General features: G+C 37.8%; 3 protein-coding genes across 3 annotated transcripts in view; all 3 read right to left on the bottom strand.

The window, feature by feature from the left end:
• The window catches only part of ATF1 (activating transcription factor 1), a 42,386-nt gene extending 41,226 nt beyond the window's left edge, over positions 1–1,160 (bottom strand). Inside the window, exon 1 of the mRNA XM_027844474.1 lies at positions 1,076–1,160. The gene's annotated coding sequence lies outside the window, so the exon portion shown is untranslated. The remainder of the gene's footprint in view (positions 1–1,075) is intronic.
• Positions 1,161–5,384: 4,224 nt separating this feature from the next.
• On the bottom strand, positions 5,385–6,326 carry LOC114029711 (myeloid-associated differentiation marker-like; the record flags this gene model as incomplete). The annotated part of the gene is made up of 1 exon (XM_027844319.1): positions 5,385–6,326. A coding segment is annotated over one exon (942 nt), but the record flags the coding sequence as incomplete, so codon positions are not given.
• Positions 6,327–31,676: 25,350 nt separating this feature from the next.
• On the bottom strand, positions 31,677–226,960 carry DIP2B (disco interacting protein 2 homolog B). The gene is made up of 38 exons (XM_027844301.1): positions 226,861–226,960; positions 140,813–140,884; positions 121,305–121,430; positions 114,114–114,239; positions 101,137–101,349; positions 99,738–99,893; positions 98,637–98,756; positions 95,844–96,041; positions 94,137–94,228; positions 92,777–92,887; positions 91,810–91,933; positions 87,946–88,055; positions 86,740–86,842; positions 85,905–85,969; positions 85,303–85,396; positions 84,627–84,746; positions 80,834–80,948; positions 79,437–79,576; positions 77,846–77,982; positions 77,310–77,390; positions 76,164–76,291; positions 73,780–73,894; positions 70,292–70,493; positions 66,486–66,595; positions 66,282–66,362; positions 65,744–65,867; positions 64,262–64,383; positions 62,720–62,831; positions 60,461–60,570; positions 56,764–56,894; positions 56,028–56,196; positions 54,921–55,091; positions 53,931–53,992; positions 51,248–51,305; positions 44,341–44,415; positions 43,677–43,854; positions 40,877–41,000; positions 31,677–32,033 (listed from the first exon to the last, which is right to left on the bottom strand). Exons 1-38 carry the CDS (start codon positions 226,958–226,960, stop codon positions 31,781–31,783), a joined length of 4,728 nt encoding a protein of 1,575 aa, XP_027700102.1. The 3' UTR covers positions 31,677–31,780.
• Positions 226,961–240,433: the final 13,473 nt, after the last annotated feature.

The raw sequence follows: 240,433 nt of genomic DNA, 5'->3' as shown, positions 1-240,433 counted from the left end.
CATCACCACCATCACCACCATCACCACCATCACCACCATCACCACCACCACCACCACCACCATCATCATCATCTTTAATTTTGCATAATGGTAAACTGGCACTGTGGAGTTCAGGCAACCAGGCACCATGGGTTCCATCACTCATGGAGTTGCATTCGAATCCTGCCTCCAGGGCTCTGTGATTCCTGGGCAAGTCAATTTCTCTCGCTTTCCTCATCTGTAAAACGGGGCATTATAATGGCCACACAGATAAAGACGGCTATAATAATGGGTTGCACTGAGTTATCAAATGTGATAATATAGATGAAGTACTTTGCAAACTTTAAAGTGCTATATAAAGTGCAAACTATTAAGTGCTATATAACTTTACATCTCTATATTATTATACTACAGAATACTATGTAATAGTAACATATATACACTGTTATGTGTATTGTGTATGTATGTGTGTGTATGTGTATATATACACACACAACAAATAAATAAAATACTAGCTATCATCGCTATCAGATTGGTAACTAGTACGGGCCGTTAGGTGGCGCAGTGGGGCTGGGGGGTGGGGGGAGACCAGAGTTCAAATGCAGCCTCAGACTTAAAATTCATCCTCCATCCTAACTTTGTAAGTCTGGGCAAGTCCCTTACCCACCCCGGTTTGTCTCAGTTTCCTCAGGTGTAAAAAGGATATAACAATAGACCCTACCCCCTACCCCCCCACCCCCCCCTCCCCGGGTTGCAGCGAGAATCAATGCAATATTTGTAAAGGGCTTTCCAAAAGCCTTCAAGAGCTACATCCTAGCGCTTCCGGACCGTCCAGGAGCGCGGGGTCCAGCCGCAGGGGTCAGCTGTCGCCCCAGGGCCGGAAGGAGGGCACGGCGTGGGGTTGGGGAGAGGCCGGCCCATCCCGCCCCCGCGAGGAGGGGTCACTCATGGTCCCGGGCCACCACCCCGGACGCGGCCCCGCGTCTCCCTCCGCCGGGGCTCCGCCCGCTGTGGCGCCCACGTCCCCCAGCCCGCCGGGGCGCGCGCAGGCGGGTCCCCCGGCCCGACCCGGCCCTCCCCCGCCTGGGTCACTCACCTGAGGCCACTCCCGACGTCGCCGCTCGGGTTCCCTGGGCGGGAACTTCCCCTCCTCCGAGAATCAAGTTCCGAGCCCGGGTCTCTCTAGCGCCCGCCTTCCGTCCGTCCCTCCCCTCGGCGGCCCGGGCCGGTCCGCTCGTGCCCCTCCCCGCCGGCGACCTCCTTCCGGGCGGAGGCGGGGTGGAATCGGAGCTGGGGGCCGCCGCTGGGCTAAGCCCCGGCCGTCAGCGTCTCCACCGCGGTTCGGGTCGACGACGGCGGCGGCATAGTCCACTCGGGGCCCGAAGCTTGGGGAGCCAGGAGGAGGGGGAGGGGACAAGATATTTCTTCCCCCGTGCGGCCGCCGTCCGACGTCAACGCGCCACCCGCGTGACCTGGCGACGTCGGGCGTCGGACTGTGGGAGCGCGCTTGAAACGGGAGGAGAAATTCAGAGGAAGGCAGAGCGGCGAGGCGGTGGGGGGCTTACTTCTCTTCGCGGTTTCGCAGTTCTTGGCCGTGGCCTTGGGGCTCCGTGCTTGACCCCCAACTCCCCACCCCCACACCCAGCATAACCTAAGTACCTACCCGTCCTTCCTGCGCTGCATCCTCCTCAGACTGAGCTGAGCTCGCCAGGCGGTAGTGCTTCCTGTCTGTAACCCACCCCCTCCCCACCCCCACCCGGCATAATTCAATCACTGATCTCTTTTTTTTTTAAAGTCCGCCTGTGATTTCATTAGCATTGGGAACTCCCGCTATGAAGGTGGATACACACTTCATTCTGCACTTTTAAAGTAAAGATTTCATCCAGGAACTATGTGAACACAATTACAAAACACTTTTCACACAAAGTTAGATCAAAATAATTGAAAGAACGTCAGTTGCTCATGGGTAGGCTGAGCTAATATAATAAAAATGACAATTCTACCTAAGCTAATTTGCTAATTTACTTATTCAATGCCATACCAATCAAACTACCAAAAAATTATTTTATAGAGCTAAAAATAATACTAACAAGATTCATTGGAAGAACAAAAGGTCCAGAATATCAAGGGAACTAATGAAACGAAATGCTAGTGAAGGTGGCCTAGCTCTTCCAGATCTTAAATTGTATTAGAAAGCAGCAATCATCAAAACTGCTTGGTACTAAGAAATAGAGTGGTGGATCAGTGGAACAGGTTAAGTATGAAAGACACTGTAGCCAATGACTATAGTAATCTATTATTTGATAAACCCAAAGACCCCAGCTTCTGGGTTAAGAACTCACTGTTTGACAAAAACTGCTGGGAAAACTGGGAAAGAGTATGGCAGAAACGAGGCATTGATCAAAATCTTACACCATATACCAAAATAAAGTCAAAATGGGTACACGATTTAGATATAAAGGTTGATACTATAAGTAAACCGAGAGAGCAAGGAATAATTTACCTGTCAGATTTATGGAGAAGAGAAGAATTCATGACTAAACAAGAGATAGAAAACATGAAATGCAAAATGGATAATTTTGATTACATTAAATTGAAAAGTGTTTGCACAAACAAGGCCAATGCAACCAAGATTGGGAAAGAATTTTTACAACCAGTATCTCTGATAAAGGTCTCATTTCTAAAATATATAGAGAACTGAATCAAATTTATAAGAATACAAGTCATTTCCCTTGACTAGTCAGTTTTCAGATGAAGAAATTAAAGCCATCTATAGTCATATGAAAAAATGCTCTCAGTCACCATTGATTAGAGACATGCAGATCAAAACAACTCTGAGGTACCACATCACACCTATCAGGTTGGCCAACATGACAAAACTGGAAAATGATAAGTGTTGGAGAAGATGTGGGAAAATTGGAACACTAATGCATTGTTGGTGGAGTTGTGAAATGATCCAACCATTTTGGAGAGCAATTTGGAACCATGTCCAAAGGGCTATCAAAATGTGCATATCCTTTGACCCAGCAATAGCATTTCTAGGGCTGTATCCCAAAGAAATCATGCAAATGGGAAAAGGACTCACATGTACAAAAATATTTATAGCAACTCTTTCTGTGGTGGCCAAGAATTGAAAATTGAGGGGATGCCCATAAAATGGGGGATGGCTGAACAAGTTGTGGTATATGAATGTAATGGAATATTATTGTGCTACAAGAAATGATGAGCAGGTGGACTTCAGAAAAACCTGGAAAGACTTGTATGGTCTGATGCTGAGTGAAGTGAGCAGAACCAGGAGAACGTTGCACACAGTAACAGCCACCTTGTGTGATGACTAACTTTGATAGACTTAGCTCTTCTCAGCAATGCAAGGATCTAAGACATCTCCCAAAGTATCAATATAATAAAATAATTCATTTAAATAAAAAAAATAAAGTAAGGGTTTCTTAGGGACACTGAGAGGTTAAGCTCAGGATGTGAGCCCAACCAGGCCTTCCTGATTCAGAGATCTATTACTTCATTTCAGTACAGCAGGGCTTCTGAAACTTTTTCCATTCCAGACCCTTTTTCACCAGATAAATTTTTACACAATCCTTAGTATACAGACACATAAAATAGGTATAAAAATCAAACATTTACTGATAATAAATCATAAAGATATATATTTTAAAACAATTATTTGGTATACATGTAATTTTACCATTTATTAAAGATGAAAGCAAATTTTCATACTAATGAGATGGGTGTGCTTGTTTATTTTTCCATAAAGAATAAAATTTTGGAGGAATAGATACTGCAGGACATAGAACATCTTCAATGTTTTACCGTGCTGAGAACTCCAACTTAGCATAAATACATAGTACAAAAAGGCAGAAGTATGTTTAGGGTCATTTCAGAAATTGTTGAAAATTCTGCCCTAATCCCAAGTCAAAATTCATTTAATGATTTTTTTTTTTTTTAAGGAAACTCAAGTTTTAAACTTGTGTGGCTTGATAACTCCATAAATTCTTGTTGAACTTTTAATGGCAGATGATTGATGTTTTTTTTTAATTTTAATTGAGTATGGTTTATGAACCCAACTTAGTTTTTTAGAATCAAAATTTGGTGGGAAGTACTTCTGAAACTGCCTTCAGGCACTTCACATGATCAGTTATAACTCTTACAATTAAATCTTTGGGAAGGTTATTTTCAATTATAAAATCATTTACAGCTGTAAGTGTTTCTTAACCATTTTCCATATTCTTCCATATGTTAACTTTTTTAGTAAAATTTTCAATTTTATCTTATAAATATGTTACAATTTTTTTCTTGAAGTAATATGTTTAAGTCATTGAGTTTTTCAAAAATACTCAACAACAGTTTTGAAAGCCATAAGTCTTTATGAAAAAAGTTTACAAAACAGGATTTCTTTCTTTTTTTTTTTTGACACTTCATATGTGGTCTTTATATTGAGGTAAAACAAAATGCTGACACTAACTGCAGATGGAGGGGGGAAGGGGGAGCATAGTAATACAGCATCATCCAGTACAGCCCAACATAATTTCCCCAGAGAAAGCAACATAGGGTGCTCAGAATCAGCAGCAAACACACACACACACACACACAAACACACACACACACACACACACACACACAGCAACAGAGAGGAGGAGGTTGGGAAGAAAACATTTGCTCTCTTCCCTCTGGTCCTCCAAATCCCTCCCACCCGCCTGTTAGTCTTAAGGAAAGCCACCACTACTGGTATTTCTGGCTCAGGCAGCCTTTGCCTTCACTCTCAGTCTTGACTGACATTCTGATACCAGAAAGGTCCAAGGCAGATGGGGTGGTGCTCACTCTCCTCCATTCCCTTTCCCCAGGTTGCCAGGAAGAGTTGTCGAAGGTGTTGTGATAATGGAGACCAAGGCAGAGCAGGGCTTGAGGACTTTGTCCTCCGACTTAGAACCTTAGACACCTCTTGAGATACATTTTTCACTTGGAAGAGGAGGTGCATTTGGCACAGAGAGGCTGCCCCCACTGCCTCCAGTCAGGCAGGAAGAGGATGAAGAAGGAGGCCACCTTCCCCAGTTCTCCCAACATTCACACAGACTAAGGCACACAGGATTGGGTGGGGAGGGGAGCAAACCAACATGCTTTGGCAGTGGAAACCCATGGCCCTGGGTGGGGGTTGATGTGTGGCCAAGTAACCCTGGAATAGCTGCTGGGAATTGGGCCAGGGGTAAGAAGCTCAGCACCTTAGAGGGGAGTTGGGACAGGCAGAAGGGCAGGAGAAAGGAGAAGAGAGAAAGAGGAGGCCAAGAGCTGGTGGAAAAGAAGGAAATATAGACAGTGAGAAAAGCAGGCAAAGGGACTCAAGAAAGGAAAAAGGAGGAGACTGGGAATGGAGAGGCTGGTAGGCTGGTGCCCACTCACACCCTGATGAAGACCAGCCGGGCCAAGTGCACCAGGTCAGCCACATAGGCCAGGAAGTTGACTGCTGTGAGGATGGCCACGGTCAGCCATTGATCCCAGTCACACAAAGTCGAAGCATGGCGACTGGGGCAGCCCAAATCATCCCGCCTCCGCGGCCAGCCACCCTTCCTCTCATCAAACTGATAGAGGGGCCAAAGCACCAGGGCTGAGGAGTAGAGAGCCACCGCCAACATGGCCAGGCCTGTGAGGAAACTAGGGAACAAGATGGGCAACTGGCCTGTGCAGTCACCCAGGCTCAGGAGGATGGCCATGGCAGACAGGATGAAACAGATACAGTAGACCGCCAGACACCATTCCAGGGCAGAGTGATGCTGGTAGATGGGTGGGTCACTGGCAAAGTCAAAGATGATACAGGCTACAAAAGTCTCAAAGACCTTAAGGAGGACAGGGACAGTGGCCATATAGCCTGTGACCTCCCCGGGCCGGGCTCTGGTCCAGTCCACCTCAGTGGCATAGGTGAGGCAGGCCACATAGGAGAAGAAGGTGGCTGCGATGGCATGGTCTCGTCTTTGGTCCTGGGGCATGAACTGGACATAGGTGGTAGAGTAGATGATGGAGGCTGAGAGGCAGAGAAGGGTGGCATAACAGGCGTAGGCGATTGGGAAATTTTGCCAGGAGAGTGGGAATAGGGGTTGGAAGCCACCCACCTCCACCATCAGAATGACCAGTGTCATGGCAAAGCAAAAACACCAGGCAAATATGGCCCAGTGGCCCATAGCCCCATCCCAGGCACCCACATGGACCACTAAAGAGAAGGCCACGCAGGTGGATACCAGTTGCAGAAGGCGCAGGAGGCCCAGCTTGGATGTTAGTGCCCGAGGAGAGCCCACTATGGTGGGTGAGCCTAGGCCAGAAGAGGTGGTGGTAGTGGTCACAGTGGTTCACTGGCATGACTGAAACCTCTGGTCACACTCCTTTCTGGGAAGGGGGGTCGAACAGGTCTTTGTCCTGCTACTCTGAGAAGCTCGCAGTCTGCAGGCTCCCGCCTGAGTAGTTGTGGTGAGTGTTGATGAACCTGCGTCTGGGACTGTGGTGGGGAGGAAGGCACAAAATAGGATTTCTGCTAAAAAATATAACAACTTCACCTTTCAGTTTCAATAATCTGTTTAAACTTCTCCCTCTTGAGAGTCACCATACCTCTGCATGTAGTAATAAGCCTGGTATTAAGCTGCTGGAATTTGTCATTACTAATTTCAGAAATTCTTTTGGAAACAGTGTCATTTGAAAAAAGAATTTTACAAATTTCATCCCCATACTTTTTCCCTATGAACTATTTCTGACATTTTAATAGCAGTAGGTAACGTAAGATCTTCTATTTCATAGGATTTTTTAGCTATTGGAAGTAAATAAGTTAAATAAGATGCAAGTAAATAATTTTTTGACAGTAACAAATTTGTCAAAACATTGTTTTTCTTTATTTGAAGATTTCAAAAGTCGTTAAAAATATCCCTTTGGTTTGTTGCAGTACGCTACATGCTTGGTATTAAGACGTTGTTTTAGTTTGGCTGGTTTCATGCTCTCTGCAGCCAAAACTTAATTACAAATTAAGCAAAGAGATTTTTCCATACCATCATCATTATTAGAAGTAAATCCATATTGCAAAAATGATTCAGCATATTTTCTTGTCAATTTAGGTATACTACAACCTGGTAGCAAAGACTCTGCCATGTTGTCATTAGTACTTTTACCTCTTCTGTCTAAATTTAGTCTCTTATCCATAACCAAAATATATTTTAGCCCTAAAATATAAATAAATATTGGTAACAATTTCTCAAATAAATACTAGCTTTAGTGCATGAAATTACATTTGTGCTTAATTTAAAAAACTGATGTTCACACTTACATACACATACAGTGGTGATGGTGGAGAAATATTATTAAAGGGCCTCTGTCTTTACTTGCTGCAATTAAATATTTATGTTTCTGTAAAAGAAGGAGATAACAGCAATTTTTAAAATCAAACATTCTAACACATTACAATCCAAAGATAAACTAATTTGACACATGGTGGGGGAATGATGGTAGGAAAATATTAAAAGTCTTTATTTTCTGTGATTAAACTATTATGTTTCTGTAACAGTAGATAACTTTGTATGTACAGTAAAAACACTACTATTGATAACATACAGTAGCCTCAAATCTGAGCTGAGATATTTCTGGCAGTGCTCATTGGAGTTGTATGGTATGACTCCATGTGCAGTGCAAAGTATGCATGCTGTGTGTTCAGAACCAAGGCTGCCAAGAAGTTGTGCAATGCAATACCGCAAGCACTTCCAGAAACATTATGTGTTTGATTTTGAATTAATTGTTGGTTGTTGAACATTCAGAAACCTTTTACTGTTACCAAATTTTTTGCAACCCCTACATTCAGTTACATGACTCCATATGGGGTTTCGACCTATAGTTTAAGAAGCATTGCACTACAGCATATCTACCATTTTGGCTAACCGTTGTATCTCTCTTTTTGGATGAATTAATTAAATAGCATTTATTAAGCACATACAATAGACTAGGCACTGTACTCTCTACACTGTAAGTCCTAAATAAACCTTGGTTCATTTTTTTGGGGGGTGGGGGTTGAGAAGGGGAAAACAATTTGACTTAGTAAAGTTGAGTTCCTATTTTTAGCTCTGGCTGGTTTTGGCTGCTGTCTTTCCCTCCCACAACATCAACACCTAAGTCTAGCCAAAAGATAAAGAAGAAAGTAGTTAAAGATCTGAATAGAATTTTAGAAAAGTTAGATTAGCTAGACCAGTGATTTTTGAATGGAAATATAAAGGAATCACTTTTATTTTTTTTTTAGTTTTTCATGGCACCTTTACAAAAACTGATGTACAAAGGCACAAAAACTTATAAACACATGTAGAAAAACAAATACCCTTTCCTTACCACAAATTAATAAGTTATAATCAGTAAGCATTATTTTAAAGAAAAGATTCATACTTAAGTGGAGATTAAATAATCTTAAAAAATGTGTGGGTCAAAAACTAAACTGTAGAACAATTGGTAACCTTGCCAAAGAAAATTGAAAAATAAGACAACATGCCAAAACTTGTGGAATGCAGCCAAACTGATATCTGTAAACCTGTTTACAAACAAAAGAAAGCAACATGAGATCAATGAAGTAGGCATGCTCCTAAAAAAAAAAATAGAAAAGCAAAAAGCCACAATTTTTTCTAAAGATGGGGGATAAAATTGAAAACAAAACCCACTGAATAAATAAAACTATCTTTTTTGGGGAGAAAAAAACAAAATAGACAAATTATTAGCTACTTCGATTTTTTTTTAAAAAGAAAACCAATATAAAAAAAATCACAATAGGTTAAGAAAATAAAATTATTAGAAACTGTGTTCTCAATTATAGTTCAGCAAAATTGGTAGCTCAAGAGAAATAAATGAATATTACATAAAGATTAAATACCCAGATTAACAGAACAAAAAATTGAATAAATGCATGAATGAATTGAATAAATGAAAAAAGTGGCAAGTGCTTATTAGGTGCCTGGAAAAAGTAAACAACTCAATCTCAGAAGAAGAAATTAAGACATAAGTGACTTATTTTCCAAGGAAAAAATCCCTAGGCCCATGTGGATTAACAAATAATGTTATCAAACATTCAAAGAACAATTTCAATACTACAAAAATTATTAATTAAAATAGAGAAAGAAAATGTCCCTCCACATCCTCTTTATGAAACAGATACAGTCCTGATACCTAAACTTTGGGAAGATAAATCAAAGAAAGAAAATGTGGCCAACATCTAATGAACTGGATGCAAAAATATTGAATGAAATATTAACAAAGAAGCTAAAACATTAGCAATAAGGAGCCTTTGAAGAAATAAAAATAAATTGGAGACTAACAATTCTAAGGAATTGGTGAGTCAAAGAACAATTTGTACAAAGACAATTTCCCAAAGAACATAAGACAACATACAGAAATTTTTGGGACAGTAGCTAAAACAATTCAGAGAAAAATTTCATCAACAAAAGAGAGAAGCAACAAATGAATGAGTTAGGCATGAAACTGAAAAAAACAAAATTTAAAAACCTAATTAAAGAAATTCTAAAAACCAAATAAAAAAATTGAAAGTGAAAAAAAGTTGATAAAAACTAAATGTTAGTTATTTTAAGAATCTAGTAAGATAAACAGCTAATCTAATTTTTTTAAACAAAAAAAAACCTTGTTCATATGAAAATTCACAACAGTTAAAAAGGAAATAAATCACCTGAAACTATCTTGTCTAATTATATACTAATAAAATTGGTAACTTAAAGGGAATATATTAAGACTTACTAAACCAAAATATTTAGATTAACAAAAGAAGAAATATTTGACCCAATATCAGAAAAAAATTGAAAAAAATTCTATCAAATATTCAAAAAAACAATTTCAATGTCACATAACTGTTTGTAATAACAGGCACCCTCCTAATCTTTTTAAAAATATGGACAAGTATACAGACTAGGGAAAAACAAAACTATAGAACAATAACCTAAATGAACATTGATGCAAACATTTTAAATAAAACATTAGTAAATAGATTACAACAGATTATCCGGGTTGAATTTGTATCAATAATATAGGGTTGGTTTAATATAAGAAGACTATAAAAATAACACACCATTTTAATAGCATAAGTAATAAAAACTGGTGGAGTCAAAATGGTGAATTAAAGGCAGACAATCACCTGACCTCTCCCAAACTCTCCTCCAAACAGTTTTAAGATAAGGCCTCAAAATGAATTCTGGAACAGTAAAAGCAACAAACAGATGGGGTGAAACAGTATTCCAGTCTAAGACAACTTAGAAGGTCAACAGAAAAGGTCTGCCTCACTGAGGTAAGAAAGAAGTGCAGTCCATTGCATGCCCCATCTGACAAGCCAGCAACTGGGCCCCAGCCCCTGCACAAGGCAGCCAGCAGCAGGCCATGCCAGCAGCAAGCCTTGGGGTCAACTGAATCTGTAGCAGCAACTTCTAGTAAGGGGGTCAGACAGCTAGTTAGAAGGAGGTTATAGAGGACCCTAAGCTGGCACTGGTTGCAGGATTCTGTTGAAATATCCATATGGGGGATCTGCATCACAGCCTCAGGCCGAGGAGGAACACTGGTACACTAGAGGTCCTGAATACAGGGGAACAGAGACCCTGGTCATAGTTCCAGGGCAGAAAATAGTGCTTATGGTCACTCACAGACCAGAGCACAGCCATGACAGCAGTGACCACAGCTCTCCTTAGATGATACCACTTTGTAAGAATTGAAAACTTATGGACCCCAAGAATTAGATCTGAAAACAGCAGCACAAAAACCCCAAAGATTGGGACAGTGCCCCCTCCACACCCAGAGCAAAGCTGAACTTTAGCTTAAAGTTAAAGGTCAAGAAATAGAGAAGCAGCTAGGTGGAACAGTGGATAGAGTACTGGCTCTGGGGTCAGGAGGACCTGAGTTCAAATCCATCCTCAGACATTTACCAGTTGTGTGACCCTGGGCAAGTCACTCAACCTTGATTGCTTCCAAATACAAAAAAAAAAGTCAAGAAATAGGCTGGAAAAATGAGCAGTTAATAACAACAACAATAAAAGAACCAGACCATAGAAAGTTACTACTGTGACAGTGAAGATCAAAACATGAACTCAGAAGAGGACAACAATAACAATATCAAAACTGCTACATCCAAAGCCTCAAAGAAAAATGTGAATTGGTCTCAGGCCTATGGAAGAACTCAAAAAAGATTTTAAAAATCAACTAAGAGAGGTAGAGGAAAAATTGGGAAGAGAAATGAGAGTGATGCAAGAAAATAATGAAAAAAGAGTAACAGCTTGGTAAAGGAGGCACAAAAAAATACAGAAGAAAACAACACTTAAAAAACAGAATAGACCAAATGGCAAAAGAGGCACAAAAATTCACTGAAGAGAAAAACTCCTTAAAAAGTAGAATTGGGCAAATGGAAACTAATGACTCTATGAGACATCAAGAAACAATCAAAATCAAAAGAATGAAAAAATAGAAGAAAATGTGAATTATCTCATTGGAAAAACAACTAATGTGGAAAGTAGATCGAGGAGGGATAATTTAAGAATTGGTGGACTACTTGAAAGACATAATCAAAAAAGAGCTTAGACATCATATTTCAAAAAATTATTAAGGAAAACTATCCTGTTGTCCTAGAAACAGAGGATAAAATAGAAATTGAAAGAATTCACTTGTCACCTCCTGAAAGAGATCCAAAATTGAAAACTCCCAGGAATATTATAGCCAAATTCCAGAGCTTGGAATATGATATCTTGGAGGGCAAAGGAGCTAGGATTACAACCAAAAATCATCTACCCAAGAGGAAAAATGAATATTCGATTAAATAGAGGATTTTCAAGCATTCCTGATAAAAAGACCAGAACTGAATCAAAAATTTAATTTTAAAATACAAGACTCAAGAGAAGCATAAAAAGGTAAACAGGAAAGAGAAATTATAAGGAATTCAATAAGGCTAAACTGTTTACATTCTTACATGGAAAAATGATATTTGTAACTCCTAAGACTTTATAATTATTACAGCAAATAAAAGGACTATATATAGACAGAGGGCATGGGAGAGAGTTGAATATGGTGGAATGATATTAAAAATTAAAGGGTGAGAAAGAAGAATGCACTGAGAGAAGGGAGAAGGGAGAGATAGAATGGGGTAAATTATCTCATATAAGAGATGTGAAAGAACTTTTAGAAAGGAGGGGAAGTTAAGGGTAGTGGCGGTAGGCAATGCTTAAACCTTACTCATTAGAACTGGCTGAAGGAGGGAATAACATACACACTCAGGTATAGAAATCTACCTTACTCTACAGGGATGTAGGAGGGGAGGGAGATAAGAGAAGGAGGTGGGCTGTTGACAAAAGGGAGGCAGATTCAGGGAGGTGCTGGTCAGAAGCAAAACACTTTTGAGGAGGGACAGGATGAAAGGAGAAAGAAGAATAAATGGGAAAAAAGCAGAATGGAAGAAAATACACAGTAATCATAACTGTGAATCTGAATGGATGAACTCACCCATTAAACAGAAGTGGGTAGCAGAATGGATTGAAAAACCAGAATCCTACAATATATTGATCTCAGACAAAGCAAGAGCAAAAATAGACCTAATTAAAAGAGATAAACGAGGAAACTACATCTTGTTGAAAGGTATTATACACAATGAAATTATATCAATACTAAATATTTATGCACCAAATGGTACAGCATTCAAATTCTTTTTTTTTTTAATCTACAAGTATTTATTCAAAATAACCCTTGCCTTCAAGGACCTGCATTCAATTGGGGGAAGAACTGTTGAACAACATCATCCCTGTGGTTACATTTATCACAGAATCTTGTATAAGTTTTAGAAGAGGTTTCTTTTTTATTGTACTTCACTATAACATTCAAATTCTTAAAGGGAAAGTTAAGTGAGTTACAGGAAGAAATAGACAATAAAACTATACTATCAGGGGACCTCAACTTTCTCCTCTCAGAACTAAATAAATCCAACCAAAATTGTAAACAAGAAAGAAGTTAAGGAGATGAATAGAATTCTAGAAAAGTTGGATATGATAGACCTCTAGAGACAATTGAATGGGAATAGAAAGGAATATACCTTTCTCTCAGCAGTATATGAAACCTACACAAAAATTGACCATGTACGAGGGCATAAAAACCTCACAACCAAATGTAGAAAAGGTGAAATATTAAATGCACCCTTTTCAGATCATAATGCAATAAAAATAACATTCAATTAATGGCTATGGCAACATAGACTGAAAATTAATTGGAAACTAAGTAACCTAATCCTAAAGAATGAGTGGGTCAAAGAACAAATCATGGAAACAATAATTTCGTTAAAGAGAATGACGACAATGAGACAACATACCAAAATTTATGGGATGCAGCCAAAGCAGTACTTAAGGGAAATTTTATATCTCTAAACATTTACACCAATAAAATAAAGAGCAGATCAATGAAACAGGCATACAACTAAAAAAACTAAAAAGAGAATGAATTAAAAATCTCCAATTTAACACTAAATTAGAAATCCTTAAAATCAAAGGAGAGACCAATAAAATTGAAAGTAAGAAAACCATTGAACTAATAAGTAAATTTAGGAGCTAGTTTTATGAATGGAAAAAAAAACCAACCTAAGAGATAAATCATTGGTTAATTGGACTTTAAAAAGACAAAGAAGAAAACCAAATTATCAGCATTACAAATAAAAAGGGTGAATTCACCATCAATGAAGAGGAAATTAAAGCAATAACTGGGAGTTATTTTTCCCAATTATGTGCCAATAAATCTGACAACACAAGTGAAATGGATGAATATGACAAAAATATAAGTTACCCAGATTAACATAAGAGGAAGTAAAATGTTTAAATAACCCTATTTTAGAAAACGAATTTGAAGAAGCCATTGATGAACACCCTAAGAAAATATCCCTATGACAAATGGATTCACAAGTGAATTCTACCAAACATTTGAAGAATAATTAATTGAAATATAATATAAACTATTTGGAAAAATAAGCAAAGGAGTCTTACCAAATTCCTTTTCTGACACAAATATGGTGCTAATACCTAAACCAGAAAGAACAAAAACAGAGAAATAGAACTATAAATCAATTTTCCTAATAAATATTGATGCAAAAATTTTAAATAAAATACTAGCAATAAGATTTCAGCAATATATCACAAAGATCATACACTACAAGCAGGTGGAATTTATACCAGGAATGCAGGGCTGGTTCAATGTCAGGGAAAGTATCAGCATAATTGAGCATATCAATAACAAAACCAACAGAAATCACATGATTATCTCAATAAGTGCAGAAAAAAACTTTTGACAAAATACACCACTCATTCCTGTGAGAAATACTAGTAATCACAGAAAAAATAGGAAGCTTTCCTTAAAATGATAAATGGTATTTATCTAAAACCAACAGCAAATATTATCTGTAATGGGCATAAGCTAGAAGCCTTTCCAATATGATCAGGGGTAAAGCAAGGATGCCCATTATCACCATTATTATTCAATATTATACTAGAAATGCTAGGTATAGCAATAAAGGAAGAAAAAGAAATGGAAGGAATTAGAATAGGCAATGAAGAAACAAAGTATCATTCTTTGCAGATGATATAATGGTATACTTGTAGAATCCCAGAGAATCGACTGAAAAACTAGTTGAAATAATTAACAATTTTGGCAAAATCACAGGATATAAAATAAACCCACATAAATCATCTGCATTTCTATCTATTACCAACAAAGTCCAGCAGTAAGAGATAGAAAGATAAATTCCACTTAAAATAACTGTAGATAATACAAAATACTTGGAAGTGTACCTGCCAAGATAATCTCAGGAACTCAATTTATATAATTACAAAACATTTTTTATACAAATAAAGGCAGATCTAAACAAGTGGAAAATTATTAATTGTTCATGGGAAGGCCAAGCCAATAGAAGAAAAATGACAATTCTACCTAAATTAATATACTCATTCAGTGCCATATCAATCAAACTACCAAAAAATTATTTTATTGAACTAGAAAAGATAATTACAAAATTTATTTTGAAAAACAAAAGGTCAAGAACATCAAGGAAATTAATGAAAAAAAATGTGAAGAAAGGTGCCTAGCCATGTCAGATCTCAAACTATATTTCAAAGTAATAATAATCAAAACAATTTGGTACTGGCTGGTGGATCAATGGAACAGATCAGGTACATAAGACACAAGAAACAACCATATTAATCTTGTGTTTGATAAGCACAAAGATCCAGACTTTTAGGACCAGAACTCATTATTTGACAAAAACTGCTAGGAAAACTGGAAAGCAGTTTGGCAGAAATTAGTTATAGATAAACATCTCACACTATACCAAGATAAGGTCAAAATGGGTATGTGATTTAGACGTAAAGGATGATACCATAAGCAAATTAGGGGTGCACGGGATAGTTCACCTGTCAGATCTATGGAAAAGGCAAGAATTTATTTCCAAACAAAAGACAGAGAACATTACAGGATATAAAATGTACAATTTTTATCCCTTAAATTGAAAAGGTTTTGCACAAACAAAAGCAATGCAGCCAAAATTAGAAGGAACAGGAAATATGTAAAAAAAAATTACTGCAAGTTTCTCTGATAAAGACCTCATTTCTCAAATATATAGAGAACTGAGTCAAATTTATAAGAACACAAGTCATTCCTCAATTGATAAATAGTCAAAGGACAAAAACAGGCAGTTTTCAGATAAAGAAATCAAAGCTATCTATAGTCATATTTAAAAATGCTCTAAATAACTATTAATTAGAGAAATGAAAATTGAAACAACTCTGAGGTATCACTTCACACCTATCAGATTGGCTAATATGACAGAAAAAGGAAAATGACAAATGTTGAAGGGGAGGTGGGAAAATTGGTACACTAATGCATTGCTGATGGAGTTGCGAGCTAATCCAACCATTCTGGAGAGTAATTTGGAACTACATTCAAAGGTTATCAAACCATACATACCATTTGATGTAGCAATATCACAACTAGGTCTGTATCCCAAAGAGATTTTATTAAAAAAATAAAGGAAAAGGACTTATAGGTACAAAAATATTCATAGCAGCTCTTTTTCTGTTGGCAAAGAACTGGAAACTGAGAGGATGTCCATCAATTGGGGAATGGCTGAACAAGTTGTGGTATCTGATTGTGATGGAATAATATTGTGCTATAAGAAATGATGAGCAGTATGCTTTCAGAAAAACCTGAAAAGACTTATTATGAACTTATGCTGAGTGAAGTGAGTAGAACCAGGAGACCACTGTGCACAGTAATTGCAACATTGTGCGATGAAGAATTGTGAATGACTTAGCTATTCTCAGCAATACAATGATCCAAGATAATTTCAAAGGATTCATGATGAAAAAAAAAATGCTATCCACCTCCAAAGGAAGAACTGATGTTATCTAAATACAGACTGAAGTATACTATTTTTTAATTCTTTCCTTCCTTTTTTTTTTGTTTTCTTGCACAAAATGAATAATATGGAAATGTTTTACATAATTGTACATGTATAACCTATACCAGATTGTTTACTGTCTTAGGGAGGGGTAGGGTAGGGAAGGTGGGAAGGATAGAACTTGGAGCTCAAAACTTAAAAAAAAGTAACAAATGTTAAAAATTGTTTTTACATGTAATGGGGGAGAAAAATAAAATATTTTTAAAAAGACAAAATAACTACAGAATGTGTAAAATATTTGGGAGTCTATTAAAATACTCAGCAACTATATGATTCTAATTTTAAAGCACTTTTTGTAGAAATGAAGACCCACATAGAGAAATGTTCATGAGTAGGTCAAGCCAATATAATAAAAAGCACAATGATGCCTAAATTAACTTTTTTAGTGCCATACTAATCAAACTACCAAAGGATTATTTTATAGATCTAGAAAAATAATAATGAAATTCATTTGAAAGAATAAAAGGTCAAGACTCTCAAGGGAAGTAATTTTAAAAGATAGGGAAAGATATGCCAGATCTCAAACTATACTACAAAGCAGTAATCTTTAAGAGGATTTTGCACTAACCCAAAGATCCAAGCTTTGGGGGCAAGAACAAAGATTGTTGGAAAAACTGGAAACCAGTTTGGCAGAAATTCGGCATATACCATCTCACACTGTGTACTAAGATAAAGTCAAAATGGGTACGTGATTTATATACAAAAAAATATCATAAGCAAATTAGGGGAGTATCAAAAAAAATTACCTGTCATATCTATGGATAAGGGAAGAGTTTATGACTAAACAAGAGACAGAGCAGATCATGGGAGGTAAAACAAATTAGTTTAATTGCATGAAATAAAATTGCACAAACAAAACCAATACAGCCAAAATTATAAGTAAAGTAGGAAATTGGGAAAACATTTTTATAGCAAGTTTCTCTGATAAATGCTTCATTTCTTGAATATATAGTGATCTGAGCCAAATTTATAAAAGTAAGAACTATTCTCCAATTGATAAATGGTCAAAGAATATGAACAGGCACTTTTCAGAAGAGGAAATCAAAACTATCAGTAGTCATATAAAAATGCTCTAAATCACTCATAATTAGAGAAATGCAAATTGGCTAACATGACAGAAAAGAAAAATGACGAATGCTGGAGGGGGTGGGAAAAATACGTTCACTAACTCATCATTCAGTAACTGGGAGGTAGCTAGGTAACTCAGTGGATAGAGTACTGGCCCTGGAATCATGAAGACTTGACACTCCCTAGTGTGTAACCATGGACAAATCACTTAACCACTGTTTGCCTTAATCTACTGGAGAAGGAAATGGCAAAGCATTCTGGTATCTTTGCCAAGACAATCCCATATGTGGTCACAAAGAGTCAGACATCACTGAATGACTGAACAAGATTACATTTTTAGTGGAACTGTGAACTGGTCCCACCATTTTGGAGAAAAATTTGGAACTATGCCTAAAAGGATATAAAACTCTGCCCTCCTTTTGAAAAATTTTGTATCAATTTTCATTCAGATTATTGGTCTATAGTTTTAAACTGGTTTATATACCACTACTAGGTCTATATCCTAAAGAGGTCAAAGAAAAAGGAAAAGAACCCATTTGTACAAAAATATTTATGGCAGCTCTTTTTCTGATGGCAAAGACTTGGAAACTGAGGGAATGCCCATCAATTGGGGAATGGTTGAACATACTGTGGTATGTGATTGTGCTGGAATACTATTGTGCTATAAGAAAGGAAATGGGGGATAGTTTCAGAAAAACCTAGGGAGATTTGTATGAACTGATGTAAAATGAAGTGAACAGAATCTGGAGAAGATTGTATACATTGTATATAGTAACAGCAATACTGTAATGATGATCATTAATGATGAAGACTTAACTACTCTGATCAATACAATGATCCAAAATAATTTTTTTGTTTGTTTTTTTGTAACATGGCTAATATGTTTTGCATGACTTCACATGTATAATGATATCATATTGCCTTTTCAATGGATTTGGGAAGGGATACAGAGAGGGAAAAAATAGCAACTCAAAAATTTTTAAATGCATATTAAAATTAACAAAGCATAATATTTTTGAAAAGAGGATTTTGTGTTGGTTAAAGAACAAGTCGATCAGTGAAAGAGATTAGGTACACAATATACAGAAGCAAATGAACACAGTAGCATAGTGTCCAATAAAAAAATGGTAAGGGAGATTCACTATTTTATTGCTGGGAAAACTGGAAATCTGCCTGGCAGTTATTAGATATAGGAGAGGAAGGGAAAGGCGGGGAAGAAGCATTTATTAGGCACCTACTATGTGCAAGGCACTGTGACACCATTCAAATCAAGCATCAAAACAAACTAAACTTAGAACCAAACTTCTGAATCGCTGTATCATAAAATGTCAAACTAGGATGTTAAAAAATGTTAAATGTTCAGTTACATTGCTCTCACTAAAAACATTTTAATAATTTTTAGCAAAAGCAACAAGTTTTCTTATACTGTTTAATAAATTATTTTAAAATCTATTTTTGTATATTTTATAATATGCATGACATATTGCTATTATACATATATAATTTATAAATAAATATACATATATTAATGGTGCATGCTCAACATCTTTAAACTGATATGATAAGCAATCAAAAAAGTTTGAAGACCATTGTTCTAGAGCTTCTTTTAAGCTTACTTACCCTGCCCTGTCAGTGCCACTGTAATTTTCTGCCTGCAATATCTACTTACTAAGAATCCAATGAGACAGTACATTTAGCTGTTATTAGTACCTCGTTCAGCCATTTTCCAGTTTCCTTTGCTATAGAGATTATAGAGAGCATCCAGAAATGAAATCCACAAGCTGATGTTTCCTGTTGGACATTTTCAACTTTGTCATTTACTGACCTGGGCTCTGACAACAAACTTTGGACGTGGGTAGTGGAAGCAGGAAGAGAGTACAAGTTCCACCTTTCCTTTGGCCTCTTGCCTCAGCCCCGAGGGTACTTAGGATTTCATTGGATTTCCAGGAAAGTCTCAATTTTAAAAATGATTGTGAAAATATGATACTAATAACAGTGGAATATCCTTCAAATATGTGACCTGTCATATGGTCACCACCATATTTATTAGTAGCAGTTTTATCACAAATAGCCAACACAAACACACTTAACTATGTGCCAGGCACTGTGCTAAATGCTTTACAATTACTGTTTTACTTGATCCCCACAACAACCCTGGGAGGTAGGTTTGATTATTACCCCCTCATTTTACAGATGAGCAAACTGAGCTAGACAAAGTTTTAAGTAACTTGCCCAGAGTTACACAGCTGGTAAGTGTCTGACGTCAAATCTGAGTTTAGGTCTCCCAGGCTCTAGGTCCCAGAGCTTTCTCCACTGTACCACCTAGTGTGTGTGTGTGGTGTGTGTGTGTGTGTGTGTGTGTGTGTGTGTATGTCTACAAAGTGCCTTACGCAGTATCTTATTTGATCCTAATCATGACATGTGGTAAATACTTATAGTTATTATCCCCATGTCTGTGCCAGTGACTTAGACAACGTCACACAGCTAAGACCAGATATTGGATTCAAACTGCTGTCTTCCTTTACGCAAACCTCAAAGTACTATGGAAATGATCATGCAAGAGGCTAAGAATCTTGGTCTTTACTGAATGAATGAATGTGCTTATTATGTGTAAAGCATTGTGCTAAGAAAAAGAAATAGAAAAGTCAGATAGTCCATGCTCTCAAGAAGCTCACATTCTAAAGGAGAAAATGGGGAGATTTCAGCTGAAAGTCAAGGTCCTGTAGCCCTTAGGGACCATATGACAGGTCACATATTCAAAAGATATTCCACTGTCATTAGTATCATATTATCACAATCATTTTTAAAATTGAGACTTTCCTAGAAATCCATTGAAATCCTAAGTACCCTGGGGGCTGAGGCAAGAGGCCAAAGGAAAGGTTGAACTTGTACCCAAAGCAGACAATAATAAACTCTTTTCTAATATATTTCCACTGATAAAATCATATCAGTTTCTGTTATTGCGCCATTTCACAGTGCCAAGGACTTAGGTAATGAGAATTTTCTTTCTGGGTCTTCAATAGCAGCTGTAGCAGCTGCAGGAGCAAATGCCAGGCTACATCCCCACAGGGGTTTCTTCCCGGGAGGATGGCTGCTGAAACTGGGCACTGCCATTCCCAAGGCTCCTGGGTTCAGAGTCCTGGGCGAATTGTCTCTATCAGCGTCTGAGGGGAGATAGTGATCAAGGCGGTAGTGGTGATTCGACCTATCTGATGCATACTACTCCTGTCCCTTCCTCCCAGTGCCCTACTGGTTTAGCTAGGTTGGTTTGCCTGTCTTGTGAGTGGCAGTTAGTGGGTAGTTGGTAAAGATAGCTGTTCCCTTCTTATGAGCCGCCACCCCCCCATGATGGTTGTAAGGGCTAGGCTGGAAGCAGACCCAATAATCTAGGGGGTGCTACCACTCCCAGGGCTCTTGTATCCATCTGCCTGTCTGTGGTACTTGATCAGTGATTGTCGTTGGTGCTGATGGGAAGGTGGGACCCTTCTTCACAATGGAAACAGCCTGCTGGTTCAGGAAACACTGGATACAATTCTTAAGGCTCTTGGGATTGGTTCCTGGGCTGTTTTTGTTAGGATCTGAGGGGCGATGATAGTCAAGGTAATGGTGGTGGTTCAGCTTTACTGATACATGCTGCCTCCAGTTTCCTCCTCAGCCTCTGCTTTTGATGCTCCCATGAACTGGGTGTGAGAAGGTAAGGAAAAGGTCATCTATGTAGCACTGACTACATGCCAGGCGCTGGCTTAAGCACTTTTTGCAAATATTATCTTGTCTGATCCTCACAACAACCCTGACGTTATTAGTTCCATTTTATAGTTGAGGAAGCTGATGCAAAAAGAGGTTAAGTGACTTGCCCAGGGGTTAACCAGCTAGTAAGGATCTAAGGTGACGTTTGAGCTCAGGTTTTCTGAATCCTGGCCAAGAGCTCTATCTGAGCCACCAGCTGCCTACTTTCTCTGAGGCAATTAGTGTGCATAATAGAATCCCTGTGAGAGGGTGGAGGGATGGGCTGTGCTCTTTTCTCCCACCTCACTGCAGATCCCATAGGAGGCTCAATCCTGAGCCTGAGCTCCTGATTACCTTTTCTGCTTTGTTTTCCTTTCCTGAGTGAGTGAATGCACATCAGCTTCCAGGTGGATATGTCCAGATTCAGAGGTTCAATCTCATGATCCTGTGAGGTCCAAAAGTCCTGGGTCTAGTGAAAGGAGTGATTGGTTGTGGCAGATGTAGGAGGGGTTGACTTCAGAAGTGGCTTCAGAAGTGGCCCAGCTTTTGGCGTGGAGTGGCAGAGCAGAACTCAGTGGAAATGCAGAATGTCTAACAGCAACTTCACAAACTGCTTTACCTTCTGAAATTGAAGTTTCAGCTTCCCAGTAAATTGTAACAGGATGCTATCAGTGTAGCAGGTTGTTAAAATGTAGTAGTTTAGGACTCTCAGCACCTCACCTTTAGTGTACTTCTCCATGTGTCATTTGATTCATTACTATGTATTAAATGTTATCCTCCCACGTTCCACAACTGTCTAGGTATATATATGTATAATTTATATTAATATGATTATTATAATTAGGGTTAGGTTTATTATAATAAAATTTCTCATTATAATTCTCATGAACAGAAATGCAATGTTTATTATAGTTAGCTTGAGCACCCAAACCACTTCATTTAATATTAATGAATTAATTCAACTAGTATTAATTAATGAACAAATGAAACCTGTCCCAATAGTACTTATTTATCTATGATTAAATTAGTATTATAAACAACTAAATATATACAATTTATTAACAAATAAATTTGAAATCTATATATGCATACATACATACATACATGTATATAACTACATTTTGTTTATGACTGATGCCACATCCTGTCACCTCAAACTCTTAATAGAATAAATGACTTCATGCTCTTCAGATGTTATTTTTCTCTAAAAATTATACCACAATTACGATAGTACTGAGTAAGAAGTTTCTCATCCCCTTTTAATTTGTTATCAGCTTCTCTCTAGCTGTGAAAGGAGATTCAGCTTCTCTTCCTAGAATTGTCTTTATTGCGTTTTCTTATAAAATAATACCTAAGACAGCTTTCACAAGAAGGGAGTCCATCCTCACCTTTCGTTCTGTCTTCCCCATAGATTCTTCACAGGTTCTTTTGTATCATAGATAAAACTTTTCTCCCCAGATTTTTTCATAGCTCCTCAAGAATAAAAGATAAAACAGATCCTCTTTTGGACTCCATAGAGAGAAGTTGGCCAAGCCATTTTTTAAACTGACTTTTTAAACTAAGTTTCTCAACATTCCATTCAAGCTCTCTCTTGCTCTTAAGCTTACTTCCTCTCATGAGAAGCAGGTTCCCCTAGGACTGAACCGGGTTCAAATTGCATGCCTCTGTATAGAACAGGGAGTGGGTGCAGCACTCCAGCCACTAAATGGATCCAAAAGGTTAGAAGAGAATATAATAGAATCATAGAATGTCAAAGCTGGAAAGGCTCTTAAGGTATTCTGTAGTTCAATTTACTGATTTGATTGATTCAATCTTCTTCTAATCTTCCCCAACTCCTCTTAATTCCAGTTCCTTCCCTCCTTTTATTTCCTATTTATCCCATGTATGGCTTGCTTTGTATATATTTGTTTGCATGTTGTTTTTTCTATTAGAATGTAAACCCATCGAGGGCACAGCCTGTCTTTTGCCTCTTTTTGTATCCCCAACAATTTGCACAGTGCCTGGCAAATAGTAGGCATTAAATGCATGCTGATTGATTGATTAGGAATCTGAAAACTAGAATGGTTAAGTGATTTAATTAAAGTCACACAACTAGTTAGTAGCAGAAGCAAAATGAGACCTCATTTGCTTCATATTGTTAGGATACAATAAGAGAATTTATGTGAAAGTGTATGGAAAAAGTAAAAACTGCTACACAAATGCAAAAGCAATTTTATCATGTCTCTTAGGGAGTTGAGTATTTCTAAAACATCTCTCTTAAATACAGCAATACTGTTCTCTGTTCTTTAAAAGATTTTGTATTTTTAATTTATTTTAGTGACTATTATGGTGCTACAAAATATGAATAACCACTGTTATTTTCTTATTTTTTTATTATTTTCTTTCTGAAAAGACCCCAAATCTAATCAGCTTTACCTGTTCTAAGTGGACCTTACGGTATGGGCAACTGAAGTTTTTTCTCTGAATGGTCCAATGACCTCTTAGCTGTTAAATCGGATGTCCTTTTCTCATCTCTTGTCCTCCTTAGCTACTTGGCAACTTTTGACATAATCAACTTCTCCTTCCTCCCAAGTAATCCTAAATCTCTTTTGTAGGATTATCAATTACCCCACTTCTTTGTTTTGGTGATTTTTTGGCTTAGTTGTCTCAGACATGTCCAACTCTTCATGACCCCCATTTGGGATTTTCTTGGTAAAGATACTGGAATGGTTTGCCATTTCCTTTTCCAGTTCATTTTACAGATGAGGAAAGGAAAGGTGAGGCAAACAGGGCTCAGGGCCAAATAGCTAGTAAACGTCTGAGGCCAGATTTGATGAGTTTTCCTGATGCCAGGCCTGGCACTCTATCCACTGGGCCAGCTTGATGCCCAAAGTCTTAGTAATACTTTAGGCTTTAAGTTCAGAATTAGAAATACTATCAGTGTAAAAATTTTTGAAAGGTTTTAAACATTTAAAAATGTTTCTCATTAAAATTCACCCTTCCTGTGCTATATTACTCTACATTACTCTAATCAATTTCCAAACTGCAAAAACTTACATCAGTTGCTGCTCAGTGACATGGAAATGCATTGCATTTATACTCCCGAGGTTTTGATGCATACACCAGTTTTGCCTAAACCTCACAAGAGTCTAATGGCGATAGCTCAAGTGACCAGGGCAGCCAACTGGAAGAGGACCTCCTTTATTGATCCAGAGGTCTTAGAACTATCGAATACACAATAATTCAAACATTCTTTAAAATTCAGAAACTAGTGTAAATTTAAATAAACTGATTTTTTTAGTAAATTCGTGTCATTTTTAAACTTCCGAAGTTTTTAAACTTTAAAACTGTATTAAGACTTTTGGGATACCCTGTATATCTACCTGTACCTGGCTTAGCTGTTGACTTTCCTGGACTACTTTTTTACCTCCCCCAGCAGCTTTCTTGTCTGTTTTTGCTGTGTATTGGTATCCCCACAGCCAAGCACTTAAATACATAATAAGTGCTTTATTTAATCTAATCTGCAGCCCCACCCTATCCTCCCACCAGGAACTGGTTTTTTAGCTTTGTATTCTCAGCACAGCCTTTTACCTACTGGTAAAAGTGAGTTCAATAATTTCAGAACTCCCTAAGCATTTTTCCAACAGGTAAAATCTAATTTTTGGTTATGTACAAGTATCAAGGAAATTGATGGCAACTATGTCTAACTAATAATATCTGACTAACTACTCAGACTACGTTTACTAGTGTGACAAGGTTTTAAGATGCTCTCTTGATCACGAATTAACATTTCTAGCTTTCCAACATGCTTTTGAGGGTCTCATTTAGTTCACAATTTCCATTTGTGTCTGTTAATTTAGCACCAATTCACTTCAATAATCATTTAAACACCTACTACGTGCTACTACTATGCTAGGGGATTAAAATCAGAAACAAAACAAAGTAATTTTATTACCTCTGAGATTTGCTGAACTGAATCGACTGAAGGGAAAAAAGCAACAAGTAGAACTTTTAAAAAACTAAAATGCCAAAACAGCTGGTCTCTATGTTGCACTTACCAGTTACACACAGGGATAAACTAGGCAAATTCATTTTAAGTCAACTCAATTTATCAGTAAAGTGGGGTCATTTAAAACTAAACTTCATTTTTGTTAGATTTAACCTTTTTTTCCCCATCAAACCTTTGACTAAGCTATTAATGTTTTTTTTTTTTTTAAAAAAGCCAGAGGTTTTTGCCAGACTCTCAGCATCCTCTGATAGAAACATAAATGAGGGGTAGGTAAGTGGCACAGTGGATAGAGAACCAGCCCTGAAGTCAGGAGGACGTGAGTTCAAATCCGGCTTCAGACCAAACACTTGATGCGTACTAGCTGTGCGACCTTGGGCACGTCACTTAACCCCAACTGCCTCACTTTAAAAAAAAAAAAGGAAGCATAAAGGAAAGTTAACAGAACAAAGATGGGGATTATAAGCAACCTGCCCTGCACAAATTAGCTCCTGAAAAATCTTAAACGGATGGTTTGATGTTTTCAAAACATGGCCAAATTTGCCCTCTCTTTCAAAGGAAAATGCTTATTTTACAGACTGAAAAAGGCGGCTTATAAAAGTTGATTTTTCCAAAGCCAAAATTAGAAATGGCTTATCTTTATTATACTTACAGGTTAGAAATTGTTATTTTTTTGGTGGGTAGGGAGAAGAGGGTAGATTCTATGGTTCTCACCATGATTTTCCTTTTTGAACGCAGGAAATAACAGACAAAATCAGCTGATTTAGGGAAACAGAAATCCTGCATATGCTTTCAGAAAAGTAATTAGAAGGTAAAAATAAAATTAAGTGTGCTGTTAACATAAGTGGGAAAGTGGGTTACCAGTTGTTCCCCTCTCTATGTGGGAAAATAGGTACACTAACAAACTGTTGGTGCAGTTGTGAACTGGTCCAATCATTCTGGAGAACAATTTAGAACTCTGCCAAAAGGGCTATAAAACTGTGCATACCCTATGACCAAGCAATACCAAAGAGATCAAAGAAAAAGGACCTGTATGTACAAAAATATTCATAGCAGCTCTTTTTTGCAGCGGCAAAGAACTGGAAATTGAGGGGATGTCCATCAATACGGCAATGGCTAAGCAAGTTGTGGTATATGATTTTGATGGAATTGTGTTGAAGGGGATGGTTTCAGAAAAAACATGGGAAGACCTATGTGAACTGGCTCAAAGAAAAGTGCACAGAACCAGATCACTGTACGTAGTAACACCAATATTGTAATGATTAACTGTGAAAGACCTAGCTACTCTGATCAATGCTGATCCAAGACAATTCTGAAGAATACATGAAGAAAAATGTTACTGACCTCCAGAGAGAAAACCGATGAATTGGTGCAAATTAAAGCATAATTTTCCTTTTTAAAAAAATATTTTTTTTATTTTCCCCCAGTTACATGTAGACATTTAACACTCATTTTAAACAAACTGAGTTCCAAATTTTCTCTTTCTCCCTCACCTCCCCTTCCCTGAGACAATAAGCAATTTGATATAGATTAAAACATGTTCAATCACTGAAGCATAATTTTCTCACTTTTTTCTTGCTTTTCTTTGGTAACATGGACAATATGAAAATGTTTTGCATGACTTATGTATAATTGATATGTGAAATTGATATCATATTGCTTGCCCTTTCAGAGGTTGGGGGAGGACTGGAGGGTGGGAGAGAATTTGAACTCAAAATTTATAAGTACTTTTAAAATACTTCCTAGTTGTTACCAGTGACCTTGGTCAAATCACTTCAGCAATCTAATCTATAAATTTCCATAGTAAAATGGGGATGATAATAATACTGGTACTATCTCCCTTCCAGGAATGTTGTAAGGACCACAAATAAATTTGTTTGGTTCTTTGTAGATCGTAGCTAAACAAATAAAAGGTACTACCATCATTATACTTTCTCACATTATTTGTTACTTTCAGGAAATGGCTGGGAGGTTTTGTTGCCACTTGAGACTAAATGTACCAGACTCTACCCAGACAACCCTCCCACCCAATGAAGTGATGACGTACACAAACAGGCATCAATATTTATTAACACAAGACAAAGGAAACACATTCAATGAATTAATAGAACACTGTCCAGCCAGATGTTAAATTTAAAAAATGTATATCTAGTCTAATTTCAAATAAATAAAAAAAAACTTTATACATAATTACATAGTATTATAGTTTGAATTTGACACTGGTAAATATTTGACAGAAAGTAAACAAAAACTGCATTTAGGACTAAAAAAATTATTCTCATATCTTTACAATCTCATCCTCTGGACAAATAACATGGCCCATCTACATTAGACTAAATCAGGAAGGTCACAAAAAGGATAAAGGAAAAGACTCGTGTTTTAAGAGTATTGTAGCTTCATGCTCCAATTTCTCTTGCCACCAGTACATTACAGCAGACAACAAAAACAATGCTAAGGCATAGATCATTCTGGAGCTTGAGAGCAAGAAGGTGAGGTTAGCATGACTCCTCCTTGGTTTAGTATGAAAGATTCCTGGATTCCTAAGGAAACTGGTTTATTTGGCCAAGAGATCCAGCACCATGCCTAGGGCAAACACCATAACACAAACGCTAGGGTCTTAGGTTTCTTTGTTTGAGCCAAGCACTGTGCCAAATTTTCCCAAGGGCTATCCTAAAGTGGTAACTAGTAGGAAGGCTACGGTCCCTGATAACCAGAAGCAAAGCAATTTTCTAAGGATCTGAGGGAAGGAAGGACTTGTACTGGGGAGAAAATAGCCCACTGTGTGGCAAGAAGCATTATCAAATAATGCCAATCACGCCATGCTGGTCACTAACTCCAGAGCTTTAGCGCTCATAAGGACATAGACACTATTCCAAAGAAACTGCCTTTATTGCCTTATTTTGCAGTTTTAACAATAAGGGTCTCAATTTGATGAATGGATCTTTTTGGACTGAGATGAAAACTCATTCATTTAGTGAATGAAAATACAAATTTTCTTCTCCATTTCCACATACAATTTTTGCATAGGAACACAGGTAGTGTGTCCTAGAGACCTGCTAAGGCTATGTGCAGTAGGTGACTTTAAAAAAGTAAATATATGTGTGTGTATGTGTGTATATATATATATGTGTGTATATATATATATATACACACATACACATATATGTGCATGTATTTTTGCATCCATCGTATGCACACATACATGTATGTATGCATACACACAAATACCACTAGAGGAAAATGAATTGCCATAATAGCTTTTAGAGTAGGAGTTTTTAACCTGAGGTCCAAGAACTTGAAAAATGTATTTTGATAACTGTATTTCAGTATAATTAGTTTCCTTTGTAGTCCTACGTATTTTTATTTTATGTATGTGAAAACATGATTCTGAGAGAGGGTTCATGGGCTTCATCAGACTTCCAAGGGGGTCTGTACATAAAAAAAGCTTATAAGCAAGTCCCATCACAAAGTCAAGTGACATCATGGGATATTATCCTTACTGCAAGAGTAGGAGTATGTCTTGCTGTTGAAAACTCTCAGTTACACCAACTTTTAGTAGGGATCCAAAGGAAGGTAAGACTTGAGATCCAATCATCTAAGAAATGGTCGAAAGAACTAGGGACACAGACTGAAAAAGAGAAGATTTAGAGAGACACAAAGTGGTCTGTACATAGCAGGTGCTTAAAATTAACATAAACAGGAGTTGAACTGAATCTAACGACAGTTGTCTTCAAGTATCTGAAGGGATGTGTAAGAGATCTAACTTATTCTGCTTGGCTCCTGAAGAACCCTTTTTTAACAAAGGCTTATGATCCCTATGCCCTAAGGGTATAGCCACCCTAAGGGAAGGAAGCCCCAGGAAGCTACAGGGAGGCAGATCAATCTATGGAAGACTTGTTAAAAAATCAGAGCTGTACAAAAATGGAACAGGTTGCCTCATGAGGTAGTGAATTCCTCATCGCTGGAGGTTTCAGGCAGAGGTTGGATAAGCCCTCTATGCAGATGTTGTACAGAGGGTTCATCTAATGGGCATGAGGTTGGGGCAGATGACCTCCCAGGTCCCTTCCAGTTATGTGATTTCCTAATTCTATGACTAGAAGGGATAGTCACAGAATGATGCAGACATTGATCAAAAGCAGTGAAATGGCCACAAAAGCGGGAGCAGGATTGTTAGAGAGAGGCTACAGACCTGAAGAAATACAAAATCTATTCAACCCACAACCTGAATAATCAGCCCTCAAAGTTGCCTGTACTCTTCTGCTCATAAATGGAATATCTTTTGCAAAAGAGTGAGTCTACATGTCTCCTTTTTAACTTTTTCAGGTATGATTTATGCCATTTTATATATTTTTTTTCTTTAGAATTGGGAAGACTACAGAGAATGGTAGTTCTTCTAAAATAGTTGCTATGGCCCTCTGCTTTGTCCAGAATGAATCACTGATATATACATACATACACACATACGTACGTATGTATGTACATATATATATATCTTTTAAACCACACCAAACATTAGCAAGCTATTGTACCTGAAAACTAAACCATTTATCTGTATGCAGAGAGGATTTGTGTTTGCCTTGATGGGTATGCTTTTCCTACACATGCCAGAGCCTCTCGCATCACAAATTTAATTTACTTAAAATATTAAAAAACAGATCTGCAACTGGAAAATGTTTTTGGGCCTGCCCTTGTTGGAGAATGAGAAGAAAAGAAATGAGGACAATGAAAAGGGTAATAATAAAGTGGCTTCAAGTCATAGGACTGTTTACGCAGCACTTGACAGCACTGCCATAGAGAAGGGTCTGTCTCTGCATTATAAACCTTATTTTCAGGGTAAATACAAGTCTTAAAAATTGTTTAAAAACATACTTAGTTTACATGATGTTACACTGGGGTAAATAATATGCATTATTAAAATAGAGTAATTAAGTATTTACACAACAGACTAGATGGATCCAAGAGAACCATTCTAAAGTCTTATTCACTTTGAGGGTTTGGTGGTTCTTTTTTTTAATTTTAAAAAATATTTCTGTAAGAAAAAAATAATAGAATCCAACTATGTTCGAATACATGAAGGATCAGACCAAAAATGGAAACTGAGCCAGAGGCAAATTTGGCTCTTTTAGTCTGCTAGGCCTGGGCACCACAGTTATTCCAAAACAGTGTGTTTTGCATAAAACAGGGTTCCCTTATGAGTATTTTTCTAAGGCTGGCTACGATAGCATTCAAAGGAGTTGGCCAACATTGAACTTTTTATTTCTGTTGCAATGCATTGGCTACTTATCTCACTCCCTTCTCAACTTTCTCCCCCCCAACCACGTATGCATAGTTTCCACCTGATAAAACTCCCCCCCCCCATTAGCTCCCATGGAGTGGAAAATCAGAAGGAACTTTCCAGTTTTAAAAGAGAAACTGTATGGAGAAATTGTAAATAGAAGTTTCACTACAAAGGAGCAATAGGGCTGGGGAAGAAGAAATTCACTGACTAGGAAGTTTTGACACCCAATTAATCAAATTCAAAAGCACAATTTCAAAACTGGGGATAGTAGGGAGTGCTATCTCCCCAGGATAAGCTAATCTTGATTTTTTTCTTGGTTCTTTGAGTAGTTTGTTTTGTAAAGTGAGACTTTCATTGGTCAACTTGCAGAAGAAACAGGATTAATGTTTAAAAATTAAGTTCACTCTAAAGGGAAATGGGCTTTAAATACAAACACAGGCAGCTTGATCTTATAAAACATGCCAGCCAGCAAAGTCACAGTACAGTGTGCAATGGAAACCTGCATACAACTTAACATTTCTTAGTTATCTAACCAATTAAATGTTAAGAATCTTAAAATTACAATCCTAAATGTTTCTACTTTGGTGGCTGTAGTTATACAAGCCATTTTTTTTTTTTGCGCTGAATTATGCATACTATTATTTACAATTTAAAAATATAGGCAAAACCCTTTAAATTTTAGACGTGTGCATGTGTGTGTATGTATGATGACATTATTCTCAGATTTAACTAGTCATCCAATTTGCTCATGACTGTAAGTATTCTGTATAACCTTATGTTAACAAAGCTCCAAAGCACTAGCTACAGTATACTTGCAAAATACAGTATATGATGGAGAACTGTGGAACTCGGACTATTTCCGTTATGTTAATAAATCCCTTTGCAAAATTCTAAAACAGCATTAGATAAAAATACAAGTATGTACAGCAGATGAAAAAATGTAACAACCATTTAGCAAAGGCTTTAGTAACGTGCTGCTTACATTGTCAATGTTAAAGGTCACCCCGAGTAAACTATTAACTTTTCTTTTCTTCATCTGCTACCAAATGAATTTCCCTTTCCTGTTTGTCACATGATTGAAGAATCCCATAGGATGAGATGAAGGAAATAAAGTATCCATCTCAAATAATTTTACAGCCAAGTATTAGTACTTGTTTTTAGCTTTTTTTTTTTTTTTAAAAGATGGCAACAGTGACCCAGCCTCAGGCCTTTGGCTTTCATGGTTCTGAGGAACTGGTCACATGCCCATAATGCACAATTACATGTTATAAGCCACATAGATAGGATCTAACTGATCTGCCAGAAAGCTGTCCCGGAGGTGCATCCGCTGCTTCTCTCCTCTGGAATTGATCGGGATGACACCCGGGTCCACCACAACTACAACTCCAACAATGAGGTAATGTTCTTCCAAGACCACGTTAGTCACCAAAGGGACCAGATCCAGGGCCTCTTGCTCACAGCCACACAGTTCCACAACCACCACAAGCAAGTTGGTCCATGTGAACACAGCACTGAAATTTCAATGATATTGAATTAACATAGGCATTGATAACATGTTAATAAATTTAGGATCTAAAGGAAGCAGTGGCAGGGATAATTTCTAGGACGCATGTTTATACTTATGTTTTTGAGTATGAACCTGTGATATTTTAGTAGTCAAAATATTTCCTAACAAATAACAAAGCTCTCTGTATAAAGACTAAATTTTAGAAGAGCCTGAAAGTAGTTCAATATATCCACTCAGCTCAAGCAACAAGCATTTATTAAGCATCTACTATGTGCTAGGCAATGTGCTAGGTGCTGCGAATACAAAGACAACAATAAAACTGTCCTTGCCTTCAAGGAATTTAAATCCAGCTAGCAGAGAAAACCTGTACATATATAGGTATATATAATACATAGGAAAAATAGACACAAAATAATTTTGAGGAAAAGACGCATCGAGTGAGATCAGGAGAAAACCTTTGTGGAAGGTGGGGCTTTGGCTGAGACATGAAGGATACTAGGGACTCCAAGAGGTGGAAAGAAGGAAGGAGCGCGTTCTAGGCATGGGGGACACCAGTTCTAGAGCACTGAGATGAAGTGCTGTGTTTAAGGTGAGGTAAGAAGGCCAGTCTTTTTGGACTGTGGTGCAGGAGAAAAAGACTAGAAAGGGAAAAAAAAAACTAGAAAGGTAGGCCAGCACCAACATGCGAGACTAAAGAATGGTGTATATTTGACCTATAAAGTAAGAGTGCGCCCCTAGAGTTCACTGAGTAGAGGCGAAACACGGTCAGAATTATGCACGTAGAAAATTACTCAGCAGCTCTTTGGAAGACAGGAGAAAGATGTTAGAATAAAAGACCAATAGAAGGCTATTACAAGTCAAATTAAGAGGTAATGAAACCTTGAACTAGGTGACGGGTCATGAGTGGAGTTCTAGTATAAGGAGAAGATTACACTGTGGTTGTGAACATGGGTGACTGGAAGAATATGGTATCTTTGAGAGAAATAGGGAAATTGGGAAGAGGTTTCTGTTTTGAACATATAAAACACAAGATACCTGTGGAACATTTAGTTTGAAATGTCCAACAGAGGGTTGATGATATGGAAATGAAATTCAGAAATGAGACTATGGGTAGATATATAGATCTGGGACTATCAGCATAGTGATAATTAAATCCATGGGAGCTGATAAGTTCACCAAGAGACAGTATATACATACAGACAGACACACACACACACACACACACACATATACATAATATAAAAGAATAAGAGAGATTAATGTCATAAAACCCCCTTCCCTGGGTGGCCAACAGTGTCAAATGCAATAGAGAAGTCAAGAAAGCTAAGGACTCAAAAATGACCCTCAGATCTAGCAAGAAACCACTGGTAACTTTGGAGGGAACATTTTTAGTTGAGTGATGAAGCTGAAAACCAGGCTGCAAAGGGTTGAGAAGTGAAGATGAAGTGGAGGCAATGAGTGCAGACAGCTTCTAGGAATTTGGCTGAGAAAAAAAGGATGATAGCTTGAAAGGATAGTTAGATGTAGTAAAGATTGGTTTTTGTTTTTTAAAGGATGGGAAAAAAGTATATGTTTGAAGGCAAAGGAAAGGAGTTACTAGATCAGTGGGTCCTGAAGATTAAAAAGAGGGGATACTCTGGAGGGCAGGGATGGGATCAAGAGAACACACAGTGACTTTGGTGAGTAAAGCCACCACCTCTTTATCAGAGTTCCCTAATCCATTTTTATCTCCCACAATATTCTAGCTTAGAATTTGGAACTCTATCCCCCAAACCACTAAACTGTGTATATACCCTGACCAAGTGACAGTACTAGTAGGTCTATATTACAAAGAAGTCAAAGAAAGTGGGAAAGAACCCATGAGTACAACAATATTCACAGCCTCATTTTTTGTTGTATTAAAGAACTAGAAAAACAACAAAGGGGGTGACTATCAACTGGGGACTAGCTGAACATATAATAGAACAGAGGTTGGCAAAGTATGGCCCATGGGTCAAATTTGGCCTGCTGCCTATTTTTTTGTATAGTTCATGAGCTAAGAATGGGTTTTTACATTTTTAGTGGTTGAAAAAAAATCAAAATAATAATACTTGGTGATATGAAAATTCTACAAAATTCAAATTTTAGTGTCCATAAATAAAATTTTATTGGAACACAGCCACACTCATTTGTTTATACATTGTGAATGGCAGTGTTCCTGTTACAATGGCTTAAATTGAGTACTTGCAAAAAGAGACTAAAAGAGCTCTCATAGCTTCACGTTGCTTCTTGGTGCACTACAAATCACAGTGATGCTGTCATAATTTGCTGTATCATACTGTACTGTGCTGATATTTTATTTTGTTTTTATTACCAGTGCATACCCATCATGTCAAAACAAGAAGAGAGAAAAAAGTTTTATGATTTTTTGAATTCAGGCCTGAGATTGACTTTTTGTTTTTGAAAGAAAAAAAAAAATCATCCTCAACCACTACCATTGAATGGCTTTGGAAATTAGCTTTTGCTACAGACTTGATAATGTTTCTTAATGAATTTAACCTAAAATTACAAGGCAAAAGAGCACTTATATGCAAAACTTTATTTCAGTGGTCAATTAGATGACAACTAACAGTTCTTGAAAGGGCAGCTATGTGGCAAAGTGTATAGAGAGCCAGGCCTGGAGTCGGGAAGGCTCATCTTCCTCAATTCAAATGCAGCCTCAGATATTTATTACCTATGTGACTCTGGGTAAGTTACTTAACCCTGCTTGCCTCAGTTTCCTCATCTGTAAAATGAGTTGATGAAGGAAATGGCAAACCATTCCAGTATCTTTGCCAAGAAAATCCCAAATGGGGTCATGAAGAGTCAGATTTGACTGAAAAATGACTGAACACAAACCCTGTTTGAATCATAAGTAACGTCAAGCTACTTTATACACTTAATATGCTGTCAAAAGTTAAAATACGAAGTGAGATCTATATTCTTGCACAAATTTGCAACAAACAGATTTTCAGAACTTAAATTACAGTTCCAGCAGCATTTTTTTGGATCTTGACCCAAGTGTAAAATATCTTTCCATATTTCAAAATCCATTTAACTGTGGAAACTTCCATCTAACCTTTAACTGGAATTATCTGCAATATAATGACATGCTAAAAGGCAAAAATATCAAGAGAAGAATCTGGTATAATTTTATAAATGCCTTCCATATGATGAAAATGCTTAATTAAAATCATATGCTCAAGGACTTTTAGCAGTATTTGGCAGTACCTAGCTGTGTGAAAAGACATTTTCAGAGATGAAATATGTAAAATTTCATTACAGATCTGCATTAACAGTTAAACATTTGAAATTGACTTTAGTGATAGAAAAAAGAGTCAATGAAATGTCTAAGAAATCAGGAGTTTTAGACGACAACATAGGCAAGACAGCTTTGGATTAATGGGCTGTTGAGTATGTATTTTTAGAAAAACAAGCTACAATGAGATCAGCAATTTTATATACAATCCCCTTTTTCTGCTCTTTGAAATGTGTATGTTTGTTGGTGTTCATGAGCTCAGACTAATTAAAAAAACTTTTATTTATTTATTTGTTTTGGTGAGGCACTTGGGGTTAAGTGACTTGCCCAGAGTCACATAGCTAGTAAGTATTATGTGTCTGAAGCTGAATTTGAACTCAGGTCCTCCTGAGTCTAAGGCCGGAGCTCTATCCACTGTACCACCTAGCTGCCCCTAAAACCTTTTTTTTTTTAAAAGAAAAAAAATTCTCTCTTTTTAAGCTTATAGCAGCTATTTTCACTTTGAGTTGGAGGTAAAAGGATTACAAGGTAAGGTTATGAAAGTCTTTGTTACTGGCTAACTGGAATCTCAAAACACCTTTTTCTTCTATTACCTCTAGATAACCTACTAAAGCAGTAGGAATAAACAGAGGCATTGGAGTATCTAGTATACCAACTTGATGACTCTGGGTAACCTTAGTTTCTTTATCTGTAAAACAGTTCCTACCTCACACAGTTATAATCTCAAATGAGATGATGAATGTAATCTGGCCAGTCAACCCTAAAGTGATACATATATACATATATACACGTGTGTGTGTATATATGTGTGTATATATATATATATATGTATATATATAGATATAGATATAGATGCCAGCTCTTATTATTGTTAGAAATAGTGCTAAGGTCAAAGGAACTGGAAATGTAATTCTTGTCTGGTTTCATTCTTATTCTGTTCATTGCTCCAATCTAGCTGAGGAGAGAACAGACGATTTGCTCCAAAAATTAGAGTTGACTAAATAAATAGGATCTAACTGATCTGTGAGGCTATTCTGCTAAGCCTTTTGTATTAACATGTTCACATGCCAACTCTCCTGCTCTCCTTGATATTGGTGAATATTGTCTGAAGAGAGGAGTGAAACAAGGGATCCCAAAAAGACAGGGACCCTTAATTGTACTGTTTCGCTTGGTGTCTAACCTAAACATTGTCATTTGTTGAATGTACCTAATGAAATTTCAGTCATCTACAAATGAAGGCAATCTCCTATATTTGCTGACCATGGGGAATCTGCAACCAAGCCTTTCTTTTAACAATAAACACTGGCACCCTTTTATAATGCTGGTGGTTAAGGTCTGAGGGGGCAGCTAGGTAGTGCTGTGGATGGAGCACAAGCAATAGTCAGGAGGACCTGAGTTCAAATCCAACCTCAGACACTTACTAGTTGTGTGATCCTAGGCAAGTCACTTAACCCTGTTTGCCTCAGTTCCTCATCTGTAAAATGAGCTAGAAAAAGAAATGGCAAACCATTCCAGTATCTTTGTCAAGAAAACCCAAATGGAGTCATTAAGAGTCAGACAACTGAAAAACAACACTTGTTCTCATTCTTTATTTTTCTAGGATGGCAACAGCAGTACAGTCTCAGGCCTTTTATTTTCATAGTCCTGAAGTACTATCTACTTATAGTCCCCTTAACGTATATGCTAGAGGAAAATAAATGGGATCTAAATGATCTGTCAGGCAACTGTCCTGGAGGCATATCTTGCTCAAAGTCCCTATTCCACTCAACACAGCCTTTGCTCCAGATTCTGTCTTCTCTTTAAGCCTACCACCCCACCTTCCACTGTGCCTTCAACCTTTAACTACTAAGGACTTTGCTTCTTGATTTATTAAAAATACTGAAGCCACTTCACTAAGTTCTCTCAAATTCATCTTCATTTCAAAACTCCTTGAAATCACCACCCAACCATCTCCTTTATTGTAGCAATTTCTTATATGGATGTGGCTCTTCTCTGTCAAAGTCAACCCTTTCATCACGTGTCCATCATCTCATGCCATTCCATCCTTCCCAAAAGATTTCCTCCTCAATTATCCTTCTCTAATCGTCAATCTACCACTACCTACTACTCCCTTCCTGCTTTCAAACTTTCTTCCATCCTTAAAAACCTTGATTAGACCTTACCATCCCCTCAACGATAATCCTGTAACTTTCTTCCCTTTCTCTAAGGCCAAACTCTTAGAAGAAGCTGTTTACACTTGCTGCCTCCATCCTCTCTCCTTTCACTCACTTCTGAACACTCTGCAATCTGGTTTCTGGCCAGATCACTAAACTGAAACTGTTTTTCCAAAATTACCAATGATTCTCATCATTCCAAATCTGATGGTCCTTTTTTAGCATCTGACACCACTGACAGCCTTTTCCTCCTAGACAGTCTCTTTCTTTTGTTTTTGTAATATTACCTTCTCCTGTTTCTCCTACCAATTTGAACATTTCCTTCTCAGTCTTCTTAGCTGGATGATCATCCATATCACACCCCAATTAAGTGTACCCCAAGGCTCTGTTCTAGATCTCCTTTCCAATTCCTCTTCCACACTACTGCAGAAATAATTTTCCTGAGATGTAGAACTGTTCATGTCACTCTTATTCTAGTCAGTGATTCCCCATCGCCTATAGGATAAAATATAATTTCTCTGTTTGACTTTTAAAGCCAAATCTTCCCACTCCCAATTAATCTTCCATACATTATTTCTCTTCCCACATACTAGAGTCCAACTATCTTGATCTTCTCTCTCTCTCTCTCTCTCTCTCAGACACACACACACACACACACACACACCTCTCCCTGCATATGGTTATTACCCAGGTCTGGAATAAACTTCCCTTTTCACCTCAACCTTCCAGAATCATATGTAGCTCGAATACGTCTACTTGAAGTCCTTCCTGATCCCTTCAACTGTTGGTGCTTTCCCTTTCTCTATCTTTAATTCAAATACCTTGTAATTAGTAGTACACACACACACACACACACACACACACTCTGAATATAATAATAATGTCCCCTGTCTTTTTCCTAACACAGTGGCTGTTGGTTGTCACATAGTAGGTACATAATAAACGCTTTTTTGATTTACTAACCCAGCCCTATCTATTGATGATTAACATGGGAGTGAATAATATAACCAACAGAAGCATGGACTGTATTTCTAAGAACTACAAAATCCTACATAAGAAAATAAAGGACTTGGGAACACGCAGGTAGTGGTTTTATGTTGTTTTTTTCCTAGTTAATTGTTATGATTTTGAAAGAGAAAGGAAAAGGTGAGAAGTGAAAAATTTGCTGGCTGCATAAATGGACCAGAGAAATGGAATTTGGTTTTCTAAACCAGGTTTTACACTACCAAAGTCTCAGTTCCCTGAGAAAGTGTGCAACTTTCAAGGGCTGGGGAAAATATCGTTGGCAGAAGACTTAATGATCTGATCACAAGGGCTTGAAAATAAAATTTAGAGGTTGTGGGGGAGAAAAATGTCCACAAAAAACTATAAACTCACATACGATAGAGAGCAACAGGAATGATATAGAAAAAGCAACAACTGCGGAAGATGTATCCAGTAATTCTTAGGGGAAAATAATAGGGAAAAAGGTTGTAACCTCAGAAATCTATAAATAAATTCACATATTATGGACAATAAACAGTGATTTTTAAATTTTAACAAAAGAAATAAATAAAAACCCACATGTATCAATGAGACTTATTGAAATGGGACACAATTTTTTACATTATATAGTATTTTACATACAGAATTACAAAGCCCTTTACATACATTCTCATAGGATCCTCAAAATAAGACTGTGAAGTACACAGTCTATTTTTATCCTGGTTTTACATTTACGGAAACTAAGGCCAACGTTAAGTAAGTGGGTCAAGGTCATATTGGTAATCAATGACAGAGCTGAGACTTAACATAGGTCTCCTATTGCTAAGTCCAGAGCTTTATCTACTATAGCACATTGACACATGATTAAAAAATGGAAGTGGGAAGAAGGCCTACCTAATTTAAAAGAAAAGACCTAATGGAAGGGGCAGTGGGCAGCATGGTTAGATCAAGAAAGTAAATATTCATTTGGAAATCCATTACAAAAGCATGGAAATATGAGAGCCAGAATCTGGGTGAAGATATAATTAGAGAGAGAACTGATACTGTGGAACTACTCTATAGACTGCCTGGCCTGACAGAAAATGTGGATGATGTTTTCTTAATGGAGATCACAAAGGCCAGCCACAACCACAATGCTGTATTGTTTTTTCTACAGCTACCTTCTCCATAGCCTTATCAAGCAAGTGCCTTGCTGCCCCCATAAGAGATGAGAGCAAGGGTACTTAACCTTTTAAAAAATGTCTCCCTTGGCATTCTGATGAATCCTATGGACCCCTTCCTCAGAATAATATTTTTGTATCCATAAAATAAAGACACAAAGGCTTACAAAAGAAACCAGTATATTAAAATAACAGTTATCAAAATATATATTTTTTAAAGTTCAAGAATCCCTGATGAAGAACTTCTGCCATAGAGAAACTTCTTTCCTGGATTGCACTCTGACTGGTGACGATCATTCCTGAATCACTCTCACATTTCATTCCTTTCTCTTCCCTACCACCTTCACAGACTAATCAATTCCCTCCACTTCTAGTTCTAAAACCATGAAAAAAATCAATTCTGCTATTGTTCCTGGATGGAGTGGGTCAATCTGATTCCCTGTGACCACATTCAGAAAAGGAATACCCTTTAAATCAGTTAGTATTGATTACTTTGATTTATTTTCATTTCTTTAGGAAAAGCTAGCCCTAACAACTAAGATAGTCTCTTAAGTCTGGCTTACCTATAGATTTAGTGAATAGACAGACTGATAAGAATTTATTATTTAGTAGCAGATAATTTAAAGTAAAAACTATATCTCTGTAGGAATAAAATAATCACAGGATTATAAGACTCTTTATAAAGGCTAAGTTCCTCCTTTTCCCCCTTGAACTACAGGTTAAGTACAAATTGAGTAGTGTTCTACGGTTGGGTTTCCCTTTCTGGCAGCTGGAGGATTCGGTGGAGGGGGATGGTGGTGGATGGAGGGTTGAGGAGTGGGAGAGATTTGATGGCTAACTATGAACCACAAGTTCCTCTTTCCCAGTCTTAGTTCAAACTAGAGGCCCCCTTAAAGCAAGCTTTTGGGTTCCAAAATGCTACAGGGCAGATTCCTAAGGCAATCTCACTTTGACAGACATGTTGATAGATGAAGGATGAATCTGGGTTAAGAAAGCTCAGGAGGAGAAAAATACCTGCCTTGTCCAACTGAACTGAATTTGTACAGCATATATGTATGCTCTGTTTTTTTCCAAATCTGAGCATTTTCTAAAGATAGGTAGGTACTATGAGTTTATTCTTTCTTCTTGTCACCTGGAGAGTTTTATAAGCAGTGAGTACTTAATTACTGAGTGTTAATTAACTGGATTAAAATACTTGTTAAACCTAGGACAGAAACAAAGTAGCAGTGGGGTCTGGGGAGTTCAGAACAATGATTCTCTTGGGAAAATTTACCATTCAGCAATGCTCCTATGTGTCCGTGAGACTGAGGTCTCTATATCAGTTGGGTGGTAACGTAATCCTCTCAGCTCTAGAGTTTCATCCAGGGCTCCTACTACATATAATGCATCATGACGCTCTAAAAGATGAGAAACAGAAGATATGCATTATTAGCTTACCCAAGCTTCTTTAAGACACCTAGACTGAAGGAAAAAGATTACATATAAGGTCCTTGTCTACAATGATCCTTAATTCTAGTCTGAACAACACTGCCAAAAAAATACTACACAGAAAAAGCTATGCCAATATACAACCCATGTATAGGATAAGGAAACTATTTTTCCATTAGGTTTCTTGTAAGAGAAGGTTTCTTTGGGGGGGGGGGGGAAAGAAAGCCAGATCCCAAATAATTAATCAACAGTTCAATGTTGACTTGGAAGGTCCCCAGGAAAGTGTCCAAGGCATCTGTGCTTGGTTCTGTGCTATTTAAAAGGAGGCAGCATGGTATGGTAGAAAGAGTACTGATTTTATAGTCAGAGGACTCTCATATTTGATATTAACTACTGATGTGACCTTGGGTAAGTCACTTTATATCTCTGAGTCTCAGTTTCTACATTGGTAAAATGAAGCACTCTGAGGTCTCGTTCAACTCTAGATCTATTATTCCAACTATGATTTCTACCAAAGATTTGGATAAAGGCCTAAATGGTATGTCTGTAAGATCTGCATGTGAGTAAATGCTAGGAGGAATAGCTAACATACGGGATAAAAGTCAGGATCCAAAAAAGATTTTGATAAGCTAGAACACTGAACTGAATCGAAGCAAAATTCAATAGGAATAAATGTAAAGTCTTAAACTTAGATTCAAGCATCAAACTCTGTTCATACAAAGTGGGATAAATCGTGACTAGCCGAGTTTATCTGAAAAGGATATGAGAATTTTAGTGGACTATATGCTCAGTGCATAAACAGTATGATAATGCAACTCAGAAAGCTGAGATCTTAGGTTAAGCTGAGAAAAAAATCCCAAAATGATGAAGTGATAGTCCTGTTATATTCTTTTTGGACCAGATTATGTCTGGAGAATTCTGTTCAGTAGTTCTGGGTGCTATATTTCAGGAAGGGCATTGTTAAGATGGACAATGTTTAGTAGTGAATGACAACCAGGACGGAGAAGAGCCTGGAGAACACGCCTTTGTAGGACTGGTTGAAGTACAGGAGGATGTCTAGCTTAGAGAAGAGGATACCTGGAAGGAGGGGGTGGGGTGGGGGAGAGAGGCTGTCTTTAAGTCTCAAAAGGACTAACATGTGGAAGAATGATTACATTTACTCGGCTTGGCTCCATATGGTAAAACTGGAAGCAGTGGGTGAAAGAAGTAGGTTCTCTCTTATTGGAGCCCTCCAAGCAGAGGCTGAGTTTTTGGAAATGCTTTAGAGATGATTCTTTTTCAGGACGGCAACAGGAAAGATGGAAATTTGGACCTGATCTCTGAAATTATGTAGTTTTAGTGAAGTGGGCTGGAAGGAGTCAAATAATGGAGTCTCCTGGACAGATGGACAGGTGGTTCTAAAAACAGATGCTACAAGCAAGAGACAGGAATAAAAGAAAAAAGAGTTAGCTCAACAGGAATAGGGGGTGCAAAAGGACCAGGGCAGATGATTAAAAGAGTCAAGCAGGATGGATCATCCTAAGAAATGCTTCTGAGGTTCAGGATCAATTAGAGGCAGTGTGGTTTAGCCCAACGAGTGCAAGATTTGCAGTGTGAGGACTTGGGTTCAAATTTGGCCTCTGCTATTTACTTCCTGTGTGATCTTAACCTTTTTGGCTATCTATTTAGGTTAAATGATCTCTAAGGTCTCTTCGAGCTCTAAATCTAAGATCCCATAGCTCTTTCCTGGTAGGCAATGGAGCTACATGAGGGTTTAGGGAATATAAGTAATGTGGTCAACATTACGGTTCTGAAAGTTGACTTTTTTAAATGGCAACCACAGAAGGGCCAGCATTTAGTCCACAGCAGTCAAAAGGTAAAAGATGACTAGAGTGTAGCCAAGGTAGATGGCAATAAGATGCCAACATCATGCCACACTGTGTAATAAAACTGCCATCTATACTCAGAATTACTGAATTAGAGAGTCAGAAGGGACCTCACTGGCCCTCTGGTCCAACTCATAGCCCGAAGCAATCACCACTTAACTGTCAAGAATGACAAATTCCCTTGCTAGTGTGTGGAATACTGACAAGATAGAACCCAAGAACAATAGGTTTCTTGTGGGCAGGGACTATATGACACTGACATTCCCAGACCCTGTTACAATGCAAATCTAAGTTTGCACACTTAAGCAGATGCTTAAGCCTTTCCTGCTGATTGACTGGCTGGCCACACTACAGAAATGAGTTTCAACTGCAAGGGATTTAAATTCTTAGTAACAATTTCAACCTCATGATGGCCACAGGCATCCCCCAAATCTCAAGGAGCTGGCTTGGAGTTTGGGAATTAAGTCTTTTAGGGACTGGGTACCCTTAGCTGTGTCTGGGCCCTGACACAAGTATCCTTGCCCCCCTCCACAAAAATATTACCATTTTCTCATATGGGACCATGACTGAAGCTATGACCTCTTGCTTTCTGGACACTCTCTTAAGGGGCACGATGCTACTTGTAAATGATTATCACTTTATTTACATATTCAACAACTACTGAAAGAAATCACTGAATTTCCTGAAACAAAACAGCATCCCAGGAGAAGGGGAAGGTAAAAAATTAATTCCACAACTGAAACGTAAGCAAAGAAAAAGAGGAGTTTATCAGAGGCATACCTCCAGTGGCAGCTGTAAGCTCAGTTCGGCGAACAAACCCAAGGTATCCCGTCCTAGCCCAGAGTGTCTGAGCAGCATCCCCAAAACTAAGCCGAGTGTTGAAATGGTCAGCCTGGAGAGTTTCATTATCATAGATAGTGTAGTAGCCACTGGCTGTGTGAGGGCTGTTCACCCAAACCTACAATGCAGAGAGGTACATAAGTCAGTTTTCCACAAAGCATGCGCAATCCTGTTAATCAATTAGATGATTCTAAAACCCCCAGGTCCCATCAACTGACTGTTTTTTATGTTTAGAACTTGCAATCAGTGAGCAGCAAAACCAAGACGCAAACTTAAGCTTATCCACGCCCAGCCTGGCATCTTCCCACTAGGCTACATCACTGGGGCTATGCTCCTTTGGAAAAAGAGCAAGTGGTGGAAATGCTGTTGTTTTCACCACTGTGCATTATTCAATAACACTCAGTGCTGTGGTCCTTAACAAGTCAGTATCCACCAAAGTGCCCTTAGAATAGTTAGCTACCTGTTCATAGGGAAAGGCTTTTACTACCTTACTACGAATTGGAGACTAATTCAGACTATATTTTCAGTGGGGCCTAGGGTATGACTGCAAAAGAATCTGATGTATTGGCTCTCTTTCCAAATCAAAGAATGAATTTATACATACCTCTCCAAGATGAGAATCTCCAACAGGCCCTTTGGTTTCTGGATTAACAATGACCACTTTGACCCCAGGCAGGATCTAAGAAACAGTGTACAAAGATTGGATTCACTGTCAGATTACTCAAGGAACTGGATCAATGAAAGGGCATTCATTCACTACAGAGGACCCTATGGTGTAGATGTCATAGCAGCAGCTGTGTGTACCCTGTAGTGACGCATAAACATCCATCAATGAACCAAGCCAAACTGCCTCAACTAGGAGTAACTATGGGAAACTTTGTGAAAGGGAGAGTTATGCTGTCCTCGGAAAGGGGAAGAAGGGAATGATCCTCCATCAGAGAGGTCTTCAAAAGGGCAGCCAACTGCCTGAGGACTCAAAAGGTTTATTTCCAACATGTCTCCACCTTATCTTGGGAAATGTTTAGAAGGCTAGGAGGAGTAGAGAAGTATATAGTCATCCAAGACTTGGACTGCAGCAGTATAAAGTACTTTTTGGGAGAAAAGTGTAATAACTTGTGGGAATGATACCCTCCTAATTGGTATCCCCATAATAAATTCAATCATCCATTTATTGAATACCTCCTATGTATAAGACACTATACTAGGACCCGTGAAGTATAACAGGTAAATAATAGGTTAGACTTTGGTAGAACAAATACCATTATAATGAAATTCCAGTATAATAACCCCAGATAGTCCATTTGTTTCAAGTAATATAAGATGCCACTAAATTCTACTGCAACAAAATAAAATAGTGTTTTTAAGTTTACTGTAATAACCTCTACCATTCTCAGGTAGTATTTTAGTTAGATGTTTTATTCGGTGGGTGTGTTCATTTTTTATGAAATGAGGCAGCTGGTGGTACAGTGGATAGAGTGCTCATCTTCCTGAGTTCAAACCTGGCCTCAGACACTTACTAGCTGTGTGACCCTGGGCAGGTCACTTAACCCTTTTTTTCCTCTGTAAAATGAGTTGATGAAAGAAATGGCAAACCACTCAAGTATTTTTGCCAAAAAAAACCCTAAATGGGGTCACTCGGAGTTGGACGTGACTGAAAAGACTGCACAACAACAAATTTTCTATGAAAAGTGCAGTCCATTTCTGTACTTCAGAGGGTAATACTATTCACTCACAGAACTGATAAATATCAACCTGCCTGCAGAGATCACTCTCATGTTATTTTTATGACAGGAAACACTTTATCTTAAGTGACCTAAAGGGCTGGAAGTAGAAAGCCAGTAGTCAATATCACATGCTTCAGTGGCTTATATAATTGAAGGGATCCAGTCCCCCTTGCTTTTTAACTTTTTCTCCACTTAACACATTATCTATTCTAATTGTCTGGTTACAACATTCAGGATGGACATTTTCTTTGAGGGCTTCTTTTTTTTCCCTAAGATCCAAATCAGGTGGTACCCTTTCCAAAGACTGTTCCCTGGTGAAAAATTATCCTGTCCATCTTAAATTTCTCATAGTACTTTGTATATCTTTGCATTTATCTCATATTCTTCTGCATTATAGTGCTTTTTACACATCTTTTCCTCCCATTACATTACAAATTTCTTGGGAGCAGGGTCTATCTTTTTATCCCCAGTGCCTAGCATGGAACTTTGTAGAGAGCAGGTATTTAATAAATGACTCTATAAGGAAATGTCTGAATTCTAGATATAATACTCTATTTTCCCTTCCTTCTGCTACACAATGCACTTGATATAGCCTATAACAAAATCCTATTTCCATTCTACAAAGTGGTTCTCTTTCTAAACTTTCCCATTTGTGTTAACATTAACACTAATCTTTAATCAATCAGCAAACATTTATTAAAACACTTATTATGTGACAGCTATGGGCAGCTAAGTGGTGCCACAGAGTGCTAGGCCTAGAGTCAGGAAGACTATCTTCCTGAGCTCAAATCTGCCTCAGACACTAGCTATGTGATCCTGGGCAAGTCACTTAACCCTGTATGTCTCAGTTGCCTCATCTGTAAAATGAGTTGATGAAGCAAAGGGCAAACCACTATCCTTGCCAAGAAAATCCCAAATGGGGTCAGACACGACTGAAATTAATGGACAACAACAACGTGCCAGGGTGTAGGGGTTCAAAGACAACCTGCTCTCAAGGAGTTTACATTCTATTTGCTTACGTGTGTGTGTGTGTGTGTGTGTGTGTGTGTATGTGTATCTATCTGTGTATATGTAAACTCTGACACTTCATTTGTTTGAAGCATAATTTTGTTTCAGTGTTCTGAGAAGGTGGCTACATCTGGTTCAGTGCCCTGAGTGAGTGGCTGACTCATTTGCACATAAGAGACCACAGTATACAGGACAAAATTTGCTTCAGAGTTTTGTCCTCCAAAGGTTCATTCACACAAGAAAAAATGGAGAATTGGAAGGTAAAAACTTGGGAAAATATCCAAATTGTCTAACAGGCCACTGGTGATATGGAACGGAGGCTCAGTCAAGAAATTAGGGTGAAAAACATAGATCTGCAAGTGATCTGTATTGATGTGATAAATCCACAGCAGTTGATGAGGTCACCAAGAAAGAGAGAATGAAAGGGAGAAGAAAAGTGGTTTCAGGGAAGAACTTGGGGGTATAGTTGATGGATGAAGAGAAAGCTCAGAATGGGTGATTAGAAAGGTAGGAGAACCAGGAAGGAGTAATGGCATAAGAATCCCAGAGAAGAGAGAACAGCTAAGAGGAGATGGTGCTAAAAAGTGTGTCAAACACTATAGAGAAATCAAGAAGAATAAAGACTGAAAAAGAGACCATTAGATTTGGCAATGAAAAGATTATTGCTAACTTTGTAGACAGCAGTTTAAATTTAGTTCAGAAGCTAGAACGCAAAGGGTTGAAAAGTAAGTGAACAGACAAAACGGAGCAGACAGCTTTATCTAGGAGTTTAGCTGATAAAGGGCATGATCTAGTAAAGTTTTGATTTTTTTTAAAGGATGGGGAAGACTTGGGTATATTCAAAGGCAACAAGAATTAGTACATAGGGAGTGACTGGAAATTAGAGAGATGGTGGTTATGAATGTGTGGATAATCTCCTGGAGAATACAGGAAAGGATGAAATTGTGGGCACATGAAGAGTGGTTGTCTCTCTTAAGAAGAGTCTACAGTAGAGGAAAGGAGAACGAGGAATAACACTGAGGAGTTTTGAGAGAAAAAAGAAAATAGAAAAAAGGTGAGAAGAGGGAATCATGGTGGATCATTGAAAAAAAAGTCTTGGAATAGCCACTGTATGGAATTAAGTAGGGAACCATTTAGGCTGGAACGAATGGACTGCCTTCCTGCAATAAGTGCCCAGTTTAATCTGGTTTAGTGACTCCTTTAATTCTGTTCAACAGCACATGAATAATAGCAGATAACTAGAATGGTGAACATAATCTAGTGTAAGAGTTTGGCAAGGGATTCAAGAACAAAGGACAGTGTGGAGCTGAACTAGCCAACTAAAGGGTCAAGGCTGAAAAGGGAGGAAATTGTAGTCAAAGCAGGAGTAATAGTCTGAGAAAAGTACTGAGGGGTTGAGGGGAATTAGAAGTCACAAAGCAAAGAATTTAAATTTAAATTTAGCAGGAGTCAGACATATGGGAGAGATGGAATGATAAAAGGTTATTTCAGATAAAGAAGTGTCACAGTTTCATGATTGTGGAGATGAAAGACTTGTGGATAATGTTCAGATCTAGGGTTACATGGCAGAGGTAGAGTGGAGGAGTAGTTCATGAGATCTGAGGAAGCAAATGGTTAGAGTGTTTCAAGGAGCATCGATGTGAATGCATAGGGGCAGTAGAAGGGCAGGCACTGGGGAAGAAGAGGAATAGATAGTGAGCCAGGCACTTAACTCTAGGAGAAAAGAGAGAGAGTGACTATGGATGGGAGAGGTTCAGTGGACAACAGCCATTATGGTCTGTACAGGGTGAAAAAAAATGCCTTCACCTTTCATGTTCAGTCACCAAATTCCGTCTCCCTTTCTTTTTCAGTATCTAGGTGAGACTCAGAAATATCATTCGGTTGTTTTTGGGTCCCTAATCCTCTCCTCTGCCATTTCATCTTTCCCAATGCAGCCAGACCAACCTTTCTAACATATCTCTTTCATCATGCCAGTCCTACTCAACAACTTGTACCTCCTGTTCCTTACTGAATCAATCCAAGCTCCTCAATCTGGCTGTCCAGGTCCTCCAGAATCAATCCCACTACATCTAAACACAAGACACAACTTTTTCTATTCTTAGGCCTGCTGCTTCAGTCAGGTAATTTTTATTGCTCATCATCCATGTCTTTGTTTATATTTTCTTTCCTCTTGCTTGGGATGCCCTGGTCCACCTCATACATCTGCTATATTTTAATTCAGATTAAAAAAATTTTTTTTTAAAGTTCAGGCCTTAGTTTCTTAGCCAACTCATTTTTTACTAAAACATCATTGCCAGATGAATTTGCCAAATTCTCATTGCCTATACAATCAATTACCAATAAGCATTTATTACCAATCAATAAGTTGAATAAAGGATATATTCTTTTTCTTCATATTGATCTTTAATCTAGTTTCAAGCTTGTAACCAACCTTATCTTCTCTGATTCCTCCAAACCAGGAATTCTTAACTCAGGGTTCGTGAATTAAAAAAAAAATTTTTTTTATAATAGTATTTCAATATAATTGGTTCCCTTCGTAATCCTATGTAATTTTATTTTAAGCATTTAGAGACATTATTCTGAGGAGTCCATAGGTTTCACCAGACTTACAAAAATGGATTAGGACACAAAAATGATTAAGAACACCTATTCTACATAAACTTACTGATCTAGCAAAAGTGGGTGATTTGTCATCTTCTGAATATGCCATATGTATTACTGAGTTCATGACTTTGCTTACCTTATTCCCTAATCCGATCCTTAGTCCTCCTTTCCTTCAAGACCAAACTCTTTTAAGAGGCCTCCCCTGATCTGACTGTTCTAGCCCATAGGCTCACTCTCTCTACATTAAATTTACCTAGCGCTTACTGTCTTTAATACTAATTTAGCACTTAAGTATATACTACTTTGGTATATAATTTGTCTTTTATCTTTTCTTACCCAACTTGATTATTATGTTTTTGACAAGAAAAAATTAATGAAACCTATCATATGATCCCTTTGCTTTTTCAATTTCTCTACATCCTTTTACAACTAGAACTGGATATAATTATGCAAGCAAATTAAAGCAGAGGAATATAGAAGAATCCACAAATCATGATGGTCATTCTGCTCCACAGCAGTGCGACATTACTGACGTGTATTAAATCTGTATCATCTATGAACTCAGGTCTACTTCCTTTGAATATCCAATGTTCACCCTGCTTTCTAACTATTGCTTTGTTGCCTTCAGGTACATCCCTCCATACTTACTCCTCCTGAATTTCATTTTGCTTTGGTAGGACTATTTTCTAGTTGGTTAAAAGTCATTTAAAATTAATTCTTATCTTTTAGAACAGGAGGCATGGTGGGATGGCTAGAGAGTAGTTCCCAAAGCCAGGAACACCCGGTGTCAAGTCCTGCCGCTAACAGGTAACGTCTGTATGGCCACAAGCAAGCCATTCAACTGCCTGGTGCTTGGAGTCACCCTTCAACTATAAAACTGCAAAGAAGGCAATGAACTGCATCAATAGAAGGCGTCTTCTCATTTGAGAGAGTTCCCTGTGTCAATGAAATCACACATGCAGTGCCTATCCCGATCTTATCTTTTAGAGCAAAGTTCAGGAAATTTTATTCATTAGGAAGCCAATCACTCTAAGAAGCCCTGCCATCAGCCTTCATGTATATTGCTTTCAAAATTACATTTCTAGTAGCCTTTTTAGACAAGTATGCAAAAAGGTTGTGCTTAGAGTCACAAAGGGCCTTCAAGAGGCAGGTTCCTGACTTGGGGTCTAGATTATTAGCAATCTACCTAATTTATTACCATCTGCCAATTTAATAATTATGTAATCTTTACTTCTCTGCTTGGATCTTCCATGGATATACTGAACTATGTGCTTAGCACAGTGCCTGGCACATAGCAGGCACTTAATAAATGTTTATTGACTACTGAATGAACAGAAGAACAACTGGAGAACTGTGCCAAGGTTCAAGTAAGCACTAAACAAATACTAAGTATTACTACTTGACACACAGATTAATGCTAACCTATCAATAACCCTATTTCGTGAGAGATTCTTACATCATTTATTCATTCCCCTCACTACTCTTTGAAACTATCAGGAAAACATTTCCAAGTCATATGAAGATCAACTAAAAAGAACTGGGAATGGGTTATCCTGGAGAAGAGAAAACCGAGGATGTTATGATAGTTGTTTTTAAGTATCTAAAAGATGCAGAAGATGTGGAATATTCTGCAAAGAGGTCATGTTGGCTGGACACAAGGAAAAGCTTCCAAAATTGGAATGTGCTGCCTCAAGAGGGGCCAGTTTGTCTTATGCTGGAGGGTCTTCAAGTTGAAACCTGGTAAACCCTTGCAAGTTATGTGACAGTGGGGATTCTCTTCAGACATGGTCTGGATTAGATGGTTGTTGAGGTCTATGCCAACTCTCAATTCTGTGACTGGGTGATCATGGGAGAAAAAATCAAAAGCTTACTTGATTCAAGAGTTCTTTCTTGTTTATGCAACCATTTTCTCTTCATTAGCTTTTTTACAAGAGAGTAGGATAAGGTTAGGGAGAAAACAAATCCAAACTGGCTGGTACTGCTTCTTGTTGGCAACTCTAGCAAAAAGCAGCTTGTGGAAGACTTTCAAGCTCCTGGTAAAGGTAAGCCTTGGGGATTGGTTTTTGAATATCAATTAATTACTATCTGGCTGTCATTAGTTCCTAGAAATTCTTCAAGCCACACCATATTGTTTAGGTAAAAGTATCTAAGATAACGAGGTAACTCCCAAATTACCTTTCCAGATTCTGAAAGAAGTAGACTCTGGGGAGCTCCCCGTTCCACAAGACGAACCCTATGAAAAAAACACACTTGTCAGAAAGGTGTTTTCTCTCGCTTTCTGTAGACATACATATACGCGTACACACATATATCTTTTATACGTACCTTGAAAAAATAAATTCAAAACATCTTCAGGTTACAGAACTACTTGCTTGTTTCACCTAATCAGTAAGATACCTGCTGCCACTGGGGGGCAAGACTAGGCTACAGATAATTCTTCCTATTTATTAATTTTCTTCTTGCTTGATAATTATTTACATTTGATTAATTTCAATGTATAAGGTATCATAACACTTTTTTCATTCCTCCTTCTAAATCCCATCAGGAGTCTCTGACTTTTTCTTTTCATTCATTTTTCCCCACATGACTGTAGTTGGTATAACCTCAATTCTTCTAGGTTTTTTCCCCCTTAGCTTTGTATCATTTAATAAAATTTTTACTTGCTTATAATGTGACGTCTTTTAAATACTGACATTTATTCTAGGCTTTGACCTATGGTTTCCTATAAAATAGCATACATGCCACACAAGAAATAAGAAGCTGACCTTCATTATTCAGCAAAGCCTACCAAATGTTAGAGAAATTCTCCAGTTTTTTAGGAAAGATACTGGAAAAAGTCTAGAGTCTCTGAAATCTACGAGTAGCTAACCATTTTGTAGCAATAAGCTAAGGAGATTTCATCAACACGTAGAAAGTTAGTGGGACTTCTGAAAGGGGTCCCAGGGCACTTAGAAGAAAATACAACTAGAGGCAGCTAGGTGGCACAGTAGAGCACCGGCCCTGAAGTCAGGAGGACCCGAGTTCAAATGTGGCCTCAGACCAAACACTTGACACTTACTAGCTGTGTCACCCTGGGCAAGTCACTTAACCCCAATTGCTTAAAAAAAGAAAAAAAGAAAATACAACTAAATTCTCCCTCAAAACCAAAGGAGAATACCCGATTCCTTAGGCTCAGAACAAACCCCTATTCTACATCTGTTTTTTCAACACTAATTCCATGTGCAGCCAGGTGGTGCAGTGCATAGGTTTCTGGGCCTGGAGTCGGGAAGACCTGAGTTCAAATCTAGGCTCAGATACTTACTAGCTCTGTGATCTGGGACAAGTCACTTAATTGTTGTCTGCTTCAGTTTTCTCATCAATAAAATGGGGATAATCATAGTCCCTACCTCCCAGGGTTGTTGCTGTAAGAATCATAATGCTTAGCACATAGTAGGTGCTATATAAATACTTATTCCCTTCCTCTTCCTTTCCCTTATAAGCTCTCCTTCACCCCAGCTATTTAGTTAGGTGTCAAGGCCTCTCATTTGTACCTCACGAACTTCTTGCATCTTGCTATCTTCTCTACTGCCAGAGTAGCCACACTGATTCAGGCTCTTATCTCTTCTGGGACTAACTGGGATAGCCTGCTAATGGGTATCTTCACTGCCAGTCTCCAAGCAATCTTCCAGCTACTGTCAGAGTAAATCTTCCTAACCATAGGGCTAATATGATATCATTCCTCTCCTCAGAAACTTTCAGTGCCTCTTGATCAAGTATCAACTCTGAATCCTAGCATCCAAGGACCTCCACACCCTGGCTCCATACTAGCTAAAGAACTTTATCTCACACAACACATTCTTCAGCTGAGCTGTACTACTCTACATCCTTACTGTCCCCCTCTGTGGTGTCTACAGCCTGCGTTTATGCTGCCCTTCATCCCTCACACTCCTCAGATCCTTTCTTCCTCCTCATCTTTCCCAGAGCACTGAGGACTGACGTCCCTCCTCAGACCATCCCTCAATTTCTCATTACCCTTTGCCTGGACCTTTCTCACAGTACTTACTCATTTTCCCTTCTAGTTATCTATAGATGTGTCCCTCCTCCACCAGCCTCTAAGGAGAGGGTCTGTGTCATCTCCAAGACCAAGCCCAGTGCTCTACACACAGTAAGAACCTAATAAATGTGTGATGAAGTGATTTATCTTAGAATCACAGACAAGTTTGCACTTTTATAGAATCACAGACTTTGAGAGCAGGAAGAGACCTCAGAGGACATCAACGTTCCCATTTTTGAGATGAAGAACCAATCAATGAGGTTCCATGACTTGCCTATGGCCACACAGCTGTTAAGTGGTAGAGCCAGGACTCCAAACCAGGTCTTTGTACTCCCTAGTCTGGTGCTTCCTCCATTTGTTCATATGTCTTCTATATTTGGAATGAAAACTCTCAAACCACAGGAACCATTTCTTGTTTTAGATTAATTCCTGCTTAGTGCCCAGTAGAACCTAATGCACAAAGTGGGAACTGATTCTGGTGCTGCCAGTCATCACCTGTGTGACTCTGGGCTTGGTATTTCACCTCTTGAGGCCTAAGACTCCTCATGTGTAAAATGCAGAGCTCTGGCTACATGGCCTTTAATGTCTCTTCCAGCTTTAAATCTTGTGACTATTACTCAGATTCAGAAATACAGCTCATCAATACTGTATAAAAAATTTTCTGTTACCATACGTAAATCCATCAGGTGCTAATAAAAATTAAGGTATGCAAATTCTTTTTTCCTTCTATAGGGGAAAAAAGTTGGCTCTCTCAATGTGCATTTAACCAGTACCTGCCAACTCTAAAAGGGAGGCCTTTATAGTATAAAACTGAAACTACTTTACCTGTCATGTCTCAAGGATTTCAGATCTACATACACAGTAGTTGGATCAGGTCCTGAGGTTCCCTAAAGAAAAGAAAAAATTCCAATATATTATTTATTCAGAAAAAAGAAATCATTTTCTATTTTTTCTATTTCACCATTTTAAAGTAAAAACAACAACACAGATTTCAATCATGCAGATAAAGAACATAAACCTCACTTTGAAAACTATCTTCCTACTTCTCTGCAACTTGGTAAAGGCTTATAAGTAGAAATCAAGATCCACACTTCAATTTAGTGCTCATTATCTCAATGCTATAAAGCTGTATAAGCAAGTTGGTCTTATTGCAATGAGGTGAGATCTGAATTCTGCCTCTTCTTTTATTTCTATGTGCTACAGCAATTTTCAGGGTTTACTAGGAAGTAAGTTAAGTATCTTCCTGCCTTGGGCTCAGAGTTGCTGGGAGTCAGGAGGTAGGGTGTCTACTATACTAGCCAACATGGCCCCAGGATGATGAAAAAAGGAGACCTATGAAGATGTCAGTGGAAATCATACTGAATCACTAACCATGCTTCAGTGTTACAAATCCAAAGAACATAACCTCACCTTTTGAGGATTCTGGCATAAATGCGTAAGAAGAGCTGGGAAACAGCTATAAAACTAATTCAAAGACTAAGTAAATTAGTATCCTCTTTAATTCTCTGACTCACTCTTTATTCTAGGAAACTGTTTGAAAGCAGCCTCAATTCCAGCTATTTCCCTTCTGTTCCAATCCCAGGTTTAGAAGTAAAGGGACAAAGTTAGTTAGCATACATCTGGAGAAAGGCTGGTGCCCTTTTTAAAAAAATCCTCCTGATGGCACAGAGTTGAGGACATAGAAAAAGGAGATCAGAAGGAAGTAAGGCCCAAGAAGGTCCAAAATATGCTCTTAAACAAGTAAGGAGCACTAACTCCTTTACTAGCTCTAAAACGAAGCAGAACTATAAGTGAAAAAACTTTCTAGAAGGTCACCTGTAAACAGATTGCCACGTTGACTCTTGATCCAAATGTTGTACTGACGGCCCGTGGAGAGAGGCCAATATCTTTGAAAAGCTTGGAGAAGGAATGCTGGAGGCTGACACGAGGCCGCTCCTCAGCAACAACCACACAGGTCCGGACACAGGACAGATTTATGCCTCTTGCCTGTAAAAAGGTTTGATCAATAACACATATGAACACACAGCAAATGAATAATCAGCTATGCCTTTCTTTCTAGCCAGATACAAAGCTAAAAGACTCCAATGTCTCACCACAAACATTCAGAGGAAAGGCAAGAGCTTTGGGAACAGAAAATACCCAAGGAATACTAGTTAGAGGCACTGCCCCTAGCTGATATAATGATTGTATATTTTTCTTCATTTTAAGCTTCAAATCTTCAGTTTCTTGTTTCGTTAAGTATCTTGTTTTCCCTTTCTGTTCCTCTTTCACAAAGGGCAAATGAGTTTCTTTAAAAAAACAAACAAATGTAGAATCTTTGAGTACAGTTTTCTAGTCTTCTATTCCTGTTCTTAAAGACAATACTGTCTTGGTGACAAGGAAGAAAATCATGGTAACATAAATGTCGGAAAGTTGACATTTCATATTTTCCCCCCCTTTTAAAATGCATTTCTGATAATCTTCTGTCACTTCATGATGATTCTTCCATCAATTAGACACATTGTTTGAAAACACAAGAACCAACCTACTGAAATAGTGAAGGTGTTGTCTTGGCTTCTTGCATCTAAGATCTCAAATCTCATTTGAAGTCATGGTTCTCTTTTCTATGTATGGTGTCATTTCTACCCAGTTTTCCACTGATTCTCCCAATGGTCATTACTATTCCTCACAAAGCAGGGAGCTGAGAAATAGCTGCCTCAGGGCTCACTAAGAATCTGCTTAATGGACTTGCCAGAAAAATGGGGACATGCCAGTGCTTTGAGGCCAGTTGATTTTTCAGGGCCATCCATGTAATTAAAATGGGATGAATGACAACTTCTCCTCCCGCCCTTTAAAAACGCAATGTTTCTTTAAATTCTTATAGGACCATCTCCTTAGTCACTTTTTATACCAATTCTAATGTCAGATTGCAAAATCACTTACTTTTAAGACTTCCACTTGATTTCCAAGCCCTTTGGTGCACAGCTCCATTACTGAATAGGAACAGAAAGTGTCCCTTATTTTGTATTGGTTTACAGTAGAAAGCCAAAGGAAAAGGTTGTTTTCTAGCTCCATGGGAGGAATTAAAACAGACTGGTGACCTGAATATACACTGCAACAGAGAGAGGATTGAGAAGAAATGTCTGAGATTATGGCAGAATCCTATGTAAAAGAACTGGGCCCAAGGCTGCAGTCATTCAAGAACCAATATTCCCAGAAGTGTGTACCTGCAAGGAGATGGCATTTATCCGTAACATAGGCAGCTCTCTGACAAGAAAAGGGAGGATCTTTTTCTACCACCCACTATCACTTCATCTGACCACCTTCCCAGGTGCCAGGAACATGTTTGAGGGGGGCCCATTCTGATCTTCTGGTCATGTCCTAATTTATTAGTGTCATCCTCTAACTTGGCACTAATTTTAAGAAGGGGATTATTGGGTAAGAGAGGAAGAGGGTAATTATTTCCCCTTTACAATCTTAATTAGTATGAAAACAATTCAATGGAAAAAGTTGGGATAAAGATCAAATCAATATCTATGATGCATTTAGCAAATTAAATATCAGGAACTTAAAAACATGATTAAAATCACAGTAAATTAAAATGCCTAATTAACGGTATGAAGGTAATAACCCAATCTACCATTTCACTTCTGACAGTTTCTCAGTCTGAACCCCTTACCTGCAGAGGCACCAGAGTGCAAAGCCAAGTCCACAGTAGGGGTCAAGACAGATGGCTATCTGCCGAGAGGAGTACAGCTCACATTGGAGTTTGATGGCCCTACAAAGAGCATTTACAGCAGAGTGGGACATCTGCAAGGTATGAAGCAGAGATAGAGACAGAATGGTGATTCCAAAGGTGAAACAGGTATGGCTGGAATACTGAAGAGGGGTAGCCCAGAGCTGGTTGCATATGACTTTTAGTTTTCCCAAACACCTTAAAGCATAAAAGTAAAAAACTGTGATTCTGCCCACCTCAAAGAATTGTTCTTATTCTCAAGCTATAATACATCTCTTAGTTAAGCTGCCAATACTATGGAGAAATTGAAAAAAAAAATGATCCTCTTGGCATAAATGGAAGTAAATCCTCATTTCAAAAGCTGTTTTTGTTTTGTTTTGGCTAGGCCATGGGGTTAAGTGACTTGCCCAGGGTCACACAGCTAGTAAGTGTTATGTGTCTGAGGCCACATTTGAACTCAGGTCCTCCTGACTCCAGGGCTGGTGCTCTATCCACTGCGCCACCTCGCTGCCCCCCAAAAGCTTCATTGGAATTATGGCCTCTTATTGGTTGATCTCCTCATTATCTGACTAACTTTAATGCTTCAAAAAAACCCCTATGATTGTATTAGTACGGATTCTTTCTTTACTAAAATAGATTACAGCTCCTCTTGCCTTAGCGAGCTGTTTGATAAGTTGTTATGACCAAAACAATTTATAACCTAGTGGTCAAGCTATCCAAACCTAGTAATGATAGCTCTTGAAAGACAGTGACGCTGGGTCTATATTCCAAGCCTCTGTACCTAGGGAGCACTTACCAAAGCTTGTATTATGCTGACAGCCTTTCAGAAACAAAGGTCACCACTATACTTTAATAAAGCCGGAGTAGGACTTCAGTGGAGGTTATCCACAGTATATGAGGGTTAGACTAAAGTGTGACTCTTGAGTTAAGATTTCTCAACGGCTATAATTCTAATAATCTAACACATCACACCATTTAGGGTGATCTGGATTACTGTAGAGAAAATAATAATTATGATAAATGTCACCATTGGGAATAAACTTGCATTAGCCCCAGGCTTCTGAACCGTGGGTCATCCAGTCCTTTTACAATGAAGGGAAGGCCCCAGGGCAATCAATTAATCAATAAACAAGCATTTGTTAAACACCTACTGCATAATATACACACTGCTAAGCTCCAGAAACACAAAGATAATGAGAGTCCCTGCCCTCAGGGAGCTTACCTTCAGTTAGGAGAAACAACAAGAACATGTAACAAGAGAGTAGAATCCTTACAAAGAAAATACAAAGTAATTTTTGAGGGAGCACTAACAGCTGAGCAGGTGAGGAAATATATGATGTAAGAGGCTGTACCTGAACGGAATTTTGAAAAAAGTAAAGGATTTTAATAGGTAGAGATAGAGAGAGAGTGCATTCTAGGTGGGGACAGTCTGTGTAAAGGCTGTTTACAAGAAATAGCAAATAGGCCTTTTCAGCCAGAATATAGGGTTCTTAAAGCAGTAATATGCAATATCCCTGGTAAGCAGGCTAGAGCCAGTCTGTAAAAGGCTTTAAACGCCATATAGAGAAGTGTGCCTTTTCTCCTGGATACAGCACTGCTTTGTAAACAGGTAAGTGACAGCACAAGAACTATACTTTAGAAATATCACACTGGGAGCTGTGTGGAGAAGGGAGACTAACAGGAGACTTCCGCAATAGGCTAGATAGGAGGTGGTGAGGCCTAAACTAGAGGGGCTGTAATGTGAAAAAAGAGAAGGAGAAAGGAGGCAAAGCTGTTTTTAGAGTTGTATATTAACAAGACTTGGCAACTTATTAGATATGTGTGTTCAGTGAGAGTGATGACCTGAAGAAGACTTGAGGTCGTAAGCCTTTCTGACAACCGTGAAGGACGGTGGTGGGGGAGCTGAGAAGTGGAGCGGGTCTGAAGGTAAAATATGATGAACCATTCTAAACATAATAAGTTTGAGATGCATTTAAGATGTACAGTTTCAAATATCCAATAAGCAGTTGGTAACACAAGACTGGAGGCTAGAAGAGAGATTAGGGATGCATATGTGAACTGGGAGTCATGTTTTTATAGTCAACCATCTAACCCCATGGGAGCAGATATTACTGAGAATGTGTGTACAGAGACAAAAGAAGCGGGCCCAAGGTAGAGACCTGGAGTATGTCCTCAGGGCATGGGACATGGATAATGATCCAAAAGGAGACAAAGAAGAAACGGTGAATTAGATAGGAGAACTAAGGGGAAGCAGTGTCACAAGAACCCAGAGAGAAGAGAGTGGTCAATAGTGTCAGATGGTGCAAAATGATCAAGCAGGATAAGGAATGAAAAAGGCCTTTGGATCTGGCAATTAACAGATCACTGAAACCTTGGGCAAGAGACATTTTCACTGAATGATGAGGATGGAAGCCAGATTGCATGGGGTTGAGAGCAGAAATAGAGGCAATGAATGGAGAGCACAGACATCCTTTTCTAGGAGTTTGGCTATGAAAGGGACAGAAGAAAGAAAATTGCTTGAGAGGATGGTTAAGTTCTACTGAAATTTTTTTTCTTTTTTTAAAAAATCTATCAATTTTACTTTATTATTTTATTTTTTTAGGCAATGGGGTTAAGTGACTTGCCCAATGTGGTTAAGTCACACAGCTAGTAAGTGTCAAGTGTGTGAGGTTGGATTTGAACTCAGGTCCTCCTGACTAGAGGGCTGATGCTCTATCCACTGCGCCACCTAGCTGCCCCCTATTGAAATTTTTCTAAGGATAGGTAAGATCTGTGTTTCTTTCTAAGGAGCAGGTAGATAAGGGGAGAGATCAAAGATTAAAGAGAGGGGATAACTGAGAAAATAATCTGACTGCCAGAAAAGAAAATGGGTGATGGGATCAAGGACAAAATAGAGGTGAGACTAAGAAGTCACCTCTTGCTCAGAGACTGAAGTAAAGGAGAGAATGGGGGAATGATGACAAGGGATTTTGAGATACAAAGTTGTGGAAAAGAGGGAGCTCATAAAATGTGATCTAAGTATAATGTCCTTTTGAAGAAGTCTTTTGCTGAAAGTTAAGGGAAGGGGAATCGTATGTGAGGAGTTTAAGGAGGAAATGATTTGGAACTAGTTGTGGGGAATGCAAGAGTTGGGGAAAAATTAAAAAGTGGCATAGTGCTAAGGAACCGATGAGATTAACATAAATTTGTAGTAAACCCAGTTAACATGTTTAACCAACTAGATGGTGTTGGGAACCCTCCTGGGATTGGGAAATAGCCCAAGGGAGCAACAGTGTAAACTGAACAGGTTCACAATAGGGTCAAGATTGGTAATGTTGGGACGTCAGGGCAGGGATTTTATATAAGTGCAATTTCATATACTCTGAGTTAGAGGGCCCGCCCCTCAACAGCCATCTAATCACATAACTGACAAGTGGTCACCCAGTTTCTACTTCAATGAGGGGATGCTACCCCATCCTGAGGCAGCCTGCTCCACTTTGGGACAGATTTACTTAGTAGTAACTTTGCTTACTATCAAGCCTAAATCAGCCTCTCTGTGACTTTCACTCTTCCTCCTAGTTCTGCCCTCTGTGCTCAAACAGAACAATTTTTTGGCGTCGTTGACACCCAGCAAACATCTGAACATGACCCCTCACGCTACCTTCACTCCTGTGAGCATGCCAGTTGTGGAAACACTAAAATCGAGGTATGCCAGCATCTCCGGGGTGGGAGGTTTATACAGCTGAGGTAACCGCTTCCTGGGCAAATCATCTGCAAAGAAATAATCCACAGAGGTCAAGAGTGTTACAACATGAAAATCACTGCCCACTCTTTTCTCTTTACCTTTGTACAGGCTGTCCCCTATGCCTGGAATGTACTCTCTGCTCACCAGAGTGCTTGGTTTTCTTAGGAATGCCTCCCCACCCTGCAAATTACCTTGTATGTATTTTTTTTTTAATGTCTGTATTTGTGTACAAAGTTGCTTCCTCTATAAGAATGAAAACTCCTTGAGAGCAGAGATTGTTGCTTTTCTGTCTTTGTAGCTCTCATGTTTAGCACACTGCATGGAAGACAGTGGGTGCTTAACAAATGTTTCAAAATTGGTTGACTGATTTCAAGTAGTTTCTTAGAAATTGTTTCAGTAAAGTTTAGTTTCTGTGCCTTACTAAGTAAGCTTTGGCTTCTTCACTTAAGTATTCAACCAGGAGGCCATTCTGTCACATGTGGAGGTGCTTTTGGGATGAGACCACCACTAGGTTGAAAAGAAACAATTTTATGTTTATTTGATGGAATTTATTTAAAAAGTGAAATTTGGAATTCTTTGAGTGTGAATCTGGATTCAGAGAGTTGGTCGTTTATAGCTTCAAAAGTACTATCCTTAGCACACTACAACCATTAAAAAATACTTTAGAGGTTCATACAATCAAGTTTCCAATGAACCAGAGTACAGACAGAAAGCCAGACACCTTTTTCCCCCTCTCTCCATTCATGAAATGCAATACCCTGGCCCTCAGAACTCTAGAATGGCTCCTTCTGCTTCCTCGATAAAGACTAAATTTAGACACATGTGCTTCAAAGGCAGTGAAACTAAGCTCCAGTTTTGGGGCACTTTATCCTTGGTCCTAAACTACCTTAACCTAACACTCAATCTCCTGAAGAGTCAAAGACTTTCTTAACCTATAGTCCTCCAAGGCAACTTTCTGGTTCCTGATCTACACCACTGCATAAATCATGCCCATCATATCATTTCCTATAAATCTCTCAGACTAAACTCATCAACCATAGATCAATTTGTAGTACTGATCCCATGGCAATCACTCATATGTCATGGGGAATTCAGTGTCTAAAGTGTGTCAACATAAAGACGTATATATGTATGTGTGCATTTGTACTACACAGTCTTAAAAAAATCTATGTATTTGCTCTGTCTTGCAATTTATTCATCAAAACAATAATGGTGGGAATAATCACAGAGAGGCAGTGTGGTATAGTAGAGAGAGCCAGCCTCAGAATGAGGAAGACCAGAGTCTGAGTGCTGTATATGACATATAAGGGCTGAAGACTCAGGGCAAACCACTCAACCTTCAGGGCCTTCAACACACTCTAAGACTCTAAGTTGCAGAACAATTGCAAATTTGCATCAGCAGAAGTTTCCTCACCAGGGAATGCCCTATACTAATGAAATCAGATGTCTGGACAAAAAAATTATCAATTAATTAATGCCATCTGACATGGTCTACAAACTATAAAATATTGATACATCTCATTTTTTGCTAGCAACTAGTATCCCCCAGAGTAAGAACAAGCTGGTGTTTATTTTCACTGGTGCTACTAGAGCAGTTTTCATTACTGCCACTACACAGATGAGGGAAATTTAATGATTTGCCCAAAGTTGCATGGTCAGTAAGCCACGGAATCAGGACTAGAAAACAGATCTTTCAACTCCTAATCAAGTGATTTTTCTATTATACCAGATCAAAAGGTAGAGGTGAGATCTTCTTAATACTTTATAATCACCTTAAATATCATCCTGCCCAGAGTGAATACAACACTACTGGTCAGTGATAGTGGTGAGTTATAACATGTGTTCACAGAACTTTTTTCATTTTAAATTGTTTTTAGAATTTGATATTCAGGAATCTTTGGATTTGGTTCATAATTTCTTGGGCTTTTTTGCAATGCCATTTAGAGAAATTTAATTTGTCTAATGAATATTTACTTTTGTGTCCATATAAATGAAATATGCTGCAATACAAGTACTACATAAGTAAGTGTGATTTATATATAATCTAGCATAATCTTCTGGGGTTTCTTAGGTAGCACAGGTGAATGAATGAGTAGAATTTACTCCCTCAACCACACTGGAAAAAAGTGCCTAAGAACTGTGCTTGGAGGTTTGAAGTCATGATGACCCTTTCACCTGTGTCAATGATGGTTGGCCATGTTTTCACATCTACAGCTGCTGCTGCCTCTCTAGACTTCAGCAACCTCATCAGGGTCTGAGTTGTGAGAATGCAGGCTGCTTTACTGACCTAGTAAACAGGTGTGAGAAAAGAAGAAAAAAAAATCATAAGCAGTAGTGGTATCAAACATATTACTACCTAGGCAAGTACTCTGGATTGTATCTTTTTTTTTTGTCCTAGAAGCTCACAGGGACCTCAGATATCTGGGCAAAATTTCTCATTTCTCATTCTACAAACAAGAGATAATTGAGGCCCAGAGAAATCACATGACTTGCCTGAGATAACAAAGCTGGAACCTGAATCTAGGTCTTCTGATATCCAGCCAATGAAGCAGGTATGAAAAAATGTTTTCTCTCTCTTACATTTTTTCTTTCTGAAGCATATAAAAGGAGTCTGTTGTCCATTTCTAGACTTGAAACAAAATGTATTTCTGTAGTCTTAGTTTTCTCCCGTACTGACACATAATACTGACAACAATAACATCTTTTTATATAGGACTTTAAGGTTTGCAAAATACTTTCCATATATTTTCCTCATCAGATCCCCATCACAATCCTGTGAGGTGAATACTATAGGAATTAGTGCCTTCTTTTACTAATAAGAAAACCAAAAGTGAGACAGGTTAAGTGCTTGAAGGTGGGATTTGAATCTAGGACTGTCCTGACTTCTAGTCTCGTGCTCTTTTTACCATACTATACTGCCTGATATATTTGAAAAGCAGGATTTTCATTTTCTGATCTCTCAACCCCACTACCCGGACCATGATGAAATTTATGCAGAATTCACCCATTAGGACTTACGAAAATCTATAATGAGCACTCTTTGATCCTATGGACATAAGTCATTCTCAGAAAAAAACATTATATACATTTGAAACTCAAACTTTAACTGCCCTGTGCTCTAAACTACAATGGGATTCAATGCAACTAAATTTATTTATTTTGGATCTTGTGACATTTGGATACTAAATATTCCATAGCAACTTGTCACTGGGGCCCTTTGTTTGATTAAAAAACAATTTTGTTAATACCATGGGAACAGATTGCTCTACAAATATATTGAGGCATCCTTGCTGGGCTTCTTTTAATGCCGTGCCAGATCACATTCCAAAATAACAAAATCAAGAATGAGTCAGGAAAGGGAAGAATGAAGAGGTTATGTGGAAAAGAGTAAGACAGATTTCATGGGGTGCTGAGTAATAAAAATTACATATGCCCTTCAACGGGCACCACAAAAACTCAAAACTCTCTAACTCACTAATCATTAATTGCAATATAGCAATCCTATATCTTTAGGCATTATATAAAAGTTGAGAGACAAGATTAAGGTGAAGAGATCTAGCAAAAATCAAAGTGAGTTTCCATGAAATTTTTAGATGAACTCTAGCCATTTCAAAGTGAAAACCAATTTGGAAAATCCCTGAGAATCATCAATTGTCTGAACCCAGATGGGATGGTGATCAAAACAAAACAACTAGCTTGGTTACACTTAGCGCTTACATCAACAATCATGCGGACAGTGGGTAGGGTGGCAGTAAGGTTCTGAGCATGAGGAGGTCGAACTGTCACAGGAATGCACCCAGCATATAGACAGCCATAGAACGCAGCAATTAACTCAATGCCTGCAAGGCAACAGGAGGGGACATTGTCACAGAATATCATTTAACATGCCAAGTATTAGAACTCTCAACAACAGATAATTTATACACTGTTCATCAAATCATATGCCAAATGGGTAATTCAGATAAAATTTCAGCGGTGATGTTAACAAGGAAGTTCACAAAGAAGAGAAAAGATCAAAGGCAAAAGAGAGAGTCCAAGAAAGTTAGTGAATATACTTTATGGGAAAAAAAAAGCTCAATGATAAAATTTAATGGAAATAATGTAAAGTCCTGTGCTTAGGTTCAACAAAACCACCTACACAAATACGATATTGGGAAATCATGATTTAATAGCAGTTCATATGAAAAAGACCTAAGAGTTTAAGTAGAAATGTTTAGATTAGGGGAGATGATGCCTCACTCTGGGTCAGATAACATTGGGTATTGTGTTCCTGACTGGCAACCACACATTAAGAGGGACAGAGGAAAAGAGAAAGGAGGATAACGAAATATGTGGAAATTAGGCCCTTGGAGCAATGACTGAAGCAATGGCGGATATTTAGTTGATGGAAGGGAAGACGTAAATAAAGCTTGTGCTGTATTTCCAACATTTGAAGGGCTCTCTTGCAGAAGGTCATTAGATTTACTCCGTAAAATTTCAGGCAGAATAAAGGTCAATTACTAGGAAGGACCAAAACTTAGTTGTAAGGAGACAGATTTTTGTTTAATATAAAGAACTTTTTAATAATCATAGGTAATCCAAAATAGAATGGGCTGCTTTCCTAGTGAGGTAATATTCTCTGGAAATAGTCAAATAAAGGCTAGGTAACATCCATAGAGGGGATTCTAAATGGATGGGCACTTGCTAGATGATCTCTAAGGGTCTCCTCTTACTCTAAGACTCCATACAATGAAGAGAGGAATATAAAGGGAGCCAAGTATAAAGGGTTAGGGACAGAAACAGGGCAAGAGATAGGAATAAAGCACAGTGAAAAGAATAATGGAAAAATCTAATTATTTCAACTAGTAATTTTGTCACTGTGCATACCAAAACTGTCATCAAATAATTCTGACTCTCTTTTACTATGAAGAAGAGGTTGTTGGAGTAATAGGGAGAAAAATCATACAAGAATTGAAAACATACAATAATGGAAGCAATTTACAGTTTAATCACACCATGAAAATTCTTTCAAACAAATATCATTTCCCTGACACTTTTGAGTTATGGTGATTTTTAGAGATTAGTGAGTTAGAAATAACAGATGAAATACTCCCTATTCCTGAACTTGTAGACATGCAGTGTTTTCAGTGATTCTGAGGTTAAGTGACAAACAACTAAAGCCTGGGATTAAAGAATGATGACTATTGTCCAAAATCTTACCAGGTGGATAAAGAAGCACTACGTTGTCCCCTGCATTTAGGTGTCCCTTATCATAAAGAATTCCTGCAATTCTCTCTGCTTTCTTGTGAAGCTGAAGGCAGCTGGCTGTACATACAGTGGTTCCCTTTAAACAGAAACACAGTCAATGGAATGGAAGCTGAGCTGAGAAGCAAAATGAAAACAAATTTCAATGCAGAAAAAAACAATACAACCAATTCTTAATTTAGGTGTATATTATGCCTTTGTAGATTATCCATATCAAATTTTGAAGCCCATTTCAAACTCTCTTTATATCTGCATACTTCTATTAATGACCATAAAAATTGTCTGTATTCTAAGAAGAGACAGTAGAATTATGCTGGCGAATAACAGTTTAATCCTCCAGTAATTCTGAAAATCATCCTTATTTGTTATAAGAAAAAAGCAGATTTTGGATGTAGAGTTTAAATAGAGGACACTTTACTGAAAGAACGAGAACTCTATCAAAGGTACTCAGAATAATATAGGACAGTATTCAGTATTATTTCATTCCTGATACCTTGGCATTGAGCAGGAGGAAGAGTACATGGTCAGGAGTGGCTTGAGCTCTCCACTGTAATACCTCTGCCAGAAACTGGTGCTGCAGTCATAAAAAAGAGAAAACAGGGTCATCGACTTGAGTCTCTTAAGCTGCCTCCTGTTCTATAACTGCAAGTTCTACAATAAGTTCTATGTACTTCAAAGCTACATCTGGAACACTCACCTTTCTCACCAAATCATTCTCTTCAATTTGCCCAAGGTCTCTCCCTGCAGCTTGTGCAATTCGTTTTCCAGCAACAAGGTTCCCAACCATCACAGAGGCAGGACCTACAACTGTAAGCAAAGACAAATTTTTCTTGGAAACTAACCTCAAACTGTACTTCTCTGAAAGCACATCCAAACTGAACTACAGCTGGTTCATATCGAGCACCAACTTAATTTGCATCAATCAGAGCACAAAGTTATAAGGATACTAAATCTAGAGATGCAGATATATAGAGAATCTTTTAGGAGAAGTAATAATAACAATGGATATTTAAATATCGCTGTAAAGTTTACAAAGCACTTTACATGTATTATCTCATTTGATCTTCACAACAATCTTGGGGATAGGTAATAACTGGTATTATTATCCTCATTTTACAGGGAAGAAAGATGAGTTTCAGAGAGGCTAGGTAAGTAATTTGCTCGTGATTGTACTGCAAGGGTCAAGAGTTGCTTTGCTTTTCAAACCTAGGTTTCTCTGACTCCAAGGAGGAACTGCCAGCCTCCTAGGACATAAAACTTACTAGATGAAATCTAAGTTGAGCAATCTACAGAGGGGGTATGGTTTCAGTGTACATTCCTTGGGAGGTGACATCAGCAGCAGTAACCACACTACCACGCCTACTGTATTTGTGCCTTATTATTCTCACAGCTCTGCACAACTCCTCCATCCACATGTTCCTGCCAAATAAGAACCTGGCCCTGGCATCTTCTCCATTTCTCCCATATCCTCAGCCAGTTCTGACAACTGAGTCACTATGTCCATTTTCACTACTACACATTCTGAGACCTTGTGCTACACCTTCATCATTGTCTCTCACTGTCCCTGGAATAGTTTACAAACTACTTCATCTCTACTTACCTATTCATTCACTTTGCACTCTGAGATCCTGGTATACAATTTTAGGATTATGTAGTCTGAATGGCACATGAACAGGAAATTAAGAAGGGAATGATACAGATTCAATACAAGACTCAAAGTATTGTTACTTTGAGCATCCAGGAGAATATGGTGACAGCTTCCCCAAACAGAATCCTTCACTTAAAAGGTATTTATGGTCTCAACTTCAAGGTAATGGGATTTGGTGTGTATATTGTGTGTACTTACTTAAGCAGGACAGTGTTTTGTAAGCTTTCGTCATTACTTTTATTTATTTATTTTTTTATAGTTGCTTTTATTGTATGAATTATTCTCCTGGTTCTGTTCACTTTACTCTGCACCAGTTCATATAATACTGCCTATGTTTCTTGAAAACTATCCTCTTCATAATTCCTTATAGCACAATAGTATTCCATTACATTTAAAAACCATAATTTGTTCAGCCATTCCCCAATTGATGGGTCTCCCATTAGTTTTCAATTCTTTGCCAACACAAAGAGAGCAACTACAATACTTTTGTATTTCTGAGTATTCTTTTTTTCTCTCTCTCTCTTTAGGGGCGTAGGCACGGTAGTAGTAATTCTCGGTCAAAAGGTAAGCAGTTTAATAATTTGGCATAGTTCCAAATTTCTTTCCAGAATGACTGGACCAATTCACAACTCCATCAACAATGCATTAATGTGATTATTTTCCCATAGCCTCACCAACACTTGCAATTTTCCTTTTTTGTCAACTTTGTCAATCTAAGGGGTATTTTCTTTAATTTTATTTTAATTGTCTTTTGTTTTCAACATTCCCTTCTATAAGATTTTGAGTTGTATTTTCTCCCCCTTCCTCTGCTCTCCACTTCCCAAGACAGCGTGCAATCCAATATAGGGTGTACATGTATAATCATAATAAACATATTTTTACATTAGTCATGTTGTAAAGAATTAGAACCAAAGGGAAAAACCATGAGAAAGAGGAAACAAACAAAAAAAGAGAAAATAGTTTGTCATAACTTTTAAATGTGAGTAGCATTATATATATATATATGTATATATGTGTGTGTGTATGCATTTTGATCCATGAATCCTTTGATTAGCAGGATGTAGGCTCATTTATCCTAGCTTCCTGAATACAGGGATAGTGTCTTCACCATTTAGTATAAATACCAACCCTAGCACCTAGTAAATGTCATGTATGTCCTAGCTAGGTACAGTGGGTATTCAGTAAATGTTGATGATTAAAAACGTAAGTACATATTTAATTGGGATAAAAATCTTCATTCACAGGATAACTATAGTTCATATTACTAGAGAGAAGAATCTACTTTATATAAACATCTTAACAGACAAATCTGCTACAATTTCCCAGAAAGAATGAAAGGTAGCAGAACTTTCAATAATTTACTGCTGTACTTTGCAATCATTTTTTAACAAAATATTTTACAGTTTTTATCATAATTAAATACCACCATCTGCCTACAAATTCAAAGCAGTTGCCATTGAAAGAAAGTGGGTTATAGTATATTCTTGAAATATTTTGCTTTGAAAAATAGACTTCTGGGCTGTGTGGTGGCAAGAGCATTATGTTTGTGACTCTGAGGATCTGACTCCAGTTGTGAGACCCTGAGCGAGTTACTTCAGCTTTTTTCATCACAGTTTTCTCATCCTCATTCCATTTGAGGAATTCCTCTTCCTCAATATTAAAGTTAATCTAAATCATGTTTTCAAGGTCCTTTTTGCTCTAACGTGTGACTGTTCCTCAGGCACGTACAAATATGGGGATCTTTCATGCTATTAGCAGCAAATAAAAATACTTAATTTCTCAATGAAAATATATTATTAATAAAATTTGAAGCCATGGAGGCAATACAATACAGTATAAATGTGGAATCCCAGGGCCTGAATTTGAATCTGAGCTCTTCCACTTACTTCCCACTTGTGGGAGAAGTCATTGAACTTTTATGAGTCTCAGTTTCCTCATCTGTAAAATGAAGGGATTAGTTTGGACTATAAACTGGGGTCCATGGACAGATTTAAAGAGCCTGTGAACTTTGATGAGACTCATCTCTAACTGAAATTTAGCATTTCCTTCAATTGTGAATTAAAACAAAACAAAACAAACCCACTATTCTGAGAAGGGGTCCATGACCCAAAAAAGGTCCATCAGCTCTGGTCTGGATTTGAGATGACCTTTAAAGTTCCTTCCAGCTCCAGATCTATGATCCCATGAAGGATCTAATCTAAATTCTAATGATCACTATGTTAGATTGCCAGGTTCACGGTACCAGGAATTGCCTTGTTCCTTACTCTAGATTTGCCTTAAAAAGAAACTTAAATTAAGCATGTTTGGATTTCTTGATTTGGCAATTCTGAGTCTATTAGCTTCTTCCTAAAGCTTTATGGTGACTTGAGCTCAACTTGTGTTTAGATACAGGCAATTTTTGTTAGGCATTAATATCCCCCTACTCCCGTAATTGGGCAAAACCAGGTACTTGAATATGGAAAGGAGTAAACAATAATTCCAGGGAGAAAGATTTCCCAGTAGCCAGTCTTTCACCTCAAGACTGCTCTGTTGGGGGTTTGTTTCCCCTTAGTTCTAGATGTAGGATTTTGGTAACTGCACCAACTATAGTGCAACTATAGTGCTGCTCTAAGACCCCACAGGGATGTATGAGGAGTCATATCATTGAGAGGTGAATAGTAGAGACAAAGAGCTATACACCCCAAGAAAGGGGCTTGTGTTGGTGCTTTGTTACCCTTTGTGTTATGGCTTTTGTGTAAGACTTGTCACTCTAAACAAAGTGAAATGAAGAGAATCTAAATTATGGCAACTGAAACAGGCTTGGAACACCTTTTTCCTCTAGGCTGCAATTTAGGACCTTCGAGTCAACACATTACCTGGTTGTTTTTGCCGGGGTTTTGGCAAATTGGTGACACACGTATGTGGACACATAAGAATATTACAAGGATGCAGCGACCCCTCCAGAAAGTGCTGCTTTGTCTGAGATATATGGATTCCTCCAAGTGGAGTTTTTGGCAAAGTATTGGCTGGAACTAGAGCAAGACAGTATACCCCAACTTGATGAATACTGTCAATTGCCTAAACAAACACAAAGAAAAACTGTTAATTAATCAACTTTATTATATTCATGATCAGTTCCTCCTAATATATTTTATCGCCTCTTACAGTCCCGGGCCTCTTCCTTCCTTCCTATTATATTATCAGTCCAACATCAGGAAATTAACATGATAATGGATAGAAACAGCACTCCTTCCCTTAAAGTCTTGTAAATCAATACTTGGGGGATAGGGGGAGGAAGGAAGGAATCCAGGTTGGGTAGATAGCAGCAACTACATACAAATCAAGACACAAGTGCCTCATACACCCAAAGGTCCCTTATTCCTTTTCAATCTGTGGCAAAGATGAGAAGTTAAAAACGATGCAAAAGCAGTCTGAATGAGCACACAGATGGTCGTTAATTTGCTAAATAAGCTCCTATGAGCCTGTGGATGAGTCAAAAACTGGACCAAGCTGTTTTGGTCTTTCATTTGGCAAGCTGAGGCAGACTACTACTCTTCAGCTTGGCTAAATTTAAGCAAAATGTTTTTGCTATAGCAATTGCACATGCTGAGCTTAAGGATGAGATGTGGCCTTAAAGAAGAATGGGTTAGCAAGCAGAAGTGAGAGTCATCTTACAAGGTTATTGTTCTTTTCTCATTCTTAATACTTACTAAGAATTAAAATAATAAGAAATCAAATTAATTAATTATAAATATATCATTATAATGATATATTTACATGTAATTATAAATATAAAATTAATAATTAAATTAAAATGAGAAAACAGAGGAGCGGGCTAACATGCATATTTATTTCTAAGTATTACTCAGAAACAGGCTGTACAGAAGGGAGAGGATTGAAAAATGCCTCTGGTTCATGTACGTCAGGGTCTATAGAATGCCAACAAGCCTATGTTATGAGTGTCTGCGATCTTTCAACTGGAAGTACAGTTTCTGGCATTATGTCACCTTTTAGTGATCTTTCCTTGGAAGATGTCAATTTAGGTGCTTACTATGTGAGTGCTTAACTGATAACTAATGATTATTTCTCTATAGTTGATGCTATAGCTCTGTTTATATGCCATGTTGTCTGTGAAAACTTCCCTGTTTTTCCCAGCTGTTCCTTACATCACCTTGTGTGTGTTTATCTGCCTTTATACAGATGCATGCTCTCTGAGAGGGTGGTTTCATTTTTGTCTTTGAATCTCTTGCACATGGCACAAGGCACACTTTGAATTTGCCCTGCACATAGTAGGCACTTAATTTCTACTGAATTGAATGATTCCCTTTGACTACCAATTTATGAGGTGTTACAGAAGTGTTATTCCTTACTCATTCTACCTCAAGCCATTACTATGATTCAAGAGTTCTGAAATATGAGAACACATGGGATACGGAAGAGCCAAGCCAATTGTGTGCTCTAGGTAAAGTCTCCAAATTAGATTCATTTATATGTTACTAATTCTCTGGGGTACTGTGAACCTTCACTACAACACATGCAACTTGACTTGACACAAAATATAAATAGCTGAATTAGTGCTGTGGAAAAGGGAGTTTTCTGTTATTACAAATGTGCATTTTACAAATCAAACAATAAGCATTTTAAAGGACCTACTATGTGCCAGCCACCACAGTAGGTACTGGGGATAAAAAGACCAAAAGATTAAAAAAAAAAAGGCAACTCTCTCGGGGTTTATACACTATCAAGAAAGACAACATGTACACATATCAGTATGTACAGAAAAAAAACAAAGCAAATGTACGGTAGTTATGCAAGATGCCTTCATAAATCAATAGGGACAGAGAATCATTCAATTCAAAAGCATTTATTCAGGCCCTATTATATTCAAGGTAAAAAATGCTTCTCATCATACTCTTTTATGTCCAGACCCAGTGCCCACTTGCTCTAATGTTTAGCTCTGGCTCTGCTGTCTAGTGCCTATTCTACAGTGTTCCTGGCACTAGGAAAACAATAATCCTCATCCACATGGCTCAGGTCAAAAAATATGATGTAACTGCCATCCCCAAAATTTCATTTTGCTATGTTCATAACGACATTCAACAGTTCAGTTTGATGGGGGTGGGAATTAGGGATGACTGGCATATGGAAGACTTCCTAATAAGTGGAGTTGTCCAAAAATGGAACTGGCTCTCTCAGGAAGGATGGACTGAAAACTGTAGTGTAGGTTTTTGAATGAAGACTAGATGACCACTTGTTCATGATGTTGTAAAAGGGAGACTTAATAAGGTAATGCGTTGGACAAGATGACCTTTGAACTCCCTTCTATCTGAGGTTCTGTAATTGCTTCCTAACTCTGAAATGATTTAGGCAAAAGGGACGTATTTCTGTTTCTTCAAATGAGATTTTTTTTCAAATGTGTTTTTTGTGTTTTTGCTAAATAAAGGTCTATCAAACTCAATCCTCTTTCAAGACTTAGAAGAATGAGGTAAAGAAGAGCCATAGACACGATATATACAGATCAATGAAAACATTACGAGACAAATTATAAGAAAGCCAAAATTTATGGCCAAGCTGCTCTGAAGAGTTGGGGTGGGGGGAACGCAAGGGAATCAATGCAAATTTTCACCAAGTTTTTACTATGCGATGCATCTTTCATTCTACGTCAGATACCCTACAAATATTCTCTTGCTATGTCCAAATCCTACTCATTCTTTAAGGCATAGCTTAAATATTGCCTCCTCTATGAAGTATTCTCTGACAACTCTGATGGCCAATGACCTATCCCTTCTCTAAACATTCTACATTTATAGTGTGTACTCGATAACATGTATAGACTGTCTAGTGCTACTTTCTATTTCATACAACTAGACTAGTTTCCTGCTCCTTAAGAGCTGGAACTATCTTTCCTCAAACCTGCTAAAGCTCTAGCACAATTCTAGGCACCTAGCTGTTGTTCAATAAATAGCCACTGACTGGTTCAAAACTAAACGTCTAAGATAGGTAACCATTTAATGATCATCAATTTTATGGGCAGAAAAACAAGTAAAGACAGATGAAATTGTTTAAACTTATACAAGAAAGAGACAAGAGTGACATGCAAAACATAAGAGTAGAGTTACTAGCTGGAAGCCAAGTGGAAGGGCCTTGGTGATTTACTTTGGACAGATTGAGTGGTACCTACCAGTCCTCTTTTGCCAGAAGTACCCAAATATATGTGGGTGACTGCTGTAAAGAACAAGGTGAGGGCCACAATTTGCAGGTGAGAACAAAGCTAACATCCACATTGTGACTAAGCAATGATTCTTCTCTCTCTAACAATAAAACCTACTGGTTCTAACTCCCCAAGTCTGGGAGGCTAGTTTACCTGTAGTACTCGGCTCATCCACTGGAAGCTATCTTCCTCAGAAGCATCAGGCCGCTGCTCTGCCACCACTACAATGCGCTCATCATAAAACACAGATACAGAGAACACAGCGATCCTGAGAAGGAAAAATCATAAATACAATGACACATTCAACCTCTAGTGAAATGAAATAAGGAAGCAAGCGGCCCTGGGAAGAGCAGTGCACTCAGAGTCACAGGAGCTCGGCCTGAGTTCCAATTATGTCACTTGCTAGCTGGGTGACCTTGAACAAGTGGTGGTGCCTCAGTTTCCTCATATGTGAAATGAGACTAGTACTTGCACTGGCTAATTCACAGAGCTGTTATGGGGCTCATTTGAGCTAAATATATAAAAACTCTGTGACCACAAAGTATACATAATAATAGCACATATGAACATGGGCTATCGCTATTACAGAGAAAGGGGACATCAATGCAACAAAGATTAATATTAAGTGCCACTCATTATACACTAGGATCTGAGGATACAAAAGAAGAAACGAAATAGTCTCTGAGAAAATTATAATAGAACAGATGTCATACAAGAAACAAAAATAATCATAATCAATATACTACTAATAACATGTTCACAGGAGAGGGCCAAAGAGTGCAGTACAAAATACTTGTGAAAGAAAATCACTTATAAATGAGGAGATCAGGGAAGGCTTCAGAGACAGAAAGGCAATGAAGCTGGGCCTTGAAAGACTTCAGAAAGATGAGGAGACTATCTTGTGAACAGGAGACACAGTGTGCAGAAAGTATGGAGGCTGAGCCTAGGCCTGGAATGTAAATTATAGCAAAGCAGTATCTTAGAAAGGTAGGTTGGAGCCAGATTACAGAAAGTCTTAAATCCTAGGGTAAAAAGTTTATTTTATAACAGAGGCTCTTAACCAAGGGGTATGTTTTCAGGGGTCTGTGAACTTGGACAGGAAAAAAATTATATCTTTATTTTCTCTAACCTCTAACTGAAATTTAGTATATTTAAAACTTTTATTCTGAGAAGGGGTCCACATGCTTCACCAGCCTGGCAAATGTGGCCATGACCACAAAAAAGGGATCTATTTGTACAAAAATATTTACAGCAGCTCTTTTTGTGGTGGCTAAGAATTGGAAATTGAAAGGATGCCCACCAATTGTGGAATGGCTAAACAAGCTATTGTATATGATTTTAGATGGAATATTATTGTACTATAAGAAATGACAAGCAGGATGATTTCAGAAAAACCTAGAAAGACTCACATGAACTGATGCAAAGTGAAGTGAGCAGAACCAGGAGAACATTGTATACAGTAATAGCAATACTATACAATGAAGAATATGAATGATTTAGCTATTCGCAGTAATACAGTGAACCTACACAATCCCAAAGGACTCATGATGAAATATGCTATCTGCCTCTAGAGAAAGAACTGATACCATCTGAATACAAACTGAAGCATGCTATTTTTCACTTTCTTTTTTTAAATTGGCATTTTCTTGTACAAAATGACTAACATGGAAATGTTTTACATGATTGTATAAACTATATCAGATTGCTTACCGTCTCAGGGAGGGGAGAATGGAGGGAGTGTGGGAAGGATAGAATTTGGAACTCAAAACTTTGAGAAAAATATTTAAAAAATTAAATTAAAATTAAATTTAAAAAATTTAAAAAATTGTTTTAACATGTAATTGGGGAAAAAATAAAATAATATTTAAAAAAAAAAAACCCTTTCCTGGTCCACCTCAAAACTAGTGCCTTCTCTCTCAGGTACCTCCAATTTATCTTGGTGGCAACAGTGTATAGAGTGCCAGGCCTGAATTCAGGAAGACTCGTCTTCCTGGGTTCAAATCTGGCCTCAGAAATTTAACAGTTGTATGACCTTGGGCAAGTCATTTGCAAACCCTGTTTGCTTCAGTTTCCTCATCTGTAAGATGAGAGGAAATGGAAAATCACTCTAGTATCTTTGCCAAGAATACCCTAAATAGGTTATGAAGAAATGGACACAACTGAAAATGACTGAACAACAACATATCTTGTGTGTATATGGTTAATTACATTCCGTGAACTCCATTAGAACGTGAAGGCAAAAAGTGGAATTTCATTCCCTGAAGGTAGGAACTGTTTTTTTTTTTTTTGCCTTTCTTTCTATCCTGAGCACTTAGCTCTATGCTCAGTACACAGTAAACACATAAATGCATGTTCACTTGACTTCATTTGGGAACAGGGAATTCAAAACTTTTAAACATGTATTTTTCAAAGCTAGTTTTCAGTTCCATGTCACAAAGGTAACTTACTTACTAAGAGAAATCCAGTTCAATCATTCTATCAAGAATTCTTAGCCCTTATCTAATGCTCCAAGCATATTAGAATTTTCTACTACTCACCTGCCCCTATAGACGGTCTTTATTGATTCAACTGCCAATCCAGTTGCAACAATGTCATCAGCATTATGTCTTCGGCCACTAACTATCTGCAACCCATCCATTTTTCCAACCACGAATACGAGACTACCCTGAAAAATAAAACAGCAGTCAACGGGCATCTGATTTGTGGGAACATATGTCTGTCTCCATATACCTCCTTGACTAAAAATTGCCTGATCCAGACAGAAGGCATTCTTTCCTATCTGTTTCTAGGATGAAATGTTAAATTGAAACCTTAAAAATACAGAAGAGCAATTAGTGATCCCATCTAATTTTCCACATGAGCCAGTTACATAACTTATTTTCCTGATCCATACTAAATGTTAGTCTATTTTTGTTATAAATTTTCAAGTAACACACTCACTGATTTACAAGTTACTGTTATGTAACATGGGAACTAAGAAGAGCAAACAATCTCAGGTGGAGTCTGGTTTCTTAGCTTTTTTAAGGACAAATTTACTTGTGTCTGGAATAAAACCAAGAGATACTCATTCACATGTTGTTCAGAGATCAGTCTGTAGGGTCAGGGCAAATGGCAAAGTCACGTGCTGGTGCTTTGTGCAGGTCAATTAAGGTGAAGAGAAGCAAGGCATCTCATTCTTGTCAGAACCTCCAAAAAGTCTGACTTAAAGGCAGCACAGCCAACAATTTCCCCAGAATTCTAATTACAAAAAAATTAATCATTTCTCTTCACTGCAAGCTTTTCTGAATTTACCAAACATACTTCAATCCTCCTTATAAAGGGCCATGCTATATTAACACATGGTAACTACTTTATCTAGGTAGTACTTCCTCTATTGCTGAAGATAATTCTTATCACTACTTTTCTATAAATTAGAATATGTTAATCAAATCGAATTTGGCAAGTATAACCGTGTAATGACAATTCTGAAAATTAGAAATGTCTTATTTTATGGAGCCAAATAAACTGAGTAGCCAAAGCAATACAACCTACCTCATAAAATAGATTATAATTTCTATTGAAACTATTTTAATTAATAAGTCATATTTCTCAGTCCTACCAAACTACTGAAATAATAAAAATCTGATCTACTCAGTATTTCATCTTGAACACACAGAAAATATAAGAACTAAAATATTACTTACTGGCCCAACAAATCCAAGCAATCCTGATCGGACAAAGGGCACTTCTCCAATAGGAGATCCTGCAGCATTAGTTGGAATCACCTAAATGGAAAAAGGAAGATGCTGAAAATAACATAGTAGTTTTAAAAATATATCATTTGATCAAAGTCACTAATACATTACACATTTTAATAAAACACTGGCTTTATGGGAAACCACTCCCAGGTCTTAAACAAAGAAAAGTTCGAAATTTCAATTTATAAATTCAAGGAAGTAGTTTTCCTTCTTCTAATTGCATTTTTAAAATACTATTTTTCTGTCATCCATCCATCCACTCTTTCATTCATTCATTTATTTATCATTCAAAATCAGGCACATGTAACTCTATGGACAAAATCCATATTGGAGATTGAAAAATTTTCGTTACCCTAAACCTGGCAGTTTCATGTCATCTAGAATTGATTCTTCTAAAAACAGAAGGAACTACTGTATGAGAATCTTGTTCCTAGTAGGTTAAGAAGAGGCTAGGAAGACAAAATACAAGGTAAGACAGATACCTCAAATGTGTTTTTGGTCACACCAGCAAGTCCAAAGTACATCATGCCTCCTGTTCTGGAGCTGACACAGATTTCTCCAATTTCATCTGTTTTGCAGAGGTGGGGGGGTCCATCTGGTTTCACAATGCACATCATCCCTAATGCATGGAAAATGTAGGTCATGAGTATAGATCACCAAAATAAACTATCCGTGGAAATGTTGGCATAGTTGAAATCAGTATTATCCCATTCTCTTTCATAGGATCACAGCATCATAAATTGAGGCTAAAAGGGACTTCTGAGGCCATACTGGTTCTTAACCAAAGGGTCTGTGGATAGATTCAGGGCGTCTATGAATTTGGGTAAGAAAAAAATTGCATCTTTATATTTTCATTAATCTCTACAGGGAAATTAGTATTTTCTTAAGTAATAAATGTAATCAACAAACCAAAATAATATTAGCAGTACCTGTGACTTTGTCATCAATAGAACTCAGATATTTTAATATCACATTATAATTGGAGAGCTCAAAATATTGTTTATGTTCATTGTTACTTTGAAATAACTACAGCTATTAGATTTAATGTTCAATCACATGACTACAGTTTTCTTGTCTACAAACTATATTTAAATATAAGTGATTTCCTTGGCAATTTTAGGTATCTTATTTATGCATTTAAAGAGATTATTCTGAGAAGAGTTCCATAGGTTTCACTAAACTGCCAAAGGGGTGCTTGACACATAAAAAAGTTAAGAACCTCTGATTTAGTCCAACCCTATCATTTTACAGATGAAGATTATAGGCCCAGAGAAGAGAAGTAACTGGTGATGGTCACAAGCAAGTTGAGTAACAAAGCTGGGATCTAAACCGAGGTTTCATGATTCCAAATTTGGTGCTTTTTCCACTTCATATTACTCTGCATTCAATTACTACATGTACAGATACTATATGTAAAATTTGCCACACTCAATTTACACATCACACACTAAAGATCTTAAGACTATTATGTGTCACTGCTGATGAAAAACAACTCTGAAGGCAAATGAAACTGGGGGTTTCACTGGGTCTTACTCATCTTTAGTAAAATTCCTTCCAGCTATGTCTACAGTCATGAAAACAATGCCTCCAACTCTCTGCACCTCTAAGAATCAGTAATTTTCTGTGTTTCACTTCCTGTCTTGAATAGATGCTTTATTTCCTTTGGGAAATGTGCATGGGGATGCTGCTCTTGGTAGCAGTAATTGCAGAAGAGGTCTTTGGAAGAATGACTGTAATTATTGCACCACCTCACCTGCACTGGATAAGCATTTCTGGCCAATACAACGAAAACCACATTTACTAGCAACAAGCACTTACAGAGGCCTTCCTTACATTGGAAGACTTTCTATTCATGACCTAATTAAGATTTCCTGGTAATGACTAATTACCCCCACTTTAAAAGCAGGGAGGCACTGAGAATGTAAGAAACTTGCCTGGGGCTATATGCCACTTGACATGCAAAGGTCCTAAGTGGATCCAGGATTCTGGGCTCCTGGACTCCTACTTTATCAGGCCCCACAAGCTCCAGGGACACACCCTTAAAAAAACTAGATGGCACTTCTTGTGACTCACCTCCAGGCATTACATGCCCCACATCCTGTACTGTAAGAGCTGAATTTTTATCTTCAGTATTGACACGGATTACCCCATAACTTAAGCCATTCATTGAGAGAATAGCTCGTCCTGGCAAAGGGGCCCCTGGAACTCCAGGTCTGAGAAGAAAAAAAACAAATTAAATTGGAGTCTAATACTTTTAACTATGGTAGTAAAACACTAACTCCATGAAATAAAAACTTGAATTCTTTCTGACTGAAGTATATCAGAAACCCAATACATTCTTATAGAATCACAGAGAATATAAGGAATGGCCAGAAGGGTGAGTTTTCATCAGTGTAGGAAAACATTCTCAATTTCAATTCAACAATCATTTATTAGATGCCTACTATATGCAAAGCAATATACTAAGCCCTCGAATGTGGGAGAAACAAAGTTTATATATACACACACAGATAACTATAACAGGTACATCACTGAGATGTACAACAAAATGCAAAGTGAGGTGGGGGGGCTTATCATTGATTGGTTGAAGTGGGAAAATGAGAGAAGATTTCATGGTGGAGGTATCTTCGTAGTTGAGCTTTAAAGGATAAGCTTTAAAGGATATCAATAGATAAAGTGGGGTGGGAAGAAAGCATACTCCAGTCATAGGGAATAGTGTGAGTAAATGGATGGAAATGGAAATATGGAGGCAATGTTCCTGCTTTGGCAGGAACATGGGAGTAAAGTGAGGTCTGAAAGATGGGACAGCATCAGATAGTAAAGGGTCTTGAATGCTAAGCAGAGGCATCTGAACATTAGTGGTGAGGAATATGGAGACATTGGAGATTTTCTGAGCAGAGGAGTGACATGACCAAATAGAGGTATCTGGAAAATAAACCTGGTAGAAGTAAGGATGGCTTGGAGGGGGAAGAGACTAGGCACAAAAAACGTGTTAGGAAGCTATGGAAAAAGTTCAAGAGGATAGTAAAAAGGGCCTATACTAGGATAGCAGTAGCAAAACCAGAAAGGGACTGCTGTGATGCAGTTTCCTGACATTTGCTATAATCAAGAACAGTTTATTTCAAGTCCACAATGCTACCTAACTAAAAAACAAAACAAAAAAAAAAACCACAGATAAAAACAATATGGAAAAAAAGCCTTATTTTAGTAGACTAGATCAGGCATGCACATTTAGCTTAATAGTAATGGTAACAGTAAGAAAATAAATGAAACTTCTTTTCTCAGGTAATGATTTAAATCAAAATACTGTCATCAGTCACCTTCATTCTATTAGGTTAGTAAAGCACTTTATTTCTCTGAATAAACAGCATTAAGTAAGTGTCCATGGGCAATACCAGGTGAGTACCAAACATTCCTTCTCAGCTGTAACATACAACTTTTTGTTCTGTATTTGATGAACTGAACAGTACCTGCGAATTGCTACAGTCATAGCTTCAGGAGATGTGGCACAAGGACAGATGGCTTCAGGTTTTAGACCATGGCTCTGAAACAGACTCAGGAAAGCATCACAGGACGAAACAGACCCTAAGCAAATAGAACAGACCAGCTTTAAACCTGATAATGGCGAATTTCATTATTGCAGTTTTTAAAAAGGTTCTAATGAGAAACAAATACAGAATATTAAATGTACATAAATTTACTTAAAACTATTTTATTGGCTCTATAAGGTACAATTATAAATTTCAAGGACAAATCCATGAACTCACATCTCAGGAAGAGCTGGACAGCACTGAAAGGTACACATAGGAGAAAGTGGATATTCCTACCAATTTACACAAATTTATTTCAAAATGTCAAAAATCTCATTTTTACTATCGACATGTAAATACTACAGACAAAGTCTGGTTATGCCAGTAGAGTTTATTTATTTTTTAAGCTATACACCATTTATTACCCTGTGCAAGAGAAGCTGGGCAGGCAGGAAGATGTTATTAGCCATTGGGCATCTTTGGACTACCAGGACCTCAGTACCAGTAGTAATTAGGTTTGAAGGGGCCCTCCTGAGGCAGGCCCAGGTACTCTCAGCTTTGTCAGCTTCCTATTCAGCTAATGAAGGCAGCCCTCAAGTCACAGCCTCATCCAGTTTCTTGAGCAGAAGTGCACCTGTACAGAATACTTCCTCTATGAGTCCATAGCTCAAATTGGGCCAGTGCCTGGTTATTGAAGGAGTTGTTTAAGATAAAGTCAGAATGACCCTGAAACTGTTCGTTCTTTAGCTTACAGCAAACCATTTGTGTTTCATTTTATCTTCTCCACTGCATTTCTGTTCAGTCACTATGAATCTATTTCCACATCTAAGGATCCAACAGTATATACAATGGCACTGTCTTTCATTTCCTCAAATACCTGCTCAAGATGATGTCTAAAGAGTGGCAAAGATGCTTTTCTCTTTGTAGGCTTCATACATCTAACAGTTCTCCACAGAAGCCTACAAATGTTTCTGGTTGATGCCTGTCTCTGTGATGAGGATTCCTGCATGCCCCAAAGCCCCAAATGGTCTGAATGAGCACAGCAGTTCTTGCTCACATCACTGTGTCCTGCCACTACAGTCACATTACCCAAGATCATCATATCTGCGGTGTCTCTGATGCCATCAAGTAAGAACTCATGGCAGCCAGCCATACAGGTTGACAAACTTGCTCTTGGAGACAGAACTATTCCCATTGATGGCTGGCACTTTTAGAACTCTGTTGGCCTTCATCTTGTATAGATTGTGGACACCTGGGGTAATCTCTGAGACACTTTCAGAAGCTGAGGGTATATGGTGTGAATGAGAGTTGTGAGGTCTCCACCATCACCCTGGATCATGTCTGAGGGGCTGCCTGTTCTTGAAGCAGAGGATCTATTCAATGTACCAGAGGTATTCTTTTTTTTTTTAATTCTTTATTTTAAAATTTTTTTTTAATTTAATTTTTTAGTTTAATTTTTTTTTAGAGGTATTCTTTATCTTTCTTCCCCTTCTGAGCACACACAGGAATGACAGTTTTGGAAACGGTAGTTGCAGCATGTTCCCTAGTGAAGCAAATGTTGTAACTGGGCCATCAGCACCCAGGGCCATCACCATCTCAATGAGGACAGTTATCTCCATAATCACATGGAGACAATCAATGATTCAGGCTACCCTCAGTAGCTTACAGGCTGAAAAAGTGTCATCAAGCCAGGCATCTCACTTTCCACAATACCAAAGACTTTGAGCCTCTAGGTAGCCGGGCTGACATCAGCAACTCTGCAGGAAATTTGATAAAAATGCTGGGGTGTTCTCTATACCAACAAAAGGAGCTAGAAAAGACCACTGAGTAGGGATGTTAGGGATGGGAGTGGTAAGGCCAAGTCTAGCAGCAGGGTACACTGAGAGGAGAAACTCCAGAAGTTTAACAATCTGTCCTAAAATAACTCAATTTGTAGGAGGGGAGATGGTGGAGTGAGAGGAAGCATTTTTGCCTAGCTTGCCCAGAAGATCTATCTTCACAATGATGTAGAAAATGTACTAGACTGAAATCTGATCATGAAAGGTCACAAATTTTGGGGAAGGAGGGAGGGAGAGAGAGAAAGAGAGAGATCAATAGATCTTTGGACACGGGAGAAGGGAGGTGGCCAGGAGCACGAGTGGTGGCAGCGGTAGAGAACATTCCAGTGCCCGGGGATGGAAAGAAGATCAGAGCAGGAAGCATCAGGTAGAAAGAATCCCAGGGAATCCTGAATCAGCCCTGAGTGTAGGAATGAGTGTCATCTGGCAGCTCTACTGCACATTACCAAGTTTTGGGTTCCAAAGGCTAGGTGGAGAGGAGTAGTCACAAGTGAGCATGGGCCCCAGTTGTATGAGGAAGGAACAAGTTCTGGAAACATAGTTGCATAGTTCTGAGCTCCAGAACAAAACAGCAAATCAGCTGCAGCCTGTTGCCTGGCACATAAGCCTACAGTGGAATAAATAGGACCAAAAGAAAGCCAGCAGTTCAATTGCTCTAAATCTGTAGAATTTCCCATCAGCCTAATGGTATCTGAGTTCAGCAGCAGTCTACTGAAACTCAACCACCCAGAAGCCAACAGACCCAAACCTGAGTCAGGAATTTGCAGAACTGTGACCAGGAGGGCAGTGAACAGACCTTTCCTTGGATCACACCTCTTTGGGAAAACTTAGAGGTTCCCAGGCTGAACTGTGAAAGCAGGAAAAAGATAGAAAAGGATAGGGGCTTGGGTCAGCCTTCCCCTGCAGAAGTGGGCAGAGCCTAGTACCAATATAAAGTACAAAGTCAAGAAGGAGGCTGGAAGAATGAACAAATTAAAAAAAGGAACCTGACCATAAAGAGCAGAAGCACCACAGAGAGCTTTGGAAGAAAGAGAATTATCAGCTTGGTAAGAGCTGAAGAAAATAATTGTTTGAATTTTCTTCTCACTGAAGAAAATAAGTTCTTGAAAATTAGAATTGGCCATGGCCATGGCCATGTATTAGGGTACAATATCTCCGAGAGACATCAATCAATTCTGAAAGACTTAGGAACTCTGATCAACACAATGACCAATGACAATTCCAAAGGACTCATGATGAAACATGGTATCTCTCTCCAGATACAGAAGTGATTGACTCAGAATACAGATCAAACCATAAGCTCTTTTCTTTTTGACATGGCTAATACAGAAATTTGTTTTAAATGATTATACATATTTATAATGGGTTTTGATTTTCTTGCCTTCTCACTGGGTGGGGGAGGGGGGAAACTGGGAACAGAACATAAAATTAAAAAAAAATCATAGTAAGTGAAACACATATATTTTGTATGTACTAGTTTAGTACCATATTCTACTTATGTCCTCTTAGTTTTTTATTCTTAAACATTAATCATATAATTGACTACTAAACCTGCCTATTGATAATGGGTTTGTTTATACCAAATTGGCCTAAGAACTAAGGTCTGATATTACCTGACTCTAAAAGAGAGGGATTAAGAAAATCTTGGTATAGATCTAATTATCCCAAAACAAAATGATCTTGATTTTTTTGAATCAAGAATATCCATGTGCCATACATAGAAATTTACATATCATATTGTAACAAAAAGATAATCTTGACTGGCAGAGCACTAGTTGGTTTTTATCCCAAGAAAGAAAATATCACATAGAAGTAAGTAGCTGTACTTTATAACAGGAAAATAAAACAAGTTAGAAGAAAGTAGGTTCCAAGAAGTACACCACAGAAATACTCACAAGGATTAGCTCCGTCAGTTACGATTAGCATGCGGAGAGAACTCAAACTCACATCTCTTTGGTCCCGATGTGCCATCATTGCCCAGTGTAAATCTCGACATTTTACTAAAGCCACTTTAGCTGTAAATCCAAAACGGAAAAAAGTTAGCACAGAAAAAAAATTAAATTCAGTGATTTTTTTTACTCTGTTGAAATCAACCTCTATTTTAGGGATTGTAGTTTACAGTTAATGAAGATTCAAAGTTTTTTTGTAAAACACTATTCAAGCAAATTGTGTCCAGTGCTCACAAGTCTGTAGGATACCACATTCAGGGGAGTGGCTTGGTCACAAATAGATGACTGCAACTATAGCCTGTATGCTAATCACAGTTTACCTACCAATTTAACTACCAATACAACTTTTTTCATCCCAATACTTCCTTGTAAGCACTTAAATTAAGGCACATTCATCTCAATCTATGAACAAGGAAGTTGAGGAAGTAAATAATCTACCCTAGTCTACAGCAACTAAATCCTTATCTTTCAGCCAAACTGCCATTCTCTGAGAACTACATATCACTAAGACAATAAGCCATATCTTCCCTCCCCACCCACCAAAATCGGCCATTGGCAATTTTGACTATGGTTTAGAAGCTTAAAGGTTGAAGATTAAACTTTGGAAGGTGTCTGTGACTACCTTTGTGAGTATGTACTCGCTGGACCCAAGACAGGGGACAAGTCTTCATCACTGAGTAGGGAACACTAACTGTATGCATCTTATTCATAACATTCTGAAAAGCAACAAAAGATACAAAACAAGTAACATCAATTAAACACTGAACATGAGATACAGTATACCAGAAAACGACAAAAAAACAAATTCTAAATGTTAACTATGTATAACCACCAACAGCAGAAAAAGAGATGAGGTAAGTCGCTGAGAGGTCTTTTTTTTAAAAGCCAATAGTCTACATATGGCATTCATGGTGTCTTTTGGGATAAGAGCCATCACACCAGATGGGCTTCTTATTTCTGTCTCATATGTGCTCTCATGTAAAGGGTATAGACAACCACATAAGCAAGTAAAAGCAGCAGTATATTCCTCTTCATTTTTATTAACACTTACATCATACATCTGAATAAAATGCCATTGGAAAATAGGATGGTTAGCTAAAAGTGCTATTTCAAATAAAACAACCACTGTTGGGATATTAATCCACACCAACAAATCTAATGCAGTTGTTTTATAAATCCCGTTACTCAGTTTACACAGTAGGTTTATTAGTCAGAGTAACTTACCGCAAATATGCCATGCCATAGCCCTGCATCCTTTTTGATGTCTAACACATTGACTATGGTTTCCCCTATAAACAGAAAAATGGAAGAAAAAATTTGGTAGTAGGCGATATCTTCAAAGTGAAAAATCACTTAGTAGCCAAAGTGGCAATATAATATCACTTCCCCAACTCAAACAATTCCTTAACTGAAAGTGCTATGATTCCATTTATCTCACAGTTTCAGGCTTTGGGTTCTAATTATTACATACAAATTGTCAGGGAGCCTCAAGTTGGTCTATGATCACTGGGTGATGTGCCCATACTTGTTAAACATTCAGTAACTGCAACATATTAAGTACTTTATACAATCTGGTATCTGTCTTCTAAGAGAAGATATTTTAGGGGGCCTAATCACCACATGGTACCTCAACCATAAAACCTGTATCTCCATATTGCTAAATCTTTCTCATATTTTGTTTGGGTTAAAGTTCTGTGACTCTCCTACCAAACTTACAAGTGTAGCGACTTCTGACCGAGGATTAGATGAAGTCCATGTTGTAATGCAGCCAGAAGGAGAATTAAACTAAAGCTTTTCTTTTTGCTTCACTAAATCTCTCAAAATCATTTTTATTTGGCTTATCCAGAATTAGGCTTCTCCTTTAAATTATAGTATATCCAGAAAAACAAACCCACCATGTGAATCAAGGCAAGAATGGGTACAACAGGGAAGCTGCTCAAACTATGAATATTTTACTCTAAAGGTGAACATTCAAAAGGAGGTTATCGATTCGTCTCTGAGATAATGTTAGTACATCTGAAAGTAACACAATGAGGGCAGCTGTGGAATGTGAGCTGACCTTCAGAATAGTTGCAGGCCTGGGACAGGGCTTGGCAGTGAGACAGCATGGCAAGCCGGGACACTGTGACTCCCATGACACTCCCTTCCTTGCTTGTCTTGTACTGGGGAAAAAAAGGGGGGGGCATAATTAAAGAGTGATTTCTAACCCAGAAGTTTGTAAAGCCATAAGAGTGTGTTTTTGATAAATAAAATAATTTTCTTCCTTCCTTAAGTTACTGAGTCAGACAAAGGCCAAGTGCTACAAAAGTATCTGAAAGATCCCCCACAATGGAACCTATACTTTTTCAGTTCAATGTGAATATACACAAAGAAATGAAATACGGTTTTTGGAAAACAAGACATCTGTGGAATACATGTTGTGGTGTCATTACCAGTTAGAATCTTAGATAAGATCTAGTCCACTGCTCTTAGTTTACAGATGAAGAGCCTAAGGATCAGAAAAGTAAGGTGACATAGCCATTTCTTTCCAATGTGTCCCGTCTACACCTGGTTTGTATATGTCTCCTCCTTTAGACTGGGAATTCCTTGAGGGCAAAGACTATCTTTTGCCTTTCTTTGTATCTTCAGCACTTAGCACAGTGCCTGGCACACAGTAGGCACTTAATAAATGTTTAATGTCTAATCACCCTTCCCCTGACTCCCAATGTTACAGATGAGAAAACCAAGGCCTGAAGAGATTAAGTGACTTACCCACAGTCACAGACACAGTGAGCAGTAAGTAATCAGGGCAGGATTTGAACTCAGGTCTTCTGAGTCCAAAAACTGTTCTTTCCTTTATACTACATGGCTTTCCCCCCTTTCATTCACTTCTTCATAGCTTTCTGGACAAGCAGAAACAGTAGAACCATGTTGCTAACTATTCCTTCCTTCATATATCCTCTTTTAAACTTATTTACTTTTCTGAAGCTCACTGTGGGCTGGATGCCTGAGGTAATTTTTTGCTACCTCTCAGTTTCCTGCATGTGAATCCCACATTCTTTAGCCCCTGAAATTAGTGGTGTCTATCAGTGAAGAGGGAGGTGGGAAGAAGCGCTTCAACAGTTGTACCATTAGAAAGCATTTTCATTTCAGTTACATGGAAATTTAACATAGAAGTAGGAAGCTGCTCCTATTAAAACTCCTACAAAATGAATTATTTTGGGGGTATTTATTTATAGTCACATAGAAAGTTTATTAACATTTCTGAACCTATTTCAGAATTTACCTCTATGTAGGCGGGTTCTATGCCAGCAGGTGAGATGTGTGGCTGCCAGTCTTTAGGCGATTTGGAAAGGTACTTTGAATCCGTTACCACCCACTTGAGTCGAGGCCAACCTAAATCAAGTCCAAAGAAAGTAATTAGTGGTTTTAGCTGTTATGGCAATGTTTAGTTGTTATGTTATGATCAACTGGATTTCTTTGCAAATCCAGATTTTTTAAAATTTTATTTTATTTTTAATTAAATCCAGATTCTTACCTGTAAAACCTAATATAATTTAGTAAAGGGCTGATTTTGCCAGTTTTTATTGACATGAGAAGATTACTCCTTCCATTAAAAAAAGCAAATTTCCTCCCCACCTGCCTATCTTTACACAAAGTGGTTCATAAGAGTGCACTGCCATACCCTTTTATCATGGAATTCTTTCAACATTTTCAAGTCCTTGAAAGATTCAATAACCTGTCCAATGAACTAGAGCGGAGCGAGGTCCCCTGACTCCTCAGTTCAGGGTGTACACCTTCTTCCTTCTTTTAGCAAATATTTTCTAGTAAGTGTTTCTTTTTGAATTAAGCACTTCAGCATTTACTGATTACAAAAGACTGCTCAACAATGGGTGGCTTACAGAGTTTGCATGTGAATTATCTTAAATAAGCAATAATTTTGATATGGTTTCATTATGTGACAGCAATGGTCACATACATGTGCTTCTGACAATTGGTTTCTTCTACTGACAGTTGGTTTCTTCTACTGACAAGAGGTTTTTTGAAGCTGGATTCACCAAACTATTCACAGTTAAAAGAATAATTTTTAAAAATGGCTGCTAACTGTTGCTATGAATAAAACATATTTGTCAAAGCAAGACAATACACAAAGATGAAAGTTCTGAAGATGGGAAAAAGGTAATTTCTATTGATGAAACATTATTTTTTTATTCAAGACTATTCCAAAGAAGAAGTCCAGCTGAATCTATAAGATCTGGAAATGTTCTTAAGACTATAAAACATATACTCCCAAAATGTTAGGGGTGAGGGTTTAACTTCCAGTGGGCCCTCTTTGTTCCCACTGATGAATAATAAACATATTAATATCCTGAAAAACAGAACTTTCAAATGGAGATGGAATACTGCATATGATGCAATATAAGCTTGCAACATGGCAAGTGTCATTTATCCAGGAGATGAAGATAAAAGTGCTTAAATGGTCTGAGAACTTGTCTGACTTAAACTTCATTGACAACCTATGCACTATAGTCAGAGATAATTCTGGAAAAATGTGTTGCTTGTTAAAGGTATACTCAATATCCAAATTGATGAAAATGTGGTTTCACAACTAAAGAACATGTCAAAATCTTCTGAATTCAATACTAAATTATGTAAAATAAGTGATTGCTGCATGTGGCAGGCAAATTTTTTAGAAATGTAAAAATTTACAAAGGTTTACTGTAGAAGTCAATCAATTCAATCATTCTATTCTATCCCAGTTAATTTGCATACCACTAGAGACAAGATGTGGTTTTTGCTCTTACGGAGATTACAACTTATTTGGTGGCATGAATAAAACACCAATACAAATAATTAAAACAAGCTGCCTCAGCATAGATCCATATGGTTTCCAGAAGCAAACTGTTCTTTCAAAATTTGTAACAGTATCTTATCTCAATTATTTTCTACTAACGTTGTAGAACTCTGTATTTATTCTGGAAATAAACTGCAGCCCAGAGTAGAAGGCCTCTAAAGCCCAAAAAATAATCTAGGAAAAGTTTGAGAGGGACTAGGTCAGCTTGAGCTCCTCTTACTCTACATCAGACTCAAGAATAAGCTGTCTTTTCCTAGTAAGGAACAGAAAATTAGGGTCAAGAAGAAATTATCAGAGAGCACCTCCTTAGGTATTTCTAAGACTTTTTTGTTATTTTGTTTGAAACGAATTACTGGAACATAACAAATGAAAATTATTCTTGGATTGGGAATTTTTACTATCCAGTAATACATTAGTAAGAAGGGTGAAACAAGGAAAATACTAAGGACTACAACAAAATTGGGTAGAACCTTAATCCTTTCATGGAAACTGCCACCTCAACAATCTCAAGCAATTTTCTTCTGCTACTCTCATTTGGCATTTGACACCCAGTGATTAGTATTCTGTCATTATGTAAGATATTTAACTCAAGTATATGGTGATCACTTATACAAACCTGAACATATTAGAAAACCATAAAATAAAAACCTTAGCTATTTCAGATAACTAAAAAACTATTTACTTTTGTCTAAAATAATTTTTATGATGCATTCTGTATTGACACAATAATTACTTTCCAATAAACACACTGCTCTCACCCTGCACCTGCCCAACCAGTACACGGAATGCCCTATTTTTTGTAGTTTACTGTTTTAAAGGAAAGAAGAATAATGTTTTAACCTTAGAATTTGTGTTTGATCTGAATTTTGTTACCTTTTAATGCTGTCTTAACTTATAGCTAACACCTGTTATCACAGAACAGAAGAGCTGGGAGGGCTCTGAGAGGCCACATAGTTCAACCCATACATAACATTACGACTACAAATTCCTCATACAGTGTACTACATAATTGGTCTTCCAGCCTTTGCTGGGAGACCTCCAGGAAAGGGGAATTCACTACCTCCCATGGCAGTCCATTCAACTTCTGGACAGCTTGGATCAATCAATCAATCAACAAGTCTTTATTAAGCACCTAACAGTGTCAGGTACTTCGCTGGTGACACAAGTACAAAGAATGAAATATTACCTATTCATAAGGAGCTCACATTTTTTCTTGTTTTGTTTTGTTTTTTTTTGGTGAGGCAACTGGGGTTAAGTGACTTGCCCGGGGTCACACAGCTAATGAGTATTATGTGTCTGAGGCTGGATTTGGCTGGTGTTCTATCCACTGAACTACCTAGCTGCCCCTAGGAACTCACATTCTAATGGTCATATGTACATACGTGTAGCATAATACAAAGTGAACAAACAGAAATACATACAAAGTAGCTAAATATAAGGTAGCTTGAGAGAGAGAGGAAGGCAGTTGCAGGGCTCAGGAGAGGCTTCATGTAGAAGATGGTGCTTGAGCTGTGTCACACAAGAAGAGAGGGACTCTATGAGGTGGGGTTAAAGATAAAAGTTTGTCCTATAGGCAACAGGAAGTCACTGGCATTGGTTCAATGGGGAAGGTACATGTTCAGATCTGTAGTTAAGGAAAATTATTTTGTGTAAGATGGACTAAAATGGTAAGACATACGTGGCAGGGATACCAAAGAGGACACTAATGCAGTAATCTAGGAAGGAGGTAAAGGCCTGAGCTAAGGTGGGAGTTGTGTGAGTGGAGAAAAAGTGTCAGACCTGAGAGATGTCAGGCCAAATGGTGCCTCTGAAACTTGTGCCAATTGCTCATGGTTTTGCCTACTGTGACAAGTAAGAAAACTTCAATCTCCATTTCACATGACAGCAGCCTATCAAAAACTAAGATGGTTACCATTTCTTCCCTAAGCCTTTCCTTCTCTAGGCTTAATATCTTCCCTTACTTTAATCAATCCTTATATGGCAATACCATGAAGTTGGTCACCATTCTGACTATCTTACTCTGGCTAATCTCCCTCTACGTTTTCAATGTCCTTCCCTGAGACTGAAGCTTCCTAAGATGCGGTACTTCCTAAATTCTCTAGACATGGTACTCTTCTAGTCTGAAATATTATTTTTCTCAATGCAGCCTAAAATGCTAATATTAGTTTTCTGGCTGCCGTAATCACTTCTTGACTAAAAGCTCCAAATTTTTTCAGACATACATAGCTACCTCTGCCTCCTCTATCTTATAATTGTGAAACTGACTTTCTGAACCCAAGTGAGTTTTCCACTAACCTTTAAACTGTACAATTTCTCCATTCTGAGTTTTTGGAAGCCCCTTCAGACAAACCTCACTGGTGAGAGCCAAGGTAACACCACAACTTCCCAGCAAGAAGCCAATCTGCTGTCCTCCAGCATCCTGCAGAGGGGAATAAGACAGCATTACTATCAGAGAAGTAAAAACTGACCTTACACTTATCAAAAATCTAACCTGTGGTAATTCTGTGTCACTTGTGTGAGCTAATGATATGGAGACGTGCCAGAATCCGTCAATGGCCTGGAATTTAAATAGTAACAACCTTTTTACACAGAGTTGGAAAATATTATCTTCTGGGTAACAAATTAAACGTTTATACCAAGCTGTTCCACATTGCTGAAAATTAATTCTAATCCCCCCAATTTTCCCATTTATTCACGGATCAAAAATTACCCAATTTGACTTGAGATAAATGCTAGAACTGGCCACTAAAGGACTAGTTTCCCCCAATGTTCCAGTGAATTAACCAATCAATAAGTGTTTGTTATATGCTGGGAACTATGCTAGTTGCTCAGGATAGCAAGATATAAATCAAACAGTAACTATATTTCATGATACTTTCATGACACAGAGGTGCAAGAAAGGAATAGCACTTCCTTCATTTAGCTGGATTTGTAATTAGAAGGCCTGGGTTCAAAACTTTCCACTACAACTCACTCTGTGCATGACTCGGATAAATCTCTTAAATTCTATGAGTCTCAGCACATCCAGCAGCAAAAAGAGGAGATGGGGTGATCCCCTCTAAGTTCTCTTATGCTTCTACATCCATGAATCTGAGAACATATTGAAAATGTATGTTTCTAAAACTTGTCTGAATTCTCAGGAAAACTGTCAGAAAGTAAGCACTTTACTGTCAGAGCAACTGAAATACATTACCCAAAATAAATGTTGATGTTCTGATATCTCCTATCCCACCACCATGCCTTGCGGCTTTGTCAATGTTACCTTTCTAGTAAGTGGCACTTCTATAGGTACAGGGATCACCTCTGCTAGAAGACATCCATAAAATGCCACCATGAACATGACAGGGTCATTGTTGGGGTAGACCAGGGCCACCTAAAATTCATGATGACATTCAATTAGAAGGGAAACAAAGTTCTCAATGTCACACTCTATAGCTTATGATGCAAAAATTCAAATGTAAAGAGTAAACTGTTAACTCTGGAGTAAATTAAGCTAATAAAAATAAGACAGCAAAATACTTAAAACATACTGGCCTTCCTATGATTACATAAATGGCAATTATGGTGGACAGTAGTGAAACAGTTATTTTCTGATCCAGTTCCCAAGATAGGATAAATTTTGAAACTATTCTTAGTGTTAAGCATTAATATCAGCTGCTATAAAATGCACAGTAGGAACAAACTGCTCCCTCCTACAGAAGAAAGTCCATTCTATTGGGGGAAAAAACACATTTTGGGAATTCAGAAATCACCCTGTATTCCACTAAAGTAAAGTTACAGACTTGGATGTTTCTAGGCATACTTTTTTCTCAAATGCCTCTTGCCACATTAAAAAAATAATTTTTAAAAATTTAATCCAGTGGACTTTTTGATCTTCTTGAAAAAGTCAATCTTATATTCATGTTCTCAATGGAGGCTTGACATGAAGTTGTATAATCTTAAAATGCACAAATATTTAACATTAAGAGAAACTGATATTTAGCTACCAAAAAATTAACACATTTTAAAAATAAACCACTTCAAATTCAATAAATATCTAAGGTAAAAATAGACATTTGCAATTCAAAGGCGTATAAAAGATTTTTAATTTGGTTCCTCTTAGGAAGAAATATATAAAGCAGAAAAAAAAGCCAAGAGAAAATTGACAGAGGTTTTGGGGTTGTAATAAAAATAAAATAAAATGAAATAAAATGATAGTCTAATCACTATTTCTGCTACTCTAAATAAATTTCAAAGTTCTGTTTGAAGGTGGTTAGGTTATGAAAGACCTAAGCCCTCTTTTCTTTGTTGTACTGGTAGCCTAAAACTTAATTGATTAGCCAGTAAAGAGATGGACACATGAAGCAAAAAACTGGTTTAAGTAAAATGTTATCATTTCCCTTCAATCCAAGAACACTAAAATTACAATAAAGTATTATGCCTAGGAGAATGGCTGCAAACAATTTTCATGATTCTAAAAAGTAGTGGCAGAAAGCTCAACATGACTATTTGTCTCTTTCTGAAAAATAAGTGCTTTATTGATACTGTTCAAATAAAAATATAATTGTTACTCCAATGACCCCACCACCATTCCTTTCATTTTAAAGAAAGAAACAAGAAAGTAGACATTTTTAAAAAATTACCCTATCTCCAGGTTTTAATACTGGTTCATTTTTTGTCCCCAGTTTATTAAGCAGTGTGTAGGCCAACTTGAGGCTTCTGCTCCATAATTTTCCTGGAAAGAAAAAGACAATTTTACAATGGACTACATAGGTCAAATTCATTTGGTGCCTAAGCAATGTGGTTTTCACATTGAAAAAAAGCAATGGCAGTGCTACTATGAAGGCATTGAATAGGCTGGGGATGGGACAATAAAACAAACTCCAATATAGTTCAATTTAGTTAAATAAAAATGTATTTGGTCTGACTACTATTTGCCAGGCGTTATTCTAGGTGCTATCCAAGGACAAAAAAAAAAGGTCCCTTCTCTCATGGAACTTACATTCCACTGCCACCAAAGTTTCTGGCAAGAAAATGATACTGTGAAATGCATTTTCATGATTATTGGTATTACTGGTCTCTATTATTTCCCATGTGCATATTTCACCTGTCTAATAAGACTGCCCTACTTGAGGTAAAGGATGATCTCAAAGCTTCTTTGCTATGTCCACTAACAGTGCACTGAAAAAGAATGCCTGAAGTTTTAGAAAATATTAATTTTATTGAAATAATTTATTTTTATATCACATTCACTTTCAAATATATCCTTCCCAAATCCCATATTTAAAAGCCACCCCCTGTGACAAAAATGAAAGGACAGTCCATACGCTGGTAGATTTTACATCACTTTCTTCTTTCTTTGTTATAATGGAGGGATTGTTGCAAAAGTGGTGTTAAGGACAGCTAGAAAACATTGTTGCAAAAAAATATTTTATTCTTTAGAGGGCTTTGTAACTGCATTTTTATAAATTTCAAGAGTTTTGGTAGACTGGCTTCCAGATATTTTTATGTATTTTATAGTTATTTTGAATGGGATATCCCTTTTGATTATATCCTTCTGGCTTTTGTTATTACTCTAAAGAAATGCTGTTGATTTTTGTGCATTGACATTATATTCTTTGACTTTACGAAAGCTATCAACTGCTTTAATTAATTTCTTTGATGATTTTCTGTCTGGAGTTTTCTAAGTAAACTATTATGTCATCATCAAATAGAAATACTTTTGTTTCTTCTTTACCAATGTTTACACCATTAAGTCCTTAATTTAGTCTTACTGACATCACTAGACTTTTAAAACTATATCAAATAACAGTGGGGAAACAAAATATTCTTGTTTTGTTCTTGAATTTATTGGGAAAGTTTCTAGTTTTTTTCTACTGCAAATAATGTTAGTTTGGGGTTTTACTACTTATAGTAAAAATGAATGAACAAAAGACATTACTCCTATAAATTAACTATATATTTTACTAGAATATTATTAGTGTTGCATTTCTATCTTTAAATATTCTTCCTTGTGCTCAGGACATGAACTGTTAGGAAGTCTCTTTCCTCCCCTGCTACTAAACCTCTTTTCATAGTTTTAAAATATTGGCAGGCCTTCAACCATTACTATGGAAAATGTAAATACTTGACAATATACTTAGTACTGAAGAGCCAACCTAATTTAAAAGGGCTGCTAAAACACTAAGGTTAGTAATTATTGAATATCATGCTAAAAACAGTTACTTTTATCTGCAAACCTCCTACCATACATAATTCTGGAAGTACTGTCTTTTTTGCTACAACCTCATATATCTTATTATATCCCAGAAGTAGGAGGACAAACAGGAACTGAAATCTCTTAAGCTCACCATATGTTAGAGTATAAACTGGCTTCCCTGTAACATCAAGTGCAGTCAGACAAGGGCATTTGGCTTGAGTGGTCCCCCACCGTTGCAGTGCTGATTCTAAAGCAGGGGGCCAGTTACAGATGACTCCTAATGGCTCTCCCTTCACAGGAGTCATCTGACGTCCTTCTGGTTTGGGCTGGTTTGGGTCCGGCTGAGGTACTGCATACAGAGAAGGAAAAAATAATTAAAAAGCAACATGAAATAACCACAATACTCATAAATTTTAGGCCCCTATTTGCTGCTGAATTTTTCCTTTCTTAGGAAATCTTTGAATTGGAAGGGACCTCAGAGAATAGCTAACTTAACTAGTACTTGAACTGGCATTTGTAACGGCAAGATTTATGAATAAGTGGTTATCTAGCTGTTACTTGAAGGCTTCCAAGTGAAATTAAACCCACTACTCCTAGAGGTAAACCTACTGTTTGCACTAACTTGGTTTTAAACTCACTTTAGAGTTCAATTCAATTCAACTTAAACATTTAGTAGGTGTCCATTGGGTAGCAAGGCACTGTAGCTATAGATACTAATTTTCAAAGTAGGTCTAATTTATTTGTTCATTCCTCTGTGAAGACTTGTTCAATTGGTTTTGTCTGTTTGACTGTTTTCATGAAATAAAGAAATTATTATAAACAGCTATATATTATATATCAACAAGCACATATCAGGCTCCTACTATGTGTCAGGCAGCCTACTAGTTGTTTAGGAGACAGAAACACAACAATAAAATAAACAGTCCCTGTTCTCAAGGAGCTAATACTTTACTGAGGGAGATGACATGTACATGTTAAGCACACACAGACTAAATACATAATAAATTCAGGAAAGTTCAGTCAGGAAGGGCATTAGCAATCGGGGGCTGTTTAGGGGGAGAGATCAGGAAATGTTTTAGGTAGAAAGTGGGACTTGAGCTGAGTCTCAAAGTCAGGTATATTCTAGAAGGTGGAGGTGAGAAGGGAGTGCATTCCAAGTATGGAGGATGAAATAGTTGCTCTGCAAAACCTTGGCCAAAACCTTTTCAACAATAAAGAGCAGTTAGATATCATGTTGAACAAACAAGAGATCAAGGGTTCAAAGGAAATAAAATGGTTAATTTTGATTACATATAATTAAAAAGTTTTGCACAAACAAAACCAATAAAGGTAAAATTAGAAGACAAGCAGGAAATTGGGGAACAAATCTTTGCAACAAGTTTCTCTGATAAAGGTCTCATTTTAAAGATATATAAGGAACTGAGCCCAATTTACAAAAGAAAGACTATTCCCCTATACTACATACTTACTTTTTATGATCATAAATCAATTCATAAATGGTCAAAGGATATGAATACACAATTTTCAGAGAAAGAAACCTAACCTATCAAAAGTCATTTGAAAAAAGTGCTCTAAATTACTATTAGAGAAATAAATACAAGGTAAAAGAAAACCCTGAGGTACCACCTCCCACCCATCAGACTGGCTAAGGTGACAAGAAAGGAAGATGATAAAGGCTACGAGAAAACAAGTACACTAATGTCTTATCAGTAAACTAGTTTAACTATCTGGGAAAGCAATTTGAAACTTTTGAAAATTTGAAAATTAAACTATGTATGCTCTTTGACCAAGTCATTCCACTACAAGGTGGAGCCCCAGAGAACAAAGCAAGTGGAAAAGAACTCATAGGTACAAAAATATTTATAGCAGTTCTTTTTGTGGTAGATAAGAACTAGAGGGTCAGCTAGGTGGCGCAGTGAATAGAGCACTGGCCCTGAAGTCAGGAGGACCTGAGTTTAAATCCGGCCTCAGATGAAACACTTAATACTTACTAGCTGTGTGACCCTGGGCAAGTCACTCAACCCCAATTGCCTGGGGGAAAAAAAAAGAAAAAGAAAAAAAGAAAAGAACTGAAAGGATGCCCATCAATTGGGGAATGGCTGAACAAGTGATGGTGTACAAATGTGATGGAATACTATTGCACTAATAAATAATGAAGTGGACAGTTTCAGAAAACCCTGGTAAGACAGAAAAATCTGAATATAGAAGGCTTTCAATAAAAATCTGTTGACGATGATATAAATAAATTATTAATGATCACCGCTTTTTCTGAAGTCCTGAACGGCCTACCCCAAAGTGGGACTTTTCCTCCTCTGAACTACAATAGCACTTATCCATATTTGGCTGTTACTATTAATTGCTTATTTTATTAATTACTTTTTCAATTAACTATATCTCATTTTCATCTAAATCTAAGCTCTCTGAGGTCAGAAATTGTATTTCTCTGTCCCCTTGAGCACCTAACAATGTATCTGGCACATGGTAGGTACTCAGTATTTGGAAGACTAACAAAGGAATATGTTGCAGCATTATTTAAAGTCAAATTTCATATCCTCCCCCAAATTTGATGCCACATGTAAAAACTGCTTAGCTGTCTACTGTGTTAATTCAGTGTTCTAGAGTTAGTTCCTTTGTAAAATTCAAGATAAAATTCAAGATTTTTAAAATTCAAGATACATCTCCTGTCTGTGAGTCCTTGCACTGGCCATTCCCCAGGGAATGACTGGAATGCATCCCCTTCTCATCTCTACCTTCCAGAATCTCTTATTTCAAGATTCAGTTCAAGTAACACCTTCTACATGAAATCTTTCCTGATCTCCCCCACCTCCCCAGCTCCCACCAACTACCTAATGCCCAACTAAGATCATTATCTTGAAACAGATCTGATACCCTTTGTTTAAAAACAAGAAAGTTCATACTTTGTGTTCAGCAAATATTTTACTACCTTCTACAATTTCTTCAGAATCATCTACAAAATATTCCTTTAAGGGAGGTCTTTTGGGTCGTTTCAGAGTATTCAGAAGTTGCTGAATTTTTGTAGAGACTCTGCTATTGACAGGAACACCTACAAGAAAGAAAATTATTATGGTTAAATTGTGAAATTCGTTGAATAAATAATGATTTTAAATTTATTTCTCATCATAGGCACTTCTATTTTTCATGATATGAACTTCTCCCAGAATCTTAATTGATTTCAATAGCATCAATTAGCTATAAATATGTACACATTATTTTTTATGATCATAATAAACGCTATTATTAGTATGTCACTCCAATATTTCATTTCTTCCTTCATCTTTTATCTTAGGGCTTCTTAACCTAAAGTCTGCATATGCCTAAGGGCTCCCTGGATAGACATCAAGGTGTATGTGAACTTGGATGGGAAAAAAATTTACATCTTTATTTTTACTAACCTCTAAATGAAATTTAAAAATTCACTGATAAATACAGGGAATAAACCACAATAATATTAATGGTATCTATGACTTTGTCACCAGAGGAAATTGTGATATTTTCATATCACATTACAGTTGGTGATCTCTAAATAATGTTTACAATCACAACTAGAAATTACTTTGAAATTACTATAGTTATTAGACCTGCCACTACACAGCACCTTATTTAAGTTTTCCTAAAAATCTGTAGAATGTATTGCAATTAACTGGTTTCCTTTAAAATCCTATATATTTTATTTTGTGCACTTATAAACATTATTCTGAGAAAGGGCCCATAGGCATTATCAGAATGCAAAAGGGGTCTGTGACCAAAAAACCAAACCAAAACAAACAAAAACTGGTTTAATAACCTCTGTTATTGCTCCTCACAGTCACTTTTTGTTCAAAGTATCTCATGGGAAATGTTAAGTGATTATGAATAGATATCCATGTAGTTACAAGAAAGTGCAGTACAAGAACATTTGTTGCTACCAACTTGGAGAGAAAATTGCAATTACTTTCATTCTAAGTGAGGCACTGATACAAACTGAAATAAACTAGTTCAATTTTTCTCTTTTCTGGTTAAAGATGTCCACCAAAAGAAGCTATACCATCGGCTGTATCCATAAGGCTGGAACGGTTAGACCCTTTGTGCATGCCTTTAACTATCCCCGAGGGGGGCAGGTCAATATTTGCTGGGCGAATCGAGGAGGAAGATGAAGAAGAGGAGGTAGTTGCGGTGACATCAGGGGGGGCAGAGAAATTCTCTAGAGAAGGGAGAAAAAAAACGTATAACATAAAATACTGTCAGTAAAAACCAGACCTAAATATTGTCATATCCAACTACTAGTTCGACTTTTTATAGAAAACTACACAAATCAGATTTGACACTGTTAAGCAACGGTTTAATTGAAATCCATTAGCAGGTAATTAAATTATATGCAAATAATGATTCTGAAAAAACTTGACCCAGCCACTACGCTTTTGCTGTAGATTCCCCAATCAGGAAGTAGGAGACAGCAAAAGTGCAGAACACACAGACTTGCGGCTGTACTATGAAACTTCTAGTACTCATTCATACAGGTCAGGAGAAGGAGGGGAGTATAGCAGGAGATGCAAGAAACGAAAGATTCCAGTAGTTCTAAGACTGGATATTTGGAGACTTTGCATCTTGGTTGACCATGACCACTACAGAATTGTTTAAATATTATAGTGCTGAATGGAAAAGTTTTACAAATTTTTATGTTCAGAAATTATAGATTCACAAATATATGCAGAATAACAGAAAAAGCACCAATGTGACAAGAAAAACAAAATACAATCAACAGTGGGAGGAGGGGAAGGAGAAGTAATCATAGCCTAATGCTAATATGGATCATATACTGAACCAAAATGAATTTCATATATGGATATCATTTTTTCTTAAACATACACACACATACACACACTCCATTAAAGCAGAGCCAAACAAAAACTTATTTCATATGGTAGCAATCAGCAGTACTTAGCAACTTAACAGAGAACACAAAATTCTTAGCCTGAGTACTCTAATGTGTCTGTAGCAACATCATAGCAGCAAGATCAATAAAGGCCAATCTTATGAGTAGGAATAAAGGCTCTGTTGCTATACTGAAAAAGTTTTCTCATTTAACTTTTTTGTATGTTAAAAAATATTATAATAAATGGGCCATTACAAATTTTCAGTCTTAAGTGAACCACCATACACATTAAGACTGGCATTGTCTCTCACAGCTTGAATGTTGCTATGGAAATAGCTATGGCTTCAGGTGAACAATAATACAGACCAATATCACAGATGGTAGCCATCATAACTGTCCTGTGAGTACTTCTTCCCTTTCCCCATTAGTTGTTAATCTCTGACTGTACATGTTAAGGTCATTTTGAAAAATCAAAGAGTCTAATGTAAACCATAAACCAATCTCTGGATACAGATAGTCAAAATTAACCAAAGAGAAAATAATTGGTTTCTTGCGGAGATGCAGCTCCTACCTATTCGAGTACTGGCAAATACATCAGCTAGTGACACAGTGGTTCCTTTGACCTCTCCATGGGACAGTGTGGAAGATGCTGATGAAGAAGTGGATGATCCCTGAATTGAACGGTTGATCCAGGACTCAGCATTCTGTAAGCTCTGTTGCAAGGCAGCAGAGAGAGCCGCTTGTCGTCTCAGAGAGCCCTCATCCTCAGAGGCAGAAGATGTGTCTGTATGAAGTAAATCAGAAAGAAGTTCTCCATCCTGCCTAGAACACAGACCTTTCGGTCCCCTCTCTCAGTTCAAACACTGGTTCTAAAAGGGCAAAATACTCTTACTGTGAATTTATAACCTTTCTCAGAAGGCAATGTTAATAGAGATGCACAGAGCCAAATGGGAACAAAAGCAAAGTAAACTATCTCTGAAGCTAATTGTTATTCCTATTAAAAATTTTTTAAAAATATCTGAATCTTCAGTTGCCCTGATTCTAGTTTGGGGCTTAATATACAATGTTAATCCTGAACTTTTTATAACTTTCAAATATTTTAGTGCTCATGAACCTCTCTCAGTTTCTATACAGGAAAAGCTTCCTATCCACCAAGATAAGCAGGTTTGAAAACCTGCTTTCAGTGGACCTTTCAATCTCCAACAAAAAGACATAAGGAATGAACTCCATGGGAAACTGTGAAAATGTAGTTTAAATTAAACTTTGGCTTAGACAGCTAGGTGTTATAGTAGATAGAGTGCTGGGCCTTGAGGCAGGAAGAGCTGAGTTCAAATTTGACCTCAGATACTAGCTACGTGACCTGGGCAAGTCCTTTAATTTCTGCTGGCCTCAGTTTCCTCAACTTTATTTTATTTTTTTTTGGCTAGGCAATGGGGTTAAGTGACTTGCCCAGGGTCACACAGCTAGTAAGTGTCAAGTGTTTGGTCTGAGGTCAAATTTGAACTCAGGTCCTCCTGAATCCAGGGCTGGTGCTCTATTCACTGTACCACATAGGCTACCTTTCTAACCACTACTTCAGGCTTCCTCTTCAGCTGGTCAAATATATAAGCTTAGTTCTGCAAATCGAGAATAAGGAGGGAAGTTAAAGAATGAGCATCTTGTTTTGAATATATTGATTAGTTCAGAATAGAAAAAAAGGGCTAATAATTAAAAATTAGAAGAAAAGATAAGGGAAAAAGTAGTAGCAGTCCACTTCCTCTTCCTTAATCTTCAAGATTCTTTTTTTTTTTTTTAAAGGCAATTAGGGTTAAGAGACTTGCCCAGGGTCACACAGCTAGTAAGTAGATTTGAACTCAGGTCCTCCTGACTTCAGGGCCAGTGCTCTATCCACTGTGCCACCTAGCTGCCCCCAAGCTTCAAGATTCTAAGCAACCATTCTAAAGTCCTATTTAGAAGACATTTTATGAACAGATATGGAAGCATTCTGACACTCTCTTCCCCTTATCCCTAATACACTTTTTCCCTTCTTTAGGCAATATTTTGCAAAATAATTTTAGGAAAATGTTTTAGTCAAAAGTACCCCCTGAATAGAAAATCTGGTCAGCATGTCATCAATATGCCAGTCTAAAATTCTTTTAATTTTACAAAAGGGAAACTAAAGTTTAGGGAAGATAAAATTAGTGTGGTAATCATACTAGAGTGGGAGGCTTTTAATGAATCCATATAAAAGCCGGAGTTCCTTTCCACAAAAGCCTTGACTGAATCAGGGTAATGGTAAGTCAAAAAAGGGCAGCTAGGTGGTTCAGTGGGTAGAGCACTAGGCCTGGAGTCAGGAAGACTCACCTTCCTGAGTTCAAATCTGGCCTCAGACACTTATTAGCTGCAAATCACTTAATCCTGTTTACCCTAGCTTCCTCATCTATAAAAATGAGCTGGACAGGGAAATGGCAAACCACTCCAGTACATCTGCCATGAAAACCCCAAATGGGGTCACAGAGAGTCAGACACAACTGAAAACAATTGAACATCATCATCAAGTCAAAGAAAAGGGAAAAAAAAATCTTTGAATAGTTAAAATAGAAGTATTTTCACCTTTGACCAGGATAAAGAAAAGAAGAAATTCTTAGAGGTAGAGGATAAAAAGGGACTGAATAGTTTAGGAAAATTATTCTCCCAGGGAGTGCCAAAAGCTAAGGGACCACTGTTTTATATGATGAATCCTAGACTTTGTCCCCACCAGTCAGACCTTGATTATATCTAACTCAAAAAAGGCTTAGGTGGAGAATTTTCAAAGGTAAAATGAATTTCTGTCTCTTTGGATTTTCTTTCTAAGCAGAGCTGCTTAGAATTACTTAATTAATAAAGTTGTCTCTGGCAGATTTGTGTCTAAAATATAAAAGAGATTTTTTTTCTTCCACAGTTAAAAGTTTATTCCACAGTCTTTGGCCTCAGGATATCCAACACTTGACAGAAACCAGCATGACTATGGACCACCTGCTCTGAAAGACTTTCATGGCCAACTAAACAGTTAGGATTTTTTGAATGCTTATAAGAAGTTGTTTAAAGAGCAGAACTGCTCAGTCTCACTGACTCCTCTTATAGGCTCACTGAATCTAACCAGTGAAGAAAAAAGTCAAGTCTGCCAGACATCCCAAGAATACTTATTTATTTACCTGCCTGGCCAAAAAAAAATTTACATGAGTTGAAAACACTAATAGTTCACAAGGCCTAAGAATATTTGGAATATAATCAAAATGAACTATATAATGTATTTAAATTATTATAAATCTAGTGATTCTGAGAAATTTAAACCACATTGTTATTTAAATGTTTTTCATTTTATCTTTACTACTGCTAAAGTTTACTATCTGATGTGTGTGACAGGATCCAGTAAAATAATTGCTTACAGGATATGGGACATATCCCAATATGTGAAGTACTGAGCAAGCCTTTGAACTTATTCATTGTACTGTAGCAAACTTTGCAGGCAGGAGATTGGTTGTTGGAGAGTAAAAATTTAATTCAAAAAACTTGTGATAAAGTTGGCATACAGACTCAGAATATCTATTTTGTGACAGATATGGTTAAGGTGATCAGACTAATGACCAGAAAACCTGCAGAACAATGTTTAAGTTCCAACTGCATTTAAACTAGATCACCTCCATCCTTGATAACCTCCTTCTAATCTTAATAGCCTTCTGGTTACTTCAGGACACTGAAGGGCAGAAGACTCAAGTGTGTTTTAACACTAGTGTGTTGTTTTTTCTTTTATCTCTCCACTGCATACTTTTCTGTACCTATCACATATTCAAGACAATGACCTCAATTCTATTATGCCACTTGGTATACTGTTACAGCTTCTAAATAGCTCTTTATCTTAATGTGCATTATCTGTATTTAAGCCAAAAGCACACAGCTCCCTATTTAGAATGGATCAAGTAGAGCAATATACATCTTGATGCTGAAGAGCATGAAGAGCAGATGGAGAAAGAAATCTTGGCATTCATTACATTCTTGTGATTAGTCTGTGGTAGGCACAAAAGAGGAGGGAATTTGGAAGCATATGCTGACTCCCCCCACCTCAACACACATCCCTTGTTCCCTCTTAGGAGACATAGCATAAAACCATATTAGGATAATATTTTAGTCTAAAGCCCTTGCTCAGAAAATCTTGAAAGAAAACCTTGCTAACATTTCAACATTTTAAGCTGAAATCCTTTTAATATCCTTTTTAAAGGTCTAGCCAATTTTGGAAAGGGCAAATAAGGCAAATTCTCCTCCTAGAATTTGAGAATTAGGCCCTAGATCAATACATTTAAGTTTAGACAGGATTAGAGTAATGAACAGACTAAGAGAAGGAAGAAGTCTTTGAATAATTCAATTAATAGAAGCACTCATCCTTGACTAGAACTGGGTTAACCTTTTCTGTGTTTTGGACCCTTTTGGCAGTCTGATGAAACCTATGGACAACTTCTCAGAATTATGGGTTTAAATGCATAAATTAAAATACTGAGGATTGCAAAGGAAACCAATTATATTGAAATATACTTTTAAAAACTCTTTCAGGGACCTTTATCAGTATTAGGGTAATTGGAAGGAAAAAAATTAAATGTATATATATATATATATGTAGATAGAGGGCACAGGGTGAGTTGAAGATAAAGGGGTGTAAAATTAAAAGGTGAGAGAGGATTATACTGGGAGAAAGAGAAAGGGAGAGGCAGAACGGGTAAATTATCTCACATAAAACAGACAAGAAAAGGCTTTTACAGTGGAAGGGAAGTGGGGGAAGGTGAGATGGAATGAGTGAATTTTATTCTCATTGGATTTGGCTTAAGGAGGGAATACCATACACACTCGATTGGGTATGGAAATCTATCTTACTCTACAGGAAAATAGGGAGGAAGGGGATAAGGGAGGCAGGGATTATAAAGGGGAGGGGGTAATCAGAAGCAATTACTTCTGAGGAGGGACAGGGTCAAAAGAGAAACTAGAATAAATGGGGGTGGGGGGAGGAGGTAGGGGCTCGGGATAGGAAGAAGGGAAATATAGTTAACTTTCTACAACTATGGAAGTGTTTTGCATGATTACACATGTATAACCTGTATTGAGTTGTTTGTCTTCTCAATGAGGGTGGGTGGGGAAGAAGGGAGAAAATTTGGAATCCAAAGTTTTAAAAACAAACGTTAAAAATTGTTTCTACATGCAACTGGGAAATAAGATATACAGGCAATGGGGTATAGAAATCTATCCTGCCCTACAGGAAAACAGAAGGGGAAGGGGATAGGAGAAGAGGAGGGAGATAGAAGGGAGGGCAGATTAGGGGAAGGGGTATTCAGAATGCATGCTGTCTTGGGGTGGGGGGAGGGACAAGATGGGGAGAAAATTTGGAACTCAAATTCTTATGGAAGTGAATGTTAAAAACTAAAAATAAATAAATTAATACATAATAAAAAAAAAACCAACAACACTTTTAGGCACTTAGGTTAAAAATCTCTGGAGTAGGATGAAAAGGAGAATCCTTAGAGGGAATGATTAAAGAAGTAAATAGTTTTAGGAAAACTATTACACAGTGTAGGCCTAAAGTTAAATTATTATTTTTCTGTCTGATGACCCAAAATATTTGCCTAGGCTTTGTCCCTTTTGATCTTCATTCTAAAATTTGTCTTTGTTTTAGAATCCTATAAATAAACTAAAAAAAAAAAAATGAAAAAAATGATGGAATTTTGTTTTGTTGGACTTTCTAAACAGAGATGCTTAGTATTATTTAACTAATAAATTTGTCTCTGGCAGGTTTATCTCCCAAAAGCAGAGAACAGAATTTCTCTTCCATGGAAGTCTTTCTATATTTGCTAAATCAATCTGTTATTCTAATACAATATTTTCATCATTTTTCATTCCCCTCCTGCACCTGCTCCTGACTTTATGGCCATCAAAATCATGCCCGTTTCTCCCACCTTACTTCCTTTATTATATCTTTAGATTCAGTGACTTCCATTGGATTTGAAAGCTGTCTTTTTATCTCTTCTGATTTATGTTTAAAATCAAAATATGATTTCCAAATGACTAACTAATGTCTTTTTCTTTGGTCAATTACATGATTTTGCTTATTATTTCAACTTAACTAAATTGCCTTCAGAGAACTTTTAGTGACTTAAAATTTCTGAATAATAGTTTCCAGAGAACTTAAGAGTTCTCCCTTCTTAGTTTTTGATTTTAAGAAAGTCACCAACAAAAGATTAGCTACTAACATGTTTTAGCCATTTGGCAAGTTATAAAATAAGGACTGTGATCTTATAAACATGGATGAATCTTCTTCTGGATTTTTCAGATTAACAAAATAAATTACAAACACTTATTCTACAGCATGGTGAAATGGAAAGAGTATTTAAATAAGTCAGACAGCTTCAGCTTTGAAACTCAGTCAGCCAGTAAATAAACATTTATTAAGCGTCTACTATGTGCCAGGCACTGTGCGAAGCATTGGGGATACAAACAGCAAAAGACAGTCCCTACCCTCAAGAAGCTCACAATATAAGAAGCAAACAAATATGTACAAGCAAGCTACATAAAGAAAAAAATAGGAAATACTTAAGAGAGAGAAGGCAACAGACTTAAGAGGGGCTTGGAAAGGCTTCTTCTAGAAGAATGGATTTTAGTTGTGACTTAAAGGAAGCTAGGGAAGATAGTAGGCAGAGCATTCTAGGCATGAAGGACAGCCAGAAAAAATGCCTGGAGTCATGAGACAGGGTGTCCTGTCCATGGAATCGCAGTGAGGACAGTGCAACTGGATGGAAGAGTACGTTGAGTGTATACAACAGGCTTCAAACCTGTTGGTGAGTTAAGGGGATATCTAACCCAAGCACGTGAAGACTTTCCCTGGCAGAATGGGTGGATGAGAACAATTTTTTTCCAAGGGCCATGAAGGCAGCTGAAGCAGGCGCTGTGGAACACTTACAGCTTGGTCAGGCATCAAGGATGCATTCCAGGCCATCACCGATCATCTCGACTTTTGTCCTGCCACTGGACTTTAATGACTCAGGAAAGTGAGGCTGATGACTTTGTGCACTTCTGCCTCACTTAACTTCAATTCACGCACAAGTCTAGACAGCACCCATGATGTCATTGGTCCTCTTCAAAAATGAAGGACAAACAACAAGAAGAAGAAGTCCGGAAAGGCAGGAGGAAGCTGCCAAAACACAGGATTTTGGAGGAAAGAGGGAGCCATTAGAGTTGACGGAAGGTGGCTGGGGGCCAGGTAACATAGTCAGATTTGTGTTTTAGGAAAATCACTTTAGTGGCCAAAGGTAGAATGGACTGGAGTGGGGAGAGACTTGAGGCAGGCAGACCCATACCAGAAGGCTACTGCAGTAATCCATCCATGAGGTGATGAGGGCCTGCACTGAAGTGGTGGTAGTGTCACTGAAATGATGAAATGGACAGGCCTCAGTAATAGACTGGCTTGGGGGAGGGGGCGGAGGAGAGGTGGTGGTGAGAAAGAGTGAGGAATTCAGGATGACTCAGATCGTGGGACTAAGGGACAGCAGGATGGTGTTGCCCTACCGTAGCAGGGAGCCAGGAAGGGGAAGGGGGGAGGGGTTAAGAGAAAGATAATGAGTTTTGTATTGGACACGTTGAGTTGCCATACATAAACTCATTAGGTACTGACACTGTAGGCAAGCTGTTTAACTTCTCCTGAAGCTGTTTCCTCATCTATAAACTAAGGAAAAGACTTGTAATAATAAAATAAAATTAAATAAAATAAATGCCTTGGGCACATCAAAGGTAACACCTGAGCTGAGCACTGAAGGAAACTAGGGATTCTGAGAGACAGAGGCATGGAAGGAATTAGTTGGTAAACAAGCATTTCTTTCTTTCTTTTTTGGCAATTGGGGTTAAGTGACTTGCCTAGGGTCACACAGCTACTAAGTGTCAAGTGTTCAGTCTGAGGCTGGATTTGAACTGAGGTCCTCCTGACTTCAGGGCCAGTGCTCTATCCATTGTGCCACCTCGCTGCTCCTAAACAAGCATTTCTTAAGGGATCATTATGTACCAGGGATACAAGGAAGGCAAAAACCAGTCCTCATTCATAAGATGCTCACATTCCAGGTGGTAGACAACACATAAGTCATTAAGTACAGACAAAATAAATACAGATAGATGAGAGGTGATCTCAAAGAGCCAGGTTAGAGAGTCCAGTATTTTAGAAAGAAGGTGGAATTTTAGCTAAGTTGAGTTTTGAAGGAAGGCCAGGAATCCAAGAGACAAAAATGAAGAGGAAGAGAATATCAGGCACATACAACAGCCTGTGAAAATTCATGGAGCGTCTTGTTTGAGGAACAGCAAGGATTCCAGTGATACTGAATCACATGGTGGAAGCAGAAGGGAGGAGGGTTTAAGAAGACCAGAAAGGTAGGAAGGGGCTAGGTTATGAAGGGCTTTTAGTGGGGTTTTTTTATTTGTATTTCAGAGAGGGTGGAAGAAAACCAACCATAATAGTTTCTCATGAAATTTCTTTCAACCTCTTTGAATCTTACAGGGTTCAGAGTATTTAATTCAACTCAATAAACATTTATTAAGCATCGAGTATATGTAAAGCACTGGAGAAACAAGGATAAAAACCAAGAACAGTCCCAGCCTTCAAGGAATTAAACATAAATAAATACAATATAAGAAAACACTGACAACTAAGGGGATCAGGAAATGTTTCAGTGATATCTTAACCAAGGCTTGAAGGAAGCTAAGGATTAAACATATTCCATATGTTTACATAAATGATAATTCCTGTGTTTTTAACTGTTATCCAAAGAAAGGTTTCAATCTTTAGCTAAAGCAAACACTGTACTGGTTTACATGTTTATGCATCTGTGATTGTAATAAAACTTTTTTATATAAGTAAAACTTCTATAGTTCAGATTTTATGATACTTTTACTCTGGTCAGGCTGATATTGATCTTTGTACCATCTACTAGAAACAAAAAAGATTTACTGAACTATTCTAAATAAGAATGGAGGACAGAAGGTGTAAAATTTACTTACAGGCAGCAATAAAATAAGGGGATTAGACAAGATGGCTTCTAAGCTCCCTTTCAGCTCTAAATCTATCATCCTAAATTATAGCAAATACTCAAAAACTGGCTAATGTTCAATATTAACCACACTGACTTGACTTGTTAATACACTTTTGATTTCATGAACTGGTAAATTAAACCAAAGGATAAAAAATCTTTTATAATGAATATTCAACATCTATCCCATCCTGCTTTAGTTCCCTTTTGGCCTTAGGTTAAGTATTATGAAACATTACCCATAAAATATATATATATTAAATAGAATTTCTTTGCTTAAATTTTTGTTGTTGTTAAGTCATTTGGTTTGCATTTCCTTCTCCAATGCATTTTAAGAGGAACTAAGGCAAACAGGGTTAAGTGACTTGTCCAAGATCACACAGTTAGTGTCTGAGGCCACATAAAGATGGGTCCTCCTGATTCCAAGCCCAGTCCTCTATCCACTATGCCATCCACCTGCCCCCTTCTTCTTAAATAACTTATAGCTATTCATCAAGGAAGATATGGCAGGACATACTGTTAACAGCAATTAATTTGTATTTCTGCACACATCTGTAATAAAATGGCATTTCATTCTTTTTTTTTTTTTTTTAATTTTTAGGCAATTGGGGTTAAATGACTTGTCCAGGGTCACACAGCTAGTGTCAAGTGATTGGTCTGAGACTGGATTTGAACTCTGGTCCTCCTGACTTCAGGGCCGGTACTCTCTCCACTACGCCACCTAGCTGCCCCTTATAAAATGGCATTTAAAAAATGCTATCATTCAAACTGTCTCCTTCAAATTCCATATTAGTGAAGTTTATGCTATATGTCTATCCATGCCAATGTGATCTGTGAAGTCAAAGTTAATGGACCCTGACTATTTAACTTGCTTTGATTGGTATCCAAAATTGCACTGTGCATAAATGAGCACTTTTATATATAAAAAAATTTTCTTATTTATATATTTATATATTTTATATATAAAAATTTTCTTTATATAAAGAAAATTTCCTGAACATGATAACAAATTACCTTAAGAATATAGGTACAGTTTGTTACTGAGCATTTCAACTTTGCTTATTCTTTCACTTCCAAGTTTTAAAATTAAACTTTCCATCTGTCCATCATCATACACTAGGGAGGTAACTATGGTTAACCTACAAAAGTGTTACTCTTAAGCAAAGGGCCTGAATGAGCTAGGAAACTGAATTTAAGTTTCCCTCACAAGAATTTGGCTATTTACTCTAAAGGCAAATCAGCATTAAAGGGCTGGATATATTTTTGAGAAAAAGTCTTTTCTGGGGAGATGTTACTCTTATTCACATTAGAACACCCCATCATGTATTATAAGGCAGTGTAGAAAATTGACAGAGGAAAAAAAGCTAGATGTCAAATGAGGTTTTTGTCAATGTTAAGCCTTATGAATGAGCGATATGTTTACACAAAGAACTCTTACAAGAGGAGCTGAAACAATTGCCCCGTGATATTAGTAAATGATTTCAGCACACACAACAAAACCACGATGGCAATAATTCAAGTTTTCTAAAAAAGAATCTGAACAAGACCAAAGATACAGAGAATTATATAGCTTTCCACCAAATCAGATTATTTAAATGTTTCAATCAATGAGATATAAATTAACATGCACATCAAATAAACCTTGAGGTAACTGAGTGAGATTTTGACATTTAAATTTGACCTTTAGACAGAAGAAAGGTGACCTCATTTGTGAGTTATTTACCATGTCTTCAAAATCATGACCAGAATCAAGGTTTAAAAATGAATTTTTTGTAGTTCTTAGCATTTATTAAACATTTACTATGTGCAAGGCACTGTACATAGCATTAGCATCAAGTATACAAAGAACGGCAAAAAAGGATCCCTGCTCTCAAAGAGCTCACAGTCTAATAGGGAAGACAACATGCAACCAGCTATGTATAAGCAAAATGTATACAGGAAAAACTGGAGATAATTAGCAGAAAGAAGGCTTCAGGGGGATCAGGAAAGGCTTTTGTAGAAGGTCGAACTTTAGCTGGGACTTAAAGAAGTCAGGCAAGTTAGGAGATGGAGCAACTCGTGTGAGCAACAATAAGGAGTCAATGTCACAAAGTAAATACAAAAACATATACAAAATACAGCCAAAGATGCTCCCAGAAATGATGTAGAAGATGTTTCTCTCCCTTCAAAATACATACATAACTCAGAGTAAGAAAAGAAATTAGGGTTAGGAAGCTAAATTCTCTTTGTATCAGAGAGTTAGTGAATGCTAGCTATCGCAAACATGAAGAGATTTTTAAATTTGTGCCAACCTAGTCTACACTTAGCAGTGTCACTATAATTATACACTTACTTGAGTGAATGTGAATGGACTAAAAAGGAGCAGAGTCATAGAAGGGAATTTTTATTTGCTTGTATTTGCCTGGAACCTGATTTCTTTTGGACCCACAGTTTGTACTCCAACAGGTAGCAAAGGAACTTGGGGGCTTAGAGCTCCTTGTTATTTTCAAGAGTTCTAAGACACTTTAGCACTCTCACAAAGATTGTACCTTAATCTGACAGTGAACAGATGGGATCTAGGTTTACCTGAATTTGTCCTGGGGATCTCCTTTATATCTGCATACCTTGATTTTGAGTTGTAAATGAATGTTTGGGAATCCTCTCTCTAGAGGAAAAGGAGAGGGAGACGGATGTGCTTCCCTTGACAACTTAGATCTGGTTGTATCTTCTAGTTATTTAAACACTAAAGCACACTATACTTAAAAACAATGATGTTATATCTTTCAAAGGCAGAGAAAAGATCTTGGAAATATTATTATTTAGAAAACTAGGGTCTTATGCTAAGTATGAAATGATTATGCTCTCATAAGACAAGAGCCAGGGCGTGTTATTAAAGTAATTTCTGATTTACTATTCAGTTGCAGCTATGATAAATAAAGATTTTTTTTAAAGTTTCTCTTAATTCTATATTCATTGAATTCCCCTTTGCTACACATTAAACCCTGGAACCATAAGCTCATGCTATTTTCTCTGGAATGAGATTTCTTTAACTATGGAGAGCTTTGTTTTTGAGACCAACGTCTCACACCCCCCACCCTGACCCTTTGCCATTCATCACAATCTAACCTTCAGCTAGAATACAGCAAAATCTTTGTCAAAGAGGCATAACTACTCAAATGAAAAACCCTTTTGTCAATGGCAATCTAACTAGTACAGCACAAATAATATATGAAAATCGCTCAAGATTTTCCCGAGTGAGTTCCATTGTAAGCATTATAAGACAACGTATTTTGCTAAAATGGTCTACCAGCAGTATCCTCTATTAGGTTTTGGGGAAACACTTGAAGCCACAGAGCTATTTCTGTCTCAAATGTAGTGACACCACAAATGTGAAGAAGAAAGAAAAACACAACACAGTTAATGGTTGCACTGCATATCCAAATATTCTAGCAAGTTGCCAAATACTTAAAAGAAAATTGCTCATATTGATTTATATCAGTGCTAAGAAGCTAATAACTAAACTATTATGAATGAGTTGATGACAACATAAAGTTTCTATTGGCAAAAAAACAAAAACAAGATAAACAGTTGGATCAACATAGGAGGAAAACTAAAACAGACTTATTACCAATAATGTGAAGTTCTAGGGAGATAAGCACTTGTATGAGAAAATTAACCAGCCAAGTATGAACAAATTTAAAATGAACAATTGTGAAAATCTGGAATAGATTTGCTACTCTTGGTTTCAGAAGGCTACATTCAATACTCTTCCCTAAGAGGCTGTACAAAAGAAAAGGCTTAAAAAACTGTGGAAGAGATTCTTAAAGGAAAAGAGATGGCCAGGAACTGCTGTATCTTCGGAGGATGGGCTTTGTGCTTCTTCAACAATTAAACGACACTTAAAAAATTTATATTTATATCCAAAGAACAATGTTGAGATGAAGCTACTGGTTTCTGCTGGTCTCATGAAACCAATATTAAAAAAAAAATGGATTTTTAAATCTGCTGCCAGCTCAACTAGAGCTTTGTCAGATCACTCAATGTCAGGATGGGAAGAATCCATACTAGGCAACAAAATTAAACTTAAACTTCCTTATTCATAAAAATATCAAAGTGATAAAGCACCCGAGAAAGATGAATAATTTAAAAAATATACAATAGTTTTTGAAGGGCTATATTTTAGGTATTTATTAAAATTCAACTTGTCCACAGAAGTTTTCCTTTTAGGTCCTAAGCCTTTGGTCTGTGATTATAATTTGATTATACTAGTACCATTTTCATTGCTGACAGAAAAGATGTTAAATCACTGGGATACAGAATTGAAAAGAATCTCTCCCAAATTTGTTGACACTGTAGAGGAAGTGACAATCAAAAGAATGCGTTAAGCACTATGGCTGAGGACAGGACAGTTGCCATCTTAGCATGACAATGGCAAGACAGAAGTTCTTTAAGATATACTAAAAGAGTAACCTCCCCAGAACAAGTCCTGACTGGCACTTACCTGGAGGTGTGCAGGCATCCGCAGGAGACTGGACAAACGTGGATCGTCTTTTAGTTGGCATGGGTAGAGCCATTTTCTGTTCTTTATGCTTGGCCAATGCTGCTTGCACAGCTTCTGTATGAATATCTGAAAAATTAATGACATTTTGCATTTTTTACCTTTTCAAAATGCTTATTATGTAGAGAGAATATTTACAGGGTTCATTAAGGTTTGTAAAAAGTCTTTCTACACAACAGCCCTATTTGGTAAGTATTATTCCCCACTTTATCAATAAAGAAACAGCTCCCCCAACTGGTCCCCTCACAGGAGCTGCTTAACACCCTGAGAGGACTCCACCCTGAAGGTGAAGTCATTCATCAATGATTAACCAACTTTCTCTCCGCCACGCCCTCTAGATGATCTGCAATCATCAGATGTCATTATTCAAATCCTGTTCTCCATCCCCCACTGCTCCCTTCCTTATTCCCATCCCCCTTAACCTAACCTCTCCCTGTCTCCCTTCTCACCCCCCACCATATCCTGCTCTAAGATCATCTACCCTTTTCACTACTCTTGGGAATATTTGCTTTGCTCCATAGGTAGCAAACTTGATTTCCCCTTAAATCATTTCCGTTTCACTACTTTATTTTTTAAAAATTCAATATTTTATTTTCCCCAACAATTTTTAAACTTTTTTTTTTTAATTTTTGAGTTCCAAATTCTCTCCTTCCCCTCCCCATCTCATTGAGAAGACAAGCAATTTGATATAGGATATACATATGCAGTCACACAAAACATTTCCATGTTAGTCATGTTGTGAAAGAAAACACAGACAAAAAAAAAAAGAAACAAGAAAAGAAGGTTGCAACAGTTCATCTATGTTTTTCTAGGCTTTTCTGAGAGCATCCTGCTCATCATTTCTTAGAGCACAACAGTATTCCATCACAATCACATACCACAATTTGTTCTGCCATTCCCCAATTGATAGACCTCCCCCTCACTTTCCAATTCTTTGTCATGACTTAAAGAGCTGCTATAAATATTTTTTTGTACGCATAGGCCCTTTTCCTTTTGTTTTTTATCTCTCTGGGACACAGACCTAGTAGTAGTATTGCTTGGTCAAAGGGTATGCATGGTTTTATAGCCCTTTGAACATAGTTCCAAATTGCTCTACAGAATGGTTGAATCAGTATACAACTTCACCAACAGTTCAACAACGTCTCAATTTCCCCCATATCTATTCCAACATTTGTCATTTTCCTTTTCTGTCATATTAGCCAATCCGATAGGTGTGGGGTAGTACCTCAGAGTTGTTTTAGTTTGTATTTCTCTAATCAATGGTTATTCAGAGCATTTTTTTCACATGACTATAGACAGCTTCGATTACTTTATCTGAAAATTTCCTGTTCATATCCTTTGACCATTTATCAGTTGAGAAATGGCTTTTATTTCTATAAATTTGAGTCAGTTCTCTATATATTTGAGAAATGAGGTCTTTATCAGAGAAATTTGCTATAAATTTTTTTCACAGTCATGATGATTATGTATTTCCCTTCATCCTATTTCCCCCCGTTTATCCTACTTCCCCCTCTCTGCTCATTCTCAAAAGTATTTTATTTCTAACTTTTACCTCCCTTAATCTGCCCTCCCTTCTATCAGCACCCCGCTTCCCTTATCCCCTTCTCCTCCTACTTTCCTGCCTCATATGCTCCCACCTCCTCCCCCACTCCACCTCCCTTACCTTCCCTTTCACTGTAAGTGCTCTTTCGTGCCTCTTTTATGTCAGATAATTTACCCCCATTCTACCTCTCCCTTTCCTCTTCTCCCAGTGCATTTTTCTTTCTCACCCCTTAATTTATTTTTTTAGATAATCGCCCCATCATATTTAACTCACACCCGTGCCCTCTATATACTTATACTCCTTTTAACTGCCCTAATTATGAGAAAGTTCTTAGGAATTACAAGTATCATTTTCCCATGTGGGAATATAAATAGTTTAACCTTACAGAGTCCCTTTAAGATTTCTTTTTCCTGTTTACCTTTATATGATTCTCATGAGTCTTGTACTTGAAAGTCAAATTTTCTATTCAGTTCTGATCTTTCCATCAGGAATGCTTTAAAGTTCTCTATTTAATTTCCATTTTCCCCCCTGAAGGATTATAGTCAGTTTTGCTAAGTAGATGATCCTAGCTCCTTTACCCTCTGGAATATGATATTCCAAGCCCTCTGATTCTTTAATGTAGAATCTGCTAAATCTTGTGTTACTGGGACTACGGTTCCACGATATCTGAATTGTTTCCTTTTGGCTGCTTGCAATATTTTCTCCCTGAACTTGACTCGGCTATAAAATTCCTGGTAGTTTTCATTTTAGGATCTCTCAGGAGGTGATCAGGAGATTCTTCCACTTTCTATTTTACTCTCTGGTTCTAGACTATCAGGGTATTTTCCTTGATAATTTCCCCCTCTCCCCCTGTCCCCTTTCATCTTTTGGCTCAAACTGAGACGTGGCTCCCTCCTGATGACACAGCCTCCCTGGCCACCCTTTAACTGCACTACCTGGACTTTCACTTACTTCCCTCAACTGCTTGGTTGAGGTGGGGGAATTAGAATACTCCCTGCTTCTCACTGCCACTTCCAGATTCTCCCTCTATGACCATCACTCAGTAACCTCTATGTCTCTGAGTTTTACTCAATTCGGATCTACAAACCAATAAAAATTCTGACAGCTGCTGTCTACCAACCTGCAGGGCACTTTTTCCACAGTGAATTCTGTGCCTTGCTCAGTGTTACTCTCCTCAATGCTTGCCCTCATACCTCAACATATGATATCAACATTGATATTCCCTCAAACACCTTTACATCCCAGTTCCTCAATTTACTCCTATCACATGACCTACTCCTCCACCCTACCTCAGCTATGCACTGAAACAGCCGTACCCTTAGATCCTGCCACAAGTTTATAGTGGACTCGGTCAGTTTTGTTATCTTCTCCCGTGGTCAGCTGTATGTGTATAGGAGTGAAGGAAGCAGATGATGGGAGTGATCCAAGTCTGAGTCTTTGCAGGACAAGATTAGTGAAACGGTAAGGAGGGAAAGAGACTCAAGAGGGCAGGACAGGGCAGGGCAGGGCAGGGCAGGATGAACTGATTCAACAGAGGATCAAGATGGGAAAAGGAAGAAAGTATAGCCAGTATAGGGGTGGCTGGCTTGCGAAAGAATTAAAGTGTCAAAGAACTGGAGGCGATAGTGAGGATGAGGAATAGAGTCTGGCGTGGCAAGGCAGAGGAAGAAGTGAAATAACAGACTGTGATAAGGCAATTTGAGAGTTCATAAACATGGAAGTGGAACATTTGTGAGAGTTGACAATCAATGCCTCCATCTTCTTTTTCTCACTCTCTTCTTGATTCTGCAGTGTGGCTTCCAACCTCATCATTCAAAGAAAACTGCTGTCTTCAAAGTTACCAATGATCTCTACATTGCTAAATCTACTGGCCTTTTCTCAATCCTCAGCTCTCCTGACTTCCCTGAAACCTTTGACATTACTGATCACCCCCTTCTAGATATTCTGTTCTCTCTAGGTTTTTTGTGACACTATTCTCCTTGGTTTTCCTCCTACCTATCTGATCATTTTTTTCTCAGTCTCCTTTGCTGGATCTCCATTCAGGTCATGCCCACAAACTGTCCTGGGCCCTCTTCTCCCCTCCCACTATACTACTTCACTTGGGGATCTCATAAGCTTCCATGGTTCACTTTCAAATCTATATATCCAGCCTTAAACTCTATTGACCTTCAGTCTTGCACCTCCAACTTCCTATTAGAAATCCCAGACTGGATTCCAATAGTAATCTTAAACTCAATATGTCTCAAACTGAACTCATTTACTGTCTTTCCTCTCCACCTTCTTCAGAAAGCCTTTCTCAGTCTCTTAATTCTAGTGCCTTCCCTCTGCTGATCATTTCCAATGTATACATGTTCCATGTAAATAGTTGTTTGCATGCTGTCTAATGAAGATTAGATTGTGAGCTCCTTGAGAGCTGCAGCTGTCTTTTGCCATTTTTTTTTTAAAGTATCTTCAGCATTTAGCACAGTGCCTGGCACCACAATACACACTGAATAAATGTTTATTGATTGACTGATTGGCTGATGGTCTCTATATCTAGACAAGTCACTCTCACTCCAGTTTACTTCTAAGATCCACATTGTGGGTTTCCAACCATACAGGATTCGTCTTCCTGGAGCCCTCTGCTCTTGCTGTCTCTACATAAGGAGCCTTACAGGTCCATCTATGGATGCCCTGAGAGACTGCTGGCTTGTTGGCCTACAAAGTCCTGGTTTTCTGCTTGGTCCCTTTCTTCTTGCCCCTCTGCTTCTCTATGACTTTTCATGCATTTCTGGTTTTGGGGAAGGTAACATCACTGAAGTTTCTTATAAGATTAATTTTTTGATACTTATTTGTTCTGCTGCTATTTTAGCTCCCATAGATTTAATTACCATGAGTATGCTGATGATTCTCAAATCTACTTATCAAGCCCCAACATCTCTGTTGACCACTAGTCTGATCTCCAACTACCTCCTGAATATCTGGAACTGGACGTCCTGTAACATTTTAAACTTAACATGTTCAAAACTGAAATTTATCCCTAAACCCTCCCCAGTAAGTATCATAGACTTGCAACCTAGGTGTCATCCTTCAATCCTCATTCTCACCCCCACATTTAATCTGTTGTCAGGGTCTGCTGATTTAACCTATGTAACATTTTTCAAACCCACCCCTTCGATCCTCTAAATGCCACCACCATGGTGCAGGTACTCACTGCCTTACACCTAGGCCAGTCACACTCTGCCTCAGTGTCCTCAGGCAATTCTTAAGACTGAGTTTCAGAAAAGGCACTTGTTTGCCTTGGTAAAGGAAGCTTCTGACTGGATCTCCCTACACTGATGAAATCACAGATCAGGTTCCCCCAAAATGTTCCTGAGGTTCTCAACCAAGATCCATGATGATGAAGAACAGAGTCTTGAGTTGCAAGGCAGAGGAAGAAGTGAAATAATAACAGATTGTGATAAGGGAATTTCAGAGTGCCCTCCAATTCTTTGACTTCTTAGTTCTGTCACAGGCCAATCACCCCTGTACTGGCTATACTCTCTTCCTTTCCCCCTTTTGATCCTTTGGTGAAATATAGTCCTTAATCTTCTTCTCAAGAACACCAGACTGCTTTCTTTGTTTCTCTCTGCCTGCTCTCCACAATGCCACCTCCCCCAACTCTCCATTAAAAAATGGAAAGTTTAAATGTCCAGCTCTTACCTATATTTTTCCTCACATCAACACATTTTCTGATCTCACGGACAGTAACAATGTATTTGTAACTTTTGAGTAACCCCCTAAAACCGGCTCCTTTAACCTGGGTCACCCATTCTGTTCAGAAATACAGGAATTGGAGGGGCAGCTAGGAGGCGCAGTGGATACGGCTCCAGCCTTGGAGTCAGGAGGACCTGACACTTACTAGCTGTGTGACCCTGGGCAAGTCACTCAACCCTGATTGTCTCACCAAAAAAGCAAAAAAAAGAAAGAAAGAAAAAAAAGAAAATGTAAGAATTGGAGAACTATTTTTTTCAAATTTCCATTATACTATTATGAAGCATAAGAGCTCAGAAGCCCTGGGTTCCAGTCCTGCCTGTGACACACAGCTGTCTGACCTTAGTCAAGAAACTAAATCTGAGAGCACCCCTGAGAGCTACTAAGATAGTGGTCTCCAAACTTTTGTGATCATATACCCCAAGTGTATACCCCCAACATATGTCTAATTAATTATTTACAAATTTTATACATGTAATACTTAGTAATAAATGTATATATTAAAAAACTCACACAAAAAGATAGAAATTTAAAAAGAGAGACAAAGACAAAGTAACATCTGAACCTGGAGTCAATGAGTCAATTAGGCAGCCACAAGAATTTGCTGAGTAAGAAAGTGAGATGGTAAAACTTATGGTTTAGAAATAATGCTTTGTTAGTTGAGTGAAAGATGGATTGGAGAAGGGTAAAACATGGACCAAAATATCAATAAGGAGGCTACTGTAAGAGGACAGCTAGGTGGAGCTAGTGGATAGAGTGCTAAGCTTGGAGTCAAGAAGACCTCAGTTCAAATGCAGCCTCAGACACTTCCTAGCTGTGTAACTCTGGGCAAGTCACTTAACCTTTGTTGCCTCAGTTTCCTCATCTGTAAAATGGGGATAATTATAGCACCTACCTTGAAGGGTTATTGTGAACATAAAATGAGATAAATTTTATATACAGTGTCTAACACATAGTAGGTACTACATAAATGTTTAGCTATGTAATAATAATTATTAAAAATGATAATAATATGAACTTAGGTGGTGGCTATGCAGATAGTGAGAAAAGGATTGATGCAAGAAATGTTGTAGAAGTAGAAGCAACAAACCTTGGTAACTGTTTAGCTATGTAGGATGAGGGAGAGTGAGGAGTCAACAATGATATCACAGCTATAAACCTGGGTGATGGGAAGGATGGTGGTGCCTTTGACAGTAATAGGGAAAATCTGGAAAAGGAGCAGACTTGGGGAAAATACAATATAATGATATCTGCAATGATGGCTCATGTATGCCTATCCTTTTGTCACATCCAAAATGAAAAAGGGGGGAGATACTACTACCCTCCAAGAGGTGATCTGGGGATAGGTATTTTTTCCAATTGTACCTGCTCAGCTTCCTCTGTGGGTATCCATGTAGTGATTAGGTTATATGTGATCTCAAAGCTTAGCTCAGGATGGGGGAGGCTGGGAGCTTACACAGTAGAGGGAAAAGTGGGGAGCGGGGGAATAGCAAGGTTAGTTAGTGATTGTGTGGTAGACAAACTCCATGATTGGTGATTTTTGAGACGGTGGGATCCAATCTGTCTTCCCACTCTCTGATTAGTTAAGCACATATCTCTTAGGGTCATATCACTGGCCTCACTTTGGAGACCATGATTCTAAGTTGCAGATGAGCTGCTTATATGTGTTACTGAAGGAGTTTCCAAATTGGAAGTTCCTTGCACAGATGAAATCACTGGTCTGGATGCCCAAAATGCATAATTACACATCAGTTAGGATTTTAGGGCCTAAATTACAGAAAATTAGAAGCTGTTAGGAGATTCAGTCTACACTTAACACCAGCAAGGACATTCAACCGATAATCTTGTTCATTCTTTACCTGATCGATATCTCTCATCTCTAGCTCCCCCAGATCGACCTCGGTGGTACTTGGAAGAGGTTGAGGTTGGTGCTGCTGATGGAGCTGTCTGGTTTTTGTGTTCCTTTTGAACTGTGGAATCAATCCCTAGGAGGGGGAAAAAGTGTGGAAGACTTTTCATACTTAAATAAAAACAAACCAAAGTAATAATGGTCAAAAGATGTCACCTTACAGGAAAAAACAATAAAAACAAACAAAAGGATAATCTTTTGGCCAGCTGTGATTTTTAAGATTAAAAAAATGAAATAAGGAATATTTTCTACTTCTGCCACAACCTGCTCCTTTGCTCATGTTGGTCTAAAGTTTTAAGCCTCCCTTAATACATAGAAAATAAGTGCAAAAATGCTATTACTGATAAAGATTAAAAGCTTCAAAGTCACTACCTATATGAAAACATAAATTACCCCATTTCTGCTTGTTTCTAGAATAGAGCAACTTTTTCTTCATTCAGCAACTCCATTCAAACATATAAAAAGTACTGACTAGACCCTCACTAGGGAACCAGGGCTTTTCTAGTTCAGATATCTTGCCACCATTTGTGCAAGCCCTCCTCATCCCATTCCTCATTCCCTTAACCATCCTTCCACATCCTGCTCTGGGAACATAATTAAATCATTGCTACTGGCAAGACTGTGACAATCTGCCATACTACTGTTCCAATAACAATTGTTGTTACTACTCAGAACAAAACTTGGCTCCCATTCTTGAATATGTTATCTTGTCACCCTATTAGGATGTAAACTTCAGGGCAAATACTATTTCTTTATTTCTATTCCCAGGGTCCAGCACAATGCTTGGCACATGATAGGTGCTTAACAAATTTATGTTCATTCATTCATGAAAAGCACTGGAAATAGAAACATATAACACAAATTCTGCTCTCAAAGAATTTACTATCTAATGGGGAAAATTAAATGTATACAAATAACCAATACAAAGGAAAGCATGAGAAGTGTAAAGGAGAGAACCATGTGGCATGAGAAGTTTCAGGAGAGAGAGATCATTTTTACCTTTGGAGGGAAAGGCTGAGGAGAGGTAGAACCTCAATTGGTCCTTGAGCAGAGAAAGGGATTATATCAGACAGAGATAAAGGTGAGAGGATGTTCAATTCAGGCATGGTAGACAATGTGGAAAAGTACAGAGAAAGGAGAGGGTATGATAAGAATATGGGCTGAAAAGTAGTCAAATTAAACCACTAAACACCCCGAAAGAGGATATTTGAAAATGAAGTAGAACAAGAGTGGAAAATTAGATCATCACCAGAATGTAACAGGCCTTAAATACCAGGATCCAGGACTCTGTGTTTATTTGGCAGGCAGTGGAGATCCTGAAAATTTTTTTAGCAGAAGTGACATCTGGGCAGCAGAAAGATGGATTAGAGAAAGGAGAGATGAAGGTGGCCATCTAAACCAAAGGTAATGAGGGCCTGAACTATGGAGACTACATATGAAGTGGCATGGCTAGAGATATCCAAGGTGGAATCAACAGGGTTTGGAAAGTGATTTTATGTGGGCAGTGAGAAGGAAGTGTAAAAGAGAACTTTGAGATTATCTCAGCTAGAGTAAGTTGGGAGGATGGTGGCACTATTAACAGGCAAAGGGAAGTCAGGGGAAAAATGAGGGTGTTTTTGCTTTGTGTCGTTTTGTGGGGGACATCTGGACAGGCTGAATTTGATGTGCTGTTGGGCATTTACTTGGAGGTATACAATGGGAAGTTAAATATATAAGAGAGGAGAGCTCTGGGGAAAGGTTTGGAATGAAAGCAGAGATTTAGGAGTTATCCCCAAAGAGGTGACAAAGTAAAATGGGAGAAGTGAATGAGATCCCTGAGAGATAAGGTTAAAGACAGGGAAAGAGAGAAGAGGGCCAATGCCAGAATTATTGGGAACATCGACTTTTTATGAGACAAGAAAAGGATGAAAAGTCAACAAAAGAAACAGGAAGACAGGTTAAATAGGTCACAAAAACTAAGGTAGAAGGGAGTATCAAGAAGGTGGGTCAGTGTCAAATACTACAGAAGTAAATAAAGAAGAATGAGGACAGAAAAAAGGCCACTGGATTTAGTCAAACGAGGATTAATACTAAGACTGGAGAGAGCTATTTTAGTACAATGGTGAGTGAGTACATCCGAAAATCATCAGAAACTTAGATTAATCTGAAAAATAAAAAGTTCAAACTCACTTTGGTCCATTAAAAAGAAAAAAAAGAATAATAGGGGGCAGATTTCTTTGGGTTTATGCACATTCTTCAAAACATAGCTTAAATTGTCTCTCTTCTATGAAACCTTCAATTGGAATTGATATCTTCTCTTCTCTAAGTTCCTACAGAATTTAATTTATGTCTTGTCCATCTGACTAGATTACAAACAATGGAGATAAGAATTCTATTTTACATACAATGTCTAGCATACTAACACCTCATATCTAAAAAAGCATATCTAGAACATAATCATGAAGTAAATCTGTCCACCCAGGTCTCAGAAATACCAAATAAAAGCGACAAAGTTCATGTACTTGTTCAAGCACTTCAGTGGTAGAAGAGCACCTCAGAGTAAATCCTCCCTCCCCCTCCATTTTTCAAGTTTCTAAGCCCACAGAGGCATATAATCTTAAGATTTACAAAGCCTTTTCCTCACAATCCCATAATTAGTGTGAATATCATTATTCCCATCTTACAGATAAAGAAAATGAGTCTCAGAGAAGTTACACAACATCATAAAACTTTATATATAGTAGAACCAGGGTTTGGAACTCAGGTCACGTAACAATAAGACCATTCCACCATTCTATCTCACTTTAGATTGACTCTTATTTATTGCCCAAGGATCACAAAAACACACAGCCAGACTCTTAAAAAGAAGAAACCAACTAGGTGTTCTAAATTTGCACTGGCAATATACAGTATTTTCAAAGAAATGCTGAGTTCTGCAAAAGACCTCTTTTAGATAAGGCATGTAAGGCTTCAACCATTTACTGAAGAAATAACCACTTAAAAAGCATATTCTCAGTGATTTAAAAATAGAGAACAAAAACAAGAAAGGAGCTATTTTTACAATCACATTTTGCGTTCAGGAAGGAAATTAAGAGTTACACACACAAACAGCTTTTCTTATACAGACACAAAGAAGGAAAAAGTGTTTGGCTTATACTCAACTCATTCAGACACTAGATGAAGTTTGGAAGTTCACTGCTATTTATGACTTCAGCATGAACTTTCTACCACAGCATGTTAATGAATATGTCTACATAATTATCTAACATTGATTCTTTTTCTAATTAGCAGTTTCTATGCCACCAAAAGAAAACTCTAATTACTTTCAGCAGTCATAGCCTTGAAAGGCAGCAAAGCAGAGTGGACAATGAGCTGGCCTCACAGTCAAGAAGACCTGGACTCAAGTCCCACCTCGGAAGCTTTGTGGCTCTGTTACCCTCACAACTGCCTACTGTAGGCAACTCTCTTAGCCTTACAGAAGGTCCTGCTCTGTACTGATACAGGAAGTTCCTTAGTGCTAGTTTCCCACAACAAAATTAACAGGCCTAGTTCAAAAGCCACAACAAAACAGTTTTAGCCTAAGGGGTCAATGATGAGTATACAAGGACAGATCAAAACCACTCTGCTTGGTGGGATTAAAAAAAAAAATCAGAATGTTGAGGTATTAGAAAATTTTCATCTCTCCTACTCATTTATGCTCTTCATTTTGGCTTTTAAAAACAGACCTAATTAGAATGGATGTGGGAAGATAATGACTGCACAGGAAAGAGTAACAAGATTGGTGAGGAGGGGATAAGTGAAGGGTAACAAAGATGGGGCCCAATACAGTGATGGATGGCTATGTGGGAATATGAGAACTGAGAGATGGCATGTGCTAGGAACAGAGGACAACAACTGAAGATATGTATTCAAGACTTTATAAGATTATCAAACATAAAACTATAAAGTCAACTGATGGGAAAAGCGATTCACATGACACAAGTCAAGAGTTCTTCAATTATTCACCATAGAATTCATTTATTGAGCATTCAATTCAGCAAGGTCCTTCCTGTGTGTCAGGTGCTATATAAAAGGGCAGATACAAAGAAAAAATTATACCATTCCTTCCTACATTCTACTAGGGGAAAACAGCATGTAGACAGAAAATTTAAGTAAAAATATATACATAGAAATTTCTGGGCAGAGTGCCTGTGAGGGGAAGTGTTTAGGAGAAGAATGTTAGAGGAGGTGGCACTGAGGAAGGAGTATATTTTAGGCATGGAAAGGGGAGAAAGACGTGCAAAGGCAAAGAGTTGGGAGATGGAATAATACAGCTCAGATAGCAGTAAGGAGGTTAGTCTGGCTGGACTGTAGAGTTATGAAGGAGAGCGATAATATATAATAAACTAGAGAAAAGTAGGGTAGAGACAGACTGTGACGGGTTTTAGAAACAAACTGAGGAGATCGTATTTTATCACATTGGAGAGAGGGAGTCAATGGAGTGTTACTGAGCAAAGGAATGCCATGGGTTAGCCCTTTTTTTATAAGATATGTGGAAAATGACTGGAGAGGGGAGAGAGTGGAGACAAAGAGATCAATTAAGAAGTTATGGAAGGCAATGTCGTTTCCCCTTTATTTGACATATGTTAGTTATAGCAATAAGGCAAGAGAAAGAAATTAATTAAAGGCATAAACATGGGTAAAGACAAGACATAACTATTCCTGTTTGCTATAACGTGAAGGATTATTTATAATATCCTAGACAAAAAGCAAAGAAACTGAGATAGTAGCTTCAATACAGCAGTAGGATACAAAATATATTAGCATTCCTATAAACCAAGGATTCTTAACCTGGAGGGTGTGAACCTGTGATTTTATAAAAATATATATTTTAATACTTTTTAATATAATTGGTTTGCTTTGTAATCTTGTGTATTTTATTTTAATAGCATTTTTTCCAATTACATGTAAAGATAGTTTTCAACATTCATTTTTTCATAAGACTTTGAGTTCCAAATTTTTCTCCCTGCCTCCCTTGCCTCCTCCCTCCTCAAGCCAGCGAAGCAATCTGCTATAGGTTAAGTATGTGTAATCATGTTAAACATATTTCCACATTATCATGTCGTGAAACAAACAGAACAAAAGGAGAAAAAATGGGGTGAAAAGAAGGAAAAATAGTATGTTCTGATTTGCATTCAGACTCCACAGTTCTTTCTCTGGATGTGGTTAGCATTTTCCATCATGAGTCTTTTGGAACTGTTTGGGATCATTGTATTGCTGAGAAGAGCTAAGTAAATCATAATTGATCATCTCACAATGTTGCTATTACTGTGTACATGCCTTTTATTTTAAGTATTTCAAAAAATTATTCTGGGAAGGTCCATGGGCTTCATGAAACTGTCAAAGGGATCCAGGACACAAAAAGGGCTTAAGAACTTCTGCTCCAGCAGCATGTGAGCAACAGTTTCTACTTTTAGAAATAACCAAACTCATCTAAGAACTGTCATGTCTCCAGGTAGATCTTAAACTATATTGGGGAAGGGGGAGGTGTGTGTGGGGGACACAAATTAGCCTCTCTTACTAGATTTTTTTTCTTTTTGTCCTCTGGCTACCAACCCTCTGCCTTCCCACCTTCTATTTCTCTTGTCTACCAATGATGAACTTTAGAGGTACATCTGTTAACTTGGTATGACAGAACCATTCAGCAAAATTATAGCCTCAGTTCGTTGCTGAGAATAATTTTTATAATCTGTTCTATAAATTTTGCCTGCCGAAGAAAACATCTTCTATTGCTAAAACTGGTAACTCTGTTTCACCTAAAGAAACTGAGTATTTTTAGAGATGAATGTTGAAAAATTAGGCCTGATGGTCTTGAGACCATCATGACAGTCTCCCCTTAAGGGAGGCTGTAGCTTATAGAATCTCTGCATGAAAACCACTGGCATAAGATTTGGCCCGATGGCGCTGAGGCCACTCTTAAGGGAAGCTATAAGCATACAGAATATAATCATGGAAAAATGACAATAACATTTTTCAAAGGTTAGTACACCTGTGTTCCCCAAACAATATTCTATCTACTACCAGGTTATTTTTCTCTCTGATAGGCAAACTTCCCAAATAATATTTTGTCTACCACCAGTTTGTTTTTTCTCCCTGATAACAACCCCCTCAAATAATATCTTGCCCTGATATGCAATTTGGCCAGTTAAAATGAGGCCATCTAAAACCAGAGTGTTAAGAACCCAATTTTCAGAAGGGCACCTCTCTCCTTTCTGAAACACTCTCTCCCCTCCAGCAAGACCATATCTTCTGGTAGAACATCTTTCTCCACCCCATCTTGGTGAACAGACCTGCGTTTCTGTGCTCCCCAACACAGCACTGCGCTCTTACGTGAGTTATACTCTAGGTTAGTGTGTATGCCTGAGATGTTTATAGGGTCCCCTTGCCCTCTCCCTTTCCCTTCTTCCTCACTGCTTTCAATGATACTCATTGTTTTACATGTTATTCACAGCACCTGAATTCATTAAGAAATTGGTTTCCCCCAAAATCTCTGGTGACCTACCGGCCTTTCCTTTGACAAACTGGGTTCCTGGACAAGGTCTTAACCAACTGACAACCACACTTACACTGGGTTGCTATAACTGTGAGCCCAGTTGTAGAAAGTAAGGGTCAATAGGGGAACCCAACTAGGAAGGAATCCAAGAAGTCTTAGGGAAGGATTCCCTTATGCCTGAGGACTGCCACAAAAGACTCTTCACTGCACCAACTGTTTTGAAAGTATCTTCTATTTATAACACTGATAATTCTACTTCACCTAAAGTCATATTTTCACTGAACTGAATATTTTTAGGGATGGGGAACACAGAGGAACTGATAGTATGGGAAAGTCTAAGTCGATCAAGTGACATGTACAAAACACAAAGACAGGCTCATAAGCTTACATGGATTAGATTGACAAAGCAAAGTTTTTTTTGGGACTAGACCTGTGATTTCATTGGGCTGTGTAATTTCCCTAGAAGGAAAGTCCCTTCACCAATCAGCACCCATTCTGCATCTGTGAGTCTGGCACCCTGACAGTAAGTGACTTGCTCCATGTCACGGAGCCAGTATGTGTGTTGTGGAAGTACTTGAGCCCAGGTCATCTTGAGTCAGGACTGTTCTTTTTATTTACTTGCTTCTTCAAGGGCGGCTATTAAATAAATAATTCGAAAAAGAGATAAAAAAGATTTTGCAATAAAAAGTCAGATACTGAAGGAAAGATCAGAATGTTAGGGTAAGGAGTTCAGACTTCATTATAATAAGGTATTGTTGGTTCTTAAATAAGGATATGAAAAAAGTTATTATTGAGCTTCAGTGCTGGAAGAAACCTCAGATATCATTACTTGTTTTTTTGTTTTGTTTTGCTAGGCAATGTGGTTAAGTGACTTGCCCAGGGTCACACGGCTAGTAAGTGTCAAGTGTCTGAGGCCGCATTTGAATTCAGGCCCTTCTGACTCCAGGGCTGAGGCTCTATCCACTGCACCACCGAGTTGCCCCTCAGATATCATTATTCAAGTAAAATATGAAGAACGTTTTAGCTGCTATACGTAACATGAATTAGAATAAGGGAAAAAAAGGGACTAGAAACAGGAGGGCTAGGCATGACCTTATAAAAGTAGTTCAGATATGAAATGATGAGGGCCCTCTCTCCTGTGGAACTGAAAAGGGCAGAATAAAAAGACACTATGAGGAATCAGAATTCTTGCTGAACTGGATTTGAGGGACAAAGTAAAGGGAAAATAAAGGAGATAAGTATAAAAATTACTCTAAAGTTTTTAATCTGGGGATTCCAAAGATAACAGTGTTACTGATGCTACTTAAGAAACTGGTATGGCGTGCCTATTCAAGGCAGGAAAAAAGTTCACTGTTCAACCTGCCAAATTTCAGATAACAAAACGACTTGAAGTGAAGATGTCCTAGAAAAAAGGTCTAGAAGAAATGTTAGTTATCTTGATGCATAATCATTTTAGACATGGTCAATGTGGAAATTGTTTTGCTTGACTATGCATATTTGTTAAAAGTTTTGCTTTTCTTCTTTTTCAAATCTATTTTTAAGACTCAGATTTGAAAGATAATAGATGAATATAAGAGAAGGTTCATGAAGGTACAAAGATGAAGATTACTTCAAAAATGCAGCAAAGAAAAGGGAGCACTGAATTGTGATCTAGTACAGTCCAAAGGAAGGAACATTACGTTTACAGCTAGACCAGAATTCGAATTCCAGCTCTGTCATTTACTTGGCTAACTGATCAAGTCTTAGGCAATCATTTCGCCTTTGAACCTTAATTTCCTTATTGTAAAATGATGAGATTGTGCCAGTTAATCTCCAAGGTTCCTTCTACTTGTATATTCTAGTCTATGTTACTGGAATATCAATTAACAAAAACAGTTAAAAATATGCAATGGGAAGCCATGACATGACTACAACAAAAAATGTAGGAAAAAACTGAGTATACAAAGCAGTAATTAAAATTCCCTAACCTCCTATGGCATCACATCAAACTTCTCTAGTACTTTACTAGCTTTAGCTACTAAGGAAGGATATAAGCATGGATCAAGCACTTACTACGTGCCAGGAACTGTGCTGCCCACTTTATAAATATTAACTCATTTGAACATCACAGCAACCCTGTGAAGTAAGTATCATTATCACCCTATTTTACAGTTGAGGAAACTAAGGCAGACAGCTTAAGTTACTTAACCAGGGCCACATAGTTAGTATCTGAGGCCAGATCTGAACAAGAGTCTTTGTGATTCCAAGCCCACTGCTCTATCCATTAAGAATAAAGTCAAATATCAAGTAGCAAGACATGATCATCTATTGCAGTCTTAGGATCAATCAATCCATGAACATTTATTAAGTGCCTACTATATGTCATGCACAGTGCTAAGTGCTGTGGATATAAAAAGAGGTAAAAAAGAGTAGCCCGAAGTAATGTTCATAAATAACATGAAAATTTAGGCTAGTTATAAGAAAAGAATGGACAAGTAGGATATCAACCAGCTATAGTCTAGTGAGCCAAAGTAGGATAATTACATCTAAGAAACAAAATACTTTAAGAATTCACTAACACATATAAAGCAGCAATCATCAAAACTACTTGGTACTGGCTAAGAAATAGAGTGGTGGATCAGTGGAATAGGTTAGGTATGCAAGACGTAGTAGTCAATGACTACAGTAATCTACTGTTTGATAAACCCAAGGATCCCTACTTCTGGGCTAAGAATTCACTATTTGACAAAAACTGCTGGGAAAACTGGAAAAGAGTACGGCAGAAACTAGGCATAGACCAAAATCTTATACCGTATACCAAGATAAAGTCAAAATGGGTCCATGATTTAGATATAAAGGCTGATACTGTAAGCAAAGTAGAAGAGCAAGGAATAGTTTACCTGTCAGATTTATGGAGAACAGAAGAATTCATGACCAAACAGGAGACAGAGAACATTACGAAGAGCAAAATGGGTAATTTTGATTATATTAAATTGAAAACTTTTTGCACAAAGCCAATGCAACCAAGATTAGGAAGAAATTAGAAAATTGGGAAAGAATTTTTACAACCAGTGTCTCTGATAAGGGCCTCATTTCTAAACTATATAGAGAATTAAGACAAATTTATAAGAATACAAGTCATTCCCCAACTGATAAATGGTCAAAGGATATGAACAGGTAGTTCTCAGATGAAGAAATTAAAGCCATCTACAGTCATACGAAAAAATGTTCTAAATCACTACTGATGAAAGAAACGCAAATCAAAAGGGTTCTGGGGTACCACATCACACCTATCAGATTGGCCAACATGACAAAACAGGAAAATGATAAATGTTGGAGAAGAGGTGGGAAAATTGGAACACTAATGCATTGTTAGTGGAGTTGTGAAATGATTCAACCATTTTGGAGAGCAATTTGGAACTATGCCCAAAGGGCTATAAAAATGTACATACCCTTTGATCTAGAAACAGCACTTCTAGGACTGTATCCCAAAGAGATCATAAAAACGGGAAATGGACCCACGTGTACAAAAATATTTATAGCAGCTTTTTGTGTGGTGGCAAAGAATTGGATATTGAGGGGATGCCCATCAGCTGAGGAATGGCTGAACCAAGTTGTGGTATAGGAATATAATCGAATACTCTTGTGCTATCAGAAATGATGAGTAGCAGATTTCAGAAAAACCTGGAAAGACTTGCATGGACTGAGGTTGAGTGAAGTGAGCAGAACCAGGAGAACATCGTACACAGTAACAGCTATGTTGTGCAAGGACTAATGTTGATAGACTTAGCCCTTCTCAGCAATGGAAGGATCTAAGACATCTCCAAAGGTCTCATGATGGAAAATGCTATCCACATCCAAAAAATAACTATGGTGTTTGAAAGCAGATCAAGTATACTATTTGCTATTTTTTTCTTCTGTTTTGTTTTGTTTCCTCCTGTTGGTTCTAATTCTTCCATTACAACATCACTAATGCAAAAATATGTTTAAGAGGAATGTATATGTATACCCTATATCAGATTACGCACTGTCTTGGGGAGGGAATGGAGGAAGGAGGGGGAGAAAAATTTAAAACTCAAAAGTTTATTGAAGTGATTGTTGATAAATCAAAATAAATTTAAAAAAAAGAATTCACTAATAAAAAGCCATAAGATAGGACTACAAATGGGAAGTGGTGCTTTGGCCATTGGTAGCAATGGCAGACCAAACCGGAGATACCATGAAGCTGTTGTAGGCTGCCCGGCAACCTCTGTTACCCCTAGGCTCTGGCAAGTATCTCTCTCGCTCTGTTCCTGGTCTTTTCCAGAACCTTGGCGGGGCAGCTAGGTGGGGCAGCTAGGTAGCACAGTGGGTGGAGCACCAGGCCTGGAGTCAGGAAATTCTGAGTTCAAATTTAACCTCAGACTAAGCTGTATGACTCCAGGCAAGTCATTTAATCCTATCTGCTTCAGTTTCCTCATCTGTAAAATGAACTGGAAAAGGAAATGGCAAACCACTCCAGTATCTTTGCCAAGAAAGTCTCAAATGGGGTCATTAAGAATCAGACAAAACTGAAACAATAAACAAGATGAATGGCTAAGAATCAGTCATGCTGTATCTGACTGATCTACCTGGCATGTACCCGATCATGAAGAGAACTATTCTTTTTGAGTAAAGATTTCAGTTTAAGCGTTGAACTAACACACAGTGTTAAATGCAGGAAAGCCAGTATGGAATGGCAGAAAGAATGTTGTGCTTGGAATAAGAAGGCTTGGGTTTTACTCCCAGCTTGGACAACTGTTAACTGCAGTTAACTACATGATATGAGCCTAAATTTTTTCTTGCATAAAATGAGGAAAATATTACTTAGACTATCTACTTCAAAGTATTATTATGAGGAAAAGAGCTTCATAAGCCTTAAAATACAATATAAAAATGTTATCTACTATTATTATCATTTTCACTTAGAGGGATTTGTAATCTTATTAGCCAGGATAATCCTTCAACTCAATCACATCAGACCCATTCTATGCCTTTTTATACTGAGAGAATTTCATCACAGTCTTTAATAAATTCTCTAGAAAGGATCCACACAATGCAACAAAGGTCTTTGTCTAGTTCTTTAAATATCTCAAAACAGTGTAGCCTTTTGACTGTCCTACTTTCGTTTGTGACATATGGCTAGACCACTTCCTTTTAAGGAACTTCTGACACTGAAGTCATTAGTCATATTAGAATAACTATGTGCCTTTTAATTGTTCTGTGTCTCACCTGCAGTTTGGATTTTCTGAAAAGCTCCATGATTTACAGTCATACAGTATAACCAAGGGAATTATTATGATTAAAATTCAGTAACAAGCATTTATTAAATATCTACTATGTGCAAGGCCCTGAGTTAAGTGCTAAGTGTACAACAATATGATAGTCCTTACATTATAATGAACTTCTATTATTAACTGCAAAAATAATAAATGAATCATCTTGGAAAATGAAACACAATATATATTAAGAAAGAAGAGCCAAGGACTAAGCCCTTGGGGGTACTCATAGTGGGAGGAATGTAAAGATAGTGGGGACAGAAGGCTCAAGAAATAGTTTTTTTTTAAAGGATGGGGAGACACAGGCATATTTACAGGCAGCTGAGAGGGTACCCACCGACAGAGAGTAAATGAAGATGAAAGAAAGAGTGGGGATAATGGTGGAGACAATGACTGAAGACGAGAGAAGACAGAATCAAAGGTACACACTGAGTTGACCTTGGTAAAAAGAAGTACCATCTCTTCAACTGTTGTGGTTTGAACTTCTTTCTCAAAGAAGACCATGACATCAGGGAGATGATGACATGGCTTGCAACTGACTTTGATTTGAGTTGAGTGAGGGCTGTGCAAAGTCACCAGCCTCACTTTCTCTTACACAGCCATCTAGGTCCAGTGGCCAGATGTCTATCAGGACGACAGAAGATGGTCCAGGATGTAGTGGGAGACCTTGGCCCTTTTAAACTAAGGTTTTTCCAGGTTCTTACTTTGAGTGAGGCAATGTCCATTCAGTGAACAGGCTTCTTTAAGACTGGTGTGAAGATGATGATAATGGGACGAAGACATCACAGTGATGTGAGATGAGGAAGAAGAGAGAAAATGGAACCCTTGGCAAATGGCTTCAATTTTATCAGTGAAGTATGAAACAGGATATTCAACATGTTCAACTAACAAGGTGCTTTAGGAAGTTTGAGGACAGGTGAGAAGGTTTCAAACAGCTGCTGTGCAAAGTAATATAGTGAATCAATCAGAGTGTAGAATGATTGTCTTGCTGCAATGGAGGTCCGGTTGAGATTATACAATATGAGGAGTTTTGTAATTTCCTCTAGTTCTGTTCAGCAGTGCATGAATAGAAGAGAAAGAAGCAAATGGTGGGAATAATCCAGGCTTGGAATATGGCAAGGTATGATCAGCAACAGGGTATGGAAGTATGTGAAGGGTGAAGAGAATGGAAGAAGCACTGAGTTAAAAAAAGGGTTAGAAGTTGTAAGGCATAGATACGGAAAGACAAATATGACCAGATAAAGGAATTTTACAGTTCTCAAATATGAAAATAGAGCACTTCTGGGTGACAGCAAATCAGGTGTGATCTCTGCGTGTTTAGCTGAAGCGGAGGAGAGGACAGTAAGTCATAGGAAATGAGTAGACTGAGGAACTGGGAAGTTAAGAGTACTTGAAGGAGCATCATTATAGATGCTGACGTCACATAATATGAGGGCAAGTGTTGAGGAGGAAAAAAATACTGTAGGCCTGGAACTGAACTCAGAAAGTAAGAATGTTAGAGAGGTGTTCAGGGAAGGGAGACTGTCCAGAAAGAACAACCACCAGGATCTAGTTCAGGTTATACATTTGGATTAGTGAAAACCTCAAAGGAGTAGGTTTGCTGAATGACAACAGTAGAGTCAGGAAATAGCAACAGGGAGCCATAACCAGTGAATAGATTTGAGGGGGTGGGAGTGGGGTGGGGTGGAAAAAAGAGAAAATAAAGCTAGTACTACAAAAAATGGTGAGGGAAGCTGTGTCATCAATATAGAGTCAGATCTCAGTGAGTACCAGAATATGGAAGGAGTGGAAAAAAAAAAAGCTTCAGATGAAAGGAAATTTATTAGCTATGGAATAGGAATATAAGAAGGTACAGAGCAAAAGATGTGAAGCTCTGGAGTGGGACATTTGGGGAGTGGAAGTGGTATTAAATGGATGAGAAGAGAATTGGTAACTGAGAATGAGAAAAATATAGGAGATTGTGGGTAAGATGTCCATTAAGGAGTAAGTTTAGAAAGAGTATCTGGTTGGAAGGAGGTCCAGTGAGAGAGGTATACAATTATACTGTTCTAGGTCCTCCCTTGAGGCCCAATCTTATGGCAGATGGTAATGTGTGCCCTGTGAGGCCCCAGGAGGGTTAGGAACAGATGGAGGTATAGCAGTCTGAGGGTTCCTTGCCTGCAGCAGAAAAGGCCATAGCAGGGTGGGAGGTAGAGAAGATCTTGTCTTGGAGATTGAGATGGGGTAGTTCAGAAATGAATGGCAGCACAGAAACAGGACAGTAGTTTTAAAAGTAGCTAGTAAGTGTAGTAGGTTGAGGAGAAGTTTTTTTAAACCTTTCTTTTTGAAATTTTTAAAAGTATCTTTTGTTTTTACATTATCTTAAGTTCTTAAATTATCTGGCTCTTCCCACCGCCCCCCAACCTCCAGCCCCCGACACACTCTTAAGAACAAAGAAAAAAGAGAAGAAAAAGTTCAACGCATCAACTAAGTTTGACAGACACAGTGTTACACATACACAGCACATTCTCATAATTCTTCTTCGGTAGGGGACTGGACATTAAAATTTCACAGCATTCAGTTTCTGTTGATGTTATTCTTTCCATTTATATTGTTATTGTTTCCCTGGTCCAGCTTGCTTCACTTTGAATCTCCCCATGATCTTTTGTTTTTTTCATATTCAATGTCTTTTACAACCTAAAAATACTATTACATTCGTGTGGTACAACTTATTTAGTCATTCCCCAATACATGGTGATATAGTTTGTTTCCTAGTCTTTGCTACCACAAAAAGTCATGTAATAAATATTTTGTTACATATGGAACTTTTCTGACTGACTTCTTCAGGATATGCCTATTCATGGCTTCCCTAGGCCAATGAGTACAGGTATTCTGTTAGCTTCTTTAGCCTAATTCCAAACTGCTTTTCAGAATGATTGTACTTATTCATAGTTCCACAAATAATGGTGCATTAGTGTGCCATCGTTCCAAAACACTCCCAACAATGACTTCTGTCATCTTTGTCAATTTGTTGGATACAAAGTGAAAGTTCAAAATTATTTTTTATCAGTATTTTTCTTTATTAAATTAAGGAGAAATCTTTCATATGGTTAACAGTTCACAATTTTTCAACGATTGTTTATATCTTTTGGCCACTTAATTCACTATGGAACAGCTTTTACTAAATTTATGTTAGTTCCCTATATCGAAGAGATTAGACATAACAATTTTTTGTTATCTGAGTGTCTGAGAAGAAGCCTTTTCAATATATGAAATAAAAATATGCTTAAAGGAAGAAGAGAAGGTTTCAATGGCAATGGCTGTGGGTAAGCTGAGAGAGGATACTCTGTCAGTTTCACAAAACTATTCTTGTCTATTCCTCCCTGGGAGATCACAAACTCTAGTATCAGAAGCATTGAAGTGCACTTAAGTAAACATCTTACATATTACAAAAAGTAGAAAAAACAACTTGGGAGTTTCTAATCTTTCAATATTTTCTGTTTTCCTACGTATCCACTATATCCACTAGGTGTCACAATTATGCCTAAATGAGAACTGGAAGACGAAGAATGTAAATGCGAGATTTAGTCTTTCTCTCCTCCCTAAAAGAAGTGCAGTTGCACTATTAAATACAGCTTTCTTTTTCTTATGATTAATACTTTGGAGATTAATGATAGAGAAATAAAATAATTTTGGAAGTCACTACTGCCGCCTTCTGACAAGGAAGTGTAAAATGTGTGTTTGATAAAGGCTGAAAATTATTTTTATGTTTTGGAAGATTTCAATTAAATCACAGATTAAGAGTTAGGATATCATGAGATCATAAATCTAGAGGTTGAAAGGGCCTTAGAAGTCATCTAGTTCAATGCTCTCATTTTATGGAAGGGGAAACAGGTTCAGAGAAGTGAAATTATTTGTCCAAGGTTGCACTACTAGTAAGAAGAGAGAACAAAATCTCAAGGCACTCTGACTCTGGGAAGTGGTTGGGAAAGATTGAAGGCAAAAGGAAAAAGAGATGGATAGATAGTGTCACGGAAGCAATGAACGTGAGCTTCTGGAGCAGACTTCTGGAGATTGTAGAGCACAAAAGGGCCTGGTGTGCTACAGACCTCAGTGTCACAGAGTCAGACATAACTAAACAACTGAACAACAACTTCCTAAATCCAGTATCCTTTCTTTCTTCTCAATCTTTTATGGTATATAAATGTGATGAATTATAATGATGATGATGCCGCTGAACTCTTATCAGTGTGATGACCAACCAGGATTCCAGAAGACTAACAATGAAATATACTACCCATCTCCTGAGAGAAAGGTAAAGAACTCAGAAAGCAAAATAAGACAATTTTTTTTTTTGGGACAAGGTTGGTGCGGACATTCGTTCTGATAAACTCCCAAAAATAAGATTCTGAAGATATGCAGATAAACAAACCTGGTGGAGAAAGTGATGTTGTCTGAAGAGACTGCTATGGATACACAAGGAAACATCTAACAACTCACATTTTAAAATGACATATATTGAAGATGGAAGAATGAGCAGATAACCAAGGATGAATACAAAACTACAGTACAGTACCATAATAATAGTGTCAGTAATGCTCAAGCTCAGAAAGAACTGAATTTAAGCAGGAATAATGATAAGAAAAAGGATTTTTAAAAGCTATACCGGGGAAAGACAGAATAAACAAACTGCTAAAATTAAATAGCAATGATAGCTAACTACAAAGAAAATGGCATAGGTGCTGAATTTGTATATTGTTTCTGTATTCTTTGTCCAGGGCAATGACATTTGTACTGCAAAGGACAGAACACATGTGGATTTTAGGGAAGTCAATACCCAAGAAAAGCAAGGAAATAGTAAAAGGGAGCACCAAGTTGTCTTCAATGAGTTTAAATCACCTTGTCCAGATTAGCAGGTACTAAAAGAACTAGTGAACAGAACTGCTGAAATGCTAAGCTTTCTAGGAAATTTGGCAGAGGATTTCGGAGGCAACACAGAATGTATGGAGGGTAAATGTCCTAATTTGAAACTCAGTTATTAATTTACCTTATTATTAGTAATTTGGAGTATTCTTTCATATGGTTGCTAATAGTCTGTCTATTATTACTTTTTAACATTTTTATCAATGACATGAATTTGGATAAAAGCATTAAATTGCTTCCTTATCAAATCTGCACATGAGAAAAAGCTGGGAATGATCATTAACACACTGGACTGCAGTTCAAAAAAGATCCTGAAAGGTTGGCGTGTTAAGACAAATTAAATAATGTGCATATGACAGAATACAAATTGCATCTCTTTGATCTTGGGGAAAGCAAACTCAGGATGATTCAAGACTGTATGGTAACCAAAAAAGTTAATGTTTATTTTAAGGCTCTATTAAGAGAAGCAGTGTCCTGCCCTGTTCAGATAACATACAGAATACAGTGACAGTCTGGGGTGCCACATTTTAGGAAGGATATTGATAAGTGGGAAAGAGTCTAGAGAAGGGCAATCAGGAAGGAAGGGTCTTAAGATCCTATCATATGAGGAGGGAAGAATAGGGTAGTAAGAGTGCTATTCTGCAGAACAGAAGACTTGGCAAGGGATATGAAATGACTTCAAATACCTGAATGACTGTCATGTTTGAAGAAGGATTAGAATTGTCCTTGACTCCAGAGGGCAGAGCAATGGGACAAAGTAGTAGAGAGGAAGATTTAAGTAAAATGGAAGGGAAAATTTCTTAATAATTACAGCTACTCTAAAGCAGCATCATGGTACAGTCATAAAAACAGTGGATTTAGACTCAGAAGAACTAAGTTTTAATCCAGACTCTGCCATTTAATTATCCATATGACCTTGGGCAAGTCACTAAAATTTAGGGACTCCTAAGTTAGAGAAGACTTAGATGAATTAATGCAAAGTGAAGCAAAACTAGGATAACAATATAGTCACTGACCATGACAACAGAAAGAGAAACAGCAGTAAAAGAACTGAACCTGTATGCTATAGAAATGTAATGACCAAACTTCCTCCCAAAAGAGAGGTTGGAAAAGGTATCTGCCCCTTTTCTGCAGAGCTTAAAGTCGTGGGTGTAGAAAGTGGCTAGTTTTGTTGAACTGGTTCCTGTTCCCTTTGCTATAAGGAATGGCTCTCTGGGAGAAAAGGATACAAAAGGAAATGCAGATAATATGAAAAACAAATGATATTACAAAGTATTTTTTAAAAAGTGGAATGGGCTGTCCTGGGAGGAACCTTTACTAAAGGAAAGCTAAGGCTAGACAACATTTATCTGTCATGTTGGAAAGGAAATTCTGAAATTCTTATTTACGTGACTAAATGTGCTGACTAGAGGCCAGATGTGATCCAAGGCCTTCAGGGTTCTTTCCACTATCACTAGCCTAAGACAGCATACAAGTGACTAAGCATATGATGTTATTGTTAAGTTGATTCAGTTGTGTCTGACTCCCTGTGACTCCATCTGAGGTTTTCTTGGCAAAGATACTGGAGTGGTTTGCCATTTCATTTTACAGATGAGGAAACGGGCAAACAGGGTTAAATGACTTTCCCACAGTCACACAGCTAGAAAGTGTCTGAGGCAGGATCTGAATTCAGGAAGATGAGTCTTCCTGATTTCACGCCCAGCACTCTATCCACTGTGGCACCTAGCTGCCCAAAGCACAAGATGGTCAGCACTTAATTATCAAATCATATGCCATTTGTCTATATTTGTCTTCAGAAGGTTAATGATCTTAAAAGAAACTTTTGATCATGTATTTATTCTAACCTTACAAAAGGAAGAACCTCATTACAAAGGTAAAAAAAAAAATCATACAAATTAGTTTTTACTTCCATGGATGTTCTGATTTTAGGTAGAAAATAACTGAGGAAAGATCTAAATGTGGAAGAGCACCCTGGAGGAAATGAGCTAACTATTCTCTCCATGTCTACTGAGGACAGACAAGGGTTTTAATTACAAAAATAGTTAGGAGAAAGAAATTCCTTATGGCAAATCTAATTACCACTGAAAAAAGACTTATTAAAGAAAATCATGGACTATCTCTTGTTGGATAATTTTTAGAATATATCTGAAGCTAATCTCATTTGGAGACAGCAAAGACAGAATGCAAACTCCCTAAGGATATTAAGTTTCATATCTTACTTGTGGTGAGATCTGGGTAAAGTCACTCAACTGTTTTTGAGCTTCAAGCAACTCTCTTCTATGGTGAAATGACACTTACTGAGAATCCCCAGGGCCTACCATCCAGCACCTAATAAATATCTGATGAATTGAACTGAATGGTTGAGTCCCTTTATAGGTTCCCTATTAGAAAAATAAATACTAGAAAAAACCTTTTTGTGCATTTATGATTTGCCAATCCTTCTGTTTTAGAAAATATAAATCCAGGTAAGTATGCAAAATCCTAAGGTTTTTTTTTTGTGATTAGTATCCTCCTCTCCCCAAGCCCTTCTGATGGCTCCGTTCTCTATTATACACATACACATACAGACATAAATACATACACATACACATATGCATGTGTGTCTGGGTCTGTGAGTTCCTGCTCAGCATCATCTTAGATCAGTGTTGCTCCATAAATGTTTGATAGGGAGCAAACGAGAACGAGAACAAATTAAGATAAGGGATTATTCTTTTTTTGGATTAAAATAAAAAAAAAAATCAAAGTCTTTTTCACTAGAGTAATGCCTACCTTGTATCTGTGGGATGTAAGGAGACAGAAGTTTTGACCTTTTCTTCTCATATCCTTTCTGGGTAATATCTCCTAAAATAGCAAGAAAACAGAAATGGTTTGTAGATTATTCTTTTTTTGCTATTTAAAGAAAAAAAAAATCTTGATTACAGAGCTTCTGAGAGTCATCCTGGCATCTAAGAAGCCTTAGCATATATAGAAAACAAATCATGCCATTCCACCAAGGGATTGTGTTATGTATAATTTCCCACAGATTGAGGTCTGCCTGCTGATAAGGAACAGTAGTATTTTCCTAAACCAAATTTGGCTCACAAATATGCTACAGACGCTACTAGAGATCCCAAAGTCCCTCCACAGCTCTAGTTTTTGTGCTGCTTAGGATATCCCCAAACAAGAGAGCTACCTAAATAAAAAATTCAGGATTAATTAAATGACCACTACCAACTGGTTTATCAATGTTTACCCATAATGAAATACAACTAAATTGAGTTATAATTACAGGTTCTATGTTAGAAAAGCAAAATACCACAAAACATTAACACAATCTGCCTGTTAATTTAATTAAATAATATGAATGTTCACAATTTTAAAAATGTATGTGGATTATATATATGTGTGTGTATAGATGTGTGGACACACACACACACACACACACACACACACACACACACACACACATCCAAGCAGCTAAAATCACAAATATATATTTACAAAGCTACAGACAGGACAGTTTTTATTTTCATTACTAATCTCTTTCTCATAGTGATTTTAACAAGTATTTTTAAATGAGCACAGTTCTGGACACTTATTAGGCACTCAAAAACACTTTTTGACTGAATGATTTTTAACAATAGAATATTTGTCCCTGTTTCACATGCTGAGTCATTCTTTTGCAAGTTGCTATTTTAAAAAGATAACACATATAATAGAAACTAATTTTTTATTGGAACATTCACTGGGACATTTTACTCTATGTGAAGAAAGATGTATACAAGCTTACTAAAGAGAAATGATACTAATAACGTGCAGCTGAAGGATAGTCCACACAGCCACGTGTGTGTCTCAAATGGATACTGAATATGGCAATGACTGAGATTAGAACTGAATAAAAGAAAGTAGACAACATTTGGGATCTATGGAGCCAGAATGTGCAGCACTTTGAGTGGTTCCAAGTTTCTTCCTGAAACAAACGTAGAGAATAATTGAAAAACTACCGAAAAGCTACAGATTCCAGGACAATGAACTAGACTGAAGAACACCTTAAAATTTTCCCCCTCCATTCATTTTCCTTTTATTGTTTCATTCTTTTCAATGTTCTCCTTCACCTGGTTCTCTAACCAGACAGGAAGACACCAGCTATGATTTAAGTAGACCCTGTATGGCTAGTAACCCCTCTCTTACTCTTCCAATTTATTGCTTCCAAATAAATCTACCGCTCATGCCAAGTCATTGTCTATCAAGTTAAGCCCAAACTTCTCTGACTGGAATTTAAGGCCTTCCACAAGATCTCCACTGAGTTGTTCCCAAAATTTCCCTAAAAATACTCTGCTTCAGCTAAACAAGGCACTTTTGTTTTTCTCATTCTCTAGTTTTCCTACCTCCAAGACTTTTCTCTTAGGATGTTTCCCATTACTATCTCCATGTAATTTTAGGGTGACCTACCTATCAAGCTTGGGACTCCTTTCTTCAGGACATCTGTACCTAAATACTTCCTTAAGGGCTAAGGATCATACAACATTGAGGAAAGATATAGTTCCTACCCTCAGAGAATTTACAGTCTACTATATATGGTTAGTATGCCATACATACATATATACATGTATACATACACACACATGCATTTCTTTCTTGGAGGTGGGGGCTATTGGGGTTAAGTGACTGGCCCAGGGCCACACAGCTAGTAAGTGTCTAAGGCCACCTTTGAATTCAGTTCCTTCTGACTCCAGGGCCTGTGCTCCATCCACTGCTATAATTTAAGTAGACCCTATGTGGCTAGTAACCCTTTGCTTACTCTTCCAATTTATTACTTCCAAATTAATCTACAGCTCGTGCCAAGTCATTTCCTTGCTCAACAACAACTCTAGCCTCTAGAGTAGCCTTCTCTCTTCCAGTCTATTGATCATGTAGGGGCTCCATGAGGTTTTCTTTTGGACTTCCTGTGCAGGTATAGAGGGACACCTTGTTGCTCCCCAGCGCCCCAAAACCGATGGTGGCTGCTAAACAAGGCAACTACAGCATGTGCTTATCTAGGTGATTCAGAGTAGGGAGCTCAAGGACTTGATGGCCTCTTCCATCTTGTTTCTTTCCCTAAGCACAGGTGACTATACAGAGAAGCATTAGATGGCAAGGTGAGTAAAAGCACTGGACTTAGTGTTAGGAAGACTTGAGTTCAAATCCTGCCTCAGACACTTACAAGCTTTTTGACTTTGGTTAAGCTACTTAATAGTACTTACCTCACACAGGGTTGTTGTGAGAGTTAAATGATAATGCGTAGTGTTTTGTAAACCTTAAAGCATTACATAAATGCCAGCTATTATTATTGTTGCTGTTATTACAATGACAATAATGATAATAAACAGTGATTCCAATATGGATGTTTCCAGCTTGGGAGGCAACGTTGTGAGCTAAACATGTGTGGAGTTCTTTAGATCCCTTACTTGGTGTGGGCTACACATCTCCTTGTACCACTTCTATGAAGACTGACAGGAGGAAGAGCCCAAGCCCTGACCTGGATTGCCAGCAAACAAAGATTTTGAGGGAGTTGTGTGGACAGTGAAGGGACAAAGTAAAGGTGACCATTTTAGGTATCACTCTCTCAAGAAAATATAGTAAGGAGTCATTGATCACTATGTCATTTTAAAGTTTTTGTCAACGCACATTGAGTTTTTTGTGTTTTGAGAATTTCTTTTGTGTGGAGGAAATAAATAGCTGCTGAATGCTTATCTATAATGCAAGTTAAGTACCTTCCAATTACCTTTTAGGGAGACCCTAGAAATGCTGCAAATCTAAGCTTTAAATGATTTTCTTTGGAGTTCCAAGGAGGTATGAAATAGAGTCTGACTTCTCTCTTGGGAAGGCAGCTCTTCTCTTTTTCCCCACCACAGTGGTAAAACTGATCGATATGATCTCAAAGGTAGGAGGCCCGAGTGGGAGAGGTAAATGCCTACCCTCTTTGGGTCCAGTGATCCAGCTGTTAACACAGGCTATAAATAAATTAGGACAGCAGCCAATAACCACTAAGGATATATTCTTCAGCCCCTCTTGGTTGTCCCTCCTCAATGTCACCAAACAAAATGAAACACCTCACTTCCTCTAAACAAAGAGAAAATAGATGGATTTTGGTTGGTAAATTTCAGCCTTCAAACTATAGAAAACATATCTCTGCTATAGGGAAATAAAAGTTCTTATGGATGAGGGATTCTTTCTCTTCCCCCTTCTCTGGTGTTACTGGAAAAGAAAGGAAAGGAAGAAGGTGACTTACTTGTAAAAATATCTCTTGCCTGAAGCATCATACTTTTTTTTTTTATGAAATCTCTCCTTATAAAGGCAGTGAGATAATCGATTTAAAACGAAAGGAATGAAATTCAATGTTTCACTGAAATCTGTGTTGGCTTCATTTTAGGAGTACATATTAAGCTTTAGCTATAAAGCACTCGCCTAAACATTAAGAGACACAAGACAAGGTCCTTGCCACAGGGATGTTCCTATTGGTAAAAATAATACATAAGTACATGAAAGAGTGAAGTGTCAATGCAAGACACTTTTTTATTATTAATATACTATTATTATTATTATTAACAGCCCAAAAGAGTAAAACTTCAACAAAGGATGAGGTCAAAAAGAGCTAATACAATGAAGTTAAAAGACTGGATCTGGAGTGATGAATGGGGACTGATTCACTACATGAAGAGCAGGGAAAAGAACTTTTTTTTTTCTCTGTGGGAGAAACTGTGTGATTCAAAGCTGGGAGTAAAAAAAAAAAAAAAGAGCTCAATGTGTATTAATGGAAGTGAGGAATATAACTCAGCATGTCTATCTAAGTAAAAAGTCAATCTCTGCCAGTAACAGCAAAATTTCATCTCATCCCTCCTCTTTGGGAAATGGGGGAAGCAAGAGAGACAGAAAGGCAGAAAACAGGTCTGAAGACACAATCCTTTATAAGAGAGTGAAACATTTGTGCAGAGGATAGATAAGTCCAGCATCAGTGTCGATCTCTGTAAATTTCATAAGAGAGTATGTTCACTGTCCCTGCCTATGTCTGAGATATTTCAGCAAAATTAAGAGAATATGTCCTTATGTCCACTAAAGTAAAATGCTACCTAAAGCAGTGTGTGTATGTATATATGTATGTATGTGTGTATATATATATATGTGTGTATATCTACATCTATCGACCTATCTAAAAATCAAAAAACTTTAGATCAATGCTTCAACTTAAAGCTATGCTTCCATTAATGAGACTAAATAAATGGTTCAAGCAAATTCGTACAATAATGCTTCAGCCTAAATGTAAAATGTAAAAAAAGTATAAAATAGCAGGCAATGTTAACACATAATTCAATATCTAATAACTTAGGAAATTTAGTAACTAACAAATCCTCCCAAATTATGTACATTCATAAATTCCAAACCAGGATTTTGAACTTTACCTCATATCCTAGGACTGTTTCAAGAAGGAAACGCTTTCTGGTTTGGCACAATAGTTTTCAACATATGCTATTGTTAACATGTAAACACTGCAGGTAACATCATTCCTGGAGCTGGTGCTCGCCACTCTTTACATGTGCTGGAATCTCTTTTTGGCTTGTAATTACTATCAATTTCATTTGACTAAAGAGGGACACGTTTCTGAATAACAGTTTTAAAGAAGCGTGTAATACAGAGGCAGTGTTGAATGACAGAAAGCATAAAGGGTCTGGGTTGAAGTCTTAGACGTCTTTTAATACCTTGTGACTTTGGACAAGTCAGTTAACCTCTCTGTGCCTCAGTTTCCAAACTGGGGGACTGAACTAGATGATCTTTGAGATTCCTTTCATAGATTAGGATCTTAGATTTGAAATCTATTATTCTTCATTTTACAGATAAGGAAACAGATCCAAGAAAGTGAAATAATTTGCCCAAAGTCAACAATGTTTGCCCAGGCACTTTGTTTTGTGTACTGAATTTTATATTTGGCATTATAGTAATTTGTGCATGCGTTGTATACACCCTTACTGAAAGCAGGGATTATAGGAATTTACATCAATACATCATACCTAGAACAATGCTCCTGGAGTAATAAGTATAACTGGCTATTCAAAGTTAAGCTAAGCCTGTTAGATATACATGCCATACAGTTGTGACTGTTAACTAAGACTGTCCCTATAATCACCACCATCAGGCATTTTGAAATATTTATGAGAGTATATTATTACCGTATGTCCACCTACACAATGCAATGTATTCAAGTTAAAAATTACTTCCCTGAAGGTCAATAATATGTTAAGTATATTTTATTTCTTCAGAGTAAGAAACCTCATCTGGTCTTGTTGTTATTCCTGACTTCATCATCTCATGGGGTCACTTTCACCACATCAAATAACTAAGGTGTAGAATACAAATGTGATGTTTTTACTATTAACAACAATGAAAGTAGATTTCAGAAACACTTGAAAACCTGATCCATTTTTTGGTCCATTTGTTTTCCTTCTGTTTTCTTTTCCAAGCAATCTTGAAATGATGTGACTTACCTGGACCTAAAACCATGTTTTTCTGCATTTTCATCTCAACATTCTGCTATTTTTTTTTCTTTTTTTTACCATCCTGCTATTTTGTGAGGTAATACTATTCCTAATTTTCCATTATTCTCCATAATATTTTGCAAATGAGTTCTTATATTCTAAACCTCTGCTGCCCTTACCTGTCACATCTCTCTGCTTGGCAAAGAGATCAAAGGTTTGCTGGGTGAGGTGTGTTCTGGGATCTTTTCTTTGTTATGTAGATTGTTTAACAACATTGAATTTTATGTAGGAAATTGCAACAATCAGAATCAACATCTTTTCCTTTATCCATTTTCTCTTTTTCCATATCAATAGCTTTTTTTTAGTAAGTCAGACTAGAGCTGTTATAATTCCACTATATCTGTTTTTTTATTAGCCTTTCTTCTAGTTTAGTGTGGATTTTGACTTTTGTTCTAACTAGTGTATAGTTCTCATTGCACTAATTCTGAAATGACTCACACATCCGTAACTAGTCATTTCCTGTTTGTTAAGATAGAGACAATTACATGATATCTGGTACTCGCCATGTTCAGTACCTTCTTATTTTCTTTTTGAAGTACTGATAACATATTAGTATGTGATTTCTGTGAAGTCTACAAAAAGCAGTACCCACACAGATGTCCCACTCTAATGCCTCACCTCAGTATAGGGATGATCATGGCCAGACCAGCAGGGTGTAACTTCTGTTCTTTTGTCAAGTTGTTAAAGCTTGGAGTACAATCCAAGTGAAGAAAATAAGAGGGGAGGGGCAACAGGGAAAGTCTTTTGTAAAAAGTGGTATTTGGGCTGTATCTTGAAGGAAATGAGAGATTCCATGAATCAGAGGTGAAAAAAGAATATAGTACAACGGCACTGATATAGGAGATTGAGTAACAGGGAGAAGGCCAGTTTGCTTGGACCAAGAATGTGGAAGGGGAGCAGTGTAGACAGAGTCTGAAAAAAAATAGGTTGGTTTTAGGTTGTGAAAGTCAAAAAGAAGAGTGTATATTTGATCCTAGAGCCACTCGAGCTTAATGAGTGATATTATCACTCAGATCTTCACTTAAGGAAAATCAATTTCATATTTGAACAAAAGAGTGGAAATGGGAGAGACTTGCAGCAGAGATGGCAATTAAAAGGCTATTGCAAGAGTGATGAGGGCTTCAATTAAGGTGGTGGCAGTGTAAATAATGAGAAAGTTGAATGTGAGAGATATGGAAATAGAAACAAGATTTGCCAGCTGGATATATAGGAAACATATTCACTGATAACTGGTAGATTCAAGGAGAATGGTGAAAATAGGTTAGAAAACGGAGTTTGGGAGTAAGGAATGAAATCGATGACCTATAAGTCATGAGGACATGAAGATGAAATACGACACAGATAGTCCTTACCATCAAGAAGATTACAATCCAATGAGGAAATGAAACACATACACACGTAACTACAGTACAAGTTAGAACGTGATAACTACGTTAACGAGAAATGATAAAACAAAAAGTTCTGAAAGATGAAAATAGAGAGGGTCATTTCCAGATGCAGTGATCAAAAGAGGCATCACAGAGGTGAAACCTGAGGTCAGCTGTCCCAGGTGATCTTTTTTTCATTAGCTAATGCTTTATTTTGACTGCTTTGACCAACCTCAAAGTCTGAGGTGCTACTAAGGAATGAATTTCTACCTCTAACAATACTAAGTTGCATTAAGTCAGTATTACTTCTAGTATAAGTGTTGTTATTTTTTATTACTTACTATCTAGACTGGCAGTGTAACCCTCATTTTGGGAAATTCCTTTCCTGAGTAAAAGAAATATCTGTATTAAGTATGGTTTGGTGCAGTCCTTTTTCTGACCGCACATTAAGAACTTTTTTAAGAACTCACTATTTAACAAAAACTGCTGGGAAAACTGGAAAAAAGTATGGCAGAAACAAGGCATAGACCAACATCTTATACCCTATACCAAGAGGAAGTCAAAATGAGTACAGGATTTAGACATAAAGACTGATACTTTAAGCAAACTAGGAGAGCAAGGAATAGTTTACCTATCAGATTTATGAAGAACAGAAGAATTCATGCCCAAATAAAAGATAGAGAACACTATGAAATGCAAAATGGAAGACTTTGACTACATTAAATTGAAAATTTTTTTGCACAAACAAAGCCAACGCAACCAAGATTAGAAGGGAAGCAGAAAGTTGGGAAACAATTTTTACAGCCAGTGTCTCTGATGAAGGCCCCTCTCATTTCTAAAATATATAGAGAATTAAGTCAAATTTATAAGAATACAAGTCATTCCCCAATTGATAAATGGTCAAAGGATACAAATATGCAGTTTTCAGAGGAAGAAATTAAAGCTATCTATAGTCATACGAAAAAATGCTCTCAATTACTGTTGATAAGAGGAATGCAAAGCAAAACGACTCTGAGGTACCACATCACATCTATCAGATTGGTTAATATGATAAAACAGGAAAATAATAAATACTGGAGAAAATGTGAGAAAACTGGAACATTAATGCATTGTTGGTAGAGTTGTGAACTGATCCAAACATTCTGGAGAGCAATTTGGAACTATGCCCAAAGGGCTAAAAAAAAACTGTGTACACCCTTTGACCCAGCAATACCACTTCTAGGACTGTATCCTAAAGAAATCATAAAAATGGGAAAAGAATCCACATGTACAAAAATATTTGTAGCAGCTCTTTTTGTGGTGGCCAAGAATTGGAAATTGAAGGGATGCCCATCAATTGGGGAATGGCTGAGCAAGCTGTGGTATATGAATGCAATGGAATACAATTGTGTTATAAGAAATGATGAGCAGGCAGACTTCAGAAAAACCTGGAAAAACTTGTATGAACAGATGATGAATGAAATGAGCAGAACCAGGAGATCACTGTACACAGGAACAGCCACACTGTGTGATGACTGACTTTGATAGATTTAACTCTTCTCAGCAATGCAAGGATCTATGTCAACTCCAAAAGACTCCCGATAGAAAATGCTAAGCCTGAATGCAGATGAAAGCATACTATTCGCTCTTCTTTTCTTTGGTTGTTTTATCTCTTCTTTCTCGTGGTTCCTCCCACTAGTTCTAATTCTTCTTTATATCATGACTAATGTGAAAATATGCTTAAAATATGAATGTATAAGCAGAGCCTATATCAGATTGCACACTGTCTTGGGGGGGGCAAAGGAGGCAGGGAAAATTTAAAACTCAAAATCTTATGGAAGTGAATATTGAAAACTAAAAATATATAAAAATGAAAACCTGAAACAAAAAAAAATTAATCATTTTGTTTGAAGCATAACCTCTTGCAATCTCATAAATTTGCCTCTCAAGTGCTACAGTGTTTTTTCCCCCTTTTCTTCTAAATTCTATAAAAAGTTTCCCTCCTTCTCCCAAGTCTAAGATAACAGCAGCTATTGTAAAGGTTTCTTCAGATATTTGTTAGCATCCAAGCTGAAGAGACCATCCATTCTGAGATACCTGCTGCCTTGAAATGTCTATTAGGGTAGTTATGAGAAGCAGTTCACGATAGTTCCCTTTCATCCCACCCTTGGCAAAAAGTACCTATATCTAAGGCAAATAAGAGTCTCTAATACGCCCCAAAGCCAATTTATTCCAAAGACCAACCATAAGTTCAGAAAAGACTATCCAAAAGCTAGATATGTATATCCTGGACAATCAGGACTCAAATATTTAAGACTATCTAAACAGTGGAGTCCATACAGATAAAGTATGATATCAGAAGTGGAGCACCTTCTCTATACTGTATAAGCAAAAGCAATTCAAACACAAATTGTATCTCTGCTGAACAGTGGTCTTTTGATTCTTATGGAAATTGGTGCTTATATCTACACAGAGAAAGCTGATGGAGGAACAGAAACTATACAGGACCAAAGGAGCACCCTCCTCAAACTGGAAGCATTTGTCAAAGAGGCCTTGGTAGTACACTTGTGCCCACTCTTAGGATTTGGCTTGCTGTAATTCATTTCCTACACTAATTCCTATTCTTCAATAAACCCAAATGGAATGAATATGTATAGGCTGTGTGTTGAATATTACTTTCATTTTTAGTGGTGCAAGGGTAGTGTTTATCATGTGATAAACTATGATAGGATGATAGTTTGGGATGTGGGAGGGACAAGGAAAGGGTCTGGGTTATTTTTTAAGGACTCTTACAATAAATAGCTTGCTGGTTGACCTCCCTGCTCAAATCTCTCCCCACTTCAGTCTACCCTCCACCCAGCTTGCAAAGTGATCTTCCTAACGCAAAGGTCCAATTATGATGCCACTCCACTACTCAATAAACTCCAGTGGCTCCCTACTACCTCTAGGATCAAATGTAAAATCTTCTGTGTGTCTTTTAAAGTGTTTCATAATCTAGCTCCCTCCTACCTTTCCAGGCTTCTTAAACCTTAACTTCCACGTACTCCACATTCTAGTGACATTGGCATTCTTGATGTTATTCAAACAAGATACTTCATTTCCAACTCCAAAAATTTCCACTGACTGAGAACGTTCTCCCTCCTCATCTCTGCCTTATGGACTCCTGGGTTTCCTTCAAGTCTCAGCTAAAATCCCACCTTTGGCATGAAGCCTTTCTCTTAAAGCTAATTAATACCTTCTCCCTCGGATTGTTTCCAATTAATCCGGTATGTATCTTGTTTGTACATAACATTTGGATTCTGTCTTCCCCATTTGACCGTAAGATCCTTGAGAGGAGGAGCTTTTTGCCTCTGCCCATACTAAGAACCTAATAAATGTTGTTGATTTAAGGAAATAAGGAACTTCAACATAGTTATCAGAGACAGTTTTGAGGGAGGGACTGAAGATAAGAAAGGTATGCTCAAAGAATGGAGCTTCTTGAGGAGACTAAAGAGAATGGAGTCAAGGTACAGGTTTGCCTTTGGCTATGATGAGATCCACCCTCACCTTTGAGACTTGAGGAAAAGACAAAAAGGGGAAAAAAGAGGGAGATTCTGAGGCATGAAAGGTGGGACATAATGTGGCTCATAAAATATAGTCTCAATCTTCTTAATAAGAGGCAATTTCATCTCCCAAGGAATTGGGGAAATGGGAATAGTAGCGAAGGTTTGAGAGGGTAGGTTTAAAACTACCACTCTGGAAATGTATTATAGATACAGTAAAAAAAATGAATAAAGAGTTTTGTGTAGCACCTAGGACTCAACAGTTTGGTGACTCCATCCCATCAGCATTTTGCTTCTCGGGAAAGATGTAAGGATGGAGAATGATAAGGTTTATCCATGTAGGAACACTAAAAGTGAAGGAATTCAAAGTTAAGAGGAAAAAATGCTTATCATCTAAATTGCTGATCATATGGTAAAAATTAAAAAGGGAAAAAGTGAAGCCAGAATTAAGTTGACAAAGACAGGAGGCTGTGATCAGAGAAGGACATTTTAGTGTTCAAAATCTTGGAGGTGATGTTCTACTTGGTATTACAGTTATCTGTGCATTAGTTTTACTACCTTTAATAAAATATAAGTTCCTTAAGGGGAAGGATCAGTTCTTAATGCTGTATAATACCCTCTTTGGGATATATTCCTCAACTTGTACTCATGAGTTGGGGATTCTAGAGGGCAGTTACTTATTCCTGAGTTTTGGGGTGGGTGCCCACTTCCAATGTTATAGCTCATTAACCCTTGGTGGTGCAATTCTGAATAAGTCGGTCAGTAGATACAATTTGTCATCTAATAAATGCCTTTCTAATTGTAGAAACAAAACAGTCTATCTAAATTGGAACACGCTTTCCCACCAATCCACACTGTGTCCATAAGAAGAGCGTTAAGAGTGCAATGGCTGTGAGGTACAACTAACAACTTCAGCACAGCAGGGCCTGGAAGCCCTTGTCCCTTGCCAGCATGATCCCAAAGCTCCCTGGGACTGCAGCATCTCTGCTCTGTGACTTCTAAGGTCTGTTCCTTCCCATAACCAACTATCTTCATTGCTACCAGGGGTTCCATTTCTTGAAGCTGCATTTAGCCTCAAATGTCTTCTGTCAGTGTCGTATGCAGCTTGTGGTCTTTGCTCTGTACTAAATAAAGTGTTTCCGGTAGCTGGGGGGAGGGGAGGGGGAGGGACAGGGAACAACTCCCTCTCAAGGGTCTGGTTCTTGTTCAACCTTTGGCTCCTAGCTTAGAACTGAGCTCTGTCCTCAGTTAGGCATTTAAAGAGGGAAACAACCATTTATTCAGCACCCGATGTATGAGGTACTGTGCTAAGTGTTTTACAAATGTTACTTTATTTGAAACTCATGACAACCCTGCAAGGTTAAGAAGTATTATTTCCATTTTACAGCTGAGGAAACTGAGGCAGAGAGCAGTTATGTGATTTAACCAGGGCCGAAAAGCTAGTGTCTGGGGCTGCATTTGAACTCTTCCTGACTGCAGACCTTCTCCTTATGGTGCCCATAATTTTATTCACTTTAATTTCATCAAAGGAAGGAGTACTAAAGGGATCAATGGGTGTGGCTACCTCCTTAGAGTTAGTTTAATACTTGATTAACATTCTGTGATTGTATTCGGGGCTTTCGGGCTGGTGGTGTGGTCAAATATTAGCTCCCCTATAACTCTATCACTATACTCAGCAAAGTGTTTTGAACTTAGCAGACATTTCAAATATTTTCCCCCCTTAAATCTTAGACTTGGAATGATTTCCAGTAATGATTATAGCTAAAAGTTTACCTAGTTCAGTGGATAATTTAGTATTTCACTCTGGGCCAGACAAGTTTAAACAAATCGAGGGCTGGAAAGACAACTTCTTAAAGAAGTTAGATGCCACTCAGTACAAATCTTTAAAAGTCTGACTCATATGAAAAAGTATTTATCCATCTAGCAAAATTATGCTCGCAAATCAGCAATTTAATTATATACATGAAGAGACTTATGCTCTGTTTGAAGTAGAAAAAATTCAGTAATATTTAAATAAGCTTTCCTTTAGATGGGTTATTTAGAAGATTCTGGGATGGAACATGTAACTATCAAAAAGCACCATTAATAACATAATTTTATACATGTGATACGCTATAAGTTATATGATATGATTTAAACTGAGGATTCCTAGTCAGATGGACAAAATTGAAACAATTAGACAAATTGTTAAATACAATTACAACTACAAATACTTAAAACAGCATTTAAAAACTATATTAAGTATAAAGCATTGAGATTATGAATGTACCCAACCTTTTTGGAGGTCATCAAAAAAAAAGGGCATGGATGTGAAACAAGGAAAAAGAATTGTCTAGTTTTAGACTTTACTTGAGGGTGAAATACTTCAATGCTATTGACACTGACCTTGAAGTCAATTTGTGGAGAGAAAGAAAAAAAGCCAGGCAAGCAAATGAGAGATGGGAGAAGCAACAACAGAAGAGAAGAGACCTGTCAAAGTAGTAAAGAACAGTAGTACTAAAAACACACAACAGCATCCAAATTGGAGCTTAACTGCTGAATTCTACCAGCACAAGCTGTGCCTAGCAACCCACTCTGACAGACTCTAAGGTCATTCAAGATGCAGAATGAGTCATGGTGATGAAGCTCTCTTACATTAACTATCCCTTGGGCTTTCCTAGAGTAGGGACCCTCACACCAATTTAGTTATTCTCTTGTTTTATCTGTGTTCCCTAATGGAGAACTGGTTGGAAGGGGAGATTGTCATGCTGCTCATGACTCCACTTGCCTATAGCAAAATGCCATGGCCACTTTAAAAAAAAAAAAAGACACTTTGTATGGTTTCAAATATTTCCCCAGAATAGGTGTTTCTGGATGGCCATTCAAATCTGCACCAGTTAGACTACTTGAATGTTATTAGTGAGACTGGGAAACTGAGAGGTGCCAAAATCTGGGAAGGGAGAATATTTAAAGTACTAGAGCTTTGTCCCCATGCAGAGTGAGCCTCTCTAAACCACCTCTCCACCTTCTGGCAGCCTTATTCTCAGAAGCCACCAATTCTACCCTTTTGGCCTCTTCTTCCAATTGGTGAGTTCCTCTCTGAACTTCCACTTGAACCTCCACTCAACCTGCACCCTTCAAACGGAGATTAGCCCGTGACTATTCCACACTCCCTCGTCTACATTCCACCTTTTTCCTTTCCATATGGCCCCTCCTTTTCAGTTCCCTTTTAAGTGTTATCTTCCCCTACTAGAATGTAAGCTTCTTGAGGGCAAGGACTATTACATTTGTCTTTTTATTCCTAAATGTGAGCACAGTGTCTTTGCATATGTACTTAATAAAAGACCACTGGATTGGCTAACACTGTTACTGAACTCAATTCAAATCCCACAAAGTTGAAAAAGACCTCAGAAGTCATTCAGTTCAATCCACAACAGGCTTTACAAAATGCTAGACAAATGGTCACCCCACCTTTGCTTATAGTTCTCAAATGAAGAGAAAACCCCTTACCTCCTAAGAAAGCCCCAGTATACATTTGGATCGTTCTCTTTGTCAGGAAAGTTTTCCTTATACCAAACCTAAGTTGCCCCTTTGCAACTTTCACCCCTTGCTCCCAGTTGTCTCATATAGAACCAAACAGAATAATCTGATCCCTTTTTCATATGAGAACTATCATGATGTCTACCTCCCCTCCACTCCCAATCTTCTGTTCTCTACACTAAACATTTTCAGTTCTTTTCATCAATTTTTCCTAATGACCTTGCTCCTAGAATTAAACAAAATGTTCCAGATGTGGTCTGATGAGGCCAGAGTTCAGTGGAATTTTTTTCGTCCTATACATTATGCCTCTTTTAATGCCTTCAAGGATTTCATTAGCTTTTTAAGATGCCACATTATACCAGTGACTTCACTGAACTTACTAAACTCACTAAAACTCTCAGATCTTTTTTCAGTAACACTGTGGTCGAGCATGCCTCTTCCATCTTGTGAAGTTAATTCTCAGAAAGCAAATGCAGAACTTCACATCTATTTTTAAACTTCATCAATTTTGATTCAGTCTAATGCTCTAGTCCATCAAAACCTTCAACATTAACTACACTCCAGTGTGTTAGTAATTATCACCCTGAGCTTTATGTCACCTGCAAATTTGATAAGCATGCCATCAAGGAAGTCATTGATTAAAAATTTCATTCTGCATAGAGTCAAGAACAGATCCCTGGAATATTCCACTACAGACTTCCCTCCAATCTGGCACTAAACATTAATAAATATTCTTTGGGTCCATGGAATTATTCAACTAAATCCATGTAATTTCTCTATTATTAGCCTGTATGGTTCTATCTTTTCCACAAGAATAACATGAGACTTTGTCAAATGCTTTTCTAAAATATTGATAACTATAACCATAGCAATGGTAACCACATATTGGATGGTAAGCTCCATGAGGGCAGGAATTATATCTTATCTAAATTTTGTATCTCTCTGCTTAGAGTTTAGCACAGTGTTCTGTACTAAGTGGGCACTTAATAAGTGTTCGTTAAATTTCAATTCTCTTATATATATCTTGTAGATCCACAGACAAGCCAGGAAGAGCCACTCCCTGAACATTATGAGGCTGAAAAGAGCAATAGGGAGTGACTGTATAATCCTGGCCTGAATAGAAATGGTTTCTAATGTAAGGAAGATGCAAATTTTATGGTAAACTCTCCTGACTTCCCCAACCTTCTGGTGGCCTACCACAATCACTATAGCATTAGGAATTTAAAAATATTATCTACTATGAGGAAAGCATTGGTGATAAATATAAATGAAAAGTCCTTGACTTCAAACAGCTTACTTTCTACTACTTATATATGAATACTACATATACATAGATAAGTAAATACAGGATAATTTGAGAAAAGAATAAGCATTAACACCAGCTAGTATCAGAAAATACTTTTTTAATATACAATCAAATCCTGGTAAATGTTGTCTATAAACTTCCAGGTCACTTTCTTTCAATAAGTTCAGTACCTGGCTCATAATTTTTTTCTCCTCCTTCCTTTAGACTGTGGGACTTCAACATAAATACTGACTCTCTCTCAAACACCTTAATTAATCAGTTCTTTAACCTATATACTTCCCATGATCTACTCCTCCCCCCACCTTAGCAACACAAAAATGGTCATACTCTTGATTTTGTCATCACCGACAAATGGACCACCTCAATGTTCAAGAATTCTAAAAGCCCCTTATCTTATCCTAATCTATTGGTTTTCCACCTATCCTACATCCTTCTCTTACCAAACCCTATTCTTTATCCATACAGTGCCTTCCAATCCCTCAACCCCTCTCTCAGGCAATGACCCCTGCACTAGCTACTCTCTCCTCTTTTCTCTATCTTGACCCCTTAGTGAACAAGTTAAACTCTGTTTTCCTGAATCCCTAGTACCTCATTATATTGTCAACTGCACTCTGGTAGAGAAAACCACACATTTGTAATTGGGTCCACTACAAATTTATGTTATACAACCTTAACTGAGCCTTCACTTCTACTAAGCAATCCTTCTACACCTCTCTTATCAACTCACTATCCCACTGTCTTTGGCTCTTCTAAACCTTTTCATCTCTCCTCAAACTTCTGATGGCTCCTCTTCCCTCCACCCTTTCAGTTGAGAACTTTGCCTCATATTTTACTGAGAAAATTGAGGCCATTTGTCAGGAGCTCCCTTTTCTCCTCTCATATCGCTCAGATGCCGTCTGGTACTATCTCCTCCTTCATCCCTTTCTCATATGAAAAGATGGCATTACTCCTTACCAAGGCTAACCCCTTACCTACACAAGTGATCCCATTCCATCCTTCTCCAAAAGACTGTACCCTATCAACCTCACTCTTATCATTTATCTTTAGTCTCTCCTTGTCTACTGGCCATTCCCTGCAAACATGTCCATGACTCCCTCATCCTCAAAAAACCCTCTCTTGATCCTTCCTTCCTCATTAATCCTTTGTGGCTAAACTCTGGGAGAAGGCTGTCTACAAAAGATAACTTTACTTTCTCACCTCTCACTCCCTTGTTAACCCCTCAAAATTCCATTGAAACTGCTCTCCCCAAAGTTACCAATCATCTCTTAAAGGCCAAATCCAAAGGCCTTTTCTCAATCTTCATTCTATGGAGCTTTTGACACTGTCAATCATTATCTTCTCCTTGATATTCTCTTCTCTCTAGGTTTTCAGAAAACCATTCTCTCCTGATTTTCCTATCTACCTACCAGACTGCTCCCTCTCTGTCTCCTTTGCTGGATCCTCATCCAGGTCACGCTCTTTAACCATCGGTGTCTCACAGGGCTCTCTATACGGGGCCCTTTTCTCTTCTCCTGTTCTACTACTTCACTTGGTGATATATCATAGCCCAGGGATTTAATTATGATCTCTATGCTGATCTTCTCAAATCTGCCTATCCTGACCTAACAAGTGTCCTGACTTCCAATTTCATCTCTACAACTGCCTTTCAGACATCTCACACTGGATATCCAGTAGACATCCAGTCTACTCAATATGTCTAAAACTAAACTTACCTTTCCCCCTAAACTCTCCCTATATACAAACTTCCCTATTATAATCTAGGGTATCTGCATTCTACCACTCCCTTAGATTTACAACCTAGGTGCCATCCTTTACCCTCTATATCCAATCTGTTGCCAGGACCTGTTGATTTCACCTTTGCAACACTCTGGTACAAGTCTTCATCACCCCATACCTGGATTATTACAATAGCGTGTTCGTGTGTTAGCCTGTCTTAAGTCTCTCCTCAATCCAATTCAGCCACTAAAATGCAGGTCCAACTATGTGATCCCCAAACTTAAACTCCACTGGTTCCCTGTGATTTCCAGAATCAAATTTAAAATCCTCTGTTTGGCATTCTAAACCTTTCATAATCTAGTCCACAATCTCCCCAGCGCCACCAGTTTGCTTACATATTATACCTTTCCCCCATGGAGTCTTTGATCCATTGACACGGTCTCCTTGTTCCATGAACAAAACACTCAATGCTTTTTCTCTGGATTCCTTAAAGTCCCAACTAAAATCTCATTTTTTACAAGAAGTCTTCCACAAAACCTCTTAATTCCAGTGCTTTTCCTCTGTTAACTATTTCATATTTATAATTTATGTATCTTATTTGTACATATTTGCCTGTTGTCTCCCCCTGTTAAGCTGTGAGGTCCTTGAGAGCAGGGACTGTCATTAACCTAGTGTTTAGCACAGTGCCTCGCATGCAGTAAGAATTTAATAAATGCTTACTGGCTGAGTGACTGATTGATTATGCAGTAATAGATTTTAGTATTGGTATAATATAACTGTGTAGCAAAACAGAGGATTGGGGCAGCCAGGTGGCGTGGTGGATAGAGCACCAGCCGTGAAGTCAGGAGCCCTGAGTTCAAATCTTGTCTCAGACCAAACACTTGACACTTACTAGTTGTGTGACCCTGGGCAAGTCACTTAATCCCAACTGCCTTAAAAAAAAGAAGAAGAAGAAGAAAATTAACCTTTATAAGCCCTATGTCCTGAAAACTTCAGAAAAAAACATCTGAGGTTTCTGTTTGTATTTGAATACAAATTTAAAGCATATCAAATTGTATTAAAAAACCAAACAAATTGAATGTCATTTCCAGTGTTTTCAAAGATATTCTATGACAAATGTAAGAAATGTATCTGGAATATATAAATAAGAAAAAGGGAAAATGACCTCTTCAATCAGTCCTCCCTTTCTATTTATACAGAAGTAGACCTTAACTGCCAGGACAAGTTCATATTTTATCCCATAAGCTATAAGGAATCACTCAGTGACACAGCTGGACTTGTGTGTAAGAATATTAATTTCATAACCATGTGGAATATGGATTAGAGAAAGTAAAGTCTAGAAACAGGGAGACCTTTTTAGGGTATTTAAAATTTACCTAATACTTTATATGCATTATTGCTTTTGAGTATCACAAGTGAATGAAATAGGTACTAAAACCATTAACATCATCTCCATTTACTTTTTCAGATAAGCTAAGGCAATTTAGATACCCCTCACTACAGATTCTTGTCATGGTCAGTGTTTATTTTGCTAAAGGGCACTAGGTACTAGCACCTACAATTTTTTTTAAACACAGTTTTTTAAATTGAGTCCTGCCTATGTTTCAGGAAGGCTGATTTGTGACTAAGTTTAACTATTAAAATGATCCAAAAGAAGAACACTAGTATTAAAGCCTGTTATCTACATATTTCTCCCTGCCAACTTACAAGGCAGCTAGGTGGCACAGTGGATAGAACACTGACTTGGACTCTGGAAGACCTGAGTTCAAATCCAGCCTGACACTTATTACCTGGTCAAACCACTTAACCTGTTTGCTTCACTTTCTTCATCTATAAAATGGGGAAAATACAACAGCATGGTTTTTGTAAGGATTAAATGAGATAATATTTGTAAAGTGCTTATCAGAGTCTATTACATAGTAGACACTATATAAATTCTAGCTATTACTCCTCTGGAGAATAGTTCTGTTCGTAGAACTAGCTTAATAAGTTTGTTCTTAGCCCCTGTTTTATTTTGAATGACCATGAAATTGTTCCTTACGCGTGGGGTATGAATCAGTTTTAGTGCTGTGCTGGAGGCAAAATCTTAAGGTCAAGTCTGAATGTGAAAATTCTGAAGGTTTAGTTATCATTACAGGCCTTAAAGCTCCTTGAGGCCAGGTACTTCTTTAATTGAACTTTCTATCTCTCATGGTACCCTAACACTGGAAAGACAAAAAGCAGGCACTTAAATGTTTGTCAAATTGAATGGAAATCTGACATCCTCTCCAAGTCAGCATATCGCAAAGATTCCTTCCAAGTAGGCTTTTTTTACTCAATAAACAGTCAATGGTTGGTTGTTTTCCTTTGTTCTCCAAGAGGAAGAAAATGACATCATCATCTTGGAGTCAAGGTACAGTGTGTCTGACTGCGGCTGATCAGACCAATAGGAGTTCAGAAGGCTCTACCACAAGTCAGGTACAAATCGTCCATATGAACATTTGGAGTGGAGATGCTTCTGAGAAATCTGCGCATCTCAAATTTCTTTGGAGCTACTGAAATTCCACTTTGCTCATAGAGCACAGCACCTTCTTTGCTGCTGGCATACCATGCTGGGTGGTTCTTAAGTGCCTACTATGTGCTGGCACTGTGCAGTCCCTGCCCTCAAGGAGTTTACAATTTAATGGGGAAAGACAACACAAAAGAAAGCTAAAAAGGGAAATAGGTTATGAGCAGAAACATGGTAGAAAAGTCAAAGAAGTCTAAAATGAGTCCAGTTGGTTGGGAAATGGGGAATCTGTCCTGTGCCTCCTCCTTAAATGAAGATTTAGAAGTTCATGGCTTTGCCCTCCAATCAGAGGAGCAAAGGATACTAATGAAGTGTCAGTACCAAAGTTGACTGGATCTTGCAAGATGACAACATTTCCTGATGATCAGGTTCCTGGGGTTATGACAGGGAAGTCAAAGAAGTTCAAAATTTTTTAAAAAATGCTCATATGTAGTCTCTATGAAATAGATGAGAGAGCCAGAAATATCTGAGGGTTCAAGCCCTTATAAGCTCCAATTTGGACTACTACAATAGTCTCCTAATAGGTCTCACTTTCTAAAAAAGCCGAGATACAGATATTTTTGGTTATATTCAGTTTCTTTTTTTTTAATTTTTATTAATTTATTTTGATTTATCAACAATCACTTCAATAAGCTTTTGAGTTTTAAATTTTTCTCCCCCTCCTCCCAGAGACAGTACAATCTGATATAGGCTTTACATATACGTTTGTATTAAACATATTTTCACATTAGTGATGTTGTAAGGAAGAATTAGAACCAATAGGAAAAATCACAAGAAAGATGAAACAAAACAAAACAGAAGAAAAAAATAACAAATAATATGCTTCTATCTGCATTCAAACTCCATAGTTCTTTCTCTGGATGTGGATAACATTTTCCATCATGAGACTTTTAGAGAAGTCTTAAGACTTAACCCTTCTCAGCAATGCAAGGATCTATCAATATTAGTTATCGCACAACATGGTTGTTACTATGTGCAATGCTCTCCTGGTTCTGCTCAATTCACTCAGCATACAAGTCTTTCCAGTTTTTTCTGAAGTCTACTTGCTCATCATTTCTTATAGCACAATAGTATTCCATTATATTCATATACCACAACTTGTTCAGCCATTCCCCAATTGATGGGCATTCCTTCAATTTCCAATTTTTTGCCACCACAAAAAAGAGCTGCTATAAATATTTTTGTACATGTGGGTCCTTTTCCCATTTGTATGTTCTCTTTGGGATATAGCCCTAGAAGTGCTATTGCTAGGTCAAAGGGTATGCACATTTTTATAGCTCTTTGGGCATAGTTCTACACTCCATTTCTTTCAGGATAGTAAGAAATAAAATAACAGAGCAGGTGGTCAAACTTTTTAATTCAATTTTTAATTAAGCAAAGATAAAAAACCATGCCCCTCAATATAGTCTCACCAAAGAATAAAATGTTAAATGTTAGTAATACTCTTAGTAAAGAAACTCCCTAGGGAAAAGTGGGGAAGCCACAGAAAGGAACAAAAATAATCTTGTAGCTTTGTAAAGTTTAATAGAAAGCTGTCAGTAGTGTTTTAGTACCACAATAACTAGTATCCCTAATAGGCACTAGAGTAGAAAGAATAAATCATCACGTATGATGTATAGTGTATGTATGTATGATATTCCTTTATTACTTATTCTTTGAGGGGAGGGAATGCCCCTCAAAATGGTCAAGTAAGTGGCAGCCAACAGCCTACCTCTCTCACAACTAACTACACCAGAAGCAAGGATACCCCCCCCCAATAAAAGATACAAAACAAAACAAGTTTAGTTTATTTTCCAAATGACAGTTTTTCACGTACTTGGAGATAGCTATAATGTGCTCCAAAGGTTCTCTTCTCCAGGCTAAACATCCCCAGTTCCTTCATTGTACTCATGGCATAGACTCAAGGGCTTTCATGACCCTAGCTGCCATTCTGTAGATAATATTCCAGTTTATCAACTCCTTTCCTATACTGTAGTACCCAGAACTGAACACAGTCCTCCACATGTGGTCTGACCAAGGCAGCAAGCACTATAACGGCCTCAAAACCTTGAAGCCACTTTTACCCTTCCCTTATCTAATTAGTCACAAGTCTCTATCAATTCTACTTTCTCCTCCATCTCTTTTGTCTCTTCCTTTCTGTTCCCACTGAACAACTGTATCTAGAAAGTGATAAATGAAAGAAAATGACTCTGACTTAAGGAGCTAGCTGTCATTAAGGGAGAGAAGAATCATTTTATGTAATGTTTTTAGGATGTGGAAGAGCTAATACATAGTTCTATGTATAAGCGTGTATGTGTATGTATATGTGTATATGTGACTGTACATATTCTCACCGATGTCAGATAGATGTTATGCCATACTCATGTGTACTGATTAAATCACTGCTGTTATTCTAATTTACAGACATTACTACAACACAAGAGAAAAACAGAAGAAAATATTTTATCTAGATGGTACATACTAAAACACACTATATGTGTGTTTACAAACTGGAACTAAGTTCCTGAGGCATTTTGTAGTCTTTTCCAATTAGCACAGTAATATAATGAATTCATCAAATTAGTTAATTGTTACCTTGCAAGGTAAAGAGACTGATTCAGATGGCATGAGGAAAGAAGGAAGAAAGAATGAGTGAGAAAGGAATATTGTTTAACATCAAGGGAAAAGAAAGAAGGTATGTACAAATAGGGCATCCCAGTAGACTTCCTATGATTTGAGCAGTGAGGAGTAGGCAGACCATGACAACTATACTCACCTCCAGGACTAATGATTCATTGCCAAGGCTAGTAATTTCACTGTCTTAGCACATAGTTAACACAGAGAATTCACTAGGTTGGTAGATAAGGTTTTCACTGTTTAATAAGTCAACACAAGTACATACTCATTTGCTGATTTTGGCTAAAAGAGCAAAAGCTATTTCTAACCCATGCCCTTACTGGGCAGTCCCTTGCTGAGTATATTCCTTTAGCAACAGAATGAGTTAGCTCTGGACAAATCTCACTGTATGTTAGAAGTCATAGTCTCTAGACTGCAAAATCAATGCACACAGCAACTGCTCCAGGGAATACTTAAGAGGTAAGAAGCTGGTCAACACCAACCACCCTCTCTAGTAAGGAATCACTTCCTCATGTCACTAGAAAATTACTAGAAGGGCTAGTACTGAACGACCATTCTCACATTTACTCTCCCATTATTATTTACAGGAAAATAGAAAAATAAGGAATGCAGAACTAGAATGAGAAAGAAGTTGTACTACACCATACGGCAGAAAAAGCACTGGATTTGGAATCAGAAGACCTAGGTTAAAATCTTAGTTGTTACAAACTGTGTAACACTGGGCAATTCAACTTCTCTGGGCCTCCACAAATGAAAGGATTAGAACATGGCTTTTAAAGTCCTCTTCTAAATGAAAAATCTCTGATTCAGAGCAAAAAGCAAACCACTCCACCAATCAATAAACACTTATTACCAAGCATTCCATTCATTTCCATTCCTTCTTTCCTAAAAGTCAGATTGACTTCACATACAAAAAATTCCAGTTACCAATGAGACAGCCATGGCTTCCATAGGTACTAAGTATAGTCTGACAAATGAAAAACTACTGTGGGAGTTTTTCACAGTGATCATGTAATCTTTTTAATCCTTAATTTCTTTTTACCTTCTAGGTCTATGAACCTATGTAAAATGACTCAAAATTGTCAGTATGGCTAAATGAATACCTCAGCTTCCTTCAAAACTGTTTAGGAATCATCTTTTCATTCTGTAAGCCTATAAAAGACAACTGAATAATTTGTTTACCGAGATTCATGTCTGTTTCTGCTTTTGATAATATTTGATAATAAATGCTAATTGAACTGAAGGTCATCTTATCAAAGTATATGTAGTTCTGTACTATACGTACCAAGGATAATGCTGAATTAAAAGCAACAAAGTACAGATGTGCCTTACTTTTATCCAATGAATTTGTTCCTGAAAAGTTCCCTGTTGCCAATCTTATCTTCAAATACTTTAAGGGAGGTTTTACAAGTCTGTTCATTAACTCATGAACTCAAAACACTTTCATTTCAACACACCATGCAAGGGACCATCTTGATCCTTTTGTAACACATATAATCATCCTCAACTATATCAGCTTGTAATGGAATTTCATATCTTAAGTTTTCTTTACATAGGCTTCCAGTTTGTGAAGACAGTAGCAGTTTTCCCCTGTTTAAGTTTACTTTAGTTTAGTTTTAGTTGAGCTCATAGATTCAGTTCCCATAATGAACTAGAACTAGAAAGAATGGGATTAAAAAAAAAAAAAGCGGGGCATTGATTTTAGCTCAGAAACTCTTCTAGTTATTAAGTTTCAAAGAGAAAGTAATTTAGCACACAGTAAATATTCAGCAAATGTTTGTGAATAAATGAAGAATTCTTAGGAAAAGCATTAACAACTCTTAACTACTGTTGTCAAATAGAAAGATTTCCCTTTAAGTGTCTCAGGAAAATAGCTGAAGCTTATAAGATGCTTTTTGGTTTAAAGGACCATTATATACAAAGTAAGGAAAAGAGTCATTAAAGAAATCATTCTATGATATATATATATATATATATATACACACACACACATATATATATACACACACATACACACACACACATATATAGCTATTAATGTGTATTTTCTGACTAACTTCCCAAAATATGTTACCCAGAAACGAGAAAAATATTACAGATATGGTCTGATGAGCACCTAGTCTATTAATGGAGCCCAAGTTTTCGACTGTCACATCATACTGCTGAATTACACAGAATTTATAGACTTCCAGAAAGCCCCAGATCCTCTTCACAAGAATTCCTCCTTAGCTAGGTTCCTCCTATCCTGTACTTTTTTAAAAAAAATTTTATTTTTTCCAATTACATGTAAAAATGTTTTGATATCAATTTTTTTTTAATTTTGAGCTCCAAATTATCTCCCTCCCTCCCTGAAAAAGCAAGCAATTTGACAGAGATTATACATTCATAAATGTAAAAACACATTTCCATAATAGTCATGCTGTGGTGGGAAAAAAACGGACAAAAAAACCTCAAGAAAAATAAAAGTATGTTTTTATCTGCATTCAAATTCCACCCGTTCTTTGTCTGGAGATGGATATCATTTTTCATCATAAGTTCGTCAGTATTGTCTTGGGTCATTGTATTGCTGAGAACAGCCAAGTCATTCACAGATGATCATGGTACAACAGTTCTGGCTCACTTCACTTTGCATCAGTTCATGTAAATCTTATCAAGTTTTTTCTGAAAGCATCTTGCTTCTCATTTCTTACAGCACAATGGTATTCCATCACAATTTGTTCTGCCACTCCTCAAATGATGGGCATCCTTTCAATTTCCAACTCTTTGCCACAAAAGAGCTGCTATAAATATTTCTCTCTCTCTCTCTCTCTCTCCCTCTCTCTCCCTGTCCCTGTCTCTGTGACATACAGACCTAGTAGTGTTATTCTTGGGTCAAAGGGTATGGAAGATTTTACATCCCTTTGCACATAGTTCAAAATTGATCTCCAGAATGGCTGGATTAGTTCACAATTCCACACAGAGTGCTTTCCTCACATCCCCTCAAACATTCGTCATTTTCCTTTTCTGACTTTTTAGTCAATCTGATAGGTGTGAAGAGCTGTTTTAATCTGCATTTCTCTAATCAATAACAACCTGAGAGCATGTTTTCACATGACTATAAATAGCTTTGATTTCTTCATCTAAAAACTGCAGGTTCATCTCCTTTTGACCATTTATCAACTGGCGAATGGCTTGTATTCTTATAAGTTTGACTCAGTTCTCTATATACTTGAGAAATGAGGCCTTTATCAGATAAACCTGCAGTAAAATTTTTTCCACAGTTACTATTACTGTGTATCTGCTTCCATCCTATTTTCCTCATTTATCCATCTCTTTCCCTCTCCTTTAACCCTGTCCCTCCTCAAAAGTATTTTGCTTCTGACCACCATCTCTCCCAATCTGCCCTATCAGTTCCCCTGCCCCACTTCCCTTCCTACTTCCCTGTAGGATAAGACAGATTTCTATGTCCAACTCAATATGCATGTTATTCCCTCTTTAAGGCAATTCCAATGAGAATAAGGTTCACACATTTCCACTAACCCATCCCAATCTTCCCCTCCACTGTAAATGCTCTTTCATGCCTCTTTAATGTGAGCTAATTTACCCCATTCTATCTCTCCCTTTACCCTTCCTCCCAGTGTATTGTCCCTGTTTCTCATTCCTTAATTTTGTTTTTTAGATATCCCATTATAATCATCCCTCTTTCTCAACCCTTAGTTTATATTTTTTAATATCATCCTATCATAGTTAATTCACACCCATGCCCTCTGTCAATGTCTAACTGACCTAATAATGATGATAACGTTCTTAGGAGTTATAAGTATCATCTTCCTATACAAGAATTTAAACAATTTAATGTTACAATCCCTTATGATTTCTCTTTCCTGTTTACTTTTTTATGTTTCTTGTGAGTCTTTTATTTGAAAGTCAAATTTTCTATTCAGCTCTTGTCTTTTCATCAGGAATGCTTGAAAGTCCTCTATTTCATTAAGTATCTCATTTTTTTGCCCCTTAAGAATTATCCTCAGTTTTCCTGGGTAAGTGATTCTTAGTTGTAATGCTAGATCCTTTACTATCCAAAATATCATATGACAGGGGACGGGGGCAGCTAGGTGGCGCAGTGGATAGAGCACCAGCCCTGGATTCAGGAAGACCTGAGCTCAAATCCGGCCTCAGACACATAACACTTACTGGCTGTGTGACCCTGGGCAAGTCACTTAACCCCCATTGCCCAACCAAAAAAACCCCAAAAAAACATGGATCCAGAATACCATATTTCAAGACCTTCAATCCTTTAATGTGGAAGCTGGTAAATCTTGTGTGACTGTGGCTCCATGATATTTGAATTGTTTCTTTTTGGCTGCTTGCAGTATTTTGTTAATCTCTCCTCTGATTTTCACAATTTCTAATTTGGTATTTAATTGGGTATTTTTAATTGTTCTTTTTCTAGCTTTTTTAGTTACAAGCGCAATTCATTTATCTCCTCTTTCTCTATTTTATTCATGTAAGCATTTAGAGTTATAAACTTTCCCCTAGGAACTGCTTTGGTTGCATCCCGTAAGTTTTGGTATGTTGTCTCATTATAATCATTCCCTCTGATGAAATTATTAATTGTTTCTATGATTCGCTGTTTGACCCACTCATTCTTTAGGATTAGATTATTTAGTTTCCAATTAATTTTTAGTCTATCTTTCCATGGCCCTTTATTACATGTAATTTTTATTGCATCATGATCTGAAAAGGATGTATTTAATATTTGTGCCTTTCTGCATCTGGGGCTAGAGGTCTTACAACTGGCCTGCTGTGCCACTGATCTGCTGAGCCAGGACCAAGGGGCCTCGGTTGCTGATGTGTGCTGAAGCTAAAAGACTCCTGCTAGTTTGTCTGGACACCATCTGCACTGGGCTGTGCTCCCCTTTTACCCAAGTGAGACAGACTTTCCTGAAGTCATCCTAAATTATCTTAAGCTGGAAAATTGTTTCACTCTCTCTTTTTGTAGGTTCTGTTGCTCCAGAAGCCGTTTAGAGGCTTGATTTAACATTGTTTCTGAGGGAAACTGGGGAGAGCTCAGGCAACTTCCAGGCTTCTCTCCACCATCTTGGCTCTGCCTCCCCCAATTCATATTTTTCTTTGAGGCTTTGGATATAAACTGCTTGACTTTATTGTCTTCTTTTGAGTCTGTGTTTTGATCTTCCCTGGCACTGTAATAATTTTTTATGGCCACATTCTTTTTTGTTGTTGTTTGCTAATTTTTCCAGCCTGTTTCTTTACTTTTAACTGTATGTTAAAGTTGGGCTCTGTTCGTGGGGTGGAGAGGGCACTATCCCAAACTTCAGGCTTTTTGTGCTGCTGTTTTCAGATCTAGCTCTGGAAGTCCGTAAGGTTTTGATTCTTCCAAGGTGGCATGATTTAAGGTGTGGTCACTGCTCTCCTGGCCTGCGTTCTGTTATATGAATGACCAGAAGCACTCTTTTTCTCTCCTGATCAATGGCCAGGGTCCCCTTCTCCCCTGTGACTTCAAGCTCTAGTGTGTTAGTGATCTTCTTTGCCCTGGGACTGCAATCTGGAACCCTATGTGGGCAATACAACAGAGCCTCGCAACCTTGCAGGTGCCAGCAAAGGATCACTGGTAATCTCCTTCTGACCAGTTGTCTGACCCTTTTACCATCTATGGGCTGAGAATTCCAGAAGCCACTGCTGCCAGTTCAGTTGCTCCCAAAGCCTGCTGCTGGCTTGCTGGGGGCTGCCCCTGCTGCACTGTGCTCCCCTTTCATCCCAGTGAGACAGACTTTTCCTGCTGACCTTCTAAGTTGTCTTGGGCTGGAAAATTGTTTCACCCCATCCGTGCAACTCCAGAATTCATTTTGAAGAATTATTTTAAAGTTATTTGGAGAGTTAGTCCCTGCCTTTAACCCACCAGCTTAGCTCCACCTCCCCACCCTGCATCCTATACAACTGATTTTCTGAAGATAGTACAGAACTATTATATTTTATCTTAAAGACTCAGTTCATTGTTACAGTCTGACAAGATATTTCTGTATCTCAATTAGGTCATCCAGTATATTGGTTAACCTGCTGTCTGTACCTTCATTTAAGTCAATGATGAAAAACAAAACAAAACAACAAAAAAAACCAGAACAAAACGAAGTAAAATAATCTTTTCTCTTTACTAAAATTACAGCTTTTCTTATTGTACCAAGAATACAATTAAAGAGTCCTTTCATGATTTTTACAAATCAGATTTGGGAACAAAGTGCCCCAGACCAACATGTTATATGAAGGAAGGTCATATGGGCTTCAAGAGGTGGAAGCTATTGAAGGTAGATTTCTGCTTAATAGGAAGAAACACTTTTTTTTTTTAAAACAATTAGAACAATCTGGGGGCGGCTAGGTGGCGCAGTGGATAGAGCACCAGCCCTGGAGTCAGGAAGACCTGAGTTCAAATTAGACCTCAGACATTTGACACTAGCTGTGTGACCCTAGGCAAGTCACTTAACCCCATTGCCTAGCCAAAAAAAAAAAAATAAAAATTAGAACAATCTGAAAATGGAACACATTTTTTGAAAGGCAAAGGACTTTAAGTAAAAGGGTGGATGACTACTTATCAGGAATGTATTCTGAGGTTACTTTCTAATCTTTGATTCTATGATCAAAACTTAATATATTACTTTTTTAAAAAAATCTTATTCTTATTTTTACATCACTTAAATTTCCCTACCTCCCCCACAGAACCATCCCATGTAAAAAAGAATATTTTTTAAAAGAAAAAGAGGTGGGGCAGCTAGGTGGCACAGTGGATAGAGCACTGGCCCTGAAGTCAGAAGGACCTGAGTTCAAATCCGGCCTCAGACCACACACTTGACACTTACTAGCTGTGTGACCCTGGGCAAGTCACTTAACCCCAACTGCCTAAAAATTAAAAAAGAAAAAGAGGGAAAGAAAAAAAAAATCAGCAAAACTGATCAATACATTAAAAAATAAACCTGACAATATGTACAATGTTCCACATTTGATGTATGTGAGAATTTTCTTTTTATCAATGACTTCTTTGTAGTGTTTGCCTGCCACTCAGTGTAATTTCTGGGTCAAAGGGCATGAACACTTTAAATACTTACCCAGAAGACAGAATGCTGGGCCTGGAGTTAGGACGACTTACTAGCTCTACGACTTTGGACAAGTACTTAGCCTCTTTCTGCCTCAGTTTCCTCAACTGTAATACTGGGATAACAAAATACCTACCTGCCATGGTTATTGTGAAGATCAAATGAAGTATTTGTAAAGTACTCAGCACAGTGCCTGGCACACAGTAGGTATAAGATGGCTGAAAGAAGGAATACAATCTGACACGGGGGAAATTACCTCCACACAGGCAAAGATGCAGGAACTGGCATACTCAGTACTGGAAACAGCAAGGGGGTCAGTTTGGCTGTAGGCAGAGTGCACAAAAGGAGTGGTATGTAATTAATCTGGAAAGCTAGGCTGTAGCCAGACTATGAAGAGCCTTAAATGCCAAGCTGAAGAGTTCGTATTTTATTCTAGAGACAGTAAGGGAGCCACAGAAAATTGTTGAGCAATAGGTGACATGACCTGTGCTTTACGAAGATTTTGGCAGCTGCATGGGAAGACAAATTAGAGAGTAGAGAGACCAGAAAAACAAGCAGACCAGTTCGGAAGCTACTGCAATAGCCCAAATGAGGAGTGATGAGGAAATGCATTAGGGTAGGGGCTGTGTGAGTAGACCGAAGGGGACAAAGAGATGTCAAAGAGAATGCGGAGGCAGAACTGAGAAGACTTGGCACCTGACTGGATATGAGAATGAGCTAAAATGACGAGTCAAAGATGATTGTGAAGCTAGGAACCTGGGTGACTGGTTTCAATTTCCTATTTCACAATGGAAACAGGAAGTCTGGAGGAGGGGTGGGTTTGAAAGCGGATAATAATATTTCTATTCTAACTGTCTAATAAGTTTGTTATAAGGATTAAATAAGTTAATTTATGCACATCACTTTTTAAACTTCAACACTTATTTTAACCGTTATTTAAATTTCAACTATTATTAGTGATTTGCCTAAAGAGTGAGTCTGATCACACCCCTTCCCTTCTCAATAATGTTTAGTCCCTATAACCTCTAGTCCCTATTACTTCTAGGATTAAATAGAAATTTTTCAGTTTGTCATTTAGAATCCTTTACAACCTGGCCCCAATACTTTCCAGTATTATCATAATACATTATTGCCCATAATGCAACCCATAATTCAATCAAACTAACCTTGTAACTTTTTCCCATATATAGAGCTCCATTTCCCACCTCCAGGCTTCTGCAATTGGCTGTCCACCATGACTGGAATGTTCTCCCTCCTCACTCTGGCCTCTCGGAATCCAGTCTCCTTCAAGACTCAGCTCCAGCATAATCATAAGGTAAATATGATATCCCCCCCCCAATCTTCCTTTTCTCCCTTCTCCCTCTTCCTTCCTTTCATCTATCCATCCATCCATCCATCTATGTTGTCTACTCAATAAAATCTAAGATGCTTGAGAGTAGATTTTTCACTTTTGCTTTTATATCAGCATTTAGGGGCAAAAAGTAAGTATCAGAGACAGGAACTTGAACTAGGGACTTGATTTTGGAGCCAGCTCTCTAAATCACAATACCCATTTAAAAATAGATTTTACTGAAATTTGGTACATGGATGTAGGTTATATGAATAGAGGTAAAAGAGATACGTAAAAGTGATCTGTTTTAAAAACCTGTCCCTTTGGGTTAGCTAGGTGGTGCAGTAGATAGTGCACTGGCCCTGTAGTCAGGAAGACCTGAGTTCAAATGTGGTCTCAGACCAGACAATTGACACTTAATAGCAAGTCACTTTACCCCAATTGCCTCGCCAAAAAAAAAAAACAAAAAACAAACTGTCCCTTTCCTACTACTTGAAGCCAGGAAGCATGTATCTCAGAATATAGCTCTCTTCCCCCTTTTCCCACAAACTGTATACTTCTTGAACCAGGCAGGTTTTGCCCAGCTGTTAAAGTCAGTGTAATCTACATGACCCTTATGTAACCCTTGAGTTTATACGCTTGCCTCAGTTTGTTTTATGATAGGATGTCTCTTATATTGAAGCATGTAGAAAAGTCTGGACCTAAAAGATACCCTGATGTGCTTTACCCTATCCCTGCCATCCATCTTCGTTTTTGCTAATGTATAAGATGATACTTTGTTTCTGGAGCAGGTGAAAACTGCCTCTTAAAGAAAGCAGCATTTTCTAGTTGGCCAGCTGCTTAATAAAGCTATGAGCAAATCTTTCCTTTCTAAAACAAAGAAAGTAGTTTTTATTGCATGATATCAGTCTCATCAAGCAGCATTTCAGGTAAACATTTCCCTAGAAATGGTGGATGCTTTACTGGGCTAATTTTATTACCTAAATTTACAATAGGATTGAGGTTTTTAATAATTTTCTTGGAAATATCTGGACTAATAATGGCCCCTAAACACCAAAAATCATGCTTGGCATTCTAACCTGTAAACTAGGACAGCTAAGTGACACAGTGGATAATACTAGGCCTGAGTCCAAAACCTGCCTTAGACACTAGCTGTATGACACTGGGCAGGTCATTTGTCTGCCTCAGTTTCCTCACCTGTAAAATGGGGATAATAACACCTCACAGAGGAGATCAAATGAGATAATATTTGTAAAAGAGATTAGCACAGTTCCTGGCACTTAATAAATTCATGTTCCCTTCCCTTCTAAACATTTTATCTGACTTTTTTTCTCCTAAAAGATATTTCCAGAATTTAAAGCATTAATAGATCTTCACAAAGAAATCTGAAAGCAAGAACTTCAAGGTATTGATTTTCTGATTCCAAAATCAGGAGTTTTGCTTAAAGTTTCATTAAATACCATGTCTGTTCTACTTCTACGGGTAGAAAGCAGCATCTACTCTCATTACTAGCAAAATCCACCCAGTTTTAAAGCAGTTATTCTGTCCTTTTTTTTTTCTTCCATTTTCTCAACTCCATTATAAAGTAGTTCTACATTCAGTAACTCTTTTAAGCAGGCAGTAATAAATAAATACTGATATAGCACAATCCTGGGCCAAAGCCCTAGATTTGAGCAAGTAACAAGAGTTAGTCCCAGCATGACCTTGACAGACTTGCCTATCAGATACACAAGGGCAAAATCTGTCTGTCAACTAGCACTTATTATTACTATATGCCAGGCATTGGGCTAAGTTCTGGGTCTACAAAGAAAGGCAAAAGACAAGGAGCTCACAGTCTAATGGAGGAGACAATACGCAAACTACGGACAAACAAGCTATATACAGGATCAAGCGAGATTAGTCTCAGCAGAAAGGTACTAAGATTAAGTAGGAATGAGAAAGGTTTCTTAGAGGTGGCACTTTAGCTGAGATGTGAAGGAAACCAGGGAAGCTAGGGGGAAGAGATGAGGACTGAAAGAGATCCATGTCCACAGTTGAGAGATGGGGACTGTTGGGTGAGAGGAACAGCAAGCAAAACAGTGTCACTGGATCCCGGAGGCCATGAGTGGGAGGAAAGTATAAGAAAATTGTAAAGGTAGGAAAATGGTAGGCTATCTTTAAAAGCCAAACAGAAGACTTTATATAGGGTATCCCAAAAATCTTACTGCAGTTTTAAGTTGTTAAAGCTTAAAACTGCAACTGTGTGTGTGTGTGTGTGTGTGAGACAGAGAGAGAGAAAAAGAGAGAGAGATTGTCAAACCTCAACTTTAAGAGTTTCAATTTAACAAGTGGAGGATATATTGGAATGGGGAGAAATATGAAAGAGGGAGATCAACTAACAGGCTACTGGAATAGTCTAGACATGAGGTGATGAGAGCCTACCTATAACTGAGTGTTTGCAATATCAGAAGAGAGAAAGAGGGATAGAAGAGAGATTTTACAGCAGTAGAAACAAAAGGGCTTGACAACTTACTGGACATGAGGTGGGGAGGGAGAGAGTAAGTTAAGGATAACATCTAGGTTTCTAGCTTAGTTGACTAGAAGGATGGTGGAACTTAGACAAGAATAAGGAAGTTAGGAAGAAAGGAGGGTTTGGGGAGAAAGATAATGAGCTCAGTTTTGGACACTGTGAGTTTAAGATGTCTACAAAACAGTCTGAGATGTCCAGCAGAGAGTTGGAGATGTGGGGCTGAGAGCAGCAGAAAGGTAAGGGCTAGACAATAGATCTGAGAGTCATCTGCATCAGGGGAGCTGAAACCATGAGAGATCACCAAGTGAACCAATGCACAGGAGAGAAGAGGGGTCCAAGAAGGACTCTTGTGGGGAACCCCAGTGCTAGTGAGCATCATATGGATAAACATCTAGCAAAAGGGATGGAGCAATGCTTAAGTAAGTTGAAGGAGAACCAGGAGAAAGTAGGGTTGCAAAAATCTAAAAATGAGGGAGTATCAAGGAGAAGGAGGTGATTGATCATGATGAAGCAAAGGCTATCAGATCTAGCAATTAAGAGATCATTAGTAACTTAATTAGTAAGAGTCAAAAAATGTCCCTTACAGTCTACAATCTATACAATCATGGAATGTATCACAATTCATAAGAGACACAACTGAATTACGCACTAGACATAATAATTCTGTGACACATTCAAATGTCAAGCAAAAAAAAACTGAGAAGAATACCTAACAGAGAGGAAGAAATTAGTAAAAGGCTAAAAAAATATCCTGAGGAAAGATTAAGGCAACTTGAACAAATTAAGAGATGGTTTGATGTAAACTGAAGGACAAAGACAGTCTTCAAAAAACTCAAAGGTTTATTATAAGGTTTATGATCATCTGTTCACTGCCTCTGAAGACCAAATTAAAAGAAGTGGGATTAAGCTTTGTAAATTAAGAGTTTGGGGTTAGATTCAATAAACAAGTATCTAACTCTAAAATTTGCTATGCGTTACTAGGCCAAAACCAGACAATCTCTTTTCAAGGAGATGGCACAATGAATGTCAATACTCACTATTGTGGACAGCTAAAGTATATAGTTCTGAACAAGAACAAGAAATGCCTTTCTTTATCCTTGAGATTCTATGGTACCTTGAAGCCCTAAGTCATTTGCTGGAAGAAAGCTTTACTCATACATTCTATCTCCTCAGAGATCAGATTTATGTGATTATGATGAAGCTTTGAATGTACAAAGACAACCAACAGGGTTAACGAGTTTACAGTACTTCCCTATTTGATTTTTTCCCTCTAGGCTTAGGTGAGGCTCTAACTATTCTCCTTCATACCCAAGGTTGTTCCCAGCAGCCAACAATGAGTGTGTCAGTCAGGGATGGTGATCTCACCAGTAATGGTAATAAGAAACAGACCATGTCACCAATACACTCTATTTCAGCAAAAATGACATGCACTAAGAATTTAGGGAAGCGAAAAGACAAGTAGGATGAGTCAAGGAGATTTTATTTTTAGATACAGAGAACACATTGTTTTTTTTAATGCACATCACCAAACTGGCTTTTAAAGAAAAATACAGACTATGCTATCTAGGACTGCCCTACATTCAGAACATTATAGCACAAAATGAATGAAAAAGCACGATCAGGGCACAGTTTTATAACAGTCAAGTCCCACCTACAGTAAACATCTCCCTGTCACAACAAAGGACTTTTACGTTAAAATGAAGGGAGAAAAACTATAATACAACATAATACAGAAAAGTACAAAAGAGAGGTACAAGCCACTATATGAAATACACTATATTTTAAAAGTGAGGCAAGAAGAATATATTTGTAACAATTAGCACTCACATAATACCAGTCTTAATGTATACTTTTGGAATTGCAAAAATAGATCATAACTAACTTAGAAAATAGCCACATAAAAACTTGAACAAGATGGAAATGGTGGCCCTTTACAGTTCCAGCTCCTGGGAAGGCTGACACTGAAGTGATTACTTGAGTTTTAGAGTTCTGAACTTCAGTAAGGTGAAGGATGATTGACTGTCTGCACTCAGTCCTGACCCAATATGGTGAGGTCTTGGGAGAGAAAGAGATAAGGCTGCCCAAAGAGAAGTGAATTGACACAGGTAAGAAAAATGGAGAAGGTGAAAGCTTCTGTGTGGACTGAGAGTGCCATGAGTGCTGAACTTCCAGCCCCCGAACAAGATAGAGACTCAGTCTTAAAGCCAAAATGAACAAAAGCTGAATATTAACAAAACACATGACTAATTGATCGAAGGCAACTATTTGAAAGCTTAACTCTTTCTCTCTAAAAGTGATGAAAATTAATAGACATTCTTAGATAGTATGATAAACAAGTAAGGAACCTACAAAAATGCTTTTGGAACAAAACCAATATAACTTCACCAAACAACAGTAAAAGGTAAAAACAAATACATACCGTTGGATGTGTTGAACATAATAAAAAAAAGTCTGACCTCTGGATGGAACTTAGGAAACCACTAAAATCCAAGAACTGAATCAAAAGATCCTTGAAAGGTAACATCCTCATAAACTTCGCAATTCATTATCAATGCAGATTGCGGAACAAGCCACCTGAAGGCACTATAACATTTACACCCAAGGTGTCAAATTCAGCTAAACTTTCTAGGTCTGAACCAAGTTAAAATGTAATTGGGAAAGGTTTGACAAAATAAATAAAAATATAATACAAGGTAGATAGTGTTAATCTGTAATATTCTAAGTCAATATGAAGCCCATAGGGATCCATTTCTATTTGAGTTTGACATCACTGATTTCTACCACCTATATTCAATATCACAAAAGCTTTTTTACTCAATTCTATACCACAATTTAAGTCATATATACTGTAAACAGAAACAGAACCAAATATAGTGAGAATGCAAAGTTACTTGAGATGTTCAGAGAGAAAACTGTTCTAAACTGTATTCAAGATATATCACCAAAAAAAAAAAAATACCAGGAATAACTGACATAAAAATTTGGCATCTACTATGGAGGCAGTTTAAGCCTATTGTGCTTATGCCTAGGCAAAAATTCATTATCACCCCTCATGAACAGAACCAAACATGGTTTTCAACTCAAAGACAGAGCAGTATATCTCATCATATTTATCATTTCATGTACGTGAATGACATCAAGATAAAGGTCTTAACTGAGTAGCTGATATCAAAGAGCATGTGCTTGAATCCAGAAGCCAAAGTGAACCAAGCGACAGTCATACTTTAAAATACCTTGGTCTTCTCCAGTTAAGGACTACTGGGCATAGGGGTATCAAGGAGAAAGCTGAGGCTAAGTATGTCAACTGTGTTCTTGGTCTTAACAGACTGACCTAGTCACGTTGCTGACACTCGCTGAGCATATTTTCTTACTCTTACCTTGTAAAGATGCTCAGATCTAAAACACTAATTTTATAAAATTTTAAACTTACAAAACTAATCAAGTAGTGCTCCAATTCCTACTATCTGATGAAGGGAAGGGATAGGTCACAGCAAAAGTAAGATCTACAAAATCAAATTAAATGTTCCAAGTCACCTAAAGATTCTGAACATGCAGTGGATGAACACGTCATCACCAGTATGCCAGTGCCAGGTCTCACAAGCTGAAGACTTGACCACCACAACTGTCCCTATTTTACTCAGTCTAATAAAAGATTCTCTCCATGGGAACATATCTCCAATTTTATGATCAAAGTGAAAAAAAAAAAACAAAAAAAAACTACTTGTCTACTATGTGATGGCCACCTCAGTTAAAGAAAAAATAAATAAGTAATATAGTAAGAAAGGATCTTTAGGACCAGTTGTTTTTTCAGATGTATATACTCATACCATGTACAAAGATTAAGGTCAAAAGGGGTATATGATTTAGACATAAAGATTGATGCCATAAGCAAATTAGGCAAGCATGGAATATTTTATCTGTCAGATTTATGAATAATGGAATAATTTATAACCAAACAAGAGACAAAGAGCATTACAGGATACAAAATGGATAATTCTGATTACATCAAATTAAAAGGTTTTTGCACAAACAAAGCCAATGTAGCCAAGATTAAAAGGAAAACAGGAAATTAGGGGGAAAAATTAAAGCAAGTTTCTCTGATAAAGGCTTCATTTCTCAACTATAAAGAGAACTGAGTCAAATTTATAAGAATATAAGTCATTCACCAATTGACAAATGGTCAAAGGCTATGAACAGATAGTTTTCAGAAGAAGAAATCAAAGCTATTTATAGTAATGTGCTCTAAATCACTATTAATTAGAGAAATGAAAATTAAAACAACCTCACACTTTATCAGATTAGCTAACAAGACAAAAAAGGAAAATGACAAATGATGGAAGGGATGTGGAAAAATAGGGACACTAATGCACTGTTGGTGTAGTTGTGAACTGATCTAACCATTCTGGAGAATAATTTGGAACTATGCCCAAAGGGTTACAAAATCATGCATACCCTTTGACCCAGTGATATCACTAATGTACCCCAATAAGATCAAAGAAAAAGAACCTAACTGTACAAAAATATTTATAACAACTCTTTTTGTGGTGGCAAAGAATTAGAAATTGAGGGCATGCTCATCAACTGGGGAATGGCCAAACAAATTATTGTACATGATCATGATGGAATACTATTGTGCTATAAGCACCAAAAGTAGGATGCTCTCAGAAAAATCTGGATTTACATAAACTGATGCAAAGTGAAATGCGCAGGACCAAGAGAACATTATACATGCTAACAGCAATACTCTATAATGACTAACTGTGAATGGCTTAGCTATTCTCAGCAACACAAGATCCAAGACAATTCCGAAGGACTTATCATGAGAAATTATATCCACCTCCACAGAAAGAACTGATGGAGTCTGAATGAAGATTGAAGCTTTTTTTTTTTTTTTTTACTTTCTTTAAGTATTCTTGTTTTGTTTTGGTTTTGTTTTCCCCGGGGGGGGGTCTATATTTTCTTTTGCAATGTGACTAATGTGGAAATGTTTTGTGCGACTACACATGTATAATCTATATCAAACTGCCTGCCTCCTCAGGGAGGGGGGATGGAAGGGAAAGAATTTGAAATTCAACATTTTTAAAAATGAATTTTAAAAATTTTTTTGTTTACATGTAACTGAGAGAAAATAAACATTAAATGAAAAGTGTATATAGAAGGATGAGAAAATACTAAAGAGTGGAAAAGTTCAATCTTGCCTAATTTCAAAGAGTGGCAATACTCCAAAAAGAAAAACATTACTAAAATGTTAAAATTTAATATTTAAACAAAATGGAAAACTTTTATAAAATTTTTCACTATTCCCTTGGATTACTACAAATCCTCTAATTGGTCTCCCTGTCTCAAATCTCTCCTCACACTAACTCATCTTGCATTCAGTTGTCAAGGTAATTTCTCCTTAAGCTTAGGTCCATGTCATCTATACCCTGCCAAATTCTCAAAGAGTTCCAAAGTTCTTCATAACCTGCCCCCTTCCCATTTTTCCAGTATCCCCTCCACACACAGGCCTACTTGCGGTTCCTAAACACCATAATCCATCTCTTATATTTGTAAAGCTGTCTCTCAGGTTTGGAATGTTCTACCCCGTTCCCTCTGCCCCCTGGCTTCTCTGGCTTTCTTCAAGACTGAGCTCAAATCCCACTTTCTGCAGGAGACCTTTCCCATTCCCCTCAGCTGCTAATGCCCTCCTCTTTCAGATAACTTTCATATCCTCTGGATATAAGCATTACAATGTACATTCGTTTTGGGCAGAGACTGGTTTTTTACTTTCTTTATATGCTCCAATGCTTAGAACATTCATTGCCTGGTACAAAGTACGCCCATAAGTGCTTAATAAATGCATGCTGTCTGCCTAAGTGACTGACTGTACATACTCAAGAAATATTTTTAAAGGAGATGTCCTTAGGGGCAGATAGGTGGCACAGCAGATAGAGCTCCTGCCTTGGAGTCAGGAGGACGTGAGTTCAAATCTGGCCTCAGATTTGACACTTACTAGCTGTGCGAGCCTAGGCAAGTCACTTAACCCCATTGCCTAGCCAAGACAGAGAGAGAGAGAGAGAGAGAGAGAACAAAATAGATGTCCTTGACCTTCTTCTCTATAATCCACAAACTGTTTTTGAAAAGGATATCCCCAAGGTGGTGAGGTAGGAAATTCTGATGGCCTAGTCCTTACCTAACATTTATATGTTCCTGGCATTATTGAAAAAAGTATATATTTTAAAGTAAACAATCTGTTTTCAAAGAGTTCAAGATCTAAATTGCTACCTACAAATAGAAACAGGAAACCTTCCTTTTTAATCAGCACTGAAGAAAATCTGTGCTGATAGTAAAGATTCAATGATTTCTGATACTTCCCTGAAGATGCCTAGCAGTTTGATTAAGGATCGTGCCTTTATCAATAGGAGGCAGAAATAACTAATGACTTCTTTAGAGTTGTAAGGATTTCCTACATTCAACTTAACTGAAAAGAATTTCTGTATTAACCACTTGTAACAAGTGTCAGACTACCCAGAAGAAATTCTAAACATAAACTCTCATTAGCTAATCTGTTTTCAAAGTACTGTGCTTTAAAGGATTAAAGACTTTTAAAACTTTTTTTTTAATTTCAAAGTATAAAAACAAATATAAAATAAAATGACAGAAAAATCCTAAGGATAGTAGCTCTTTATCTTTCACATGACCATTATCATACCAAGGAAAATATTAGATATTAAAAATGGATGAACAGTTTTAACAGTTTAAAGTTGACTTGCTATAATGCCTTGTAAGATAATAATTAAAAATTATTTATAAAGGGCTATATGTTTTAACAAACTACAACTGAAATCACTTAGCTATGATCTACTAAAAGTAAATACCCTATGGCATCAAACTGCCAGGCTAAACAATCCTTAACAATAGTCTATCTCCACTATAAAGGGTGAGATTCTCTTCCTCTGGCCAGCATGACCAACTCACTGGAAAGGTCTTTCTTTGCAGTGAATGTATAAGATCAAAGAAGGGATGCTGTGTTCTACCGAAGGAGGCAGCTGTTTAAGGAAGCAAAGACACACACACACACACACACACACACACGTGTGCAGGTATATGCTTCTCCCATTTTACAGACTCAAAATCACAATGTTCACTGTCTATGGAACATCATGTTGAAGGATTGCCTTAGAATTATTTTTTATATCATAGTAAATAATTCTCCCACAGATGGGGTCCACAAAGCTCCAAATTATGCCTTGTGGTGAAAAGTTGTTCTAGCGTACGTTAAAAAACTATGGTACTTTCAACCTACCCTCTTGATAAATAATTAAGAAAAATATATTTAACTAGTTTCCATCAGCACAGAATTAAGTGACATTTTTAATGCTTTAATGTCCTCCTAGAAACACAAAGATACATAGTTTCAGTTCCTGTGCATACATCCTCCTTCATGTTCTAGCTATTTTTGAAATAGGCCAAGACTCAGTCACTGGGGAGGACACAGAAAGACTCAGTTACTAGAAAAGACACAGAACAAATACTACTACTTTCTCATGCTGAAAATTTCTGTAGTTTCTCTAATTCTGTCATGTAAGAAAAGGATTAAATGACCATTAACTTACATATCACTTGAAGCAAAAGTTTTGTTTGATTGCAACATCATATAATTTCATTTGACTTTTCCCTCAAAGTGCTGAACGACATTTTTCAAACTTTCAAAATTAACTTTTCCTTTGAGTTTTTCACATCTGGTTTCCTAGCTGTGAGATAACTGGACAAACCCTGAAATTTTGGAAACCGTGGTGGTTAACAGAAAACTCTGGAGAGCAAGAGGAAAACGTCTGAAAAGGAAATCAATATCTGGAATCTCACCCTAATGACCAAAACTCGTATTTATATAACACTTTAAAATTTATAAAGCACTTCCCTTAAAACTTAATGAGACAGTATATTCCCTTTTTTACAGATAAGGAAATAGTTTAAGAGAGATTAAACTGCCTATCCACACCCACGGTGCTAATAAGAATCAGAACTCAGAACTTAACCCAAGCTTCCCAATACCAAATATAAATGGGGTTTTTTTCCATTGCATCCCATTATCTCTAATACTCTTTCATGTGTAATTCATTACTTGCCCTCACCCCTCCTCAAAACTTGGGAAATACTAAACAAAATAAATCTCTTCCCAAGGGAGATCATTATAAAACAAATGATCAGTAATCAGAAGATAATCAGTAATAAGAAAGGTATAAACAAAGTGTCATGATTATGTGGGGGTTTGAGGAGATGGAAATCAGGGAAAGCTTTCATGGGGAAGGTAATATTTAAAGTGAGTCTTGGGGCATAAACAAAAAGTCAGGAAGAAATCGGGTGTTTCACAAACTTCATTAATCTCTTAAATTCTTACCCACTGAGATACAGACATAACAACAGTTTTTCCATGTTGTCATTAATATCAGAGTGTCCCTAGGTAACTCTCTAAAACTGTAAGTTGTGGAAGAATTACCATCTGCATGGGTGGAGGGACATCCCAACCCACAGTGAAATCACAGATCCAGAATAAAAAAAGAGAGAGAGATAGGGAAGCTGGTCAATCAACTAACCAACAAGGATGTATTAAGTGTCTTCTTCGTGTCCCAGGCACAGTACTCAATTCTGGGGATACAAAGTCAAAGTAAAACAATCCCTTTTCACATTCACATACTGGTGAAGTGTAGGTGGAGCTGTGAATTGGTACAGCCATTACAGGAAGCAATTTGTAACTATGTGCCCAAAGTGACTATATTGTGTCTACCTTGTGACCCAGCAAATACCATTACTAGGCTTATATCCCAAAGAGATCAAGGAAGAAAAGGACTCATATAAATATACATAACAACTCTTTCTGTGGTGGCAAAGAACTAGAAACTATGGGGATGTCCATAAAATAAGGGCTGGCTAAACAAATTATGGTATGTGAAGGTAAAGTAGTACTATTATGCTGTAAGAAATGATGAAAAGGACAATTTCGGAGGATTATGGTAAGACTTCTATAACTAAATGTAGAGCAAGGTAAACAGATACAGGAAAACAATTCTTATAATAAAATTATAAAGAAAACTTTAAAGACTTAAGAACATTAATCAATGCACCAACTATGATTCCAGAAGACCAATGATGAACTAACTATGCTACTCACTTCCAGACTACAGTGATGAATTCAAGATGCCAAGTTATATTTCTAAACATGAATAATGCAGGAATTTGTTTTCTTTTAGTATGAATATTTGGTTTTTCCCCAACAGGAGGAAGAGAAAAAAAGTCCTTGTTAATTGAAAAATAAAAGAGAAAAAAAAGGAAAGTATCTTCTCTCAAGGAACTTAAATACTATCCCTGAAAAAAAATACAGATATGCAAATAAGCATATGCAAAATATATACAACAGAATTTTGGGGAGAAGAGAGGTTGAGACTAGTGGCTGGAAGGGTCAGAAAAAGGTGGCAGCTCCTGAACAGAATTTTGAAGGAAAAGGGGATTCTAAAAGGCAGCGATGAGAATAGAATGCATTTCAGACATGGGAGACAACCAAAGCAAAATCATGGTGACAGGAACACAGGTGTAAGGGAAAAAGTATTGTGCGTTAAGAATTAAAAAATTACTATGCCCAAAGGGCTATTAAAATGTGCATACCCTTTGATCCAGCAATACCACTTCTAGGGCTGTATCCCAAAGAGATCATAAAAATGTGAAGAAGACTCACATGACAAAAATATTTGTAGCAGTCCCTTTTTTTGTGGTGGTCAGGAATTGGATATTGAGGGGATGCCCATCAAATGGGGAATGGCTGAGCAAGTAGTGGTATACGAATGTAATGGGAATATTAATGTGCTATAAGAAATGATAAGCAGGCAGACTTCAGAAAAACCTGGAAGGACTTACATGAACTGATGCTAAGTGAAGTGCGCAGAACCAGGAGAACACTGTACACAGCAAACAGCCACACTGAGTGATGACTTACTTTGATAGACTTAGCTATTCTCAACAATACAAGGATCTAAGACAACTCCAAAAGACTCAAGATGGAAAATGCTATCCCCATCCAGAGGAAGAACTATGAAGTCTGAATGCAGATAGAAGCATACTATTTGTTCCCTTTCTCTCTCTTTTTTGTTTTGTTTCTTCTTTCTCTTGGTTCCTTCCATTCATTCTAATTCTTCTTTACCATGACTAATGTGAAAACACGTTTAATAAGAATGTATATGTAGAGTCTATATCAATTGAACGTCATCTTGGGCAGGGAAGAGGGGAGGGAGGTAGAGAAAATTTAAAACTCAAAAGCTTATGGAAGTGAATGTTGAAAAGTAAAAATAAATTAACTAATTAAAAAAAAATTACAAAATGGTATAGGAGGGAGGGGACTGAATAGAAGGGTACGTGTAACCAACAACACATAAAAAGACTGGAAAGGCAGGATACAGCTAAGTTGTGAAGAACTGTGGTACAATGGAAAGCATAATGGATCTGTAGTCACGAAAACCTGGATTCAAATCCTAGCTATGCCACTTTTTACAGCTAAAGTAAAATAAGTAAAGTAGGATGGAGCCAATTTTGTTTAGAGCTTTAAAGGCAAAACAAAGAGTTTATACGATACTGGAGGTAGTAGGGAGCCACTGGGGTTTATTAAGTAGAGCTGACTTGGTCAGATTGGTATTTTAAGAAAATCCCTTGGCTACTATGGAGAGAAGGGATTGGAATGGGGAGAGGCTAATTAGGAGGCTATTTCAATTGTCCAAGATGAAGATGATGAGAGATCCAAGGTACTGGCTTTAGTCACGGGATAAGCCACCTCTTCATCGGAGATTGGAATAAAGAAGGAGACAGTGACAGATGATGACCAACAATTTACAACATTTTTAAGTAGTATTCACACCTAGAATTTCCTGTTAATTCATTTAATTCCACACACATACACACTTCCAAGCTTAAGCACCACCTGATTTGGGGACCCCAACTCACTGTAAAGTGTCAAAGGATTGGAAGTGAACTGGAAGTGATGACAAATCTACATTTCAATCTAGAGGCATGGAGGCAGAGACAAGAACTAATATTATTCAAAGAGAAATGAGCCCTTACTAAGCAGAGTCCATGCTCACAAGCAGCTTAGACTTGACCCTTTTGCCTTCTCTACTAAAAATAAGCAAGGCCCACTGCTTAGATAAACTTTTGGTAGCAACTCATCGGCTAATCCAAGGCAGGGAGGAAAACAGATGTATTCACTTTCTATTCACTAAGAGTATTCTAGATTAATTTTTTCTCCCATTGTGTGTGTGAGAAGTGAGGGGTGCAAGGAGGAAAAAAAAGTGATACTATAAAGTAAACCATATTAGCTTTGGTCAAATTTAAAAGCAGTAAAGTAATATTCTTAGAATCAGTCTCACAAAGATCAACTAAATGCACTCTTTCTGGAGTAGCTAATTACTATCAGATTTTTTTTTTTTTTTGGAACTTCCTGAGACCTACCAGAAAAAAGAACCATTAAAAGAAATTGTGTTCTTATTAACTCACCAACTACACTGAATCAGTCCTGATGGTCCTTTGCTCAAACTTCATGCAAATCCTAGAAATGTCTAAAATAATGTCTACTCTGTACTGCCACTATTTCCCTTTTTTCTGCACAAGTAGAAAAAGACCTAAAAGTGAATATAACAGAGGAAAGCAACAATTGAAAGGTTGGACTTTCACATTTCTTCAAGTATTTCTTCAGGCAGAGAGTTCTCAAAAACTGATAAAGCAGTGCTAAAAATAAAATGCATCATCTTAGGTTGTTTCCTATCCACAGTCTAGAAAACAATGTCATTATACCTCCCTCTCTCTGAAAAAAAGAAAACTTGAAAGTTTCACTGAATCATAGAACCTTAGATCTAGAAGGGTCCTCAGATCATCTTGACAAGAATATGGCCTATAATACCTGTGACAAAAGGTACCATGTAGCCCCTGTCTGAAAACAGAACTCACTGCCCTCTGAAAAAGACTTTTCCATTTTTAGATAGTTTTAATTCAAGACAGTTATCATGTCCCCTAAAGTCTTCTTTTTCTGGGCTAAAAGCATGCCCAGTTTTGTCAGAAGATCCTTTTATCACATAATTTATTTTTCACCTTGTCTGTTTCACTGAGGTAGCTTTGTAGAATTTTGAGGCTCTACGATAAATCCATGTTCAGTAATATCCATGAACAGGAGAATCTGGTCAACCTAACCTGCAAGAGGAAACTCTCCACTGCCATTTGTACAGGACAGCTTCAGAGATCTAAGCAAAAAACCTCAGGTAAACATCATGTTGCCTCATTTTATACTTTGCTTGATGTCAATACTCAGTAAATGTATTAAGGTTCCCATTGTTTAAAAATCTGCAATGGGCCATTTTGTTATACCAAAAGGCTTTTTAAAAAGCCCCCCCCCACATTAAGATCTTATATTTAAATATCTGGAGATGGATTACATTATGCAATGAATAATAAGCAGGCAAGTTCTTACTGGACGGCAGAGTATGTGGGGAAGTTTAAAGTTTAAAAAGATAGGCAGGGCTTTGAATGCCAAACAAAGAATGCTTATATTTGATCCTGGAAATGATAGTGAGCCACTGGAGTTTACTGAAGGGGGGGGGGGGGTTAGGTGCAGCTAAGTGGCACAGTGGATACAGCACCAGCCCTGAAGTCAGGAAGACCTGAGTTCAAATCCGACCTGGGACCAAATACTTGACACTTACTAGCTGGGTGACCCTGGGCAAGTCACTTAACCCCAATTGCCTAAAAATTAAAAAAGAGAAGGCAGGGGTGACAGGGTCAGAGCGGTGCCTTAGGAAGATCACTTTGACAGCTGAACGGAGGATGGACTGGAGTGGGGAGAGATCAGAAGCAAGGAGACCAATCAGAACGCTATTGCAATAGTCCAGGAGTGAGGTATTGAGAGCAGGGATAGAAGCAAGTAGGAGGCATATAGGAAAGATGTTAGTGAAGGACAACTAGGTTGTGAGCCCAGGTGACTGAGCGAATGGTTAGGAAGAGGGGAAGTTTTGGGGGGAAAGATAATCAGTTTGGGACATGGTGAATTTAGGGACATCTACTTAGAGATGTCTAATAGGTGCAGAAGTAACTCTGAAAGTCAGCAAGCAGGTTAAGGCTAGATAAGCAGATTTGAGAAGCATCAGCAAAGAGATAATTGAATTCACTGGAACTGATGGAGGCCGGACTAATCCCAAGTGAAATAGTATAGAAAAAGGACAGGGCCCTGTGGGATATCTGAATGAAGGTCCAGCAAAGCAGACTGAGAAGGAACTCTCAGGTAAGAGAACCAAGAAAGATTAGAGGCACAAAAATCTAGAGATAAGAGAGTATCAAAGAAAAGAGGGTGACTGACAGTGTCAATGGTTGCAGAAAGGTCAAGAAAGATGACAATTATGAAAAGGCCATTAAAATGGCATATAAGGAATCAATTATAACTCTGGAGAGAGCAGTTTCACTTGAATGAGGATGTTGGAATCCAGATGGTAGAGATTTAAGAAGAAAGTGAAAAGAAAGGAAACGGAGGCACCTACTGTGTCTCAAGGAGTTAGGCATAAAAGGAATGAAAGAGATGGAATGATAACCAGTGGGAATGGATAGATCAAATGAGCATTTTCTGAGGATGGGGGAGACATGGGCATATTTGAAGGCAGCAGGAAAACAGCCAACAGAAAGGGAAAGAATGGGAATAAACAGAAGGAGCAATCTGCTAGAGAAGACAGGATGGAGTGGGAATCTAGAGGAAGAAGACATCAATTATGTGAGATGGATGGGGATGACAGAAGAAGAAGCTCTCAGCACACTGCCTTAATTTTTTTCAGTAAAGTATGAGGCAAGGTTCTCAGCTGAGAGAGTGGAGGGAGGAGGAACCATGAGAAGTCTGAGGGAAAAAAAAGTCTGGAAAAGGTTTGCTGTAGTAACTGGGATAGTGAGTTGATAAGCGAGGGATAGAAGGATCGCCTAGAAGCAGTGAGGGCTCAGTTAAGGTTGTGTAACATATCTGTAGTGAACCCACTACAACTGTATGATTTTTTTCACTTTCTGTATTGTGCATATATAGGAGTGAAGGATGGTGGGAGTCATCCAAGTTTAAGGCTTGGCAGGGTGTAATTAGCAAAAAGGGGGCCAGGGACTCACAAGAACAAGAGAGTATAGAAATTAACTGGTTCACCAAGGGGTCAGAATTGGGAAAAGAGGAGTGAGGGGCTAGTGTAGGGGTGATAGCCTGGGAAAAGAACTGAGGAACTGAGAGAGTTGAGGTCATGGTATAGATGAAGAGCAGTGTCTGAAGTTGGATAGATGTTCCCCCCTCACCATAAAAGCAGGAGTCTCATGGGCAATGGAATGGCATTTGTCTTCTTCCTTCAGGAGGAAGGAAACAGGCAGGAGGCCTGGTGTGGGAAATGTTGCATAGTATACCCTCTTCATTTCCCACTGGGCTGCCTTCCCCTGGATCTCTTCTGAAGATCATTTCAGCCCTGGAACTTTCCTGGAGGGTAGAGGGTTTCTCACAGAACCTCCATTTAAAAAGGGCCCCACTTACTAGCTGTGTGACCCTGGGCAAGTCACTTAACCCCAACTGCCTTAAAAAAGGGCCCCACTTACTAGCTGTGTGACCCTGGGCAAGTCACTTAACCCCAACTGCCCCCAGACCAGCTGTATTCCTCTGGCTTTGTATCTAGTCACAGCACAGGTATCTTCTTTTCCCCAGCCCCCCATTCTTTTCAGCTTTTTTCTATATGTGGTCTTTCCCATTAGAATATAAGCTCCTTGAAGAGAGGAACTTGAAGATAGGTGTTTGTATTCCCAGAACTTAGCATAGTGCCTAGTTCTGGTGGATCCAAAGGAGAATTGATCAAACTTTTAAAGAACAGTTAGTACCCATACTTCATAAATTATTTTCAAAAACTGAGAAAGAACCCTACCAGAATCTTTTTATGAGACAAATAATAGTCCTAATACCTAAACTAAGGAAAGATAAAACATGGAAAAGCAAATAGGCCAATATAAATAATTAACAATAACTCAAAAATTTTAAACCAAATCCTATCAAACAGACTACATTATAATTTGTCCAAGAAATCATTATGATCAAGTGAGATTTATCTAGAGATGCAATGATTTCCCACATTAGGAAAACAATCAACATAATTATATTAAAAACCAAAACATCCAAATGATCCACATGATCATCTGAGGAGAAAGAGAATAGACCAATGAATTGGTCATACAACTAAAAAAAAAAAATCAAAATTTAAAAAACCACAGAAATGGAAAGTCTGAAATTCAAAAAAATTGAAAAAAAAACCTAACTTATTGCTATAATAAATAAAATTAAGAGCTGGCATTTAAAAAATGCCAAAAAATAACAAAACAGGCAAAGTGTTAGCTAAACTAATGATAAAAAACAGAAAGCCAAGTTCCCAATCAAGAAAAAAATGAAAAAGAACTTACAACAAAAGAAAAGCAAAGGGAATTATTAGAAAACATTTTGCCCAACTATATGCCAACATAGTCCAAGAAGAAACAAAAGTATGGGATTTTTTTGCAGATGAGTTGATAGTTTCCTTAGAAACCTCTTAAGATTAAACCAAAAATTGGTAGAAACAATAACTGTAGTCAGGCAGCAGAATATAAAACAAACCAACAAAAATCATTAGGCACTTGGTATATTACCAACAAAACCCAGCAAGAGATAAAGAAATTTCATTCCAATTTACTAATTTATATGATTGCTATTAACCATCTAACATGTGTGCTAGATAGTGGAAAGCACTGACTTCAAGAAGGTTCCATTCACTTTGGGGTTGGGGGAAAACAAGAGAGAGGAGAAACAATATGCACACTGAAAATTAAATATAAAATATATAAAAGGAAATTTCTAAGGGCAAAGGTAGCAAGGGCAACAGAGCAATTACATACTACTATACTAAAAATTATATTGTATTCAAAGACCCACACTATTTCTTTATATAATCTCCAATGAATACCAAGTATATTTTCATATGGAAAACTATAGCTATACAACAAGAACAGAGGCTTGCTTTACAGCCCAGGCGGGGGAAAGACTTTTTAAAAACCGGTGTAACTGGTTAGTCAGAACAAATAACACCTAGACACAACTGCCAAATTCTGATTGTAGACTCAGCAGCATGGAACAAGGACTATAACAGAAAATGAGAAAGGTAAACCAATCCCAGATACTTTAAGAAAAGAAAGTAGAAAGGTGAAATGATACAATTCTTGTGCATATCATTTTTAACCCTTTGAAACCAGTAATTAGGTAATACCTATTTTTATATACAAAGTTTCTATAAAAACTAGGAAATGAGTCCTGAAGCTTCCCAGAGAATTATGGAAAGCTATTTATTCTCTTAACTTTGAAAATAATGTTAACTTTAATATAAAATTAAATAAGCTTACATTAAATAAAAAATTAATTTATAACTATATGTCCCTAATAGCTTATTAGTTACTACTCCCTTCACATCCCCTCTCACTCATAACCTTAAAGTGAGCACATATTTCATTCTTTGGGTTCTGCTTTCTTTGTTTCATAAGGCCTTGATATGTATTCTCAAAATTTCTTTGTATTCCTGATACGTGTCACTTTTAATAATGTCATTTTTCATCACATTGTTATACATTACTTTATTCTGCCATTCACTAACTTTAAGACATTTAGGTTGCTTCTAGTTCATTGTAGTAATAAAAAAATTTTTTTAATTGCAAACAAAAATCTTTTTCTCTCAAACTACCATTTATCCTCTAGAAAATTTCCCAAAAGTATTATTCATATTGTTACTGCCTTAGCTTCACCCTTTATTTTACTCCGCTTTTGCAGACAAGGAAAAAATTAAAGCATAATTTACATGTTCTAGAAGTTTTCAATCTATTTCTCTAAGAAATGATTACTAAGCCACAAAACACAACTAAATATAAAGTGGTGGTAATTTTTTTTTTTCCCTATGTGCTGGCCTTCAAATACAAAAATGATCATCATCACCTACCATCAATAGGGCATGTACTTTCAGTTGTTTTTTCCAGTATCTGGTCATGGATCCCTGCTGTTCTATTCATATTCTTCCTTGTCACCAAGGGCCCAGACTTATTTGCAAAGTAAATAGGGTACAGTCTGTTTTCACAATATACTGAACAAAACTAACAGTGAGTAGAACCTATTAACCTCAATACAGACCTATGACCACCTAGGCTACCAAGTAAAAATACTGTTAAGATATATCTATCTATCTATCTAGAAAAATAGATAGATAGATATAAAAAATATAAAATACTATCTGGTATTCATAAACCTTTACCTGCCTTCCTCTTGCCAACTGTTCCAGCTTTCTTACACTGCACACTGACCCAGACTGTTCTTTGAACAAAATGCTCCATTGCCAGACTCTGGCCATTTTCACTGGCTGTTCTCCCCATGACTGGAATGCTCTTCCTCCTCATGTCCAACTCTTAGCTTTCCTGGCTTCCTTCAATGGCAGCTAAAATCCCATCTTCTACAAGAAGGCTTTCCCCATCTCCCTTAATTCTAGCTCTCCCTTTATTAATTATTTCCAATTTATTTTGTACAAGTCAATTCTCACTTGATGTAAGTGGACCCTGGGGCAGATCTGCTGTGGCCCCAAACCTTCCAAGGCCGCAGCTCCAGTGGCTTCAGTGCCTAGAGTACAAAGGAGTAGGAGATGGGGATGGGGATGGGGGCACCATCTGCACTCATCAGCTGAGGAGCCAGAGCCTAGGCAGGGACTTGAATTGGCTTAATGAGAATTTTACATGAAGCTTAAACTGTCTGTAAAATAGTTTGTTCCAATTTTTTTTGTTGGTCATTTAGTCATGTCTGACTCTTCCTGACTCCATGGACTATAGCACACGTCATGCCCTTCTCCTCCAAAGTCCCATTCAAAAAAACTTTATTGTAACATGCAAAAATCACATAAAAATCTAATCTGACATAACAGGAAGAAAGAGGAAATAGGGAGTTGGATTTGAACTCAGGAAGATCTAGGGTTCAAGGAAGTCCTAAAGTTCAAGTTTCACCTGTAACACATCTTGGCTGTGTGACCCAGGACAAATCGCTTGACCTCTCAGTGCTCCAGGTACCTCTTTAAGACTTTCAGCTGCAAAAGAAGGTGCTGACCTGCATAGTAAAGTTTCCCCACCTGGGAGTTCCCTCTACCACTTAAGTTACAGGTCCAAGCCCTATACTAAACTGTTACAGGACGGTGGAGCTGGAAATAGGAGACCTAAACAAAAAAAACAGTTGTTCTATCCTTTGTTAGACCCCAAACATGCTTCATTTTCCATGTGGGCCACCCACTGGAGGGAAGCATGACAGTACAGTGGGTCTGCAGAATCTTGGTCTGCAGACAGAACCCAGGTCCAAATCCTGTTTCTAATGCTTATTACCAGTTACTTAATTTCCCTTGATCTCCACTTACTCATCTGTAGAATAAGGGGTTGGACTTGATGGTCTCCAGCTCTAGATCAGTGAGTCTGTGTGCCCCATAGTATGTGCCAGGCACTATGCTAGTCACACGTACAAAGAGTGAAACAATCCCTCCTCAAAGGGAGCTCACATTCTAATGGAATATATACTTGTATGAGAAGGTAATCACATATCTAATTAAAGCTTTTAAATGTCCAAATATCTGTTCACAAGAACAAATTCAAGCCAAATCCCACCGCTTGAAATCCTTTTCCTTCAAGATCCTGCTCAGATGCTATCCTTGCACTGCCATCCCTGTATGATGTCTTCACTTACCTTCTCAGATAGACATGATCCTTCAATCTCTCAAGACACTCTTTTAAATTTTCTCCTAAATAATTAATCAAAAGTCAACAAATAGTATTAAGCACCTGGCTATGTGTCAGAAACTGTGCTAAGCACACGATACAAATACAACAACAACAAAACAAAAAAAAAGAAAGAAAAGAAAAAGAAACACTCTCTGCCCTCAAGGAGTTTATAATCTAATGGGGGAAGACCACACACAAAAACTGTACAGCAAAATGTACGTCATATCCATGCTGGATATATTTTAAGCACTTTGAGAGCAGTGATTTTTTTTCATCTTTGTACTGCCACCCCTAGAAAAGTGCTTCATGGTTCAAAGATACCTGAAAAATATTGGTTACATTGAATTGAACTAACTTTACTAACAAAACATACACTAGTAAGGCAGGGTAAAATCTTAACAGGACTTGACAAGTGAAGCATATTAAACACAAGCACTGTTTTGTTAAGGTTTCTAGGTGTGGTTGTACATCAAATATAATAAGATCATTTACATCTCTCTGAGTCAGTTACCTACTCTTCAAGTCAGCTTCCCTCCTTTCTGATCAAAATTTGGCCATGAAATACAATTGCTATACATAGCACATACACATGAATAAGACAGAACATTCTGGAAGGTCACAGCTGGAAGGTACCTGGAGATTACCAGAGGACAGGCCTAAGCTTAAAATGCAATCGGCACCTAAGGATCATAACATCTAATCAAAACCCAATTTTATTAACAAAGAATTACAAGAGTACAACTCTAGAACTTAAAGTGCGTTTGACCTCATCAGCAGGCAAATGCAGAGACAGAAAAACTCAACGCCCTCCAGTCTGCCCACAAGTCCCTCAGTAAGCCAACAAGCATTTGCTAAGTGCCTACTGTGTGCCAGGCACGTAGATACAAAGAAAGGTACAAATCAGTTCCTGCCCTTGAGCAGCAAACAACTAAGCACAATTAAGATATAGACAGGATAAATTTGAAATAACAAAGAGAGGGAAGGCACTTTCATTATAGGAAACCAAGAAAGGTTTCTGGGAGAAGATAGTACTTTAGCTGACAACCGAAGGAAGCCAGGGAAGTCCGGAAGGGGACAGGAGGAAGAGAATGGGGGACAAGCAAGAAAAATGCCTGGGGTTGGAAGATGGAGCACAAGGTGCACAGAGCAGTGAGAAGACTAGTGCCACTGGATGGTAGGGTACACGAAGGTTTGGGAGGGGTGTAAAAATAGAATGCTAAGTTGGGCTATTCCTAGAAAAAAAAAAACAGGAAGGAAGTGCAAGGGGGGGTGGGTAGACAAAAAAAAAAAGTAGGATGAAAGTCTGGCCCTACAACCCAACATCAGCAAAGCACAAACAAAGCAACTTGTCTGGCTCTCCTACAAGTAGTTTTGTCCTGTACGGCTGGTTTTAAAAGAATAAACAGGAATACATTAGAAAAGAAATTAAGAAGGAAGAGGAGTTTATTTCTCATAACTGAGGTGCGCAAAAAAAGTATACAAATATGGAAAAAGGGGTTGGAAAAGTAGGCATCTCATGAACTTTTTTATCTGACAGAAAAAGGGAAGAATGAAAATGCACACATCATTTAGTGTAAAAATGCACTAAATTAAGCATAGAAATAGGCAGAAATATGGAGAAGTTTAAAAGGTAGGTTACAGCAAAAGAGTGACAGTCAAAACAAACTTCAACTTCTGAGTGGTGAATTTTAAGGTAAGATTACAAGTAGTGAAAGAAAGTACAAACAAGAACCAGTGAACAGGTTCTGGGATAGGTGAAAAAAGGTGGAGAAGAGGAGTGAGACAAAACCAAATCAATTACAGATTGCTAATTCTGATCATATATCTTCTTTTTTTCACCTTATGTGTAAAGAAAAAATATAAAACCATTTAAGAGGTTACAATGAAAGGAAATACACAATAATCATAATCAGGAATATGAATACGAATAGGAAGAACTCATCCACAACACAGAGCGTAGCAGAATGCACAGGAAAGCAAATTCAATAAACTATTTACAAGAAAAATACTCAAAACAAAGTTAATTAATAAAGTAAAATAGAAGCTATTTCTTTTAAAAAAATTAGTAAAATAGACAAAGTGATATTTAATTTGATTTGTAAAAAAGTGAAAGAAACCAAACTGCCAAATTAAAAATTAAAAAAGAGAATTCACAACAGATGAAGAGGAAAAATGCAAATTATTAAAAACTATTTTGGCCAGTTACATGACAATAAAACTGATAACTGAATGAAATGGATGAATATTTACAAAAATGGCAAGTACTCAAATTAACAGAATAAGAAACAGCTAATTAAATATTAACAGATCTCAGACGGAAAAAAAAAAAATGAATGAGTCATACTGGAACCCTCCCTCCCCAAATCCCAGAACCAGAAGGATTTACAAATGAATCATATCAAACAACTGATTCTAATACTACAAAGATTATATGCAAAAGTATGAAAAGATGGGATAATAACAAAATCTTTCTGTGAGACAAATATAACTCTGATACCTAAGCCAGGGGTAGATAATGAAAAGAAGACTACAGACCAATATCTAATGATATGTAAAAATACTGACTAAAATACTAGCAAAAACCTCATACATTATGAAGTCTGAATTTACACCAAGGCACAGAACTGCTTCAATATTAGTAAAAGTATAAAAAGAATAATACCAAAACCAAAATAATAAAGATCACATGATTAGATCAATACATGCTGAAAAGCCCTATTACATACATAAAATACTCTTTTATGTTTTAAAAAAGTAAAAGGCACAGAAATATACAATTAATTCCTAGAGCTGGCATCTATAACTAGAGGTCTTTCCAATGAGATTAGGGGTAAGGGAAAATATCCAATGACACTACTACTGTTTTATAGTTATAAATATGACATCTATACCAATAAGACAAGAATATTAAATTAAGGGACCACGGAAAGTAGAACCAAAATGATCAGATGTTACAACTGTTAGAGCACCCAAGAGGTTCAAATAAAAAAATTAAGTTAAGCAAACTAACATAAATTTTAAAATTCAGTAAACTAGCAGGATATAAAATAAACCCAAACAAATCATCAGTTTTTCTATATATCACCAGCAAACATCAGGAAAAGAAAGGAAAAAAATTCAACTGAAAATAACAACAGAATGTATAAAATGTCTGGGAGTCTTACCTACCAAGCCACATAAAGGAATTATCTGAATACACACTACAAAACACACTAACAAAACTACTCTTTACAGAAATCAAGTCAGACATATGATTGGAAAAAGATTCATTCCTCATAGTTAGGCCATGCTTATAATAATGAAAATGACAACTGAATCTAAATCAAAAGCTATACATTCAGTGTAACACCAACTAAACTACCAAAGAGTTGCTCTACAGAACTCACATCAAAATCATCTGGAAAAACAAAAGGTCAGGAATCTCAAGGGAAATAACGAAAAAAGCAACAAAAGGGGGCCTAGTAGGATAAAATTTCAAACTATTTTACAATGCAGTAATCAGTAAAACTATTTGGTACTGATTAAAAAACTAATAGGGGGGAGTGGGAGAGAGGATTTATATAGTGCTTACTATGTTCCAGGCACTGTGATAAGCACTTTTTATCTCATTTAATCCTCACAACAATCCTGGGAGACAGGTGCTATTATTAGCCCCACTTTACAGATGAGGAAACTGAGGCAAATATAATTTAAGTGACTTGCCCAGGGTGAAGCACTTAGGAAATGTCTGAGGTAAAATCTGAACCCAGGTATTCCAGACTCCAGGCCCAGAGCTCTATCCACTGCACTACCAGTTGCCTCTAATTAGGGAGGTACTCAAAACCAAGAAGCAACAGAATAAAGTAGCATAACATTCAAAAAACCCAAAGATACCAACTACTAGGTATAGACTCCAGTAGCTAAACAAAAACTGCAAGGAAAACTGAGAAACAATCTGACAGAAATCAGGCTTACAACAATGTCTCACCAGATACTACAAAAAGCTCTAATAGGACACATCATACACAAACTAGAGAAGAGAAGATGATCTTTTACAACTAAAGATAGAGGAAGAGTTCTTGACCAAGCAAGGGATAGAAAGAAATTTGTAAAAATTTGTAAAAGACAAAATGAATAATTAATTACATAAAATTGGCAAATTGTGCAAAAATAAAAATGATGCAGTTTGAATTAGGAAAGAAATGGGGAAAATCTTAGTAAATTTTTTTAATAAAGATCTGATATCCAAGATACACAAGGAATTGATTCAAATACAGATGATGATGATCAGTGGTGCCAAACTCAAAAAGAAAGGGGGTTCCAGCTGGCTGCATATTGACTTTGAAAACAACAAATTAACATTATTATCTATGTTGTAATTTATTTTGTTAAACATTTCCCAATTACATTTTATTCTGGTTTGGGAGGTGTGCAATGAGTTTGATACCTCTGATGATCATAGCTAGCATTTACACAGATAGCTCTTTAAGGTTTGCAAAGTGCCTTACAAATATGATCTCATTTGATATGGGGGGGCCCACATAGGTGATATTATTTTGCCCATTTTACAAATGAAGAAACTGAGGCTGAGACGTTAACTGACATGTGAGGGTTGCACAGCTAATAATTATTTGAAGTCACATTTTGAACTCAGGTCTTCTTGACTCTAGATCCAGTAACACTCCCCAACAGATAGATTTTCAAAAGATTTAAATAGTGCTCAAAAGAAAAAAGGCAAATTATCAACAACTACATGAAAAATGTTCCAAATCACTAATAATTAAGAAAAATACAAATTAAATAACTCTGAGGTTCCACCAAAATTGGTATATCTGATAACTGTTGGTGGCTACGAGAGGACAAGCACCCTAATGTATGCTGGTCTAGCCATTCTAGAAAAGCAATTTGGAACCAATAAACTGTATAATCTTTGACTCAACAACAGCACTACTAGGCTTATACCCCAAAGAAATTTTTTTAAAAAAAGGAAAAAGTTACATATGTACAAAAGTATTTACAATAGTACTTTCTGTTGTAACAAAGAATTCAAAACAAAGTGGGTGGACAAAATTTTGGGGAATGGCTGATGAAATCATGGTATACTGATACAGTTGAATATTACTGTGCTAAAAGAAAAAGGAATAGATTCAAGGACTCCTGGGACAGCTTGTGCGAACTGATGAAGAGTAAAGTGAGCAGAATCCAAGGAACAATTTATACAATAACAACACAATAAAGGAAAGTACTGTGAGACTTAAGAATTCTAATCAAAGTGGGCAGCTAGGTGGCGCAGTGGACAGAGCACGAGTCCTGAAGTCAGGAGGACCTGAGTTCAAATACGGCCTCAGACCAAACACTTGACACTTACTAGCTATGTGACCCTGGGCAAGTCACTTAACCTCAATTGCCTTAAAAAAAGAATTCTAATCAGTGCAATGACCAATTACGACTTCAAAAGATTGATAATGAATCGTGCTTCCCACCTGTTGTTAGAGAAATGAACTGCATTTTCAGAATGACACATAACTTTTCAGATGTGACCAATACAATACAATACAAATACAAAATTGTTTTGCATGATTATACACGTCAGTTACAAGGGAGAGACCTATTTGCGGAGAGGGGGCTTGTATTGGGAATGAGAGCAATATCCCAAAAAAAAGGAGGGTGAAAAGAACATTATAAATTATTTTAAAATACACAGTCTTCTTTTCCTGTTCTTTGTATGGAGAAATATTAATATTTCTTTTTATCAATATCATAATAATAAAAAGGAAAATGTTAAATGAAACAAGAAAAGTACCAGAAATCCACTTTGTAAAGCCTACTAAAACCAAGAAAACTCAAAGGCATCAGATCACACTCATTTCTCTAGAAGAGGTCAAGAAATGTCTAAGAAGGTCCAAAAAAAAGTAATGAATGAAATGTAATATTATCTCTTCTTGCTGAGAATGGGGGGAGGGGATAAAAACATACTTCCTTTTGCCCTCAAAAAAATTATAATACCTATTTTTTTTCCCCTCAAATTTCTTCAACTGATAAGTATACTACTAGGAAGGAATGGTTCAAGCAAAGTGAAAAGAACCAGATAAAAATTTATATAATAACAACAATACTGTAAAGATAAACAACTGTGAAAGAATTACAATCAGTGTAATGATCAACCAGGATTGCAGAAAACTCATGATGAAACATGCCACCCACCTCCTGATGGAGGTGAAGGACTATACACATACATACATACATACACACACATACATACATATCTTTATCTTTTTGGATATGGTCAATTCAGAAATTTGTTTTGCTTGACTACACACATTTGTGACGGGTTTCTTTTGCTTTCATTCTTAAATGGAGGGTGAGTTAGGGGAAGGAAGAAAAGTAAGAATTGTACTGACTGAAAAAAAAAATATTTGAAAAAAGAATTTAGTCATCACACAGAAGTGACACCTTAGCAGCCGACAACTACAGTCTGTAAGATATAAAAGTTATTTCCCCCTTTTCCAAAAAAGGCATGTATCCCTTTAATATTTCAAAGTTGTCCTTCTCAAAGAAGGAAGAATATAAAAGTAGTTCTAAAAACAGCTTCTTCCTCTTCTTAGTATTTGCTCTTTCTATGTTGATTATCTTCTGCTGACTTTACTGAAAATAACATGTCTGAACTCGACAGCAACGTAAGCCAAGAGAGATGCCATGAGAAATCAAGGCCAAGTGTATCCTGCTTCACACATCCTAAGTGTCATCAGCCAAGCTGTAACAACAGGATCTTCAAGACTAGCAATGTTAAGTAGAAAAAGTAGTCTCAGCTGTAGCTTGGAGGCCCATCCAGTTCCTCCTCACCCTCCTCTTCCTTGTAAGAACCACTATGGAAATGTAGAGGCAGAATCTTGATCTAGCTGCATTATTCTTGGACAGAATCACTAATTAACTTCTAATCAAGATAAAATGGATTCTACAACATTCTCAAAATAAACTGTAAATGAAACCTGGAGATCTAAAATAATAACAATAGTAATACAGCATACTAGTAAAATGCTTTTTTTTCTATATCCCATCCTCTTTCATACCAATTATGTATACCAACTATATATTTTTTATCAGATAGGTTTCCTCAGATGAGAGAGTTGTATCATTAGTACTTAGCTGTATTGCTAATTGAGAAAATACACTCCTTATATACATAGAGACAGCAGTCACTGTCTGAGGGTTTCAGAGGTAAGAGAGGCACACTAATGTCTAGATGCTGGGGTTAAGAACTAGTACGTGCATTCTGGAAAGCAATTTGAATTTATGTAAAGAAAGTGACTAAAATGTTCATTCTCTTTGAGCCTGAGCAAACAGAATGAAGTTCATGACGGAGAGTAATGTGAAATGACTTTGAAAGAACAGACTGGAACCAGATTGTGAAGGGTTTTAAATGCCAAACAAAAAAGTTCATAGTTTAGCCTACACCTGGAAGAACAAATCAATGTACTATAAACAAGGGTTATCATCGAGTAGTCTTAATTTTCTATGTCCATTTACAAAAGTAAAAACCTACAGTTGTTATCTGATGGAATTCCTTTTTACAGATTGGAAGAAATAGATTTCATTTAGCATCAACTCAATGGTAGATAAGAAGAGCTATTTAAATAGGTTAAAAACTTGTCTGTTTAACTCTTTTAGTTTGGGTTTGCTTATGTTTTATTGATGCCTTCTGTCTTTCCATCAAGTCACATCGAAACCACCTACTCCAGATTCAACCCTCCTGTCTGACAAAGAAAAACGATTTTTCAAACATCATCATCAGTATAGCTAACATTTATATAGCACTCATTATGTTTCAGGCACTGTACTAAGAGCTTTATGAGTATCAACTCATTAGATCTTCACAACAATCCTGGGAAGTAGGTATTAATAGATGAGGAAACTGAGGCAGAGGTTAAGTGACCTGCCCATGGTCATATAGCTAGTTAAGTGTCTGAGACTGTTATTTAAGTTCACGTCTTCCTGACTCCAGGCCTTATGTTGTATCCACTATGCCAGTAAATAGTAAATATCTGCTACAGAGATCTAGTCTGACAACGTAAATACAATATTCCATCCTAGTAGCCCACCACCACTCAGCCTGAGAGAGATGAGGTATATGTCATTGTCTCTTCTCAAGTCTTCATTGGTTTTTCCCATTACTCAACATTCACCTTCCTTCTAGTGATCCTCTCATTTACGTTATCGTAGTCATTGTGTATCATTGTTCAAGTCAAGTCAACTAGCATTTCAACTACCAAATGCCCAGAAACAGGGCTTAGTACTGGGAATACAAAGAAAGGCAAAACAAATAAAAAACTCAGTCCCTGATTTCCAGGATCTAATGGGAGAGACATTCAAATGCAAACAGCTATGTACAAACAAGATGACTAGAAGATAAATTGGGGATACTTTAGCTAAGACCTGAAGTCAGGTACTTCCGGAAGGAGGCAGAGATGAGAAGGGAGAGAATTGGGGGGAGGGGGGGAGAGATAGCCTGTGCAAAACATTTAGAGTTGGGAGATAATTATCTTGTTTGAAGACCATCGAGAAGGCCAGTGCCACTGGCAGAGTTTGCAGGAGGGAGTAGAGTTAAGAAGTTTGGAAAGGTAAGGGGGTCAGGTTACGAAGGACTTCAAAAGGTAAACAGAGGATTTTATATTTTTTCCTGGAGATGACAAGGAGTCACTGGAGTCTACTGAATAGGGGAAGGATATGTTCAGACCTGCACTTTAGGAAGATCAATTTGACAGGAGAGTAGAAGATGGCTTGGAGTATGGAGACTTGAAGCAGGGAGATTAACCAAAAGACCATTGCAGTAGTCCAGATGTGAAGTGATAAGCACCTAAATCTGGGAAGTAGTAATGTCAGAGGACAGAAGACAGTGTATAAGAGAGATGTTATGCTATTAGAAACAACAGGGCTGGACAACTGATTGGATATGAGGGGTGACAGAGAGTGGAGGAGAGAAGGGGGACCTCTCTACAAATTCCTCCAATTTTCCAGTTAAACGAGACAAGGTTCTCAGTTAAGAGGGCAGAAGGAGGGAGACTGGGGTAGTTCTCAGGAGGAATGAAATGATATAAAAAACCAATGTGGCGAATAGGATAGTGAATCCATTAAGAATGTTTAAAAAGACTGCCTTGCCACAGTAAAGGTCCAGTTCAGATTATATAACAAAATTGTAGGAGACCCCAGTTAAGATGGTTTCATGATTTTTCTCTTGGTTATTTCACTCTGCATCAATTCATGCAAATTTTCCCACATTTTTCTGAGTTCTTCAGTCAACTGTGCAATAATATTTCAATAATCAATCAATAAGCATTTATTAAGTACTTATTATGTACGAGGCATCATGTTAAGCACAGGGGAAATAAAATGGGGCAAAAGATAGTCCTTGCCTTCAAGAAGCTTACAATTTAATGGGAGAGACAACATGCAAACAATTACATACAGAGCAAGTTAAATCCTGGATAAATAGGAAACAAAAAGAAGAAAGGCATTGGAATTAAGAAAAGTGGGGAAAGGCTTCCTGTAGAAGGTGAGATTTTAGTTGGGACTTAAAGGAAGCCAGGGAAGTCAGTAGCTGGAGCAGAGGAGGGAGAGCATTAATGGAATTGGAGACAACCCAAGGAAATCCCTGGAGTCAAGAAATGGAGTGTTCTGCTAATGGAACAGCCAAGAGGACAGTATTACAGGATGCAAAGAATATGTACTGGGGAGTAAGGTAGAAGAAGACTGGAAAGGTAGAACGAGGCTAGTTTATGAAGGGCTTTAAATGCCAAACTGAGCATTTTATATTTGCTCGTGGAAGCAAAAGAAAGTCAATGGGATTTATTAAGTAGTTTATTGACATGATTGGACCCGTGTTTCAGGAAAATCACTTTAGTGGCTGAATGGAGAATGGATTGTAGTGGAGAGAAACTTGAGGCAGTCTTTTGCAGTAATTAAGATGTGAGGTGATTGATGAGGGGCTGCACTAGGGTGATGAGGGGCTGCACTAGAGTGGTAGCCATAATTTTTTCAACCATTTGTCAAATGATGGGCATTGTGAAAATGGGACGCAACTCTGGTCAAATGAGCAAGAGGGCTACTAAACTCCCCTTCCCACCCACTGGAAAAGAGTAAGCCTCTACCTCTTTAAATCTTGCCTTCCTTGTCAGCACTTTAAGGGAAAAACCAGAACTCTAAGGCTGCAAGGAGCATTCCGCTGCCTCAACAAGTCTATTTACATCCTCAATTTACCCACCACAATAGAACTCTGAGGACTTTCCATCCAGACCCTCTTCCTTGTCCCATGTACCCTGGCCAGCTTTGTGACTTCTGTGAAACGACCCCTTCCAGGGGGAAAATCAAATCCGAGGAAAGGTGGCAGTATCTGATAGGGTCACGATACAGCAATTTCCACCTAGCTTTACACTTTTTGGTTTTTGTTCTTTTGTCTTTATTATGTGGCAGCCTAACCCCAAAGTGAGCTCAGTTCTGACTGTAGCTCCGCATGCATGCCGCCAGCTTGAAAGAAATAAAATATGCTCATAGACATGTTTCTAATTCTAATTCTGTTTATCATTCTTAGACTGAACTCTGGGATTGACAGCAACCACTTTGTTTCCAGTTATTTGCTACCACAGAGAATGCTGCCATGGATATATTAATACATACTGAAATTTTGTTTCTGCCTAACTTCCTTAGGGTCCATGCACAACAACAGGATTGCTGGATCAAAAGCTTATAGACTATTTAATCCTTTTTCTTGCATAATTCCAAATTAAAATTCAGAACACCTGGACCACTTCACTGCTCTGCTAAAAGTATATGCTCAATTCTGGTTGGAGGAAGTGGAGATTTAGTTGTGTAAAGAGATGTTCGAGGAAATACTATAAAAGACTACAGACAAACTACACTGCCTTTGCTTAATACCAAATGGCAGAAGATGGCTACAGTAGACTAAGACAAACGGAAGGAAAATACTTTATCTGTACACATTAAGACATCAGTATAGATAATATAAACTCATTCAACATTCTAATGAATATAACACAACTTTGTATTTTTATGTTTATTTATAAACTTCACACATTTACAGGTCAAATACAAAGGACCACTATTGTTTTATTCTATCAAGTTCTAGTTTCTGCTTTAATTTGTATAGTACCAGTAAATTTCCTCTTTATTCACAGGGCATGGGTAGAAGGCTGGTGGCTAATAAATCTCACTGGGAAGGAATAAGTTTTTTGGGTGAAGGGGGAATAATTGATTTCTTACCATCCTGTTTCTACCACTACTCACAGTGTGTCTGTCTAATAATAGTAGCTATAATTCTCATCAGAGATTTCTCTCTTATCTCCTGTCCTAATGAGACTCCAGGTACTAACCGGGTGGGCTCCTTCTCTTAACATCTCCCTAGGAGTTTACTCTATGGGAAATAAGTTAAAAGTTAAACTTAACAACTATAGTTAAACTAAAGTTAACAGCTATAGCTATAAGTGTTTTAACCAGCTCTCTGCTGCCATTTCTCATCATTCCTGGCTTGTCCCTTCCATCCTAACTTCTTGTCTCACCTACTTCCTCATCTCATTTTTCACTTCTTCACCTCACCTTTTCTGTGAGTCACACACCACAACTATATGTTTGTGATTTTATGTCTGAGTATGTATAACTATGGAGAAAGAAAGGGAGTTCAGAAAAACATCTAGTTCTGCTTCACTGACTACACTAAGCCTTTGACCGTGCAGATCACACAACAAAATGTGGCAAGTGTTCAAAGAGATTTTACTTGTCTCCTGAGGAACCTGTATGCAGGCCAACAAGCAACAGTTTAGAACAGAACATGGAACCACTGGCTTAAGATTGGAAAAGGAGTACGACATGGCTGTATATTGTCACCTTATTTATTTAACTTATATGCAGAGTACATCATGTGAAATGCCAGCCTGGACGAATCAAAGATTGGAATTAAGGTTGCCAGGAGAAATATCAACAATCTCAGATATACAGATGATACCACTGTGATGGCAGAAAGTGAAGAGGAATTAAGAGGCATCTTGATGAGGGTGAAAGAAGAGAGTGTAAAAGCTGACTTGAAGCTTAACATAAAAAAAAACAACCACCTAAGATCTTGGCAACTGGTCTCATCACTTCCTGGCAAACTGAGGGAGAAGACATGGAAGCAGTGTCAGATTTTATATTCTTGGGCTCAGAGATCACTGCTGACAGCGACTGAAGCCATGAAAGTAAAAGACACTCGCTCCTTAGAAGGAAAGTTATGGCAAATTTGGACAGCATATTAAAAAGCAGAGCCATCACCTAGTCAACAAAGGTCAGTATAGTCAAATTATGTTTTTTCCAGCAGCAACGTATGGCTGTGAGAGTTGGACTATAAGGAAAGCTGAGTGCCACAGAATTAATGCTTTCAAATTATGGTGCTGGAGAAGACTTTTGAAAGTCCCTTGGAAAGCAAGGAGGTCAAATCAATCAATACTTTAATTCAGGCTGTTCACTGGAAGGTCAAACACTGAAGCTGAAGCTTGGCTATGTGATGAGAATATGGGACTCATCGGAAAACTGTTTTTCCCAACTGTTTTTGTTGGGAAAGACTGAAGGCAAAAGGAAAAGGGGATGACAAAGGATGAGATGGATTAATAATATCATGGAAACAACAAACATAAACTTGAACAGACTTCAAGAGAGAAAACGGTATGGCGTACAATGGACCAAGGGTCACAAAGTGGAATGAACAACTGAACAACAACTGCTACTATTTAAATGTTCACAAAGTGAAGGTAGCATGACATGAGAGAGAGATGGTCTTGAAGTCAGGAAGACCAGGGTTCAAGTCCTATTTTCTAACACATCTGACTGACTTCAGGCAAGTCACTTAAACCTCTCCAAGCCTAGAAGCAACTTTCTAAGACTACAGATAATGGGATGCAGAGATAGTACACGTTTAGTCCCAATCTGTATCTCTATTTTTTCCATAAAGTCTTTATCTTAAAAATCTGGAGAGTATTTATAAAATCCACAAATATAGGTATCATCAGTCTGCAAGGTGATTCCTTCACTGACTGAAAAATCAAGACATTATAAAAGTATATTTGACTCAGGTCACTTGTTTTATTCACATCATACTTGTATCTATACCAGGCTTACTTACATTTTACATTTCCTCACATATAAAAAGACAGTAATTCTGATACTGTAATACATCATAATGGAGCATAAGCGGCCAATAAATACTTGATTATTGTTGATTGCTTATAGGTATTAAGAAAATGTCTTCCATGACATCTAAGGAGCTGTATATCACAGTAGGCTACTGATTTACTCTGAAAATTTACTCTGCTACTAATGCAAGATATATATGGATTAAGAAACCAAAGGACTGAGACTAGACCTAGCTAGCTTCAGAACTTGAGATCAGACAGACATTATGCTTCCCATCCTATCTAGCCATCCACACTGAGTATATTGCTCTTTAAAAAGTAATCAGGTATTTGTTTTAGGCTTCAATTATCCTAAATATGCCTACTTCATATTAGTACCATGATGGTTCAGGATTACAGGAAAGACTATATTTCCTGCTGAAAATGCATTTTCAGTCCACTCCTCTCCCCACTCTCTGCAGAGATGAGGGCCTACTGTAGAAAATGGTATATAATGTCAGATACGGCAGGTGTGTGGGTTGGTTTTTCTGAACATTTTTTTCCTCTTTTTATTTTAATCTTTAGCAAGGGATAGAGTGCTAGACTCAGAGTCAGGAAGACCAAAGTTCAAATTCAGCCTCAGAAACTTCCTATCTATGTGACCTTGGGAAAGTCATTTAACTTCTATTTGCCTATGAATCAGTGATCCACTTAAGAAGAAATGGCAATCCACTCCAGTATCTTTGCCAAGAAAACTCCATGGACCATGGGGTCACAAAGAGTTGGACGCGACTCAACAACAACTCCCTGAACTGAAGTTGGGGGTAAAAGGGCAGGATGGAAAGAAGGGAAAAAATACATTTTCTGTTCATTTCCCTCAAATTTCTGGGGTAATATACCAATCTCCAGGAGGAAAAACAACTGCCAAGGAACTATAAATATAAGTGGAATTCATGCCTTGCTTCCCTTACAAGTTCAACCGAAAAATGAAAGAGCCTCCAAACCATGAAAGAACCTCAGATTATATAGATATAAGACTCTAGTATTTCAAGGTATCACAGTTTTTTTACAGGTCCTAATAATGAACTTTTAAGATATATCAACACAGAGGCCTTTATTTGCTTGAAATTGTTTATAGATTCGTTTTAAAGAAGGAAGGCAGTACAGTTCCAGTACCAGGAAGGGCTTCAATCATGCCTCACATTAACTAAGCCAAAGCTCACACATGTGAATTGTGATAATTGTGTTCAAGGTCCAAAAAATCCTTGACACTGTACAATTCTGGCACCCTGCAACAGCTGTGGTATAGATAAATTAATTATGCTAAGCTTGTGGAAGGTAGAAAGGTCATCCACTTAGTATAAAGCAATACCTCAGGCATTCTAGGGCAGTGGCTTCCCTGATATGACTGAACAGCACGGTGTGGGCTGCTGCCATCCAGGTAGTCATAAATGTAGTTTAGCTATTGGAATAAGGAAGGCATGAGATGTTTAATTTGGCCATCATGTATCCTTGACACATACTTCATTTGTACCATGAGTGGTACTTTGGCTCTGAGTAAGATCACCAGGCCTAATTGAGGACACACTGAATTAAAATTTGGCCATCAAAAAATCATGGTTCTCAGGAGAATGTTGTACACAGTAACCGCAAAACTGTTCAATGAAGAACTGTGAACAACTTAGCTATTCTCAGCAATACGATGACCCAAAACAATCCCAAAGGACTAATGATGAAGCATACTATCTGCCTCCAGAGAAAGAACTGATATTGACTGAATACAGACTAATGTATGCTATTTTTCACTTTCTTTCATTTTTTCTTTTATTCAAGTCTTCTTATACAAAATGACTAATGGAAATGTTTTACAATAATTGCACATGTATAACCTATATCTGATTGCTTACTGTCTCGGAGAGGGGAGGGAGGGGTAGAATTTGGAACTCAAAACTTTAAATAAAAAATGTTTAAAAAAATATTAATTTTTTAAAAAATCATGATTTTCCAGATAATAAAACATTGTTTGAGAAGTACTGTACATAGTTTCTAAAAGCACTGGCTCTGGAGTCAGAGTACAGGGATTCAAATACTCCCTCTGCCAACTTTCTCTGTGACTTTGTGCAATCTTATTTAACTTTGTTTCCAAATTTCCACAGTGTAAAATTTGTAAAATGAAGGGGTTGTACAGGATGGCCTGGGAGGGCCTTTCCAATTCTAAGTCTATGATCCTGAGATCTCTTTCCTCTCAGTAGAAAGGCAGAGAAACACAGAAGCAGATGTATAGACAGTCAGACATTGTTATCAGCTGTTTTTACTGAAAAATTTTTTAATAAAGGTAGAATTCATCTTTATATCATAAATGATAGTAATATAAAAACAAAAGGCAGCAATAAAGCTTTTTTTTAAAAAAGATTCTCTGAAAGTAAGGTAACATTACAGCACCAATTCTTAATCAAAAAGAATATAATCTCCTCGAAGGCAAGGGCTATCACTTTAGTTTTTTAATCTCTGTATCCCAAAAGCCTAGCACAGTTCCTATAAAGTCAATAACCATTTATTAAGTGCTTGCAATCCCTTATCTCAAGGACCTTACACTCTAAAGTTGGAGGGGAGTCACGGTGACGAAGCCCAGAAAACGATGGACTTGGCCCTTCTTTCATAACAGAAGGGCAGGGAAGAACTCCACAATGGGAAAAGGGGGCAGAAAGGGGTCGAGGGAGAAGGGAGCTCAAATATGGTGGCAAAGTCCAGACAGAAGTGCTTCATAAATTCTTAAATCGAATCCATTTTACTCCAAATTCACCACATTTATTTTTAAAGCAAAAAGAGTACAAATGAAAGCTGAATGTCAACAATACAAAGGATCTAATAGAACTTCCAGTATTATGATAGCTAATTATGAATTTCAAAAGATCATTCAGAGATTTCCATTTCAAAAACACATCCAATGAAATCAAACATGGGGTAAAAACATATGATGCTTTTTGAGGATAATGTAAACATGATTAAAATGTTCTATTTTTATTGATGCCTTTTGTTCTTAGGTCATCTCTTTCCAAGTACATTCCACAACACCAAAATAAGTCTTCCCCAGTAACAAAAATTTAAAAAAAAAAAAAAAAAAAGGTTCAGCAGAACACCCATAGTCACCTGTAAAATGAAGGGAGAGAAGTTCATTTTCTCAACTCTTCTCAGAGATCAAAGCCAATCATTTCAATTAAATACCATTCATTTTCATTTTTATTGTTCTTGAATTCTAGTTGGGCTTCTCCTAGTTCAACTTTGCATCAGTTTATATAATTCTTCCTGTATTCATCTTAAGTAATCATAGTCTACATTTCTTCAGAGCCAGTAATATTCTATTACTTTCATATACCACAATTCATTTAGTCATTTCCCAATCAATGAGCTCTTATTTTGCTACTTCAAAAAATGCTTGTATATTACCATTTAATAACTGATAAAGGATGGATAGACAATTCTCAAATGCTCCAAATCACTAATATTTAGAGAAATGTAGATAGGTGGCTAGATGTACCCGAGTTCAAATTGGACTTACTAGCTGAGTGACCCTGGGCAAGTCACTTAATCTGTTTGCATCAGTTTCTTTATCTGTAAAAATAATAACAGCACCTAACTCAAAGCTGTACTGGGGATAAAATGAGATAATATTTGCAAAGCGTTTTTAAACCTCAAAGTGCTAATAGATGGTAGCTGTTATTATTATTACTGGTAATATTAGCATTATTATTAAATGCAAAATTAAAGCAACTCTGAGGTTCTATTTCACACTCATCAGATTGGCAAAGTTGACAAAAATGGAAATTGACAAATGCTAGAGGGGGTTGTGGGAGAACAGGTACAGTAATACACTGCTGATGAAGGTATAAATTGGTATAGCCATTCTGAAAATCAATTTGGAACAATGCCCATAAAGTGACTAAATTCTTTTACCCTTTGACCCAGAGATGTCACTACTAGGTCTATATCACAAAGATATCGAAAAGAAAAAAAATTCTGTATGTACAAAAATATTTATAGAAGTTCTTTTTGTTATGACAAAGAACAGAAAAATAAGTAAGTACCCATTAATTGGGGAATGGATTAGCAAATTATGGTGAACATGATGGAATACTATTTTGCTATAAGAAATTATAAAAGGGACAGTTTCAGAGAAACCTAGGAAGCCTTCTATGAACTGATACAGGGTGAAGTGAGCAGAAGCAAGAGAACGATATACTATAACAACAACAGTGAAAAATGAACAACTGAGAACTACTTAACTCTGAAATCAATACTATCAACCATGATTCCAGAGGGCAGATGATGAATGCTAACTGAACCTCCTGACAGAAAGATGATGGACTAAATACACAGAATGAGAGACATTTTTACGTGGCCAATACAGGCATTTATTTTGCTTAACTGTGCATATCTGTTTCCCTCCCCATGGAGGTAAGTGGAAAGGAGAGAAAATAAAGCCTTGTTAACTGAAAAACAAAATTTAATTTTAAAAAAGCATTGCTACAAATATTTTTGGTGTTATCTGGAACCTTTCTGTCTTTGACTTCCCTGAAATATATGACAAGCAAAAGAATCTCTGGGTCAAAGAATAATGATATTTTAGCCAATTTTTCAGAGAATAGTTCCAAACTGCATTCCAAAAGAGTTGGCCTGATTCACAGCACCACCAACAATGAATTCATGTGCCAAACAGGTAGTTTTCAAAAAAAGAAATGATAGTTATTCTCAACCACATAAAAGAATATTCATATCACTAATAAGAAGAAAAATGCGAATTAAAATAACTTTTAGAAATCATTTTAACCCTATCAGATTAAGAACAAAAATGGTAAATGTCAGAGAGTCTGTGAGAAAAGTCAATCAGCATGATGAGCACTTACTATGTGTCAGGCACTGTGCTAAGTGCTGAGGACGTAAAGAAAGGCAAAAAACAGTCCTTACCACCCACAAGAAGTTCAAACTCCAATGGAGGAGAAAACATGTAAATAACTAGATACAAAGAAGATACATACAGAGGAGATGGAAAGTAATCTCAGAGGAAAAGGCACCAGCACCTGGGTAGAGGATGAGGGAGGTGGGAAGGATGGGGAAGGGCTTCCTTCAGAAGGCAGACTTTGAGCTCAGTCTTAAAGGAAGCCTGAGAAGTTTGAAGCACTTGTGAAGAGGGAAAGCATTCAGGAACCGAGGGACAATCAGCACAAAGGCACAGAGAAAAGGAGTGGAGTGTCACATGCAAGGAAAAATAAGTAGTGTAGGTGGAGGAGAGAAAAACATAAGCCTGGAAAGGTAAGAAAGTGCCAAGTGATGAAGAACTTTAATGTCAAACGATGCTGGAGGGCAGACAGAGCCACTGGATTGGAAGGGGCAAGGGAAGGGGGGTGACATAGTCAAAGCTACACTTCAGAAAAATCAATTTGGTAAGGGAAGTAAGGATGGATGGGAGTGGAAAGAAATGTGAGGCAGGGAGACCAATTAGAAAGCTAGTGCTATAGTCTAGGCAAGAGATAAGGGCCTGAACTAAAATGACACCAGTGTATCGAGAAGAGGACATATATAAAAGATATTTCAAAGGTAGAAACAAAATTTGGCAAAAGATTGAATATGTGGGATGAGCAAAAGTGCGTAGGTGAGGATGATACTAAATTTAGGAGTGTGGGTAACTGGGAAGATGATGATATCCTCCACAGTAATAGGGAAGCAGGACTAAAGGAAACGGGAAAAAGAATGACTTCAGGTTCAGATATGATGAGTTTGAGATGCCTACTAAACACACAACATCAAACATCCAAAACGCAACTGGAGACTATAACTCATCAGAGACACTAGGACTAGATATATACATCTGGAAATCATGTGCATAGAAATAATAATTAAATTCATGAAACTGATAAGAATCCCAAGTGAGTTAGTCTTAAACTGTGGGTCGAGAACCATAGGGGGCCACAAAAAATTTGGCAACAGTAAAAGGTTTCTGAACAAGCAACGACCAAAAATTAATTAAAAATCAAATGTGTAATGAATCCGAGATGTTTCTGGTAGTGCTTGCTCAGGTTGCATCTCACAACTTCACTGCAGCCTTGGTTCTGAACACACAGCATGCACACTTGGCACTGCGCATGCCCTCGGGCCAAGCAAGCCAACAAAGGCTGCTGCAATGCAAAAAGGGGTTGAGAGTGGAAAAAGTTTAAGAAGCCCTGAGCTAGGACACAGGAAAAAGAGAGGAGGACTCAGAACAGAGCTTTGGACAACACCCAGAATTGGTGGGCATGGCATAAACCATTAAGAAGACTGAGGGGTGGTCAGAGAAGAGAACAATAAAGAGAAAGCACTATCATAAAAATCCAGAATGGATCAAGGAGAAAAAGATGACCGATAGCTGTCAAACTCTGAAAAGAGGAAAAGAATGAGGATTGAGAAAAGGTCATTGGATTTGGCAATCAAGAGATCTGGGAAAATTTGGAGAGAGGAGTTTCAGCAGGATGATGGAAGCTGAAAGCCTGACATCACCAAGGTAAGGAAGACATTCAGAGAAGTGAAAGTGGAGACACCTGAATACAGATGGCTTTCTCACTGATTTAGCAATCCAAAAGGAGAAAAGTTATAGGACAGTAGCCAGCAGGGACACAAACTGATGCACAAACACACAGCTGGTGGAGTTGTGAATTGATATAATCATTCTGGAAAACAACTTACAATTATACTTTTTAAAAATGTTACAAAACTATATGACCTTTGACCCAGAAATCCAACTGCAAGGCATATACCCCAGAAAGGAAAAAAAAACAGAAAAGGTCTCAACTAGACAAAAATATTTACATTTTTCATGATCATTACTTTTCATAATAGTAAAAAACTGGAAACAAAGTGACCATTATTTGGAAAATGGCTGAACAAACTGTGATGTATTAATATAATGGAATATTACTGCAGAAGTGATGAATTCTAAGAATTTGGAGAATCTTGGGAAGTCTTGTACAAATACAGAGCAAAGTAAGAATAATCAGGAAAACAACTTGCAGGATGCCTGCAAAATGGTAAAGTAAATCAGAATTTGAGATCACTGCAGTGGCCAATCACAATGGTGCCACATGTCTCTCATCTCTCAGCAGAGGGATGGACTGAGGCACACATCATCAGACACAGCCAATGTTTTGCTTAACTGTACTTATAAGAGAGGGTTCTAGGTCAGGAAGTGAGGGTACCCATTCAAAAAGGGCAGTGAGCGAAAAAAGAATGCCAATAAGACATTTTAAAGGGGGAAAAAACCGTAAGAATTTTTCAAAAAAGTATATGTTAAACAAAAAACTCTAATCTTTATGAAACAGAAGATGGATGGAAACAGCTGAGCCTCGAATTTCTGGACATGATTGCCAGATGCTTTAGAACAATACAGTATACAGATCAAGTTTTTGAGTTAAATATCTGAACTTCTTTCAAAACTTATCAAGCACATAGGAAGGGTTTCCTGACCTCTTGGTCTCCCTTTCTTTATGTCCTCTTCTCACTGAGACCACCAATTCATGTTTATTTCAATGAACATTAATTCTATGGAACTGCTTGTAGGCAAGCTCTTTATTTATCCTCTTCTAATTATGAGCTCTCGTTTCTTCACTTTCTCTCATTTTAACTTTCAAATTTTGAAAACAAATGGTGCATTCAAAAAAAAAAAGGAATAGTGTTTTTAAAACCACCAGATGTGATGTAATATGTGGGCTGCTTTTTCTGCATATTTTTTTATTATTTTTATCTTGCTTTTTAATGTTTGTTACAAAAGAGTATTTGCCCATCTTTGCCCCTTCTCTTGATCTCAAAACTCCCTGACATCATCCCCCATTCTTTCCTTTTATTTCTCAGACTCTGATGAGGTAGCACTTCTCCTTGCCAAGGCCCCCGTCTAAATATGCCCTCAGTCCCATCCCATCCCTTCTCATTGTCTCCAGCAGACTGCCTCCCCAATTATGTGTCCTCTCTCTAATTTTCAGATTCTCCCTATCTACTGGTTTCTTCCAGCTGCTTCAATCACTCCAAGTCTCCTCCATCCTTAAATCTGCACTAGACCCTACTATACACTCAAGCTAACATCCTTTATGTCTCCTTCCTTTACCAGTCAAATTCCTGGAAAATGCTATTTGCACTAGTTGTCTTCACCTTCTCTCACTGATTCCACAATCCTTTGGCTTTAAACATCATTCAACTGAAACTACTCTCTCCAAAGTTACCAATGTTCTCTTAATTGCCACATCTGATTTTTTTTTTCTTTTCTCAGTCTTCATCTTTTTAGATTTCTTGGCAGCATATGATACTGTATCCTGGAGTCTGTTTTCTGGGTTTTCATAACACTACTTCCTCCTGGTTCTCTCATCTGTCTGACCACACCTTATCAGCCTCCTTCGAAGGATCATCCTTCATCATCCCACCCCCTAAGTATGGCTATACTCCAAGATTTTGTCCTGGACCTTCTCTGCTCTCTCTACACTCTCTTCCTTGATGACTTCATCACCTCTGATCAATCTGATTTAACTAGTTCTTCTCCGCTGGTGACTCCCAAATATATACATCTAGGCCAAGACTTCCCCCTAAGCTCCAGTTGTGTGTCTCCCACTATTTCCAAGTCACTCTATACTACTTTACTTGGTGATTTCATCAGTTTCATGGATTTAATTATCATCTCTACGCTGATGCTTTTCAAATTTACCTATCCTACTCTAACCTCTCTGCTGATCTCCAGCCTCCTATCTCAATCAATCAATCAAGCAACCAATCAAGATAGATTTATTAAGTGCCTATTGTGTGCCAGGTACTGTGCTAAGCATTAGGAACACTAAAAGAGGCAAGAGTCCCTGACCTCAAGAAGCCCACAATCAAATGGGGAAGACAACACAAATATACACAAAGCAAGCTATATGTAGGACAAATAGGAAATAATTAACAAAGAGAAGGCACTAGAATTAAGATAGGATGGGGAAGGCTCCATATCCAACTAACTTTCACATATCTTGAACTGAATGTCTTAAACTCAACATATCCCAAATAGGTCTGTCATGAACTGTCCCCCTAAATCCTGCCCACTTCCAAACTTCCCAATTACTATTAAGGTTACTGCTATACCTCCCAGTAAGCTCCAAACCTGAGTGTCATCCCTCTCTTGCCCCCTATACACAATCTGTTGCCAAGGCCTGTTGACTTCACTCTTACAACACCTCTCACATAAGCCCCTTTCCTCCTCTGAACCTGCCAACACCCTCGGGCCTGGAGTATTGCAATAGCCTGCTGGCTGGCCTGCCTACCGCCAAGTTTCTCAAGTCCATTGTCCATTCAGCACTGTTTAACATACTCCCCACCACATACTCTTCAATCCAATGACACTGGCCTCCTGGCTATTCCTAAAAGGAGACACTCAATCTCTCAGCTCAAGGCATTTTCCCTGGCTGTCTCCCATGCCTGGAACATTCTCCTTCCTCTTCTCCACCTACTGACCTCTGTGGCCTCCTTCAAGTCTCACTAAGGAAGCCTTTCCCAATCCCCCTTAACTGTAGTGCCTTTCCTCTGTTGATTATTTCCTATTTATCCTATGTATAGCTTGTTTGTACATATTTGTTTGCTTGTTATCTTCTCCATTAGACTGTGAAGTCCTTGAGGGCAGGAGCTATCTTTTCCTTTTCTTTGTATCCCCTGAGTTTAGCACATGCCCAATACATTAATAAATGATGACTGACTGACAGTTGTCCTACAGGCACCTGTCTGAAAAAGAACTAATTTTAATTCCCTTAACACTCACCACCCTTCGAAATTCTGTATTTCCGCCTAGTCACCCAAGTTCATAACTTTGGAGTCATCCTTGACTCCTAACATTTCCTAAATCCAAATATCAAATCAGTAGCCAAAAACTGTTGTTTACCTACACAACATGTCTCATATTGGTCACCTTCCATTTTCCCGGTCCCATTACCTTAGCTTATTCAGCTAATCTCATCATTTCTCACCTGAACTGGTACACAGCCTTTAACTGGTCTGCCATCCTTTTATATAGCCATAGGCACCAAAAATTTTCCTTAAACCACAGGTTTGATCATGCCCTTCCCCTGATCAATAAACACCAATGGCTCCCTTATAATCAATTTGACCCAGCTGATAAAATGCAAATTACTCCTGTAATCTAAGGCCATTTACAGCCTGGTTCCAACTAACATTTTCAACCTCATTACATATCACACCCTTTTATATATTTTTCAGTCCAACCAAATTGGCCTTCCTATTCCTTATAAACAATGCTCCATCTCCTATCTCTGGGCCTCTTCACAGATTGCCTCCTATGCCTAGGATATACACTATCCTCACCTCCACATCTTACAATCCCTGATTTATTTCAAAATGCAGCTCAAATGCTACAATCTACATGAACCTCTTCTGATCCCCACCCTCTTGCCATCTGCTAGTGTCTTCCCTCAAATCTTATTTTTATCTTATATATGCTTATATGTATACATGTTATCTCCACCAATAGAATGTAAGCACCTTGAAATAATCCATCCTTATTATTTACAGATTCTGTATTTTTGAATTCATCTATTTACTAAAACTTATTTGTTCAGAAGGACCTGAGTTCAAATCCAACCTCAGATACGTGACACTTACTAGCTGTGCGACCCTGGGCAAGTCACTTAACCCCGATTGCCTCATCAAAAAAAAAAATTATATTTGTAACCCCAAAATCAATAGTTGTGGCACTTTTGAGGTCATTCATGGACAGAAGGTAAAAAAAAATCTGAGTCACTTGAAGCACACATTCCCAGCTGAGGTCTGTTACAGGACAATGCTCTGCCTTTTTGTTTCAGTTCTTATACTGTAAATGAGTGTCCTTTTGTGGACTATTTAGTGCCACATTTTTTGCATTTTTGTGCTTTTTGTTGATGATTTCCCTGTTAAAAATGACACCTGAGCATGGTGTCGAAGTGTCTTCTTAAGCACAAGAAGGCTGAGGTGTGCCTCACAAGGAAAACAGATAAGCTAGATAAGTTTGATAAGCTTCTTTCAGGCAGGAGTTACAGCGAGTTCAACAGGAATGAATCAACAATAAGACAGGGCCAGAAAAAGGAAGAAATTCACCAATCTGTACATGAGGCTCCTCAGCAAAGTGCTAAAGTAAATGCTGTGACTAGAGGCTTGCAAGACTCTAACCCGGTATTTCCCCTAAGGGCAATGGTTCAAAATTTGCTAATTAAGTGATTACAGCAACTTTACAGAACTTACATACCAAGAATGATGAGAACTGACTGTATATAAGCACTTATAACTGCCAAGCATTTTGCTAAGTGCATTACAACTGTTATTTTATTTCTGAACACAATCCTGAGAAGTTAGTGTTGTTATAATCCCCATTTTACAGATGAGGTTAAGTGATACCTCTAAATCTGGAAAATCTAAGTCAAAACTTTTGGCCCTCCCTTAGTACTAGAGAAGTCTGAATTTTTTCCTTTTCTTTTATGGAATATTTACAGTAACTTATTGTAAAATCTGGGTTAAGTATTTTTCTGTATTGTCTGTCGGCCTTCATGTGTCATCTTCGGGTTTCTGCAAAACTCCCCCAAAATTCCCAAAAAAAATGCCTAACCCAAGATATATCAAAACCACTATGGGTAAAGTTGTGATGTGGAAGGGATAACTTGTACTGCCCATTAACTGCTAAGTAGAGTTAACTGCTGGTGGGTCTTCCTGCCTCAAGTCTCTCCCCACTCCAAACTAGCCTTCATTCATTCAGCTACTAAAGTGATTTTTCTAAAAAGAAGGTCGGATCATGTCATACCCTTCCCCCAACACCCCCCCCCCCAATAAACTCCAGTGGCTTCCTATTGCCTCCAGGAGCAAATTAAATGCTCTGTTTGGCATTCACAAAGTCCTTTATAACCTAGTCCCCTCCTACCTTTCCCATCTTCTTACACCTTACTTCCCAATATGTCCTCTTCTATCAAATGACATTGGCTTCCTTGATGTTCCAGAAATAGGTCGCTCCATCTCTCATCTCTAGGCCTTTTCTCTGGCTGTCCCCACGCCTGGAATATTCTTCCTCCTCCTTTCTGACTACTAATCTCCCTGGCTTCCTTTAAGTATCAACAAAAATCCCATCTTTTACCGGAGGCCTTTTTAATCCTAGTGCCTAGTGTTAATTATTTCCTATTTATACAGCATATGACTTGCTTTCTCTATATTTGTTTCCAAGTTGTCTCTCCTGCTAGATTATAAACTTCTTGAGGGCTAAGACTGTCTTTTACTTCTTTTTGTATGCCTGGTGCTTAGCATGGCCTGTCATAGAGTATGTATTTAGTAAATGTTTACTGATTGATTGAATGCTTATTGGAAGTTCAGTATTGAATCAGGAAAGATCAGGTTTGATTTGAACCCCCAAAAGCCAGGTAGATTTTAGATAGCTATGATTATATGAGGGACAGGAGGCATTCTAGTTTATAACCTTCTATGGATTAATCATGTTAATGAGACACAAGAAAAGCACAGGCAATTAAAAAGACTACTTTTAGGCAACCTCAAACAGAGACGAGCAATGACAAGAGAAGACAGTAAAAGCAAAGGAGTAGGTGAATCCTTAACCCACATAATATTTTTTCCAGATATTTCAAGGACATTTTAGACCAGATGTTTCTATAAAGTACTGAGAATTAAAATATATCCAAATGAACATTATACCTCAAAATAATTATTCTGGGAAGCTGTACATGTCATTTAATGAATGATCTTCCAATACTCAGAACATTTCTGGAACTCCTCGTTTGCAACTGACTCAGGAGTCAGTATATGAGTCACAAAAGAAATTCAGTCTTCTTTTTTTAGTCACACTTCATTTTGAGGAAAAACCAGTATTACCCAGCTTTATCATCTTGTTTCACCAAACTTGACTCTGAATAACTTATAGCTATTTCCAAAAATCAAATCCACCTTCAAAGGAGAAAGATTTGGCATGATGAAATATTCACAAGGAGAGTGCAGATTCTTAAAGTAATTCCAAAAGAGTTTCAAGAAGGTTTTAATAAACTGCAGCACTGTTAGGATAATGCACCTCCTTTGCCTAACTGACTAATTTGAAGGGGACAATACCCATTTGGAAACATAAAATCTGATGCATTTGTTTAAAAGACAATCTCAGGGCGGTTGCAGTGGATAAAGCACCTCCCCTCGAGTCAAGAGGACCTGAGTTCAAATCCTGCCTCAGACACATAACACTTACTAGCTGTATTACTCTGGGCAAGTCACTTACTCCCATTGCCTAGCCGGAAAAAAAAAAAAAGACAATCACATCTTACAATTTATAGCATGAGACATGAATTTAATATGTATATGTGGATGTTTCTATATGCTCAATGACAACAGTATGTCTTCTCATAGGTAGGCCCCATTAGCAAATCCTACTGCAGTAGTAGGAGTAATGATGATTTCTTCAGAGCTTATGAAAACCACTCTCCCATAAACCAGATGATCTCCTTTTCTTTATCAACTTCCACTTTTCTTTAACCCACCTTCCTCATAATGGGCAAGCAATTAGGTACTGGCCAAGCAGTGGGTTCCCTCTAATCCATTCCAGGTAAACCCTGAGCTCTTATTTAAAAGACCACAGAAACATAATATAGTGAAAAGGAAAAAGGGAGGATGTGGCTGCATAAGTATTTGTCATAGAAGAAAAGAAGTATTCAAACAAGAAAAGGGAGAGTCTCTTCCTGTAAAGGATTATTTCATTTTAGTCATCCTACCAGTTGTTATCTTTGGGCTGTTTTTATCTACCACAGTAGTTGTGTTCCTTCTAATATGCCCTAAGTCTACTAGCCTATTTTCCTCATTATCTTCATAAGCTGAATTTAACTATTCCTGGCCCAAAGCGGCAATGCTTAACTCAGATCCTCTTCCAGGAATGTCCAGACATTAGGAAGAATGTATTCAGGTACATTTTCCTACTCTGGACCATTATGCAATTCTGCTTAGATTCACAAACCTTCTGTACTATGTAAATGGGAATATCAAGGTTACTAAATATTAGCAGAGCAAATGAAGGTGAAATAAGGTCTTAATTTTTTTTTTTAAATATACTCAGGGAGATAATGAACTCATGCAGCATTTCACCTATATTCAAGAAAAAAATTTTAAGGACACACCCACATCAACGTGCAAGAATATACATGTTCTGTATTTTACATAGCTAGTTTATGTATCATTACACCTACCACACATTACAATATGACAAGTTAAAGGAAAAAATAGTAAGAGGGAAAACTTTTCTTTTAAAAAAACAGGAGATTTTTCAACAGTCCTAAGAAAATGTCAAGACAAAGTCAACCCACTAATCAGCCCACAAAATTATCACTTACTCTTCCCACAATTACAGTCACATAATGAAGATATATCTGATAGCATGATAAGGCTATATGGCATTTCCAATTAAATTTTTTTTTTCCTTGCTCATGGTCTGATTCCTTCCTCATCTTACCATGAGCCTGCCTTTCTTATTTCATTGCTATGACTAACTGAGTTGATTTTGATTAATGAATTTAATCTTCCTCATCATAGAGTTCCATATCTATCTATTATAATAATGAATATAATCCTATGGTTTTCCTTTGAGTATTAGGTCAGTGACACTGTCTTACCAAAGGAAACCTAACTCAATACTACATTAAAGATTTCCCTCTAAAAAAAGATGACTTAGATCCTATCAAAGATAAATTGGTAACTATTTAGATCTCATCTAAGGAACAACAAAAAAGAACCACCCTGATCATAATTATAGAGTAATATAAAAGAAATCAGGGAATCTAACTCTGCTTACAACTTACTTGGTAGAAAACTAGGGATGATTTTCCTAGCTCAATGTTCTCAATTTCTCAATGAGCAAATCACTACCTGCCTTATGTAACATCTCAGAAACCATAAATAGGCTGCAGAAAATTACCTATAATAACTTGCATGAAAGAAGGGGCACAGAAGATATCCAGGAGACATACAACTGGAAAAGGAAGTGGGCCAGTAATAAAGAGAAAACATAGAGAGAGCCTAAGTATCACACTGGTACTGACAAACTATAAAAAGACAGAGTAAATTCTTTTTGTGAAGCAGCTTGGCACAGTGTTCAACTTGGACTTCTTAAGACTGAGGTTTAAAAGCTACCTTAGACACTTAATAAATAGCTATGTGAGCACAGGCAAGTCAAGTCGTTTCACCTCACCTCTGCCTCCTTTCATCTGTAAAATAGGAATAAGCCTGTACAATCGACATCACAAAGGTCCTGAGGTATGAAGCATAATATATGTATAGTGCTTCAAAAAATTTAAAGTATTATATAACTGTAAGTTATTATTATTAGGAAAACCACCCAGTAATTAGGCAGTCACCCTATATACTTAGTATATTCTATTCAATAATCTCAAGACATTGCTTCCCCCTTCCAAAGAACATCTTTTAAACATCTAAATTCCACACACACCTCCCACCCCAGTTTCACAGAATACACAATCATAGAAAAATCAAAACTGCAGGTAACCCAAAGGGCAGTGCAAAGAAGGATGGTGCAAAAAGCTTGAGTACATTACCAACAGGCACTTTCAGTTAAGTATAATAAAACATATCAAGAATGTGATTGGAAAAGGAGATGAACTTGTTATGTAACAAGAGCAAGAAAGAAAAGATGAACATCCCAAGTATTTTGTGGATACTAGTGTAACATAAAGAGACCCATAGGAAAGTCTCCAAAGCACTTGAAAAATCCTTTATGGAAGAATTAGAAAGGCATGGCCATGAATCCCACAGACTGAGAAGGCACAAATGGTTTGCCATCTGGCGATGTAGAGAAAGGATTCACATGGAGATGACAGATCCATCAAAGTATGTAAGTACTTTTTCAAAATATTGTTTCTTTATTTGTTTCCTAAATTGAGAGTTTTTGGTTACATGGGCTTTACAAGGACTGGTAAACACATGTACATAGCTCAAAGTTCACATCTTCATCAGAAATAAAAATGTAAGCTCTCCTGAGGCGTGGTCAGCAACTATTTGGAAGGTACTTCCTAATAGTTAAAAAAAATACACTCAGTAGTCTGTTTGGGTCATTATTCTAAAGATATTTAAATCATGAGATGGCAGATGAAAATCCAAACAACTTTTACCATCAGTACTACACAATGTGAACACTACTACTATAGACTGTGAAAATAAGCTCAGAAAAGGCAGAGAAAACAACGAAATAAAAAGTCAGACCGAAAATCAAAGGAAAGTTCACGCCACAGTGACATTTTAATGAGTCAAAAAAACTAGTGAACAATGTCACATTTCTCAACTAATTTCCAAAGATAACATTTGTATTAATTTCACATCTGCTTTATGCTATTTTTCATCTAAGAAAAGCTCAGGCTGTATTTCTAAGCTCTCCAGTTTTACAAAGGCAGTCTTTGGTTTTGGTGCTAAAGCAACAGTTAGACTTCTACTATCAAACCTAGTCAGTCAACTGTCTAAAACAAACTAAATATCATATGACTAGATTGAATGCTCTGCAGCAGATAACAAGACATACGCTTGATATTTAACTATTCAGTTAATTTAAGCTATGACCAAAGTCTAAGTTGAAAATATATTACAGAATAATTTCATGGTATATACCATGCAATATGAAATTAAGACAGGCTACACCAGACCCTTAAAAAAGGATACAATTAATCAATCAATAAACATTTAATTAGGTATCTACTATATGGCAGGCACAGTGTTAGGTCCTGGAGAATAATAAGAAAAAAGAAAACTGCCTCCCTGTGAGAAAAAAAAATTCTACCAGGGAAACAATGTATGTGTACAGAAACAAATATATAGAAAATAAACCCAAGGTGATTTTTATGGAGGAGGGCAGCCAGGTGCATACTCCTTATGCACTAAGGCTTCACAAAAGGTGACACCTGAGAGTTTTGAAGGACACAATGAATTCTTAAAGACAGAGGGAAGGAGGGAATACATCCCAGGTAGAGAGCACAACTAGTAAGTACAAAAACAAGTGATAAAGTGTTGTACTGGAGGAACAGTAAGATCAGTTTGGTTAGACCACATGAAGGGGAATACTGTGTTTTATATGGTTGGAAAGATAGGATGGGACGAGATGTTGAAGAATTCTAAATGCCAAACAAAGGAATTTATGTTTGATCCTGGAGATAACAGGGGGCCATCAGAATTTATTGAGCAGCAGAGAGACATGGTCAGACATTTACTTTAGTAAAGTCACTTTCTGACTGTGTGGAGGTTGGGATAGGGCAGAGATTTTAGGGAGGAAAACTAATTAAAAGGCTATTCAAATAGTCCAGATGAGAGATAATGAGAAATCAAGGGTGCCTGTAAAGGGGTTACGCTTGAAAAGAAGACAGTGGTGTAATGATGTCAAAGAAACACCACTGGGAAGGAAGGGAAGGTAATAAGCATTTCCATGGTGCCTACTATATGCTAGGCACTGTGCAAAGTGCTTTACAATTATAATCCCATTTTATCTTCATAACAACCTGTTATTAGCCCCATTTTACTGTTAAGGAAACTGAGGCAAAGAGGTTGAATAACTCGCCTAGGGTGGCACAGTTAGTTAAATGCCTGAGGCAGTTTTGAACTAGGGTCTTCCTGACTCATCTACTGCCCCACCTAGCTTCCATGGATCATCAAAAGAAATTTGGAAAAACAGATTGGAGGAAATTTTATTATAATAAAAATGGTCCTTCCAAAATATGATGAAGACAGCAAGAAACACTATGCTACAGGCATATAGCTGTTTTTTTTTTAAACTAAATTCATTCTTTAGAAACAATCCTCATTCCCAAGCTAACTATGATTGGTATTTTAAGCAAGATAAACTACAGATGAGCTATTTTAATAGTAACATTTCTACACTAATTTTCTTCAATTCAGTTTTATGATTGACACTGACACATGCAGAAAATAAAGAATTTGATCTTTGGAATAGTTTTCTACAGCCAAAAGATATGCCATTTGGAATAACCATGGCATAATACTACATAAGGAATAATCAATAAATCAGCAACTATTTGTTAAGAGCACACTATGGGCCAGGCAGGCACTGTACTATAGAGAATGTAAATACAAAGAAACAAAACCTACTTACCAGAAATAAGCTAAGAAAAGGTCAAAGTAGTAATAAAAGTACCCCCATAAGATGCCTCATAAGAAAACAAACTGTGCAGCTAAAGGCATTAAAAATACCTTAGCCTAAGAATTCACAGTTTGTAAGCTATTCACACTTTTTGAAAAAGGAGAGGGATGAGCTAATCACTTACGAGTCTTCGAAGAAGTTATTCAAAATCATCTCTAGAAAACAGTAATCAGAGAACGAGATGGAGCATAAAGTAGATACACAACAAAAGGGAGCATAAATTTCCTTCCCTCTGTACAAAAACATATCTGGTTCTTTTGAACCCCTTCCTATTTAAATGATCAAAACTACTCAAGGTTTTAGCCACTAATTTTCCTATTTATAAAACTAAGGGAGTTGGAATACATACTCTCTAAGTTTCTCAAATTCTATGGTAAGATGTTATAAAAGGAAATCAATTTCACAGTCAAACTTTGAAATCAGCTATCACTGAACTCCCTAAACCCTATTTCAGTGTTTCAATGTAAAGTGAAAATGACACAAATCCAAGACAATGACAATCCAGCACAACACAATCTCTGGCAGGTCTTACCAGAAGATTTTAAGGGTCTATGGATGGCCTGTTTATGGACAGTTTGAGGACCAAACTTGCTAAGTGTGGAGAAGCAAAGGAAAGCAAAAGGGCAATCAACTTGTTCAAATCACAGTGAATGATGAAAACAACTACTTTGGTATAAAGGGTTTTAATCTCAACAGCTGATGTCAGTCGAACTCCCACCGAAGTACTGAAATTTGGTTTCATATGAAAATTACGTGCGGAAAAAAAGAGGTATTTCCATGTGCTTGAATGGATAGCCAAACAAATCCATTTGATTTTGGAATATTTTCAAGAGAAAATGTATGTCTAAGAAACTATCTTTGGACATTAATTTCTGCTATTCAGCATTCACATGGAAAAGTACATGAAGGCATGAACAATTTTGGGGGCTTTAAGACATTAAACCCCAAAACATGAAACTTTCCATACAATTACCCTATTAATTTCAGTGAACTGACCAAACTCCATCTCCAATCTTTTAATCAAGAAGCTTTTATTAAATATCTGTTATGTGCCAGGCACTATCTTAAGTGCTGAGGATACCAAAGAAAGGCCAAGGGAAAAAAAAGTTCTTGCTCTGGAAGAGCTCACAATCTAATGGGGGAAAAGACATGCAGACAACTGTACAATGAAGACATATACTGAATAAAATGGAAATAATCAACGGAGGGAAGGCACTTTGTGTCTCCCTTTAAGCACCTAGCCAAGAGGTTTTAGGAGAGGAGGTACTTAAATGTTTTGTTGAATTTAATTTTCCAATACATTCAGATGTCATACTTTTCACAGGGCTTTTAAAAAAAAAAACTCATGGGAGATTTTCTTCTAGAGAGACTAAAAGATAAGAACTGATTTTTTTTTCCATGTTTAAGTGGACTTCTACATCTAATATTACTTTTCCTACTTTCCCATTAAATATACAATTCTTTCAAAAGTAATCAAAACCCGAACTCTTCACTTGGGAATCTGCCACCTTCATCAATTCCAATTAGCCAGCATTTTTGTTCCAGAAAGATGCAATTCTAGAGGACCATCCATTAAAAGGAAACAAAATGAGAACATCCTGATCTTAAGACAGCACTGAAGCAATGATGTGTACAACAAAGAAAAAATGCTAGTTTTGTCCCTGGAGAGACAGCCTCTGATACAAACAGGAACTTTACAGGGGAATTGATCACAACTGCATCACAAGCCTCCTCACATGCAGACAACACTGCACTGTGTTCTTCTCTCATTGTTATCCCAGGCACTTATTTCTGTGACAACAGTGGGTGATTTTTCGCAATCTCCTCTACCCTCAAATTAGAAACAAGGCTTGTCTCCTATTCCAGGGGTCCAAAGAAAGGGGGTGGCAAGCTAAGTATCCTGAGCGGCGGCCCATCTCGTTTTGTCCCTTTCAGAGCAGCAGAAGTGGAGACTGGAGGTGGGGAACTACCCCTCACACACAGACACCCGAGGAGACCCTAAAAAGGGGAGACTCAGAGGGAGCTCGCTCATCCTATCCCAGCCCTGTCACTGGAGAGACAGACAGACAGAGAGACAGCGCTCCAGAGGAGAGGAAGGAGGAGAAGCGGGGCAGACTCCTCCTAGGGTTGGGGTTTTTGCTCTTTATGATTCCATGTCCAAGCGCGGAGGGGAGGGAGGGGGATCACTCCGAAGAGTTCGGGGAAAGCTGCCAGTAGCCCTACCTACCTCGCCCCTAAGCGGGGAGGGGGAGGCAGCAGCTTTGTCTCGAACCGGAGGTGGGGGCAGAAAAGGGGAAGCCCGGGCCCGAAGGAAACCTCTCCCCCTCGCCCTCCTCCTCCTCCTCCAGCCGCTGCCACTTCAGGGAGACAATGAAACCTCGGCAAAAACCCATCCCCAGGGAGGAAGCCCTCCCGGGGCAGTGCGGGCAACAGATTTGTTCCCCGCACTGAAAGGGGCCCGGGCCCGGGCCCTGGGACGGGTCCCTTCCTCCTCCAAAGCCCATCCTCCCCCGGCTTCCTTCCTCCCTTCGTCCCTCCCTCCTCCTCTCCTCTCCCCCGGCCCGGACCGGCCCCGGACTCCTCACCCTCCGAGAGCTCCAGCTCCAGCTCGGCCAGCTGCGCCCGCACCTCGGCTGGCAAGGCCGCCACGGCGGCCGGCGACGGCTCCAGGCCTCGCTCCGCCATCCCCGCTCCGCCGGCCGGGCTGCGAGAGGACAGACAGGGGGCGGGCGGGGGGTGGGGGGGGACGGAGGGACGCACCAGACCCCACACCCCGGGCTACAAGCTCCCGAACCAGCCTCCGAGCGCAGCCGCCATGAGCGGAAAGTCACATGACCCAGCGCGGCGGCGGCGGCGGCGGCGGCGGCGGCGGGAGGGGCGAGAGAGAGAGAGAGAGAGAGAGAGAAAGACCGAAAGACAGAGAGAAGGACGCTGAGGCCCCGCCCAGAGCTAGAAAGCTAAAGCGAGAGCGCCGCGCCCCCTGCTGGCCCGTCCTGGGGCTACAGTCCCTCTCTCATTGATGAGAACCGAGTGCTTACGTGAATGAAGCTGCTTGTCGGCTGTGACTCCCCAGCAGGTTCCTGGCTAGATGGGTCATCTAATCTAGGGATTCTCAAACTCTTTGCACTCAGGACCTCTTTACACTACTAGTGTACTAGTGAGGACCCCCCAACCCAAAGAGCTTTTGTTTAGGTGAGTTTCTCTCTCTTTTTAAACATTCATTTTTGTTTTGAGTTACAAATTCTCTCCATCCCTCCAGCGCCAACCAATGAGAGGGCAAGCAATATGATATCTATTATACACGTGCTTAGGTGGGTTTTGGTGGTAGAGTGGTAAATATTTGACAACTGGTTCTGGGGAGGGATGGGAATGTACAGGACACTTTAAGTTTAATCTGCATTACTAACATTTTCTTTGTCACTTTCTTAAGCCTAAGCAATCAATAAAATAATAAATCAAGCCTTGGTTTCTAGTGTTTTACGATTTCCAAAAATCACACTGAAAATTTAACTCTTAAAATTTAACTGGCTCTTCTAGCCGGATCCAACTGGATCCGGCTAGAAATTAAAACTGGTTCATTTTAAAATATTAATTTATTTAAAAATGACAATAATAAGTCCATTACGTGTTAACACAAAGAACTTTTTTTTTTTTAATGAGGGAGATAATGGCTCAGTGAATAGACTGCTGTTGTATTAGAGACAGGAAGACGTTCTATTCCTGCCTCAGACAGTTATTAGCTGTGTGACCCCAGGTAAGTTAGTTAACTTCTATTTACCTCAGTTTCCTCATCTATAGGCTAAGGATAATAGCGCTTACCTGCAAGGTTGTTGTGAGGATCAAATAAAATAAAATCTGTGAAGTGCTTTGCAAACCTTAAAACAATAAAATATTGCTAGCTAGCTATTATTATTTTGAAAAATAATAATTCCAAAACAAAATTTAGTTTTCCAAAACAAAATTTAGTGAGGAATGGCATTGTTTTACATATTTTTGCTAATCACTCTATTCTGTGACTTAATAGAAGAAACTGGCTTCTCTTATCTGCTTCTGCATTCAATCTGTTGTGATATGTTGGTTTGGTTGGAGAATATAAAGAAAATCTGACCTCACACAGATACATAGTTGTTTAAAAAAAAGAGTATTTAATAGGCAAATAGTATTATTATCCAAATAATTTTGAAAATAACCCAGAAAGGGTTTCAGGGACCTCTAAGACAATAGATAGATGATAAATTATTAGATAATAGCTAGCTAGCTAGATAAATAGACAGCATTTATATAGCACTTTTAGGTTTCATGGCTCTTTTACATATGTTATTTCATTTGATTAGGGGTGCATGCAGAAGCTATCATCTTTTGCTCACACTCTGCTACAGTTTTTGTTTATTTATTTATTTATTTTTTTACTATTTTCTGGAGGCTTGTTGGAGCTTCAGGGTTATGTGAACATCCAAGTTGCTAGTTACCAGGTGTCATGACAGAAATTGAAAGGACAAAGAGGATGGTGTAGGACTATTTTCCCATCTATCTTTAAGGAACTACTACTGGGAGTACAGGTTTGGGCTTTCCATCCTTCCCTTTTCTGAGCTCAAACATACCTTAAATCAGATTCCAGTGCTAAGTAAGCCTTCCTCTAATTAGGAGAGTTAGCTGCCTCTTTCTCACACTCTTCAGCTCCCCAACATCCCGTTTCACAACATGAATCAGATATGGGACAAGTAGTTTATGCCTACACAGAAACAAATGCTAAACATAAAAAGAATGATGGCATGTATTGACAGAATGATTTGAATAAGATTTGGTAACAATTTATAAATACTGTTAAAATCCTCTCAGAGTCTGGTAAAATCCATCAGAACATAGTGCAGTTTAAATAATCAGCCATTTTACATTTTACTTAAAGCTCAATCTGGTCAACTCAGCTGGCAAAATGGTCCAGGTGTGGCCCCTCTTCTGGTGGTAGCCACTCTCTCCATACTCACAGGTCTCCTAGGACCTTCAGACCTCTAAGAACTCGTAAGGTCACCTCGAGTGCTACACACATTTACCGTGGTATACCCATTCCCCTAAGATTGGGGAAACAAACACAAAACAGGCAGAGAAAGCCCGCTTATTGCTATATAGAGGCCAGGAGAGTGACAGAGCAATTACCTCTTCCCCCACCCAACTCTTCGCATACAGATGAAACCTGCTTCATTGCCAGAAAAGGAGAGAAACTGGAAGAGCCCAGTAGCTTCCTTTTGTACATCCCAAGTCATCAACTCTTCCCACTCAGCAGCCAGTGAGAAAACTCTTTGTCATCATATACTGCAATATGTGACTCATCAATGAGTCATACGTGGCAGGAAGCCAGCCTCTACCAAGCTTCCCTTCAGATTACCAGAACCAGTCAGGTAAAATCATTGAATGCTCTGATAAATGTCCCCTATAGGCCAGTTTACCTGTTAAGATGTTAAGACGGTCAGTCTAGCTGAACTTCACAGTGAACAAATGAGAATATGTGTAATAAGACTTGAAATGTAAGTTGGAACCAGGTAATGAAGTTAGTCAATAATCATTTATTAAGGACCTGTTACATGCCAGTCACACAAGGCAAGTACTTACATGTCTCTCTGAAGAATTCTGGAACCGATTGTGAGACATGGAAGACACTAGCACAGGACTGCCCAGCGTGGCATGCCCACGTTAAAAAAAAAAAAAAGGTGCTATGCTCCAAGAGCAAAGCAGAATTGCAGTAGCTTAAAAGAAACATGAAATGCACAAATTAACATCTCTACTTCAAATGTATGTCTGGACTATCTGTGCCCAACCTGTGGTAGAGACTTCTGAGCTCATATTGGTCTGATCAGCCATAGTTGAACACATTATACCTTGACTCCAACATGGTGGTGTCATTTTGGTCCTCTTCGAGCACGGAGGACAATAACCAACCATATCTAGCTCTAATCTTTCCTCTGAAATCCAGTAGCTAGACTTCAACTGCTTCCCAGACATCTCCACCTGGATATCTTACCCATCAGCACCTTAAACTCAACAGAGCTTAAACTGAAATCCATCCTCTTCCCTAAGCCTACTTCTCCTCAAACATTCCCTATTTTGATTGATATCAACACTTTCCAATTCCCCAGGACAGCAACCATTAAGTCCTTGCTATGTGTCAAGGCACTGTGCTAAGTAGTAAGGATACAAAAAGAGGCAAAAGACTGTACCTGCTCTCAATGAGCTCACAATCTAATGAGGGAGACATCAAGCAAATAAGTACAGACAGTCTATATTCAGGATAAATAAGAAATAATCAACATAAAGAAAGAACTAGAATTAAGAAAGGTTAGGCAAGGCTTCCTGTAGAAAGGTGAGATTTTAGGAAGCCAAGAGGCAAAGATGAGGAGGGAAATCATTCTAAGCACAGGAGACAGCCGGAGAAAATGCCCAGAACTAACAGATGAGACTCGTCCAGTGTCACTGGATCAAAGAATGTGGAGAGTAAGGTATAAAAAGACTGGAAAGGGGGGAGAAGTAGGGTTTTGAATACTATATATTTGATCCAGGAGGTGATAGGGAGCCACTGGAGTGTATTGAATATGGGGGTGACATGGTCAGACCTGCTCTTTGGGAAAATTACTTTGGCAGCTGAATGGAGGATGGACTAGCATGAGGAGAGACTTAAGGCAGTCAGACCCCCCACTGGGCTATTCAGTAGTACAGGTGTGAGGTGGTAAGGGTCTGTATCAGAGTGGTGGCAGTTTCAGAGGAGAGGAGAAGATCTATATAAGAGATGTTACAAGGGTTAAATCAACAGCCCTTGGCAACAGATTGGATGTGACTTAGGAAGAGAAAGTGGAGAGTTAAGGGTCACGTCTAGGTTTTGAACCCCAGGGCAATTGGGATGATGGTGGTATTTTCCATAGTAATAGAGAAGTTTGGAAGGGGGAAGTGTTTATCAGGAGAGATAATGAGTCCAGTTTTGATATGTTGAGTTAAAGATGTCTGAAAGGCAGTTGGAAATATAAGAGTTTAGATCTTACAAGCCTGGATGTGTAGAGACTTTTGATTTAGAAAAATCACTTCAGTCTATGTGGAGGAGATTAAGGGTATCCTGCTTGGAGCTGACATGTGTTCTAGCTCATGTGTTTTGCTGGGATGACAGAACAGTTTTGTTTTGTTGTTGTTATTTTTTTGGAGGCAATCGGGGTTAAGTGACTTACGCAGGTTCACATAACTAGTAAGTGTCTGAGGCCATATTTGAATTCAGGTCCTTCCGATCTATCAACTGCACCACCTAGCTGCCCCTAGACTGGACAATTCTTGATTGATCCCTTGGTGGGAGGGGGATTGGGGTGGGGAAGCTGGAGAAAGAAGATGAATCAAGATGATTAGTCACTTAATGTCATCAGGGAAGAGATTCTTATTCAGGACGCTCCTCTGTAAGTCTCTAAGGAGAGCTGGGGAAAGGATTTTCTTTTTTCTGGGCCCTACTGTCTGAGAACTCTCTTAGAGCACTTTCTCTTCCTGGGACTTCAGCAGGATAACCACTGCCACGCCATCCTGTAGCTTATGAGCTAATAAAAGCCAAATCCATGCCCTTGCTAGCCATGAGATCTGGATCTTGTGGGTTCTATGACAGATTAGGTCTGAGATAAATGGAAATTATTAGTTTGTCATCCTCATTGAGCATCATTAGCTTTTTTGGGGCAGGGGCAGATAATGATGTAACAGTCCGTTTCAGATGCGTTGTGTTTTCGGTATTTGGGAATGATTATGAATCTTTAGCATCTTGCACAGTTTCTGTGGTGGAGGAAATAAGCCACTACCCAAGGTCCATATTGTACAATTAACGCATTTGCATTTTTAAGGAGATGGTAGGTATAAGCTCTAAAACTTCGTTTTAGAGCTTTCCCTGGAGCTCAACTTTGGGATGTAGACAAAACCAGAGAAAGACAGAGCAGCCTGACCCCACCCTTTAGGGTTATACTTAGCCATGATGAATCCTGGTCCATGAAAGCCCTTTGTCAGTATCCCTTCTGGGAAGGATATATTAAAAAACCCTCACTTAACCCTAATATTACATTGTTGTTATTCAGTCATTTTTTAGTCTTGTTCAACTCTTCATGAGTTTTCTTGGCAAAGATACTGGAGTGGTTTGCCATTTCCTTCTTGTTTTACAAATGAGGAAACTGAGGTAAACAGGGTTAAGTGACTTGCCCAGGGTCACACGGCTAGTAAATGTCTGAGGCCAGATTTGAACTCAGGTCTTCCTGACAACAAGTCTGGGGCTGTATTCACTGTGCCACCTAGCTGCCCTAACATTACATTGAATTATTATCTATTAAGAGGGTAGGCTACTTCCTCTCATAATCAAATACCTAGGAAAATACTGATTGCCTCCACTTCATCCTTCACTCCTCATTCCCTTGCAATCTGGCTTTCAACTGCATCATTTATTTTAAATAGCTCTTTAAAGTTAGCAATCATCTCTTAATCTATAAATCTAATGTACTTTCCTCAATCCTCATCCTTCTTTATCTCCATATCTGGGTAGGCTCTTCTGATTTTGCTCTCTCTTGGTTCTCCTCCAGCCTGCTTGATCACTTCTCATTCCCTTTGTAAGATCATCTTCTGTGTCCCTCCACATAATTTGGTTCTACCTCAAAGTTATCTTGGGCCTTCTTATTTTCTTTCTTTACAATCTTGCCTTTGGTGACCTCATTAGGTCCTATATGTTTAATTTTAACCTCTATGCAAATGGTTCCTATATCTATAGAGCAAGTCCTAGTCTCCAGTTTTATGTCACTGAATGTCCATTGGACATTTTCACTTGAATGTCCCATACTTACTTCAAACACAATATGTCCAAAATAGAACAGAAGTTCCCCCAATACCTCCCACTTGTTCAAACTTCCCTTTTTCTTTTGAGAATGACATAGGTTCATACCTCAAAGTCTTCTTGACTCCTCATTTTCCCTCATCTCACTTAACCAATCACTCAAGTCCAGGGGTGGGGAACCTGCAAACTTGAGGCCACACGTGGCCTGCTAGGTCCTTGGGTGCGGCCTTTTGACCGAGTCCAGATTTCACCGAACAAATCCTTTCATTAAGGGGATTTGTTCTGTGAAGTTTGGATTCTGTCAAAGGGTCACATGTGGCCTCAAGGCCACAGGTTCCACATCCCTCCTCTAGTCACTCAGAGTCAACTTGACCCATCCTTGTCTGCTCACTCTTTCTTGCCCCATATATTCAACTCCTTATCAAGTCTCTTTAGGTCTACCTCTGAAACATCTCTAAAATCTGTCCCCTTTTCTCTACTCACAAAACAACTACCCTAGTTTGGGGGCCTCAACCTCTCCCCTGGACTTTTATAAAGGCTTCCGTGAAAGCAAATAAAAGAGAGGCGCTAAATTGTATTTGGGAATCAGATCTATTAGAAACCCATATTGGATGTGGAAAAATTGGGACCTTAATTTATTGTTGGTGGATCTCTGAGCAGATCCAACCATTTTGGAGAGAGAGTTGGAATTATGCCCAAAAAGTTATTAAACTGCCCATACCCTTTGACCCAGCCATACCACTAGTCGGTCTGTTTCCCAAAAGGATTAGGGAAAATGGAAACGAATCTACTTGTACTAAAATATTTATAGCAGTTCTCTTTGTGGTGGCAAAGAGCTAGAAATTGTGGATATGCCTTTCAATTGGGGGATGGATAAACAATCGTGGTATATGTTCATGATGGAATATTACTCTGCTATGAGAAATGATGAACTCAATGATTTTAGAAAAGCATGGCTTAACCTGTCTTCTGTTTCTGTGTCTTTGGACAAGCCATCTACATTGTTTAGAATGGTCTCCTGGAAGCCAAGATGGCGGAGTAAGAAGTGAGTTGCTCTTACCCTGCCTTATTAACCTCTGAAAGCCCAGAAAATATCACCCCAAGAAAATCCCTAGAACAGCTGAACCAGAACAAAGATGGGGTGCAGCAGCCCAGTAGCCCAGGTAGCTTGAGGGATTAACTGGAAAGGCCCCTCTTGCCCTGGGGGAAAGGAAGCAGTACAGAACAGGAGGTGTCCCAGCAAGCTAGCAGAAAGCCCCACCTCAGCATACCAGGAGGATATCCTGAAACCCAGGTGGTGGAGCAGGCAAACATCAACACCTGGACCCCCAAGTGCCTCAGTGAGGGTGGGGGAACCAGTGGAAACCAGCTTGGAAAACCACTAGGTGCATTCTACATTCTACAGCATTCTACAGCAACAGGGTCTCCCAGTGCCTCAGCAAAACTAAGGGAAGCAGCACTCCAAGGGGCCCCAGGCAGAACATCCTGCACCATCCATCTGAAAGGAGCTGAAACAAGCAAAAGGAAGAAAATCTCCAGGAGCCACACTACCCAATCCTACCCCTAGAGTTCCAGTGTTGCTGATTCCAGCCCAACACCAGGTAAGCTGCCAGAACCCTACAGCCTCCAACTGCCAGCATTGGAGGCCCCAGCACACAAAGCCAGTGACCAGGTCCTAGGCTCCCAACATAAGAAGCTGCTTATTATGATTCTTATTATGAGAAGAATGAAGATCAAGGCAGAAATTCTTTTTTTTGTTGTTTGTTTTTTTTTGTTTGTTTGTTTTTTTGTTTTTTTAAGGCAGAAATTCTGAAGAGGACAACATTGTCAACAAACTCAAATCTGCAACCTCCAAAGGGAATATGAACTGGTCTGAAGTCCAAAAAGCCTTCTTAGAAGAGCTCAAGAAGGATTTTTTAAAAATTTATTTTTAGTTTTCAACATTCACTTCCACAAGATTTTGAGTTCCAAATTTTCTCCCCATCTCATCCATCCCCCCCAGATGACATGTATTCTGTATACCCCTTCCCCTAATCTGCCTTCCCTTCTATCTCAACCCCCCCTTCAAGAAAGATTTTAAAAGTCAAAGGAGAGAGGTCGAAGAAAAAATGGGAAAAGAAATGAGAGGTATGCAAGAGAGAGTCAATAGCTTGGAAGAGGAAGGACAAAAATTAACTGTAGAAAACAAGTCCTTAAAAAATACAATTGGCCAACTGGAAAAAAAGTACACTGAAGAAAGCAAGTCCCTAAAAAATACGATTGAGCAAATGGGGAAGGAGGTACAAAATCTAATAGAAGAAAACAATTTGTTAAAAATTAGAATTGGGCAAATGGAAGTTAATGACTCTATGAGAGAGCAAGAATCAGTCAAACAGAAACAAAAGAATGAAAAAATAGATAAAAACATAAAATACCTTATTGGTAAAACAACTGACCTGGAAAATAGATCCAGGAGAGACAATTTAAAAATTATTGGTCTATCTGAAAATCCTGATGAAAAAAAGAGCCTGGGCAGTATCTTTCAGGAAATCATCAAGGAATACTGCCCTGAGGTCCTAGAACCAGAGGGTAAAATAGCTATAGAAAGAATCCACTGATCACCACCTGAAAGAGATCCCAAATTGAAAACACCAATGAATATAGTAGCCAAATTCCAAAATTACCAGGTCAAAGAGAAAATACTGCAAGCAGCCAGAAAGAAACAATTTAAATATCATGGAACCACAGTCAGGATTGCACAGGACCTTGTAGCTTCTACATTAAAAGACCTTAGGGCATGGAATATGATATTCCATAAGGCAAAGGAGCTTGGATTACAACCAAGGATCAACTACCTAGAAAAAATGAGCATGATCTTTCAGGGGAGGAGATGGATATTCAATAAAATAGGGGACTTCCAAACCTTCCTGATAAAGAGACCAGAGCTCAACAGAAAATTTGATCTTCAAATACAAAACTCAAGAGAGACATAAAAAGGTAAAAAAGGACAGAAAGAAACAACATGTTATTAATAAAGGCAAACTGTTTACATCCCTACAAGGGAAAATGACACTTGTAAGCCTTGAGAATGTTATTGTTATTACACCATGTTAAAGAGATATACATAAAGGGGGTGGGTATAAGTTGACTTTCATGTAATGATAAAAAAAAATCTAATCAACTGGTTTAAATGGATCCAAGTAAGTGGATTAATCTGATCTAACTAAGAAAATGTACTGAGAGAAAAGGAAAGGAGGAGGCAGACAAGGGTAAATTACATTATAGGAAAAGGCATAAAAACCTATTACAGAGGGAAAAAAGGGAGGGAGCATTGTTTGAACCTTACTCTCATCAGATTTGGCTCAAGAAGGGAATAACATCATCAGTTAGGTACTAATATTGATAGACTTAACCCTTCTCAGCAATACAAGGATCTAAGACATCTCCAAAGGCCTCATGATAGAAAATACTATCCACATCCAAAGAAAGAACTATGAGTTGGAATGCAGATTGAAGCATACTATTTGCTATTTTTTTTCTTCTGTTGTGTTTTGTTTCCTATTTCTGGTGGTTCCTCCTATTGGTTCTAATTCTTCCTTACAACGCCACTAATGTGAAAATATGTTTAATAGGAATATATATGTATAGCCTGTATCAGATTGCATGCCGTCTTGGGGAGGGAGACGGAGAGAAATTTAAAACTCAAAAGCTTATGGAAGTGATTGTTGATAAATCAAAATAAATTAATTAAAAAAAAAAAAAAGAAAAGCATGGAGAGACCTCCACGAAATAATGAAGAGGGAGATGAGTAGAACCAGGAGAACACTATTTACAGTAACAGCAGTATTGTTTTAAGAACAACTTTGAGCAACCAAGTCATTCTGACCATTGTGAAAGGAATTTATAATTTTTATATTAATCAATATATATATAATGAATATACTAATAATTTAGTTTTCTCAAGAGCTGCTTCTCTGGTTCAGGAGTCAGGGCTCACAATGTAGCTTAAATTGATTAATCAAAACTCTGACAACATTCACAATCACTGGACCTTAAGTGAAGTGAATCGAAGATTGTAGAACCTGCTCCTGTCATAGAACTCTGGTTCTATACTTTAGGGGAGGTGGTCACGACCCCCAAAGACTTGACTCCAGAATTGTTGTATTGTGGGACTTTGGGGTTTCTTTAAGACACTACTAAATGATTGTTTGTAATTCACCTTCCTTCCCCAGTTGTGATTTAAGTATACAACCTGGGCTTTTACTTCAGCGAAGACAACATTGCTCACTCTGAAACTGATTAATTAAACTACTTGATTAACTGGCACTCTCATCTCTAGGTCTGCTTTGTGCAGCTCTGAGCATTTTCAGATTAGAGACTGGATCAGTAAAAATCCTTTTAACACCATTATAAATAGCCAAATTAACCTCAAAGATCCTATGAAGGAAGATGCTGTTTGAAACCAGAAAAGAATATTGCTTTGGTATAGGAAGTGATGAGCTGGTTGATTTAGAAAGACATGGAAAGACTTGGACTTATGAAGGAAGATGTTATCCACCTTCTGAGGAACAGATGATAGGAGGAAATAAGCATAGTGTAATCTTACATATATATGTGCATGAGTGTATTTATGTATATATATATAGATAGATAGATAGATAGATAGATGTCCATGTATACGTATATATATCCATGCTTAATTGTAGCCTTCTTTAGGGTAGGGGAAAGGGAGGGAGGGGAAAAAAATAGAATAAAAAGTGCACAGCAGAGAATAAAAGAAAACCAACAAGGAAGCAAAGAAAAGCTGGGCAGCTTTGAAAACAATGTGTAGTATTTATTATTTAGGTTTTCTTGAGATGAAAACTTACTGTTTTATATTGAATCATCTCTTTATGGTCTTCTGTGCATATGGCATTTTTTTTTCTCATTTTGTATTTAAGTATGAAATTTTAAAAATTTACAAAAAAAAGAAAGGAACCCATATTATTTTATCAAGTAATTCCTTGGAAGATTATTGACCAGCTTGGAATCTCCTTTACTAGCTGAGAATCTCCACTTACAGGCAAAGTCTAGGGGTTTATATACCTTTCTAAAGTGCTTCTAGTGAATTTTAGGCAATTACCTCAGAATACAAAACTTGCATTGAAGTAATAAACCCAGAATAGAGTATTTATCCAACAGAAAAGAAAAACAAACAGAAGATACATTTGTGGTATTAAATTATGATAAATCAGCAACAACATAGCTTCAAGGACTCAAAAATAAGATAAACATATTGCAAGTTACATAGACCCCAAATATTGTAATATTATTAGAACAAGAAGCCTTTGTATCTTCTGTATCATTGGAGTATTCTAATATATTCCAGTCAATGGGCATATCATAGATTAATCTTGAAATTAATAGCTAGTGGATTGGTAGTGGCTTAGTTATTTCATTTATAGTATTAAGACCTCTTAATTCTATTTGACCTATAAGCCTGAAACTTTAATTGCTGCTTTTTTTTTTCTTAATTGATCTCCTTGCCTGTAATCTTTCTCCCCTCTCTAATCCATCCTCCCCAGAGCTGATATTTTTTTAAAGGACAGTGTGACAGTGTCCCTGCTCTGTTCAATACACTTCACTAGTTCCCTATTACCTATAGGATCAAATGCAAACTCCTTTGACTCTTAGTTTTATACACCACTATCCTCCTTCAGTATAACCATGTTGTTACACACACACACACACACACACACACACACACACACACACTAACCTATTTTCCATCTCTGTGTATTTCTATTGGTTGTTCCTTATCCCTGAAATATGCCCCCTTCTATCTTCCTCTCAGAATCCCTAGTTTCCTCCAAAACTCAGCTCAAATGCCATGTTCTACATGATCTATCCACTTCTAATACCTTCCCCACCAATTCATTGTTGTTTAGTCATTTAAGTCTTGTCTGACTCTTTGTTACCCCATTTTGGGATTTTCTTGGCAAAAATACTGCAGTTTCCTTCTCCAGCTCATTTTACAGATGAGGAAACTGTGACAAATGAGATTAAGTGACTTGCCCAGAGTCACACAGCTAGTAAGTGTCTGAGGTCACATTTGAATTCAGGTCTTCCCAATGACAGGTCTGGTGCACTGTGCCACCTAGCTTCCCACCAACTTACCTTGAACTTATTCTATATACATTTTCAGATATTTTTGTCTTAGTATCCCTAGTACTTGACACACAGTATGCATTTCAGTATTTGATAGACTGATTGATTTGCTCCACCAATAAGCACTGGATTTGAGAGTGGGTAGCCTTAGCTGACCATCATCCTGCATGTCATGGCCTAGGATCTCATCTTGCAATAGAATGGAGTCTCAGAGCCAGGAAAACTGTGGGACAGATTCAGAGGAATACCAGAACAACAGTACCTTGGTGTTTAATCATCATGGAACAGGATGGAAAGAGGCATTTTGGTACAACCAAACCCTAAGTTCTTAATACCCTTTGCCTCTAGAGAGAAGATTTTCAGGCCTTCCCAGAGAGGAAAAAAGGACACAGATGCTTTTGACAAAGGATTGTCACTGGGGACAGGTGAGTATCTGTGCGCTACCCCTTATCTTACCAGCCCTGTAATGACAAGATTTAACCTGCAAGCCCTTCTACACACACACACACATACACACACACACACACACTGCAAGGTCATGTGGGCATGCATCTGCTCAGCCTGGAAAATTCTTTCTTCCACTATCTTACCATCTTAGCAGTAGGTCTTAGCTCTTTGGGATTCCCCCTTGCCTACAGCCTTTACCCCTTCCATCAATGTGAAGAAGGAAATATGGGTAATCTAGGTCTCACCTGCTTGTGGATGTAGTGGGATGGGAGAAGAAGACAGGTATAGTGAAGGTTGTCAGATCTCCCATCATCACTAATCCCAAATATTCTTTGATGCCTGAAATGACCATGCAAGAAATGACCATGGCCTAGACAGCAAGAACAATTTTTAGGGGCAGCTAGGTGGTGCAGTGGATAGAGCAGCAGCCCTGGAGTCAGAAGGACCTGAATTCAAATCCGACTTCAGACACTTGACACTTACTAGCTGTGTGACCCTGGGTAAGTCACTGAACCCCATTGCCTAACCAAAAAAAAAAAAAAAAAGAATAATTCTTAAAAGAGGAAACCAGCATAAGGTGTCACCGGTATAGGTGTCATTAGTAACTTCTTGCATACAATTTCAAATTGCTGTCCAGAATGGTTGTACAGAACCACCAAAAGTGCATCAATGTGCCTATTTTCCCACAGTTTCTCCAACATTTATAATTTTCATTTATCTAATTAGTATTTTGGAACGTTTCCATATGAAAAAAAAGT

This window comes from Vombatus ursinus, unplaced genomic scaffold, assembly GCF_900497805.2.
Source record: "Vombatus ursinus unplaced genomic scaffold, bare-nosed wombat genome assembly UNPS02014941.1, whole genome shotgun sequence".
NCBI classification, from domain to species: Eukaryota; Metazoa; Chordata; class Mammalia; order Diprotodontia; family Vombatidae; genus Vombatus; species Vombatus ursinus.
The sequence above is the reverse complement of the archived record's forward strand: the minus strand, read 5'-3'. Positions and strand labels throughout refer to the sequence as shown.

Excerpts from the sequence above, each read along its gene's own strand:
- DIP2B (XM_027844301.1), bottom strand. The coding sequence starts at position 226,960 with ATGGCGGAGCGAGGCCTGGAGCCGTCGCCGGCCGCCGTGGCGGCCTTG. Across the intron at positions 88,056-91,809 it reads AGAAATTGTACAGTTTAAAG|GTTGGCCTCGACTCAAGTGG; the intron begins GTTAGTGGAAAA and ends GACTTGATTTAG. Across the intron at positions 76,292-77,309 it reads TGCTTGGATTTGTTGGGCCA|GGTAGTCTCGTATTCGTGGT; the intron begins GTAAGTAATATT and ends TTTATTTTTCAG.